This window comes from Coturnix japonica, chromosome 1, assembly GCF_054131305.1.
Source record: "Coturnix japonica strain WE chromosome 1, WE-NBRP24, whole genome shotgun sequence".
Taxonomy (NCBI): Eukaryota; Metazoa; Chordata; class Aves; order Galliformes; family Phasianidae; genus Coturnix; species Coturnix japonica.
The window spans coordinates 98,420,175-98,708,532 of NC_140663.1; the positions used below are offsets into that span (position 1 = coordinate 98,420,175).

Sequence of the window (288,358 nt, forward strand, 5' to 3'; positions counted from 1 at the left end):
TAATAATGGCTGTTAATGAATTTAAATGTCTGATTATCAATGCTGCTGAGGAAAGATTTCACTTTTTCTAACATCTTCTCTGAGTCTGAGTTGCACAGAATCTTACTAATAAACTATTCAACCTGTGCTGATTTCCTCTTTCCCCTGAGAATAAGGGAGTGAAAGCAACCTGGCATCACTGTGCTGTGGGATGGCTCTGCAGGTGATGCTGTTGTACTGTGTTGGACACACTTGTTGAGATATGTAGTGCCTGGAAGAATTACCTCTGGGAATATAGACACAGAAGAATGATATCCAAGGACAACCACATCAGTCTTTCTAGTGCTGCACTGCCTTCCCTTTCACAGCAGCTCTTATCATACTGTTCTGGAGATCCTATTGAATGCCAATATGGTACCTATGGCAGTATACGGGCTCTGTGGACAGCAAGCACTCATACCTCTTCCACACACTATTTAAGGTACCCAACTTTCCCCTAATCAAATCAGCACTATCTGTGTTTTTTTCCATCTACTCTTATTTGAGCAGAAAGTAATTGAAGCCAACCCAGAATTAATCATCAGAGGAAGAGTGTCGTGGCTAAACAGATTGGAAAGTCTGGTGGTCAGGGATCTCAGCTGCATCTGTGGCTGCTACAGCTCAGTGCATTACAACCCTGGTACAAATGTATTTCAGATGAGTTTCAGCCTTCCTTTTGCCAACAGGAAAATGGTAATCAATAACGTTGACTTTTAATTCTTCGTGTTCTTAGAATTATACAACCACTTGCAACCTTATTTATTTAGGCAATAAGGCCTTTAAGGGACTTTGATCAGCTTGGCTAAAGTTTCTTCAAAGATTAACTGACGTTCTTTAAAAGTACATCAGTTTCCTCTTAAGCAGGTATTTACTTACCACGTAACTGGGTGTCGAGTGCTGTGTAGTTATAAAGTTTGCCGGGCTCAGCTGTAGATTTCCTTAAGACATACTGCTGACATCACTGAGTCTCCTCTCAGACTTTTTTTTTCTCTCTCTTTCCCCCTCCCTCCCTCTCCTCCCTCTCTCTCTCCAGTCTCTTTATTCAGGTAATTTCAACTCAGACTTATTCTAACTTGTTTTTGACTGACAGTGAGAGAAGGGAGACTCTGATGGTGTTTTGAATTTATTTTTTATTTTTTGTTTAAACCATACACAAATGCTTTATTGAAAAGACATTCGACCTTTTATAAAAAAGATTGTTTGACTTGTCATGACGATAACATCTAGTAAGGAATCTGAACATTGCTCTTTTACAGGTAAGAGGTATTTGTAAAAAATGCATACATGCTTAACAGTACTTTGGATACTGTCTGGAAATGAAAGCTAATGAGTAGGTTATTTTCCTATTTAATTTCTTCTTGTTTTAGTAATTTCAGAATATAGAAACTGTCTGCAGAAGAAAAATCTCTTTATAAGCTTATGTCTTCTTGTGAACTTGGAGATATAGCAGTTTAGCAATGATACGGCAAAAGCTGTCTTTCCACTAGTGCAAGCTCCTGAATGTAAGGTTTGTAATGTATATGGCTGATATTTTGGGTGTTGGGCAGGGGGGCTGGATCTAACTTTGTAAATATTTGCCTGTCAGATACTTTTTCTTAAAACTTTGGGGGCTCTTAAAATAATGTCTTTCAGTCAGTTCTTGTTTCTTTTCCAGTGCAGAAATCAGTTTTAGTTAACATACTAGGAAAACTTGCCTAGAACTTTATCCAGTCCTCGTTACCTATCTGTATAAGAAAAGATTATGTAAGTTTTCTGTGGTAGCTACAAGGAATGTAAACATGTCTGAGTTGGAGAACATCATGCATTTTCTTCCAAATTTTGCATGTGTCTTCACATTGCTGCATTATTGTTTAGAACAGGTTTGGCTTATCCTCAGTAATCAGAGTCCGCGCCTGTGCTGAAAACTCCCCTTTACTTCAGTGTACTTTGTTTTTGCCTCCTTTTTTATTTTCTCATAGGGATCATGCTTTAAAGAGATTTACAGATAAGTTCTTTTTTTTTCTCCATAACGTGCTAACTGCAAAAAGGAACAAACCTGGATTTCCTTTGTGAACCAGGTGCATCTATATTACTTTCTAACTGAACTTGTTTCCTTTATTTATCCTGCAGTTAAAGGCATTGCTAGGGTTTTTCAGATTACCGTGTCTAAGTACCTACCTGCCAAACTTTTTGTTTGTATTCACTGTGATATTGTTAGCTGTGATTTCTTCTCTCAAAACTTGGAAGAAAAGGGGAAAACTTGCTACTACAGATAAGTCTGCTTTAATTCCTTTGTTGTAAAATGTCACTATGCTCTCTGCACTCTCTAATAATCAGGTTATAGAAGGGGGGAAGTAAGCCTGGAATGTAACTTACTGCAGCTGGTTATACAGTACAAACTGGCATTGCTTTTGTAAAGCGGAGTGTAGACGAGACCAAAAACTTCCCCAAGAATTTCACCCTGGTAAATGAGGCATGGCCTAGAGACAAAAACAGCAGCAGATGACTTGGGCTTCAGTCTTCCAGCATACATACAATAATACTTCAATCCTGTTACTTTTTATAGAGTTTAAAATGAAAACAAATAGTTCATTTTTACCCTGGCTCCTCATGCAATGAAATAAACAAGTCATCAACCCACAGCCCTGATTTGAGCTGGAATAGAATTCTGCTTGTCCAGATTTCACTAAAGCAGTCTGGATTATTATTCTCTGCTCCTCCTAAGACACATGGTTACATGGACAGGCTGTGTTCTTTGGGAACAGGTAGAAACCAAAGCTGTGAAGTACCAGATGGTAGTCTTGTGAAGGGCCAAGAAAAACAGAAACTTAACTGTTTTGCATTCTGAACCTCAGAACATTTTTGAAATAAATTTTGATTCAGTATGCTTCCAGGAAAACCAAAGCTAATTACAAGATTATATTTTTCTTTCTTTTTTCTTTTTCTTTTTTTATCCCTTCTTTTTCCTTTTATTTATTTATTTATTTATTTATTTATTTATTTATTTAATCTATTGAGGGAAAAATTCTCTACCTTTATTGGTTGTCCTGTGTATATAAACATAAGAAAAAAAACCCAAACCAAAACATTGGCTGGAGCATCAAACAGTTAATGTCAATTTTTTCAGTCCAAACAAATGCACTAAATGTTAAATGTCTGGCAACTACCTTCCTGCCAAGCTGTTCCTAACCCCTTGGAATGGGACAACATTCATGACTTATCTGAATGAGTTACTACAGGCTTGAGGCTCATTTTAGGACTCAATGTATTTTTTTCATTAACTTGGTAAATAGCTTGGCATAAAGTGCATACATGCTCTTGGGAGTAACAGGGCACAGCTGAAACAGGAAGCTCTCTTGTACTGGCTTTACATGAATTATACCGCCTGCTCATTTTAAATCTGTCTAGCTCAAATGGTGTGAAATGCACATGTATGGTAGCCAAAAACAGCAGATACATTACTAATTAGGCAGGAGGAAGGAACAAAAAGAATAGCAAGTAAAAACCACAGCATCTTTCACCTCCTGAGTATGAAACTGTCTTTGCATGACTGGCACACTCTGAGGTTCATGAAAAGCTAGGGGTCATGCTTAGGCAGAAGAGTAACAAGAGACAACATGAATGCTTTAAGTATTATCATCCTTCACTGGGCAAAAAAAATACTTGGACAGAAAGAAGGTAGACGTATGTTTTGGGATAAGATATCTGCAGTAATTTTTACCTGAGGGGACAGAAGTGGTAAATTACATTTTCCAGTGGATCCCTTTGCAAACCTTGTCTGCCTACAGTGAAAGGCTGAAATCATACTGCTAGGGTACAGGCTGGACCCAGCACATATCTCAGGAAAAGTATTGCGGTGTCATGCAGTTCCTACATCTTCCAAACTATTGGAGATACTGGGAAACCTTGCAAGCTTTTAAGCTTGAGAATCCCCTTGACCAAAATGGATCACTCAGGTGATCACTGGTGTCAGTGCCACTGTCCTTTAATTTTTCAGTGATTCATTTTAATCTAGACATTTTGTTACAATCTTCTTCTCTTCTCACACTGTGTCTGCTCAGGCAAGAGAGCAGGCTGCCTTTCCACTGACTCCCAGGGTGGCTTATTGATTAAAGTTGTCTTTATTCCACTCAGTTAAAACTAGCCTCTGCAATTTGACCTTCAGGCAATTTTAGCTGACTCTTAATGTGAAGGAGAAGTGTAAAGCTTGGGAACAGAAGATTAGTGCCTCTTAAAACCTCATTTGACTCCTTATGGGTTTGTTTTTCTCACAGAGATTGTCAGATAGAGCTGTCCACGCTTAGGCAGACTAGATATGTAACATTTTCTTCGTAAATCAAAAATGATAAAGTAAAATAAGTATTAACTACAATAATGGCATGGCCTAATCAGATTAATTTAATCTACATTGCTTTAACTGAGGTGATTCACTCTTGGTTAGATTGTAGCTAGCAATATACCTCTCTAGTTGTACACTTTGAACTTTTCCTTATCTAAAATTGGCACTTTTGGTTTAAGGCTATATGATAAATATGTTTGTCTGTTGAATAAATTACTGTAATTTGTAATGAAACAAAATAGGGAATGGCATACATGCTTTGATGACTTTATAGGAATATTCTAAGTATAAACTGATCAGGAGGAAAGGGGAAAATTCATCTGAATTACACAACCTGACCAAAAAAGAAAAAATTCAACCAAAGATATTTCTGTAATTTTCTGATCGCTCATAACTTTCTAAGTGCTTCTTGTTTTCTTCCTACTGATTATTCTACTCAAATATTCTTGCCCTTACTTCTGTCCTTACTCCCACTAATTTTTAGACCAGCTATTCTCTTCTGAACCCCTGTCCTACCTTTCACCCAAGCAAACAAGCTTCAGTGTCCTGCAATCTTATCTAGCAATAATGCTTCCAGAAAGTTTCCTTCCTCAAACACTTCAACATCAACTTATCAACAGTCTTCTCTCTCCACAATAAACAGCCAAACCACAGTTAGTGCAGCAATGTATAAAAGGTGTGCTTTCTGTGACTCTCACAGCATATAAGCAAGGCTGGTCTTCGTTCACAGAAAGATATGTCAGCACATTTGAGGAGATGTTTGATTGATACAGAACACTCAAAATTCTTATTAATCTTCTTGAGCAAATTACAAAATATTCACAAACGTGAAAAGCCTATGATGGAAAAAAACAAGTCTTAAGGCAGTGTTTTATTTTATTGCCTTTTTGGGCCTCATTAATGTGTATATTTGGTGACATTGATTGTACATGGTGGTTGGCCTCTTGCATGTCTCAGACTTAATGGTTTTCAATAACAACCTCTCTTTAGCTAAGATTAGGCCAAAAGGCATTAGAATCACAGAATGGCTGAGTTGGAAGGATCATTTAAGATCAACTAGTTATAACTGCCCTGCCATGGGCAGGGCTGCTCCCACCAGCTCAGGCTGCCCAGGGCCACATCCAACCTGGCCTTGAGCTCCTCCAGGGATAGGGAACAACAGCTTCTCTGGGCAGCTGTACCAGCACCTCACTGCCCTCTGAGGAATGGAATACTTCCTTACATCTAACCTAAATCTCCTACCTTTTAGTTTAAAATGGTTCATTTTTGCCTTATCTGCCTGTGCAAGAAGTCAGGCCCCCTTCTGTTTATAAGCACTCTTTAAGTACTGGAAATTTGCAATGAGGTCTTCCTAGAACCTTCTCCAGACTGAACAAATCCAGTTCCCTTAGCCAGTCTTCACAGGAGGGGAGCTCCAGTCCTTTGATCATCTTTGTAGCCTCCTCTGGACCTGCTCCAATGGCTCTACATCCTCCTGTAGGCTGGTGGCCCCAGGCCTGGATGTGGTAATCCAAATGGAGCTTAATGAGGGCAAAGGGGGACTATCCTCTTCTTCTCCCCACTTGACATCCCTCTTGTGCAGGATACAGTTGTCCTTCAAGGCTGCAAACGCACAGTGCTGGACTGTATCAAGCCTTTTTTTCATCAGAACATTCAAGTCCTCTGCAAGGCTGCTCTCAGGTAGCTCTCCCAGTCTGTACTCAGGTATGGGATTGTTCTGCTCCAAATGCAGCACCTTGCACTTGGCCTTGTTGAACCTCATTTGATTCTAGTGGGCCCACTTCAAGCCTGTTCAGGTCCCTCTAAATCTTCCTTCTATTGTAGGAACTATATTACTTAGCTTGGTGTCACCCACAAATTAGCTGATGTGCACTAAGTCACACTGTTTATGTCTACAAAGATATCAAACAGCATTGACTCCAGCTGTGAGTTATAAATTAACATAGTGAACATCAGTTCATGGGTTCTGGCCTTCAGTATGTTGATTACCTATTGTGAAATATGCTATCTAAAAGGTGCTGAAAGCTCTTGTCAAGGCATAAATAATAATCAAAGACTGAAATGTTCTGCAGAATAAAAATGCCTCCAGAAGTATAGAGGTGAATGAACACAAGCAGGTGTGGGAAAGCTAACAATGCTATTAATGTCTATGTATAATGGGCAAACAAAAGATCTGGTTCTTGTTTCTACTGTGGCCCTTTAACCCTATTCTGGGAAATGCAGAGGCCAGAAGGTGATAATCAACTGGTTGTATCACACTATAACTATCATATTGATAGGAATCCTAATAATGTACCCTATTTTTCCACATACCTTTGCTCTTCCTGAGCTGATCCTGTGAGCCTGCTTCAGGCTACAGACTTCATACCCTTTCTTCAGTACAGACCACAGCATTATGGATGTTTCATCCCAGATTTTTATGAATGCCTTATTCTTGAACCTCATTTCTGGTCAGTTCTATTGTTGCATGTACACATTATATATATATATAACATATAATACACACAGCTATGACTTGATCCTGACACTAAATACTGCTTCTTGGTAGTAGACATCCCTCTTCTACCTAAGGTCTAAGGTGATAGGGAATTATTTTAATAGTGTTTATATGCCATAGTCCAAAAAAACAGTGCAGCAGAATGACCACAGTGATACATACTCCTAGTATATGTAGATGTGAGAGTCTGAACTTGCAGATATATTTCTGGTTGGCAAAATGTGAAAATGTATGATGGGAGATTTTAAATGCTGCACTACCTTTAGAACTTTTAGAACTTTTAAATAATGACTAAGTGTTCAAGGAAAAGCTTTTGCTTCTGTTTGCTTTAAAAGATCTTAAGAAACTTCTGAACCATCCAAGTTGCTACATAAAGACTGAAAGTGTCACAGAAGTCAATAACCTTTGTGTTCTCACTAGAAACTGATTTAAGCACGTTACCAGTACTTACTATATGAGCTTAAATATTAACACTGGGATCCACAAATAAAAAGCTGGGAAAAGGGTTGGATCCTCATTCCCCAGCCTCAGAAGAAAACAACGGTCAAAGTTTTCAAATTTGCCAAGTTCCTAAAATTCCATGCACTTCTAACAGAAAGAACATATTTAAGCAGCACTATACATAGGGAACTGGTGGTAAAAAAATGTTAGTAGGACTGATAAAGATGTAGGACACTAGTGGGTATGAAAAAGCAGAGCTGATTACTTCCATGGAGGCCCAGATATCATTTTTGAAGGTGCATAGGTAAAAACTTCATGTGTGAGGAAACCTTTAGCAGAGCAAGCAAGATAAATGTACAATTTGGTAAGGGACATGGCGACAGTGCAAGTGCTGATGACACAGACAAGTGAGCTGATGCATGGAATGGCACTGACAAGAATCTGCAAAACAGAGCAGACGTATAGCTGGATCTTGTTTTAAATTCTTGGATAGTTTGTTTTTACAGATGAATGTTGTTCATCTGTTTAAGTACATACATTCTTTTATAGTAACTAAGCTATGTGTTTGATGGAAATGGTGCACTGGGTTATTTAATCTTGTATTAGATTCCACACCACACAATTGACATGGGATTTAACTTGAAAAGCTTCATCAGTATGAGTTAGATTTACATATATTTATTTAGGATATTCCAACTTAAGATATGCACATGTATTATATCATTTATATATGTAACCACAGTTCTTCTAAGAAATGTGGGTGTACCTTCACATACACCGGAACAGTTAATTTCCATAGGAGAAATAAACTTGCCACTTCTCAGAACCTTCTTTGCAAGTGTAAGATAAAGTAATTCTCAACTATCTAAAAATTAAAATTCTGGAATCAGTTCTCAGGGCACTGCAAGGAGAAGGGCATCTACAGGCAGAGAAGAAGGGACAGACAGAATGGAGGTGTCCAACTCTTCATTGATGCTGGTGCCTTAAAAGGACTAGCTCACACTACACACCTTTCAGATTGCTAACGGGAAATAGAGAAATTTTAACCCAAAGAGCCCAGAACTAATCTCACAGAACATTCACCTTTAGAAATGGCTCAGTTTGGTAGATATTTAGAAACACAGCTTGAACTACTGTTTCACAGAGAGGTTTCTAGTTATTTCAAATTTCCAAGCAAATTTTAAGAAAAGCAAATCTGTAAGTTTCCTTCACATAAAACTCAGATAAAGAGTCCAAGGTGTCACAAGGTAGACAGAGCCTTCCTGGAGAAAAGATGTCTCCTAGAAAACTAATCATTTGTTATCAATTCTAAGGGAAAACATAGTTTATAATCTGATTATGTTATTTCCCATCCACAAAATTCTTTTCAGTGAGCTGAACAAAGAATAGGAAAACTTTAGGTCTGCTCTAAATTATTTCAGATTTAACAGCAAGTGAGACATGATACAATCCAGACCTGGTACTTGGTAGGTGAGCACGATAACAAGAAGATATTTATTAAAGTTGGAATTTTTCTCAAAACAAGTGCATTTCAAGGACTTGTTTGGATAGCGGTAAGCTGATCTGGTGCCTAAAAGGGAACTAATATCCCAAGGCATAAGTTCTGAGTACCAGGGCAGTAGCTGTGAAAAAATTATGCTTAACGTGTAAGAGAAGTTTCTGCTAATGAAGAGGAAAAATACAGTCAAAATAGCATAGAAGAAATGCATTTTTTTGACATGGGAAGTTTGAATGACATACCCATGAGATAGATGAGGACTATGAACAAGACACTTATTGGAAAAAGGTTAATTAAATAAATGAAATTCCAGTTGACTGGTGTGAAGAATTTGGAGGTGCTACGACAACAAGTTGCCTGCAGACCAGACGTCTGAACCATACAGTGAGTGAAGCAGAAGCAGCACTCTCTGGCAGAATACGTTCTTAGGGAAAGAATGAGTTTGACAGGGTTTCACCATTAAAAGAAGAAATTTCCTGTACTGCCATTGAGTTACTAGTCATCTGGTGAACTCACAGTTTCTGGGGCTTTCTAACAACAGCAAATCTTAACTTCATTTGAAATACGCAATTATAATTTGATATATCCATAGTCATGATTAGTTACTTTTAAAATCATTTATCTACAACAGGTGATGAAAAAATATTAAAAATAGTCAATAGCACTAAAATGACATATAAATGACTACTGTTTGGTTACACCATATTTTCCAATGGAAACTGAACATTTTAAAAGTTAAATATTACAGGAAATGTATGAGATACGACAGATCAAAAAGCTTTATTTTTTTTCCACTGAAAGAATGATCTCTTGTGGGAGATGTAGTTGATTTCCTCATAGCCCAGTTATTCTTTATACCTGGACTCCTCAGCTAGGATACATTTCCATTGGTGCATCAAGCCTTATAACAAGGCAACAGAAAGTAATTGGGGAATGGTGTTTTTTTTGTTAACGTAAGTCAGACTGCTTGGAAAACATCAAAGTGATTTCTGAAATTCACAGCATTTGGAAAACGTACAAAAAATAAGGTAGAAGTTGCTGAATATTGTAGAATTTAAAAATAAAACACAAACATTTGTGGTATTTTGAATGTTTTAGGAAACTATTCCTAATAGAACATGAACAATGTCCTATTCAGTCTAATTACTTCAATGATCAAAGCTGGGCTTTCCCAAGTTTCCAACTGTAAAAGATCACTGAGCTTTTGAGATGATATGGGATCATAAAGGAACAGTCATAAAGATAAAGTATGTGTAAATAAACAAGCAAAATAATCTCCTTTTGAGCATAAGGAAACATAGTGACTTTGAACACCAGCATGGGCTTTTTTTATTGTTTGGGCACATTATTGCTGCTTTTTTTTTTTTTGTCATGTTGTAATGTAGCAACACAGACCTTTCACAGAGGTTCCCAAGAAGCTATAAGACAAAGGAAAATGACTGTGAATTGCACCGCTAGATTCTCAGAGTTCAGCAGTGTGGACAGGCATTTCTTCTGCTGTCTTTTGCTAGGAAGCACAGTAGCTTCTTGTACTCTTGTCACTGAACCCACCAGGAAGTCCAGTTGGCTTCTGTTGTTACAGGAGTGAGGGATTCTTCCCCCCAAATCCTTTTTCAGCTAAAAATGCCCATAAGATCAGATTCTGTGCTCTCATGTTAAATTTGACTTTTGGACCCAAGAAGTCCGAAAACAATTCTCAAAAGTTAAAGAATTCATTTTGACTTGTGGAAGTTAGATCTTCTGAGTAAAGCAAAGGCTTGTTCCTCACATGATTTAAATTAGACGTGCACACACATCTATACAAATGTAAAATCAAAATAACAGGTTTAATTTTGGTTTGAATAAACAGTGTGTCCAGTCCAGAATAGCTTAAAAAAAATTTAAAAAAATTGCAAGAAAAACGTTTTTTGATTCAACCTCAGTGCATTTTTTTGTTTGTTTTGATATTTTTGGTTTGGAGAGAAAATCAAAAACCATTGATGTGCACCAGTACATTTATGCTATTTCCTCCCTCTGAGAAGCCACAGTCTCTGCAGCAGACTGAGGGGTCTGTGTCATGGAAATTGGCAGAGGCTCAGTAATTTGGGAAAGCAATGAGGAAAACAAAGTTTATTTTCCCTCTGATTCCTTGTCAGTTTATCTGCAAGGCATACAATCTAGGGCTGTGTAACCTCGTACTCAAACTCAGGAAGCATCTTTTTCTTTGAAAAATTTATAGCTTTTAATCTTTTTTTTTTTTTTCTCCTTTCTCTCTCTCTCTCTCTCTCTCTTTTTCTTTTTCTTTTTCTTTTTCTTTTTCTTTTTCTTTTTCTTTTTCTTTTTCTTTTTCTTTTTCTTTTTCTTTTTCTTTTTCTTTTTCTTTTTCTTTTTCTTTTTCTTTTTCTTTTTCTTTTTTTCATTGTTTAACAGTGGTAGTTAAGTTCAGAACAATGATAACATTTTCTTGGCAAAAGGCTATGTGTTTAATCTAGCTTAATTTCATTTCTGTTCCCTCACAACTAAGGGATACAGCCCATATATTTAAATCCACAGGCTAATTTCAGCTTAACTTGGCAGGTGAACAGACGCTTCAGAAATGATGTTCCAACAGGCTTTATGAAAATAGGTGGCTCTGTAAGCCCAAGAGATGTTATTAATGCCTTCACTGAGAAAAAAAAGAACACAGGGGAGACTAGCATTAACTGGACATCAGAGAATCCACATGGAAGAGAGTGCCATGCAAAAGGCATGTGGCTGTGAGGTTTGCCCTGGAGATGCAATAGAGAGAGGGAACTGGAGCTTTACTGACCACTTCATGTAATACAATGGTGCCCTTCTAGCAGGAAAAGCATGGGCAGAACAGTGTTGGCCCCTCAGCCTTTTCTCTACAGGGCTACTATTTCTAAGAGGATCCCTTTGTTCTCAGCCCACCACCTTCACCAACATACTCATGGCCTGAAAAAGACTGTAAAATAAAACAGCTGAAAACTATCATTTCCATATAAAAGATGCTAATATATCACACTATTAAGCTTTGTATTGGTCTCATCCATCTCATAAAATATCAGTACACTGAAGAGTGCTACCAAAACACTTTATTTGAACAGAAGGACACATATATCAGCCAGCTGCTTACACTGCTTTTACCTTATCATTAGTATTGTTTAAATATCCTTAGCACTCCATATTTGCAACTCTGAGTCTCAAGGAAGCATTAGGGCTCAGACCTCATGCACGTCAATCTGCAGTATTCCCACGAATGCTGGGATTCTCTCATATTTCTGCTCTGAATTAGCAGGTATAACTAAATTACTCAAGAGGCCTTTCCTCCATCTTCTCTGTCTGTCCTCTTCCCAAAATGTGCAGAAGTGGAAAAAAGGGTATTTTTCCATTCATTGCATGGAGAGAATGAAAGCTTGGCATACAAGTGAGCTATGTACTGGAATTTGGGTGGGTCTAGGAAAAAGCACAGACTCCAGTGGAAAACATATATGGGTGTGTGTGTGAGAGAGAGAAAAAGCCTTTAAACCTTAAATTAACCACATCCATGAATTGGTCAGGGAAAAAAAAAAAAAAAAAAAAGAGAAAGAGAGGAAGTTGCCATGAAGTAAAATTCTTGGACACTGATGAAAATACACATCCCTACATCACTATGAAAGTGTAATTGGTGATTTTAATTTGTCCCTGACCACTCCATAGTAGCAGGTGATGGCCCTTGGTTTATACACCAGTGCAGTATCTTAAGGGTGTGTATGGGACCTCTCTGACTATTGGTGTCATCCCTGGGTTGTAGGGCCATCCTCAGCTGGGCTGGTCAGGAGGCATCTCTCATCTGGGGACTGCTGCAGGGTCAGGATGAGAAGGGACTAGGGCTGAGTCATGAGCCCCTGGGGAACACCAGTGCCCTCACAGGGAATATGCTACGCCACTTCGGGCAGCGCTGGCAAATTCAAGGGAGACTTTAGTGAGCAAGGACATAGTCACAGGTGGTTGTTACTGGTCATTGCTGATGCTTCTGAGACATGCTGTTCAGAAGCTTATTCTCCTGTGCCACAACCTAGACACTTTATTATGGGAAACGGCACTAAAGGAATCACATCTAAATTAGAGGCATTCACTGCTGGCCATAGATGCATCAAATGCTCCCAGATTGGTATTTGTATTTACAACTGCTTGTGATTTACAGAACAGGCAACACAAACACACATACCATGAAGTACTGTTTTAAACAGTGGAAATGACTGTATGAGTTTTGTATGAGAGCACACACATATTTGCCTCTGAAGTATCATGTCTTGATTTTTGGGGGCAATACCACTATTGGTTTTCAGCATTCAAAAGTTTTGTTGTTTTGTTTTCTGTTAAGTAGTTATCAAACATTTGTTAGCGATTACGTAGAACTTGTTCTCTATATAGCAGTTGCAAACATTCAGTGGAAATACGTACTTGATGCAATTTGAAATCTCTGTAGAGACTGGAGTAGAAAATGGAGTAGAGATGAACATTTTTGAAGCTATAGTGCACGTCAAAAAGAATAATGGACAGACTTTGTAATTCACAGAAAGCAATTCGCTATTAAAAAGTAACCAAGTAATCTATACGTATCAACTACGTCAGTATTATCATCTGTGCTTTGTCTAACTTAAAAATCACTAGGTTAGAGTAAAGGAAGTACATGCTTTGTCTCACAGAGGCTGCATTTTGCTAGCATTAAAGAGAATCACTTTCTGAAAACATTTTCCACTGCATGAACTTGTTCACACAGGTAGGACAATTCTTCATAACCAAACAACTTCCTGAGAAAATGAACTTGTAATGAGTTTTAAGATGAAACCTTGACAAACCCATCCCTCTTTCTTGGAATTATTCTTTATATTATTGCAAAAATCTCAAGGCCAGATTCTTTTGTATGTTCTGGTTCAGCAAAGAAGCCATAAATCTGCCTTAATTTACAAATTACTCTGCTCAGCATGGATGAAGCAGTACGACGCTACACTGTACAGGAAGAGAAACCCAGAAATGGTCACCAGGGAAAGTCTTCGCTGAAATATGAGCCATCCTCCAGCTAGGATAGAATGGTTTATTTCCCCAATTTGATTTGATTCTATCCACATAAGGCTTTAATTGATCAAAATTTAACCAATATACTGACCTTTGAATACAATAATTTTTTCCAGTGCCAGTTTCCTTGTCTTTTGCAGCCCGAACATGATTTTCAACAGTACTGAATCTTTTATACATTTAAAAGAAGGAGCTTTCCTTGATGGAAAAATTATCTTCATAGGCTGATATTTAATTTCGAGAGTTAGCAACTGTATAGACACTGAAAATTACAAACATTTTAATTTCATTTTGTGAGGTACTAAGGTCATTCCTCCAACAGCATAAGCTCTGATTTTATGGGCTAAAGTGCTGTGGTTTACAAGAAAGGTGGTTTCACATGCAGAAATCACATGGAATGGTTCTGACATAGCAGAAGCCTGACACTCTGCAGGGAGCCTCACCTCCTTGCCACACCTACACTGAGCTATGAGAGCCACAGTGCACTATGACTAATGCAAAAACAAAACCCAACTTGACTGGGATACAGTACAATGAGTTGGCATTACAAATGGTGATTAAAAAGAGAGCTCTTCATCCAGTGGATGGATTTGTACTGTACAGTTAACATAGAGGTAGAAGCCAATGCCCTTGCTCATCAAAATGAGACGAGGCTGGCAATGGGACTTGCAGTGCCAAGCTGTGTTTGAGTCTGATGGTATCTGTAGCCCGAGAAAGGAATCAGAGGCACAAACCACTCCAAACAATTTGAAAATACTTTCTTTCTGTCTAATTAATACTTTTAATGTACCAACCTCAGTACGGCAACTGAGATATGGGAAGAAATGGCCCTGGGGAAGGCAGACTGAAGACATTTTTGTCAACTTTTATGAACAATCAGAAGAATGCCAACTTTTCTCCCTGCCTTTTGTGTTACCATGACTAGAAAAATTACTACTTATTTTCAGCCACCTGCTGACAATTTAAATTAGAAATCTACAGTATGTGTGGCTTTTTGGTTTTGGTTTCATGTTTGTTTTTAAATGAAACCAGATTTTTATTAACCAAGAAATGAATTGGGAGAATAAACAAACAAATGAGCAAATAAGAAGAGAAACTAGATGAGCTTTCTGTCTCATAAGTCCTTCCTCACTTCTGAAACAAAATGAGCACATTTTAAACCATCTGTGGGTTGGCAAGTCTGTTGGTCTGAGTTTAACTTTATTAATACTACAATTATTCCATGCTGGAGTAGGCATTTGCTAACAGACATATGGTCTGATTTTTGTGTGGTCCTCTGTGGGGCCTAGAGTTGGACCTGATGATCCTTATGAGTCCTTTCCAACATGGGATTGTTTTATAATTCTGTGATAACTTGTGAAGCAGTAGGTGAGAACTGGTGAGGTTGAAACCTAGATTCCGGCTTTTTTCCTTACTGTGAAAGAAAACAAGGACATGGCTAACCATAGTGAGTAGGGAATTACAGTCACAACAAACATAGGTGGTAACCCAGTACTGTACATCTGTGCTCTGAACTGACCTGAGAGATGACTCCTTTCCTTGTAAGCTTGGTAAGACTTAGCAATATTAAAGGTAGATGAGTTCAGGCTCGTTATTTTCTATATGGTTATAAAGTCACCACTGTGTGACTAAAATACTGGAAGGAAACATAGTTACTGCGTGGTTGGGTACAGAAATGCTAAACAGTCTTGGCACATGAGCTTACGCAGTAAGATTATTCCTAGGTGATTTATACCAGGTTGTACATAAACATGCATAACAACGGTAAAATATGCCTCTGAGCAAGCAGCTAAACAGCCTGAAATCTGATAGAAGAACAGCACAGCCTTCCTGTATACCTTTTTGGCACCAGCCTCCCCACAATCAAGTGCACTGGGGAATGCTCCAGCCAGGTGGCCTGTACTCACAGAGAGAAGGGGAGGGCAACGGGAGCTGGGAGCTGTCAGAAAGCACATTCTCACAGGAGCTCCAGCAGTTGGCCTGGGAAGGGCCGGTTCCCAAAACAGGAATTAAGTGCTTAAGTAGGACTTAGGTAGGCCTTAGTTGACTAAGTGAAAAAGTATTCTGCAGAAAATCCCTGCCCAGCTTCTGTTTTACACTGGAAGCGCTTCAAGCGTGCAGGTGCTTCCATTTCTGGCTCTCATTTTGATGGGCGCCCAACGGTTATGTGTTTGGGCATGCCACAGTGTGCCCTGTAGGACACCAAAAGGCTCAGTGTTTACCTTCTGTCTATGCAAGATGAGCCAGAAATGAAACATTCCTTGGCTTGAATTCAACCTCCTCTCAGTGTGTCCTCTGCTCCGCTTCTCCCCCCTCCCAGTCTGCATTTGTGTTCCAAAATTTGACCGCTGAAGGAGGTGGGGGTGAGACTCCTCCTTGCACCTGAGGCAAGTCTTTCCCTTGTTTCCAGCCTTGAAGAGGAGTTCGCTAATATGGAACTAGGGAGATGGGAAGACTCTATGCTTCCCACTGAAGACGCTCAGCTGCACAAATGCAAATTTAGAAGGCCAAAAAGCAAGGAGGCATCAAGATTACTTTGTGGCCAAACTTTTAGGGTGCTCAGCTAGCCATGCAGAGCGTGTATCTTGGTCTCTACACTGAAGAGTGCATACACACTAACATACCCGAAGAAAAAGACACCAAAACTGTTTTAACAACATGGATGTAGAAACATTCCAAACTATATTTTCTTGGCACTGGTTTTGGAAATAATTGCTGTTTCATTTTGACTTACATATTAAGTAAACAAAGTAATAAAAATATGTGTTCACTTGTGACAAGTTTTGAGGAAAACCTCATCCCAAACATCTGAAACTTTTCAAAAATGGAAGTCCTTGCAAACAGTCGTGTAATGGAGAGGTCAGGAATAGGTGCTGTGAACCTGCAGTGAGATACTTGAGGAACGTAAGCCAGTGTGCAGTCTTGTGAGAAACAACTGCTGACACAGCTATGAATTTCTATGACAGCACTGTAAACATTACTAAATTGAACTCTTCACAGAGAGCAGAAAAGAGGAAAGGAATGGAATATTATGCAAAAAGAAGCGAGGATAAAATAATGAGACATACGCTTATAGAAAAGATGACTATCTCAGGAAGAAAGGAGGACAAAGTCCTCCCCAAAAGGTATCCCAGAAAACAGGACAGTCGGAGGTATTAAGATCTCTGATATTCTAGTCCTAGCACTGACTGCTACTGCTAAGTGGGATAAGGCATGCCCACAGAGGAGGTGGGTGCCCCATTCCTGGAGACATTTGAGGCCAGATTGGACAGGCTCTGAGCAACTTGATCTAGCTGTAGGTGTCTCTGCTCACTGCAGATGAGTTGGACCAGATGGCATTTAAGTGTCCCTTCCAACTCAAATGATCCTATGATTTCTCTCATCCTCTCTTTAGCTCATCTTTTCCTGTGTGCTTTTGCTGAGATGCTTACTTGTGCCAGAGGTGTTATCTGAGAAGTAGCTGGTGCTCCTGCAACTGACTGAAGATTTCAATGATATAAATGACATGGAAGTACAGAGTATGAGTGTGACAACCAGAATTCAAAAGTAATGTTTCTGTCAGCCTTGTAGAGTAATTCTGGCACCTAGCTCCTCAGAAATGGAAAGAAAATGAGTTAATGAGAGTCTGTTTAGACTTGTTCATGTAGAAAGAGTCACATAAGATTTGCACAGAAAGAACAGGGAAAGGGTTAGTGGGTGGGAAAAGTATCACATCGGAGGCAAGATTTGAATGCTTAACTGTGATATGAAATGTTTGAAACAGAGAGTTTGAAGCATTAATATGCCAGCAAGGGAGACATTCAAAAGTACTGAACATTTCACTACTGAATAAAAGACATTCTTAAAAATAACAGAGCAGGAAATTGGTGAACCATTTTCTCTTTTCCAGCTGCACTGTATAAACCATACTATCAAGCACACACAAAAAAAGAAGTTTCGGAAACTGATCAGTTTACTTACTTTGTGAAAGGAGACTTTGGTGTGTACGAGGATTTCCAGATGGAAAGCTGTGCATGGCCATGTTCCCTGTGTATCTGCAGGACCTGCGGCAGGGGCTGGAGGGCAGGTTTTAGGAAAAACAGACAGCAGTGCACTAGCTGTTGGGAAGATAATGGTGTATACTTTCTCTCTGGTTAAAGGCCTGATTAGGAGCCCTGTGAATTCACTGGGAGGTTCTCTGTTAACCTCAATAAGCTTTGGGTAATCTCCTGCCTTTTCTCTGCCTACTTGGTTGTTTTCCTATTTCTTGCATCAGTGTAGTTTCCAAAGCTCATCTGCGTAAATCAATAGCTACTGCAAAGCCTCACATCCTGCCTTTGGAAAGAACAAGATTCCTGTACAAATCTCTCTGAGCAACAGTGTACCATGAGATTTCTTCAGTGAAAATTCATCTTCCATGGCCAGATATCAGGCAGACTGCCTAGGAGAGAAAAAGATGCATTTGGGTTTTCACTTTCTTAATAATGATCTGTCAGTGATTGCCCTTGGACCTGCTGTGAGTGATGGAAAGCATGCCCCTAGCTCAACAACCATTAACCTCAACCTCTAGTGCAATCAGATCTGCAGCACTCAGGTCTATGATTAGGATTTGCTGTGCCACCATTGCTACCTGCTCCTGAGTGTCACCATCCTAGGGCTGTGCTGTGCTGATAAATGGCCAGGAGGTGTGTGGACCTAAGTGCACAGCTTGGGGTGCTGATTTTGACTTGAGGGGACATCCACAGTTCTTGTCTTCCGGTCTTGTGGAAAAAATCAGAAAGACTCAGAAGGGTCTGAAGTACAGGTCTCATGGGGAGTGTCTGAAGGAACTGGGATTGTTCAGTCTGGGGAGGGGGAGGCTCAGGGGACACTTTGTCACTCCCTACTACCATCTGAAAGGAAGTTATGGAGAGGTGGGTACTGGCTTCTTCTCCTGGCTAACAGAGATAGGATGAGAGGGAATGGCCTCAAATCATGCCAGGAAAGGTTCAGGTTGCATAGTAGGAAATGTTTCTTCTCAGAAAGTGTGGTAAAGCGGTAGCATAGGTTGCCCAGGGAGGTGGTGGAGTCACCGTCTCTGGAGGTGTTCAAGAGCCATGTGGATGTGGCACTGAGGGATGTGGTCAGTGGGCATGGTGGGGGTGCGCTGACTGCTGGACTGGGTGGTTTTAAGGTCTCTTCCAACCTTAATGATTCTATGATTTGTTTTTTAAAGGCAGCATCATTCACAATATGATCAGTTCCCAGTCTAACACTACTTTCTGCTGTGCAAGTAAGTGTTGGTCATTACCAGAGCTGAAGGGCTCTTTTATGAAGTGTCCAAGCTTGTAACTGTTTGACTGCAGTGGCAGCTGAAGCTGAAGTATCCCTTCACAACCACTGCTACTGCCCCTCTCCCTTTGCCCTCTTTTTTTTTTTTTCTTTTTTTTTTTTTTCTCTCTGTGTGTGTGTTCCAGAAATCAGACACACAGGAGAATTTTGCTGGTTGGTGTCTGCTATGCAGGACCTTGTGCTTCCCGCAACTCATGCAGCCCAAAAAGAGGAGGGTGTTCATGCTAGGCAGAGCACTGAGAATTCAGGAAGGACTTTTATAGCCTACTGAACCACATAATACCTAGGAAAGATCTGAAGATTGTGTATTTCTTTTCAAATCAATGCTTTCTATCCTCAGCCCTGTTTTTTTGTTTTTTTTGGTTTTTTTTTTAATGCCAAGCTTGTTAATGTTTTATGCTGGTTGAAAAAACAGTGCAAGTTTTGCCCTGCGTTAGAGTGGCACTGAAGTGCGTAGAGTTGTTTGGGGGGGTTGCTCAAGTGGCAAAGCATATCTGATCTGAAAACAAAAAGACAACTGAGGCCGCTTGAACAAGTCATGCTCCTGTACACTTCCAATCCATTGTGTCTGCCAGAATAGATCTTGCACAAGCAAATCTGGCTTCATGCAAGAGGAACATTTTTTAGTTCATGCAAGCTGGCTTTCACTTCTTGATAATGCGGTCTCTGGAACCAGGGTTAATGTACTTGTTATATCCCTGGCTGCTGAAATTACCTTCAGATCAAGGTATTCATGGTTGGTGGTTTGGTATGTAGTTCTGTGTTTTACTGATTTTGTCTGCACTAAATTCCATTACTAGAATGTGCCCTGATGGGGAGTCTCCTTCAGCAGTTCCAAAGTGCTCATGAGGAAAGGAGGTAATCCACAGGACATGAAAGCCCTAGACAAACCTGAGATTATTTCATTTTCTCCCATGAAGAAATGTTTCCTTAACTGTTTCCTTAACTGTACTTCTGTTCATTTCTATTTGCAGCTACAGTTTTAGATTATTATTATTATTATTATTATTATTAGGTAACAAAAAATACTTTATTGACATAAAATCAGCTAGCTAACAAACAAATAATGTTCTTTTAGTTTCAAAATATATACTACTACTATTATTCAGGATAGTTTGCTTGCATAACTGTGGTAGATGTGCTTTCTGGCTTAGAGGGAAAATGGTAGAAACAAACTAAAATCTTTCAGCTGCGTTGCTGGGAACAGTTGATAGGGCATAGAATATCTGAGGTGCCTATAGAAGGAGTGGGACAAGAAAAAGCAATGCAAATGCTATGCTATGTGTTTTCCATTTACAAAAACCCACTGATCATTTGTTCTGGGATAGTGCCCTGGTTGATTCACTTGAAAGCAGTGGGGAATTGGATGGCTGGGGAGAAATCTATGTAGCCTGTTTTTACTCCACTTTTGTCTTCATCACAATTTCTTCCTGCAGATGACTCCTGCTGGCTGCTGTAAGTGATAAGGAAGGGCCTCAGCAGGGGCAGTGCTGCTCAGAGGCAGCATGACAGATCCGCTCTTCCCGTATCATTGCAGCAGAGAAGAAGGGAAGTACTTCTTCAGGGAAAGGAAATTAACATGACTTTCTCAGGGGAGTAAAAGAGCACTAGAAGAATTTAGGATCATACAGGAAAAAGTGATGTAAGAAAATAATAATAAAAAGGGAAGTAAAAACAACAACAACAACAACAAAAATCCTACAACCAAAAAAAGCACCAGAAATTGGCTGGAATCCATTTCAGGAAATCACAAAGCAAGTAGCTTTGTCACATACAGAAATACAGACTGGGAAGAACAATAAAGATGACTGGGAAATTCTGACACAGCCAGACTCCAAAATAATGGCCCTGCCATGCTATCCCTGTACATGGAGACTGACTTTGCACATGGAAATGTTAAATAAGCATAGATAGAAATGACTTTGGTTTTGAATTGAAGCACAGTCTGGAACATGCCAGACATGGCATGTTCCCAGGAAATAGGCTTTGCCTTGAAATTACCTTTCTATTTCCTGTCTTCTTGGAGGAGCAAGGAAGTACCACTGTCACAACACATGCAGGGCAGAGCTGATTTTATTATACCCAGTGACCCCTGCATGTGGAAGTCCATGTGTCCAGGACATAGTAGATATGTGGTGAGTGAAGTGTGCAGAGTGCCCCCAAGCCATTCTTGAACCTAGTGAATGAACTCTGCCCTTGACCAAGCCCCTGTAAGCCCTGTTCCTGCCCCACCAACTCAAGCCCACCAGCTGTAGCACTAAGGAGGAAAGGTGGAGTCTTGGCTGCTTCTGTCCTGATAACCTCCAGAGGAGGAGGAGCCAGCAGCCCTGGGGAGCATGGTCCCAGGAGCAGGGTCCAGGTAGGCTGAGCAGGGGGATGAGGTGATGTTTGTGGCTGGAGGTAATGGCTATGGGGAAGTGATCTTGAGAGGAAGAGGTATACTTGTTTTGAGATGGACTTCTGTACACATTTGATGTCTGTAGCTTATCCAGAGTAAGGCTCAGTGTGGGGAAAGGTGCCTCCTCACTAAATGATATTTATTTTCCTAAAAGATTTTCCATTGGAGATTACATGCATTTACCACACTGACAGTAGCTCTCCATTTTGAGTTTATCTAAAGAGCAGTTACAAGTATGCTCCTTCCCACCCTTACCTCCTCTCCCCCCCACTGCCATTTCCTCCTGTTGTTCTTTTTTAGATCACTTGAAGGTTTTTTCCTGTTTACTATCCGGACATGCTGTGCACACTGTGTTGATGTGACTGTCACATAAGGAATCTCCTACTGGGATCACTGCTAAATTTCTTTCTTATAGAAACAAGTATATATGTACATTTCAGCAACTCTTGGATGATGGAAGAGAAATGCTGGTGATAATACCAAATTGGAATGAGCTACAGGTCTTAATGGGCATTAAGTTTAATTACCTTTTCCCAGAAAACCTGCAACACTGTGATGGTTATAGTCATAAACAAAAATTCTCTTTAATTGACATAACAGGAAAGGTACTTCAGTGAGCAATTATGCTGATGTCCTGAGCTGGCACATGTGTGTACCACAAATATATCTTGTATTTCCTGCAAGTTTCTTTTAAGTGGCTATAAGGAAGATGTTCTTTTTTTCCTTTTTTTTTTTTTTTTTTTGATAGTTCACAACAGCGATTCACTTACTTAAGGCTCTTTCTGAGAAAACAATGGAACAAAACAATGCTTTTTGAATGACCTGCCAAAGCACAAAGGATGCAAGGGATGGTTTTGTTGTGTTTTTTTTTTTTTAATTTTTGTTTAATTTTTTTTTCAGCAGGAAGTTTTGTTGTTGGAAACTTCTATAACATGCACTGTCCTTGCTCTGTGTTACCGCTGTCTAGTCCTGCAAGCCGGGTCTTGTTACTTGCCTCATTAAACTGGCACAGGCAGTTCTGCTTCACTCTGAGGGCTTTGTTCAGTTCTGAGTGTCCTCACACTTACTCTCCATCCGGACTGATGCACAATAAACAGACTTCAGAAGTCGGGTGGTCCAATGACTGCTGGGTTCGCACAGGTCAGGGCCCGTAGCTCAGAATGCTGACTTTGTGAATTCCCACTTTTTTTTTTCTTTTTTCTTTTTTTTTTCCTTAGACTGCTTGAAGTCAGAGTGCTACAGAGTACAAACAGTTTTGAGGCGTTTTAGGTGTAAATATTCCTTTCCGAAACTCAACTTTGATGTGTTCAGGTCTGCTTTGTTTCCCTGTACGTTAGTTGTAGGTTTGCGACAAAGAATCAGATCCGACTGAGTAAATCACTTGTGGAAGTTAATTGTTCAGAGTGAAAGCTGGTCTGGCTCATTTTGCCTCTGTCACAGGAAGAGACAGAGGTGGTGTGCTGGATCTGCGTTCTAAACCAAGCACTGACGCGACTTTAATTTCGATCAGATGTCTCTCTTCAGGGCACTAAAGAAAACTTTTGCAGTAGTTAAAAAGAGCCTCTTCTCTAAAGAAACGTAAGAAAAAAATAATGCATTTTACAGAAATAAAGTACTAATATAAAATTTTAGCTTGATCAAATTTCTTTTGCAGGCTATTTGAAAGGAAATCTACCTCTCCATATTTGGCAGTCACCAGAATCAAGGAGTATTTTCTTTCTGTTTATTTTTTTCTGAAAATATGTAATACTGAAGTATTTTTAATGTCAGCTATTTTACATGAACAACTTTATATTCCAGCTCTTTTAATTCACTACTGATATATTTAGATTATGCTTGTACCTTCTATCTATCAGCGCTTCCAAATGCTTTTCAGAACAAGGTTTGTGATTTGATTTCATTAAGTAACAGTCTTCTTTCTTTTCTTTTCTCCTTAGGACTGAAGCAGTGAGGATGGAAGCCACTCAGATTAATATGTCCCGCGTCCCACTGGTTAACGGAGGCATCAGCACTGCGCTCAAGGCACACAAACCCCGTGTGATGTCCAAAAGTGGTCACAGCAATGTGCGCATAGACAAAGTTGATGGCATTTACCTACTCTACCTTCAGGATTTGTGGACTACAGTTATAGACATGAAGTGGAGGTACAAACTCACCTTATTTGCTGCTACATTTGTTATGACCTGGTTCCTCTTTGGAGTTATCTATTATGCCATTGCATTCCTTCACGGAGACTTAGAAATAAACAAGTTCACCTCAAAGCGGGAGCCATGTGTCAAGAATGTAGACTCTCTTACGGGGGCATTCCTCTTCTCTCTGGAGTCACAGACAACTATTGGCTATGGATTTCGTTTCATTACAGAGGAGTGTCCACATGCCATTTTCTTGCTTGTGGCCCAACTGGTCATCACCACCTTGATTGAGATCTTCATCACAGGTACATTTCTGGCAAAAATTGCAAGACCTAAAAAAAGGGCAGAAACTATTAAGTTTAGCCATTGTGCTGTGATTACTAAACACAACGGAGAACTTTGTCTGGTGATCAGGGTAGCAAACATGAGGAAGAGTCTTCTGATACAGTGCCAGCTCTCTGGGAAGCTTCTTCAGACATATGAAACCAAAGAAGGGGAGAGAATCCTGCTTAATCAAGCCAGTGTCAAGTTCAATGTTGACTCCTCTTCAGAAAGCCCATTTCTCATTTTGCCTTTAACATTCTACCATATTTTGGATGAAAGCAGCCCTTTAAGAGATCTCACACCTCAAAATCTCAAGGACAAGGACTTTGAGCTTGTTGTGCTCCTGAATGCCACAGTGGAGTCCACCAGTGCCGTCTGTCAAAGCAGGACTTCCTACATACCTGACGAGATTCACTGGGGTTATGAATTTGTGCCTGTGGTTTCTCTCTCTCCAAATGGAAAGTATGTGGCAGATTTCAGTCAGTTTGAGAAGATCAGGAGAAGCACAGATTCTTCTTTTTATAGTGTGGACTCAGAAAAACAAAAATTAGAGGAGAAATACAGGCAGGAGGATCAAAGAGAAAGGGAACTAAGAACGATGTTGTTACAGCAGAGCAATGTGTGATTGAATGGACAAACTATCTTGATGCATTCTTTCCAAAAACTGGAAAAAAAAAAAACCCAAAACATTTGTTTCTGTACTGTATGGCTATTATAAAACCAGTGGTGAAAACTCAGAAAATAGCTTTGGTGTAGAGTAAACCTATCCCTTTGTTTGGCTGAGTTGTTAATCAAGTATTTTATAATTAGGTGGGATTTCTTTGTTCTTGATCTTAGCAAAGTTGGATTTGTATCAAGTCTCTGCCTCATACCAACACTAAAAGCAGACACGCCACATTCTGTTTGGAAAGTGAAACTGGATGCACAGTGCTGATTCTTTCAAATATTTACTTGACAAACTTTTACTGTGAACAGAGACAGTGCATAGTACTGCTAAAAGAAAATGTGCTCTGTTAAAAAATGTATACTTAAAATGTATATTTTCATACCAGGTCTTACCTTTGTGGGAATTCCTGGTGAGGAGAATCAGAGAGACAAATTTTCTACCATGGGAAGAGCCTGCAGGGAAGGGATAAACTCCTTAAATCTTGAAGGAGAGTGGCGTAGTAGTTGTGCTGGGTGATCTGGAAGGGAGCCCTCTTTCTCTGCTGTGCAGAACGTGTTTTGTGATCACTCACTTTTTTTAACCTTGTTAATTATTCATAGCAAAAACAACAACAACAACAACAAAAAAAAAAGAACAAAGGAGGTAAGGGAAGATGCACAGAATCATAACTGTAATCAACTAAGGTTAAAGCTGGCTTTGAGACACCTGTTTTTTATCCAGTGTAAATAGTTTGTAACAGCAGCATAACAGTACATTTCTACAGATTGCTTGCTTTGCTATAGACCATATTTAATTTGGTTAAAAGAAATCTGTATAATGTCTGTAGACAATATTTACTTTTTCTGGCAGCCATAACAGACAAGCATTCCTTTCATCCATTTCATTTTTGGTCTATTAAAACCATTCCACTAATAAAGGAATTTAATTTGAGCAGCTTCTGATCTCTTTGTGGCACAGGGAGGGGGTGTGGTAGCTTGCAGATGTTGAAAGAGTTGAATGCTTCACACATGCAGGTATGTTCAGAACACAGCTAAGGACCTCAGTAGATCACTACAGTGGTCAGTTTATGGTAAGAAAATCAGGTAGCAGTGATATCCATGCAATATGTATTTTTCATGTAAATCAGCATTCTAATGAGACTTAGAAATTATTTCTGACTTACATCAGTTCAGCAATTTTGTGAGTTCTAAAGATTATTCTGTAATTCTGTGAAAACTTTGGCAAAAAAAAAGCTTTACCAAGAATGGCTGATAGGAAGTTGCAGTCAGGTAGGTGTTAGTCTCCTCTCCCAGGTAACAGCAATAGGAAGAGAGGGAATGGCCTCAAATTGCACCATGAAAGGTTCAGGTTGTGTATTAGGAAATGTTTCTTCTCAGAAGGAGTAGTGAGGCAGTGGCACATGCTGTCCAGGGAGGTGGTGAAGTATTTTTTTAGGATCCAAACTTTGCAGTATGTAGAAGTAGGTAAGGACATATGTCCCTGTGTACACCAATCCTAGTATGAAGTTGTTGGGAATCACTAGTCCATTTCAGTCATTAGGTTTTCCTGAAGAAAACAATCATCCTAAACAATCATCCTAAGCAAAAGCTTTGGATAGAAATATAGCATCGCAGAAATGATGAACTTCTGAACTTTCGATGATACAAATCTGTAATTAAAAGAAAAACAAAATATTCAGCTAAATGAAAGACTGAGCAATAGTACTATACACATGGTAGTATAACATATAATGTACTTTTGTTCACTTCCTTCTTTAGAACAGTCTTATTCTGCAATGAGCTGTATTTCTCCTTTCTACTTTAATGTAAGTTTAATTTCCATTGCTCTACATGAAAGCTAAGAACAGAGTAGATGTGATTTTGGTGCAGTATGCTTAGCTGTAGAGTACTGAACTGCAGTAGAAAATGTCATGACGTAAATCTGATATGAATCACCAAAACCACACAACCACTCTGTGGTCAGCCCTTCTGGTTATGTAAACACAACTATGGTGATTTACCTCAACTGAGGACTCATAGGATGGATAACCAAAAAGAAACACTGTGGTCATCCCAGACTTCCTTGCCCACAAGTTAAGACTGTTCTGCCCATTTGGAGGGCAAAAAGCCTCCTAGTCTGGTGGCTGTTCATCTCTGTTCATCTGAATTAAGAGTCTAAAATTTCATGGTTTCATGGCCTAGTGAAAGTGGTAGAGAACTATGCCCTGTATACACTAAGAACATGGGCACACCCTTCAAGAAAATCTTCCATCCCAGTCACTATATAATTCTGAAAAAATAGCAATGGAAAGTGAATATATATATATATATATATTTAATATATATTTACAGAGAAATATGACATATTTATATTTCTTTTTTCTTATGAGTTGCAAGTGAGCGTAAGATCATTTTTAAACTCACTTTGTCTGAACTTGTACAGCAGACATGAATGAGTGCATATTTCAGCTCATGGACCATTTCCGAACTATTTGCTTTTGATTTGGTTTCTATATTTCATTGTTTTTTTGGTGTTGTTTTTTTTTTTTCTTTGTGTGTGTGTGTGTGTGAAAGTAGGTGATTGGCGACACATCATTTCACTCCTGCTGCTTCTCTGCCATGACAGGGAAGAAATGAACTCCTAGCAACTGAAGGCTGACCATGCCAGATCCACCAACCCTCTCAGGTGTTTCCTTTCATCACCCAAAATAATGCCAGTGTTTATGGAAAACCAAGAATTAGACAGATTAGCATAGTGGTCTTCAGAAAAATGTGGTTCTCCAGTTTTCTGAGGGCCAATAACCATTAGACTTTAAACGTACCAGTAGGGAGATACAGAACAGAAAGACAGAGTGAAAAATACAACCGTAAAACAGCACCAAATACTCATGCACAGCTGCAGTCACTGGTATGATTGACTACTTACCACTTCCATAGGATACCAGGTCAAAAAATAAATATCTCGCCAATTTTCTGAGATGACTCAAAGGAATGGGAAAGGTGAATGCAAGTTTTATACTTCCACAAACATTCATGATGACTTCTGAATATGTTTGCTTAGTGTTAGCTTGATGACAGCCTGATCTTGAAAGAGAACATGTAAGACGCTGTGATGAGTCTATCAAATCCATAATGAGGAAAAGCTTATAAAAAGCAGTGTCTAGCTTTTGCATATATACAGTTTGGCTGAGAAGCAGTCATGTTCTGATCACCTCTGTGTTTCTGGGATTACATAAATAATAGCATGCTTCCCTCACTTGGCTGCTCAGCCTTCAGCAGAGACTTTCTGCAAATATTAGATTACCAGAGCAGAGCCCTTTCAATGCGGTTGGTACTAGTTGAACATCCTGTACCTAAATGTCTTGAAAGAGTTTTTTTGGAGCATTTCCAGGATGTCATATATTCTTTTAGCAGAGACTGTTCAGATCTGTCCTGTCCTGTTAGCACACAACAAAACAATATCATTCCACCAGTAGCACAGCTTACATATGCTTTTTGCATCTCTTCTTAATGATAAATTCTACAGTGGTTACTGTGCACCTTATCGTACCACATGAATGTTAAATTAATTCCTTCTTTACTATCCCCTGTAAATGTTTATCTGGACAAAATGTGACATAGTGACTGACGTTAGCAGGATTGGGAAGAGGAAAACATTTTAGGACATGGGATTTATGACTCTGACAGACATGTGGCTGCAAATATTTTTCAGGGGGGCTAAGATTGTGATGTTCTCTCTGTCTGCTCTACTGCTTTGCTCACAGCCAGTATCCTCAGGGTCAACAGCAGAACAGAACAGAATGTGGCATCACCATGGGACCAGCTGAGATTCAAATATGTGGAATACCAGAACCAGCTCATGGAGTAACTACATTGGTGATAAGATCCTGGTCTGTGGAGACACAAGATGTCTGTTCTGTTTTCCTGACTTTCACACTTGGGAAAAGTGTCTGATGGGAGAAGCAACACAAAGACATATTCAACCATGATAACTATTATATCTGCTCTTCCTTGGGAACATACTAGTTTTGAATTAAAATACAGCCAGTGCAATTTCTTATGTGTTAAGGACTGAGATATCTGAGGAAAAGAGCCAAAAGGGGTCAATTGACTCCAGTATTGTTAATAGCTTTTGCACTACATCTCCCATAGACCTATTTCAAGGTCTTTTCCTTTCTTCTTCTTGTATTCAGCTCCTAGTTAACTGGTGCTGGTTAGGATGATAATTTATTTATTTTTTCTTTACAACAGTGGTATGTACTCAAGTCACAAGCACAGTAAGATTTCAGTTAACAACCGTGGTTAAACAACAATTTTCAAGTTAGGGAACAGTTATTCATTCCTTACACGCTGAAATTCGTAAAGTGGTCTGTGAAATGTACCCTACACTGTGCTCCAAAATAAGAAATATCTCAAAATAAATATCAAAGTCCAAGATCTGGAATGAATTAAATGAATCATGCAAAATGGGCAATCTTGCTAGTTATTGGGAAAAAACAGATTGTTATTTTCAGAAGAAAGTATCACAAATGTTACCCTTACGGTAGGCAAAGTCTGGAAAGGAAATAGTAGCCTGTGAAAGATGCCTGCTGCAAGTCAGGATAGTTTCCATTGTAAAGATGTAGCTGTTTTCCTACCTGAAACAGACGTTTAGGCAAAGCTCATTTTCCCAATTGTGTCTAACTAATTCCTGCAACAGGGTCACACTCTCATTTCAGTCCTAAAGAATGACAGAATCATGGAATGGCCTGTGTTGAAAGGGACCACAATGGAAGGACCATTAAACACTCAGAAGAGGTCAGAATGGTGAATAAGAGTAATTCTTAGTTAGTTGCTCCCTCCGTCACTCCTCTGCTCTCTTCTGTGAAATCATTTTGAGAGGTTCTTTTCTGCACTCTAACTGCCTAGAAAGAGCAGTGAATAATAAATGACATCCCTACCAACTCTGCAAGGACATGAAGCATTGATAACTTTCATATTCATATTAGCAAAATCACATTCATATTGTTATAGTTTATGGCTGTCAAAAAATAAACACCAAGTGACAGGCAAGAAAGAGAGGAATGGCTAAACAACCCCTCTAAACATTTAATGCTTCGGAACTGAGACTTACTTTCCTCTTCAAATCAGCTGCATCTAAATGTAAAGCATAATTTTTATACCATATACCATAGCTGATCATTTCTCCTTCAACTGCAGTGCTTGAAATCTAGAATGGAGACTCTAAATGTTTTTTCTGGGGTAATAAGACATTTACAAGTAGTGGTCTAGGCAGAAATGACTGAATATTTCAGTTGATACTTTAAGAAAGTGGAGTTGGCTGCAAAGCATCTACCTATGAAGCACTGATAGCCTGATCCTGAAAACTGCACTCATACAAAACTTGTAGACCCAGGAAAATCTTTAGTTTTGAGAGAAAATACCAGCTGAATTTATTCCCTGATAGACTTCTGCAGATCCCTAGTTCTACAGAAAAACTGTCTACACATGGAGGAGTTACTCCTGCACATTTAACAGCCCTAAGTAACTCAGGCTGGAGCAACAGTACACATGAGTGCCGGGAGCCTGAAATGTGAATGTCTTTTACTCTGCATAAACTTAACTGGCTTTCATAGCTGCTTCCATCAGAAAGAAAAAGAAATAATCACATTGCCACATGACTTACTTTGTTTTACCACTCTCCCATTTTAAATTTACAGCTTCTCTTATTCCAGATGCATTTATTCACATGTGCAGACAAGCCCCAGACTGTGAGGAATGGGTCCAGTTTCACCCGTAGAAGTAGTCCTACCCAGGAATTCTTTCTGGGTGTTAATGTCACTGAAATCCAGAGGCCAAATTCTTGGCTCCACAGCTCCTCATTCTGCAGCATTCTGGCCTTGCAAGAGGCCATAAAGCTGATCCAAGAAGCCAGCTGAACCTTTTCTCTGGCACAGAGAGGAGCATCATGAAGACTGGGCTATTTCCACTGGAAAAATGAGTCTCATTTTCTTCAAGAAATGAATGTACTGTAATGAAATTTTACAACCCCCATAATAAGCCCATTATCGAGATTGTGACAAAACATGAAATAGCTTTAAACTTCCAGTAGTTTCATGCTAACACACTAGAACTGTTGCCAGCTCTAATTCTGTTTTGTGATGATCAGTTGTATCAGATCCAGGTTTGTTTAAACATTATATTTTATAACCATACATTTGAAATTTTAGCTGGAATTTGAACTTAGGCTTCACTACTAATCTATGGATCGAGATTGAACTTGTGTTTCATAAGTCTGCCTGTGGAATTTTATATTTTGAAAAGTTTTACTTTTAAATCTGCAGTCAGATGTGATTTTCCCATTACCAGGTATCAATCTCACATGTGAATACAGTTGCTAAATAATAATGACTGTCTATTTAGCTTTTGCTCTACTTTAGAGAAGGAGGTTGTTTAGTTACTTATTAAAGCACCAAGGATGACCTACTGTCATTCTTTTGTAGCTGGGAAACTGAGGTACAGAACAGCAAAACAACAAGGGCAATCCAGCTAGTCAGCACCAGGTGTTGATGGAGACCTGAGTTGTAATTCAGTGAGGCTGCAATTGGATCACACTAGGCATGTGTGGTATATTTCAGATTTTCTATCTCATCCTCCTGTCACTCAGGAGATCAAGTTCACACTGATGTTTTGTTCACTGAGATAAACATCACTGTTATTAGCACAATTTTGGTTCTCCTCAGCTCTGTTAATCAGTCCATGATGCCACTTGTGACTGTCAGAATAGCCTCTCTTGTCACTTCTCTGTATGTCTGGTCCACCTCTCTTTCATTGGCTTACTTTTCTCACACGTATATGTTTTGCTAAATTGGACAAGCCATTTAACTCCTCAGCCTGTCAATAGGACAAGTGTATTGCAGCTGCTGAGTTTTGTGACTCAGTCTGCAAGACCAGTATGGACAGAACACAGGATCAGCTGAGAGCCACACATGATGCATCCTGAACCTGTCCAGAGATATGACCTGATGTGCTCTACCAAGGCACTGTTAAGCAGAAACTGTGATGTGTTTCATGTTTCATTGGACTCTCTCTGCATTTCTTTAGTTATGTGACATTTGGAGTCACTGCATGGCACACATGCACCTTTCCTACACATTCAGTAGTATTTGTCAAGCTCTGTAACTAAACACTACTAAGTAGTGGTTAAAATGAATGATCATGCTCTCCGTCATTCTTCTCCTACCTAATTTCTGCCTTAGAGCTTTCTTGGGAAAATTATGTTCACTGCTAGGTTTAGAGAACAGACAGCTGGTGCAGGGCAAGAATATGTAAGCCTACAACCAAATCTTTTCCAATAGAACTTCATCTAAAATAGCCTCAATTTTCAAGCAGTTACTACGGAATGATGTATGGGGGTGATAGGATAACATGCTAGAAGGAATTAAACCTAAGTAAACAGAGGGGTAGAACACTAAATGGAAATATTCTAAATGTGAAGAGACCAACTCCAAATGCAGCCCTGGGATACAGAAATAGAGTACTCACAGCTAAGGATGTATTGCCAGTCCCGCTCCTGGGTCAGTACGTGTCATGACACTGAATGTGTATGTACATGGTGATCTGAAGTATAACTAACCCTGTTGGCAAAAGACATGGTACACCAGACATTATCCAGAGTCCCTTGAAGTCTAGAGCCCTTTCCGCTGACTTGAAAGGACTGGATCTGCAATGCAGCGACAGCAAGCCAAGCTCAGTGCTGGAACAAATGATTGAAAACTCCATGGAAGCCAATGTAACTCCATTTGCTTGTGCCAGCAGAGAATCTGGCCTATAAACTTTGTTCTGCAGGGATCACAGGCTGCATAATTCTTTCATTGATTCAGAGTGTAAATTAAATTTTCATGGTCATCAGTATATCAGCCATGTTATGCTCCAAATTACATTTTGACTGTAAGAGATTGTTCATTTCTGCAATCATTTATTTAAACATTCCCTCTTTGCTGTTGAACCAGTCATGGTTTGCATACACGTTCAGTTTCCTTATCTAAAATGCCACTTAATCTTTGAAGCTTTCCTTTTCACACAGTAGCAATATAATAAAATTGATCATAAGATTACGAGTCTGGTTTCCATTTACTAGAGTGATGATAGAGGGGAAATGAAATCACATGATTTGTAAAAGAACAGAGTGGAAATAACTTTGGGCATTGTTAGTTCTAGTAAATATAGCAGTGATTTTGAGCTGGCTCAGTACTGACAATTTTCAGTTTGGGTGTCTGAATTCAGAAGAGACATCTGAAGTATTACACTTTGTCTACTTTCTGCTAGAAGGTCTTGTTGATAAGTCCCTTGCCCCTTGATTCATGCAAGCTAGTCATGTGGGCTGTAATGGCAACATTTATGGTCACGAGACCATACAGAGAGGAACAATATGTAGGAGGGCATTATATAGAACCTTTCTGTTCTTACGTCCACAAGATAACTGATTGTTTTACTGGATTTGCTTATACAGTAATCTATCAAACAGCCATCATCCGTGTACTGTGGTAAATGAAATGCTCCACAGATTTCCATCCATTTTTGGCCAGCTGAATGAAAAATCTTAATCCAGATAACAGATGTCAAGGTAGTTAGTGCTTTTTATGAATGCATAAAACATGTATGAAAAAAAAAGTATACATTACACATTGGCAAATGGAGGTAGTGAACAGAATCAGGGCCCCAGGAGCACTTACAAGCCTTATGCTAATATCAGTCTGAGTGGGAGAAATTTCATGGTAGTGGTGCAAAATGGCACTAATGAAGAAGCAAATGCACATTGAACCATTTCATTCTTATTTGTTAATTTGTTCTTGTAAGTACTACCAGCGAACAATGAGGAGGAAAAAACATATTAAAAATGCCTGTTGCACCTGCTCCTAAGATCAGTTTGGAGATTTCATCCCCTTCAGGAAGAAGCAGCCCTGTAAATAGTTCATCTGGCATTTGGCGCATCTGAAGGTTGTGTAGTGGCAGAAGTTAGTGATGGGTGGAAATCTCTAATACTGTTAATAAAAAGGTAGCCCAATTACTTTTCGTAAGCACAGTCATTAGTAAGCCAGTAACAATTGAACAGCTGTGTAAGGAGCTATTCTAGAGTGATTAGGTTTAATTAATACAGGGTCATTTATTAGACAGAAATGATTAAGCCTTGCGATTTCTCATTCATATCTTCATGAAGAGGAAGAATCATGTTCCAGTGAGATTTTGCATCATTTCCTGTACTTCCCATTGTTTGAACAGGAACAAGGTCTTGATTGTGTTCTGCAGATTGTAGCGCTTGGAACAAAGTTAGCTAAAATGTTGGAATGATAAATGAGCATCTTTCAAAATGCTTTTGAATTATTAGAGTCTTCACAATTGCATTTGACTTAATATCAGTCTAACATGTAAAAGTTTTGAATCTGGGAGTTTTATAAATCAGGATAAAACCTGGCTCAACCACGTGGTGGATACCTCTGTCTCTCATGAGATGAGCACTGTGGGTTGCATGATAGTCACTACAAAGTACATGAACAAAAGTGCAGAGATGGTTAAGACACTGTAATGAAAGTTAAATGTAACTTGAAAGCATGCTGTTCAAGGTGGATGTTTAGCCTCCTCAAATATAGGTTCGGGTTGGAATTTTGACACAATCATATCTGATTGGCCTATGTGTACTGGTGGCTAGATGTTTACATAGGCTCCTGCTATCGGCTCTCCACTTCATAGAATCATAGAATTATATGATCACAGAATCATAGGGTCACAGAATCATTAAGGTTGGAAAAGACCTCTGAGATTACGTAGTATAAGTGTCAGCCCATCACATCTACGCACACTGACCACATCCCTCAGTGCCACATCCACATGGCTTATCTCCAGTGACAGCCACTTCACCACCTCCCTGGGCAGCCTGTTCCAATGCCTCTTCACTCTTTCAGAGTACTTTTTCCTAATATCCAACCTGAAGCTTCCCTGGTACAACTTGAAGCCATTCCCTCCCATCTTATCACTGTTATCTGGAAGTACAGGCTGAACCCCTACTTGCCACAGCCTCCTTTCAGGTGGCTGTAGGGAGTGGCAAGGTCTCCCCTGAACTTCCTCTTCTCTAGTCTGAACAGCCCCAGTTCTCTCAGCTGCTCCCAATCAGACTTGTGCTCCAGACCCTTCACAGCTTCACTGGACACACTCCAGGGCCTCAGTGCCTTTCTTGTAGTGAAGAACCTAAAACTTAATAATACAGTACTCAAGGTGTGGCCTCACCAGTGCAGCAAAAGCCAGTGATTGCTTTGAACAGCCAGTTTGAGCCTTTGTCTGCAACTTACTACTAGCCTTTTTATTTTGCTCCAAGTGCAGGCATTACATCATGATGGCTTTGACAATAGCAATAATCAGTTTTCAGTCTCAATGCAGACCTCACAGTCCTTTCTAACAGTGATTTGACGAGACCAGTGAAGTCTCATCAGCTTAAGAAAAGCCCCTGAAGTAAGGAGTGGCATTGGGAAATATTTATCGTGCCTGTGACGAGTCAGTTGGAATTTCTGATCTGCAGCTTCCCCACAGCTGCAGGCACTCTTCCAAAATGGATCTGTCTTGAGGTATTTATAACGTGTCTGTCACCAGGGTAGCCACAAGGAAATGCAGCACCCAGGTTTGCAGCTGATGCAGCTCATCATCACCCTCCCAGGTTCGCCACTCTAGCATGCCCACAACAGCCCCTCCAACACAGCTTGTTAGGAAAGCTCGCTCCTCTGAAACTCCTTCATGGAAACATGCAGTGCAGTGTCCCCTTCCATAAAGAAGCTTATAGATAGGTCTTTAATTGTTCATTTGTCCAAGAGTTTGTGCTAAAGACTTACAATGCTACATTTGATGATCCACGTTTTGGCTGAATAGTGTTTATAGAAGCTCTCCTGGCTCTTTCTGAATTAACTTCCACTGTTTAGTGACTGAAACTACTGAACTTGGCAGGTGAACGCAGTTAAGATCACGAGCCAGTGGAGAGCATTGCACTTGGTCCTACAAAGCCATGAACTTTTTCCTTCCTTAATCTTCTTTCCAACCAAGTCTGAAGTTACTTCAACCTGAGCTAATAACCTGATCAGCCATTTCCTTTCCATTTTGTCTGCAGTTTGCAACCTTTCCTTGTGTTCTGCCCAGTACCTACATGTAGGGGAGTAATCTTATCTGAAAGATGAAGTTTCTGCTTTTCAAAGTAAATATGCAGCTTGGACAGCTAGTAAATTAACTGTAAAGTAGCTGATAAAGGAAAATCATTCCCAAGCAGTTCTGGTCTGATCCAGATCTGAAGCCAATGTAAAGATCTGAGACTCTAGAAAGCAGCCAAGGAATCCTAAGGTTTATGGTCTCTAACTGCAATATACATATGAAAATTTTTTCTAAGCAAACTCACCTGGCACTTCACAAACCAATTCCACCACTGGGATTTATACATGATTACATGTCTGAAGTTTGACATTTCTGCAAAATAGTTTCAAGAAAAAACACTCTAAGTGGCATTCAAGTTGCAAACAGCTGAGGATTCTCTGGGTAGCAGACCAGGGAAGCAGTCATGTGCCACCCACCCGGTCACTGCTCACCTGCAGAGACTTGCTGAGCTTCAAAGGCTGGCTAAGCCTTTTGTGAGAACCCTCTGAGTAGCCTGGAGCTTCTATCAATCTTAAATAGTTTGCTGCAGTTTGGCAGATATACATAGAGCAAGTTCTCATAGAGAAAAATCCAAAGGATGGCAATTGCAAACAGAAACTGCTAATGCTTTCTATTTCTCTACCTGAGGTTTGCTAGAGAAAGCAGATCTGCAATGGCCTAGTGGCAGCCCACCTAAAACTTCATGCTACCTCTTCCTCTTGCACATTTGCTGAACTCTGTAGGTCCAGGTTAGAGAGAGAGACAGATTTTGCCATTGATTTCCCATGTGTTCCCTAGAGAAAGGCCTCATTGGCTTCCAGTGTATTACCCACAAAGCAAACAACTACTTTCACTCATTTGGCCCTCAATAGCCATGTTTTGTGCTTCCTTTGCCCACACACTTCTCCTCAGAGACTATCACAAACCATGGAAAATTCCAAAATTTGCCTTAAGAATTCCTGGGTGTTTTGAAGGGGTGAGAGGGCTGGGTCTGCATCCAGAGGAAGTTTAGATTTGGTTTGTGGCTCCAAGCTGACCCAAAATTGGGACTCATGTTCAGAACTTGAGAAGAAGAAAACTCATGGATTTTTCTGATGAGGATTCTTGTCTGGACAGCTGCTATCCTGGGATCTGAAACATACACAAATCAGGTCCTGCAAGATGTAGAGAAGCCCCTTAGCATTCTCTGATTTACATGCTATGATCAAAAATACCTTGAAGTCAATCCAGACTGTGCAAGCCTTATGTCTTTCTAACTGTGATGCTGAACTACTAGCTATCAATAGTAGGTTTGCTTGTGGATATCAAAGTCCTTGATATTCAAAAAATACTGTGATTTCAAGTCTGCATGAAATGTCCAGACAATGCCAGGACTGGGGTAGGGCTAAAGGACTTGTGCCTGCTGGCAGATACATACAATAAATATAAATTGCTGCTTACTATTAGGGCTTGATTCTGCAGTAGCAGTCATAGGAGGTAATGCTTATCACCTCTTGGAGCTTTTACTCACTTTTGGGAGACTTCCTTCCCCAGCATCGTACAAACTATATCAGTCAAAAAGGAGATGGGGTCTTGAAATCTACCTGGGCTGACATCTCCCTTAATTTATAGAAGAAATACACTTTTGGCAGGAACAGAAAGACCTGCCCACAGACCAATAGCATCAAAAGAAATATGCGTAAGATCCTTCTCACTGATGTGCTCCAGCACTGCTCGAAACAAATCTGTTTGCTCTTTCATCTGTGGAGCATGCCACACCAGTTTTCCATTCATTCCATTGCTGATCCAAAAGGGAAAGAAGCCAAACCTTTCACTTCTCCAGTATTTGTTAAAGCGCAGGCTTTTTATTTGGAGACTGAATATGTAATTGTTTAAAGTCTTAAATGAGATTGCTGTGTTGCCAAAGATATCCATTCAGAAACCACAAATCAGGCCACTAGAGAATTTAAGAGTGGCATAAACATCATGAGACCTTAAAAAACATGAAATTACAGGGTTTTTTTTTCTTTCTTTTTCTTCTTTCTTTCTTTCTTTCTTGCTCACTTGCTCTTTTGCTCTTACTCTCACTCCACCTCAACTCTACATCTCTCTTCAGGATTAATATTTTAAAGCTTTTCTTTGGACCACTTGGAAGCACAGAAACTTGTTTTTCAGTGAAAGTTGAGACTCTGCTATAATTATTTGACTGTAGAACATGAGGTTTTCAGAAAAACTCATTTACTGGGACAATTTTAGTGTTATTACATGGACATGTCACATGGACCCATGATGGGAACTCAGATTACCAAGAAAAGTAGCAAAGTGTCACCGGCACAGAAGCTCAACTGCATGACATTATTTTCAAATCTTTTTTGTTCTTAACAGGCAACATCAGTTTAATGGCTGAACAAACTTGAAATACTCATTTAGACTATGAGAAACAATCGTAAGAAGCTACAAGATGAACAAAGAGAGGAAGAAATGAGAGATTATCTCTCCCTCCCCCACTCACAGAAAGACACTGTGCAGCAGAGTGAGATGAAGTGACTTTCCCACGCTATCTCAGGAAGTCCGTGGAAGAGCTCAAAACTGAATCAAGATGCCAGTTTCCAGGCAATGGCCTTAATCACAAAACTCTCCTTTCAAGCAAAAGCCCCCAAAATGAAAAGTTTTGCCACCTGAAGCAACTCACTACCAGAAAAGGAGCTGTGCGCTACCCTTCACCTGGGTGTGTTCCAGCAGCACAGTCCCTGGCAGGTGAGCTGTGTGACCTGAGGTTGACTTCAGGACTTGTTCTGATAGGCAGCACAGTGTCTCTTCTGACTCTGGATATTCTGTTCTACAACATAACCACTCGGTGCCAACTTGCAGAACAATCTGTGAGACTCCATAGCTCTATGCCTTCACAGAACTTCAGGCAGCTCTGTGCATTGCCTGGGGCATCAGCCATTTGTGGCTCGTGGGTGTTTTGGTTCACAAGGAACAAAAAAAATTGAACAGCTTTGCCTACTGTAGCGTGAAGGGAACTAAGGAACAAAGTACACTGTTCTTAAAAGTCAACATACTATGGAGAAACATCCCAGAGCTGGCAGGAATACTAATTTGATTAAAAAAAAAAAAAAAAAAAAGAAAGAAAAAAATGTGTGCCAGTAAACTTCCTGTATTTTGAGGAATTCCTATGATCTTATCAGAACACTGACTAGGGGTGCTTTATCACTTTCCACATACTTGGTTTAACTATCTAATGTAAATAAATTTTATGAGTCCCAACTATTATTAGGTAATAAACTTAATGACTTTATGAAGGCTATTAAGTAAATGGTATCTGGGTTCAGGAATAAATATTTTAATTTAAACGATTCTGTGGAAAGCTTGCACAAGGAAATACGCATCCTACGGTTTTGCTATATAAGATGATTTAAGGTTGAACCAAAAAGATAATCAGCAGTACAGCTGTGTTCAGAGATCTTCTCTCCAGTGTATTGAAAATAATATTTCAGTGGATTCTGGGTTCAAAACAAGATTACAGAACCCAAAAAAATTCTGGTGAGACATAAGAGTATGGGCAACGATATGTAATCAGCAGGCTTGCTTCTTTAAAGGAATCAAGATGGTACAGGTCTTCCCAGAAGCAGAGAGCATTTAAGTCATAGGAAGGTGCTAAATTCAAATTTATTTTCTTCTCTGAAATGCATTTGGTTTAAATACAAAACACTGGCTCAGCATTGCTTATACCTGTTACTCAGAAGCTCCACAACAGCCCCAGGGGGACTGGGATCAGGATGGCTGACTGAAGTTATGTGGGCAATGCAGAAAGTGCCTCAACCTGCATCCAGCAGTGCCCTAGGGACCTGAAGGACCCAGGAGATCTGGAGGACACCCTTCCTGGCACAGTGAGGGCTGGGGTTAAAACAACGGGGTTAAGCCAGCTTTGCCTGCTGCTCTGTGCTCCTCACCACCCACCACAGCTGCAAGCTGCTGCTATTGCCCATCACACAGTTCTGTGTTTTGAAAGCAAAGAGAGGGTTCACTGTTTGCTTTGGAAGGCATTTACACCCCCTTTTGTTATTGCAGATCGTACACAAAGTACAATCTCTGACAATTTTTCTCTGATCCCTGTTCAGGTATTTTTCCAGGACTGATACCAATCTTGGTGGCTGCTAAGCTACTGGCTGCAGCTACGGGTACCCTTTCCTTTCTGCTCTGCTCTCTGCTTTCCCATGGTTACCAAAGTAAAACAAGTGACTCTGTCTTTGCAGCATTGTTTGATTTAGTAAGAGGGCTCCTGTTTAAAGGCTAAGTCCTGCTGCTCTATGGACATGTTTCCTGGTCTTTGAAAGAAGCCACAATAATGTGATTGGTTTTTACTGTGTAAATAGGCAGATCCTGTAAAAGCACGTTTTGATTCTCCTAGAAGGGCTCTTTCGCACTGGGCATAGGCCAGTTGGTAGAAGGTAGCACATCTTCTGTACATGTCTAAAGCACAATGTCTAATACAGGACATTGAGCCTTGTCTGAAATGTACACAGCTTGCTGGTGAGCTGCAGTCTTACTGTGCTGGGCAGTGGTTCAGCCCCACACAGGGCTGTAAAACCACAGACTACTTCTCTTTCCTTCCTTCCTTCTTTCTTTCTTTCTTTCTTTCTTTCTTTCTTTCTTTCTTTCTTTCTTTCTTTCTTTCTTTCTTTCTTTCTTTCTTTCTTTCTTTCTTTCTTTCTTTCTTTCTTTCTTTCGTATTGTTTTTTTTTCTTGTGCTGAAGGTGGCATTTCTTAGCTGGGTAGGCTTGACAGGAAGATATTATTGGGGACCTGACGCAGTGCACACTGGACTCTGCTCTATGGGCACCATCTCATGGATTTCAAAGGCTGGGCTAATACAGAAAAGAAAAAATCACATCTGAATCAATTCAGTGATGTGTCCTAGACCTCCAGTTATCACAGATTCTTTGTCATTCCGTTTCCTTTATAGGAGAGTAATTGCACAACATATACTCACCCTTTTCTTTTCTGTTCTCACAGAGCACTGTCATTTCTCAGAAGAGCATTAGCCCAGTGCAAAAGATGTCAAATAGTGGTCTATATTTTCTTTAACGCTTACGTTTTATTTAACAAATCTTTGAGGTGTTCCAATGACGGATAGGCATTGTTCATCAGACCAAGCACACAAGTGAAAAAAGGAAGAACACAGTATCTGACACAGTATCTGCTAAACTGAAGGGCAAAGACAGTTCTGGTTGGCCAATGGCAGAGATTAGAAGAATCTGTAACTGCTTGTCAACTGCTTGGGAGTGAAGCTGCAGAATTTATTTAACCCCAAATGGGGAGTTCATGTGTCCTCTGTATGTGTTACACGCTATACAGTAGTACCAATAAATAACATTTTTGTTCAGGTCCAGTTGTCTAGGAGCTACTATTCCTTTGTGATGTGGCTGTTTGTACCCTCCTTTGCCGTACCTTCCATAAAATGCTGCAGACCTTAGCCCAGCATTTCTGAAAGACTGCCTGCTTTGAGCTGGAGAATGGCTTCTCTGCTGGCAATTTAATATACTTCTGTATGGGAGAAAAGGTCTCTATGGAATCTGGACCTGGACCATGAAATCATCAGCCCAGAGGAACTGTGGGCTATCTTTCTCAGCCCTTGGCATTTCAAATACAAGCACAGAAAAATGAGGACATTCAGAAAAACATCCCAAAAACTCTGAAATCAGTCAATCAAACCAGAATATTACAGAAATTGATTTGTCTTCTGGGAAACGAAAGATAAGTCACATGTACCATATAATAATCATGTGAAATAATGTACTCCTGGAACCACGTGCAGCTTCTGAGAGGACAAAGGCAGAATAAAAAAATAAACTATGGATAATAGAACAGCCCGGACAGAACTGTTCACTAAATTCACAGAACTGTTTCCATTAACCTGAAGAACAGGATAGGTGAGATGCACACAGAGGCATTTATGGTAGTTTTTATTTTTTCTCCGGATTGGAATCAGACCTTCAGTCAACAATCAAAGCTAAAAAAGAATGCTGCAGAGAACATGACTGAGAAGCAGTTCTCATAAATGCACAGATAGAAATGTGTAGTCTTTGAAGCAGTGACACTGTCAAATAATAATAATCCCACAGGGATTGTGACTCCCTAAAGCTCAGCACAGTGTGGGCATCATCAGGGCTGAGAATTGGGCCATGTCCACAAACTGGGTGCAGGTTTGGATGGTAATTTCCTGCTTCATAAGGGCAACAGGATGAGAGTCACTGCAGGCATATCGCCCCGAGCATGCCCCGCACGCAGATAATGACACTGCTGAGGCAGCTGAGCCCTCCCATTTCCTTTGGAGAATAAACACCTCTGCTTCCTCTTGATTCTCCCAACAGATATTTGGCTACAGAACTTCTCAATTTCCTCATGAGAGATGAAGAAAAGTCTAGGTTTTTCCCAGTTGCGCATATCCCCCCAATTACAATCTTGGCATGCATCAAAATATGATTTCCTCTTTCATCAGCTAGACATTTGCAGAAGACTTCCCTGGCTCCTGAGCTGCCAGAAAACACTCTCTTGAATTTACCTTGGCTTGAGAGGGCATGGCATACTAGGACACTGTATGCTGTTGACTCATCAATGCCTAAGGGTAAGCTCCAGTCTAAAGGTAGCAGGAGGACATTTCTTGGTTTTACCGCACTTGCACCCTTGACAGTTCAGCAGCAGATCTCCGTGGCCCACCTTCACTCACCTCTGGTCCCTTTTCCTCAAGGGCTGGAAAGCAGAGACACTGCCAAGGCTTTTGCTGTACCAAACTTTTACCTCTAACACCAGTAAAGCCAGTAAAGCCATGACATTTTTTTTTTTTTCTGAAGGTGAGCAGTGTGTGGGTGGCAGAGGCAGTGCACTATCATAGAATGGATTAGGCTGGAAGAGACCTTAAAGATCATCTAGTTAGATCAGAAGTCACTGTAAGTCTTCAGCACTTCCCTTCAGCCTAGAAGATATGGTAGTCCTCCTGCAGAGAAATTGTTCAGCATCTCATTTCCTCCTGCTCCCTGTCAGGGATGGGCAAATCTGTTTTCAGCATGCTCACCTTCAGTATATGATTTAGTCTTTGGGGATATTAATATGCTATAAGTACCGTACTACTGAGCTAGACACTAGCATTTTTCTTTTTGGCCTCTCACCATGACACAAAGTGGGAGAAAGACTTCACTTTATGAATAGCAAGGACAGGATGCTGTGCAGTTTTTAGCCTTTTGTGTATTGAATCCATGCTCTGCACAATGGCATGTTTCAGAGTTAACAGTCCCTCAGGAGGAAAACACACCGGAGGAAGCATTTCCTGCTGCGGGTAGTTGACAGCTGGTGTTGAAACAGGCCTTCTTGAGTGGTGGAGAAGAGGCTATTTTGGGGAGGGTTTGGCAACATTATTTTACTCTTCTTGTCAACAGCATCAATGGTTACCATAACAAAAGTAAGGGACAGATCAAAGGGAAAACATGAAGAGAGTTAAGGGCCTCGGGTCGGTATTTGTGTCCCACTGTGCAAAAACAGGTATCTTGTCTCACTACTGACATCCTCAGATCCGTCTGTTTCTCATCTCACAATCGCATTCTGTGAGCAAGGATGGAGAACAGAGGGATGTATGGGCACAGAGATATGACAAAACCTCGTGTAGGTAATGTAATGCAAAGACCACATCTCTGGATAACTGATTGCTATGACTTATTAGAGAAGAAAGATTACAGGGTCAAAGTCACGCTTTCAGAGGTGCAGTCAGGCTTTATTAAAGCCAGGATTTCAGAGGTTTTTATTTCTGAAGTGAGATAAAGGCAAGTGGAAGCACAGGGCTCAAGACTAGGATGATTCTGGTGAAGTTCTGAAAAGAGGAGAGTTTCAGCAGGTAGTGGAGGTCTGAGAGGAAGAAACGTCTGAAGGGTATCCAGGAGTGAGCTTTGAAGTCAGCTGAATTGCAACAGCCAAGATTGCAGGGGCCAGTCAGCTGGATAATCTGATAGACTGAAAAAGAAATACTAATTTCTGCTAACTAGCAGCAAAGTGTCTTATTACACTGAGCAAACATGAAGGAAATGCATCTAGTGTAATTATATATTCCTAATCAGCCTATACCTTCACAAAATCTAGTGGCACAACTTGGACCATATGTAAACCGCTTCTTTAGGGAGATGGAATTTGAGATAAAGATGATATAAACATGAAGAAAAAAAGAAACAACACAACCAAAAACAAACCCACAACCCCAAAACTAAAACCAACAATTGGAAACATTGTACTTTTTCCATGAGTATAACTGGATGAAACAATTTTGACAAAAGTTTTTAAGTCAGAAGAATTTTCCTTTTAGTTGATCAAATATTTTAGTGAATTCCCATCAAATCAGTTGAACTTCAAACAAGATGAGATGATGGTGACAACTATCAAAATATTCAGCTTCGTGATTTTCATGCAGATATATTCATAATTCCACCTTAAAACAGCCTTGCTTTCCAAAATACATCTCTGGAAAGATTTTAAGATTATTTTTAAGATTAGGATGACTGGGCAAGTATTTGTCTTTCAAGTCATTTATTTTGGGTTAGGTCTGCTGGAGATACAAAAGGAGGTTGCAGAGCTCCTGCTCAAGCCACCTGGCATGTCATGCACCACATATAACAGGACAGCTGCACAGTCTTCTTTTGTCCATCCACCCCCTGGCATCGTGACTGTCATCACTTCTCATAGCTTCAGCTGACACAATGAATTTTACAACACAGATGAACTTATCCTTTGTGTTGCTGCTTGGTCCTGTCCATGACTACGCCAGCATGCCCATCATATTAGACTACAACTGCCCACATATATAACTTCCTAAAGTGCTGTTGCTGAGGCAAAGCTGGTTGCCTTTTCTCCTTTACTTCCTAACACTTTTCTATTATAAAAACGCTGTGCAGACTTGGGGAAAAGGTTAAAAAAAAAAAAAAAAAAGCAGAAAGCTGCATGTTTACTTAATTGTTGGTCGAGAGTTGGCTCCTGTTAAAATGTTGGCTGAAGGCAATGCTGTAAGCATAGTCCCTTCTACAAGAGTGCCAGAAAACCAGGGGGCAGGTGGCAGCTCTTGAACAATAGTCAATTACACTTTTTAGGCAAATGTTTGCTCATGTGTCCAGACAATAATGTCTTGTGGAAATGTGTTTGCACAATGTCCTTGACAAAGGCTTCTCTATTAACCTGTACACAATCGAGTACAGCTCTGGAACAGTGTTTAAGACGTGAATTTCTTAGTTCAAGCAACAACAAAATAACATCAGGCATCCAACTCTGAACAAAACAGCCATCCTGAGTTATCTTTACATGGGAAAAAATAAATGCTTCTTGAATTGGATTTACCTTTAACCTATAAAGAATCTGACATGAGTGCCTATTCTGGGATCTGTGATACATCTCCTACAATTTCAGAGTGCTTCCCGTATGGCCTTGGCCAGATTGCTCAAGAATGGGGTTTCAAAAGCCCTTGCAGGGTATCTGTGTTTTACCCTATCCACAAATGCAGGCTCGGTGCTGCTGGGTGTTCAGTAGTGGTCACAGCACAATGCTGCCTCCAAGCTCAACCACCATGCTAATCATATACTATAGTCATCCCACTGATCTATGCCCAGTCAGAGGATGAGTCTGCCTGAGAGCTACTGAGGACCACTCTTGAGAGCTACTGAGGACCACTCTTGCTCCTCCTCAGCCTGGACAAGTGCAGACACTCTGAAGAAGGAGAAGCCATGACAGCTTGACACCATTTTCCCCCAGGAGCCAGTGTGCTGACACTAGCTTTCCCCTAGGATCAGCAAGGACAACAGATCCTCATCTTCAGGGCAGAAATGGATTGTAGGGATGTATGTGATATATGGTAATGTACCACTTTTTTTGGCAGTCATAGTACTACAGCAAATAATCGATCCAGGTTTATAAGTACCTGAGGTGTGGGAGCCTTAGTGGTGAGGCTGGTCTCATTTCAGTAGTGCGTGGGGATAGGACTAGGGGTAATGGGATGAAAGTACAGCATAGGAAGTTCTGCATGAATGTGCACAAGAACTTCTTTACAGTGAGGGTGACAGAGCACTGGAACAGGCTGCCCAGGGAGATGGTGGAGTCTCCTTCTCTGGAGATATTTAAGACCCGCCTGGACGCCTACCTGTGTGACATGGTGTAGGGAGCCTGCTTTGGCAGGGGGGTTGGACTCGATGATCTCTAGAGGTCCCTTCCAACCCCTACAATTCTGTGATTCTGTGAAATAATAGTTTAGCCAAGTGGTGTCTAAACTTGAGTGAGGACTGCTGAGGAATGATTTTGAACTAAAGGTAGACAACATTCAGCTGTATTTTCTATGTTACTCACTGGCTTTGGGGTTGCACAGCATGTATGATCTACAGTAAGGGTGTTAGCCAAGAGCATCTGGGAATTGTTAGCTTAGTCCTTTTACTTGTAAATGACCATTTGCATGCTGCTTCTCTTCCCTTCCCGTGATTTCCTTAATAGATACCAGTATTTTCTGAATGTTTTGGCTGAAAATGTTCCAGCCTTCACTTTACACACCACATGTTCCCTTCATCACAATGGTGATTCAGTATCCACGAGGTTCATGAGTCACCTCAGTGATGGGATCATTTCTTATTCTCTGATTGAAAGATGGGCACTTACACAGGGACACATAATATTTGCCACAGGCAGGAAATAAATAAAGTAACTGAAGAGGAACTAACACAGTAGTGTCTGAAAACTCAGAACCACACATTTATGCTAAAACTGTATAAAAGTGAGAAAGTTCTTCTACTTTGGTCTGCATAGTCATGAAAATAAGAAGAACCTTTCTCCTTGGTGTCAAGATCATTACAGGAGGGGACGGATGGGGCTTCTGCTGAGGCAGGAGGTCAAACAAAAAGAGTAACTGGTCTAAACGTTCTCAGAACTGTGAAGCCAGAAGTCACGGCAAACCAGACTTGTTTTGTATGTTCATAAAAATATTCCTGAAACAATTGTTTAGGTTTTATTTGACTTCATGAATGATAAAAATAAATAAATAAATAAATCTCAAATTTCTTCTAAGGTGTTCCTGAAGGTGAAATCATGATCATAATCATTTTACTATGATCATTACCCTCACAGGTCTTTTCTTTTTCTTCCTACCCCCCCCCCCCCCCATCAGGTTTTTAAAACCTCCTTCTTGTGCTAAAAGAAACTTTTACTTTTCTGGGAAGCTAAAGTTTACTTTGTAAGAACCACAGAAAGAGATATTTCTAAAAACTGTTATGAAATGATTGTTCTGAAAACATTATTCACTTATTTGAATTCTTCCTATTTTCTTTCACAATTTCTTCATGAGCTCAGCTTCAGCTGGAATCCCTGCAGGTATCTTTTGCTTTCTCACAATCTCCCAGTTTTAACCATTGGTGCACATAACTGAAGAATGGCCTAAAATTAGCTAAGTATCAAACACCTAGATAGAATCATAGAGTCAAAGAATCATTAATGTTGGAAAGACCAATAAGATATCTAGTCCAATCATCAACCCATATCTGTGACTACTCCATACCATATCCCTCAATGGACATCTATCCTTTTCCTGCACACCTCCATGGATGGTGACTATTCCAATGTGTCACCACTCTTTCTAAGAACAAATTCTTCCTAATATCCAACCTGAACCTCCTGTGGTGCAACTTGAGGACATTTCCTCTTGTTCTATCACTGTTACTTGGAAGAGCAGGCCAGCTGCCAACAGACTTAAATTACACTCAGAGTATTTCTTGGAGTAGTGGGAGATGATCAAAACTGCTGAAGTGGCCCAAAAGAAGTCTTTGTTCTGCACCCCCCCTCCCCTCGCTCCCAACCCAGCATTCTGTCAGCATGTGTTGATAAAAAACAAAACAAAACAAAAAAAAACAAAAACAAAAAAAAACACAAAAAAACCCCATCTATTCAGAAAGGGAGCAATCAGGCCTTGAACAACTGTACTTAACGACTTCTGAAGCAACTAAACCATATACTCCATTAATTACTGCTCTCCAGAAGACATATTTTAACAGCATGATTGCAAAAATCAGAGCATACACAAAGGCAAGAAATATTTGTTCCCCTGGGCCAAAAGCTGCTTTCAGTTACACCCAAGAAACCACATTAAAGCCTCTTGCCTGCAAAGTGCCAAGCCATCCTGCCCAGCTCTGAATCCCATTTGCTGCAGTTGAGATCAGCAAGCATAGCAGACGCCCACGATGATGGCTCAGTGCTTGCCAGACAAAGCATCAGTGACCCAGCATGGTGATGCACGTGTGCGTGTGCTGACCTCTGCATCCATCACCCCACTTGTGTCAGCGAGACCTGGACATAAGCCTATAGGATACAGGGAGACAGTCCCTGCAGCAGAGCTTGACTCAGCCCACTGTCTATTTTGGCACTAGAAGTTAGCTCCTGCCTTCTCAGGGATGATTTATTTTGATAACTGGCTTTTTGTTTTATTGTAATTTCTGGACAACACTTCTGTTAATGAAAGTGAGAGAAGAGGAGGTGGAGCACACAGCTGAGCACCTCTCCTCACAGCTCCTCCACCCTGACCTAAAAACCACACTGCTTCAAACATACTCAGTCCTGCCTAACCCCAGGCCTGAAACACACTCAAGACAGGGTCTCCAGCAAAGAGGGGATTGCTCTAACCCACCGCACCATCTAGTGACAGCACATTTAAGAGCACCCAATTCACTCACACCCACGCCTTCTATTCCAAAACTTCCTAAACATTTACTCTTTAAACAGCTCGTTTTCACACTCAGGCTCTACTTGTAATGCTTGTTCTGTTTTGTTTTGCTTTCTTCTGGGGGTCTCCCGGGGCAGTGAACTTCTGTCCTGCATAAGGGCTTTGGAGACAGGGATCCAGCCCAGAGCTGTCCTCTGTGATACAGTGTTCCCACTTCACTATTTCATGACCAGCTGTGCTGAAATGGTTCACGACAATTTGTAGATCTTGTACAGACCAGCTTTCTACCCAAATACATGAGCAGCAAAAGTGTATTGCAAAGAACAGCAAAAAGAGTGAGCAATGCAATAAGAACATAAACTAATGCTCAGGGGTGGCAACATGCTAAAATGTTGCCTCCAAATTTATGCTCTTAGAATAATAAGTGCATTGCAAGAATTTCATCTCTCCCTGGTTGGGCCATTCACATTTGCCCTTTTAATTACGTTTTGATGAGAGAAACACGGAAGAAACAGATGTGTATGTTTGGTGGCCCTGCTAGGCAGGGGGGTTGGAACTACATGATCCTTGAGGTCCCTTCCAACCCGGGTAATTCTGTGATTCTGTGATTCTGTGACTTTCTGGCTGCACATACTACTATGAGTAGTAGTAGTAGTAAGTATATGGTACCTCTGGATCAAAAACCTGGAAACACATGGGTTTCTTTCAAAAGACACAACATTTTCAAAACAAACAAACAAACAAAAATAAGATAATTGGAAAGGAAATGTCACTGCTGAAATTGCTACTGTTAATGAACCAAATTCACTTGGGACCTGGTGCTTCTTGGAGGCTGCTGAGCTACCCAAATAGCTAAGCTTCTTTGGAAAGGCACTCCCTTTGTTTTCAAACATACTGAGGCAGCACTTTCAGCCTTGGAGTTCTGCCTTCTTTAGAAACCCTTCATCTGCACACTTTAACTCATTCTCATTTATAGAGCTACGATCTTATCATTTTCTTTAATGAAAAGAAAAATCCTAACTATTCAGGTGGAAGCTCTATTAGAGACGTTAATGAATACAAAAAGTCCATTATCTCAGAAAGGAGAATCTTTTTTTCAGGCGGAAATCTATTGCTTCACTGACAGTCATAAAGCTGTCTTCAATACATGACAAGAATTGCTAGGAGAAATAATCTCTCTCCATTAGTTTTATTCTTTTAATCATGAAAATATTCCTATAGTGATAATTATGTAGAAACATTTGCATTGAAAAAAACTTAAAGCTGTGCCTAAATTACCAGTCAAACTCTATATTCGTACATTTATGGGCTGTGCTGCCAGAAAGACAAAATAATTAACTTCTCAGTAAAGATCCTAATGATGTTAATTTTACTACAGTAGTTCATGTTAGTGTATGAGACGATTAATTCCAGTATTGTACATTTGTTTTCTCATTGCCTTAGAAAACGAACAAATGAAAAACAGGATATATGTATGTGGCAGTGTTTTCTTCCTACCAGTAGGTCCCACCCCCCTGATCTTTTCAGCAGGTGACAACTCTTTTTTCACACAGTTATTTCAGCCTATAATGTGAGGGCCCTGTGGGGTTTGCTCTGGGGATGTGGTGTTTGCACACTCTGGAGGTACTGTCACTTGGTAAAGGGGGAAAGACATGAGCACTACAGTGGAGGGGCCCAGTAGCATTTTTCACAGGCATTAAAATATTTAGGGTGCTGAGTGGCTCACTTTTCATGAATCCTAGTGCCATCTTTTGGGGGAAAGAGGAATATGCCTTGACAGGCGAATATACTTTGACACATTCAGGCAGAGTGGCTGTTTTGCTGCCAGGATCTTGTTCCCAGAGGAGCCGGATGATGCTGCGGCTGATGCATGTGTAGAGCAGAGTCAGGGGTGCATGGTTTCTGGGGTGCCTTGCTATTGCAGCAGCTTGAGGAGGAAAACCAGGGCTGGCTTTCATTTCAAACATGATGTCCTGCAATACATGGGGCAATGTGGTGTTCACTGCCTTCTACCCAGTGCCCCAGGGATGAAATGCTGCAGCAGGAGGTGTCTGTTGGGCCAGGACAACCAGTTCATAGTGGGATGGGACCTTCCCAGGGGATGGGGAAACTGGAAGCATTTCCCAGACAGAATAGCAGGATTGTACCTGTGGTGTGACAGAGGAGCAGTGTGAAGTCATGCCATGGCAATGGAGCAAGCACAGTGCAGGCCTTGCTGGCCCATACTGACCTAACCTCTTCTCTCATACAGCTGCATTTGGCTTTCAGTTGCCTGTAGGGAGAAGGGTTAGCACTGCAGCCTAGGCAAAACCCTTCACATCTTTCAGTACTACAGTGCTGTATAGGAGAACATTGCTGTGGGAAAGAAAAGGCTGTGGGGAGATATTCTGTGCAGCTTTACTGGGGGGAGTGGAAACTTCACGCACAAAGTGAGCTTACTGTGGAAACAATCCCTGGAGAAGATGAGAAGGGGCTCCAGCACAGGAAGAAAGCAATGGCTGTTGGATAGCAGCAGACAGTGTGGACCATGAGAGGATGCCAGGACAGTTCCACCGGTACTCCTGTCCTCTGTGGGAACACTGTGGTTGGGCCAGAGAATGAGGTGTGAAACACTGCTCATTCTCCCTCTCTCTATTTTGCTTTGTTTCTCAGGATGACTTCTAAGTGACACTACAGTCAGAGAAACCAAGAAGGTACAGAAGCCTGCCACTGTGTGCACAAGCACTGTGCAGTCTGGGAGCCAGGCTGTCGAGGACTACTCTTCCCTGCACGGCCACTGGACATTGCCTCTGGTCAGCACAAGGAACAGCAGCTGCTGAAGGAAACCAAGGACAGCCCAGACATCTCCAGCTAGAAGGGATAAGTCAGACTACTTAAACACAGAGCAGAGCAGCGTGCTAAACAACTTGGGACTTGGTGCTGCAATAGGTTTGGGTGGGAGGCTGAGACAGCTGTGACCTGTTGACTGCGGGCAGACTTCCTAGTCCTTTAATACCACTGCCTGATTTGGAATACAAAAAGTGACACCAGTAATGTCTTGTAAACTTGCCTTTGCTGGAGAAAATATGTGTGGTACTTTGCAGTGCTTTATAGCTCTGTAAGCAGCTTTACCTGTAGGGATTGTTCAGGCTCAGGGCTGCCCAGCTGCCACTGCAGCCATGGTTACTGGATCTCAAAGCATAAGCTAAGGGATGGGGGAGTAGTGGGAGCTGACTCAATCACTGTGTAACATGAGGGAGGACTGAAGTGAAGGCATGTAGTTAAAGGCTAAGGCCAGCATGCACTCACTCTTGTGCCTATTTTGACTGTCAAACACAGCATATCACTCCTAGAAAAAGTTCAGGGCACCTCTTTCTCTAGGAGGTGCAGGGTACTAAGCTTGGGAGTCTCCAGGTACTTCATTAAATGGCTAATTGCATGAACCCAGGAAGACCAGTTAGGTGTGTCAGTTCTCTGTATGGACCACCAGGAATCACATCCCTCCCCAGATCACTTGGCAGTCAGACAAAGCAACAAGTAGCCAAGTCTTCCTTAGTGTCTCACATTATTGTTAAGAAAACTGATTAGCAACTTCATGATCTGTCAAGTTTTGCCCAGATGTAGCTGACTGTCCAGGCACCTGTTGGCTGCTGCTACCTTGAAGGTCATAGGAGGCTCCAGCAGCCACACAGAATGGGTTTGAAAATGTGCAGCATTTTTTACTGGCATCCAAGAGCCACAAGACCTGCATTTTTGCCTGTTTAGGAGGATGATACTGGGGAGGGAAGTTCACATTTGCATATCAATATGCAGTTGTCAGAACAAGACTGTAGACTTAATCAAGGGCATTCAAACACAATCCAAAATCCACATCGCTGTCCAGTTCTTTTTCTTTTCAGCATCAGCCCAATATCCTCCCTTCCACACCATCACGAGAACAAAAAGTTTTGAAAAGTGTTTTGGTGAACGATGTTCTTTTTATTAGTGATCATTCTGTATGATGGAATTTTACCTTCTGGCAGCTGCCTTTGCTGGAGGGTACCTTGTCACCGAAACTGTATGTCGGTCTCAGTGTTATAAACTCAGCTCCAGATCCACCAGGATGAACACAGCTTTGTTAAATAATGAACTGGAGAAGGTCTTCTGCAACACATGAGAGAATGAAAGACAGAAATCCCACTGTAAGTCTATCAGATTTGAGGCCTTAAGCTGCTTTGGAAGCCTTTAGGAAACCTCATCATCTGACAATTAATTAACTACTCTTGCCATGTATTCTGATTAAATAAAGCTGTGCTGCATCTTCCCATTTATCCACTTTTGCACTGTACTGTGCCAAAAATGAAGACAAAGTGAGAGTTAGAGCCCAGTGATTCTCTACACCATAATTACAATTACAGTAAAGCCCACTGGACGTTTTCCAGAAGATGGCTGTACCACAGACATCTCAGCATTTAGAGAAGTAGGAGAAGGAATCATATAGTTGTGGAAGTGCAGTGCTAGCTAGGACTATCAACTATATCTCAACTCTTTATCAAACTATTCCAGTAGTTACAATGGAACAGCAAAAAAATGTTAAAGCACAGATTAGTTATACAACTCACAGGCTACTATGCTAAAGCTTTTCACTGTGATCTGCATGTAGTAGTAAAGGAGATCTGGCACACAGCAGAAGACAGTGAGTATCTACTATTTTTTGTTATACAACTAAAATAACAAAGATGAACAGTGTTTTTACAGAGTGCTAAGCTAGCATTTTGTATAGCTTTTGACAAAAATAACAACAACAACAAAAAATAAATAAAAGCAACCAACAGAGATATATTGTCTGATGCTTTTACATAGTCTGGAATGATTTATTATACACTGTAAATTTAGTATTGCAGTACATTTAATTGTTGAGGCAAGTTGTTACAGAAATGAAAAATGTTGGTTAGTTCATTTTGCATAGCACTCGTCAGTGATCGGAATTAGATATTACATTCCCAGTGCAAATTACCAGCATTGGCAAGGCTATTTTACAGCTGTTCAGTGTGCAGTCTACATTGTAATGAATTTGTCACATGAATTGTTTGTGGAAATTATAATGAAACATTAGCTGAAAATATACTAAAGTGGGAAGTGTAAAAAGAGAAATGAACATTTACAAACTCAATTGACTCTTCAGCTCAGTTGGCTTCAGTTGTTATTTTGTCCCAGATGCGCTAACTTGCCTCCTCCTACTGCATCAGACATCCACAATGTCCAGACTCCAGCATCCCTTTTGGGTTCAGAATTTGGAGTTAAGCCTGACATTATCTTCTCTTTAAGAATTTTTTTGTTCTCTTGAACTACTAAATTCATCACAGTCTATGTTCCTTTGCTTTCACTCTGATGTCTGTTTCTGCTAACTTGCTTATATCCAATTGCTATTTGTTGTGTTTTTTCCCCCATATTCCTCTATGCTTCAGTCATTATTCCTATACAGAAGAATAATTTGTCTGGGCTTTCCCAGGTACTGAAGCCTCATGTGCATCCCCTGACCATATGAAATTCCCTCTTCTCTCTGGCTGTGTGTACATGCAGAGCCTCTGATGTTGACATCACTAAATCAAATTAGTACTAATATCAAATTACTCAGTAAGTAATCCTTCCAAGAATGTTTTAAACATTTACTTATACTTCCTCAATAAACTGCTAATAAAGAGGATAGTGCCATGTCGCTTTGCTACCCACTCTGACAGCACTTCATAACACTCTCTTATTTCCCTCTTGATTTCTGTCTCGCACTTCTGTTTTCCCTTCCCATTTCCAAGCCACTGACAAGAGCTTCATCTATCATTCCAATGCATCCTTGGTTATACGCCCTCCTTCCTGCTGCCTTCTCCATTTTAATTTTCCAAAAAGAACTGAGGGAAAGACCTTTATTTTCATACCTGTTTTTGATATTCAAGCCCTTCCCTGGTGCTGCTCTGCTCCAAAATCTGTGTGCCACTTCCTTTAGTCTTGATTTTCTGACTTTTTTCTTGGAAACTCATGCTGGGAAGTGTGTAACTCACTTGCTACTGCTCAGCTGTTATACAGTTAGTTACAAATTTTCCAAAGTCAAAACCAGCAATCATTCAAGACAACAGCAGACACATCATTCCCTTGGGGATGCAGGCTGTGAGCTGTCTGTCTGTGTCAGGATATGAGCCCCTCACAATGTTGGAGCACACTCTACACATTTCCTAGGTTTGTCCTCAGAGTACATTAACAGAGAAAAACAATCCTTCTCTCCATCCAGAAAGCACTGAAATGGAAAATATTTTGCTAGTCTTGGTATATAATGTAGCCTCTCTTTAGCATCTATTTTTCTTATGTATTTAAAGAAAAGAGCACTTCAAAGCAGTATCTGTTAGTCATGATATGTATTTATCAAATTCAGCACAAGAGCATTCGCCTCATGGCTGGGTCATCTGAATGCTATTCCTGTCTCAGGAAACCACAATATATTGATGTATCACACTAGTATTTCTGGGAACTACACAGCATGAGGTGGAAGATTCATCCATAAAATGAATGATAGGCCTTACTTACCCCTATTCTTGCTTCCCCTTGTACTTCAACTACTGTAATGCAGTTGAATGTATCTACCCACTCTCCAAAAATTGGTGCATTAATTTAAAATTTCATTATTAAGTCTTGTTGCGGATATACTGGAGAACATTATAACATCTTCAATTTCTCACCAGGAAGGTGCAAATCCCTCTGAAGTTCTGCATCAGTCCTGGCAGTCCTGTGATGATATATCAATTGGTCGAGAGGTCTACATGACTGGTTTCTGGTACAAACTGGTAATTAATTGTGCAAAAATATGTGGAAGAATTGAATGAAAGACTTATATAAAAGTTTAAACCCATTTAGACTGCTTTGAAGTCTAAAAGGTCCTTGAAAGTCATTTAGCCTAAGTGCCTATGCCAGCTTTAAAAACTCTACCTTCATTGTCTGCAAAAAAGCTTTGAAGTTTCCAGCAGAGACAAACGACACTTTCATCATGTGAAAACTTGGGAGCATATAGGAACTTTCATTGGCAGCCTTACACGATTATGCAGTCTTAACCAGCTACACACTGCTGTGTGATCTTTAAATGTGAGCTTTCTGCCTGAAGCAGCTTCCAACCTCACCAGGACGCAAAAAGAGAAAGGCCAAAATAAATACTATGCAGATGGCCAAAAATGAGAAATGGGGTGGTGAAATACCTGCTGCTAGTTCACAACAATTGTTTGGAAAAACCTTCCTAGTGGTGTGTTGATGGAGATATCTGAGGAAAAAAGGATTTTTGTTCATGAGAAAGAAACTACTCCAAACAGGGAAGAACATGAAAGTCTATTCAGAACTGAAGAGATCTTTTAGCTGTTCAGAGAAGATCATTATGCTTAGCTGGAAGAAGAGGCTAGGACTCTGGAAGGATGGATGCAGCAGGCACAGATGTCGTAGATGGAAATTGCTTAGACAGGAGGATACATCAGATCTGCTCATGAGCAGAGGCAGAAAGAGAAAGGAATTTACAATTATCAGAGAAGAAGAAGGATAGGTTTGTGAAGTGAAATATGTCTAAGCTTGGATAGTATCCAGTCAAACAGAGTGAGTGAGAAAACAAACTACAAATAATACAAAGCTGTAAATAATGAGAAAGGCTAAGAACTCTGGGGTGTAATACATGTGGAGCTTAATCACAAGAAAATGCAAAAGGGAAAAATAGCAGGAAAATATAAAAAAAAAATTGACAATAAAATGTATTACCCGTTGTGTTAAGGGAATGGGTAGAAATGATACCCTGGAGCTGTGACATTTTCAAGTGAGAAGAGCATTAAAGAAACATTAATAAATGTACAATAGAAAATAACTGTAATAGTGAGGGAGACATGTAGGGTTACCTGAGTAAACATTCTCACTATTTATTCTAAGAATGTTCATAGAAAACTATTCCATACCTTATCCTTTTGTAAAATATATACAGCCAAAGATTCTAGTGAACAGTCCAAGACATTTTCTGTCTGATTTTTAGAAATCTTCAGTGATGTAAAAGTACATCTCATAAAAACAAATTGTATGCTTTATTTTGTTTTCCTGAAGAGGTATGTATTTTTAAGCAATGGAAGTCATTAAGTTTTGAAACAATTTTCCACATTACACATGGCCTAATATTCTTGTTAATTGGCTTACCCTTTGCTTGACCAGTATTTGTCTCTATGTGCCACTGGCAGCAGAATGCAGAAAAGACATACAGTTCTTGGAGGCCAACAGCCTGAAGAGACACCCTGTTAGTGATGTGATCCAGTTTTTCAAGCAAGTCTCTTACTGAGTCATGCATCTGATGTAGCCTCTGCGGTTAGTGCCTTTAAGGAGTGGCCATGATACCCAATTGGCAGAAGCGGAGTCTAGCCACTTTGGAGGCTGCAGCTGGAACCTGTAAACCTGTAAGTAGCCAGTGTGTACTTTTGAGCAACCTCACATGCTTTCTGCAGAAGTGTGACTTACTCAGACCTCATTTTCCTTTCTCCTCTTGCTGAAATCAAGGCGAGACCCCACTCATACAGTCTTCACAGAAGTCAAGACATGACCAGAAGGTGAGAAGCATGAGGAAGTGCATAGCCGAGAGCTGCATAACTTAACCAGATGTGCTTATATGTAGTGCTTATTATGAATGGACAGACATAGTGATGATTAACAAAGGGGGGTGTTACTTGGCCTCCTTAGCCTTTGCCTTCCTAACTTCAGCTTCTGAAGGATGGCTTCCCCTGAGCCCTACAAACTGCAAGCTTCTAGCTGAACTCAATTCTCAGCTGAGAGTTCTCTGAACAACCCAGCACAGCAAGGGAAGTGACAATTCCAGTGAGGGATAAAAGAGAAGAAATATCCTTTATCAAGAAAAGAGGAGGTCTCTTCTTTTTTGGTTTTAATTTATTTTCCATTGTGTGTTGCTATCTATTACTCCTTAAAGGATTCATTTTGTTGATGCTCAGCAAAGTCCCAGATAAGCCCAAGGACTGGCTTCAGTCCACTGTGAGCCTCTATGGTAGTGTGTAGTCTTCTTAACATAGATCTCAAAGACTGATAGGATTTGCAGTGAAAACATCCAATGGATCCTTCCACAGGCCAGAAAGGGAGCTAAGCACTTGCACTGCATCAGGATTTCTTCAGGAAGCACTTATAGTTCAAGCATGGATTAACAATATCCTTTGGGCAGATTAGGTGTTATTCCAGTTTACCAGTGATTCAGGTTACTCTCCAGGCCATTCCTCTTGTGTAGTCATAAAAAAATACCATGGGATCATAAGAAATATAATACAAACACTATTGCTTTTCTTTTTTTTTTTTTCTTTCTTCTTTTTTCTTTCCTCTCTTTAATGTATTTGTATTTAAAACAACATTTTTAAAGGAATTCTTAACTGGTCTGAGAAACAGGCTGAGCAGGAGCAGTTGTAGAAGAAAGTCTACATCACTGATGATCTCTGTATTTATGTGGGTAGTTCAAAAAGCATGTGATATTTGAGGTACCCTGGTTGGACTTTTCTAAATGTGGAAAGTGAGAGGAATGAAGCCATTCAGTATGATTGGTGCTGTGCCATCTTGACCTCTGAGAAATTCTGTGTTGGCCTTATAAGTCCCAATACAGGTGTTATAAAATACATACTTTAGAGACATTTTTAGTATATTCACTAAGTCTGATTTAATATTGTAGAATGTCTTGATAAAGAAAAGTGAGATTTGAGCTACTTTTGAGATTCTTGTCTCAATTTTATGTTCCCTGTTACAGTGCAACTTCTCAGACAGGAGCATATATCTTAAATAAAGATAAGCACACATGTTAACCTTAAGTTCAGGAAAAATAAAGCTGCTACTTTCAGAGCAGTCCACATATTGCTATACTGTTTTAAAATTTAAAATTTAAACAAATACATTAGTGTGACTAACCTGTACAAACAAGGACTACTCTAAGTCATGCTGTCCGTGCATTCAGGTGCTTAAGCAGGCAGATAACTCTTTCAGCCAATGTCTTGGGATGCAGCTGAGACTCATGTGGATGTTCCCTGTGATACAGAGGCAGTTCAGCTTTCATAAGGCTGATTTTGGCTGTGCTGTGCCCAAACTAGCAAGTAGTGAGCAGCAGAGATACTGCCATGGGTCCACTGCCTGTTTTGCTTCTGTGAATACTTTTGAACAATGGGCTGCTTCTTTCCCCATGGTAGACAGATCCAGCAGAACCACCTGCTCCAACCTATTTCTCTAGCAGCAGTAAGGACTCTCCATCCTTCACTCTCCTCTTCATCCTGTGGGTTGAAATACCCAGGTGTTCCAAGGCTCCTGGAATGCTGTGAGTCAGCCCTGGGGAGAGGTGTAGCACTAAGATGGTTGTCCAGGACTGATTTCTCATGGCCTGTTGTAGGATCTTGCTCTTCCTTGTGAGAGGTCTTCGTCACACACACTTGCTGTGACTCCATCCCTCCTGCAGTGAGGACTTGTACCCTGTCTTTCCATATCAGGATGTTGTTCTTGTACATGTTGGCAGCTGGGCAACATTATCTGGAAATCTTATGCACAACTCTGCAAGCACAGGAGACTATTTGGAGGCCGCCAGGCAAGTTCTAGCCAATCTAAACACAAATGCTTCTTTAATCTGGATTTTTAAGTGTTTAATGTAGACATGATTCAACAATGCACTTACCTTTTTTTTTTTTTTTTTTTTAGTTAAAAGTACACATGAAGTAGTTTGCAAGCATCAGTAGATATATTTCTACTGAAAGACAAACTATTATTGTTATAGACAGCATGTAGGTGTGCCGACCATAACTTTTTAAAATACTGAGTGACTAACCTTTTCCAATAAATCAGTTTTTCTAACCTTTCAGTGAGTTTTGATTTTTTAAGAGATACAGTAGTTATTTCCAGAACGATTACGAGGCTTACAGTGCTACCGCTCAGGTCTCAAACATTAGTAATATAACCCTGTGTTTATGACTTGCCACCAAAACACCCATAACATGGGAGTCTTGCAAGTTAGCACACAGCACTGATTACTACTCCCCAAAACAAATACGAAGAACATTTGCTATTAAACCTGAAACCATGCTCATTTTGTCTTAAAAAGAGACAAAAGAATAGCAAAAGGAAGGGAAATAGTTGGAGGTATGAGCTGATGAGGGTGAATGCTAATTTTGCAGACCAGTTCTTCAGCTGATGTTGCAAAAAAAATGGGAGCCACGCCATTAGGCATCAGATGTAGTTTTGGAACCCAGGGTACAATGTGGGAAGCCTCTAAATTTAGAACAGAAAGAAAACATCCTGCCCTTTGTAAACAGCCAAGATGGATTGCAATAACAAATTAACAAGCTACTATACACTCCAGTCTAATGGAATAATGGAAGTTATTCATTATTCACTTTATTTACTAATAATAATACAGTATGTATTAATAGGAAGGGGGCATAGTAATTCAACATATGTGTCAGTATGAAGATACATCTCAGGTTGAGATTATAATGCATAATCTGGTGGCAACATAAGATAGTTTCTGGATGAAAGGATTCTTCTTTAGAGGCCTACTTTAGATTCATTTTCAATCTTGGCCATGAGGATGTCAAAGAAATGGGCATGGTTGCAATCTCTGGGCAAAAGAAGCTTAGGACAGGAATGGCAAGGCACTATTACAGAGGGCTGCAATCAGTTCTGAAGAATTTTCTAGAAAATACACAGCATCTGTTTAATTTATGTTAAGCATTGCTATTTGGCCCTACATTTAACACATTTAATGAAACAAAATTTTAAAACAAAATACTTTTTAACTTAGTGGGAAGTAGGTCTGATAGGTGTGTCAGGTACTAAAAATGCAAATGCAAATGCAAACTACAGTGTCAATCTGAATTGCCATGCTAGGCCAAGCTTATTTTATTACATACATTCTGCATTCTAAGTACTAATATATTCATAATGTAAACATTAAGCATACAGAGTTAAAATTCAAGGCCACAATATTTTTGATTGTCCCTTTTTGTGTCTTTGGTTGGCCGAGATCAACTCGTAGTGTATAAATGCATAAGTTATATAATAATTATATAAAAAGGAAAAAATAACATTGACTTGTATACTTCATTCTGACAAACGCACAGCGTTCGCGACTCAATAAAGAAAAACTGGCGCCCGCCTAACAAAAATACTTAGGTGATTTCTGATTTTGGCAGTCAGGGGTTGTCTCTTGCTTTAGCCAATAGAAAAGAAACCCCCTTAATAATGATGAGGTTCTAACTGGTTAACTTTTAAATATCAAATACAATTCCAGTTTTACTTTTTTTTTTTTTTTTAAAAAAAAAAAAAAGAGATGCATATTCTGATTTCTTCTGCTTTTCCCTTTTTCCATTTTTTTTTTTTTTAATTACTATAAAAACAAGTCTGTTCCTCCTGTAATACTGGGAATGGTATGATACTGAGCAAAATGTTTCACAAGTCCAAACAAGTATTTCTTCACAGTCCCAACACTACTAATTTTTCAGTCTCTTCAGTCTCTACTGATAAAGAAGTTTATTTCCTCTCATTCTCATTGACTTTTGTCCTCCTCCATCTCCTTTCCGCTTCCTCTGTCAGGTGCAGGCCTCTGATCTACAATCATACACATGCCCTTCAGCACATTCTCATTTCCCATGTTTGGCTCAGGGTTCTTGTAATACTGTCAAGGAATCCTAAAGTTTGGGTTGTCTTCACAGTTTGAGTAGCAGATAACACTCTGATGAATGGAATGCATCTGATTTTAATCAAAACAATGCTGTCATATTCCAGATCAGCTTCCACACTAAATGAGTCTATGTTGATATGTTTCTATTTTTTAAATACAGGTAGGTGTTTGGATATATTTTTTTTCCTTTTTAATCCCTTTTCTCCCTCTTTTGTAATGATTCATATATTGTATGTTAGGTCACTATAGACTTATCCTTATATTGCTGTATTATAGTCCCAGGTTTTGCACTAGCAAGATAACAAACTTTACCCATAAGCTTATCAACTTTTTAAGACCATGAGCTTTCATAGGTTTTCCTTATCATTTCATGCTTTTACCTACAACAGTCTATTGTTGTTTGGTCCACAGAGTCGATGCCCATATACATTACATTTTAGTATCTTAATACTTCTTGAATATCTCCTTCAAATCCCTACTACAAAAAGTCTTTTTGAAATTTAATGTGTTTTTCTCGCAGCCAAACTTTCACCTGTCTCTTTAGGCACTTTTAATTCATGTACTCTGATAGAGTTCATTGCAATTCACTGGGGACTGTATCCCAGTGAGCAGTGTTTTTGCTTTTTCTGGTGTTTCTTTCCTTCCCCACTTAGTAGTAGGTGCCAAGATGAGAAGGCATATGAGCAGCTGGCAGCCTGGTATTGGGGTAGATACCTCCAGTTGGTGAATTCCAGTATGGATTAGGGGCAGCGAAAAAGCTGGATGAGGTTACGGGCAAAGCTGGGGGGTGGGGAGCTACAAAGTTCATCTTCTGGGGGTGTGTGTGGTAGGAACTCATGTAGGGGAGGTCTGATGGGTATTTGTACATGGATGATTCCGGCGGGTGAGGCTGCAGAGCCTGAGCAATTCCGTGGAAATCAAATTTGTAGGCATAGCGTTTACCATGAACTTTAGTCATAATATTTTTATCATAGTAGTAGCGAAGTGCACGGCTGAGTTTGTCATAGTTCATGTTAGGTTTGCTTTTCCTCTCTCCCCAACGCCGAGCCACTTCATCGGGGTCGGTCATCTTGAACTCTCCATTGGTTCCCTCCCAGGTGATGCAGTTGGAGTTGGAGCTGTCTGAGAGAAGCTCCAGTAGGAATTGCCATAGCTGTATCTGCCCACTCCCTGTGGGGGGAAACAAAGTGAAAATGTCAGGAATGATGACTGATAAATCTAAAACACCTATTCTTTTGGGCTCTCACACGGAACCCTATTAGGAAATACAGCAATATCAGTTCCTGCATCTTACTCGAACTAGTCCCCCTTCTCTCAGCCTATCTCATGAAACCCTAAAGAGCAAAGATAGTGCTTATGTGTCATGTTTTCCCTCATCTGGGTGGCAAAATGCCATTACATGGAAATTTAATGGTTGCTTAATGTCATTCATTGTAGACAATTGATGGGGAAATCATACAGCACTCGTTTAGGAAACTAATCTCTAAAGTTCAGGACAAACAGCTTTCACTTGCGTAATATTTTGCTTGTTCTCACAGCATTATGTTGTAACTAAATGTTCTCTGCTATGGAAGAGGCCTGCAAAAAATGGAGAAGTTTAGAGAAAGCTGGACACATGCCAAACCATATCACCCATTTGCAGCATTTGGGGAAATGCAGAACGGAAACTTATTAGCTTGCTGTTGCACTGCATACAACCATGGGGCAAAACATTTGCAAGAACAGTGAAAAGGTCCATAAAATACATTCTCATCATCATTCTTTGTCAAACAAGAATTTAAATGATTACTGAACTTAATGCATCAAATGTTGTTTTTTTTTTTTTCTCCTTCCTCCGCCAATTTTGCTTTTGAAGGAAAATAATCAGTCTGCTGGCACTTTTGCAGAAGAGTGTTGCCTGGTTATAGGAACAAAGTTCAACCATTTTAGGCCATTGAAAGTCAATTGTGAAGGGCCTTGCCACTGATATTCATGCTAAAAGCTTAGCATTTCTTAATAAAGCAGCACTGGAATGATGCAAAACACAGCTGAAGCAGCTTGCAAGGCAATCTGTTTCACAAGCACAATGTCAGCAGAATTTGCCAACCAGCTTGCATGTCCTAACTTCTAAGTACATCTCTAACCAGGATATGGTTCGTTCTTTCTTTTTTTTATTCTTTCTTTGTTTCTTCTTTTCATTTTTCCAAACCAGAAATGTGGATATAATAAACAAGCTTTTCTTTACAAAGCTCATAGTAGTAAATTACAACATCAAGATAGATTAGCATCTGAAATCCATTAGCAGTTTATAATTCAGTGCAACTGAGACCCATATTCGTTTAAATTACACTTATCCAAACTGCCCGTAATGAATTTCTTCTGTTCCATTAACATGCATTAAATAAACAAACAAACAAAAGAATCTGTGGTATGAGCAAGGCATGCAAGTTTTAATACATGAAACATAACAAGGGGATTAGCCTTTGAAAATCAATAAACAGTTCAGCACAGGACAACGCACAAATTTTTGAATAAGCAATCCAACATATGTTCTAACATAAACACTTGCCTTCCAAATGTAATATATAGTCCTACGAAAATAAATGGTTGCTGTCAATTTCCTTTTAATGAGAGATTAATTCCACCAATTTATAAACATTCAAACATGTTAAAACACAGAAATGGTGGTGTACAGAAATGCCATACCCAAATGCTAAAAACGTATTGCAATCCAGAGCACTTTAGTATCTTCCAGAGTAATGAAGGCTACCAAATGAACACTTGGTAAAACTGTAAAAGCCTGAGATATATAAATTAAAGGGAGGTAAGCCCTCACAACCAATTAAGAACAATGTCACTTGTAAATCCATCTCCTGAGACCATCTGGAAAAAAATATTCTTAATATTTAGCTGCTTTCCTGTGCAATGCTAAACTGTCTAGAAAGTAATCTAATCTAGAACCATTGTTGGTGTCACTTGGGACAAAATGAAAGGAAATGTAGCATTTCTTCAGTAAATTCATGCTTGGAAAGGCAATAAAATTGTTCTGAGATCAAATATTGTCGCTCAGAGTTGAGGAGACCTATAATGTTGAACATGTAACACTGTGCCCTTTGAGTATTAAAGAAAGGGAAAAAGGAAGTGGCACAAATTTCATTTTATTGTGGCAGATAATATTGATGCAGGACACCATAGTTTGTCCTGCAGACTCAGAGAAACAACATTGAAATCTGTCCAGTTCACAATCTGTTTTATTAACTCATCAGGAAGTTTATCCACCTTCAGCTAAAATACACTACGAGGACCAGCTTGCAATGAACCTAGCTACCACATTATTATCATTAGATACCATTTCTGAGGTGTCTAATCCAATTATTCTTTGTGATTAGATTCTGCTTTTCAGCTTGTCCCTATATATTTTTACTGGCTTCTGTTATGTAGCCCAAAATATTGTACTGGCCAAGGTCAGCATGTCATTGGATTGTGGATTACAGAATCTAGGACATGTATGACACAGGCTGGTAAAAAACTCATGCTGTTCTGGAGGGGTACCTGAAGGACAGCACCTAAGAAAACTCCTGGTGTTTAAGCAACAGAAGTGAATTCCAACTGATATAGTTGGCAAAACATAATGAGATATCTGACTGACTGAATATAACCATATATTCTAGGATGAGATGAGCAGCTCTCTATTTAGATCTACAATAACTATATCTCCAGTTAATCTAATGGCAACTAAGACACCTAACAACTCCTATCTAGACAGTTACTCTATGACCCTGGAATTTATGTGTCTTAATCTGTGAGCTCAGTCTTACTCTTAAGCAATTTAGAAACTAATACTTTAATGTATTACATATCATCAGCTCTCACTGAGTCATACTAAGGAATAGCAAAATTTGTCATATCACCTTCGGAGTCTGGCCTTAAAATAGGAGTGGGGACAAATTCTCATAAAGCAGCAAAATCCCTCCTCACCTGGATTTGCAAGACGGCTGCTGGTCGGTCCAAGAATCTGATAAGGATCTACAAAATTGTAAAGAAAGATTTGAAATCATGTAACAACACTGTATATTTTAGGCATCATTTTTTAACCATGTAGGAGTCAGCAAGTGCCACCTGCAAAGCAGATCCTACACTGAGGATTTTTTCTCAGCAATACAAGATTTGAATTTTTTTCCCTTAAAATTGGGTATGCAAGCAAACGGATGCAAGGATATATATTTCCTTTTTATTCTCTGTATTAGTGTGAATAAATACATGTTTGGACACGCTGTAAGGTTGGTCTAGAAGTATTCTGATTCTTATTTGAACAAGACACCCTCTTGGACTATTCTGTGGTAGCAATGGTTATGGGAGGACTGTTGGACTAGATGATCTTGTAGGTCCTTTCCAACTTTGTGATTTTTTGATTCTGTGATTCTATGATTCTATCCTTGTAATGTGCTAGGGTCCACAGGCCAGAGACATAGTGCTAAATGTGGCATAGATGGGTGGAGAGGTGTTCCTCATCAAATGACAGAGACCTCTCAGCTTGTGGGGCCGCATTGTTTTCTCCATACTACTGCTGTGGGTTTTTTTTGTGGTTTTTTTTGTTTGTTTGTTTTTTTTTTCTGTTCCAAAACAGCCTCCAAAAGAAGGTGGAGAGGGCATATGTGAACCCATGCAAAGTGGCTGTGTTGGCTTTTCTTCATCACCACAGTCCAGAGAGGTATCTAAAACATCTCAGTGCTTTTCTCATGGGATTCCTTGTGGAAATTTAATCTGAATTTAACAGAAACTGAAATATGTATGACAGTAGGAAAGCCAAAGCAATGGCTGAAGAGCACAACCTGAAGAAGAGAAATAATGTTACTGGGCTGTCTTGTCTCCAGACAATTGCTCTCAAACATCATCCAGTTACAGTCCAGAAGATAATCAGGTTACATTCCTTACACATTTAAATAATCTGTGAAGCTCACACACTTGCATTTAATGGTCTCGAAGGCTAACATAAATCATCAATATACTTCTTAAAAGATTCCCATGGCTGGGAGGTCAGATTAGATAAAATGCTATCTGGGCACAAAGAAGTACAGTACTTACCAAGCAGCATGCATGCAAGTTAATGAGATGTAGTCCTTCACACAGTTTTATTTAGTTGTAACAAAAACCAGAATCATGATTTGAAATCCACGTGATAAAAACAGACACAGAGAATTCTGATCTAAGAATATCCTCCAAACCTTCTCTGTGTCCTGCTTCTATGTTTTTACTGTTAGCAAAGGACATCACTGACTCACAGTGCAGTGCTTTCTAACAATCTGTTCAAGACACTTTCTAGTTTTACAATATAGTATTAAGTCTTACCCCATGAATTTGCTGGTTTGAAATGACAGAGTGCATTTATCTTGCTAAACAACTAGCCTACATTCCTACAAACCTCAACTTTCTCTTCATAGTTTTCCAGTAGATTGATAATCCTTCTATTTTTCCTGTTTAATTTCAGGAGTTTAGGATGTAAAATGAAATAGATTTCTGGGTGTTTCAGTCCATTTTCATCTCTTTGTTTATACACTCTTTCCAGTTGCTATTATTTCAACTACTGTGGAGTATAAGTCTTCGGGCTTTCTTACCTTCTACCTTTGTACTTAAACTGAATATAGGTACTTCAACAGCTTTTTCGCTCTGAAAAGTTGTAATTACCATTAAACATTACTAAAAGCAAATTTTAAATAGCCCTGGGAGTCTCCATTTAAGATCCAGCCATACAGCCAGCTCACACATGTCTGAGGACTTACTTGTCACTGGCTGGATATCTCATTAGAGCTCTGAATCAGTTCTTGAAAATGGCTTCTGGTTGGTAGGTGAAAGCTGACCTGAACGTGTCCAGAAAACCCCATCACACCCAGGCAAAATTCAAACAAAATAACACCTACCTAACTGAGGACGCTGGTCTTCTGTTTTGGGCACTGTTGAGGATGATGGCTGAGTAGCTGAAAATGGAGAAATCCACATAGTTATTTTTCCAGTCTGAAAGCTGGTCACTAAACCTGTGAGAGACCACAGGCCAGGGACTCCTGCTGCTCACAGGAGTAGGATTTAGCTTTTTAAGACTATCTGGTCTTCGACCTGATGAAGCCTGCAATCAAGGAAGTTATGGCTGCCCCAGTAACTTCACCCAGCATTGTCTACATATAACTAATAGGTCTGACAGATAAGGCACAGATAAAAGTCCCCCAGAGCTGAAATCTGAAGTAGCTCCTGAGGTAGCTCTGAAGTTCATTTCAGAGATAAGTTGCAGCAGATGTGTATTGGGCCCACAAGTTGGACACATGAAAATGATTTTTACCTTTTGACTGAGTGGGATGGGTGTGACTCGTCCATGCTGATCTCCTTGCTTGCTCATAAGGTAAATCTGAAAAGGAAAAATACCATTCTTCATGAAGATATAGCATAAAATGTTATCTGTCCCAAAGGGCAAGTTTCTAGAGAACTCACAGGATAAGAAAAATTATGGAAATTGGAAGGATACTCCTTGTTAAACACTTAATTGTCTTTATGATTTCTAATAATAACAGTACCACATTGCTCTCTGCATAGCTCTTTGGAAGTGCCTATTTTTTTCAAATGTCTGAAGTACTCTTAAGTATCTGGCATAAATACTCTCAAGAGTCCATAGTACTTGGACTAACTTTGGTTACCTTCTGTTATAGGTATGCTTAATTTCCATGTATGACATGAGTATTGCTCGGGATTGTGATTCATAGTTGTCATGGTTTGTAATTTTGTAATTTTTGCTATCAGTATTCTGCATCATAACATCATGTAAAGCATGGATAATTTTACCAAATGTGCAGTTCACAGAAGAATACTACATATCCCAGAGAACATCACAGTCAGGGATAAGTCACGGGACCAGGACCAGCTATATAATCTTGCTCCCAGGCTGGAGTTCTCTCTCTTGGACTTCTCAGAGAGTGGGAAATGTTCCAGCCGTGTCGCCTAGAGTTCACAGAAGGCCTCTCAGTTTTCGGGGACTCTCTCTCTCTGCTTTGTTCGATTTATTAGCCTCAATCATATTGTATTATATTGTGCTATCTTCTGTTCTGATATCATATTTAGTAAAATAGGTTTTCCTCCTTAGATTGCTGATGCTGTTTTTTTTCCCATTCCCCTTTTCCCTTCCTTTCCGGACCGGGGGGGGGGGCTCTATGGGGTGGCTCCCCCCTGTCACGGGCATAGGTAAATCTAGGTAACCCGTGACAATAGTAGATGTCAATGTGACTGTTCTCTGAACTGGACAGTTCACTGATATTAGAATATCAAATGGGTGCACATGGCCATGACCATGAACAAAGGGAGTACAGTCCTAGAACAGATGACCTGTTCCTCATGGAGAATTAACGAATTACATCAAGAGATTGAAAGCAATGTGTAGAATTCCAAGTCTGATTACAAGCCAATCACTTTGTCTTATAGCAGTCAAAGAAATCCTGATCTGAGCTTCTTTGCTGAAGCAGCAGGCTGTATGGCAGTGATCTCCCCTTGAACTGGGATGCCTCTCAAGATTACTCCTTGAGGTCAAGAGATCCTTACCCACTTTGCTGGCTGGCGAGCAAAACTTCAGTCTTCAAAGGTACCTGATTTACATTAAGATTTAACAACTTAACTAATCACTGTGTCTCATCGTCATAACGATTTATCAATCAACTTACTATAATAAACTAAATTGTCGCTATATCATTAGAACTATATAAGTGTTGGGTATTGCCTGTGACACCTTCTCAGCCAAGGACACCAAAGAATGACATACACAGTGCACTAAGGACAATTTATGTTTGAGTCTTGTGGGAAAAGTCTCCCAAGAGGTCAGAGCTCAGATCAAGAGTAAACTGTGTAACATTCCCTTCCAGTCTGTGTATGTAACAGTATTTTCTTTTAAGATAGACTGCAGTTGATTTACTTTGCCATTCTTTACTAGTCTGTTGCTGTTATCCCTTGAGATTAATCAAAGTTTATAGGCTGAATTTGAGAGTTCCTTTTTCTGCAGGGACATGTGAGACGGCAAAGGCATAGTTTTGTCTAAAGCACCGTGACATGCTCTTTGTGCTCTTACTAGCTGTCACCGCTGCAATGCACTTGATTATCTTTAATGCTTTTCTTCATGTTTGCAAGCCCTCTTTTCCCCAGGTGCATCATCTGGTCTAATTCTCATTATACAGAATCGAGATTTTTGGGGTAACTGACTGCTGCACTTTGATTTTCACTTCTTTCTTTTACTTGCTATTTCAAACTTGTAACAATTCCTTTTCTTTCACCTTCCCTTCCACATCCCAGTAGTCTCATAGACCTCCAGAAACACAGAATGTGAAAATACTGAACATGCTTCAGTATTAAGTATAGATCTGTATACATATTCTTCTATTTCTTATGGAAAGTTGATAGGTTTCGTGTTGCACTTTTTTTAAATTATATTTTTATTATTATTATTATTTTTCCTCCTGCTCCATCAATTTAAGTGTACCTTCCTGTTTCTTGGGACAAGCTGCTAATTTTATGTATCTGATTTCTCATTTGCCTTTTTCTTTTTTTAAATTATTTTTTTATTTTTTAATTATTATTAATTTTTTTTTTTTTAATTTTAACATACTCATTACTTTTATTTCATTTAAATGGTTTAGTATATAGAAATGAAGAACATAAAAGCTCTCTTCATAAACTATGTGAAATAAAGTCAGACATTCATTTTACCCTTTGAAATCTTTTGCAGCTGCCTGTGCTTTTCTATGTCTGGCTTAAACGTACTACCTGAAATTGCTGCCAAGACCATAGATCTAGGTAGCCTGTCCAGGATCCCAGCAAGGTAGCCATACCCTCCTCATAGAACTAAATTGGTGTAGATGATCTGACTGTTAACAGTACTTGTGCTTTACTTTAGAAATGACTGTAAATTAAGCCAGCTGGGAAATAAAGAAACAGTCCCAGACTGGCTCAGTGCACACCAAATTGTTGAGCTCTCTGCACATTTTCATGCAGGAGTATTGAATGGAAATAAAGTGCAATGTGAAATTCACAACCAAACTGTTCTTAATTTATTTAGTCTGTTTGGCTTAAGACACAGACTGGCACTACCAGCCTCATCGTCTCCTGGAAGCTTACACTTCAAAAACTTCACTATTGCTGACATATGCATTTTATCTTTATACTGCATTTATATAACTAGTATCCTTTTATCTTTGATTTCTTGAGGACTATTCCAGAGACTCTTTCAGAAACTTGGAGAAAATTGACTTACACAGGCACTGATTTCTGAGCAGAAAACTGATGTAAAGGTGAATCTTAACATGTAGTTTTCCTGGCCAGTATCAGATTAGTACTTGCCATTAATGCAGTTGAAGCTGCACCATGGACTGAAGACTTTCAGAAATTTGGAAGGAGTCATGTCAACTCTAGAGTTTTTCAAGCTCTATCTGTATGGAATGGGACAGCTCAGACATGGTGCTGATTGCAGAACGGTGCTCTTCTGTCAGCCCTGAGTTTCAACTAGTATCTTGCCCACTCCTGTCTTTCCTTGCCAAATTTCTGCAACCAAGGGAGATTCTAGCAAAATTACAAAAAAATTCTTCTGTCTTTTCTAGTTTCATTTCCTGGCCCAAAAGACTATGAATATGGAAAAAAAAAAATCAGACAGAAGGTATGTGCTCCCACAATCTCTCCTCTCCTCTCCTCTCCTCTCCTCTCCTCTCCTCTCCTCTCCTCTCCTCTCCTCTCCTCTCCTCTCCTCTCCTCTCCTCTCCTCTCCTCTCCTCTCCTCTCCTCTCCTCTCCTCTCCTCTCCTCTCCTCTCCTCTCCTCTCCTCTCCTCTCCTCTCCTCTCCTCTCCTCTCCTCTCCTCTCCTCTCCTCTCCTCTCCTCTCCTCTCCTCTCCTCTCCTCTCCTCTCCTCTCCTCTCCTCTCCTCCTTCTGGATCTCCAATAATTAGAGATCTGTATGTTAAGAAGGCTCTGTGATGCTGTCTACTTGTACTCAGTGGCAAATACATCCCTCAAATAAATTTGCTACAGATTTAGTACTGTGAGAAAATTTTTCCTTTTAACGCAACACATCATAAGATGTTCTGTCTACATCCTCTCCAGGAGGAGAAAAATCCAGCTATCAGCCTTGCTTGAAATAGCACAACATTCCAATTTCATTCTTCATTCATTATTGTGCCTTGATAAACATGCTGCTATCCTAGATAAGCAGATCTGCTCATATTCATGGGATGTTAGTACAACATGTTCTTATCTTGGAAAATCTTTGATGGAAATAATTCTGTTTGATGATACATGTAGACAAACCCATATTAGGCCTTCCTGAGCTCCTGATAACTTCACTGTATTACTTCTAGCTTGCTGAAACATCATGTTCTGTTGTAAAGGTGACTGAAGAAATATGTCTTTGTCATTGCAATTTATTATGAGTCTTGCTCATTTCCTATTCACTATTGTGGTGTTTTAACAATGGTAGTACTTGATTACCTTCTCTAAAATTGCATCTCAGAATTAATTGCCATTTAATCTTGTTTATATCTTCCTCACCCATCACTCTCATTTTTGACCTTTTTCATGTCATCAGGTACTTGTCCACAGAATCCGCTATTGCTCTTCCATGAAAGGAACTGTGTTATGGAAAAGCTTTTTTTGCCATTTAGTTGAAACACGATGTTTAACAGGAAAGACCAAGGAACAATTTAGCAATATAGTTTCCAGACAGAAAGCTGAATTCCTGCAAAAATCTTTCTGAATGGATGAATGAAAATTCTGACCATACAGACATCTGCCAAAACTCTGCCATAAAAGATAATACTTTCAAAATTATATAATTAGTCCCAGAAAATGATAAGATACACCAGTTTACACAGAATAATAAAAATACCCTCTATCCAAACTACAAATTCCACCATAAATTCTGTCACTAGAAGATGTTTTTAATTTTATCATCAAGCATTTTGTTTTATAGATTTATAGACTGTCAGGATTTTTTATTTGGCTAAAGATGCTCAACTGAAGGAGTTCAGCATATCTGATATGGGATTTTTTTAAAAACACCTTTTACTTTGGAGAAAACTGTTATTTTCCATCACAAGTCAGGATGAAAAAAATATGGAAAATTTAATTGTTTATCTATACAAAAAGCAATTTTTGTCCATCATCACTGGAATCATACCCACAAATTCTTTCACAACAGACTCTCAGACTCTCAGCTGTTCTGTTTATTTGCTAATGGACACCAAGGTCCTCTTGGTCTTACGTTATGTGCTCATTTTCATTGGAAAATACTGAGAACTTTGGCCATCTCTGATCTGTCTTCCCATCCATATTCCAGATTCCTCTGAGCAATTCAAAGTTTCTAGATGCCATAATAACCTGTGACCATGAAGGATGCTGTTTCTTGTTTATTGAAAATATCTGGAACTTTTCTGAAATTCTTTTTTTCTATTACTGAGAAGCAAGTATAGCAGGCAATCTGTGATATATAAATATATCATTTTTCCTCATCCTCAGACCCTGAGTTGAACAAACTTTTATATCTTTCAGCAGGCTCAAAAGATTTTCCATATTCCCATGTCTTGCTCTAAGCAACATCTAGTGCTGCAAATAGCCTTTCTGATAAGAGATGATTAATGTAGCTTTCCATATAAGGCCATAGTGTTGATTTATTTAAGGGCACAATCAGATTTCCCATATGATCCTCTACTATGCTCTTTCACATGTTTATTCTTTTCACTTCAGCCAGCAACTAGAGCATGGGCTTTCATTGTGCCATAAATAAAGTTGCCTATGGTTAGCTCTTCTTTTGTGACTGAAGAGGGTTAATTTGAGATCAGTGAGATACACAAATAATTTGTGCATTACGCTGCACTTATCAGCTTGTGCTCTCATCATACTGCAAATTCATTTAGCTCAAATAAGACTGCTGGACTTTTTTACAGGGATCTTGAAGAAGAATCTTTAGGTTTGAGTAATGTAAAAATCTTATGCCATCTCCAAGTTGTGTACCACATTTTATTGTGTTCTTTTCCCCATTATTAATAACTATCATAGTAGAGAATGCTAAAGCACCTATAATTTATGCTTTTTTAAAGTCAAGCTATCATGTTAATTGGCCAGCTCCTGATCGTGACAATATTTTATTTCTTACAGTTTGTTGACTTAACTCTTATTGTAAATATTCATGGGACATCTTGGTAAATTCCTTACAAAAGCCAAATATATGAATTGGATCGGTGGTCTCTTTTTCATTCACTAAGGTACTTTTATTGATGAATAAATTTAGTAGAAGAGTTTATTTTCTTATAAATTAATTAGAGTGGATTTGTTCATGTAACACTATAATAGGTGTTTCCCTATGTTTTTAATTTATCAATTAACAAATCTTTAGACATGCATATATGCACATATATAATTGTAAAAAAAATTGACTTGTGTATCTTTCCTGAATTATACCACACAGTATTAATAAGACACAGCTAAAATATTTCCTACTGAAAAGTTTTAATGAGAGAAAGCATCTTTTCAAAAGAGCTCAGTCAATTCTAGTATATGTCCCTTCAGAACACTTGGATGTATGCCTCTGGCTCAGTAATGGGTTTCCTTTAAATTCAGTATTTTGTTCCAACTCCCCTCAGTGTTTTACAGTACTTTGTACTAATTACTGGAAAAACAAATGTCCAGATCAGGCAGTTTTCCAACATCACTGGTTGTGAAGGGTGATGCAAAGAAAGCTTTTAACCTCATTGCAATGCCCTCATCTTTTTAATTATTCCCTTCAGCCTTTCACAAACCAGCACCCCCACAGTATTCCAATGGACCTCACACTTCTCAGCATGGAGAACTTTATTGTGGTTTGTTTTTATTTATTTAAACTCCCAAATTCATGATCAGGTATATCAAACATAAATAAATAAGAAGTAGATATCAGTGGATGTATGTACCCAGCATTTTTGAAGTACTTTTTCCAAATAGGTTTCTACTTATGAAGGAGGATATTGTTGCTTCCTTTTACAGGCAAGGAGGTGAAGCACACTGAAAAGTGACTGCATTGGTATCACGCAGCAGAATGCAACTTTCTTACTATCCTCCTTTGCTTTGAACACTAGAAAGCATTGCTTCAAAGACAGAGAAAAGTAGAAGATGCAAATTTAGTAAACATTTTCTATTTAATTGTGTACATGTGTATGTATTCATAATTTAGCTTATCATTTATAATAAAAATAGAAGGAGTAAAAGAAAGAGATGCTTCAAGAGATTAAATGAGTAGTACAAAAATTTGTCATTGTTCATACCTGGCCTTGTTGTTATTCTTTGTGTTGCTTCTGGGTAAACTGATGTATTTGGAAAAATAAAAGTGGCACCTCCTAAAGAGAAAGAACACAACATCTGAAGATTCATTTTCACAGTCCCTGATTCCACTAATATTTTCTCTCTTCTAGTGTATCTAAATGAAGACTATGAGTAAATATTTTATATACTAGGAATGTTATATGACTTCTGATAGCTTTTGCACCTGTGTAAATCTGCTCAAATTACTGGATAAATGTCTGTACAAAATCAGTGTTAAGGGGGGAAAAGAACCAACTTCAGTAAATCTCTTCTGCCCTCCCTACATATCTTGACCATGTGCGCATGTTGTTCCATTCTTCTGCAGTAAAACTTTGCCTCTCTTTGTTCATATTTGACTTTCTGAACAAGTTCATACTCCCAATGAAGACTGCAGCCCTAGGCCGAAGCCTATTCATGTCAGCGTCAATCTTCTCACAGACCTTGGTGGTCTGTGGGCTACACTCTCAGAAACCCCATTAAAAATATTGAAGTTGATAATATAAAATGGTATCAAACTTATCTCAGGAACTGAAATTGCTTCATCTACGTCAATATACTTCTAGTGACCATTTCTAGGAATGTGAAAAGGGTGGGTCGCAAGGAAGTTACCAGTGACTTCAAGAGGAGCTTGTTCCTAACCCCTTTGGGGTGTTTTGAAAATCCCACTCCAAAGCTCTTATGCCAGTAGAACAATGTATTTTTCTTATGGTCATGATCATCATGATATTATTATCTATACTCTCAGTGACACAAATGCAGGCAATCTCATTTTGGTGAAGTGAATTTTAGAATAGCATTGTCAGTGCATACACACATAGAAAAAGATAACACATGGAATTGCTGAACAACATTTGGATAACTCTATGTGAAAACTGCTTGGAAAGTTAGAATCTGGGAAACCAAAGATGGAAAAGGCTATGGAGACTATCTATTCTTAAAAAGGGCTTGAAGCTTATTCCAAACCACATCAAAGTCAATGGAAAATTTTCTGTTCCATTTGGTGGGGTTTGCTGGAGGCCCATAGCCCACAATAGAACTTCACGTCAAATGGCAAACATCTAATCTCAGTGGGAGATCATGTGATCTAGTTCATTTTTCTAGGAAACTGGCTGCTTTTTACTTCAGTGAAAAAAAACAGTGAGATACAAATATAAGGTTTTCTTATTTCATTTTCTTTGCATTATCCTTTGTATTATCTTTTTCATTTATCATAAATAATTGTTATTTCTGGTCACTGTAGGTAACTAATACCCTCAGGCATGATCATGCAGTATTCCAAACAACTCTATTAATATGTACACTGCACTAAGTGTGCAGTTCCATGCCATCCTCTATTACAGAACTGCTACAGCAAGATAAAATTTATTTTGAAATATTTTTATAAGTACTTTAAGCCACATTTTGATAGACACAATTTTGAGGCGTGTGTTGTATTACGATTCTTCTATCTATATCCATACTTGTCTGGGCCAACTTAATAGAAGGATGAATATTAAGAAAAAACATTTTACATTCAGATCAAAATTAGTAGAGATCCCAACACAAAACTTATATGATGACTGATAAATTAGATGGGCTAACTGCCTAAATAACAAGAATTTTACTTAAGTATACAATATATACTCCATATGAGGGGGAAGCAGCCACAGCACATCATAGATAAACGCTGAAGCACTTTTCAACCCCAATAATCTTTTTGGGATCCATGGTGTAGATCTGACAGTAAAATGAGACAGAATGAGAGAATAAGTTTTCAGAGCTTGCAGGTTGTCATGTGTTAGGGGTCTCACTAGCTTACAGGACATGAGAAATTATCAGTGGGGAAACCATTCTGCACCATCTGGCCCTACATAATCCCATCATTTTTCTGTGTGTCTGTGCATAAAAGTCATGCACACAGCAAGGAGAGGACACAGTCATCTCCCTCCTGGTTTACTATTTCCACTCTGCAAGCAAACCATAAACAGGAATCCTGTGCTTTCAAAATATGACCTATCACAACAGGAGCAGTGCCAGCATTACCTGTGTTTCTAGCATGCATTAACCGTGGAGAGTTTTGTAAGGCCTTATCAACATCATCTGAAGTCAAATGTGGAAGAGGAGCTACAAAACAAAACAAAAAGCAACACCAAAATGAAAAAAAAAAGAGAATTATCTTTTAAAACCATATTTTCCCATAGAGGATTGTTTGAAAGTGAATCTACCAACAGTCAGTTTCTGTCTGCAGTTTGCAGGGAGGTGTGTGTGCTATAGCTTAGACAGATAGCTTAAACTAGGGCACTCATTCATTTATTTGGCATTACGAATGCAGAATATTTCTGGCTGATTATTGACAGTGTGCGTGTGGAGAAGACTGCACCGCACTGGTGTTGCAATGTTTTTTTTTTGTTTTTGTTTTTGTTTTTTGTTTTTTTTTGTTGTTTGTTTGTTTGTTTGTTTTAAAACCAAGATCACTTTAAAATGTTTAAACTGAGGTAAACATGCAAAATTTCCTCAAGCTTAGATGAAAGTACAAAAGTCAGGAACTCACTAGTCCCCTCTTTCTCTTTGAAAAGTTAGCCTTACACTACAAACACTTTGCATTTGGACCTCAGGGACTGGTTGTTTTGTTTGTTTGTTTGATTGATTGTTTTCCTGTTATTTTTTCCCCTTTTTAGTTTTTTATTCTCCACAAATTTATAGAACATTTATTCAATTCAGTGAAATCTTGCTTATTCTATTCAGAGTAGAGCAAAGTGCTGTCAGTCCATAGAATCATGCCTGGAATTTGCTTCATGAATCAATTCTTGCATTATTGTTTAGTATAATCATTGTTAAAATGGAAATAAATGAGTATGTGACCAGAAAAAACATTAGCACTGAATCCCATTTGATTTTCTTCCTACAGTGTACCGGTAAATATGCAGGAGTTCAATTTTAACTTTGTCTCAGATAAAAATTTAGAAATGTTGCCCAACTCTTTGTCTCCAACAAACATGAACAAAAGCCAACTGAAATCAATGGGAATCTTTCCTTCAAATTTAAGAGGCTTTGGATTGAGCTTCCTGCTATACTTTGAAGATCAATATTACTAACAGAGACATCTGAATACCCACTGCTTTAAGATCTAAGAGTGGTATCAGCCACAGATTGAAGGTAGGCACTACCATAATGACAGAAAACTATCTTACTCTCTCTGAGGTAGTGTAGGTGTGACAGGAGGATATCTGCGTTATAGCTCGGAGTGAGTCTCTGGAAGTCGTCTTTGGTCATTTTACATAACTCTTTCCCATCGATGTTCTGGAACAACAAGATGTCCACATCTGGAAGACCATACTCCTTCACTGCCCACTCCAGCCACTGCCGCACATGGTCTGTGCTCCATAACGTAGGATCTAGTGTTATCACAAAGAATGCAATTAGCTGGGGAGGGAAAAGTGGTGATTTACTGGATGAATGTAGAAACACTGTTAGTCCAAACTGGAGAGACAGAGGACATCCTGTTTACTAACCAGTGGAGATACATGAGTAATTAATTTATCATATTGGGTGGAAAGGAGAATAAATGTCCATTAGAAAATTCTAGTGAAGAACAGTAAGCCCTGATTATTAACAAACCCCCTGCTGGACTCCTTCCATTCAGCATTTTATCTTATCCTTTTTCTGAATTAGATTCCGCACATTAATACAGACTCCTGTCCTCATGAAAATAATACTACTTAGAAAAGCACTTAAGACAGTCCATTAGCAACACTACAACATGTGTCTCTACAATTTTCTAAGCTCTCTGTTGCATTTGTACCTTTATTCAAGAGAAATTTCTACTCAAATCAATTTTACTGTTTCTTGGGCATAGGCTAAGCAAGCACTCAGATTCAGCTATTTCTTTCACAATCTACAGCGGGTCATATTAAAATATCTCATGCTTCCTTTCACAGATTGCTGTGTTGTTTTCCTATATGTTGCTACAGTTAAGTAGGTTTTTCCTTACTGCTAGATGTATTGGCAAAACCATCTGGGGAAGGAAAATAAGTACAAGTGCAAATGCCTTTTTGAGAGTCATGTATGAATCCCTGAATTTAACTTGAAGCTGTGCTTTTGTCCTTAAAGCCCACCTTTTCTATCTCTTCCATCCTACTTTTTGCTACTCCTGTGACTTAGAGTAAGCACACACCAACCTGAAAGACCTGCAATACATATCTTTATAATATAAGACAGATTCTGGAATGAAGATTTTCTACTTTCTGGATAAAAGTCTGTGAAGTGTCTGAGTCTTGAATGACAGTGTCAGTAGCTTCTTTGTGGCATAAATTCAGTGCCAAACTGTATCTGTTGGGATGCATGTCTTTCCATGGGCTAGACACTATTCAGAGACTGCCATGATGCTGCTCATTCCCAAACTTTCACTCAACAGAACCTCAGCTTTTCTGATGATTCTCTTGGAATTTTAAGCCTTTGAAAGTCAGACTACTTGATTCTCTGGAAGTTCAGAGACTTTCTCCACTCTTCCAAACGCACCAGAATCCATTTAAGAGGCCCCCTCTATCTGGTATGAAATGTATAGCAAACTAGAGGGAAGTAAGTCTGACTCCTTGGGGTCTAAATGAGATCACCTATACCTATAGCAGGGAACTCCAGAAAAAATCACATTGAATTGAAGCAAACCAAACACTGGGAATTTTACCAAAAGGTTTTCATTATGCCTATTTATTTTTTTTTTAATTTTTTTTTCTTATTTATCTTAACTAGAAAGTTAATGCAGCTGTAAACGTGAATATTGCTTTCTTATTCCTAAAGATTGCCATATAAACTGAACAATGCCTATGTAATAGTTGAACAAAATATATGTGACCTACTGTAGGGGACCTGCTTTTGCAGAGGATCAGACTCAATTTCTTGAGGTTCCATTCAACCGCTGAAATTATATGATTCTGTGATTTTTACCCATATACTTCTTGTGGAGATCTCAAAATAACAAGGCTGTAGTTGTGATAATCTTGTTATTTGAATCTCGCTCAAATTCACCTCAAAACACAGCTCCAGGAATATACCCCCCCCCCCCCCCCGCCCTCCCCCCCCCAAAAAAAATAAAAAATAAAAAAATCACCCCAGATCTGTCCTGCTGAGGTAACCATGCTGAAGGTTACTAAAAGACTGAAATAATACCATCCAGCAAGTAGACAAATGTTTGCTTTTCATGTGCCATGATACTTAATGTGATCTCCATCTAGTTATCCCAGACATTTCATTATCCAGTGCATCACTCTGCTGTGTTTCAGAAAAGAACTGTCAACATCATCAAAGAGAATACTTCAACATATTTGTTCATACATATCTTGACAAATAACTGAAATAATCACACCTTACAAAATTAGCCACAGTTAGGACTCTTGCATATCTTAGCAACTGAAAAACTGCAAGACTATTAAGCAACATAATAGTAGCAGCAATATTTCAGAGTGGCACATCTCAGAGAGGAACCAGTAGCAAAACATTCCTTCTGTTTGCAGGCTGCAGGTGTTGAGTATATGCTGCTCATATCCAGTGGTTATTGGACTCTCATATATGTCTAGTCTATATGTCTAGTGCTTGGACTTCAGATATATGCATGCTATTTTGCAGACCTAAGCAACCACCCTTCCAGCAGAGGTTTGCGTGGAAGACAAGGTGCACAGCAATTCAACTACTTAACCCTATTACAGAGCTTGCCACCAGAAACAAGAATTTCTCAATTATGCTCTCATATTGCAGTGGAGTAGTTTGCTTGCTTATTACAATGTATTACACTGCCCAAACTCAGGGAGCAACATAGATAAATGACATTGTTATTTTGCTTGTTTTAGGTGAGGGTGATATACTACAAAAAGGAGTGAGAATGGTCACATAGGATCTGAGTGCCTGAAAATAGCCAGCTCTGTCTCTGAAACAGGAAGAACAGGTTGAGGAGGTAGCTTTACTGTGGTACTTCCCAGATCATTTTCTTAACCCAGAGAAATTATGCCTCTTCCTGATCACACTGTATCACACTGACTCTTCCTCAAAGCTGCTTAAATGAGATTAGTAGATTTATCTGGGGAAATGTATATGTTTGCTTGAACATTTTGAGTAGAGTCTAACCTGCTGGCACAATAACTCTTCGTTCATTGGTAGTCATATTTGGAGGTGGAATGTGCTTCTCTTCCATGTAGCTTCCATAGTTCATCCCAACATTGTCTGAACCGCTAACCATTTTCCCTCCTTTTGCCACGCTGCAGTCATCAGGTGAATTCCTAGACAAAGAAGAGATAGACGCACTTTGATTATTATTCCAGTCCCTACTAATAAATATCCTCAGCAAGGATGATTGAGATGGGGAAAAAAAAAAATAAAAAAATAAAAAAATAAAAAAATAAAAAAAATTTGGTCTCCTTGTCTCCAAACTTATAAATGCTAATGATTTATTTCCAGAGACAGGGCTAGAATGAAGGCTTGTTCATTAGGTTGCTGAGTACTATGACTGCAAATAACTGTTCTTCTCTGTCCAAGCATCTCACAGACAACTCAGCAAAACACAGAGATGCACTTAACTGTCACTGTTTCATGTGAGCCACGCTTTGTTGCACTTTATGGAAAGCAACGTAGACATATTTCTGCATATGGCCCACAGAAAAAGAAACATTTACCAAAGCCATGATTCAAAATACCACACACATGACTGGAAAAACCTTTCAGCTCCTGACTAGTGCAGTCTCTATGGTACGATAGTCAAGAAAGGGAAATCTGCAGAGGATCTGCAACCAGACACCTCTTTAATTTTGGCTTTGCTTTCTGAATAGAGTCTCTAGCTTTAATATCCCACAGAGGGCTCCCTAATGGCATTTTAATTGCATCACAGTTTTCTTTCTGGCAGACAGAGACATATTTGTCCCTTAATTTAATGTCTACAATGTGTTCCATCAGAGAAAGAAAAATTGTTACAAAAATCAGAAGAATGAACAGAGCCATGGGGATTACCTTTAAATGCAAAGAGGTTGTTTGGCAATGAAAGAATGGTGTTACTTGGGCTCGAGTTTCTTTATTGATACTACATTACTAACAACCTTTCATTTAGTTCTGCCATTTAACTGCTGAAATTGCGCTGTGGTTGTACTATAACAGCAGTTAGATTGCTATGCTTCATTTCAGTTCCTTGCAAACTAACAAATCTGCAGCCCAGAAAACCAAGAGACCTTCCAAGAATCCAGCTCTTGGAAAAGTGCTTCAGGAACTGCCATCAATAATGGCTTCAAATGCATTTCAACAAGAGCCTCTTACTCTCCTTGGCTTGGAAGCTTCATCTCTTGCTGAAAGCATTGGGCAGCGGTGTCACTGAAAGCCAATCAATGGTCAGACTACAGGCACTGTCCCAGAAGAGTTAATCTAATGTTTGAGAATGAAAGAGGAAAAGAAAGGTACAGTTCGGCCCACTGTCTGCTCAACACACAGCAAAAGGATGTGGCATATAATTCATCCAATGTTCAAGTGACTCAGTTATATATATACATAACCAACCAACCAACCACCACCACCAATGTAAAATAGCAAAAAAAAAGTGCCAATGGTATTCAGTTATAAATATATATGTATCACAGAAAGCATTCCAGAAGTACTGTAATCACACACAGAATCACAGAATCACCTGGGTTGGAAGGGACCTCAAGGATCATGTAGTTCCTCTCTAGGAGACAGAACAGGGTCCTGAATGTTGCCTGGAAAATGTTGGCTGCACATACCTCTTTCAGGTATAAAATATCTTGGGTGCTACTTAACATACCACATATGAAATCTGCCTTTTGTAAATATCCTAAAATTACTCTGTCAGCCTCAGAACTGTATAATAACCACAAGGGAAAATACTGTCAGAACATGGCCTTGCCTGTCACTGAGTGGTTGTGGATTTAGGCTCCCACCATAGAATGAGAATACTTCAGCATTATTCTCTCAGGTTTAATTTTTCTATCCCCCTATATGCCTATAAATATAATTTTGGGATGCAGCTTATTTCCGTCAAAACAGAGCTAAGCAAAACAAAACAACTTCTCTTTCAGACATAAACATATTGAAAGTGAGCTTTTGAGATGATTGCTTGTGACTAAAATTTTGGCTTTTTCTGTTTACCATTAGCAAATAGGAATGGCATCTGTGTGTGAGTGAGTCTGCAGGCTAAATCATGTATATTTGGAATCATAGGCCAACTCCCTTTATACCTGTGCAATATCTATCCTGATTCCCAATGTTGGTTATGTTACAAGGAGAAAAGAAGGAGCAGTTTGACCCATTCACTGACTTGTTTTTTGTGTTTTCGTGTTTTTGGCCTTACTGGCACAATTCCTTTTTTTTTTTTTTTTTTGTTTTCTTTTTTTTTTTTGTTTTTTGTTTTCTTTTTTTCTGTGAAGAGGAACATGGGATAAAGACATGTCAAAATCCTGCTGCTGATGTGAAATACGGTATCAGTACTAGGCTACACCACTTCCATGGGTAAGTGTGCATTAAAAATACTCTTGTAAACACTGAGCAATAAGTGATGTGAAAGATCCAGTAGCAGTAGACAGTTTTTGGCAGCCTGAAAAGGCTGCTGAGCTGGTTCCCTGATATGAATATAAACAGACAGAGGGTGGGGAAGAAGATCATAAATGGGTTATAATTTTTCATTAAAACCCAGAAGGAAACAGTCAAGAGTTTTGCCCTTTTGGTGTACTGGGTGGACAAAAAGATCCCCAACTCAGCAAACCTTCTGTGCTTTACTTGAAGTATGTAAGAAGCTCTGTAGGAGCTAACACAGCCACTTGGGTAATTCAAATTGAGCGTGTGCTTATGTGTACCACTTAGCAAGGGCTCAATTCAGGTGGCTGGAGCTGACTTCTACAGCATAGAAAGCAAAACTGAAAATAGAAGTAGACATTAGAAAATTGTGTTATAGTGCCCAGAAGAACAAAAGATTGACTGTCTTCAAAGGCTTTTTTTTTAGGAAATTCTGTGAGCCTGCTGTATTTCTGAACCACCAGGGGAGCAGGGGCAGTAGAAAAGCAGCTTTTCAGAACCTGTGCCCAGTGCAGAGGGTGCAGCTCTGCAGTGATTCATCCCTGGCTCCAGGTCTGAAATGAAACCTGAGATGTTTTTCTTCACAGCTGCACGTTATTTTTTACCCTTTGCAAATACACTGTGTTATACCTGGAATTTAACCAAATAATAAGAAAAGAAACTGTAAAGGCTGCAGTCGTGCTACCCAAGAGCACGTCATCCAGTCTAGAGCTGAGTTAGCTCTAGTTGCTGATAAATGTTTGTAAAAAAAAAAAGTATTTCTCCATGGGTGCCAGATCTGGAAGCCTTGCCACTATTCAGGGTTGCTTAGAATCAATTAAATCAATTAAATTTAGCACCCTCCCCAACTAAAGATGATTGGCATTTTGCCAACCACTGACTGATGAAAGCAGATGCAAGTTCATAAATAAATGTACGAAACACATTTTTTCCTCTTCACTTTGCTACTATTTTCCCCTTTTGACATAAAACACCCGCGTTGTTTTAAAATGCAAGGTGTGAGAAAAATGAAGATGAGGAACAAGCAAAATTTACATAATCTCTATTACATTCCTAAAATATAAGTCCCTGTTTCAAGCATATCCAAATTTGATTGGTGAGAAAAACTGTGTATTCTAAATATCTACACAGTGTCTTTCTAAGCTAATTTAATAACCACAACTTGGATAACTTTTTCATAGAGTTTCTTACAGAAAACTGATCTCAGAACAGTAGAAGTGCATAAAAATATCTTCAAAGAGATTTCCACTTGTTGTTCTCTGATCAGACTGGGACTAGTCAGGTCAATGTAGATGCTGAGCTACCATAAATTCTTCTTCTGCAGACAAATGTTGTCACTGTCCTACAGAACACAGACCTCTCTGCTTTCCTCTCCTCATCCATTTTTTAATGCCAGCAGTCTGAGAAAGGAAGGAATGGTCTCAGCCGAGCTATAGAGTCACCATTCCATCCATATGAAGAAAAGAGTGAACTGTACAAAGCCAGATTTGGTGGAATGGAATTAAGGTCAACATATGTAAATTTACAGTTAGACAAAACATTGCTACCTAAGGGTCAGCTCATACAGAGCATATTGTAAAGCATTCTCAGGCTCATGTCCACCCACTGCAGCTGCACTAGCTGTCATGAAATTGGCCAGTGAGATTCCCATCAGTGAGATTCCCATCTGCTAAGACCACAGCCACAAATAAAGAGGGGTCCTGTGGGACTCCCTTTGGTAGCAATCACCAGTGACAGCCCAAAAGAGGGGACTAGGGCATAGCAGACATGAAAATGCCAAAAAGAAAAAGAAAAACACCCAAAATGCATGTAGGTCAAAGCATCCCTGGGGTGCACGCACAAGGCCTTACTCAACTGCTCAGTGGGCTGTGCTAGGGAGCTGTTTCCCAGCACACATGCAAATAAGCAAATAAACGGGATGGTAGAAGGGTGGGTGGATGAGTAACTTAGTGCTTTCCTATGTCCTAAATCCCCCTCCCTGTTGGGGTGACCACGTGAAAGGCAGTGTTCATCCACAAGAAGGGGATGGTCAGGATGGAAGGGAGAGAAGCCCCCAGGATCAGCACTTCTCACTAAAGCTGGTTAAAGGTGATGCTGAAGACACAGGGACAGTCTGTTTATCTTTGCTAGAAGGTGAGTGTCAAATGCAATCCTACAAAAACAAAAGAAATAAAGAAAAACTGAAGTCCTCCTGGGGCCACATGCTCATGGATGTGCACTGCTCCATGTTGGGCTATGTAGGGGCAGCCAAACAGTCTTGACAGCCCCAACAAATCAGGGTTGTGGAGAAGCTGTGCTTGGGGCAGTCCTGCACTAACACCCACTGCAGCATCCAAAAGAAGGTCAGTAACACTGGGGTCCTGCCCCAGGCCTTGCAGTGCTCAGGGATGCATGGCCCCTGGATTCCTACAGGGTACTATGTAGAATGCCTTGTTCTTTCCTTCAACAAAAGGAGAAAGCAAACACCACATGCCAGCATGTGCACTTTGTTGGCTTTCTGTAAGCAAAATAAAACATGCTTGTTTATTGAGTTGTATATGCAGCAGCAGTTCATTTTCAATCTAACAATAACTTTTACTAATTGAAGCAATCTTTTTTAATGCTTTTTTTTCTTTCTTTTTTTTTTTTTTTTTTTTTTTTTCCCTGTCTCTGTTTTTGCGTAATTTTCCCAGCTATCTTGCAGCCCACAGCTGCTTCAAGCCTTAAGGCCATCATGGCAAATTAAGGCAGTCAGCGTCTGGCTCACTAGAGGCCAGTCAAGCTATAAATATTACCAGCTCGGCTCTTAGTGTTCACAGTGTGGGAAACAGCTGGTTTAAGTTTGACTGCACGTTGTCATTCCTCCATTAGTGCAAACACTTCAATATTTCTTATGTGTGAGGTTGGAGTGAAGAAAGGGAAAGAAGGGAATGGGGTCACTAAAAGCCAAAACTAAGAAATGATGTTCTTTATGTACGTAATTTACAATTAGATTGCTGCCTGGGAGAACGTTGAATTCTGATATGGCAATAGCTTGGCCAAAGCCACAATGACTTCCCAGTTGGCCTATAACTTTCAGGACCTATTTTGTCTTGTTTTTCTTTTATTATTTTTATAGAAATTCTATTATAATGGTAATGGAGTACATTTCTCAAATTGTATTTCATTTCAAGAGCTTGTAAGACTGTTGTATTTGTGGTTTCATAAAATATGAAATACTGGGAGACAGGGCCCTTCCCAAGCCGCATGTGCCTTCTTTTGTGGGCAGGGATCATATAGAAAGTTAGCAAAGTAGAGCATGCCAAGCATAAGCAGAAGTGACATCTTGTATGGAAACCGCAATCCCCCGTGTCTGTGGAATGTCTGCTGATTTTCACGGTTAGTGTTATTGGGTTGTGAGGCTGATGGGTGTGAAATGTATAGTCAAAGAAGATTAGCCACTTTTCTTTTTCTTATTCACATTCTGTTTTGTCTTGAAAATGCTGTTTCCAAGCTTCAAATTCTGAGCGCCCTCACTGATCCTACCCTGATCAAAACCAAACATCTATTAATGAAGAGAGAAGAGTTATTTCCAAACACGCCAGTCTAAAGACAACCTATTTACTGTCAGAGCCGGTACTGTGCCAGCATGGGAGAGCACCACAACCACTGCCTCTAAATGCTCTAAACACAGTAAACACTGTACTGGAAATAAAGCAGTAATGGTAGGAGCAGTCATAAATAATGATGGTGACTGAAACTCTTGTGAGGTTCAATGTCAATGTTTGAAGACTAATTTTATATTTTACTGCCCATATGAGAGCTTTTGGTTGCTTAGCACTTTGGAAATTTTGGCTTTCCCCATCTTCCTCTTAAACTCCTAAGTCTGAGCACACAATTTAAGCGTCAGTGGTCAATCCAAAATACAGCCACACCAATTAAGAACTGACATTAACCCAGGGTGAAAAACACCTTGAAACTAGTACCTGCCACCTCTGAACCTTCCCCCCCCACCCCCCCATCCCCCCCAAAAAAGCTGCTAACAGGTAGCTATGATAGTGATGAATTGGAGTTGGGGCTTATTTCTCTCCTTGGCAGCATGTTTGCCTCAAGAACAGAGCCAAACCATGTACACACACATTGACACACTAATGTTAAGCTGGTGGATTTTCAGAGTGAAGAGAAACCTCTTAGGGTTGCCACACATAAAGCCCCGCATGAAGAAGATTGTGAATTTGTAGTTTTTCCAGTCTGGTAGGCAGCCACCAACGGCCTAGTCAGTGGGGAAAAAGATTGTCAGCCTGAAATAACTAACGTCATGTCCTTTTGTACAAGATAAATGTTACTTTATATAGGCAACTACAATAAGAGCATTAGGAAAGCACAGCAAAGATCTCCCAGCTTTGCTGTAGACTGAAACGGGGGCTGACTCAATCCTTGTTGAGCCCAAGAAGAAAATCCCATTGACTGTTTTGGACCCTGCTTATTTAGGCTGAGCTGAGGTTTACCAAAAACGCATGCTAGTGTTATGCGACCAGGTGTGGATGGAATGGCACTGAGCCTCCACTGCAGTGTTGTACTCCAGTGGTGGAAAAAGCCATGCCCTTGAAAAACAAGTGATGTTAAAGTAATTATTGCAGATAAATTCTGTTTCTTGATGTGCTAGATGCACAGAGGGTGAGCAAATGTTCAAACTAGAGCCATCAGTATCATCCCACAGACTGGAGAATAATGCAAATGTGCCTTACCTACATTCAAGTATGTCAGCCTGCTTTATGGGAGTGGGATGGTCCTGTCATGACGACAATGAACTCCGTATGGATGAACACATGTTCTTTGTGACTGGGCAAGTAAGCTGGCACGTGACTAGACTGTGCAAGGTATTTTGAGCTCTACTCATTCTGATTTGCTTGTTTGTAAAGCATGAAATAGCTACAGTTTAAGAGAGTTTACATCAAGAGAGGGTAAGAGGGGAAGACATAACAAGAGGCTACTCTGGACCCTGAAATTCCTTCTGTGTGTTGCCTGCACTCAATCTAGCTAGTTCAGAGGCTGTTTGATGAAAATATAGAACACAAACACTCAAAGAAAAATGGTATTTCCCAAAAGAGCCAGCAGAAAAGATATATTAAGTGATAATTTCTTTTTTGAATGCTTTTCAAGCAACAATTGGTAGCACTTAAAACAACATTTTGCACATGATTAAGTCTTAATGACAACTAATTATTTTTGGCATTTCTTTAAAACTTCTGCATCACCTAAGCTGATGTTGGAGAACTTTTGCTATGCTTTCACTGCAGCGAACATTTAAAATGCTTTTTCAATGATATCATCACACTGCTCATGGCAAGTAAAATTTATTTGAGGTCTGAATAAGACTCTATGTTCCACTCCAGACTCCCTTAAAGAAGCAGGATTACCTACCAGTAAATGTAGAACTTCCTACCCATGGGATGGTGGGAATATATGATTAAGGTTTGTCAGAGCCCACTGAGTAATTCACAGACTTAGATGTTGTATCCAAGGCCTTTTGAGAGATTTCCACATAAGTGAATTTCACCCTAAATGCATAATATGGGTTGTATTTATTCGTTGTAATAAAATTGGTTATTCTTAATTTGATAAAATATATAAAGATAATAAAGAGTAAAGTAAGTAACACTGTGACATAGGCAATCTTCAGGTTTATATTAAAGTGCCTTACTATATCAGGGTGAATCTTTCGGTCTAACTCAAGAGCACTACTGAACAGCTGGAAACAATATTATTAAATTCAGGTGAAGGACTGATTATATGGTGGCACAAGAGGTCCCATTAGATTTATGTACCTGGAGGAAATATATCGTCTGAACCAACATAATGGATTTGAAGAATCTGAATTTGATACTATGTGTGACAATCTATATTATAAATGCAATGACAGCAAGGTAAATTACAGCTTTAATTTCAATTATTCTTGCTTTATTTAATTTAAGGTAGGCCTTTAGGCTATATTTTCAGCTGCCGTGCAGCGAATTTGGGTAGTTAATCCCTCTGTATTGCATGGAAACAACCCTTTAATTTTATCCTAAAGTTTTTGTTGTTGTTGTTGTTGTTTGGTTTTTTTTTTTCAGTATTCACAGGAGCACCAGCTCTGAATCCATTATGACTTGAGATTTAATGCTGTGCAATTACAGACTAAGTACATCTGGGGAGAGTCTGAGCAGAGTGAGTACATTTCTGCCTTGAGTGGGTACTAAACTGTTGATGTGTAAGAGGTCCAGTATGCTCCTAAAACTTTATATCCTGTTCCAGACAGCAGAATATATGCCCAGGAAGCAGCCTGACAGAGAGGGAAGCAAGAGGGGGGCAGCAAAATAACGTGAAATGAAACATTCTCTAGACGCTACTTTGTGGGGCCTGGCACACAGTTTTGCTTCCTCTGTGCACAGCATTATTCAGAATCAAGCTCATACACTGGAAGACAATTATAGAGGAACTTCAGAGATCCTAGAGATAGCACTCTTGGGGCTTGAGAATTTAATTTAAGGAAAGGAATGAGCTAGGTGGGGAAGGCAGATAATCTGCTGACAAACAGCAGATGATCTGCCAGAAAAGCAGTGAAACACCAACATACACATGGCAAAGGCTGTAGAAGGCGCTTGTGGAAGGAATAAATGGTTTTCATATTTGTAAGTGATAGATATATTGCACTGAACTTCAGTGTCTTCAGTATTGGCAATCCTAATCAGTATGAAATCATAATATTTGATATAGTTTTTTTAGGAATAACATATTACTAGTAAGTAAATTCACTGTACACAATTGCAATGAAGTATGAGTTTTCCTGGTTATCCAGTCTTTCTGTTATTTCTCCAGTTATCAACTCTGCATTGCTGCCATTAGAGGAGGCTGCTGAATCCAAGACTAATACATGAAGTCCAGGTTTAGATGTTGTGAGTTATTTATAATTAATGTAGAAAAAAATGCATTTATTTTCATTGTGTCATTGAATCATACAATCATTTGAGTTTGAAGAAACCTTTGAATGCCATCTGGTCCAACTCTCCTGCAATGAACAGGGATACCTACAGCTACATCAGGTTGCTCAGAGCCCCATCCAACCTGACCTTGAGTTTCTTCAGGGATAGGGCATTCCCTACCTCTCTGGGTAACCTGTTCCACTGCCCTTATTGTAAAGAAAAAGTTTGTCAATAGCCAACAATAACATGCCCTTTAGAAAACAGCTCTTCTGACCAAGAACATCTTGCATGTAAGAGTACCAGCTTGCATGTCCTCTTACACAAATCAACCCTTGTGTCAACTCACATGGTACTTCATGTTGGGAAGCAGTGGTCACCACTGACCTGCTCACTTTCTAGTGATGGTAATATTAAGTACTTCTCAGTGAGTCTGTTTGGACAAAAATTAGGAACTTAGTCTTCATGCACTGCTCAGATAATTTACATCAAAATCTACGTCCTAATGATAAGGTAGGTAGCCCTAACATAAATAAAAAAATATACATACGTGTATGTGTGTATATAAATATATATATATATATATAGAGAGAGAGAGAGAGAGCACAACACTGCATCTTTTTTTAAAGAAAAAAAAAAGAAAAAATTCTCATGGGCTGTAAAGGTGGTTGCTATGGTACAAAAGTGTGTCACCTGAGTTTCAGATGTCATGACAACTTCTGGGTGTGATCACAACTCTTTGTAATACATACTAGTTTTACTAGAAAAATATGAATCAAAATCATACCCAATGACTAGTCACAAAATCACAGACTGGCTAGGACTGGAGAGAACCTTAAAGATCATTAAACTTTAACCACAGCTGTGGGCAGGGCTGCCCCAGAGATGGGGCACCACAGTTTCTCTGGGCAGCTGTGCCAGCACCTCACCACCCTCTGAGGAAAGTATTTCCTACTAACATCTCACCTAAATCTCCCCTCCTTTATTTTATAGTCATTCCCCCTTGTCTCATCGCTTTTATACTGTGTAATGGAGAGTATTTTGTGTCCACACACAAAGTGAACATAACTTTGAGGAGAAACAGCTGGCAAGCCCCCTCAGCCTGAGCATGCCCCCAGCCACCCACCAGGCTGTAACACATGCTGAACAGAAGCCCACCCTCTCCCCCCTGCTGAAGTTGTGACACCAGGCAGGCAGCACCACATGAGCTGTGGGTTCAAGCAAGGGACGGGGAGCTACTCCAGCTCTGCAGTTTGGTTCTCTGCTCTGGTGGCTGTGCTGCAGTTCCTCACTCCCTGGTTTATTTCAGTTTTTATCCAATGATGGTATAGCCCCTAGGTATAGCCTAGCAGAGGCACAAAGCACAGGATCTCTTCTAGTTTCATGTCCAGCAGCACATTTATCTACAACACTTTCAGACCTCTCTGAATTGTGAAACAGGGTTTGGGTGCCCTGCAGACAATATTACTGCCTACAATTGTACTTGAACTGTTGCAGGAACATATTTGTGATTCAGGTTAGTTCTGCCACTATTCAGGATAGTTGCATGTTTTAGGACAGAAAATGAAAGATTTGCTGCTATGCTTTAAAATGTGACTGAGCAAATTCAAGAGCATCTGTATGATCTAGACTCTTCCTTAAGATTTAGAAATGTGTGAAAACAGCTGTTTATGGTTAATTGAATTCACTTATCATAGAATCATAGAATATTACTTTGTGAATTACTACCCCAACTATAAACACTACCCTAATGCACCTTGTGAAATTTACATTGAGAGAAACTGTGAACAGTTGCCTTATGTAAATCTCAAAAGAAATATTCAGAAGTTAGGAAGCAGGTGAATCTAATTTTGAATCAATATACAATTTGTCATCATACCCATGCATTTGCTTAGTACACACATATAAACAAACCAACAAAAAAAAACCAACACAACAAAAAAAGCCTCACTGAGAGTGATTTGTAATACGCAGTCTTGCAAGACATCCTTAAAACTTTGTGATTTCAGTTTACTGTTTGTTACTTTGTATCTCAAAGTAATATAAAAAAATAGACTTTGTCTATTCTCTGGAAAGTCTGATTTGATTTCAGCACAAATTCCATCCTTATTAATAAAAAGTGCAAGTGTAATAAACTGTCAGACCACTTTGTCCTGCTTCATGGTGCTCAAGACATTAGTACCGCAAACATGAACAGTAACCACAGTGCTTATGGATCAGGTTTTTCTAAACAGCTGGTGCTAGGAGATGAGGTTTAGTAGGCTGGTGTTTATGACACAGTGATGTGAAACACAGTCTTCACTGGTACATCACCAGCAACCATCGAGTATTCTGGACGTCTGCCCTTCAACAAAACCAAAGGAAAACTGTTTTGACAGTCAAGCATTTTAGACAGGAAAGCACTTGCTTGGATAGTTTCCTTGGAAAATGAAAATGCATCACTGCACTTTTTCAGAAGGGAAAACACAGAGTGCTTGCTATTATGCTTGGGAGAGCCACCAGTCAATATCCACAAAAGCTAATGCATTACTTTTTCAACTTAATCCTTGCAATTCTCCATGACAGTGACATCCACAAAATAAATGTGAATGCATTTACATGCTGTGACTATTGCCTGCTAAGCTCAGTAATTTATTTTCCATTCCTTTTTACTCCCCTACTTGCCTCCATACATATTGTGTTTCTTCATTGCAAACACTTCTAAAATCCTACTCTACGATTACACTTTGCAGCACTGTATTTGCAGTAAATATAAGACTGAAAACCAATAATTAATTCCCTCTGCCATTACAAGAACTTACTTTCTATGTTATATTTAAAGCAAGAGCACCAGACCTAATCATTGTATTTTGACAACTTCAGTGGAATGTAAGATCATATATTCCGTGGATGGGTCAAAGTACCTGCTCAAAATCACATCACAGGTACATTTTCCTAACTTTTGTATGTGTTCTTTCACCTAGGATACAGTCTAAGTTCACATCCTCAGTTATCCACAGTGAGAGGAAAAACAGAAAGGTACTGCACAAGCACACAAGAATGGGCTTTCTGCCTCACTTTTCACTGACAAGGGCTCTAGCCACACTGACCAAGCTGCAGAAAGCAAAGATAAGAATCTGGAGAAGGAAGATCTGCCTGCTGTAAATGAAGATCAGGATCGAGACCATATAAAGAATCTGAAGGTGCACATATCCATGGGACTCAGCGAGGTCCATCCACAGGTTCTGAGGGAACTGGCAGATGAAGTCACCAAGCTGCTGTGCATCATATCTGAAAAGTCTAGAGGGAGACCTCCCTGCCTATAGCAGGGGGGTTGGAACTAAATGATTTTAAAAGTCCCTTCCCATCTCAGCCATTCTATCATTCAACAGTAAAAGAGTACATCAGTAATGGTAACAGTGTGGTTATTACCTTGATCCATTAACCTGGTTTGGGTTACACTCCATCTTGATGGTGACTCTGGCTGGGGGCTGTGATAACCAGTCCTGCTGGGGAACACGTGGGCTCATCTTTGATGTCTGCCCATATTCACTGGAGGAGGAGGCCGTCATTTCTGTCTTCGCAAGGTGGGGTGATCCGTAGGCGCACTCAAACAAGGACTGGTCTTCACTCACCACTGATAATGCTTCCTGCAAACGAGAGAAGTCAGTGTGTCAGCATTTTGGAGCAGATATTATACTGCCTATCAAGAAAAGTAATGCTTGACTATTTCATTAGAAGACTAACAATTGTTTCTTGGTAAATGTCTGTTACTTTTTAGGTGTGCTCCTGCTGCTAGCAGATGTGAGGACCTACTTACTATGCCAGACACATATCAGGGAAGTACAACAGCCCTCATACCTGGCACCTCCTGCTAACAGCAGAGGAGAGGCACACACATACTCATCCAAATGCTTCAGAATAGTGATGGGGAGGTTTGAGAGAGAAGAAAGCAAGGAAAACAGCTCAGACCCCTCACATCTCAGGAACGGATGTGGAGGGCCAGCTCTGCCATGAGTGCCAGCTGACACCAGCAAGAGATGTCCAGAATCTGAAACTTGCTGACTCATGGGGAGCAAGCATCTCTTCTTTATTCTAGGACTGAGGACAATTCCTATCTGGACAGGATGCTAAGACACAGCTGGGTGTGAATTATACAGAAGGAAGCAGGTACAAGATTGTATATATAGGATATTATTCCACTCTGTATACTACTTACCAAAAGATGTTTTAAAATAGTAGTCATCAAGCACTATATAATGGATACATTTCTTACCATTACCATACAAGTGAAGTGAAGCAATTTTATTCTTGTTCCTATTTGACCTGATGCCATCTAATATAAGTTAATTTAGGAATACTTAGGATAGTCATAAGTATAAACTAAAACATACAGGGTTGCTATTTACTGACATTACTGGTGACAGAAAATATTGCCTGTTATATGGATATATGTTATATTGCACAAAAAGAGGAAAGTACACACTGTTTAGCTTTCTGAGGAGGACAGTGAACACAAGAAGTATGAACCCAATTAATAAAGATTATGTGAATATTTTAAAAAGTATGGCAAAATACAATACAAACATAAATGAAACCAGGAAAAGAATTCAGACTTAACACTTCAGGAAAAAATGTCTTGCTATACACAGATGAAGTGAATTTCAATTAGCTAGATAGTGCTGTGTTCTGATTTAACAGTACTCCTCCTTACTCCATCCTGTTAGCTATCAGTTAGGGTACAATGACTGCTCTTTAAAGGCCCTATAGAAATAACTGAGTTTCTGCCTCCTTCAGGTGCCACTGGGTTTGTTTCTGCGTGAATGTCTCATTACTACATGTCCTACAATAGAATTTCTAATGTTTTCCTCTGAGTTCTCACTGATTTTTGCTGGCAGTCTCGAAGGACACTAGGACAGGTAACACCTCTCCTCTGTGCACATTAAAGAAGGCTGCCTTGGTCAACTGAGCTTCTGTACAATGCTGAGGTACCTGCATAGCTAGAGAATATGGTCTAAATTAGAATTAGAATCCTCCTTAATGATCTTTTCTCTATTCTCACACATTGAGATGGACACTTCACTGTGTGAAACATATTAACTGTGTTTAACGTATGTTCTGCTGCTCTTCCTGTCAGACAGGTTGCAGATGATCATGCCTACTGGCCTCTTGTGCAAATGCTGTCAAGCCCATTGGTGTAAATGTACCAGCAAGAGCAACAGGGTAATATATGTAGTTCTTGCACATCCCTATATGCAGGGAAAAGTTTTCTGCAATGCATGGATTGGAGTTGTGTGTTGAGGGTTGGTAACTGCTGGCTTTTTTTACCTCCTAGTGATCTAAAAAAGTGAGGATGTCTGGCCCAGGAATTTCTGAATTCATTGATTTTACAAGACACAGTGACGCTGAAAATTACAGGTTAATAAAACCTGACTATCCCCACATACTGTGGCAAAGCACAGAAATAGCATCATATGAAACACTTCTCAACCATATAAGAATGTATGACAACTGGCATAATTCCATATTCCAAAAACAGATAAAAAATATAATTCAGCTACTCCTGATATACATCATTTAATCTGATCCATCCTTCTTTTCTCTTTACTAATTAAAACCTTCAAGTCTTAACCCTACATAAGCTGAAAAATGAACACTCCAACAGCAAACTAGCATAACAAACGGATGATAAAAGACAGAATGGATATTTCATTCTTTAATACTGGGACTTAGAAAATCACTTTCTGCTGTAATCTTAAATGCTAATACCTGGATCAAGTATAATATCAATTTGTCAGCATTTATCGTCATGAAGAATAGCTGCGTGATTGGAACGTACATAAACATACACAAAGACAATGATACTATGTTTGGTGAGTGAGTTTTATATATAGATGCCAATTTATTTTTTATAAATGCTCTTCATTAAACATTTGCATGTTAATTTTTTTTTTTTTTTTTTTTTTTTCCCCTCCCCTCATCATATTTAATACAGTTACTGGAACAGTTTGGCAACATCAAGCAGTAAGTGAGACAAAGCAAAACAGTTATAAAACAGATCCACGACAAAGTTCTTTTCAATCTTCCCATGTTCTGCACCTTTATGGGAATAATTTCAGCACTGGATGGGTCGTCACCCTAGATTTCTCCAATAAATTATTCTCATGACATCTCAGAAATGTAGTCTTCTCTTTCACCTCTAGTAATCAGTGTCTGTGTAATGTAATACGAAGAAATCCACACAGACTGCTTGTAGTTGCAGGTGGGGAGGACCTCCATGAAAGTCTGTGAAGTAGAACTACTTCTAATGTTATCTGAGGTCAATATTGGACAGAGACTTTCTTTTACTTCATCTTTCTTTCTCAACATACTTCCTCTCATGACAAAACCAACAAAACATGAAAATCTGTTCCTTCATTAAGACTTTTTTTTTTTTTTATCCCTTGTATTGGCCCAAACCTTCTCTGCCAGACTCTCAATAAATGATAAAAGAACAAAATGTCTTTACTTAGTTTTGACTTATAGTTCACTGATAAGTTAAAAAAAAAAAAAACCAAAAAAAAAACCCCAAAAAAACAGAAAAAACAACAGACTGACAAATCTGTAAAACAATAGGTAGAGCAACGCCTTTAAAGTAGGCATGAAGTCATTAGGACAAAGGTGTTTACTTAATCAAATACAAGATTACTTGGCCTAAAAACACGAAGTTACAGGAAATGTGTTTGAAGTAGTTCCCATCATGAGAAGTATACACAAGCTGATTGTCTTTTATACACAGTGTCAGGAGCTAAGGGCAAAGAATTTTCTTCCTAGAGTTTGATCAAAATTAAGGAATGGTTAAAGGAGATAATGAGGTGTGCAAGGGAGATAATGAGGTTTATTGTAATCTGCTCACAATAAAGAGTTACAGTGGAAAAAATACTGCAAGATTTTAAAAAGAATTTTAGGGACATTCTAACATGGCATTGCTTTTTCTCAAGTTAATGCTCACAAGGAAACATGCCTGCTTGCGAATGAAAAATATTTGTGCACCTGCACGCTATCAAGTAAGCTTTCACTGCATGGCAATCATTTCTCCATTAAGCACAACCACTGTATGTGTGTGTATATGTATGAATATCTAACAGTATTCAGTAGATTCTATGCTCAATGCCTATGCAATAACCTATCAAGTGACTTGCTGCTCAAAAAAAAAAAAAATGCTTCAAGGACACTGGAAGTCAAGAACTTACTGCCCAGCACTGTTGAAATCATAGTAGACCATAGCACACTAGTATGTTTGAGAACATTGGTCACAAAACAGCAGGATCTTGGCCAAGAACTGCACAGAAAGAGGAGGATGATCAATGAGTCACAAACATAACTCCAACCACTTTGTCCACTGAAAGATGATGCAGACAGTAAAAGGCATCTCCTCTTTGTGCAGCCATCTCTCCTATGCTCCAAAATGGAACCGTAAGTCCTGACTGTGAGGGACTTGCAGTAATGCTGCAATCAAGAACTTTATATCTTAAGTATGTCTGTAAACATTTATAGGTTGGCTTTTTTTTTTTTTTACACTGATTTTGTAATATTTCTCCTCAATAATATAAGCAGCAGCTTCTACTTTCTCTAATCTGATTTCATGATAATGCATGTTTAAACAAAGCCACAATCCTCTCAGAGAGAGGCTGTTTCCTTGTGCTTGTTAAATATTCACTGTTGGTCAGAAAAATGAATTCTCCCATCACAGAGGAATTCTGACTGATACTGAAACTTCATTTTAAATTAGACAAAAAGCTATTATGTGAAAAGTTTCACCAAAACATTTATTGAAAGGATGGATTCTAAGGCATAGATGTGTGCTTTGCAGATGTTAAATCACTCTAATATAAAAATGTAAATACAAAGCTCTTGTTACAGATACTTTCTATATACTAATTGTACAATTGAAAGAAATGATCAGCATGGGAAGGTTTATCAAAATATTTATCAGAAGAAGATGCTTCAGCATTATTGAAATGATTAGCTTCATCACTTTCCCAGAAAATTCCCATCAAGTTCCTGCTAAACATTTACATTTGGAGAGGACCTGTATTTTCTGAAGGAAGACTGTTTTGATTAGGATCATGTAATTTATGTTATTAAGTGTTTCCATGCCTGGTTGCACTCTATATCCCTTGTGTACTTGATAATATTTGTTATCAAAATGAATTGTAACACAATTGTGACTGAAAAAAAGAGAGCAAATGAAAGTGTGAAAGACAGCACACGGTATGCACCTTGGCATAATCACTCCAAACTTCACCAGCTTGCTTTGACATTCATTAATCTTGCTTGCTATTCTTCTGTTCTATGACAAACTATATCTTCTGATGCTCTAGGAAGCTGTTTATCTGGAGTGAAAGCCTAATTTCAAACAGGCCAAGAATGTCATTTCCAAGTTGGAATAGACATCACATGGTCGATTGGACACCGGAATCTTGCAGAGCAATGGGCAGTCATCCAGCCTGAAACTTCACTCACGTCTGAAACAGGAATCACTGCATGATAAAGCAAGCTGTGGCTGAACTGCAAAAGGGCACCTAGAATAAATTTGCAGCCCTGCTTCAAGGTCAATCGTTTGAGCCTCTGATTCATTGCATCAAGCAATAATCGGTGAAACAAAAGACAAATGATTGATGTTTTAGTCTTGCCATAGCTTATTAATCATGGTGCTCTTACAGCTCTATTCTGAGTGTTTGCATTAGAAGTGGCTTTGAGAGATATTCAATATGGTGTGTGGAACATACTGGAAGAGGTTACTACTTAAAATGCAGTCACCTGAGTCAGGAATTGCAGCACACATCTGGAATATGTTTTCCTTCTAAATCTCTAAGTCTTGGATTCATTAGATCAGAATAAATCCACATATTATATTCATGAGAGAGTTCAGGAACAACAGAAAGCCTTGGCAAGTACAAGATAAGAAAGACAGATGTTGTCCTCACCTCCACCCATCAGAATCTTATTGCAGCTCAGTTAACATCCTCCACTTATTTGCAATGAGCATTTGGATAGTGTGGGGTAATCCAAACACAGACTGGGTGCTGCCACTATCTGCTATCTTCACCTCTCAGTAAGACAAATACAAAGAACGTTTGGAAGCAAAGGAAAGCCACTGCTGTATTCCCACTTGAAAAAAAGGAATAAGCAAGCATCCATCAAAATGATGGTATGAACTTGCAGGCTAGATTTATTTCTGGGAAACAATCACAGATGTGTAAGAAGTGATTGTGCAGCCCTCTTTGTGTAAATCATTCTCCTGGCTTCACTAGAACTAACAATGCGAACAAAGCCATCATGGCTAAGCCCAAAAGTTTAATATTTTTTGTCTTAATGAACAAATTTTGAGACGTTACAAATTCAAATGTAGAGTGTAGTGCTTTCACATGTTTTTGAATATACAGATTGTCATTCCTAAATATCAGCATACTATTTTTGTTGTCAGCTTTTTTCATCAGGCAATATTTGTAGCACTAACCACTCACATCTGTGTCTCTGAGTGTTTCACAAAACAAGGAATAGGTAAAAATGATAAAAATCGTCTTGCTTTGAAAGACACGTCTTCCTCATGTGAAGTTCAATGACATATTTGGGTTAACCCTGCAACCCTCAGGGAAAAATCATCATACCAAGAAAAGTTGATGAATCATTAACCTCCAAAGAGCTAGAATTGTCGATAAGCATTTCATTTAATGAGCTGACATTTCGCTATCAATTATTTCACCTTCCGTTTTAATCTGAGAATAAAGAGCAAATATATAGTTTAACCACAAAACAAGAGTAAATAACTGGAAATGGGAAACTTTCATACAAGTCACATTCCCTGGATACTATGCCATCAAAGCAGAGCAGAGGGCTTGTTCAAGTGCAGTGATGAAAGTCTTCACCCTGCACCTAGTTTAGTGCACATACAATATCTGAGTGCCTTTAAACCAACATCCCAGCAGGGCCAGTCTTGAGGTAGCTCTGCCCATGCAGCAACAGTGTTCACAATGAAAAACAGCACCAGGCCTATAAGTGAAAGCTGACCTCAAAATTCACAAGATGGTATCAAAAAGCTTAGGGAATGAAGTAAACCATCTAATTCTATACATCAAGTACAGCAGTTCTTTTTCTTTCCTCTGCAGAGTAATGTTGCAGAACTTAAAAGATGATGGTGCTACACTGATAGCTTTGGTGCCCACGAACCTGGTGCTGCAGCTTGCAAATTGTTTAGTCTCATGTTAATGCTCTTTGGCAGTTTGAGATCCATGACTTTGTGTTCTGTTGCTACAAGGACAAACACATTCTCCATGCAAAAACAAGTGCTGAACAATGGTAAGAGTACAAACATTACTCCCCATGCAAAAGAGTTCACACATCTGATCTGAAATATTTCAGACAAAAAAGAAAATGCTCATTCCTTTCTTATTTCAGTGTCCTATGTGTATCCAAGGCACCAATAAGGTTACGGAACATTTATGAATATCAAAGAGTGGATGCGTGCACACTGGGGCAGTGGGTGGTGTATTTCAACAGCAGTGATAACAATGTGGAAAACATGCCATGTTCCAGGTGGCCATAAGCAGCAATGAAATAAAGAGTGCCTCAATCAGCTCATCTGCATGAGTGAGTGGATTACGACCAGAGAATGGAGATGATGATGGCAATGTTGGAATACCACTAAGTTTGCTCCAGATGACTACCATGAATACTCACACAGGAGCAGAAATTACACTGTATTCAAGTTTTTCAGGATGTATGGAACAAATATGAGGCTGAAAGTGATAGAATTGTGATCACATCATTACCAGTGAAAAAACGTCATGTCACCACTATGAGTTGTAGTCAAAATGATAGTCCATGGAGTGGTGACATGAAAAGCCCCGTTCAAAGAGCAAGTTCAAGATACAGACCTCAGTGGGTAAAGTGATGTGCACTGTCCTTTGAGACTGGAAAGGGTTGATCCTTCTGGATTTCCTGGAACCCAGACAAACCATCAATTCTGACCATAACATTGACTAAGCTCAACGCTCAAACTTCCAGAGTCAGGTTGGAGAAGAAGATAACCTTTCACTGGCAACACAATAATACCAGGCCCCATACCTGTTTGATGACAGTGGAATGTGTGTCTAGTTGTGTCTGGACTGTCCTACCACACCCACCATATAGTCTAGACTTAGCACTTTCTGGCTTCCACCTGTTTGGGGCAGTGAAAGACGGACTGTGTGGGAAACATTTTCCTTGCAACACCATCATAGCAGCTGTGGAAGAGTGGGTCACCTCCACTGGTGCAGACTCTTACGAGTGCAGCACACAGTCTCTTGTTCATTGCTGGCAAAAATGCATGACCGATGGTGGTAACTATTCAGTTTCTGACTGATAATTTGCTGTATCAAACAGTGTTACTGTGTTCTGTGTATCTGCTATCGTTTCCACAGAGACGCTACTTTCTGAGCAACCTAGGTATATATTCCACAATGATCATGTGAACCTTAATTCACCAGTGCTAAAAACACAATTGCATCACGCAGATTGTATATTGTAGTTACACATTTAAGAAATTGCAGCTTTGTATACTTATTTTAGCACTTCCATCCTTTCAAAGAGCTTTAACACTGAGGTTTGAATGACTTTTTTTTTTTTTTTTTTTCAGTCAATACAATAGACTTTTCTTCTTTCTCATCTTGATAGTATTGTCAATTATAAACTCTGAAAACCTAAAGCTTTTTCCTCCTTCAAGCCTAGCTGTTAACTTCTAGGGCTCCAAAGTGGCTATAAATCTGCAAAAAAATTACATGTAAATCTCCTTTTCATTTCTGCCTCAGTACAATTTTAGCCTGTTGCCTCTACTCTGGTTTTCTGGTAGACTTTCTTGATCTGAAGAAGCAGGCAACATTCTACTTCATTAAAAACAAAACAAAGAAAAGTAACCATAAACATCTATTTTGTTTTGTTTTGTCTTTCTCAGCAATCTTTAAAGCAACAAGTGGTTTGGCAAAACAGGCAGAAAATTTGTGAAGTGGCCCACAGTCCAGTGGGAAGTGAGCTGAAATTGCATGTGACACCTGCGATGACCATTTGTCAATAGGTCAGAATGATAAAGGGGAAGAATCTTAGGCCAGAACGTCTGCCTAAAACAAGACAGCGATCCTATCCCAGACAAGCTATCCTTTCTGTGCTACCTCTTTGTCAGCCGTGTGGAACTAAGGGCCTTGCTTGAACATTTGAACATTTGTTAACTGTGGTGCGTTAATATATTTGTATATATAATTATGTATGTCCGTTACAAACAAAAGCTTCTGTACACAATTATTAGATAATCCCATCCTCAGTCTATGAAAAAAAATATATAAGTAAGAAATAATCAAGGATTTAAAACAGTTTCCTTGAAGGTGCATTGCATACCACAGACAAGTTTATCAAGAAACTGATTAGAAATACCTTACAAATAAGGTTCTGATGAATGAATTAAACAGTAGGAACAAAACTGAAAAGGGCATCCAAATTAGTTTCCTTTCTGACAAACCTTTGTTTTTATGAATGCCTAGTGACACTGGGGAAATAACACTTGGATGAGGGCCATGAGCTGAACTTCTGGGTGACCTATCCCTTTCCCATAGTCCACTTTTGTACTTTGCTTATCCACACGCATGTGTGTGCTTGCATGCAAGGTGAGCAGGTCACCCTATTGGTTGGCCATTAACTATCTCAAAAACAAACAAACAAACAAACAAAACTGGGAGAAATCAAAAGGTTGTCTACTGGGCATATCATCAGTTAAATCTGGCCAGGGCTCTCAGATCATCAGCCAGACTCGGTGACCAGAATGGAGAGAGGCAGGAGGGACTGTTCACAAGAGCCCTGGATGCTCACTCCTGCAGCTCAAGGACTCTCGCTGCTGGTAGGCCCACTTTCAGATGCTCCCCTGTGCTCCCTTTCATACACATTTGAATTTCTGGCCTTCTTAATTAGAGAACACTCTACTTCAACATGTACTGAAGTAATTTCCATACTTGATAGCTTAAATAATTAATAATTAATTTATCATTAAATAATGTATTTGATACATTTGGATATAAAATTTTTGACTGACTTTTCTCCATTGCATAAATGAAATTAAAATACAAGTTGCTATTGGTTTTTAAGAAGTCACTACATCAAGAGTTTTCTTCACTTCTGCACTGCACTGTAACAGAGAAGTTCTTTGCTTACATTAGCTTCCCTTCCTTTTCCACAGCCACCTTTTATCCTGGATCTTCCGTGCATACACATTTGTAGTATCTTATGTCTCTCATGGTAATCCCCATTTTAATAGTATATGGAGTATTGCCCAGATGGGTAATCTTTCTAAATTCAGAATGAACTTTCCAAGTATGCCCACTGAGTATATAAAATATGGCTTCCTGTCACGATAACCTTTATAGTGTATAGCCTAACATACTTTCCTATAATTGTTTATAATGAATATCTTGGTTCATAATTCAGTGCATGTTATTTTAGTCATTTGCCACAAAACATGACTAATGAAATTAATAAGGGGTTGAATGTCATAGTATTAAGACACTTTTACATTTGCAAAGACTAACACAGGAAAGTATTTAGTAAAATAATGACAAAGTTATGCATGCACTTAGATTTAAGCATATTCAACCTGCTTTGCTGAACCAATATAAAGTAGGATATTGTCATATTAGTTTAAGCACTATGAGTTCACTAAAAGACACTGGTAGGGTTAATTGAAGTCATTACATCTCTTAAGTGACGTGATTATAAAGAAAATCACCAACACAAAAGTAGAACATTTAAATAATTATTTTCTTAAAATATATTTTTCTTTTTCCTCCTTTCTCTCAGTTATTTATTTATTTTTTAAGAGAACTAACACATGTGGGTAAACTCCAACTTCAGTCATGTCTCCATGATGATGTTTTCTGCTCAATCAAGTATGCAAAAGAAACGTGTTATGGGACATTTTTAATTGTACATGTGAAGAGGAAAAGGAAAATGTATGTAGCAATATTTGTTATGGCAACAAGAAGAATACTGCAAATTTTTTTCCCTGTAGTAGCATCTTTTCTAAGTTAGCAATTACCAAGGCTATTCCCCATACTAAAACCATTCCATTCATTTCTTACATTGACTTCAGTTTTCTGTGACACCAGCTATGCTAATGGAAAAGTTCTGAATTTACTTTTTTTTTGGACTGTACTGAAGAATGGCCCCCCAAATATCTCCATATACTCTACATTATACCTTCAAATATACATACAAGAAAGGTATGCATGCTGTTACTCTTTTATTGTTTCCCCAAACAAACCCATTTCCTACAAGCTACTCCCGTATCTTTTGTGCTACGTCCAACTTCCCAGAAAAACAGCAGGAAAACAAAGTGTGAACTCAAAACAACCCATTTCCAAAGAACAATGTACCATACCAAGGAGAGTGAGAGCTGGAAGGGGAAGGGCTGGAGAGAGAAGACAGAGAGAAAAGCTGTTTTGATGCTGCCAAGGGGATTGAAGAAAAAAAAGGAAGGAGGAACTTTTAAAAGTCTCAGAGGGGAAGAGTTGTGTAACTGTAAATATGTAATAGGCAGGTTGCCAACTATTTCAAAGGATTTGAGCTTTCAAAATTGTCCAGAAGGCTAACTGATTTGCACTCTGGGTTTTGAGCTTCCAGGAACACCTTTATATGTCTGAGAGCCAGAAACTACCACCTCCTTTTATAGACTACTCAAGCCGTACTTGGTCATACTTTTAAGCTGAAGCAGTAAGGAATGTAAACAGACACCATTTATGCTTCCCTGCAATCTAATAAAAAAGAAAGAATGGACTAAATAAAGCAAAACCATACAAGTCAGTCTATAAGAAGAGAAAACCAGATGATTATGTTGATTAAGTTCCTGGCTGACCTGAGCAGTCTTCAAAGTTCCTGGTATTCAGTAAACCAAAAAAAAAAAACAACCCTACATTAAACTCCCACAGGTACAATACCTATCACTCATCGAGACACACATGATAAAAGCTGATGATAAATGTTACCATGACATTTTAAAATCCTGGATTTATGTATGGTTTGTCACAGATGAAAGAGCAGATAGAAGGAAGAAAAGTAAGGAAGGAATTATTTTTGTCTTGTTGTCTGGGACAATTATGCTGGAAAGAAAAAAAAAATTGGACAATCAGAAGAAAAACTGGATCACATTTCTCCAGATCATGAATCTGACTGGTTTTCAAATCTTTGGGTAGAGAGACATTGCTTTTTCAGGGGAAAAAATGTGGTTCCTTTCTTTCTTTAGTCAATAAAAGATGGAGAAATACAGAGCTTCGAATCACCTACAATCCGTAATACTACCACGTCTCAGCAAAGACCTTATCATAGACAGGACAAGATAGGGAGATGTAGATTAGATGTTAGAGGGAAGTTTTTCACTGAGGGGGCAGTGAGGCGATGGCAGGCTGGATGGGGCCCTGGGCAGCCTGAGCTGCTGGGGGACAGCCCTGCCCACGGCAGGGGTTGGGGTGGGTGGTATCTGTGGTCCCTTCCAAGTTCTATGATTCTACCATAAATATATTCCACAAAGAATAAGATATAGAGCAAAACTTACAGCACAGTGCACAGTGTACAGACCCATTATGGACTTTTAACCTTCCATGGTACTGAAGCAAAAAAAGGATATTGCAAATGTTTCAATATCATTTACTAACTACAAATGTTATGCAGGACTAGATGCAACACATCAAGGGAAAATGTTTGCAACTAACAGGGGAGAGATGCAGGCACAAAATATAAGTTAAGTGCATAGTGTAACCAATGTGACTGTCACAGTTATGCCAAAGGTTGTTTCTCAATCTGAATGTGATATACAACATGTAATAAAGAAATGAAAAGAAACTGCAATTCTGGCCAAATAAATAAATAAATAAATAAATATAAAAAATAAAACTGAGTGGTAGTGAAAAGACTAAGGAAAGGAGAAGCAAATTGGAACAAACTATAGACATGACTAATCCCTGTCCTAGTTCCTGCATCTGCTTTATCTCTTTTTCTTTGTCAGCATCAAGGTGGCAAGGGGTACCTGCAGGGATTCCTCCTGTTATAGATGCCCCTGAAGTGCCTAGGACCTGCAAAGAACTGGTGAGGTCTTTGGACCTCACTGTGGGGAGAACATGCTGGAGGAAATGCAATGTAAGGTACTCACAGTGCCCCCTTCATTCTCCTCTTAGTCCCAATCCCTCTCATCTATAGAAGCCCATTCAGACTGAGAGGGAATATCCCAGAATGCTCCTCATGGAGCTAATTCCCTAAGGCAGAACACCCCATCAAAGAGAGGACAACTCTCACTCATTGTGTAGAGAATCTTCCTGCCCTTTTGCAACACTGAGGTTTGGCTTTTGGTAATGACAGGACCTGCCAACAGCTGAGGGTAGCCAAAGGCAACAGCTAGTCAAAAAAACACTTGATATGAGAGCAAAAAGGTAGGCTTTTATGATTTTTTTCCCCCCTCTGAGAGCCTGAAGACTGCAGACTGGACTTTGACCAAGGAAAGTCTTAGAGGCTATTTTTTTATTTTTATTTTTTCCTATATATCACCCAATTCACCAGGAACACATCCAGTTAATGAGTCTTTTGTAGTTGTAGATGCTCAGTACACTTGCAAGCCAGGTTACTAATTACGATGCTCATGTACACATAGGTGCCCAGCCTCACATATCCATGCTTGATCTACATCTACACAGATGCTGAAAGTGAACGTTTCTTCAGACTGTAATTGTGCAGATAGCCAAATACAAACTGATTGCTGAGGACTTTAAACACCAATTTTAAACTGCTCATTGTAAACTAATTTTGCTTCATTGGAAATTATCAAAATAGACACTTAGTTTTAATAAGAAAAAGGTGGTTCTTCTGAATAAGTTTTCTGAACTTTTTTCTTATGAGATACTTTCAGTAAGGCTGAAATCTAAAACAGAGCTTCATAAACTCTTTTGTAAGAATATGGAAAACAGATCTAAGGCTTCAGGAAGATTTTTGCATCCTCATGTTGAGTATTTCATCACTGACCAGGCATGTTTTAAAGTTGTTTATTGCCCTCTAAAGCTTTGGATTTCAGCCACAACTGTAGAGAAAATGTTTGTAAGAAACATTTTATATTCCTACAACATCTTGTATTCTACTCTTCTGTGCAATATCATTTCTGCACTAAGTACATTAAGTATTACATTTTTTTACAAAGAAAAATCAGCTTTAAAATCAATTATTTGAAAATTCAGTCCTTATATTAGAAGCTTTCTAAGTTCAGAGATCCTGACGGTGTATTTCTAGTTCAGTCCTTGAGGATACTTACTAGGCGTTTGTAAGATCATCAATTCTTGCAAAGCAAACATTACTTATTTCAAAATTCAGTAGCTCAAAATTATGCATTCCATGCTCATCTCTTACATGAGCACTCCTACCAATATTAATGGAACTATTTCTCAACAAGTGCTAGTGATCTGAAACCAGTTCTATGGGAAACAAAAAAACTTGAAAATCACAGTACAGGAACCTGGAAATTAGATGCAATTAAAACAAAACAGAACAACAACAAAGCCATACAGTGGCTTTTCCAGATCACACTGAGTTTTCCAAAGATGTGTGGATATAACAGAAGAAGACTCCTCTCTAGTGTTCTGTTCTAATCATCAACCACCAGATCACATGTGTACAGAACTTGCTCTGATTCATCCCTGCTAAATAACTCTGTGTTCCCACTGGCCTTAGAACATGGGAATTAACACAGACAATACGTCTTGTACTTAACCAGAAACACAGAGTAATTAGCAAGCTGCAGATCATACACATAAAATAAACATTGGACTATGTGAGTTTTATTTGATTGTTTTCCTTCTATGCTTTCATTTTTCACCTATAAGCCATTCTTAAAAGAGTTTCATCAAGACCTAAATATACAACTAGATAAAATGTGTTTCTGGTGGAAAGTTGTGTAGGATAATTGTGTGAAGATGTAGGAGACAGCGTGAAAACAACTCTGTCCTTTGGAAACGTGTTTAGAACTTGAAAACAACTGAGGGTTACATAAAGCAGAGAAAACAGATTGATGACCTTAGAGTTCTTTTCCAACACAGATGATTCTATGATTTCATGTAGAGATGAAACATTCACTCTTTAGCAAAGTGGTTGTTGTTTCTTGTTGTTGTTGTTGTTGTTGTTGGTTTGGTGGTTTTTTTTTTGAGCAGTGCATAATTCTAACTTTAAAACATTATTCATTTTAACTACGAGATACCTTTTGACATTTGATTAGAAAAACCATAGGCAGTAGAATGTTTAGAAAGTAAATTTAAAAGCGAAACAAAAAGATAAAGGGGAAAAAAGCGTGATGTTGAAGATCAGAGTATTGGATATTTCCCTTGCCAGCTTCTGCATTAAAATTCTCTCATCATCCAAAAGAAGGTAGAATTAACATTTGGTATCTAGCCAACACATTGGGTTGAAGACTGAAATAGAATGCATGGATACTAAACATTAATGCTACATCAAATATAGCTTAGAAAATGCTACATCAAATATATCTTAGAAAAATACAGTCTATGAACATATTTTTCATGCAGGCTCTGTTTGGGTATTTTAGTGACAGGACAGTGCAGTTTTTCTGAGCCAGCTGAGTTTGCAAATAGTCTTATGTGAATCTTTGAAGTGTTACACTAAGCCTTTTGCTAAACTACATATAACAAAGAGAATGTGTTCACATGTACAAACTGAGGACTCCTTCCACAGAGCATCACTTCCCTAGGACAGCTATGTGTCTTGCTCTGTCATTTGCTGACATAAGGCACTCTGTAACAGGTAGTGTAGTGCTCCTCTTTCTCTTGACACAACTTTCCTGGAAAGGACAGCACTTTCACACAGCAGAGGTGTTGATGATTTTATTCTTCTTTATATGCTAAAAGAAGGCAGACAGTTTATCCCACTACTTTAGGACTAAAAGTATGTCCTTGGCAGATTTTCTTTTCCCACCTTCTATTGTGGTTTTATGAGCACTGATCTCCACTCATCATTATTGTTGCTGTTGTTTATGCAGTCATTTGTAAACTATTTTGGATGAAAGTGAATTGTTTGGGCTTTTACTGATCATTTATTTTTAGTGCCATTATCAAACTTAGAAGTTCCTTTTAAGTGTCATCCCAATCCCATTTGGTTTGTCTTATCTCACTGAGATTTTAAGAATTAATTCTGAGTAAACATAAAGCTTCCTTTTAAGCAGCAGTAGTTGCCAAACTTCATGAACGTCTTGAACCTTAAGTTTGTTTGAACCTAAACTCTGGGCTCAGCTGAAAAACTGTTAGTTTTCAATTCAGTATTAAGTAAAATGGAATTAAATGAAATAAAATAAAATTAAAATTAAAGAACATAAAATATTAGCCTGTTTCAGTGAATGGATGGTTTGACAATAAGAAAAAAACTCTTTAAAATGTGAATAATGAAGTTTAAAAGCAGATAAGAAAGTGAAAAATATAACATATACCACTCCCTGAAATGTCATCATTTTAAGCTGATGTAAATTCTTTATTGTTACCTTAACTTGAACACTGTGTATCATGGTTCTCTAATTCCACATTTAAACTTCCATATGGAATCTTTTGCAAACTTTTTCCTGGTCTTATTGAGCCTTATGTATTTCTTGGAGTCATCCTCTTGACAAATGCAAGGAACAGAATAGGAGTCAGAAAGAATAGGAAAACAATGCCTTTGGTTTCATAGGCACCCCACTTCATGATGACCATTCTCAAACAGTTTACCAGCCCCTTTAATCAGTCCTCTCCAGTGTCACAAAAGCCTTCAAGTTCCACAAATTCAAATATTTGGAAGGAAAATTGTCACTAGTATAGAGAGATGCATTATATCTACTTGTGATATAACAAACATCAGGTATTTTCTGACTTAAGAAAAAGAGCTGAAGGTTTTGTCAATTACAATATAGAAAATATATTTATCTAATAGGTTGGGCTTTCATTTTTATGTAATTACAGTTTTAGAGGTAAGACTTAGTACTGAACATCTGATGGTAAGAATCCACCTGGGTAATAGTTTAGAAATTAGAAACATGATAAGAAATTAGTTCTGCTCATTACTTTTTTAATTAAAAAGTGCACCATAAACTTCCAGGTTAGTGAGAGCTCATCTACGTTTAAACTTCAAACAAGGTTCTTGCTTTTCTTCTGAACACAAGGCCGAGTCAACACCTATGTGGTAGTAACAGTACATATAGCACTCTTATGAAGAGGTAAGAATTGTCCAGGTGGTGCTTGTAGTTCTTCTGCAGGGTCTCTGCTCTGTGTTGAGTTCAGCTCCATCACACAAAGGCATTTGAAGTTTTTAAGTAGGGACCCAGAAATGTGGAGTATTTAAAAGCAATGTACTTTGGATCTTCCTCCACTTTTTAAGCCCTTAGGGTAGAATCTCTAGTACCAGAGAGTCTTTTGTAAATGTGAATGGAAACTGAGTACCTTAAGCATAAGAAACTGGCCTTTAAGAAAACCACTAAGTATCACAAGACTCCTGATAAAAAATGTGAGCGTTGGCAAGAGTTGTATCCTCTGAGAGGCAGCTAAGACTTACAGAGGTCAAGGCCAAATGAAATCTCTAGGAAAGAGGAAAACTATGAAGACTCAGAAGAGAAATATACTTGGGATTAAATCTGCTCCGGTATGGATTCTAAAAGGTCAGATTCAGTATGTGATGCAGGTGGGAAAAATAAGCGAATCTGAGGACAGCTCAGACTTAACATTCATACTAATTGGAAAGTATCTGGCAGTATTATGGAGAGAGAATCCATTCAGAATAATTTGAAGTTCATTGTTTTACATGTAACTGTGAAGATCATGCTATACTTCAAAATATATTTTGAAGAGCTATTCAAATACATTTTAAAAAGTCATGGTAGCTGTCAAATCCTCAATATGCATTATGCTAGTGGCATTTTTTTAATCTGAAAGCATATCACTGATATTTGTGCAAATAAAAATCTAATGTAAAATCATCAAGAGAAAGTTCTGAAGAGTTTTAAATGGACAAGACTTACTAATCAGCAAGATAATAACGGTCTCCATTTCAGTATAGTAAAAGTGGGAAGGAAAATACAGGAGAGGATTTGGAAAACCTCAGCTTTGTTGCATTTCAACTGTTAAAATTTATAGACTGGGAGTAAGGTAAGAGGAAGAAGAGTACAGTAAAGCCTCTGTCTAAATTCATCTGTTGTATGGAGATCTTTCTTTAGCTTTTCAACTATATTATTTTAGCAACCAAATTCTTTTCCTAGAAAATAAGTTCTCAACATTTCCAAATTTTCCTGTTTTACTTCTAGATATTAGGCAGTATTGATTAAGTAGGTATTGTTGTCTGTTTTTCCCACACAGGTAACCAAAAGGTAACTGGCACAAGAGCACTTTTAAACTATGAGGAAATATTTAATCTTCAAAAGTCCATCCAATGATTTTGTATGCTTCTACAAAATTAGAAGTAGTGGGAACTCCAGCACCTTGCAAAATGGAGAGCCTTATTTGGAGGTCTAAGCAGTGATTTAACAACCTAATTCATAGGACCCTTTTTTGGAAAATTTCAACTTGGTCCATTTAAAGACTTTCTACTAAACTTGCCTCCTCTGGAAGAAAGAAGCAGTTGGGATTGTGAAGATTTACTATGCACTTTTCCTATCTTATTAAAACCAGTAATAAAATCCACTTGAATTTCTTTGGCTCCGAATATAAACTGTTGAACAGTTTCTGAAGATGATCACGAGAGGTTAAATTCCTTTCTACCATTCATTTCAGCCCTGTGACTGCAGCGAGTACACTTCCATAAAACCGGTGATTTCTAAATCAAGGGAAAATTTATTTTTAATCTTGTTACTGTTTTAATTATAATAATAATAATTCAACAGGCAAGTCATTAGACTACTTTTGTGATTAAAATAATTAAGAAATTGTCAGTTTGGTTGGTACAATGTACCTTTATGACCAAAGAATTATTTTTACACACAAGGGCTGTCCAAAAGCAATGCTTCCTATTTTATCATGTTGGCCCATGATGTCAGAGGTATGGCAGTAGAGACTGAACCTTCCTGTCAATATCCATTTTGTTGCCATGTGACAGAAGGCAGCAGAGGGGCAGTCTGAAAAAGATATGGTAGACATAGAAGTGCATATGAAGCAAAGGTGTATCACTAAATTTCTCCATGCAGAGAAAATGGCACCCATTGACATTAATTGGCTCTTACTGAATGGTCCTGGGAACCAAGGAGTGGATATGAGCACAGTGGTGGGTGGTGGGTAATACATTTCAGCAGCGGTGACAACAATGTGAAAGAAAAGCCACATTCTGGACAAACATCAACAGCTTTCATACCATGAAATTAAGAGCATCTCAGTCAGCTAATCCATGTAAATTGGCTAATGGTTGTGATTATGATGACAAAATTTTACTTGCTCTATTAAACCATGACACTGTGCTCTTTGTATCTGTCCTAGTTTCTGTGGAAATATTATATAAATAGGATACACTACAGTCAGAGCTTCCTATGTATATTGACCCTCTAGACTGGAAGAAATAACATAATGTTCTGATGTCACCCTGTACATAAGCCTCATTACTATTTAACCTCTCTGACTGTACATGATGCAAACACCTCTGTCCTAATGTCCTATCTAATTTGTTCAATAAAAAGTAAGTGGGGTCCACCACATCCCCATTGCAGAGCCCTGGATGATGAAGCAGGTAAGCATGTTTTTAATCTAAAACGTATTTGGAATAGCTCCAATGCTTTCAGTTCGGCATGCATTCATATTGTCTAATGGTTCACGTCTATAATGATCATTATAGATGAACGCCGTGCTGCCTGTGACACTTTACAGAGCCTAATCTGAAGCTTATAGAAAACAGTGGAAAAGACTGTACCTTAAACAGACAGGACTGTGTTGATCTGAAGCCAGGACAGGAAACTCTGAGGAAACATAAGAGCTACCCTGTTTGTTGCCTTGAGTAGTTGTTTAGTGTTTTGAAATTTACTGACTAAAGCTGTGTGGAAAAAACTTGACAGTCAGAGACTTTTGCCAACTTGTGTTATTTTGGTTGTATCAGAACTCCTGAAAATAGACTCAAAACTCTAGTGATAAATTCACGTTCACACCTTAGCATCCTTTAAACTACCTCCACCCAATTGCTCAGGACACCTGGAACTGGCAGACCTGCTGTAGACCTGGTTAATGAGGCAATACTTTGTTAAGAACATTTATATTCACTTGACATCCATCTCATGCCTCTGCGGCCCACTAAATGTAGTGGATTCAGTTCTGGTTTACTTCAGCTTATGGAAAAAGGGAAAATTCAACAGGTTTAATGTAGAGTACAACAACAACAAAAACAAAACCAAAAATAAACAAACAAAAAACCCCAAAATTATGTTAAATTTAACTATGTTAAATTTCCTCCTGCTGAAACAAGCATTAACTGAGGTGGCTGAATCTCAGTGAACTGCATAGACCTGGGTTCTGCATCTCACAAGTGGCTACTTTGTTGACTAAACTTTCAACAAGAACACGTTTTTGGAACTTAAAAAATATCACATTTAGAGAAGGGTAGACATGAGAAAGGAAGACTACAGATGATTCAGCTGGAACTTGTGTTCATTAAGTGGGTTAATATAAATGTTCCTGATTGTTTCTGTTGTTTATGAATCTCGACCTTCAGAACAGCACTGAAATGTGCTGTCTCCTAAAGATGTTCCCTACCGATATGACACATACTTTGTATTGTTTCACTGCACACAAGCATTAATATCCCAGAGGTAACCCACCCTGCTTTTAACGGCTGGTGACAGGTCCAATGGCTGAGCAAAAATCAGTTGAAGGAAAGGGAAGTCTTGTCGGAAATGAGATTAATCTTGTAACGAGTGTTCAGCCCTGATAACCCATCTGTGCAGAGAACTGCTTTAACTGGAGAGCAATTAACCTTCACCTGACAAGCTCTGTCCAACCGTTATAAACAACATTAAAGGCACAGGATCCCCCTCTTCTTTTCCCCTTTATGTAGACTAAACAATCAGATTCTGAATTCCATGAAAACGGTACATGCAACTGTGCCTTGATGACAAATCACAGGAAAATTTTTTACAAGGTAATGGCTGCATGGAAACCATGAAAAAAAAAAATGTGTCTGGCCATCACATTAGTGAGTTGATTTGATTAGTAAAAAATGAGAACTTTCCAAGGGAATACCTTATGCATGAGGGAAGCTGATGTGAATACGCCAAAGACTAACAATAATAAAAATGTATAAAAGTAGATAAGAGCTGGCTAATCACGTACTAGGGACATTCCTTTCAGGATGGAGCATGTACTTCCCCAGCACTGCTGTGAACCTAAAGCCAAGGGGCAACTTCACCCATGTCCTCACAGATGTTGCTTATCAACACTAGGTTCAACCAGGGGAATCCATTTTCAGGAACCAGGCTTTTAGGTCAGGTCCCAAAAGGACCGGTTCTCGTGTCCAAAAGCCAGTGTTCCAAGCAACACCTTCATGGTGTTCTTTGAAAGAGTCTGTAAATCCATTCTGATTCCTAGTCATTCAGACCACAACTCAAAGCTAGATATCTGTCCCTCCCACAATAGTCTAGGGGGATAACTGAATATTAGTCTATTCTTCAAAGATGAAAAGGCATGATATATCTGAAGCCACAATTGCAAAGCACTTCTCTACTCTGTAGGGAAAGGCCAAGTTACTGATCTCAGTCACAGTGGCAGAAACTTGGCATGACTCCACAGGAGTCACTGGCAGAACAATGCATAATATTTGGGCTGAGGTCATGAATAACTTGGGTGAAAGCCTGGCTCCAGTCAAGCCACTGGCCAAATGATTTGGACTTCATTTGGGCCAGTTTCACTCAAGATTTCCAAAATCCTCATTCATTCTATTCAAGTGCCCAGAAGTAATTACCTTGAAGTTACAGTTAGCTGTGGGGGTTTTCTGGCATTGTTTACTTTTCTTTTGTTCCAGGTTTCTCATTTTCTTACCAGAAGTTCAAATGTACAGCTTAGCCATGGTTTTATTTCTGTGTACAATGAGGCAGAATTTCCATTTCAGTTATTTTAGTTAAATATATATGTCACTGTGGATTGTAAGAGATGGACATGACTCTTTAATATGCCCAGAACATGCTATTTTTTGGAGAAGTACACCTCAATCACTAGAGAAACATGAATTTTATTTGATCATGCATACAAATAAGGAAAGGATAAAAGCAACAAGCATGAAGATGGGGAAAGGTTTCTTGCTCTTAACCTGACCGTATTACAATGTATGTTGAACCACCTCAATTTACAGGTGGTAAATGCTGGGCCATCTATTGAATGGAAAATATATATGTAAATATATTTAATAGTTCAATATAAAAGCGTTGGTCCTAAACCTCTACACAAACTGATCTGCTGTAATGTGGCTTAAATGTTTAAACAGCAACAGGTGAAATACTACCTTTGTATCAAGCAAGAAGTGCTTAGATCTTCTCAGTGGATTACATATTAACAGATAGGAAGTTCCTACTGAAAGCATTTCCTGTATTGGTAGTCCCTGATTTTGGTGACTTATCTTGGCAGGAAATGAATGCAGGAAGTATCTGTCTACAGTCTCTTTATCATCAAGGTAATTGCTGTAGCAGCATTTTACTGTTTATCAAGGTAATAAACACATAGTCTAAAAAAAGATGTTTTTCAGCTCTAAAGAATGCAGTTTAAAAAAATCTTATGAGCTAGCACTGAAGTTATGCAGAATCTTGCTTCTAGAATTTATACACTGCCACACTTATTTCTTGCTGCACGGATGTAATGAAGTATTTGTCACACAAAACATTTCTCTTTCCAAGTGTGAGTACAGCCCTTAGCAGCTAAGAAAGAGGAATGCAAGCCCAAATGCCTGCAGCTTTTCCCAGCTATAGCGCTATTTCACACTCTCCAATCTCTCTTAAGACAGGTAGTTTTAAAGAGTTTGGTCACTTGCCACAGATAGTCACTCACCACCTCTTTCTTCAGGTATTTTCATATACCCAGTCTTTGTAATTTACTGTTGCATTTCCTTCCCATCTATCAATCAAGCACTGCATAGCCAGGCCACATGTGTTTCACACAACAAGTTGGATCTTTTCCTAGTGTGAAGGGGTTAACACCAGCCTAGTGACACCACTTCCTACCCATGGGCTGCAATGTACATCCCAAATAAACATAGGCTGCAAGTGAGGGGAGACATTGTATCACATGCCTTTCTTTCATTCATTCATTCATTTATTCATTTCCAAATTTCCAAATGTGCTTGAAAATATGCAGACCATTTGTCTGGTTCGTTGTACATAGAATCACAGAATCTTTAAGGCTGAAGATCTAGTCTAACCATCAGCCCATGTCTACCATACCCACTGATTACGTTCCTCAGTGCCACATCCACATTGTTCTTGGGCACCTCCAGAGATGGTGAATCCACCAAATCCGTGGGCAGCCTGTTGGATGATCACTTGATGTCTCCTTCAGCCTAGCCACTGAAAAAGTGCTGTTCTTCACCATACTTCTTTATTATTTGAAGTTCAGTGATATTTGTAATGTTATTTTCATTTAATTAACTTTACTTTGAAACAAATAATATTTATGAAGGGTAGTTAGCAGAGGTAGTAATCACCGGTCTTAATACTGTAATTTAAAAACAAAACTAAACAAAAACAACAACAACAATAACAAACAGAAACATAGCCAATATTTACTGGTTATTAATCAATATTTACCAGCTATTAACCAATGTCTCATGGTTCTAATGGGGTGACTGTGCAGTAAAAATGAGCAGCTGTGTACCTAAGGATGCATGGAAGGGAGAGAAAGAGCTTCCTTGCAGTACATGTTTGCATCCTAACTCCTGATACAGATTCAGATTGGAAGCAGATTTCCTGAAACAACTTATCTCTCTGTTCACTCTGATGACTTGTTTACACAGTCCCCTCTTTAAGAAGTTGGTGATTTTAGGAGAAACAAGGAACAACTTGAAAGCTACTATCCAACATCACACAGGCTTGGTTGCAATGCATAAAATAAACCCTGCAAACATAAAGGCACATGCACCCTTTAAGGAAAGGATTGATCTTTTTTCATATAAGCACTTCAGAGTTTCTGTATTTTTGTCTGTGTTTTGAACTCAGGCAATATTTCTTCCATAATTCACAAACATATATTAAGAACAGCAGAATGACAAACAGAACACATGCTTGTTTTGTCAGACTCCTGACTTCTCACAACTGACAAAGTGAAAAAAAAGGCTTCTATTTCTCTACTGAGTAATTATCCAACAAAGGAAATTATTTTTTAACTAGTTAATGGTAAATTTGATAGGAGTCATGTTGCAGTCAATGTGAAGATTTTTCTGACTTGACCAGGTTTGGCACTGCATGTGATACACCCTACAATATCCCATCAACTTTCTTTAAATTGGTAACACAAGGAATACACACATAATTTTTCTTTTCTCTACTCTGTTGTTTTTCAAATTAATTCTGCTGGCTTGATGTAGAAAATTGTACTAAGAAACCTATTTCCCTGTAAGAGAACAACATTATATATTTTTACTGGATTGCAAACTGTCACTTGGAAAATAAATATCTTCTTTTGGCACTGACACTTGTTAAAAATACTTCTCTATTTATCTTCAGCAAGTCATTCTCCAAGAGCACTTGATTCCTTAAGGGTTATTTCTGAAAGGCCTTTAGTAACTCACGGATCTTGCTGAAAAACATTTTGTTAAGAGATAATACAGTTCTTGTTAAGAAAAAACAAGCAAACAAACCAACCCAGACAGCCAAACATACGCACTTTCCAGCTGATGTTTCTTGCTTGGGGACTTACTTCTGGAAAGCAAGACCCTTATATTGGAGTTAGTTTTGGCATATGCAGCCACAAATCTGCTTGAGTTAAATGACTGATGATTAAGAGCAAAATAAAATAGAATGAAAGTCCTCAAAATATCTCCTTTTGTTCTTTCATGACTATTTCTTACTTGAAATTCTATACTTGAGTCAGAAATACAGTTTTACTTGGAAATTAATATAGGTAGGATTCTACTGCCTTTATTGAAACGAAATACAGACAGTTGGACTAGATGATCTTGGTGGCCTTTTCTGCACCTAATGGTTCTCTGATTCTGTGAACATCTTGAAATTAGTGGAAACATTTTGAATGAAGGAAAATTAGTCTAAATAATTTAAGGCACTCTTTCTGCCCTTATTTATGATTCATCAGATCTCAGGTATGTGCTTGGCTTTGAGAAGGTTGTGCTAAAGCATCAAAACCAATTTTCAGGTTTGAAGTGAACCATTTGCTAACTGAATAATGAAGAAAAACAACAACAACAACAACCAAAAAAAAAAGAACAATCATCTTCAATTAATGAATGAATTAATTTTATGCAAGGGGCAGAAGTAATTGTTGTATTAGTTCTATTGGCCTCAGTGCAGTCACAGCTCTCTAAACAAAGACTTCCATATGCCAAGAACAGATTTTTTTAACTGACTTTAGTTTTCCTCAGAAATACATGAGAGAGTACTAAAATTTTCTATAAGAAAATGAGAGAAAAACACTATAGAGAGAAGCACAGACTAACTTAAATTTTTTTGTAATATTTCTCACAAAATATATTGTCATGTATATATGTATATACTGCTTTAATCCTTCATACATCTGTACAACAATACAAACTATACAAAGTACGTCTAAATATTTTCATGTCTTTGAAGTCACAGTGATTCTCCTGCCCTTTATCAAATATACAGATCTTTTTTTCTCCCAGAAATCATAGCTTCCGTACAAGCACTACATTAGAAATCCCTAATGGAAAGGGGACATGCACATATTTAGAATTAAATTAGAGTAAAAGAGATATCCACAAGTGTAATCAATAAGTCACTGTACAGTCATGATAATTTACTGAACAGATTTTATAAGAATTAGTGCAAATACACTGGTAAGAAAGATAAAGAAATTCAACACGGTCTGGTACAAGGCATGGAATTAAGACTCCAGTTGTATTTTTCTACATCATGTTGTTTCCTTCACCATGAGATAATGGTAAAAATTATAGGAAAGACAAAACAAAACAAAACAAAAACAACACAAAATGACCTTCAGGGTAGGTATTTTTACCTCTGCTTGATTCCAGAGGGGGGGAAAAAAAAAAAAAAAAAAAAAAAAGTCATGCCTTATTCAGAAGTCCTTGATATTTTCTAACATGGTATTTACTATAACAAGTGGGATGCTTATAATTAGCAGTGTTGTGTTGATTCAACAGCCTTCAGCTTCAGGGCTACGCATAAATGTGCTTCTGCACGTATCTACCAGGTGCCAGAAGAGTACATGTCATATCGGCACTGAAATCCTCACTGCTGGGACACCTCCCCCACTTGAAAAACCATTTTAGCCTTTGAATGCTTAAGAAAAAACATCACAGTGATTAAACTTAATGCAACAGATAGGCAGAAGTGAATGTATTAGAAATCTCAGCCTCCAGGAGAAACAAGCAGAAGAGGCCAGGGATGAGGAGAGGTGCATCTCCTGGGAAAGTCATGGTGTTAGCCCCCAAATTATGCAAATGTTTGGCTTCCCTGGCTGGCCTGTATTAAACCAGTCCCATTTCACATGAGTCCTGCAGGTCTAGCTTCAGGTTTTTGACAGAAGGATGAATCAAACTGTTCTGCTGGCAGGTAATCTTTGCACGTGTGTATGTCAAGAGCAATTTCTACCTGATTATTAACAACCACAGCCTGGTTTTCTTTTCACACTGAATGATTCCACAGCTTCCCTAAAGAGGCAAGAAAGCTTCCTCACAGAGCTCCCACAGAAGGCTTTCTACCTCCCATGGTTACAGCTTGGTGCTGCTGACATGGCAGGCAGCAAGGGCCATTATTTTGAAATGGCAAAAAAAAAAAATAAAATAAAATAAAATCACTGGAATCACATTACAAAATACACAGCACAGGAAACCTTTCAACCTTTGAATGGAATTTCTTTTTATCAGAAACTTTTCAGTTTAATGATTTCTTTATGTACTCAGCATAGAAGAGGAACTGAATCTCTTTGGACTGGCTTAGCCTCATGTCAGAGTACATTTCCTGCACCTAGAGTACAAAGCACCTGTCATTTCTCTCCAATAATTTTACATTTTACAATCATAAATGAAATCCTTGCTTCAGAATATACGTCCCTCCCTACCTCTTTGGTGCTACAAGCAAAAGCGTTCTGGGATGTAAAAGATGCATTTTCCTACTCAGGAGGCTTTGCTGCCTGCATTGCACTAACAAACAGGCTGCACGAAACCCAGCTGCACATGACATCTTCTCATCACTCTAAGTACTAGGTGAAGGTGAAATAGTAAGGATGAGATACTCTTCATGACCACTTACCCTATTATAATGTAATCATAGAAAAAAGTGACCAAAAATAAATAACAAAAGCTTGTCAAAGCATATATAACATCTAATCTCATGTACCATCAGTTTTGAAGAAAAATTTCCCATCAGCATTGAGAGAGTACTCTGTTCAATAAACACAAAAAACCACATTACTATCTAAGCACATACCCCTTTCTCTCAGTAATGCAAAACTTGCCTCCTGAGCCTCAAGAGAGCCTGATCTCCTCATCTCTGAAAATGTACTTTGAAAAGTGCAGCAAAACCAAAGGGAATCCAGCCGGTACAGAAGCTACATTGCATGTAACAGATACTAGCCAGCAATGCGAAGAGGATTCAGAACTTTATCTCTACAGATAGCCTCTCCAAAGCATCAGTAACTAGAAAAAGAGACGGCTCATTGCACTTCTTAAACACACTGTCATCAGGTAAGACTTTCAAATGTTGAAAACTATAACAAAAAACAATTTGATGATCTTTAAATACTAACAGCTATGCAGAAATTACTGAGAAATCTAACTGCAGCTCTACTTAGCTAGTGACCAGCACCATCACTACTTTGCATCTCTCACAGAATCTCTGGCATTATTAGAAAAGTACAAAAATAGACAATACCATGAAAAAAACAAATACCTTGTTCCCGAATTTGATAATGCAACACTGCTGAGCCCTCACTGCACCTCACAAGCTCTATTGCTCTTTGCACAAAATTACTTTCACAATCACAAAACATTTAGTTACAGTTACAATTTAGCAATTAATCACAGTTATTAGATGTAATAGATATAACTGACATCTGTTGCGACATAGAGAAGCGAAAACTCGATAGACAGACGGATACATTGAATCCACTTTCTAAACCTGAAAAAATCAGCAAAGCCATCCTCAAAAATCAAAATAAAACAAACAAGCAAAAATAAACACATAAAACATGCACCGAGAGAAATTTATGTCAGCACAATAATTTTATTATCCGAAAATTTAAAAGAAAAAGAACACACCCACGAGATCTTGCCATTACCATTAAAATAACCTTACAAAGAGTACCAGGCTAGAGTTTCTAGAAAAGCACATCTGCAAGACATGGAAAGAAGAGCTGGTGCCTCTGGTTCCCGTTTGCTAGTATTTGTGTCCCCATCAACAAGAGAAACATTTAAAAGTATCCAAAAGTCTAGCTCTCTTAGGAACCCTTTTTTCCCTTTCAGCACACACCCTCTCCCCTTCTGTCAGTCTGCAAACACATCCAAGTTGTCAGAATGGTACCTACAAGAAATTTCAGAAGCTCTCATAAAAGGGCTTCGCATATGCAATCCACAGCACTGAACACTGAATTTAAAAAACCCAATTTTTTTTCCGAGTTTGAAGTTTTTAAGCCTTGCGGATGGTTGGAGTAGGAAAAAGGAAATTTACTAGGCAGTACAAAGGAAATCTTGTTGTCCTCTATTGTGGCAGTGGGGGTGTTGCCCAATTCTAACTTATCTAGGTTGATAAAGGAAACCAAAGAAAACTCTACTGAAAAAAATTCCAATGAAAAAGGTACCCCTTTCTTACCTTAATAGTGCTTGCCATAATGTGATCAAGATTATTGATCGCTAATAATTGCTAATAATAATTATTGCTTCGCTCTGACCAGAAAGAAGTTTTGATGAGGTTGTTTAGAGCGGATGAGATTGTGCTAACTCTGGGAAATGAAGTCAGCCAATGGCAGGAAGAGGTTTCTATTGGTCCTGGCCACTGCAGCTCGAAGAAACAGGATATTTGGGAGTGAAGAGATAAGAGTCCTAAAACAATGTTGTTTTTCTTGATGATATGTGACTAAAAATCCTTTTTTTTTTTTTTTTTTTTTTTCCCTAACAAAAAAAGTCCACTGCCTGTGACTGCCTGGGCAGGTGTGATCTGATGTGCAGTAAGTGCGACATGTCACTCCGAAGCAGGATGCAGATGTCAGACGAAATGGGCCACGTTCAGCATTGGTTTCATGCAGTCTGTTCACTGGGGAATTGCTGATTCAGGGCCACAGCCAGACTGGGTATAAGCGGGTGTTTCTCCAAATATGTTAATGCAGCCTAGCCAGCTTACACCGCATCTATATTTGTCCATTAACCTCATGCTTGGGTTCTTGGGCTACAGATGCTTTCTAGCCTATCAGGTTTAGCACCTTTGTTCTTAGAGAAGAAGCAAGAGATTGGCAACAGTAATTTCTTTTTGATACCTCTTTCTCACCAAGGAAAGGAAGTCACAGAAAAACATGCATTTCTAAAGCAAATGCCTGAATACCTTAAACAGTCTTAAATTTTTCGCACTCTTCCGTTTGTTAGTTTATAGCTTTTCCTGCTCAAAAATGAGGTGGTTTCACTGTCAGTTCCCTTCCTGGTTTGAGAATGATAGTAACATTTTATACTGTGTTTCATAATTATTTGTCCTTAGGTAGCACTTGGCATACACTGGACACCCCAAAACTCCCAGCTGTGCAAACAACACAACATCCCTGTCCTAGGCCCTTGCTTAGGAGGGCTGAGCTCTTAAAACAAAAAGGAAGAGGTTTGGAATAAGAAAGGAGGAGTGTTTTCATGGAATCAGACACCAGGCAAAGACCCAGTGATGGCACAACTCACTGGGTTTTGGCTGACAAAAATTTGAGAACTTTCTAAAACTGGAAAAAAAAAAAAAAAAAAAAGAAGATGTCAAAATATAGTATTTCTTCAATTGTCTTGTAGTTTTTAGCCTGTCTTTAACCAGCTTTTGATTTCTTAATGCTATAATAACATTAGAACATCGGACATACACGTTGTTTCAGAGCACCACAGCCTGGTGTATAAAATTCCCACTGTAGCATGCACATGCACTCTGCCCAGGAACCCTGCTGTGGTCAAAAAAGAGTAGAAAACAGTGACAACCTATAATGGCATTATTTAGAAGAGTCTGGAAACCTCATCCTCTCCCAGTGCCTTCCTCTCCTCTCCTTCTCCTTGGGAAAAGAAACTGAAATAAGAGCATTTTTCAGTACCTGGCCATGATTGCTGATATTTGGAATGAACTTTTACCAAACTGTACACACTGACAAAGGTAAGACCATGAGCGTCGGCTCAGTCTTTCCCTCCTATGGTGACCCAAAGAAGATGCTCCTCTAGAGCAGCATCTGTTGGAGGTGAAAAACTCCCAGAGTTTGGTCCTAGCCCCTTGACCCTCCAGGCACTGCTTCACCTGAGATGAGGCAGGGCAGAGGAGAAGGTGTCACCCACCCTTGCTGATGGGAATGGTCCTATTAGGACCACATACCAGAATCTAGCTGTTGTGCTTCTACTACTGGGTGACACAGGACTGGAGCAACTAGAATCTGGAAGACCTCCTCCTAGGAAGTCCTTGTTTCAGCCCTAGCAGTGTGTCACACAGCTGAGCCTCTATCCCAGCTCATCTCCAGCTACCTCACAAGGCTTGAAGTCCTGGGGCCTCCTTAGCCAGTCCAGCGTGCTGAGGAAGCCTCCAGCACAGAATTAGAGACTCACAGAATGGCTTGGGCTAAAGCCCATGCTGCCCCAATCTCTGCTGTGGACAGGGAAGCCCCATACCAGCTCAGGCTGCAGGCCCCATCCAACCTGGCCTTGAGCCCCTGAGGATGGGGCACCAGAGCTTCTCTGGGCAGCTGTGCCAGCACCTCACCGCCCTCTGGGGAAAGAATTTTCCCTTGACATCCAACCTAGTATCCTCTAGATGCAAAGAAAGTAGAGAGAGCAGACACCCTACTTTTACTCCCCACTCAGGATCCTGAGATATCAAAGTCTACCATGACTTTTACATTCACTTTATGGGCTCTGGTTTCCTCCATTGCAAAGGTGACTTTTGGTTCAGTTGGAGCAATCTAAAGTCATCAACACTGTGAATAATTTATGTTATATATGAGTTATTTATATAAAAATTCAGAGTTGCACTGCTGAATGTCTTCTTGATGCCTTCACCCATTGACTTAGTCAGTAACTTCTGGTAACTTTCCTATTTTCATTATGAACAGCAAAAAAGAAAACAGTTTACAGTAATTGTATTTCATGGGGATGTTGATTTCCTCCCTTTTCATCTCCAAACAATGAGTAAGGCAGCCAAAAGATTAGAGCCTTTTTCTTGAAATTTCAGAGTGCTGTATGTTTCAGTTAGGTGACTTACACTCTAGTTAAACCCACAATTTATTTATTTATTTGCTTGTTTGGTTGGTTATTTGTTTATTTTTCTCAACCATATCCTTGAAGTATCCATCCCTCTAGTGGGTGGGATTTAACAAATTCATTCACAAGCAGGATTTAGTAATGATTTTTCTCCATCCTGTCTCCATATAGACAAACCTGTTGATTTCTTTAGGGCTTTTGGAAGCATACAGCAGGCAATATCTGACTCTGCTGAGCAATATTATTATCATTACATGAGTTTTACAGAGCCTACAGCCCAGTAAGGATTCTGCCATTTTAAAATGGCATAGATTGTGTGCCAAAGAATTCAATGAAGTTTATTTGACTTTCATGCTAATACCCACAGGCAGATTTCTAAGGGCTTACACTTATGTCAATCCAATTGCAAGGCAAAGACTTGGTATTGTAAGAACAGGAAAATCAAATCACCATCATCCAGTTGTAAAAGAAAAACAATACAAACACTTCTACTATTTTTCTCTTTTCTGCATTTTGTTAAGGCTAAATAGAAAGAAAATAAGCTTTTGTTATGTTAGGCAACTACATGCTATTGTCTGAAATAATGTTGTGTGCGTTTGAAAAAAATGTGTCTTTGTCAACAAACTGAATGAAAACACAATAATACAAAAAGTATCAAAGGATATAAAAAGCCACATAAGCCACATAAAACAGCTTCCCTCCATAACTTTGCTGTCAAGCTTTTTGCCCCAATTTGTTTGGGCTACTTTCTGATGAAATTTTCTTTTACATTCAAACTTGCATCTAGAAACCACAGAAGAGCAAAACACTACCTTATCTGCTTGGCACTACATATGTGCTTATGTTATTTGATCAAAACAAGATTTTTACACATGCTTTAAAGTTGTAGCTGTGCTTCAGTTCTTTCAAAGATACAGACAGGCTTAAATACTGCTTTAAGTGCCTTCAATCTTCAGGACTAAAGAGTTCATTTTTAAAGATGAGTGTTTCTACACTGGAGACAAAAGATAGATTTGATCTCACTATACAAAATAAGTGATTTGACTAGGTCCTAAAAAGGATGAATTTCCAAAGAAAATCCTGGAACAAGCTGCTGTGCTTATTACCACATTTAGCTCAAGCACAAGAACTATGGCTAGTATGCATGCACTCACATGAAAAACAAGCAAAATATATCTGAAGAAATATATTCTCATGCTATTAGAAACAATCTTACTAACTTTCGAAACAATCTATCCTCATTTTGTTTTGTTTTGTTTTGTTTTATATATCATATCTACTAGAGTTAGGATGTAGGAAATGTATCACAGCATTCCCTCTGTGGACAGCTCTGCAATCCATCTTGCTGTCTGTGAAGTAAACCAAGAATGTGGCTCTTGGCCCTGGCTGATCAAGAGGATAGAGGAGACCTCTAACATCTTCACAAAAGCCACTAGATCTTCTACTTTCATGTTTTCTGTTCAGCAGTCTGCCTGGATAGTTATGTTATAATGTTATTAGTACTGCTAGTAACATGGCTTTTGTCCCTTTAGCTCTACAGAATTATTTCCATTATAAATATCTCTCTTTAAATTCTGCTGGATGCTGTGAAGACACTTTCACCTCATCTGGTACACTTAGCACCTGCAAATCTGACTATTAAAAATGAGAGGAGAGGAGAGGAGAGGAGAGGAGAGGAGAGGAGAGGAGAGGAGAGGAGAGGAGAGGAGAGGAGAGGAGAGGAGAGGAGAGGAGAGGAGAGGAGAGGAGAGGAGAGGAGAGGAGAGGAGAGGAGAGGAGAGGAGAGGAGAGGAGAGGAGAGGAGAGGAGAGGAGAGGAGAGGAGAGGAGAGGAGAGGAGAGGAGAGGAGAGGAGAGTCCTAATCCTTTTATCAATATCAGGGTAAAAAGAAGGTCCCATTTTGGCTGAACCAGGATATAAGTCAAAAAATTTAAGTAAAAGACGTTGCACTGCAGTTTTTTCATAGTAGATATAAAGAAACTGAGAGAAATTAACGCTACTTCATGGCACACAAAGATACATCTACATTTACTTCTCTATAAAACAGTTTTCTGCTTAAATGTAGAACCAAATATTCTGTTCAGCTTGGCCATGCTCTGATTGTTGTGTGAGGACCAAATACGGTCTTATCAAATTTTCACCACATGTTGCATTGCTACTTCACAGCTTTCAGCTGACTGAAGAATGTGACAGCAAATCTGATCACGGAGGGGAAAGTCTCCTCCTTTCCACGCATAAAGCTGCGTTATTAATATTAACACTGCCTGGCCACTGGGGCAACACGGCACGTACCCCATTTAAAATAAATAAATAAATAAAAGCAGCCTTTCCTTCGGCGTCTCTTCCAAGCTCTCACGCCTCCTGCTGCCTTAAGGTCAGCTCTGGCATGGGGGGGAGGAGGGACCTCTCCCCAACACCGAGCAAGGCCGCAGCGGTCACTAGAGGGTGCTCGGTGCCCCGAGAACGAGAGCTCGGGGCGCGCCGCCTGCCTTGTTTTATCTCAATGACACGGTGCGCACGCAGCTCCTCCCAGACTTTGCAGTGACTTCTTCGGGTACGTTACCCAGCTGCTTTCAGTCAGTTTGTCCTTTCACATCTTCCCTTACCCTTGCTGCTGTGTCCCTTATTCCACCGCCCTCAGAGCAATGAACTGCCTTTGTCTGCTGGCTGAGGTGAAAAGCTGGGAGAGATCCTGGCTTGGAGAGGTTTGGTCTTTCGGAGTGATTTTTTTACTTTTTTTCTTTCTCACCCCCCCTCCCCCTTCCCTCCTCCCATCCTTCTCATATCATGGAACAATAGCAACAAAAAATAGATTGTATTCCAGTGAACTCATTTCTACAGAAACAAAATGTTGGAGGTTTTCAGATTGAAAGTCAAAGTCCACCTCTGAGTCTGTATCTCTGGACCAAACTATTTAATTTTGCACCACACAAAATATTATTTTTATAACCATGTCACCCTTTGATCACCTTATCCCTTTTGATTATCCTTTGGAGACCAGCTCTACTCTGTACATGAAAAGTACCACAGGAGTGGGAGATGAATGAAATAGGAGCTTTGTTTGTGTGAATCACATTTTATAAAATCATAGACTGGTTTGGGTTGGAAGAGACCTCAAAGCCCAAACACTCCAACCCCTGCCATGGGCAGGGCTGCCCCCATCAGCTCAGGCTGCACAGGGCCCCATCCAACCTGGCCTTGAGCGCCTTCATGGATGAGGTACCACAGCTTCTCTGGGCAGCTGTGCCAGCACCTCCCTGCCCTCTCAGTGAAAAACTTGCCCCTAACATCTAATCTAAGCCTCCCTTCCTTTAGTTTAAAACCACTCACTGTTGTCCTATCACTATTTACCACTATTTATTTTACTATTGTAAAATGTTGATTTCCCTCATGTTTATAATCTCCCTTTAATACTGGGAGGCTGTAATGAGGTTTCCCCAGAGCCTTCACTCCTCTACACTGGCATGGTCACTAGTATCCTGACACTGGAGTTGCCTGTAATATCCAACATATGTATTTCACAGGAACCTAGCCAGGCTGGGAAGTGCTGACATACTAATTTGCAGACAAGGAATCGAATTGCTGACTGCTGCTAGGATTCATTTCCTTAACCTTCACCCATCTTAAATGTAGGTGCCCAGATCAGTTGTCCGCAACATCTTCTGCAGCCTTCAATACAATTTTCTTCATCACATCTTTCAGTTTCCCCTAGAATAGCAACTTAAAAGATGAGATCTATCACACTCTCACTCCTTATTGTCTACAATGGGAACCTGCATGATTACCTGAGACATTAACTTTTGGGTAACTGTGCTTACATAAGATGACTCTCATCGTAACTGTCCTTTGATTCTTCCCAAATTTTCCCTTCTCTAAAATGTTGATAATAATACTGCCACATTGCAGAGGAGCAATGGATTAATGATTAAAGCCTGCTGAAACATTTGACTGAAAGCTGCCACCAATATGAAAACTGCTTGTTTTCTGTCATCTAATTCAAAGCTGATTAAATGACACTGGAAACACAGGACAAAGAAAGCACTTCAAAAAAGCAAGTTCTCTGCAAGGAAAAAAAGAAATAACCTTGAGGGCAAAGGCCACCATTTTTCATCTTTTTTCTTTCTTTCTTTTTTTTTTTCTTTCTTTCTTTTTTTTTTTTTTTTTCCAAGTGTTCTACATAATTTTGACTAAAATGCATGGTAGTTTGAGCTGGTTATTGCAGAATACTGTCCTTCAAAGTCTTACTATTCCCAGATGGAAGGGCACTGCACCTAGCAAATACGTCTGGCATATTGGATTTCTACACCATATTAGTGAAGCTGTTCTGAGATTTTCATCAAGAATGGAACCTATTAACGTGTCTCTCACACCGTTCTGGTGTTTATAGAATGCTTTGGAGGACTGTGTGCTCTTTTTTTTCACTCCACAACCAGGAAGTCTATAGAAAATGCTTTCAACTCTTTTATTTGACCTTCCACCTCTGGGTTTTTGCCTAATCTGCAAATTTGAATAGGAGGTATAACTGTGCTTTTTTTTCTCTCTCTCCCTCTAAGTTACCAGTTGAGTTCCTTTAAGGACCAGACATGCTTCTAAAACTGGGACTCTTTCGGTATTGTACTTCTTTGTTAGTAGCTGTGAACAAGAAACAGATGTGAAATCTCTGTGTTTGAAACTTAGTGACCCAAAAAGACTGAGGCTAATCCAGATCATTCTTAATAACTGAAAACTGCCACCCTTTGACCACCTTGAGATACATATACACATGCAGGAGTATTCTCCATTCCCAACAGACATCCAGACATAAATAGAAACCTCAGGATTTATATGCATCTTTATGCCAATCATGAACTCAGGACTAGTTTAGGATTTGAACAACAGCAAAAAAACCTAAATCCTTCATGGATGTTTTTCCCCAGCATCGATCAACCTCTTTCCACTTAGATGACTGCCTTCAAGAAAACATGAATTCTTCAACAGTGAGGAAAGTAAAAGTAACAATAGATGTATAAAAAACCCTGTGATCTATGTAGTGTTTTAATCCATATCAGGAAGCTCATGATATCGAGCACTGAGATGGAAATAACAGCCCCGAATGAAGCAGGGACCCTTAGCCTGGTGTCACTGGTAGAAGAGTAGTGGGGCTGGAGTTGATGAAGCAGTGCAGTAGATACATTTCTCCGGGACTCTTCCTATTTTGTCAGAAACATGAAGGAGAAATTTGAGCAGCAGAAGATGTCATTCCTATCACTATTTCCAAACCCTAGTTGTATGCTTCATATATATACAATAAAAGCATTCAATTTTACTATTAAATTCTTTTTTTTCCCTCTTTTTTACTTTCACATGTTGTCTAGAACAAACAGGCACTTTTAACTAGCTATTTTAATATTGGGAGCATCACTGCACAATAATAATTATTCTGCACTGAGATTTAGAAAATAAAATACAAAAAATGAAAAAATTCAGTACTCAGGAAATGTGATAGTATGTCTTTTAGGAATACCCCAAGGCTAGGATGTGTGGTACAGAAAGGATAAAACACACATATTTCTAGAACTGTCTGATATTTCTTCTTCTCTCTGTGTCCCAGTAATACCATATGCCTGATGAGAAAAAAAAAAAATAAATATATATATATATATATATATATATATATATATATATGTTAACTAACACTGGCTTATTTTGAATCTCAACTGTACAGTTATGCTAAAAATATTTACCACCTTTTTGAAGAACAGAACAAATACATTGAGAAGAAATAACAATCAAAAAAACCTGTGGAAAGTAGATTTTCATGATTTTTCTTGAGGTGCAGAAGACAGGCCTCAGATCATGGCATGACTGTGTGCTACAAACAGTTCATTTTATTTATCTAGCACAGAAAGCTCTCATTCCTCTCTTCTATTAGATCCAATGTGTTGGGGCTTTACCCCATATCGGCAGTGGTGATTCTGCAGAGTTGTCTGGGTCATGCAAAATACCTTTGTCTTCAAACTTGATGACTCTAGAATGGCCTGTTGGCAACTCTATCTTACTTTTTACTATCAGAATGAAATCTGCCTCTTTTACACAGTACCAGCGTAAAGCTTGATGACAAATAACCAAAAAATATCACACTGACAAAGTCCTGCCTGATCTGAATCCTATGTAACCGCATTTCTAAAACTCAGTTCATTTAGAAAACAAGACATTTGCAAATACCTACAAGAAAATGAGATTATTATCTTGAAAGTACTACAGTGAAATCAAAGAACTTGGCAATGATTAAATAACGTATTTTCACTTGAGGACTAAATACACTGGCAAGAAAAAGAGAAAAAATAAGTTTTTTGAGTTTTTACAGACCTGGGATTTTCTATCATCACATCTTACTCCTTGTGTCTAAAGCACTTTGTTGGTTATCAAGTGTTTTAAGAAAAACAAAGGCGATGTCTTGCTTTCACTGACACGAATGGAAAAACTCCTTCTCCCTCAGTAGCACAAATGTTTCAGTCCACTGAGAATTAAACAGAATTATACATTATCACAGTTTCCTTGCAAACTGGAAATTTTGAGTTTCAAAGGGCATGTTACAAGACATAAAAATTACTGTCCAATAAATGAAACTGAGCAGAAGGGGAAAGGGGGGAGAAATTGATAACTGATAGGATTTGATGCATGATTTAAGGCTTTAAGGCCCAGAAAAAAATCCGTAAAGATTTCTCCTGCTATGAAAGGCTTGCCAGACATGTGTGAAAAACTTGCTAAAACATGTGTGTTATATTACCTTGGTGGCCCGTGACTTTTCCAAAAACCATTCCCAATTAGCTGAGATCCAGTAAAACAGAAATGAGATTTTGTATGCAGCATTAGTGCTCTAGAATGAGGCACTTATTCTAAAAGGATCTTTTACTTTGTGCCTAGCCCCAGAAGATGCCAAATGTTTCCAGTTCATGGCACTCAACTACGTGGGTAGTCTGCTTCCTTATCTCCATCCTATCAGAAGACTTTACCAACTGAAAGATAAGCATTTAACCTAGAAATACCTAGCCAGTATTTCCCACAGCATACCATGACTGGTCTACAGAATTAGTTCCTTGTTAAACTAAGGCCATATAAAATATTATATCACATTTCTCAAAAAGGTATTGTGACATTAAGGTGGCTTGGTTTTCTTTGCATCCTTGTACTTCCTCCCAGCTGTGAAGGACTCTGTGCCCTCCATTTTGCCATGGTTGCTGTGCTAGAGTGAGAGTGCCACAGTCAGTCTGGGTCCATGTAAGGTGGCTGTGTGCCCAGGAGCTGCAGTAAGATGCAATACAAAAGGCACCCACTGCAGCACAGAATGCTTCCCTTGCCTCTCCCTTGGTGGGCACAGGACTTCAGAATTCTCTTCCTCACCTCCCGGCTGAGCTACACAACCTTGTGGAAAACTGGTTGTCTGTGAGCTCTCTACCCTTCTACTGAATGGACAGAGAACTCTGTTTCCTTATGAAATTTGAACAGGACCTGCTCGAGGAAAACCTGTTTCAGATTATCTCTCCAATCAAATCTATCCCTGCAATGAATGGCTGCTTTGATGGAGAGGTGATCCTCTTTTCACCTACGAAGTTGTAGCTAATGTCCCACATGTCCCAAACACAGTTCTATTTTAACAACCTAGGAATGAGAATCAGTCTGAACATTTTGCTTGGCTTCTAAATGGCAAAATGTGCTATTAGGGGAGAAGAAATGTTATTCAAGACAGTGACACTTTCTTAATAATCTGGCATTAAGAAAAAAGAAAAAGGAAAATGGAAAATGGAAGAAAGTAACAATTTATCCTTAGACTACAAAATACCAAAAAAAAAAAAAAGAAAGAAAAAAAAAGTGTTTTCTTTGTTAATATTACAGTTTTCTAGTAATTAGCCTCAATTATTTGTTTCTCTATTAATGAGGCTTTTCTACAATGAAAAAAAAATTAAATGATAATAATAATTAAAAGCCATTTTTAAAACAGTCCTAGTCAGATAAATTGATGTTTCCATACTGAGCTGCTGACACTACTTTTAGTGCCACTACTTCATAAGGAATTAAGCAGCATATCAACTTACTTCACCAATTAACCACAGGTATTTAAGATAACCAACACAACCATGTAGTTTAATACCGTAGCACTCAGACACAGTATTTGTTCCCCTACAAGTCCAAGCTGCAGTTCCAGTCTTGCAAAGACTTATCATATGGGACATTTCCATTACAGTTTGGGGAAACTGTATTTTTGGCAAACCACATGCCAAAGAATGTGGTTTTGGGACAGCTGAAGCCATTTACTAGTTGAGGTCACACTTGGTGAATAGGTTTGGCTGGAACAAAAAGGACAGAAGACTATGACGACATTGGACACTCTCACATATTTTAAGTGGTTGCATTGCACTTGTCATGAAAAAGTAGTATTTTCAAAGATTCTCAAGGAGGGTAAAATTCTCCCATTCAGTTAGTAGCCCAGCATATGCCCAGACATAGCACTTCAGTTCACCTCTATCCTCCACCAGTAGGAGCTGTCACTTGCCAGACATAAGCTTAATCATTAAGTTTTTTGATCCCTCATTTGCTATTTGTGTATTAGACAAACTGGGACAGAAGAAATAATAAGCAACTGAACTATGATACAATATTCGCTCAGATGTTTTTCTGGATCAGGACCTTCAACTGTATGCTCCTCCAAGGAGCATACCTGGACAACGGTGGCTCCAGATCTGGGAGTTGAGGAAGTTTTGTTTGCCATTGGAGAATAAATAACACAGATGAATAACGTTATAAAAGAATTAATTTCTCTGGAAGTTATATTTATGTAGGCTTTCTTCAAGCCAAGCATGAGTAGAACTAGAGCTGTTTATCTGCCAATATCAGAAGTAAGATCCAAGCAAGTCCATCCAGATATTGCTAGCACCACAGTTCTCTCCATGAGGAAAGAATTTGGAATGTGTTATTTGACACAGAACCATATAATTGCAGTGTCAAAAACTGTAGTAAATGGTTCTAATCAATTGCCAAGAAGTGGAATATTTTTCTGGCTTGTACTTCTATTAGAAAAATGAAAAATGCATGAGTTACAGAAAGTCTGTTTTTACTAAGATGCCATTCTAGAAATTGTCCTAAGAAATTAAATTGAAGAGGTTAACAAATAAAATAGCACACGTTAGTTCTACTAAGGTAGAAAACAAGTGATTTAGCTTTTCAGGATTTCTGTACCAAACATATCTCTATGTATTATGAAAAGCCAGATTCATACATGATAATTCAAGTTGTTAATTTTAAAGACCATGCAAAAGTAGTCAAAACTATTGACTCTTCAACTAGGATGATTGTTTTAGTGGGTCCAGTGCTTAACAAAGAATCCATCTGCTACTTGTGAGTTTTGTTCAAAGGATTAGCCAATATCACACCAGATTTCAAGAGCAAGAACGATGAACTATGGGAGGAGTCTGCCTCACCTCCATGCCTGTAAAAGTGATGGAGCAACTTGTCTGGATGCCATCTCCAAGCAGTTGAAAGAGAAGAAACTTATATAATAGTCAACATGGATTAATAGAGGAGAAATCATATTTGTCCAACCCAGTAGCCTTAGATGATGTCATCACTGGCCAGATAGATGCAAGGACAGAAATGGATATTGTCTACATTGATTTCTGCAAGGCATTTCACAGACTCCAATAGCATCCTTGTAAGGAAGATTAGAAAGTGTGAGATAGATGAGTGGACAGTGAGATGGATTCAGAACTGGCTGATTGGCAGACCTCAGAAGGTTGTGATCAGTGGCATAGATCCCTGTAACCAGCTTGGTCAGTGGTAGCTTCAGTCTTGATCAACATTTTCATTAGTGACCTGGATGATGGGATTGAGTCCGCCCTCAGCAAGTATGCTCATTATATGAAGCTGAGATGAGTGGCTGGCATGCCAGAAGGCTGTGTTCACATTCAGCAAGACCTAGACAGGCTGGAGAGTTGTGTAGAGAGGAATTTGGTGAAATTCAACAAGATGAAGTGTAAGGTCCTGCACTTGGGGATCCTTACACCATGTGCACCAGTGAAGGTTAGGGGCTCAACTACTGTAGAGGAGCTCTTTGAGGAAGAACCTTGGTGACTTGGTGGGCAACAGATTGGCCGTGAGCCAGCAATGCACCCTTGTGGCCAAGAAGACCAATGCAGTTCTGGGGTACATTCAGAAGATCATGGCCAGCAGGCCAAGGGTGGTGATTCTTTTCCTCTACTCCATCTTGGCGAGGCCACGTGAAATTCTATGTCCATTTCTGGCCTCCCCAGACAGGGAATCTCCTAGAAGGAGTATAGTGGAGGGCAACAAAGATGATGAGGGGCTGAGAGGTTGGGAGCACTTCCTGTACAACAAAAGGCTGAGAGGGAATCTGATCAACACTTATAAATATCTGAAATGTGGGAAGCAATTGGATGAAGCCAGACTCTTTTCAGTGGCACATAGTGAAAGGACAAAGAGCAATTACAAAAAACTGGCACGCAAGAATTTCAGTACAAATATGAGGAAAAGCTTCTTTACAGTGAGAGTGACAGAACTCTCGAACAGGCTGCCCAGAGAGAGATGTAGTCTCCTTTGTATATATTCATGAACTGTCTGGACACTTTCCTGTGCAACCTGTTATAGGGAACCTGCCTTAGCAAGTGGCTGGGCTCTAAGACCTCTAAGGCCCTGCAATTCTGTGATTCTGAGATTTTATTTTTGTGTGTGTGTTTTTTTGTTTTTGTTTTAAGTTAATTTGCCTTTCTATTTCCAAGCCCAAACAACAAGAGGTTAGAATAAATCCCCTGCATTATCATATACCATGTGTGCCTCCGGCCGCTTTGCAACACCGGAGGCCGGGGTTCGAATCCCCCCTGTGGCGCAAGTGGTAGAAGTGCCGCTCTGCTACACAGAGGCTCGAATCCTGGGGGTTGGACTCGATGATCTCTATGGTCCCTTCCAAGCCGCATGAGACTGTGATACTGTGATACTGTGAAATGAGACAAAATCATTGAATATCCTGAGTAGAAATGTGCCCACGGGGATCAAGTCCAACTTCTGTCTCTACAGAGGATCACCCAACAACAAATCCTATGTCTGAGAGGGGTATACAAACTTTCCTTGTACTCCAGCACAGGGGGCCGTGCCCACAGCCCTGTGCATCCTGTTCCATGCCCACCGCCCTGTGGTGCAGCCCCTTTCCCTGACCCCCAGCTGCCCCTCCCCTGGCACAGCTCCATGCCATTCCCTTGGGCCCTGTCGCTGTCACACAGAGCAGAGCTCAGCGCCGCCATTCCGCTCCCTGTAAGGAGCTCAGCCACCATCAGGCCTCTCCTCAGCTCCTCTGCTGAGCTAAGCACACTGAGGGGCCTCAGCTTCTCCTCACACACCTTGCCCTCAGAGCCTTCACTGTCTTTGTAGTCCTCCTTTGTATGCTCTCTGACAGCTTTATGACTTTCCCGCATTATGGCTTCCAAACCTGTACACAGTGCTGGAGGTGAGGCCACACAGCACAGCACAGCACAGAGGGGCCTGCTGCAGCCTAAGGCACAGTTGACCTTTTAAGCTGCTAAGACACACTGTTGATTCATATTTTCATATTCAACTTGCCACCAATGAAATGCACCAGACCTGTTTCGCAGTGCTGCTCTTCAGCTTCTCATAATCTAATCTGTATCCCCAGGGTTATGCTGTCCAAGGCATAGAATTTGGCACTTGCTCTTGCTAGACTTCATATGGGTTGTAATCTACTGACATTTCTCTACAAAGCCTCACCACTCTCAAAGGAGACAACAGCACCCCCTAATTAAATATCTGCAAACTTACCTAGTGTGCATTCAACTCCTGCACCCAGCTCATGTCTGTAAACATTGAAAAGAATCAGCCTAAAAATGAAGCCCTGTAGAACACTATTAGCCCTTGGCCTGAAATAATCCTGCAACTCTTGGAGCCTGACCCATCAGCCAATTGTTCATAGATCATACTGTGTACTTCTCCAGCTGTATGCTGTGTACTTTGCCCAGAAGTATACTGTGAGAAACCATATCTAAAGCTTTGCTAAAATCAAAACAAAACAAAACAAAACAAAACAAAAAAAGAATTAAACAACCACATCTACTGGTTTCCCTTGGTCAAATAGATGGATAATCTTGTCATAAAAGGAACTTAAGTTTGTTAAATGGGACTTTCCCTTTGCGAACCTGTGCTGGCTCTGACTAATGACTGCATTGTGTTCCAAGCGTTTTTCACAAAATCACTGAATAATCTTCTCTGTAACTTTATCAGGTACATGAGTGAAACTGGCAGGCCTGCCTCTCCGGAAACTTGTTACAATGTTTGCCAGTTTACAGTCAACAGGGACCTCTCCAGATTCCCAAGATGACTGCAAAACAGTTGAGAGGAATCTCCTTATGACCAGTTTTGTCAGTACCCTAAGTTGAATCCCACTGGACTCCATGGACTTATGCACATTCAGCTACAGCAGGAAATCCTGTTTGGAGTTTGCTGGGAATTCACCCAGACACAGTTCTCCAACTCCATGTTTCAGGCATTTCAGGGAGCTCTCAGGCTCTCATCACCATGCTTTTTGCAAGTGAGCATCTCACCTTTATGACTGTAAGTTTAGAAAACCTTCCAAGCAAATGCTCTTGCAGCACAAGAAGCTGACCAAGGATATCAAGGAAGCAGACTGAAGAGATTGAAAATGAAGGAAACCTGTGGGTTTTTTAATATTTTGAAATGAATTCTTTTGCCAGATTAATCACTTCTGAAAGTATCCAGCATATCTAATGTATTCAAGGAACAACCAGGATCTATTCTAAGACACTGCATGCAGAGTCTGACTTAGGAGAACATCCTCATTCAAGAAGGACTGTTGATTTTAGGTTTCGCTTTGAGCATGTGCTTAATTAATGCAGAAGAAAAAGCAACTCATGCTATGAACTGCTGTGTCTGATGCACAGACTCAGATGTGAATGATACAAATTGTTTATTACAAGTTCTCACATCACTTATATACCTTCACAGTTTTCTTTTCCTAGATTTCCCATTTGTCCATACATATCAACAGAACATTCCACAAACACTCTTCAACCATTCATGCTGGCACTTATCCAGTCAGAGCCACGAGCTGTTCTTTCTTCATCTAGAGGTGTTCTTAGTTCTCATGCTGTTTATCTTGCAGCTGCTGCTCTGTACAGCCCTTCTTGTATTCCCACAATGAACTAGTGGAATGTCTAATGTTATTAAGAAAGTTTCAAGAAAACCAGGAAGAAAACCTGAGGGAATGGAACTAGATTAAGACTGCTCTCCTATCTAAAGTCACAAATATATTCCCTGTGTAAAGGATTATCTGAATAAAATAGATTGTGCTGGCACAAGGTGATTCAGAGGTGATATCAGAGAACACCAATCAATCAGCCGTAGCTTATTGCATCTTAACCTCTAAACAGAGATGAAAGAGCTACAATACTGTGGGCTAAGTCCTAGGCTGTGCAGCCAAAGGCTGCTCTGAGGCACCATCACCTCTCTCAGTCTGGCCCTGGGAGAGCTACAGCCAGAGGTAAAAGAAAAATGCATCTCTGTTTCATAAAAACCTAGTTTATAAATGAGAAAGTTCTGCTGGAAAATAACCAAATCTGACACAGGCTTGGACATCCTCCAGTGCTCACAGAACAGCAAATCAGGTATTCAAGCTTATATATAAGACATAAAAATGGCTTTGCCAAACTCCAACCATTCCAGATTTGGTGACAAAGAATAGAGTTAGAAAGTCAGAGAAAAATTCATGTAAGCAAACAATTTTACAGAAGTAGTCTTGGTAGCTGAAGTAAGTTACTTTGGCATCATAAAGAAACAGTTCATTTTAGGGAAACATTGTTTAGCTGATTGTCCTAGAGAAATGATATGGATCATGCTAAAGCATGGAGCCACTTCAGAAGAAAAGTTTCTGTTTGAAACTCTTAGCTAGGCATGATTGTATGCATGTGATTAGGGCTCTGTACTATCCATGTACAAGTGCAGCTAACTGCTCTAGTCTTGAACATACAATTCCATTATAGATTAAGACTTTTCAATCCACTGAGTTGGAATGAGTATTTATGCCTTTGTGGAGACTGATCTCAATTTTGTATTCAGTCTCATGTTTCAGGACAGTGGGGCTATTAGCACAATAAAATAATGGTAGTTACTGTTTCCATTAGCAATTTTCATACATTCCATATTTAGATGAGATGTTGTCTCATAAGAGAAAGCAAATTCCTAACACCTTACACACTGAAGAACTACCGTTATCTCCTATGAGGGGCTCAGAAATGCCAACCAACTTTTTAGAAGTGCAACACAATGTAGCATATGATTCAAAAAGAATGGGGAAAATGTTCACAGTAAGTAGTTTCTTTAATTGATTTTATCATAATTGTTTTAAAACAGTTTTATGGTTCCAAATCATGAAAAGAATGTGGAGAAAAAAACAGTTATCTTTCTGGAAATAGAATGCATTTCTAAAAACTATATTGCAAGGACCAACTTCCTGTTCTAAAATAAGGTGTGAGCTGTCATTGTAGGGCCAGACTGTCAAATCCTGATCAGGTCATTTATAGTGCATCAGATATGCACAGGGAAAAAAAAAAAAAAAAAGAAAAAAAAAGAAAAAAAAAGAGCTTTACCCTGAAGGGGTCACTAAATCAATTTATTTATTTGCTGTATAAGACAATTTGGATTTGCAAAGAAACAGTATCCACTTCACATAGATTCAGAAGAATTCCTAAGGAACCATTTTAAGCTGTGTGTTGTTGTCTGTAGGTTGCACCACAACCACCTGAAGATGAGGCTGTCCAGGTTAGTAGAGAAGAGATCTTCTTCCACCAGCTTTGTACAGCAATTGAGTCCATGCCTTGTAGTAGATTTCTGATGGGTATGTAGCAAGCCTAATCGAATAGAAGCAGCTTGCTAGCACAAATGTTGTTGATCTCCTTGTAGGACTTGACTTTCATTGTCACTGACGGCTGGGGAGGATGTTACACAGTTCTCAGTGTCAGTGGGTTCCCAGAGCTCAGACTCATGGGAATAATAATAAAGCACAAAGAAGTCTGCAAAGTTAATACAAAATTATTTTTTCAAATTAGATGAACACAGAAAATAATTTTAAGAAATGATCACACTTACTCATCAACCACATTGGTAGGAAAACTTCCCAAATTCACCAAGTGGGAAAAGATGCAATTAGTCAAGGGAAACAAACAAAGCATGAGCACAATAAAGACCACATATCCAAGAAGAAACATCACCCAGAAGTCTTCTCTGGCAAAGAATGGAGACTGGTGGTTAGAAAAACCAATTGGGAAAGAGGTAGTGGAAATGACAAGAATTTATTTAAAAGGACTGGCTAATAAGAAAGTACATTTCTGTGCTGGCACAAGGATATGAGTATACGTGAAAAAATCATGGAGGAAAGCTTAGAGTAAATATTTTGAAAAAACACACTATTTGGAGGAGGTAGCTTTTTGTATTACAATCTTCATTTCATGCAACCTCCAGGAAAGGTCATTGATTTAATCAAAAGCTTATCCTTTGGTTAGACTCCCAAATGTACATACCATCAAGATCTGGTGCTCAGAAATAATTTGAAGCAAATCTTCTAAAAAAGGTTTTGAAGATGCTTGCCAGTAGAACATTGTGCCTCACAGCTATAATATCAGAAAAAGCCATTCAATTTAAATTAATATATTTGGCCAGACAGCTTTATTAAAATTCTTGTTGTTTTTTCTGTTATAATGGTAGCCTGTGGTATGACTAGCCCTCTTCAAAAATCTGTATAGTTATTGCCTTTCTCTTGCCTAGGGTGCATCATATGTTTTTGATTTTGATGAGCTGCATTGCACTACCTCATTAAAACAAACACTTATGCAAAACAAAAGGCTGTGTATCACAGCACAGGGTATGTAAGCCAGCTTTGAAGACTGCCGTGTTTCAAAAGCAAGTTTCAAAGAAGAACTTCCGTCGACCCAGCTCCACTTGTGTTTAACATTTGTGGATGATGTCAGACACATTCAGTACTTTCTTAACTCCTGCAAACAAGGACACTTCAAAAGTGATATTAGCTGCAGCTGCAAAACACACAAGCACAGTTTTCCCTTGCTGCTGGACAGAAAAGGTAAAACTTTCCAACATGTGGATTTCTGCTGTCAGCCAGGCAGTGCAGCTTCCATACCCCCAAAACAATTCAGTTTCTTGTGCCTGGGCTGCTGGACAGCTCCACTTCTGCAGCAGTGAATCATGAGAGGAATCCTTCTCTCCCCTGATCTCTTCCCAAAAGCCTCTAAGCCTTTTCCAGATGTTTCCTTTTTCAGTGGGACACTATTTCCAGAGCAGCTTCCGGGGGAATTAAGAGGACTGTATGATTCATTTTTCTGGTTAATTTTTAATGACTACTTCCAGCTTAGACGAAGTTTGCCTTTAGAAATGGCTACTTCCTTCCCATTGGAGAGATACAATCATCTAAAGGGATCTTCAGATAAACAGTTTGAGTGCAGATATTACAGATGTCTTTAAGTTAGGTGAGCTTAATGTGAGATTAATCCTTTCCCCCTCCCCCCACCCCTCCCCACTCCCTGAAAAAAGCTGAGATATGTAACTTTTCTGTGTGTACATTTTTTGCTGTCTTGTTTAAAAAATCCCAAGTTCCAAGGTTGATGTTTTTCATCCAATCCTATCAAGCTGTTTACAAGGCAAATTACATCATTGCTACTACAAGCTTTACAAAGTTTACATCAACTGGAATTTGGAAGGTCATCAAGATGTTATAGAATCTCAGTAATTACTGCAGTTGCATAATGTATTCCTCATGTTAATGCTGTTTCATTATGTATCAAAATACTTAGATTAATGAGAGCATTGATGCAAGATTTGCATACTTGAAAAAAATGTTAACTGTTTGGCATTTTGACACTCCATAAGCTCACTTTTAATCCCTTATGAAGATCTTTGTCTCCAATGTCCACTGCTAGTTAAAATTCAGTATAATTTTACCCAAACTCTAATGGGTTGCACCATTAGTTATTTTTCAGTACAGAAAAAGAATTACCAGTAAAGACTATGTGTTCCACCATACTTGAGGAGTAATTACTTTACACCAGCCATCTTACATTTTTTTCTAAATATGCAGTATTTTATTTTTCCATTTGACACATTTTGAAGTCAGTGGCATAAAACTATGGCAGCACCATGGTGCTTTGAAAACTAAGCATACCAGCATCTTACAATTGTGTCTTTTATTCATGGAAGTTCTGTACTGAATGATCACTTCACTACAAGACAAATGAGTATTGCTGGACTTGTTTATGGGTATGTAGCTTATACAGTTTTATCTATTCATTCAGAAAATGTACTACAGGAAATTCATAGAGTGGACTGGTAACACAGCTTGAATATAAATTTAGAGATTAAGGTAGTAAATTCACATTTTGTGAGCAAACCTAATTGAAACTTAGTCATGGGTCAGGTTGATCTTTGTCTTTCACATCCAAGTGAATTTTGAGCCAAATCTGTGTATCTTTCAATGAGGAAACAACATACTGAAGTTAATAGTCACATGCAGAGTGAAACAGACAGTAGAGATGCTACCCCTAGTTGAGCCTGACAGATTTTTCCCTCTAAAAATATTTTTCCTATGTCTACCATGCCAAAAAGAGTGCTACTGCTACAGCCAGTGCTTCCAGAATTGATTACTCATTAAAAACCATATCATTCAAAGCATATGTTATCCACACAAAAGTACGTAACAGTGAGGCTAGCTGCTATCTGAACCACACCCACCAGAAACAGCCTGCTGTGCTCATCAAGATCATCAGCAATATCTAATAAAGTATCTGAAATCACAAATCCACTGTCCAGTTTCCTGGAAAAACTGCTGTAAGACACACACTCTCTTCCACACAACTCCACCCATGATGTCATACTTCTCATTTTCAGCGTACTTAGAGTACTTTTCAGCACATACTCTCAAATGCAGTGGGAAGTTCTGTACTAGCAGTTCCTAGAGTTCAGACTGAACCTGTTTTGAAGAGCCTTTAGTTAAAGTATGTACTTACAAGATCATGAGAATTTGCACATCTTAAAGATAAAAAGTATTCTTATGGAGCTGCTGTTCAATTCTTTCAATGTGAGCTTCCACTCAGACAAAGAGTGAAAACAAAGCTATATTTGTAATAGTGATGCATATTGGGCCAGATCTTACTGCTCTGACTCAAGCAAACATCATGGAAGGGACCTCTAGAGATCATCGAGTCCAACCCCCCTGCCAAAGCAGGCTCCCTACACCACGTCACACAGGTAGGTGTCCAGGCGGGTCTTGAATATCTCCAGAGAAGGAGACTCCACCACCTCCCTGGGCAGCCTGTTCCAGTGCTCCGTCACCCTCACTGTAAAGAAGTTCTTGCACACATTTGTGCGGAACTTCCTATGCTGTACTTAGTTGCTGTGCCTTACCCTAGAAACGGCTCAATTTCAATGATGAATGAAGAGTCACCTATAAAAATAGTTTCAGTAGCACCCAGGGATTCCCTTGTGATAAAAGCTACATTATAAATATAAGTTATTCACCATGCGGTGCAAATAGCAGAGGACATTATGCCTCCTTGTAAGTGAAAAACAAAATCTGTAAGGGTACATGGATCAAAAATTGCTAATTTATAAATCCAAATTGCCAATCCTTGTATCTCTGATACTTTCAGCTGGGTGCTGAAACTACACAAGACAGCAGTTTGAAACATATTTAGTAGATTTTTTTCCCCCTGTGTGGCATGCAGTTTTTCTTTTAAGTTAAGCAGACTCTTAATGTCCATGAGAGCATCTTTTTATTACAGAATAAAAAATAATCAGTGTATGCAAATCCTTCTATGAGGTTATCGTTACCTAAATTTAGCTTCCCCAAAGTTAGATATCTTAGGCTAAAATTGCCTTCTAGGCTCCTTTTGTAATCTACTTTAAAGTGGGACTTAGTAGCCTCTGAATATGACTCTGAAGATAGGTTTAGTTTTCAGACAACTAAAGTCAGGTGAGATGAATCTCAGTCTTATTAACATAAAGTAATGAAGACATGATATTGAAATTAGAGCAGGTTTCATCAACATAACCTACAGGACATCAAGGAAGACAGACTTTCATGGGAGATGGTAAGGCACAAAACATTTCCTACAAAATGCATGGCACTGTGCAGCCACACCAGCTCCTTGATCCGAGGGAATTCAAAGAGCGTGGGGATTTCACTGACGTAAGTGAAAACTGGACTTGGCACCATATCCACAAACTGATACTAATGGAAACTCTGAAAGAAATGTGTTCCAACTGCTTAATGTAATTTCCCAAGTAAAAATATATTTGGGAGTATGGAAGAGCTGAGGAAGCTGTAAATAGGAATTGGGTCATCCACATTACCATTTTATATCCAGCTTAGCTGGTGAACAACAAGAATCTGTGCCTAGCAGACAGGTGGTTATTTAGTAGTGGTTTTAGTTCATGTCCCAGTAAAAACCACACTGACCACACCTCAGGTAACACCCAAGCAAGCTCAGGTTAACACCCATGTTAGTAGTCTTCACTGTAAAAGAGAAGATTTCCTAGAGGGACAGAAACCAAACTATTCTCTCATCTTGCAAGTGGTTTGCAAGGTGCTGGCAATCCAGGTACGTTCTTTGTTACAATTGCAGAAAAAGTAGGAAATTTCCTTGGCCAAAAGGAGTTTTAGGGTGAATTTCTGTATATGTCTCTGAGTACCATATCCTGCGAATTTCTTTCATATATTCTATTTCTGTATTCCTGAAAACACTGAACTTCTCTCACTTCTCTTAGTACAAAAGAGATGGAAATCTGTTGCCATGAGAAACATGATTCAATCATGAGACTCAGTAGATCATGTTTATGGTTGGACTGTATGACCTTGAAAATCATTTCAGTCTAAATGACTCTATGATTCTGTGGATTTTATACTGTGAGAGACAGTACATGTAAGCCATCTGAAAAATATTTTATGTGGGTATCTCAAAAAAGGCACTGATACCAAAACCAACAGAAATGACAGCACTGATTATGATTCTGTGGGGAAGTACCAGGACTCACATTAATCTGGTATCCATCCCAGTCACTATGTTCAGTCACAAACACGGTGCTCCATCATAACAAAAACAATGGCAGGATGTGGTGTTAATGATCATCATAGCAATTTATCAGCAACTGCACCAAGCAGATCTGTGGTTGGTGCAGACAGAATACAAGTGTACCTGGACCTCAGTATTTTCTGTCAAATAACCTTAGGTTATTGAAGAATAACTGTCATGGGATTCAGGTTTGTATTACATCATAAATTAGAAACTGATAAGTGAAGGAGACCAGTTTTCAGCATTGAAGAAGATTAATGCAGCATGCTTCGAAAGAGGTATTCAGTATATTTAATCTTATTCTATATTCAATGGAACATTCTTTTTCTACATGTGCTACCTTTACATATACAATTTCATATTCATTTGTCATAGCACAGTACTTTCTACTTGGCTTAGCGAAACATTCTGTGGTTCCTTCAACTTAGTCTTGAGTAGCCTAAAAAATACACAAATAAACACTTGCATCATCTCAAATTTTAGAGGACCTCACCTCCAGCTCATTACTAAACGTATTAGCACAGCATTTAAGATGCAATTTGAAACATTCTGCTGCTGACTCTGGGTGACAGTTTTCAAACTGAATCCTAACTATTATTCTCTTGTTTTCTCTTTCCTATATATTCTGAATGGGTGACTGAACATCACTTTTTTTTTTTCCTTGAAAAGAAACCTTGAGCTTTTCTTTATAATTAAACTGTTCTTACAAAATCCTTTTTTTTTTTTTTTAAATGCACACATGAATATTCTAAAAATTCTAGTACAATAAAGACTTCCAATTTTCCTTTAAAAAATACATCCCACTTGGTGTCATTCCTATATTTGATATAGGAGATCTATTTATAACTTCACCATTGTTTATTATTGCGACTGCATAGGTGTTATTTTTGCCCTACAGTAAGGCTCAGTGGGGCTTCCCAGCACTGCCTTAGTGTTTGTTTTAAGAAGTGCATACACAGACAGTCACTCCCAGCTTCTCTGTTTCCCTCGAGTGCCTACATTTTTGTTGTTAGCAGCTCAGGCACTTCATTCTTCAGGCCTTCCACAGCTCCTGGATTAATACCATCAGGTCTGTGTAACTTGCTGCTATTTAATTTATCAGTTTGTTCCAGCACCTCAACTGTTGATCCTGGCAAAGGAAGCAAAATGTTTTAAGGGCGCCTCTATAGTAGATATCTAAAACAAGTCACTGAAAAAAGTCCCCATTCCTGCAGCCAAAATTACAGATTATGAACTGGCTCACGGACACAGTCCATATGAAATCAAATGGAAGATTCAATTAATGCAGGTCTTTCTGCTTCTGATCGTAAGCTACCATATCAAATCTAGAACAATCATCACAAACTATAATTGGTTTTGTTTGTTTGTTTGTTGTTTTTCCCCAGTGGCAAGCCTGTGTATATTGCATTCATGTAAGGTCTTCAGATGGTCTGCTCTTACCAGTGTTTGTGCATGTGTGTATCTGCTGCCCTGAGCACAGTGTGCTGCATCTGGAAGAATAACCTGATCCACACCTCATACGAACAATTGGTTACACAACTAACTCCGCTATCCAGAGAACTCCTACCTCAGCTATTATGCATACTGATTCAACCACAAAGCAGTGTGCTCAGTGCAGCAATGACCCAACAAAGCATGATCACCCAGGCTGACCAGGCAGCCTCATGTGCCATCTCTTTGCCTGAAAACCAAGGCAACAAAATCAAACAGCCCTAAGGAATCAGATGTGCTCAGATATTTTCTAGTTTATCCAAAGAGCATTCTGCAGACAGATGGGTGGGGGGTGACCTCCTGGTGGCCCCCTCACCCTCCTCCCCTCACAGCACTACAAGCACTACAATGGGATCCATGTGTGCATTGCTCTGCTGGGGCTGGATCTGCAGAAGCATGACACTGTCATATTTATGCATCTACTTTTGGAGCCGAGGCTTCACTATGCCAGGCCACATGTGGGGGCTGTGAGACAAACAGTGGCTCCATGGAGGAAAGAGAGCAGCCCTGGAATGGCAGAGATGGGGCAAGGGGAGATGCTCTCCTCATCCACACTGAAACAAATGCCAACACTTTTTGGCACCCAAACCTCACCACACCAGGACTGGATTCAAGCCCAGGCTCTGAGCTAGCAATAGCTGTGTTAAGAGGACTCTGGTAGAGGAGCAGAGTCCAGGCAAAACCCAGCCACCCACCCCCAGGCTGTGCATAACTCTGTTTTTGGCTCGTTTCTGCCCTGAGCATATTAAGCTAAAACAGCAAAACAAAGGTGGGGGTGGATCATGTCTGGACTGAAGCAAACAAACAAAAACACTTTCTCCAAAGACTGCCTGAAAAATTTAATATGAGTAGTTTTTAGAGCCCATTTATCATTTTCATTTGGCACTACTATAAATCAAATAATCCCTTGATCCAGAGAAGGCACTGACGAGACTCAAGTCAGGCCTCCAGAAGGGATGTGCTCCTTAACTTGGAAAGTTGGCAGATGATTTAATTTTGTTAGCAAATTCGACAGTGTCATAGGAATTTTCCAAAATCAAAGAGCTCTTTCATAGGCTCCTCTACCCAATACTCAATCCAGTGTCTAAGAATAACATTCAGCCCTCATTAATTAATGATATCAGCCCGAATAATGTCAAATTGCCTCAGAGACCTTGCTGGGATGGATGAATCACACACGGCTGGTTCCAAGGCTCTTACTCTGACAAACTGCAGTGTGTGATGATGGGCTGGTTTGCCTTGAAAGCTTTCACCCGCAGCGTCCTGACAGCCTTCAGCCTAACCCACTCCAACGCATGAGCACAGAGCCAAGGGGAGTCCATGAGGTTAATGGGTGTCTGAGATGAGATAACATTCAGCTCCTTCACTGCTGAACTCAAATCTAGGTGATGTAGGTCTATTGCTGGGATGACAGAAATGTTATTCAAAATATTAACTTTGCCATCAATCATGGACAAATGTCCTCTGTCAATTTAGATGCTCTCCACATTGGTCATTCAGTGAGGCAGTATGTTTGCTTGGTCACATTTTCTTCTTCAAGAGATATCTTCCTTGTTCGTGGCATGGCTAACAAGCAGGGAATATTGAGCCACAAATGTGATACCAATGTGTCTGATGTGTGGAGGCCATCAGTCAACTTAGTTACTTCTGGATGCCCTGCTTTACTCTGGCTATGTCAGAAAGAAGAACATTTTTTTATTTTTTTTTTTTTCACACCAGTTAGTTGATGTAACATCTTTTAATGAACTCTCTTTAACACAATCTCTTGATTGTGTTAAATGAACTCTCTTTAACACAAAAGAGCTAACAGCAGAGTTCCACTAACTTTTGAGATCAATTATAGAAGCAAGTTTAGATGCAAGGGTGAAAGGCTACCAAAAATCTACACATAAGAGTCATAAGTTTGGTGAAATGGCTCTCAACCTTTTACAAGTGTAGACAGTGGTAGGACAAAGGAAAATGGTTTTATGCTAAAGGAGTGGAGGTTTAGATTAGATATCAGGAAAAAGTTTTTCCTTCAGAGGGTGGTTAGGCTCTGGCACAGCTGCCCATAGAAGCTGTGGTGCCCCATCCCTGGAAGCACTCGAGGCCAGGTGGGATGGGGCTGTGGGCAGCCTGAGCTGGTGGGGGGCAGCCCTGCCCACGGTTGGGGTTGGGATGGGTGGGCTTTGAGTTCCCTTCCAAGCCATGACATTCTGCAATTCTGAGATTCTTGCAATACTTGTTCTGCTGATAATATTCCAACATGGGAAAAAAATACACCAGCTGTCTTTATAATTATACAGTTTTACTGAAGTCATTATGATGTATGAAAACATCCTGACTGCTTCCCAATTGCACTGTACTAACATTGATATAAAAACCACCTTGTTTCTACTTGCAACAGAATCACAAATCCACTCTACATTTTCACATACCCACACCTTCTGCTTTCTGTGATAGCTGGAAGAGCAACGATACCTTATCTACCAGACATGAGCCTGAGGTTTAGCCATATTTGAACATCACAGTCTTTATTACTTAACTGTTGCATTCCTAAGGCCTCATGAAAAACTTACAGACCAGAACAACAACCATACTGTTTAATGCATCTGAATAAATGTTTATTCATGGATGCCCTCCTTTCCATGTGCAGTGGCCATGGCTGACCAGGCGTGCATGCTGTCTCCTTCCCCAGCACATTGCTCTCCCCTCAGCCACCATCCTCCTACCACGAGCAGGCCCAACACTGTAGCACTGGGTTGAGCTGTGCTCAATATAAACACCAGCTCAGCATAAACACACGTGTGGTGTTCAGTGCGGGATCCCGGTCATGGAGGCGAAATGTCAGAGAGACAAAGCTGGGACTCGTCTTTTTGTGTGGCGTGTGTTTATATGCTGCACACGTTGCACCCAGTAATGCGAAGCCATCAGTTTCAAGTTACAAATACACCATAAATGCCATAAGTAATTTATTTCTCTGCCCTGCCTGGGAAAGCAAATTTGGGATTTAAAAAAAACACCTTATTTGATGCTGATGTATTCTGATTGCTTCTCCAAATATATGTGCTTTTACTTTGCATAAGCTTCATTTTGATGCAATGGCCAATGCTCTAAAAGGGTTTGATGCTGAGGGGTTTGACTTTTGATTCCCCCTCCCCAAATAATTTTCAGTCCAGTGAACTGATTTGAGAAGAGTTTGCATGTTCTCTGACTCTATGGCAATGTGGTAGTTCTAAAATTAACGAGTTTCAGATATGTAAGCTCTGAAGAGGCACTGGCAATGAATTCTGTGAAAAGCATTACATCTAGATGTAGTCGTTCTCCTAAAGCATTCTGAAAAATTACACTGGTGATTGCATTTGAAAAATCTGGTAATGTTAATTTCACCACTGAAATATGATTTCTTTTAAAAGCTTTTTCCTTCATGGTCGCTGCCATAGGATCCACCCCAACATCTGGAGAACAGAATCGACGCTGACAGACTAATGCACATGTGGAGGAGTGCGTCTGCTACTTCACTGCTTCTCAGGACAGACACATTGTCTCTTTTTGGTTCTGTGTCCCCTCCTTTTCTCTTCCAATTTCTTCCCCTTTTAATAAGACTGCACATGTTTTCCAGCTCTGCTGTGAATGTGACCAGTATGCAATATTGCATTGCATTGCATCTACCCGGAATGTCTGGCTTAGGTGATACCAAGCGGTTACTGCCCTGGCTTTGAATGCTTGCTAGGCTATTAACCAGCACATCTGGCCCTCTCCCTAGGAGGGTGAGTTCTGCAGTGCCCCAGGAATTTCTTTCATACACTACTTTTATTAGCTTTTCAAAAGAATACAGATCACCGCTGGAAAAGGAAGACTTAGGTCATTTGCAAGCATATTGGTCCCCTACCTGTTTGCCATGTTTAAAAAGTAACAGCAGTATAAACCCATTATTTGATTTTCAGAATGAACCCTTCATGATTTTAGGACAATCCTATTGTTCTTATATTTGCAGCAAGTCTCACTGAAAAAAAAAAAATAAAAAGAAAAAAAAAAAAGAAAAGAAAAAGAAAAAGCCACAAAGATAACTTTGTTTAGAAATACAGCTCCTGAAACATTAATTTCTAATTCTAGCTTTCTTGTGGGCCCCAGTCCATCACCACAAGAGGGAAAATCAAAATATCCCAGGCTAAATCAGAAGAAAGAAGCGCATGTGTAGCTGCAGAGAGCAAATTTATCTCATTTGCCCACACATGGAAGTTAGACAGGACGTGAAGTTAGAACACAAGAGTTATATTACTACTATAATTTTCCCATCTGGACATCCCTATTTCAGAGTGGCCTTTTCTGGTTTTGTTTATGTCACTTCCGAAGCAGTTTAAAGCAACTGGGAAAACTACTTTTGTCTTCTTGCTGACAAAAAGCATCCACGTGGGGGAGTTACAGAGGTAGCTCTATGCCATGTTCCTACTACCTGCCCAGCAAAGCCCAGCACTCATGGCAAAAGCTCACCTGTAGCAAACCTGGGGAAAATGCTGCCTGCTTCCACCTACTCACCTACCTACACGGAATTCCACCTTTCCAGGAAGAACTTTCCTCTTTATGAGTTACCTGGAACAGCTGTGCACACTTCAAATGCAGGAAATATTCTCCGCACAGATCTAATCAAGCGCAGAAAAAGAACTTTGCTGGAACTGTTAATCAATCTCTTTTGAAGATCTCTGAGGCCAGATTTTCGGCACTCTCCAGCTTCCAGTGTTCCAAGTAGGAGCTGTTTGGCACTAGTTGCTTTCAAAGGGCTGATACTTCATGTAGGTGTTTAAATGGGAGTTCTGCTCTGCATTAACCTTTTTTGATTGCTTTTGGCTAGGCTAATCATCCAGAAATATAGCATTGAAAGAGGAACACGTAAGCACTCACAGAAAGCATATTTTAAAACTGTGTGCATAAATAGCCCATACTCCACCAGCCAGGAAAAAGAAACAACATTCTGTGATTTCCCCAACCAAGAGGGACTGCCAGGCAAAAAGTTCACAAACTTCAGTAAATTCATACAATGAAAACAAAACAAAAATTCCTAATTATGTAAATGAAAACAGTGAATGTTTTCAAGAATGTCACAACCTACTCGGAGATTTCTGCCAAACAGAACAAGAAGTTAAGTCCCTCAGATAAAATCCTGATTTCTTTAGATCAGTATCAAAACAAAAGGGATGCCGAGTCAAAACTCTAAGCCCTAGATTCTAATGTCAAATAAATCAAAGCCAACAGAACATAAAGATCTTCTCACCTCCCCGGATCTGATTCTTCTGAAAAGCCCACCTTGTCAGCAAGAGACTCAGCATTATTCGTTCAGCTCCGGTCTTAAAGACAGTTGCAATTCATTTGGTCCACTAAAGTTCATGGAAATCCTTACAGAGAATTTTGTTGTGCTTGCCTATTAATTGCATTGTCTTTGTAAGGCTTCCTGTCCTGAACACAGAGGCACTAGCACCGAAATTCAGCTGAGATTGTTTTCCTCCCTCTCTCCCTGTTCTGCTGCTTTTATTTAAGAAGAAAAAAAAAAAAAAGAAAGAAAAAAAAAAAAAAAGTGAGAGAGAGAGAGAGAGAGAGAGAGAGAGAGAGAGATGGTAGATGTTCCTTACAGGAGTTGGAAGAGGACATCTGCAGGCAATTTAACATGAGGGTTTGTTTCTATGTCAGCTGGCAACCCCTGGATAACTCTGTCATGTAACTTCTATGCTAAAACATGATGTAGGACAACCAGTGAGATGGGTAAATATGGCAGCACATCAGTTTCATTTGATTAAGATTTATACTTTTTCAAAGGGAGCAGCCCTGTCATGAACTGTGAAAATAAATACAGTCTTACTGCTGAATGACTGTCCCATCCTAATTCGCTCCAACAGAACTGATCTTCATCAAACCCACCTTCTGCTGCAGCCTATGAAAATGTCTCCCTTCCTTCCAGTGCAATTCAAAGAGAAACAGAAAACATTCTTTTTTCGGATGAGAGAAAGATCTCTATTGCTTTCACGGATAAACATCCGTCCACTGCATCAGTAAAGGTCCAGTTTAAACTCATTTGTGGGTGATGGCAACAGAACTTATTAGGGCTCATGCAAGTAGGAGGCCAGTCCTAACATTAGCGTCTCAGCCTACTGCTTTTGAAAGGATTCTCAGAAACACAGCCTGGTATCTAAAGAGAGCTCTGGAGATAACCCAGCTCACAAAGTTCTCCCACTCCATGTGTTTGACTTCCTCCCAATTAGGGGAATCTGGTCAAGTGAGGAATGCATATTCATTCTGGTTCCACTTCTGTTCTTCCATCAGATCTTATGCATCTTGACATTTATAGCTGTGCATTTTAGACTGAGGCACTGATTAGATGCAATTGTTAAAATTACCTTCCTCCCCCTTCCTCTTTGTGTGTATGCTTTGGTTTGAATTATTAGCAATTTAAAAATCAATCTCGGAGTTAAATGTTTAATGATATAATTGCTTCTGTTACCTAAATTTGTTTAGTTTGGGCTTTATTAGCATGTAATATCTGAAAGTGTATTTTCTTCTGTCTGAGTTAATGATGTCTGCTGCAATGGCTCACACTGTTAGCTGACTGGCTGCAGTTCTGGGATGATTCTGAAGAAATTGGAAAGATTTTCTGAAACTGTAACTAAGGAGTAGGCGGCTTCCCTTAGTTTCTGTAATTGAATGAATCTGAACTCTCAGTTGGCCTCCACTTTAAGTTTAAAACAATTTTTTTGTTCGCTCTGAGGTCATTTTGAGGGCCTCTAAATCTAAATGTTGGCAGGAAAGTCCTACTGACCCAGACTGGGGCCTGCATGCCTAGTAGGTGCCAGCCATGCAGCACACTGTGCTCTGCAGCCCTTGTCCCAGATTTTGTCCATGGAGGGCCCTGTGGATGCTCTGGTGAATGGGCTCCTTTTAAAGGAAGCTTGGAGACTGGGAGGCATACTAACATTTGGGACATGGCTGCTACCTGCATGGCAGGTCATCTACCCCTCACTTTCCAAAGGATTGCTATGTTTTATATATAAAACATTATATGCATCTAATTATATCCAGTTGATATTTAGAGCTAGCACATTTAAGAGAGATGTGGGTACATTCCTAGTTCTGGTGTTAAACATTAAGGATACTCTCTATAAGGCGCAAGTCAGTTCATCTAATGATGATCTTCTAAAAGACATCTTATGCTTAACACAACCACTGTAGACTCCATGTGTGGAGAGTAGAAAGACAGAGGCACTTCCCAAGGACAACTCTTCCTAAAGGGGTATTTCCCCGCTCTCTACAGAGACAACCCAAAACCTGTTATAATAAATACCAGCCAAAAACAGCTACAATTATTCAATTTCATCCCCACCAGCAGGTTTGAAGTAAGTGTTACTGTTTGCAACCTCAAGTGCTGTGACCAAGAAGTAACCATGAGGAGGAGAAAAGAGTTACATGTTTGAGAAACACACTCACCCATTTCCATTTATTAACCTGGGGCATGGATGTCCAACCTTTTGACTTCCCTGGGCTGCACTGAGTGAAAAGAAAAAATCTTGGGCTGCATATACACATCACTCCAGAAGTAATGCTTCTCATTATCAAAAATGGATAATTTTTTGCAATCTTGAAACTTGTTCTCAAATTCCTTTATCAGAATGGAAAGTATGGCTGTGTATTTTTTTACTTTTCACAGGACCATGTTTAGCCAGTGTATTAAAATGCTTATGATTATGTGTCATGACTCAAGTTAGCACTGCACTGTTCCCTCTCCTTGTCCTGGTTTCAGCCCAAATGGGGTTAATTGCGTACTGATGTTTGGTCATTGCTGAGTGATGGGTGCATTCTGGCTGCTGCCATGATGGAGCAGGGCAAGCCTGCATGCAGTCCACTGGCCGCCAGTTAAACATCCTTGCTCTATGGGTCATGTGTGCATTCAGATTTCTGCTGCCATCAGTTTACCATTGTTTTAAGCCAACACACTGCAATTTGCTCTTTATGACACCTACCAGAGAAGTGTATGAATGCTCACCCCAAGATCTGTCTGTGCTGGACACGATATTCTCACATTTGCAGGATTCTTCATATGTTATTCACAGTGATGACAACTGCCAGGTTTCTACGTTCCTGGAAAATCTCAATATATGACCAAGAGAGTATGGACAAACAATTATGTATGCTCATCTGAGAAAGCTCTCAACACAACACAGATATATCTGCCTCGTTTTGAGCACTAGTGCTATGCAAGGAGGTGAAGATGACTGTGAGCACATTTCTCTTCGTTACAAAGTAATCACTGGCAATAGGGCATATATGAGGGCTGCTCTGAAAGCAAAACCTCCTATTTTATCATGTTGGCCCACAACATCAGAGGCAGATATTGGTGGGATGGCAGTAGAAGTTGAACCTTCACACCAATATCCCATTACATGGTGTTGTGTGGCAGATGGCAGCAGAGGGGCAGTCTGACACAATGGCATCTGACACGGAAGAGCGTATGAAGCAAAGGTGTGTCACTGAATTCCTCCATGTTGAAAAAATGGCATCCATTGACATTCATAAATGCTTGATGAATGTTGATGGAGCTGATGTGAGCACAGTGAGCTGGTGGGTGATGCATCTCAGCAGTGGTGACAGCAAAGGTGGTTCTCCTCTACTGGTGCAGATTTTTACAAGCAAAAGCCATACAGGCTCTTGTTCATCACAGGTGAAAATGCAGAGCTAACAGTTGTGAGTGTTTTGACAAACAGTGTTTTGTAGCTGAGATTCTGCTCTCTCAGTGTTCCCATGCTCTGTATATTTAATGTAGTTTCCATGGAAATAAATGAGAGGCACTAGTTTCAGAGCATCCTATGTTCTTATGCAGGACAGCATTTGGGTTTTGCATTCTATTCAGAAATATATGGGAACAACACTTCTCCTTTTCTGTTTCTCTGGGGCAAAAAAGGAAAGGATATACGCTTCTGATATATAAACAAAATTGCCCCAAGAACACACTTTAGCTACAGAAGTAGTTTATGCTCAGAAAACACCCTGGAAGTACTCAGTTGTTGGCTACTGAATTGATCCACAGAAGAAATATTTTTTCACAGAGTCTGAACAAGTTTTGAAAGTACACTGAGTCTGAAAATGTCATACAGAATACGGGGAAAGACTTATGGTAAATGATAAAATAGCAAGTTGGTGGAATCTAATCAGATGCCCATAACTATTTATGAGGTAATGTCTGTATTAATAATCTAAAGTTGGGGATTAAACAGCACATCAGTGAAAGATATTACAGTTCAAAGTTAACTCTGGGACAACTCTGAGACTAGTGAAATAATGGAAAAGGGCCCTGAGATTAAAAGAGGCTAATAAAAAAAATGAGATTTCAGATATAATACGAATGGTTGTCAGTTTAAACCTGCAATACAAGACAGAAAAGAACAACCACTGCAACTTTATCCCCCATCTCAAAAAAAAAAAAAAAAAAAAAAAAAAAAAGAGAGAGAGAGAGAGAGAGAGGAAAGAGAAAGAGAAAGAGAAAGAGAAAGAGAAAGAGAAAGAGAAAGAGAAAGAGAAAGAGAAAGAGAAAGAGAAAGAGAAAGAGAAAGAGAAAGAGAAAGAGAAAGAGAAAGAGAAAGAGAAAGAGAAAGAGAAAGAGAAAGAGAAAGAGAAAGAGAAAGAGAAAGAGAAAGAGAAAGAGAAAGAGAAAGAGAAAGAGAAAGAGAAAAGAAGGGGTCAGAGGGACAGAGGGAGAGAGGTTTGTTTTTGAGCAGAAAGGCATGTTCAAGTTTGAAGCAGCTCTTCCTACCCATAGGCTACTGGAGAACCAACAAGCCTTTGAGATAAGCCTATCAACTCTAGGAAGCATTACTAGAAGGATAACAACATGATGATTTGTGATCAAGCAATAGGCTATCTAATTAGTTCTTCCCAGCTTTTCTTTGTGTTTTCTCCCTACCCTCAGTTTACCATTCTAACCCTAGTTTCCACAACTGTTCGTTTTATGCTTACTATTCATCATCACTAGAAATGTGCAAACTTCTATTGGGTTGGCTGACCGTAGATTTGAATACATCTGATTCCACATACCAAAGGGTTAGTGTAAAACATCTCATTGAAAAATGCATTTGGTACGCTTTAGTTTGCTCTTTCCCGCTCATGAAAAAGATAAATTTTGTTTAAAAATGGCCTCGCTTAAGGAATTATCCATGCCATTAGTCCCTAGAACAATAGAGATTAAAGTCTTTAGACCATCTCCTATCAAAAAATATACATTCCTTTGAACATGTCATTAACACTGCTTTCCATCTGGCTGTTGGCAGCAATCTTGGATTTGCTCCGAATTGCTGAAAGTTCATCAATTATAGTACACAGAAGCCATTATCTCCCTTTTCCTTTTGCAATAAGGCATTTGCTCAGGCAGAGAGAAGGAGGTAGAGTTCAGGGGAAAAAAGTACTGATGCAAGCTCTATGGCAAACATTCTGGTACAGTCCAGAATTCAAAACTTCTGAGAAACAAATTATGCTTTCTACATACAATATTAGTATTCAAATACAGCAGTGATTCTGGCATTATTATATGTAAATGGTGTGTGCTGACATAGGGGTGGAAGTAACACACAAGATTTTAAGCCTGGCAGCTTGAGGGCTCAGTGAATGAGTGCTGGTGCAGAGGAGTGTTATCCACATTCATAATAAACTCGTTTGCTTTATTTTACGAGAATCTAGATTAAACCATTCCTATCATTCAAACAAGATTTAACAACTGTGATCCAGCTAGAATAATTAGTAAGAAGCATTGTGAAATGGAAACAGTGTTGTCATCCTGTCAGTAAGAAAGTACGGGAAGAGCTTTTACAGTTTTGCCAGAATAATGAATGAAGTAAATGGTGAAGTGTAAGTAAAGGGGATGGATTTACAGCTACTCAGCAGCAGCAGCTTCAGGGACTGCTGATAGGGATGCCTTTTCACATCTGTCACTCAGGGACATTTGTAACCCACAAGAGGAGAGCATGCACACAGCAGTCATACTGAAGCAGATGTTAGGCAGCAAGTTTGCAGCCCAGATGAGCCACAGTAGCCTATTCACCTTGGCACATCTTCTCTCAACTAGAGTCTATGGCAGGTATTTCATCCATGGGATCATCACTAATTCACACCTGTAGAAGGTCTGGCTTACTTTCCAAAAGATACCAGCCCATATTTTTTGAGAGAGTGGGAGTATGTTATCAAACTGAATCCAGCAGTGACATATCATAATATAGTAGAGTTATACACTCCATTTGGATTGCCCGTTCAACTATGCTGCCACTAGCTTACTTCAAGTGTGACTTCGGGCAAATTTCTCTTCTTTTTTTGCCCAGAATTCCTTGCTCACATTCTTAGCTGAGTTGCCCAAAAACATTTTTATAAGCACTGAAGGAAGTGCTTGAGCAGTGCAAGGAATCTACAAAGACAAGGCTCATAGAGTAGTCAAGGAGAGGCAGAGAGGAAAACCCTGGCCTTTATGAATCAGTAAAATGAGAATAATAGTAACACTATCCTTCTTCCTTTCTTGTCCCCTGTGCCTATTCAGGCAGAGACTGTATTGTGCATATAAAACTTGCAGCATAGAAGTATTCTAGAGCCTGTTTGGATATTCTACAATTCCAGGAAAAATAACAGATTATATCAGACCCAGAATATGCTCTTTAATTAATAATACCAGTGAAACAAGCCAGATTTAACCTAACACAACATATCAAGCTAATCCAGCGACATCTCTACACAGCCACAACATGAATTCCAGTGTACATTTTGGCCAACAAAGGAGCTCTGAGATCAGACTTTCTAATGCTTCCAATGGGATGCTGTGCTTGAAAATATGCATGTGACATTTACTTTTCAGCCCAGACGCCTAAGTGATAAACTCAGGAGTAGATTTCAGAAACAGCTCTTAGGTAATTGTTTTATTTGTTCTGGGAAATCAGATTTTTATTTCATTGTAATATCACATACATCTTTCCGATTTGGTAGCCACAATTTGAAACCTAGAAGCAGCAATCTCTAGTTACATCCACCAAAAAAAAAGAAAAAAGAAAAAAGAAAGAAAGAAAGAAAGAAAGAAAGAAAGAAAGAAAGAAAGAAAGAAAGAAAGAAAGAAAGAAAGAAAGAAAGAAAAGAATGAAAAGAAAAAAAAGAAAAAATAATAGAAAACGAAAAAGAAAAAGAAAAATGAAAAGATGAAAAGAAAAGAAAAAGAGAAATGAAAAGAAAAAAAGTGAAATGAGAAGAAAAAAAGTGAAATGAAAAGAAAAAAGTGAAAAGAAAAAAGTGAAAAGAAAAAGGAAAAGAAAAAGAAAAAAAAGAAAAAGAAAAAGAAAAAGAAAAAGAAAAAGAAAAAGAAAAAGAAAAAGAAAAAGAAAAAGAAAAAGAAAAAGAAAAAGAAAAAGAAAAAGAAAAAGAAAAAGAAAAAGAAAAAGAAAAAGAAAAAGAAAAAGAAAAAGAAAAAGAAAAAAGAAAAAGAAAAAGAGAAAAAGAAAAAGAGAAAAAGAAAAAGAAAGAAAAAGAAAAAGAAAAAGAAAAAGAAAAAGAAAAAGAAAAAGAAAAAGAAAAAGAAAAAGAAAAAGAAAAAGAAAAAGAAAAAGAAAAAGAAAAAGAAAAAGAAAAAGAAAAAGAGAAAAAGAAAAAGAAAAAGAAAAAGAGAAAAAGAAAAAGAAAAAGAGAAAAAGAAAAAGAAAAAGAAAAAGAGAAAAAGAAAAAGAAAAAGAAAAAGAAAAAGAAAAAGAAAAAGAAAAAGAAAAAGAAAAAGAAAAAGAAAAAGAAAAAGAAAAAGAAAAAGAAAAAGAAAAAGAAAAAGAAAAAGAAAAAGAAAAAGAAAAAGAAAAAGAAAAAAAGAGAGAGATGCTCATACAGAATTTGGCTAAGAGTTTTGGATGTCCTCTTTGATTAAGCTATCTGGGACATAAAGAATTCCCTTTCTCGTTTTCTATCAGGAAGATGAAGGCTATACAGTCCATAAGCACCTCTGTTCAGCTGTTGCCATTCAATTGTCTCTCCCTTTATCCTAAATCTCAGCATCTTAGATCACCAAGGAACATAAAAACCTAGATATAGGCAGGCCAAATCTTTCACTGGCACAGATCAATATTGTTTCAATGAATTATACTCATTTACCCCAGGGCTGGCTTAATTCCTGACAAATGTAGTAAGCTGCTTACTACACTGCTGTAACTTGGACTCTTCTGCTCCCAACAAGGAGTAAATGAACATTACAAACTCAGAATCACAGAATCATCAAGGTTAGAAAAGAGCTACAAGATCAACCAGTCCAACCATCCACCAATCACCAACAGTTCTCACTAAACCATGTCCCTCAACACAACATTCAAATGTTCCTTGAACACCTCCAGGGTCGGTGACTCCATCACCTCCCCAGACTCTTTCTTTTCCTGAGAAGCAGTTCAATGAAATCCCCACCAGTCATGGCACAAGCTAACTAAAGCCAAATAAGCATTTGGCCTTTGCAAACAAGACTTCTGTAAGCAGAATTTAACATTTAAAAAAATACTGAAGTTTTATTGAAGAGTCAGCATTCACAAAGCACATATAATTTCTTTAGCTTGGAGAAGAGAAGGCTCTGGGGAGATCTCATTGTGGTCTTCCAATACTTGAAGGGAGCATATAAACAGGAGAGAGAATGGCTACTTACAAGGGTGGACAGCGATAGGACAAGGAGGAATGGTTTTAAACTGAAATAGGGGAGGTTTAGGTTAGATATAAGGAGGAAGTTTTTCACACAGAGGGTGGTGATGCACTGGAACAGGTTGCCCAAGGAGGTTGTGTATGTCTCATCCCTGCAGGCATTCAAGGCCAAGCTGGATGTGGCTCTGGGCAGCCTGGCCTGGTAGTTGGCGACCCTGCATATAGCAGTGGGGGTTGAAACTAGATGATCATTATGGTCCTTTTCAACCCAGGCCATTCTATGATTCTATGATTATGATTGCATACAAAATACAGATCTGCGACTGGCACAGTGTTTCTATGGCTACTTAAACTATAATTTAATCAAAAGGAGAAAAAATAAATGTTTTAAAATGTATTTACAAAACAATTAGTCTCGCCCATTCAAAGAGGCAGTCCAGACACTGACTTCTTCAAAACATTTCTACTGATGAGCTGTATCTCTTGCTTTAATTAATGCCAGTATAAGCAGCTAGATCCTTACATAGCTTCAATGACTAAAACTGGGCTTTAGAAGCAACACAGTTCAGACTGACAAGCAAAGACTCAGTTTCCTGGTGAAAATGGTATCCAGAATTTCCATGCAGAATCATATTTCAAAAAATAGGAAAAATAATGTTCTTTCTAGGAGTGAGACTTAGTGTATATAGAAGACCTATTTTCATAATGCTTGCAATTTTCTGTTGGTGACAGAAAGATCTTGACCCCCTGACAGCACAAAGAATATTCCTTAACATAATATTAAACACTTTATAGCTCCCAACTAAAATGAAAGCCCCTTCTGGTGGAATGGGAAGGCTGAGATGTGAGGACAGAGTAGGCTGCAAATGTCCTCTGCAATTTTCAGACTAATGAGAGAAAACATATTCCAGAAGAGTGAGAGAATACACAATTTTGATACTAACTCGAATGTAGCCAATCCCCTTAGACTAAATAAACTATGCATATGAATTTACAAAAATAATTTGTTCATTATAATTGCAGACACCAGAAAACAAAAATTCATTTTCTACCTTTAAATCAAATACAAATCTATTTTATTAATTATTTGTCATTAAAACAAACTAATGGTACTATTTTAACACTTCAGCCATGCCAAAGTTTATTAAATTAAGGTGCTGAATTGGAACCTACAAACTGCTGAGCACAAACGGCTTTATTGATGTGAATAGTCTTACTTATTTAATTCAATTCAAAAGTACCAGATGTGTGGAACCGCTTAAAGATCGGGGTCAGAATTCCCTATATTTTGCTGAACTGGAACTAAGGGTCGGAACACACCTTTTTTTTTTTGTCCACATGAAATGTTTCTGTCCTTTATGTCTGGGCATAAAACAAGCTGATGGCCAAAGTATAACTATGCATTAGGAAGAAACGGGATCACAAGTTCACCAGATCAATTATGAATGACTCATTTAAAATGAATGAAGCTCCCAAACAAAATGAGGACAAACATTCCCCTAACTGAACAAGATCTGCCTAGGTGTTGAAGTCAGGCTCATAAAACTTCCCATTCTGAAATGTGTAACAAGAGCTGTTGGATTGGATGACGTTTCCTTCTGGTAGTGCAAAAGGCTGTTTTCAAAATAGCACACATGAGAACTCACATAATACAAATGAAATCATTCTTGCTGCAAAAAGATGTCTCTGAATATTCATACCGCCATGTTCATTTATCTTTCACACTCACTTCCTGCACATGTTCAGGAAGAAAAATTAAAAACAAAAATCTGTCAAATCTTAATAATTCAGACACTTCCTAGAAAGCAAACTTCAAAGTAACATCTCTAAATGTGCATGAGTGAGGTTATGTCTGCTCACTGAAGGAACAAAATACCAGCAAAGAGTAGCATATGACTTACCTGATGGAGCACAGTTAAACAAAACTATATTAAGGAAGACTGCAATGAACCCCATATGTTCAACATCATCATGGCAATTAGAAGCAGAAAAGATCGTCACACCAAATAGTCCTTCCTATGCCCAATGCACACTACTTTCTCATGGTTTACTTTTAAGAATGTTTTTACATCTGATTTTAAAGTTTAAATGAATGGCATTAATGGCACATCCCTGAAGAATGCTCTTAGACCAAAGCAGACCCTAATTACATAAACAGAAACGTGAAGGATTTGAGGTTTATTTAGCTAGTCGTCCTGTCCCAAGCAGAACATTCATGTAACTGCCTTCTTCACACCCCTTCTCAATGTAGCAACAACTTGTGTGTGCTGTTCTACTGCTAACAGGCTCCCAAAGGTTCCCTTGAACACAGAATTGTTGAGAGATTTTTGTGCAGCTCTCTGTACTCACTGTAAAAAGAAGCATACGTATCCAGCTTTGTTCTCTCAAACTAACTCCCATTGTAAAACAAAACAAAACAAAAACCTACTTGTTGGCAGAAAGCAAGAAATGGAGTTCTTCTTAATGTTCTGGTGTTTTTCTTTCTTTCAGTGTGGACACATAGAAAGCATGAAGAGGTTCTCTATCCCCATAAATTTTTTGAATTCTTAGTGATTGAGATCCAGGTGATGAGACATGCAGTGGAGAGACTGCTTATACAAAAACAGTGGAGTGCCAGAAGACTGTGAGAGTGTTGGGTTTTAGAAAACTTGTATAGACTGAAGGGACAAGCTCTCATACTGCTGCCCATCATTCTAGTATCTAAACACAATCCAAAAATGCTGTAGGGAGTTACACAGAAGGGCTTTTCTTATTCCCTATCTTTCTACAGGAAAAGTGAGCAATTTAAAATAACATTGCATTTTTATACAGTTAAAAATAAGTTGAAAAATGAAGTTTTTCTACAGAGAGCTGCTGACTGGTTGATAGCAGCTGGCTGAGTAGGAACTCCATGAAAGAAGTTGCAGAAAAAGTAACTTCAAGGAAGGGCAGACAGAAAGAATAAAAGAAAGCTATTCACTGGCAGCCTGCTTAGCATGGCTGATCTATCCCTTTGATTACAGAAATCTTATTTATCAGCAGTGCTCTCGCATAACAGAAACCACGTGAATGATAAACATATTTTTTATGTGTCAGGTGCTTCTCCAGCTTAAGCCACTGCTATGTAAGTATCCTTTCTGCTTCTGGAAATGAATTGCTGTTCACCTCTAGAAGCAGTCAGTTTCCAAGCAAAACTTCTAGGTGATAAAGCAGCAAGGCAAAAATAGAGCACCACTCCCAGTTGGTAAAACTCAGGTACTATTTATAGGCAATATCCAAAGATGTCTTATTCATTGCAGAGCATCATCAACAATGCCTGCTAAATGTAGCATTCTCCTATTCTTTGGGAACATAAATAAATAAATAAATAAATAAATAAATAAATAAATAAATAAATAAAAAGGAGCTGAAAAGCAATGCAGAGCCTTCTGAAGTGTAGCAAAGCAATCCTGTTGTAAGCCTGTATAGCACAAGTTCAATGTCTGTGCTCCTTTGATTTACACAGAACTAGGTCCTGATATTTTTCAAAGGGATTTTTGTTTGGCTTTTTGCATAGTGCTTATTTTCCTTCTCCATTAACTTCTGCCCCCGGCTTTCAAAGGACCAAAACTGGGGGCATATGAATTCAGAATTTTCCAAGTAGATCTTTTTTTATTACACAGACCAACTACTGTAGGATGATCAAGAGATTTTTTAAGCTTGGAAAAAATTACCCTCAAAATATCCACACACTTCGGAACACATTAAAACAGGTGTCAGCAACAAAGACTCTGCGACTGACTCATGCAATAACATAAATAACAAAGAATAAAAGACCCAGTGCTGCACAGAAGTAAAACTTCCAGTATGTGTACATATTCTTTAACTTTATCACTCTCAAAACATCAGAGGACTCAGAGTAAACAGGAAACTAACCTTGATGTGAGCTGCTGGATCTGGGACAGTCTGAATCATGTCCTTTAACAGGCCAACGTGTTTACCAGAAGCTCAGATCCCAAGGCAGCTGCATAACCAAAGAAAGAAAAGTTGTATGATTATATTTAAGAATTTATTTTCAATAGAAATCTCTTATCTTTTTATAGGAGGATAAACACCTTTCCTTCCCCAGACCTTCTCAACAACCAGCACAGCTGGAGCCCTAAGACACTTCTGTTTCCGTATAGTCTGGAAGGAAAAAATTCAGATAGGAGAAAACAGCTGGCCCTGAAATTCTCATGGAAAATAAGCCTTTATCTCTAGTGGAGGATTTTCCCAAAAGAAGAGCTCTGGGGTGTGTCCTGCAATCACTGCACAGCCATATTAACCATCAGAGATACCAAGGATTTACAGAATCTCTTCTTCTCAGTGTAGAAATATATACAGCAGGACTGGGACAGATCTGGTGCTGGTAGAAGTATGCATCATTTTGCTGAAGTTGTGTCCATATACAAATGCTGCAAAGCTGGTCCAGGCACTCAATTAACAGCACTTCAGAGCATGGATCTTCTGGGGTCCCTTATCCATGTCTGGTAATAAAGCACTGACAGGTTGGGGCAGGTGGGAGGCGTTTGTCTACGCATGCAAGCGGTAAGGGATCGTAAAAGCAATTTTAAATAACAACAATATATAATTAGAATAATTATACATTATACAGCAAAGTACTGCTCAGTAACTAGAACATAAATTTAAGGCTGATAAGTTGGGATCAATAAGTCAGGAAACTAGAAAACATGGAAAAATTTATGAACATGAATGGCATTTAATCTGTCTTTTTCTCTGCTCTCTCCAAAAGCCTTGAAATACTCACTTTCCACACAAACACTTCCCTTTCAACCTTGAACTTCTGTCATCTTTTAAAGATAAGGCAAATCAGAAAAACAATCTTCTTCAGTATCACCTTCTTAATTTCATTGTCTGTTCCCAAATCTGCACTAACTTGCAGACCAAACTGCAGATATTTTTTATCTATTGTTTCAGGAAAAATGCTGATAGAGTGATGCCGAGATGCAGTTTGCCCCAGAATTAGTCCTCATGATGCAAAGAAACCAGGTGCAAACTGTGATATGCAGCACTACATGGTGCAATTAATGATATCTCCATTTAGATCTTAGAAACATATTTGTTTCCCTTCAAATCAATGAAATCCAAGTACTTAATTATGGAGTTTATAATGGAAACCCCAACATGATCCAAATTCTCATTATATTGACCTCTTTCTTGCATGCTTTCCTTAGGTGCTCGAATGGGATATGGATGTCACAACTTTCAGTGAAGATATTTCTTCCCAAGGAGCTTAAATATCTCCAAAAGCAATAGATGTTTTTTTCAGTAAAAATAAACTTTCAACAACAGTGTTGTTCAGGTTGTAGTCACACACAAATATTAGATTGGATTTATTGGATTTTTATTTTGAGCTTTCAAAAGATCATAGACAGAATCTGGAAACTACTAAATTTCCTTTGAACAGAAAAATATTTTCTGTCCAGCTGCTCCAGAAATGCCCCCTGTTGCTCTGGGACAGAAACAAGGTTTCAGAGCTCAGACTTGCTTAGACCAATTGGAATGCCCTGGGACTTGGAAGTTCCTTGAATTACTCCAGGATCAGAATATTGTAGCTTTCCCCCAAGAAAACAGATCCTTTGTAGGAGAGAAGAAGATGGAGAACATTTGGAAGCTGGGCGCCAGCTTTGTACCACACAGTATGGGAATTAAAGACAAGCAGACGTAAGCCAGTACAAATTGCAAAGATGCTTTTGCAAATGCTCAGTCCATTTGACTTGCTCCCTGCACTGCTGTATAACAATGATCCCCAAAGGAGGAATTATGCTTTGAGCTCAACCTTTGGCAATGTATCCATGTTTCTTTCCTGGATATCCATTCATGCATCCCCTACACAGGAAGATATTTTGCAAAAGGCATGACTTTTGCCTTTCTACTTTTGCAAATCATTGTTTAAAAGCCGTGACAGTACTCCTTCCTTTTTCCAAACAGAAATATCATTTTAATTACTTCAGCTCCACCTTTACTGGCTGGAGCTGGACTCTTCCAGACATCTGGTACTAACTTTCTGAACCAGATGGTATTTATTGTCAGAACCTCCACCACCCCCACCCCAAATTTCACGCTGGTTGTGTTTGTGTTTGACAGTCCGTCACAGGGCTGGCATGTGGCAGGAGATTTTGCCCTGCGTCCCCTAGCTGGCATTGGCTCTAAGTCAAAAGTCCAAATGACACCGAAGTTTGGGTTAGGGAGATATCTCTTTCCAGGAAACTGAAACAAGGAAATTCTAACACAAACCAAAAGCTAAGTGTTTGCTTGAGTGATTTTCTTTGCCAGAGCTTAACTCTGAGAGTGAGATATTCATAGCCATGGAGCAGGTTTCCTTGCAGTTTCTGGCATCACAAATTGCTGTCATTAACTTTGCACTGTAGGAGCACCTCCTGTGACTGACAGGGAGGAAGATCCTCCTGTGGCTGTGTGTGCCACTTCCACAGCTGGACTCCACACAGGAGTGGGCAGTGAGGCTCCAAGGTCTGCTAACTTACTTTCTGCTGTGCAATCTGTAATTTTAGGCTGATGCAAATGCATCGAAAGGGCACAGAATTATGTGTGGCTCTAGAGTTCACCAGATGCGATTACACTGCTTTTCCTTTTTACAGTCATATCAAAAGGATTAGACTTTATAACAGATTCATACACTGCCATAGGACTGAGAGATTGGAAGTCCTCTATCTAGGGAGCAGCACACACCTCTGGATTTTCACACTGACACTATCCAGCCTCCTGCCATGTACCTTCCTACTTGCAGATGGAACACAGGTTCTTCTTCCAAGCAATGCTCACTGAAACAACTGATGGTTAGGTGAACAAGGCTTAAAATGCTTACCTGCAAAAGCTATAGCATTCAAAATACAGCCATAAGTTTATGTACTGAACACTATGAAAATACAGAAAGAAAAAAAAAAAAAAAAAAAAAAAAAAAAGGAAAAGGAAAAATAAAGCACTGCTTGATTAGTGGCAATCATCACACCAGAAGTGCTGGACCAAATTGGTGGCACTGTGAAAGCAAGGATGATACCAAGTGGTTACCCTAGAGCAAGCTGAACAATAGAGATCAGAGTCAAAACTCTGCTTTGAATACAGATTCTATCCCAAAAGATCAGTGTTTTCAAGGTGACAAGGACCTGCACATTACAACTACTTGAATATGAGGCAGTGAAAGGCTATGCATAGCACACAGCACTGGAAAGCTGCACACACACATCCACGTGCTGGTGGGATGAATAATGCCGAGTGGCATTGCAGAGAATTTCTACCGGCATGACTTTGGGATGTTTACCATTACTCACAGGAGGTGAATCTGTCAGCAGTTATGCAGACTATCCCCAGCAAGTGCCAGCAGGACTTGCAGACCCTCTCCCACTGTCGTGCAAGTTGTATTTGTCACATACTTAGTAAAAACTTATGTTTTTCAGCTGTTGGATAACTTTCGCAATGTGCGACTCTGTCCATTTCTGGATTGCTTTCTTTTTCAGGAAATCTTTCTCTGGACATCTGGGTCCTACTAGCATAGTGACTGTGTAAATGAGAGAAAGGCTGTGATATCCAAAAGGCATGTAAACCTGCTCCTCGTAGTGTTTAGAAACAGAGCAAGTTACTGCTGCCTTAACTCAGAGCTTCCCTTCCTAGGCAGATGAGAGCCATACGTGGACTTTTCAGAGCTTTTGCATAGTAAATTTAAGATAAATTGAGGCTTGCTAAACTTTAAACATATCAAATAGATTGAAGGAGCTTCACGGACCAAAACCTGAAAAAGTGTGCAATCATTCCCCTAGTGTCACAGCTACTTTATTCGTATCGTATGGGTCTTATTGAAATTAAGTAATTAAATTATTACATTATTAAAATTAAGTCCCCTAATAATACTATGAAGAGGTGAAATCCTCATCTGCTGAAATAAACTGGACTTCTGCAACAGTCAGAGATGAGCCAGAATTTCACTCATTTTAGCTCTGTTTGCACATTCAGAACTCTGAAGCAGAAGAGTGTTACCAGAATGCAGGGAGGGAAAAATGGCACAAAGGACAAGAAAACTAAAACATGAAGAGATGTGTCCATCAGCATTTGTACAGCTTTCCAAACTCAACTAAGATATTTTGTATCCATCTCGCCTTTGCAGGATCACCTACAAAGGATGTGCTTTGCACGGTCCAATGTGCCTTCCTGAAAGAATGAAATGATGCTAAAAGTGGCATTTCTTGTTATTTTAATAAATAAGAATTAATAGATCTGCGCTAGGAGAGGCTGCAAACTCTCTTTCATGCAACATTAACACAATGTCCTTCGTGGCGTTCAGAGCAGGGCCCTGGTGTGACCAAGAGCACATCACCCTCTGATGGTTCCCCATTCAGCAGCAACCTCTCCTTGCTTCAGCACATCACCCAGGATCTAGGGTGATGTGAGGAATATGGAGCATGTACTGGGCTGCAAGTGGCAGAGAGCTGAGGCTTGTGCCTGCCTTGGGCTTGGAGGGGTTGAAGCTGCCCATGAAACCAGAGGCTGAACATTACCATAAGCAAAGAAGTAACTGAAGAATGAGCCATGTGTCACCACCTGTCTGGGAGGGCCCAGGTGGCCTGAGTTTACATTTAGCTCTGCACTAACAGTAGTACTCTAGATCTAGGGGTGAAAATAGACCCAACCATCTTTAGATGTGTCTTTGTCATCTATGTCTACATTTGTCCCCCCTGAAGTTCATCAAAACTGAAGGTGGATTTTCTTCTGGGAAATAGAGCACATTCCTAGGGAGTTAAACTGTGACTCGGTCATACAAGGAGTTAAGTATATCGCATAATGAATGAACAGAGCTCCCCTTCTTGGAGAGGTCATTCCACCTAAGGGGAAAAGGCAGCAAATGGTCTACCCTCCTTCCCCCTGAATGTGGAGCCTGTGGAGAAGGCACATTTCTACCCTACCACCCAAAGTTATCTGTGCAGCTACTGCTTATCTTAAGTTCCAACCCATGATCTCAGGGGAGGATACAGCCCTAAATTAGCTCATTTACAGTAGAAACTTTAGACTACAGCCAGAAATATTTGTTTTTATTAGTACTCCCTATATAGTGTGACTCTGACCAATAACTTGTTTTATTTATTTTTTTGGCAAATTACCATGTTCTTATTCAAAGCCATAATGAGGATTATATATCAAAGTGGAATGCAGAGTAGCTATTCCTGAAACTCCCAACTGTGTATAAAGGAGTCTGGAATTCCCCAAACACTATCTCTTCAGTCCAGGCCACTTACAAATGTGGTTAACATGAATGAAGTAATATTGTCAGAAAGGAAGGAGACTTTTGAGTCACGTCTGACACATTTTAACTACATCAACCACTTTCCATAGCTCAAGGTTTTGACTGTCTTTCTTAATACCATGCAAGGGTGTTTGATAATGATTACTCCCTGATGCTTATCCTGTTACAGGATACTTATACACATGCACAGGATACCAAGGGGAGAGCAATGAATGAATTCAAGACTTTGTGCTTTCCAAGTGGAAAACCGCAGAGTTCACCAGAAAAGTTGCCAGATCAAATGAAATTCCTCCTTGATGCATTTTGCTGCCTTTCTGTTTCATGCTGGAGTTGTCCTGTCAGATTTCTGTGTTTGGCTATTCAGTCTCAACACAACTCCATGCTTAGCTTGGAAGTTTCAGCTCCACAAGAACAAGACATGAGGCCAAAAAGTAGCCATCACACAGCTTCTGTATGCAGGTCATTATTGTGGACCATACAGAAATCTGACTTTCCAACAAACAGAGTGACAAATAGTAACTTCTAATTAACATTCATTCCACCCTTAGAACATGGGTCTGTTTCAAACATTTTAACTCACCCTCTACTTAAAATTACAGCTGTGGAAAGATATGCATCCTGTTATCAAATGAATTAATGAGAAATTATTTTGAGGCTGAAGTCACAAGCTAGGGAAAACTAATATCTCTTGAGAAAAGATAAAAGAAAATGAGAGTAGTTTTTAGAAAGTGAAATGAGATCCAGATCAGAAATAACAAATTACATAGCAAACTCCTGTAGTGCATGTTATCAGCTCCTTCAGGACTTCCTTTGCTAGCACCTCTTGCACTTTAAGGATATTTCTTTGGAAAAAGAAAATGAGGATACTGGCATTCAAGAAACATTTAGGTGTTGTATCATGGGACATGGTTTAGTGGGGAAATATTGGTGGTGTGTGGGTGGTTGGACTGGGTGGTCTTGGAGGTCTTTTCCAGCCTTTGGTGGTTCTTTGATTCCATGAGTCTGTTGTTCAGCACACAGTTCTTGTACCTGGATTTTGCAGGTCAGAAGTAGCTGAGTGAAACTGAAAGGCAGATGATACATAGGAGATTAGACTGGATTCACTAGCTGCCCTCTAGCTGTGAGATACCTATGCCTCTGTTTTTCTTTTGTTCACAAGAGGTCTGTTTCTAATAAGGCTATGAAAAGTGCTAGGCAAGAATCAGTATGTTTTGCATCACACACAGAGTTCAGGTGATATATTAATTTTTTCAACCACAGTTAAGTATCCATTACAAACTGATAGCATACACTGAATAAGAGTAAGCAATGGTATTTTTAAAGGCCATAACAGGTTTTGTCAACACCTCACAGACTTTTTGAAAACAGTTACTTGATTAAATTTATATAATCAGAAGTTACATACACCTTGCACTTTCAATAATTACTGAGTATATTAAAATAGCACAGTATTTATTGCACTTTATTCACACTGTTCTGCCTATATTCCTGACCTGCTACAGTTAAAAACAGTAAAATCTGAAGAATCTAAAACTAGATTTATGAGAGAATCGAAGTGTAATGCTTAGAAATATATGAGCAAGAAATAAAAAAGAACTAGCTAACATTTTCTCAGCATCCTATAAATTTCCTCAGTTGTCATATTTAAGAAATGTATATGCTGTTCAGGAACAGAATGTACTGGCACTGAAACTGTTGCATGCAAGTATTCACTTTGCGGATGAAAGAAAAGTTCAGTAATCTGCATAGGAAAGTTGTTCTCCCTTTTCTCCCCTCAGGTTTCTGGGGGGTACTTTTTGTTCTTATGAGGAAATATCACTTTTAATAAGGAATATCACATTGTTCTCTCCTATGTGTATGTACTCTTGCTGGTCCAAGTGATGCAAACAGGAGAGGCAGTTTTGTGTGCTGGGCAATTTGCCCCAAAAACAGCTCCACTATGCACCCTCTTTGAAGCTATCTCAGGGTGTCAGTACATCCTGTACATCCCATTCACAACCAGCCAACCCATTTCTTCTGCTGAGGAACCTCTCTCTGACACTCCCTATGCTGGATTCACTCAGTTGCCTCCTTCATGGGTGGGAGCCATAAAAAACACCTCCTGGTCACATTTCTCCAGGGGACTGGTGGGCCTCTAGGGACAGTAATGACCTTGTCAAGCCCTAAATCAAGCTTGACAACTCTTCCAGAGCAAGTCAAAGATCAGTCCACTCACTATTGTTCATCTCTATCAGTCACAGAGAACGCATGACAGATTTGGGCATGCAGTTTGTTGGTTTATGGACTTAAGGTGTTCCAAGAAGACTGAAAAATTGCTCTATATTTGGAAAAATTCTAGAAGGAAGTCTGAAGTCTGACCTAGCTATGGACACCCTCTGAAAGGGTAACAACATTATCTGGCTGTCAGCTGTGACTGAGGCAGGTTTTTTCAGCACAGCTTAGTGTTCAGAAGCATTCATGGTAATTGCTTCCTTTCTACAGCCATGTATGGGCATCTCCTGAAGAAGAAGAGGGGAGTCAGCTTATAGGACAGCAGCAGGAGAGGGAATGGATAAATCATCAGTGAAGGGATAAGCAAAACTCAACAGAAAGGGAGATGGAGAAGCATAGCTGACCCTTCACAATCCTTTGCAGGATTTCTGGACTTCTGAAACCCCACTCTGAGAATGGCAAAGGGGATCTGGTGGAACAACATTAATTCGAACAACATGACTGGCTGGCAACATTATTATTTTTTTTCATAAAGAATTCTGAGGAAGTAAAAGTGCAATTAGATGTGGTGATGCTTCTTCAGTGAATTAGCAAAGTAAGGCACCTTCCTTTGCAGAAGATTACTTGACTAGAGAACAAAACATAGGAGAGGCTTTGAAGTTCTTAAGACAAATTTTCCTTTATGTTTCTAAATGTTTTTTACTTTTTTTATACATCCTTGGCATAAAGTGTTTTCTTTTGGTTTGATTTCTCTTTTTACTGATGATACTTCCATTTCAGATGCTGTAAAGTAAAAACAAAAATTTGAAGATTTGTATAAGCACGAAGTATTTAAGAAAGAGAGTGATGTTCAAAAAGCATTGACTTGGTCTGCACAAAATACTTCTAAAGTGCATACCAGGAAGACTGCCACAATTTCAGTTTTGCTTTATCAATAAAAACATTAAAGTATCATAATGTATGCCCCGGTGGCGCAAGTGGTAGGAATGCCACGTTGCAACACCGGAGGTCCTGGGTTCGAATCCCCCCTGTGGTGCAAGTGGTAGAAGTGCCGCTCTGCTACACAGGAGGCTCGAATCCCGGGGGGTTGGACTCAATGATCTCTAATGTCCCTTCCAACCCTCACAAGACTATGATACTGTGATACTATGATGATAAAAATGGAAATACTGTATATCCTTAGCAAGAAAGTATCTTCAAATGATACCACACAGAATCATAGAATCATAGGGGTTAGAAGAGAGCTCCGGAGGGCACTGAGTCCACTACATGCCTGAAACAGGTTTCCTACAGCAGGTCATACAGGAAAGTGTCCACGAGGATCTTGAATATTTCTGGAGAAGGTGACTCCAACACCTACTTCTCTAGGCAGCCTGTTCCAGTGATCATCTTTAATAAAGCTTAGATTTATGACCTTGGCAGCTTTATTTTTATTTCAAATTCATTTGAAGAAAGTCTATTAATAGCTAATACTATGTCTAACTTAGGCCCAGTTTTTCAGCATCTGGATTTTGCAGTCATTTGCTGGAAGAAATGTGGACTCACTGTCACTCATGCATCTGCACAGTCTAAAGTTAAGGCTTAGAAAAAGAATGCTTTGTGGATCTAAACGTATTGCCTAACAGTAAGTGTTGAGCTATAACATAGAATTTACAACACAGTATGAAACCTGTATTAAGCAATGATACAAGTTTGACAAAGTAATGAGAAGAAAGAAATGTCAAATGGAAAAGACGCTAATTTTGCTCAGCTGAAAACTCCTAGTGTTTGTCTGCACTGCATGGGAAATGTTGGTATCCTGCCTCATACACTGTTTTAAAACAGAGAAAAGATAAACATAATCTGAGCCTGACTTCATAGCAGGCAAAAAGTGCAGCAGAAGCAGTGTTTGGGTTTTGTATTTGGCTAAGTTGAAAATCACGGTACATTTTACTTCCAGCTGTAGAAAATAGGGGATTAAAGAGTTAAGGCAGGTTTAGCTCACCCTTGTGTGCTTTTCCAGCAGAATTTCATGAGGTCCAAGCTTGGCAAAGCATTAGAGATACAACCACCTCTGCACTTTGGAAGCAGTTCCCCCAGAGCAAGTGAGACTGTTTTCCATGCATAGAGACATGAATAGACCTTAGCAAAGATAAGGTTGCAGTTATCTTCTTGTTTTAATTCAAAATCAGGATTTAATGGAATAAATATGTCTTACAGTCTAGATTTTCAGTAGATGCAAAAGGAAGTTTAGGAATGGAATACAGGAGAATTTTCTTAAGCAGTGGGGCCCTTTATATTCAGTTATTTTGTAATTAGTTGTTTTTATTGACATGAGGCATACAGATGGGCTTAGACATTATAGAAAAACAGCCAAATTTTATTATCTTATTACATTTATTGCTGTGCCTTCCATCATGACAGTTTGCAAAAGCACAGGACCTAGACCCATTTACATTACAGTAAGCAGCAAAACTATCACAGATTTCAGCCTTATAGGATCAGATTCCTACTACTATGTAGATACACATTTGTGCCTAAAATAAGCATCAACTCTGAATAGAGAGCACTGATGAAGAAAGTAGATTGTTCCCAGAACTGGAAGAAATATGTAGCTATTTTAGAGAAATAAGTAATTCAAATTACTTCAGGAAGCACGAGCAACACCTTCCCCTTATGTATATGGTAAGCTCAAGACTGTATTTAACATCTGGCCCCTTCACATGACCTTAAACAATACCAGCATACTCCATACAGCTGACATAGTCACATGGTTTTTGTGCTTCTAGCAATTCAACACCTTACAAGCCTTGAAGTGGAAAATGGAGATATGTGCAGGGTCTCGTATGCAGGGAGGTATATGCATGACATAAAATAGTTTAAATGCATTAATAAGTACCTGGGCTACTTTACATTGCTGAGAAACTTGTTGGCCTGGAGCCTGTTATACTTGAGCCTGCAGGGATCAGGCTCAATAGACTGGCAGCTGACGTGAAAGCTGTGCATTCAAATTGCCCCGTTAATCTGAAAAGCTATAGAAGCTTATCCATGCTAGATGAAAGCATCTGGGAGATAAATTAAACTAGTCATAGTACTTTGTGGTAGTCAGAATGCTTCTGCTACCTGTGCTTATTTCTTTAGTAGTCAACACACGGCACCAAATCCCTTGTAGATATAACTCAAATAACCTATGTGAGGTCTCATGGGACTTTTGTCACAGGAGCTTAACATAGATTGCAGCCCACGTTGGCCATCCTCTCTTTCATTTTGTTCAGGCATACTTTCAGACCTCTTTGCACAACAGACATAACCTGAAACTGTTCAGAGCACAAGAAAGCCTTCCTTCAACAGTTATATAATCCAAAATTTTACTTTGTTCTCTCTCTCCAAAACAACAGATGCCATCTCAAATTCTCCTGCTAAACCATGGTGAGAAGTAGACACACTGAAATGAGGAAGACTTTATACAGAAATACTGAAAAAACCAACAGTAACAACAAAAAAGTAAGTATTTCCCAGGTGTAACAGGAACAATGGAAAAGTACAATGAGAGGGTGAGAGGGAATGATTTGCAGCATTAAAAGGAGTTAATGGGTCCTGCTTAAGGCTGCCCTTCTGGGAAAGACTGGCTGAAATTCAAACGAATGTGTAGCATGTATAAAAGTGTATTCTAAACTTGGACTCTACAGTCAGATTTGAACCATCATAGAATCTCAGAATTTTAAAATCTCACTCCCATTCCTACAATCAACAAGAGTTGACTAATATTTCATTAAAAAAATCATTATTCAAAATTTCCCCAAATTTTTTTATCCTGAAACCCTGCCGACTTTTCTGTGCTAATTCAGACCAATTCCAATAACAATCAACAGTGCTGTAATCTGAACACATGACTTTTGTGTCAGCTACAGTGATGCTGTTAACAGACCTGACTTATTCATTGGGACAACAAGCAGAGCATTGCCCTGGGGTATCCCATATGGTGAGCTCAAGTTCCAGCATGGAGACCTAGCAAAAGAGAACCAGCCCAGATGGCAAAGGTCTTTCAAAACAACTGCAGTGTTGAACTGTGACCCTTCAAACCTCTTCCTTGTTGACAGGACTTAAATGTAGTCCAAATTCTACACTGGTCCTTTATTTGCCCCCCAAACAACCTTTTCTTCTCCCTACCAATGGAAACTCTCCCACAGTATACCATAAATGCATCTCCAGAGCATCAAGTTAATCTCCCCCTTCTAGAGCACACATGGAAATCCTACATCATACTGGGACAAGATGCTATATTTAGTTAGCAGCGTCTCCAGTTTCTACCATGTGCTCTCTGCCCCCTGCTGTACCTCTCTGTTTATGTGGTGGACGATGCACGAGCACTTGGTCAGGAGAATCACAGAGAAAGGGAGGTTGGATGGGACCTGTGAGTCATTTGGCATGACCAATTACAGTAGGTTGCTCAGGGCCTTACCTAGTCCAGCTATGAATAGAACAGTATTACACAATGGTTTTGGCACCTGTTCCAATGTGTGGCAACTCTCAGGGTGATTTTTTTCCCCCTTGTTTCTAGTCATTATTTCCACTGTTGCAGATTGCAGTTGTCCACTGGCCTTTTTCAGTACACCTTTGAGTGCACGTGTGTTTTCTCTGCAACCCACCACTGGGTTGGTGAATACCACAATGATATTTTTTGTCTGTTCTGTGAACTTTGGTCCCTTTTCATTCACGCTTTTGATCTTTTACTCAGCACTGCATGGGCCTGTTACAACAGCCATACAGTACAGGAACTTTTCTCAAGAAAAAAAGGGGCTCATTCAGGTGGGTACATTTGTAGCTGTGTGTAGTTTTCCTATGCTATGATCTTGAGAACATATGAACCCCGTAGATAATAACTCAGGGTGTATTTAATTTCCGAGGGCCAAATAGACATTGTAGGCATCTGTTGCAGACTACATGTTAAAACCCCTTTATGCCATCTACTAGTGGAGTAGAAGTAATAGGGATATGGCTGTTTTGGCCACATAAGTTCTCCCAGCCACTCGCATGCAGTTTCACAACAAAGTTATTAACTATCATAAGCCGTCATAACTACTCTAAGCCCTAGTATAGCCCCAAAATTTGAACCAAAATTGCATTTTTTTCTCAAACTTGTGATCTTTAAAATTGTTAACCGTTAGAAAAAGCCACATATTTCAGCATTACAAATCTTTTCTGGCATGTTAGCATGCAGATTCAGATTTATTTTGACTGAAACATCAATCTTGCATTTCTTTAAAAGAATGCACTTGTAATAGGAAAAAAAAAAAAATAAGCAATCTGAAAGTTCAAAGAATTTAACTGAGTGATGCAACATATTTCCTCTAAATCCAGATCCCATTCCTTCCACATTTTTGTATGCCAGGTGTGCACAAATGTGAAATAACAGATCTGTAACAGCCATGACTGTGCTTTTTCAGTAGAATTAAAAAACTAAATCACTAACATTTCCACCCCAAGTTTTGACTCATTGTTGTGCAACCTTCTAATGAAATACAGTTAGGATGAAAAAGAAACAAGTCAGTACTGAAACTTCCAGTTTCTTTGAAGTTTGCTGTTGCAGGATGCCGTAATTTCTAAAAACAGTAACTTGGAGTTTTACTTTTAGAGTATCTGCTGATCTGGGTATATGTTTCTTTGTGTGCTTCATCTTTGAGTAGCTCAGACCCTGCAAAAGAAATTGCCCCTAAGGAGCAAATGGACTCAGCTGCCAACAAGATCCACTAAGATCAGAGGCTCAGATCCTGCTTAGTTCTCATTCCTATCAGTAGGCTACAGATCTGACCCAAACTAACCTTCAGACAGGATAAAAGAGCTGGTGTTTTCAGACAGGTTCAAAATGCAGTGATCTGACATTTCTGAGGTCTGTAGGCAGCAGGGAACCCATGTGCTGTGATGTTGGGAAGCCCGTTTCTACCATCATTGAAAATGTAATAACAGCAACACCCTCTTCAGCACTTTCCCTTTTTCTCTGGCTGCATATCACAGTCCTGCTGGAGAATAATGAAGACAAAACACTATCCACAGGGGTCCTGCTAAGCTGAGGGTAAGTGGGGCAGTGTCCAGGACTAAGGTACAATTAGAGCTACTATATATTTGTGAAACAATTAGTCATAATTAGACTGATTTCACATTTTAAAAAGGGGAATAGCTTTAATTAGAGTGGAATTATTTTTTTCTGACAGACTTCAGAGGGAACTCTAATGGCAGGATGCAAACTATAAAGTCCACCAGGCTTTTACAGCATTTAATGGCTTATGGAGTGTATTGTAAGTACACGGTCCTTTCCGTATGTATAATAACCATCTGCACCAAAACCCCATGTCTCTGCGAGGATCAGAGTTACTTAAAAGGGGGGAAAAGACTTTTAAAACAGTCACCAAATCCCTAGCTTGGCTCAAGTGTCTTCATCACTATATTTGGGCAGCTTCTCTCCCTAATCTAGAATGAACTTCCATTTTTTTTTTAACTGAAATTCTTGCCATAGAATATATATATATTATAGAATATAAAGAAAACACAAAGTGCCATTTAAAGAGACAAACCCTTTTCATCTAGCTATAAAGGCATCTTTCATCTCAGTCATACTTTTGTTAAGCTGTTAACTGGAAGACTGATCTCTATACAAACCTGCAACAAAATCAGTCAATTTATCTTAACTGATGCCTCTTGCTATTCACAATGGGGCTGAAAATGGGCACTGGTATCAACAGAGAAGTTTCCTGGGAGCTTGAACAGTTCTTCAGCTTAGTTGTCATTGACTTAACCTCCACCCACAGGGATAAAGAGCAAGTCTTCCACTGAAAGCAGTGCAAACATTCTTGTATGGCCCTAAGAGAATTGGCTGTGAGTAGGCACTAGTCCAGTGAATTACATTTACCTAAAAATACTAGTGTCTTCCCATCCTCTGAAATCAAAATCAAGCAGAGCATATTGAAACCCCACAGAGTAGAATACAGAACAATGTGGTACTGGTGACGGGAATATTGCTGATATTTTTATTTCTTGGTGGGAACTACTCCAAGCAAGACACTTCTTTTTCAAATTTAGAGATGATGACATCTTGGAAATTTTTCTGTGTAAAAGAATGCAGCTTTCAGCTGCCTCTATCAGAACATTTGAAACAAGTAGAACAGTTTTGCTTTCAAAAGGTGTTGTGGGAACAAAGAGAAAACAAAAATCAGGAATGTCTTGGCTCCTCTACCCTGTCCCACCAACGTCCCCCTGCCCCAGCCACTCAGTGGCTGCTGCTCTGGCTTGGCACCCACAAGAGGTAGGTCCATCCCCTTCCTGCATCTGAGTCACAGCCCTGGACTCCCAGGAGCATGCTCCAAGATACAGGCAATAGGATTTACAAAGACAAAGTGGGTCTTTTAACTGCACCTTTTGGCAATGTTATGTTGTACGTAAATAATTAGACATTTGCTGTAGCAGAGTAACAGAGACTCATGTGCACATGTCCTGCTTTCCATATGTCTCAACCACATGGACCAGAGTCTTTTTCCCTCCAGGAGGGGAGTTTTTATTCAAACAGACCCACTCAGAGAGAGGAGATTGATGGATACCTGTCTAACAGCATCTTTTTTTTTTTTTTTTTTTTTTTTGGGCAACCTGATCTAGTAAATGTGTATGTTTGGTGGCCCTGCTAGGCAGGGGGGTTGGAACTACATGATCCTTGAGGTCCCTTCCAACCCGGGTAATTCTGTGATTCTGTGATTTTCACAGAATCATGGAGTCATTAAATCACAGAAGTTGGAAAATACCACTAGGATCACTCAGTCCAACCATCAGCCCACTCCTACCATACCCTCTGACCATGTCCCTCAGTGCCACATCCACATGGCTCTTGAACACCTCCAGGGATGGTGACTCCACTATTTTTAATGTTCAAAGGAGCGAATACCTCAAACATGATCAATCCCATTTTACAGCCACACTCTACTATTGCAGTTGTTTACCCTGAAAATGCATTTCCATTGACCAGTGAGGGAGTCAAATTCATGAACTCTTCAGAAAAGCAGAGATATTGCTTCTAAAAACTTCTAACAGTCAAATTCACAACAGTGCTTAAGAAGCATACAGGAAAAAAAAGTTTAATATCCTAGAACACAATTGTGGACACCCACTCACTGTTCTGGAGGTCTGTGAAACAAGTGAAAGGTAAACACAGCTAAAAGGACTGCCCATAATTATATCCACCCAAACTCTTTACCATAAAGGAGGTTATTCAATTAAGTTAAAAAATAATAATTTGGGCTTAGAAAAAAAGAACACCTTACAGAGAATTTCCTGTCCTATAAATGCACCCTCATCTCACCTCAACTATGGAAAAATATGATAGTTCTGGAAGCAGAAGAACAGAACTGAACTGCTAACATCACTTTACACCCCTGGGACTACAGATTTAAACCATCACCTTGGATACCAGTTACAGACTTGTTGGAAATTAACATGGATGACTACCTCTCATCCAACACATTATTCCTGTGTGCACTTGTGAATTAGCAGGTAAGAAGTGCACGCTTCTCATAGATGTTATTTTCCATAATCATTGGAAGAACTCGTTCCAGGAGTAATTTCTTAGATTTCCTGCTCAGCTAACAGCCCTCGGGATATAGTCTGTCTCTGCCGACATCGCATAGAATGCAAATAAAGGGCAAAAGCATAATGTGTATGAGGCACTGCAGAGACAAGTAAGGAAACAAATGCTCTCTTAAAATATGTTCCTGGATGAGAACAGAAAAGGAAAAGGAGTATAACACATTGACCAGGTGTCACATCAAAAGACAAAGAATGATAACCAAATACTCTACTTTCTGCTGGTCTTCTTTCCCATCCTGTCTTCCTAGAACAAAGTAACAACGGCATGCGCTGTCTCATTTGTCTGGGGTGTGCATGGGTTTTCAAGGCCAGTATGACCTTTAAAATCCTTTCTTATCTTGGAAAATAGCTTTATGGTAGGGTCGTAGAAAGAGAACATGGCAGAGGACATGATGGAAGTTACCAAATAGCTCAGCATAGTAGAAGGGCAGCTCTGCACTACCTGCACGCAGCAGGAAGTTTTCTGTCTTAATTAGAGAGCGTACAGCAAGCTGTGCCTGTTCAGACCATTTTAAAAGACGATAAGAACTCGCATCATGTTTGCCTACAGACAAGCATGTATTCAGATTGTTTTTATGATTTGAATCCAAATTCTTTTTTAATTATTTTTTTTTAATGTTATCATTGCATTTTGTGCCTTTAGGTACAATATTTATCATCATCCCCTTGATGTGTTGATGCATCACTTTCACTTGCCTGTGGAAAACACCACCCTGTTTTTCCTGCTAGAGCTACTATATGGAACCTGCTTTAGCATGGAGTTGGACTCAGTGGTCTCCAGAGGTCCCTACCAATCCCTATGACTCTATGATTAAATGATTTTCTTTCATTGAACAATACTGTCATTCAACTATTCAGAATGCTCTTCACTCTTCTTATTATTACTGTAGCTGAAAGAAATGAGATAGGGACATTCCCTACACACCCTTAGTTTTCAAGAAAACAATGCCTACTCATCATTCCACTTCAGTAGCAATAAAATAACAAGAAAAGATAAAAATAACACTATTTAAAAAAATCCTGGAATGTTGTTCTTTGCCATGGAAGCAAGAAGTACAGGCAATTATTTTCTAATTCTGCTAAGTGGTTTTGTTAATCCAGTCAAAAGAAAGAGGTCAGATTTTCATAATCTGCTTGGCACCCATATGCAAATGTCAGACTCAGAATGGAAATAAAGGAACAACCAAACTCATTAATTGCTTTAAATGGCTCAGTTACACTTCAGTAAAGAAAAATTACTCTAGCCTACATTATTATGATATGCATAACATTTACCCACTTGCTTTACATAAACTTTGTTTGGAACGTAGCTGTTATTTTTCTGGCACTTGGCATGGAACAAATTATGAAGTAAAACCACTTAGCAGAAACACATACAAATTTAGATTGACACATACAACCTTAAAAATGCAGACTTCCTACTTAAGGAGTAAACAGCCCGAAGAAGCTGAAAAATTGATGGAACATAGACTGGTCAGTCAGCTGGCCCTGACTTCTCTTTCCATACATGCTATACATTTCTTCTAGCTAGCACCTTGGTATAAAGCAGTGTCTAAAACTTAGCAAGACCTCGACAATTTTAGTAATCTGGACATTCTGTGTGACTACTTCCTGTTTATTGGTTATGCTTCCAACCAGTTTTCCAGGCTCTCACTGGCTGTTTGGAGCATAAGACATCTAAAGTCACTGGTGATGGCAACAGAGAGGGAAGATGGGCTGCCGGATGTATGATCTCCTGCAACGAAAACCAACTGTGGCAGTGCCAAAGCCCTGTAAAATAGCCATAAAGCATCTTGGGGGTCAAAGGAAAACAACTTGGTCAGTGTTCACTAAGTCATCTCTCAACCACCAGTGATTCTGGTGGCTGGTAGCAGCAGATGCACTCAGAAATCCATTGATCTGATGACATCCCTTTGCTCAACATTAACCAGCATGGAGGAGTGTCCAGGTGGCATTGACTGTAGCTGGCTCACTGGCGTGCTGAGGTTTTGAACTGCTATGATATGCATGGATGGTTTCTGCAGAGTCCGAAAGCAAATTGTTATCATGAAGTCCAGAGAAATGTGTGTTGGTAGAGGAAAGGAAGAATACATAATTTCCTCCCTCAACGTTCTTTTTCTCACATTTCCCTCCACCTAAGACTTTATCTCTTCTGCTCATCTTAGGGAAGTCACTTGGATGAAAGAAACAGGATACTTTGTCAAGAGTGGGATTTGACTGTTAATCAGCAAAATAAATGAACCTATAAAACTCATGTAACCTTTCAGTACATAAAGTAAAACTGCCTTGGTGGTGACAGTTTAATTCTAACTACTTTCTGCCAAAGATTCATTCTGGGTATGAATACACAGGCTGTGCAAAGGAGCCTGTGCCTGCCCCTTCTTTCCTCCTTTTGAGACACCTCTTTCAATGCACATATTTCAAGATAAATCAGATGCTAAAGGAGATATTTATGATCTTCAGAACTCAATAAACTACATTTACACTTAACAGTACTTTGGCTCTTTCTGTGCTGAAAAGACCGTAAGACCTCATGTATAGTTGTATAAATAAATGAGTATATGAAATTCAGTAACAGGAGCTCTTGTGACTCATAGGAGTCTTTGGAAAAAAAATCCCCCTAATCTATTAATAATAAAGAATCTGTAATGCTAAAATTGCAAACCCCAGCACGTCCCCTCTTCTTAGCATACCAGAGAGATTTTTTTTTTTTCTCGTAACAGTAGCATATTCAGGACAGCATAGGCTTGACACAAGCCTAGCTCAAATTCTGCAGCCGGATACCTAGAATTAAGAGCATTCCCATGCAAGATGTTGGATATTCAGCAAAACTCTCAGCTCGATGGAAAAAGCCAATATTTGTAAATGAGGTAAGTCTGACTTTGCCGAGTACAATCGGTGAATGTAGAATTCCTTCTGGTACTGGCCTGTGTATCAAATTTTCTTCATTTCTTTCAGCTTCTCAATTAAAAATTCAGAGTACAACAAAAAGGTATTGAAGCATGGAAGATACTAGGCAAGAAAACTGAAACAGCTGGCACAGACAAAGGTCTATTGCTGCCAGTTTGGTACCATTAAACTAAGAAGTAATTTACAGTATTAACATTTTAGACATTAGGTTTCAGAATTATATCCCACAGATGATCAAGTGCTCTCTGCTTCAAATAGTTTTTTTCCCTTGCTCTCTACAGAGATAGAGATGTTGCTGAACGGTTACAATCACTTTGTCTACATTTCAGTGTTTTCTTTATAGGGACTCGAAGCTGGGATCAAGCAATACAAACCTTGCTACATGGAGTGATTTCTAGAGCAACCTACACAACTAAGATATCCAGCTCACAGAGCTCTGTGCCCCAAATGGCACAGTTGTCACCATCAAGGCCAAGCTGGATGGGGCTGTGAGCAACCTGGTCTAGAGAAAGGTGCCCCTGTTTATAGCAGGGAGTTAGAATGAGGTGATCTTAAAGGTCCCATCCAACCAAAACCATTCTATGATGCTATGATCAGTAGATAAAATATGCAATTGTGTCCTACATTGCACATTCTTTATCAAACTGCCTGTCCTCCATTCCTGAGCACTGATGGGACCATTCCCTCTTGCCTGGACAGCCTCTCATATTTACAGGAACCTAAACTAGACAAATAACATGATGGGAAAAATACATATAATATTTCAGTGATCATTAGAAGAACAGCGCTGTGACTGGGAGGCCTAAATTCCTTTCTTCTTTTCTTTGTTGGTCTTTATGTATGTTTTATTTTTATACAGTGCTTCAGACATCACTTGACAAATGATAATCTCCCCAGATACAGTCACAGTACAATAAACAAAGCTAGGTGCAGAAGATCCATTTAGCAAGGAAAATGCTTTGGGTCCATATTTAGCCCAAAACAAGACATGAGATATCACACTGTGTGTATATGTGAGTCTCTTGACCTTTTCTTCCATCCGCTTAGAAATCATTACATACTTTTCCCTCAGTTTAACAGAATCATAGAGACACAGAATGGTTTGGGTTGGAAGGGACCTCAAAGCCCATCCAGTTCCAAACCTCTACAGTGCGCAGGGTTGCCACCCCTTGATTATAAGGGGGATAATCAACTTGAAAATGCTGCATTTCCTAAAGAGTGAGAGAAGAAGCAGCTGGGAAGATCAGGGAGGCACTGCTCATGTCTTCACCAAGGGGAAAGCTAATAGAGAGCACCCTCCATTAGGCATCAGAGCCCACCCTTGGCAGCACCGCTGCAGGGGGTTGTTTTGCACTCAGAGGCAACTGATAGACACTGCAAAAAACAAACAAAAACAACAATTTTGTTCCTATAAGCAGAAATTCCCCTTTCTGCACCCACAGCCCTCTACCAGATGGGATATATTCTTTCTATGTTACAGAGCTGTGCGGACACATCAGTGCTACCTGTACTTACTGACATCGTCCTCCTAGGGCTCCCCCAAAGCAGCGCATGCTTCCCCAGTGTGACATCTGTCAGCAGTACTTTTCCCTTTTGCAAATGTCCACACCCTGTATCTGAATGAAAGCCTTCAGATCCCTGTCGCTGTACTCTGGAGATGAAAAAAAAAACCCTTGCTGACTGCCACGGATGTTCCTGATTTGACACAGAGTTGTTAAAACATCACTGATTTATTCAGGCAGCAAAGACAGTCACATCCAAAACCACAGTGCTTTGGCAAGGTGCTAGAGCAAGTCAGGCATCTCCGCAGTATCAAAACACAAAGATTTTGTCAGGTTAACAACAAAGCCAAAGAAAGGTGTTAATTTCTTGGAGAATGTTAGGCTCCTGTTGTCCTTACAGACAGGTTCTTGATTCCTACCTAAATCTCAGTGGGAGAATTGTTCCACACTGAATGCAAGTACCCTTTTGCCTAAAGATCAAGGTACTGACAGACAGATGTCTACACCTTTCTCACATGATAAAAATGTTTGGGTTTGGGGGTTTTTTTGGTGACAACTTTATTTAATATTTGTTCTCACTAGAGCTTATGAAGAAAAATACTAAACTAGGAGTTGTTTACAGTGAGAACAAAATAGGAATTTTCAGTGAGTCTGTATGTGAAATAAAATGCTCTTCAGTGAGAATATGGCTGGCAGAAGCTAACCTCATGAAAATGAGCTCTGTTTGAGGCTAAAAAACATGTTTGCAATTGAACAAGAAGGCAAAGAATGCTTTTCTTTTCAGATGACCTGAAATACTTTCGACTTACATATAAATGCGTTAGATCTATTAATACAGAAGTTTTCTTTTAAATGGGAATTATATAGAAACTAATTGAAAGCTACTATTGTTTCAGTGGTGGCAGGGAGGTTAACATACTTCCTAATCCACAGAGTAACCACCTTTTTTCTCACAAAAACCCCTTGACAAAAGAATAAATTACAGATGTCTACTTTTTAGCCTAAAGAAAAAGTTAGAGCAGCTATGAAGTAGAAAATAGCTAGAGAGAATTATGACCAAATGCACCATATTAAAAAGTTTTCCACATGTGGCACAGAAAGAAACAGTTCACTGCAATTGTCTGCTTAACAGGTTGAGCCTCTATCCAACTGGTAGCAATCAGGCAGGACACTAGAGTGGGCAGGAAATCTAAAATTAGGTTTTACTACCTATAATGGAGGATTTATGGGATAATTTAATTGGCAGTCTTGGGACTGAAACCCAAGGTGGGGAACAAAAACATCTTTCTGGATATACTTACTTTATGAACCCTTCCTGTAGTGGGCTGAAAAATAAAAGCACTGGGGAAATAACCCAGAGACGTAATATCCCTTTCTAGTGTCAAGCAGGCGATGCATTAGCATGCCTGTGGGTGAGGGTGTGCGGTTGGGGGGGGTAACCAGAGATAGCAGGAAGTCCTGCATTGGCATAAACTGATTTTTCTTCTTTTCAGGACAATGTCCTGTGAATGGCTTCTTGTAGTGAAACATGTGTCCACTACACAAGGGGCAATAATCAGTCCCAGTGCAAACAGAAGGCTGTAATTCACTCCAACACTCTCAGACGTCTCAGGATGAGAGCACAGCACAAACAATTTATTAATGGCAGCAGATTGAACTTGGCTTTGTGTTCACTCACTCCAGGACAGTCATTGCGATCCACAATATTTGCTGAGCCCTTTGCATTTGTTTCCCCACGACCTGTCTGTGCCCACACAGACCTGAGGTTAAACCTCAGTGAAAAAACAGGAACATTTCTTGCCTTTTCCCTCCTCACTGGGAGAGCTTTGAAAGGGTTAAAATGTAGTTCCTGACTGGATTAGAAGGTTGTGCAGCTGAGTGGGGGTAACAGGATCCCTTCTCCATCCCCGTGTGGGTTCCACTGATGTCAGCACGTGCTACTGATGCATTTTCCATGGCTTATTACATTTATTATACAGGCCTGATGGTAGCCTGGGAGGCTGGTGAGGGGAGCATGGGCACCATCCTCTGTCACCCAGTGAGCAAGGATGCGCTTCCAGGTGCTGCTGGCTGAAGATTCATTATTGCACGAGGGCTTACTGCTATGAGGTGCTACACACAGCTGTGAGATGCTCAGTAGGTGTGGATCCTCTGCTTAAAAACTGACAGACACAGGGTACTTTCCTACATTGGTATCACAGAATCACATGGGTTGGAAGGGGCCTCATGTGATCCATATCTCCGTAGAAGGAGACTGCACAGCCTCTCTGGGCAACTTTACCATAAGGATTTTCTGGGGGAGCTACCAATCCCTTGTAGAGCATGTCTTCTAATCCTTTTTAAAGCCATGACCGTATCTTCTCAGAACTTTAGTCCCACTGATATTCCCTTTTTTCTTTCCTTTTCTTTTGGTAAACCTAATATTGTTTAAAAATAACAGTCAGTCACCTCTACTCCCAAATCTGAGAGCCAAGAGCTACCTTATTCAGTGTTTTTCTGTAATTGGATCTCCACTGCAGACCTTTATGAATGCAGTAAGGCCTTTGGCAACTGTCTTTATCTTTAAAACCCATACATGGTCATATTCTCTTTGACAGTGACAAGTCCTGAGAGGACGACAGAAGAACATGCTTTAATACTATTACCTCTAACTTATTGCTGGAAGTGTCAAAAGGAAATATAAACAATCGAGTCTGTGAAGCAGTCCCAGATTATTATTTTTAGTATAGCAATGACATCAAGTTATAAGCCATCATAAATTTAAAAAACACATTCCGATTTGTTTCAGAGAGTGACATGCAGGAATAGGCTGAAAAATTCCAATGTTGTTTCAAGAATTTCTCTCTCAGCACATTTCAGACTTGATTGGTATGAAATGAAAAATCCCAGAAACAAGGGAAAACTAACAGACTCTGAAAATCAACCTTTGCAAGAGTTCTGCAGATAGTCACTAAGCCTACAGTAAAACTGGTCAGGCCATTTGGAAAACAGCCCATTGAAAAGCCTACAACACCTCCAGAAAATATGGCTAAGTAGATATGAGTGTGGCAATTTCAAGTGTAAGATGATGTTTTTACCCTTTTACTTTTTTCCCCTCTCCCATTTTTTGAATGCTAACATCAATCATCTTTCATTGCTTGCTTTTTATATCACTTCCCTAATCCCTTTTCTACTAGAGTGAATGAGAAAAATCTCACTGCCATCAACAGGAACAACTTTCCACAGTTATTAAGCCACTCATGCTCCTTCACAAAGAGGACCACCACAGAGCTTGACACAGACAGACTTCCAAGTCAGTGTCATAGCTAAGATACTGTTGATAGATTTCCTACAATACTGAAAATTTCCTTTTTGGTAGAATAGTTTATTTACTTTATATTTGAATGTTTTTTCCATAAACTTTTTTTCCCAAAGCTTATTTTTATTTTCCAGTATCAGGTCTAATACGATTACACTGCAGTAAAGAAGAAAAGCTTTGTGTGCTAAGTATGGCATCTTTGTTGCCTAAACTATGTATGTGAGAAGTTTATAGACCTTGCCAGATTCAGGGTGTGGTGCATTACGCTCTCCTTCATGTAAGCGCAGCCTACATCTCTAAGTTGCATTTTCATGGAAATACTGTTCAGAGAGCATTTCCATAAAAATTCACCTTGGCACAGCTCTGTTTCCCTTGTCATTTGCCCAGCTGTGTTCCTTCTTTGATCGATTTTCATTTTGAATACGGCACAACAGTCATTTTACTGAGGGGAGCGGGACAAACTTTCCATTCTTATGTAAGAGCAAACATCTCTGTCAATTTAACACAACCACACAAAGCCTCATTAAAAGTTTGTTACAGACAGTCTGAGATGACACTTCCATCTCCAGCTGCCCTTGCAGAGGACAAGACTAAGATACAGCACACTGAGTCCTGAACATAGCATTCAGGAGAGGGGACACTAGATCTTCTCCAGGGTTTGCTCCAGTCCTGGCTGAAGTTGTTGAGGGTCCTTCCACAAACCTGAGCAGGGGGCTGAGTCCAGTCTATTTTGTCCAGGGAAAGAAGGTGTTCAAAAGTAGGGGAATCATAGAATAATTGAATTACCCAGGTTGGAAAAGACCTCGAAGATCAAGTCCAACTGCAGCCTAACCATAGTACCCTAACTCTAACAACCCTTTGCTAAATCATATCTCCAATATGAAGGGAAGGAGTCATCTTCAAAGGAGCGAGCAGCTGGCACTGATTGATAAGGTCACTGAGGCCATACCATCACCCCTGACCTGGTTCCTGAGCCATCACATCCCACCAGTATGATGGGGAGACCTAAAATCTGTTTCCTTCACTGGTTCGCAGAACTCAGACTGAGATTCAACCACATAGAAAATCCCAACTTGTCTTGCAACAGGCAACGCTGGGGGAAGACAGAAAGGACCAAATGAGCCTGCCCAGCCCTGCACCATCACTGGGGGAAGGCCAGACAGGCTTGTTCACCCTAGTGAAACCTCCAGCGCCACACCAGGGTCAATCAAAATTCTGTCCCTTCTGCTGCAACCACACAGCTGCGCATCATGGAGCTCCGGCATACTCAAAGGGCATTTTGACCATCCTTCCCAAACATAAATATGAAAATATTATTTTAAATGATGGGTTTCATATTCACTGAAGCATTCACCCTACACTGAGGCTGAAAGTGGACAGCCTGTGGTCTCTTTTATGAAGCTGTTTTTATCCTTTCGGAACCAAAGTGGTAAACCACTAATGGCACAAGCATTTTTCTCATTATCAGTTACAATGTTAATGATTCCTATTTAAGCAAGAAGTATTTTGAAACAATTCAGACTTGCATGCTCAGTTATTAGACCTCAGACTGTTTATTGTGTCTTCTCTTGAGAAAGTTCTTTTATGATGTTAAATGGAAGAGGTGCTTTCAAAACCATACAGTAATTTGCATCAGTAAACACTTTCAGGAACTTGTAACTACAGCATCTTAGGACTGGCTCAGTTTCCATATTCCTTGCATGAATGTTTAGTTCAATCCAGTGCTCAGGTCTGACTGAAAATAGCTAACTGATCAATTAAATCTGTGGACTATCAACTGAAGCAAAAGCAAACTTTAATCCCAGTGCTTGTACTGGACTCTTCTTTGAAGTCTTGTGAAAATTACTCTACCTGCTCACAGAAAACGCAGACTGAAACAAAGGGTTTCAGTTTGTTTGCACTAATCCTCCTGCCACAACATGGTGTTAAGTCATCCCTCCACCTCCAGGAGCCCACAGCCACCGAACAGATGTTATTTTCACACAAGAAGCATGAAGAGCTTATGTTTGCTGCCCTTTTTCCTCAAACCCCATCTCAATGTTTCTGCTGAGAAAGCTGGAGCTAAAGAATGACACTCAAGGAGAAGCATCCAGGGTTGAAATGGGAACGGGAGTCAGGAGGAGTAGAAATCAAATCACAATGGTTTTGGCACCCAGAAATCAAGCACATTCATAAAACAATGACCCAACATTTTAAAAAGTATTGAGCACGTATTATAAAGTGGTTGCCAAAGGGTTGCTGTCATCTCCAGGAAAAGCAAACATGCCACAGATATTTCCTGTGCACACGGATCCTGGGGGAACAGTAAAAGTTGGTTATTGCACAGAGCTACTCTAAATGTCCTTGCTTTCATAATACACAAGTGTTTTCTCACTGCATCCATTTTTGTTCAAACCCATTGGTGGGCAGCATACCTTACTCAGCTTTTGTTTAAGTTCTTATGTTCTTCCAAGGTAATTGGCCCTACGGGACTTTAATCTAAATGGAGTGTATCTTTGTAGGGACCTCATAGAGGTATTTCTAAAGTTTAATGGTCTCCTGAATTACTACTTTCCTCCCACTGTGAAGGAAATGGGCTTGCCGCCGTCCGTTTCCCTGTAGCATTCATTACTGCTAGCAACATGGATATAGAAGCAGCATCCTTCAGCCCATCTCATGTGTCAAAAACCCAAGAAAGAAGAGACAAAGCATTCATACCATTTAATGGGAGAAGACTTACTCCACATCAGTCTGAACAAGTAAAAGTTCCCCTTTCGTGCCACTGCTTCAGATCCATTCATTCAGGCTCAAAATGGGAGACTAAAGCAATTACATCTTAGCACAGCCTTCTGACACAGGGCAGCTTGGTGACACGGGCACAAGTCTGCTAGTGGTGTGAGAATGTGGATCTGTCTCTGTGGGGTTATTTCTGCCTTTCTTGTGCAATCATTTCTCAGACCACTTTTTAATGTCTTCCAGACCACCATCAGCCCACAGACCATATGTTGAGTAGCACTGCCGTAGACTAACTGGTTAATGAGTTATTCTCAGAGCCTGCAATAAGGCTTCCCTTAGGAGCTGGTAGACATCTAGTTGCCTGCCAGCATAGTTGAGAACCAGCTCTCAACTGCTGTCAATACCTAATTTAAAATGCTTGTAATTTTAACAGTACAACAGCAACTTCTTGTTTACCTAAAACCTAAGTTCTTCATTCATTCCTCCTTCCCCCTGGCAAACAACAGCTAATCACATGCACACCAAAAGAGAAGATTTAGTTTTAAAAAGTATAAGTAGATCTTCAGTCTGCAGCAGTTAAGAAACACTCAGGTATGGCAGAGCTGACCCTGGCTCATCACCAGCTGAACTCCTCTGTAGTACCTCATGAGCAGAAACAGAGGGATCCTGGGCACTGATGTGCAACCTCTGTGTTGGGTCCATGGTGGATAAAAAAATCAAGAGGCTTTACCAAGTACAAGTTCTACTCAAAAACAACAGTTTAAAGTTTTCTAATGGTATCTTCAGCTCCATACCAGACAATGTGAGCAGGGCTGAGGAGGGACGTCAGTCTACATGTCCACTTACTGTATCAGCCTAGTAACAATCTTGCATGTGCCAAGCCTATGGTTGTTTTCCTCCCTTCTCTGGCCTGCTGACACCACCTGTCTCACTGCAAGACAAGGAATGGATATGTAAAACCTGATGTGCTTTGGCTGCAAATGTCATCATATCCAAAACACCATTCAAATTTTAAATGGAAAAATTAGGATTCCTGCAATAAGAAGCTACTTGACCTTCTGAGGAACTAAATTAGGAAATCTTGACAGTAAATGTTCACTGATACCTTGCTTCTAAGGGACTGAGCAGGAGGTAAGCAGGTGTATGACCCAAATCTCCACACCCAGGAAAGATAAATTCATCCAGAGAAAGCAGAAATGATCTGACTTTGTTCAAGGAAATTTTACTGAGAGGAGAAGCAGTGTCTGTTTCCTGTGCTAAAAAGACAGCACATTTAAATTCTCTACTAGCCCCATCACACAGAAAAGACTATACCATTTCCCTGACCCAGTAGAAATACTAAGAAAAAACTGTCCATCTGTACAGTTCTTCACCTCCTAGAAACCAAATGAAGAGCTCCAGCAAGTTTGATTTCATCCTATGAACACCAATTCAGAACTTTCAGACATTTTCATTACTTGTACTGGAGTGGAGGAGAAAGAACAATTTTTAGTTTGATTTTTTTTTCCATGTAAAACCAACTGAAAATGGTAAATAAGTTAAACATGCTTATTCCTTTTATTCAGGAGAGTTAACTGGTCCAAGGGAGAACAACAGGGCTGACAAACACCCATAAAAGCACATGTGGTGAAGTGCACCACTGGTTTTCAGTTTCATTGGACCAGCCAGGCTCTAGCTTCCTACCAACCCATTAAAAATAAGGAAGGAGTTCAAAAATTCAGCAGCACCTACTTAGCTTCGAGCAACCTTTTGTGAAATCCTTTGTCATGCTAATTGTTTCCCTTATTACCCAGAGGGCAATACAGTACAGAGGAGAGCTGATGTCCCCTGCAGCCCTGTGGGGAAGGTTCATAGCCAACCCAGAAGAGCTGAGCTCTGTTAACTTTACCAGCATGGACATGCTCTCATCTCACATGCACATCAACAGCACCACTCCAGGACCCCAGTTGCCAGCGATGATTTGTCACCTCACAGGTCCATAAACATTCCCAACTTACGTCAATGTGGTTTCAGGCACATTTTTAGCTCAGACCACTCATTTTGAGCAGTCCAAAGGGAGCCCAGAGCCAATGGTCAAAAGGATCCTCACTGTGCTCCACATGAGTTTACTGATCAGAAGTGTATGTCTTCAGGGAAACAAGGATGCCAGAAATCAGGGCAGAAAGCTCGCCAGAATTCATCCAACCGTTCACAGACAGGAACTGGGAATCACACTCTTCTCCGACAAATGTTAAAACTATCCAAATCCAAATCCCCTCCCCACAAAACCCAAATGCCTTCTTTCTATTTTCCCTGGTGTTAAACATATGTTACATGTGCATTACAAAGCTCGCACACAAATTGTGTTTTGAAGCGGGGACCAAAGTGCAGCAAACATCCTCACTCTCACTCACATTTCTGCTTTCCAAGAGAAGTGCCAGAGAAAGTATTCTATTTTTGTAAGAGTTTAAAGGGCATGGTCAGAAAAGTGACTATGTAAAAATGGCACCTTTTCATCCAGCAGATCTGTTCCCAGTGAGTATTCTGACTCATGTCTGCTTACTTCAGTGACCAAAATAGATTTTTACTACTTCTCACTCCTCTTTAGCCCTTCAGAAGCAACACAATGAGGAGGGAGGAATATAAATCATATGCAGAACCAAAACCCACTTGGACTTGTGACCCACATTATAAGACACGTGGGAAGGACTGAATATACCTCTGAGGGTGGCAGCACCACTGCCCACTGGTTTGCATGTCCCATACAATATTCAGTACACCACAGGGGTGTTGTTATCTGAAAGGGAGAGAGGAGAGGAGAGGAGAGGAGAGGAGAGGAGAGGAGAGGAGAGGAGAGGAGAGGAGAGGAGAGGAGAGGAGAGGAGAGGAGAGGAGAGGAGAGGAGAGGAGAGGAGAGGAGAGGAGAGGAGAGGAGAGGAGAGGAGAGGAGAGGAGAGGAGAGGAGAGGAGAGGAGAGGAGAGGAGAGGAGAGGAGAGGAGAGGAGAGGAGAGGAGAGGAGAGGAGAGGAGAGGAGAGGAGAGGAGAGGAGAGGAGAGGAGAGGAGAGGGAGTTCCCTGCAGCAAACCAGCCCCTAACCAAGCTCTACAGCTCTGGGCCCTGGGAGATGTAAGGGATGAGCCCCAGGTGTGTATCATCTTTAGGGCTGCATCACCTTCTGCCCTGATGAGGTAATTTCTGTAAAAGTCTGACGTGGACATTTCCTTCAAGAATAGAACTGAGTCTCAATAGAAAGACAACAAGACTAATCAATTCCTATCTTGTTCTAATGATAAAAAAGACGGATAGAGGCTGCTTCCCCGTGGCTTTCCCAAACAGAGATGGTTGCCTCAGATTGGCAAATTGATCTGTCCTCAGCCCAGGGAGGAAGCTGACAACTTCCATCCACTAGCTGCTTATGTTTTAGGTGGCTACAGCTCAGTGAAACTAAGTCTACTCCCACAAAGCAGTTTTACAAGCTCAACGCAACAGATTTGACTTCTCTGCTTAGAAGGTGCAAGAACCAAAATCTCAGATTCCTCTGTGCTTTTCATTTTGAGAGCATGACAAATTGCTTTGCTGACATGAAATCTTGGTTGTGCCTACTAAGAGGTGCTCTTTGTGGTTTCAGGATGTTGACATTCATATTGGTGACAGATGATTTGGCTTGTCCCGATTGCTACAGATACAGAGCATGCTACAGACTGTTTGCCATAAATTCATAAAAATACCAGAGAACTTATAAATGCAGTGAAGGAATGAGGATTACCGGCCCAAATTTCCAGCTTCACATTCTGGGCAAATATAATGAAGCCGGGGAAAAAGCATTCACTTGATTTAATATCTTTTATAAAGATTATTTTTCTTTATTTTCTAAACTGCTTTTAATTCACAAGCATGTTAAAAAAAAAAAACAAAAAAACACTATCAGCCTTTGAAGAGCCAACTAGAGTCAGAACAGTCAATGTGACAGTGCTTCTTTGGAGAAATGACTGATAACTTTTGCTGTACCTGCTTCATATGGGTCCTGCAATTCAGCTTCTTTTCCAAGCAGTTTGCAGTTTAGTCTCAGTGCAAGCTGCTATGCAATGTATTAGCGTTACTTTTTTAGTTATACTATCAGTCCTTTGTGAACTCGGCAGAGAACAGTCCTTTTCATAAACAGAATTTTAAAACACCAGGTTTAAATTTATTACCGTTCATTCAGAAATGACAAAGCCTTTTTAAAACACTGAATTTTCCACCAAGATTTCCCTTCTGTACAGCTTATAAGCTTTTTTCCTTTCTAAATCCCTTTTAGTTCTTTTAATTACACAGAAAATAAAAGTATAAACCATGATAAACTGTGAAATTTGTCTGAACTTCATTTTCTTTGACTGTCATGCTTAACTTTTTGTACCGCCACCACATAAGAGTAATTTGCAAAGAAGATGCATGTGGAGCTCAGTGAATCCATATGATTTTTGCACATACACTCAATTACGCTAAAACAAATCACACATGAACTGCGTGCAATACGGCTACTGAATGACAAAAAATGTATGGGACTTCTTGAAAAAGCATGCTTCAGTCAAATCAGGTCAAATAGACTGTGTATATCCATGCTTAATAAGTTAAAAATGAAGTAATAAACTCAGTGCAAAGCTAGGAGGTATTACGAAAAACTCAAACTGGTAAGCCTATGTGACTTACAAATGAGAAGGCATCAACCAGATTTTGCACAGTATTTTGTTACAAGTAGTTCACAGAGCAGCAAGCTACTGCTTCTAACCCGCCACCGTCAGCAGTAGGAAAAAGACACAGATATATTCTCACACATATTTGATAACAGCAGAGCATTAGTAAAAATAGACCCTTACAGGCCACTTGCAGCAACCAAAGGAAGATAGAAGCATAAAAAGCTTGCTCGGTAGGCAGTGTAATTGGGAATGAAAGGAGGTTAACAGGTAAGAGCATCATCTCCCAACCCCTCTCACCTGCACTGCCTCAGTCAAGGCTGCTGCTACATCCCTGCTGGCAGCCCAGGTGCTGCAGGACAGCCCACCCTCTGCCTGGAGAGAAAGGTGGTGCTGGCCACAGGCTGCACTCAATGACTTGCAGCAATGCTCTCTGAGCCCTTCAGTCCCCATCCAGTCACGTCACCCTGAGCAAAGTCCAAGAGATTTTTTTCTCCCCTTGCTGCTTCCTTGCGAGGTGAAAAGAAAACAAGCCTGTTTCATTACAGACCTCCTGCAGGAACTTGAAAACTTGGGTGTCTAAACGGCACTGATTGAAACCACATTGAAGCTCGTGTTTGCTTAACTTGCAGAGCTGCAAGCCTGCCGGTGCTGATCACTTCCTACAAGCCAACCCTTTTGGTAAGTCAGCAACTAATGAGGTACGTGCAGTTCAAAGCTGCAGACTACCTGGCAAACACAGATCTGAAACACAGCTCAAGTTGAGGTTCACGTGCATGAGCAGCACTGTGAAAAGGGCAGCTGCTTCTCAAAGTTCAGCCAATATGGCACAGCACGCAGGCAGTCTCCAAGCTTCCCTGCGCTGGGAGGATCAGCAGCAGCACATCATCACTGAACAGATAGTAAGGCTGAAAGCAACCCTGCTATCCAGACATTGTGGATACCATACTGTGTGAATACTACACAGTGCACATGTTGAAACAAACAACTGAAGAGCTCAATACAACAGCAAACCCCTGGCTCTCCAGCCCCTGGTGCACACCAGCAGCCTCCCAGACACAGTGGTACCACTGCGTCCAGGTCGTGTGGCTGTAACTGAGGCCCTTCCACCCACTGTCTATCAAAGCATCTGGTATCTACAGCTAAAATGAAAACACATGTTTATTGTTTTCTCTTAGGGCAGACAATTAATATTTATACGACGCATTATCAAACAAACATAACTATGTATTTTGTTCTTGGAATAAGTTTTTTTTTTTCATAACGGAATGAAGTTGTGCCAAGGAGGGATTTCATCTGATGCAAGCAGCATGCAAGAGCAATCCACGTCCCATCGTAACTTTCAAAACTGAAAAGCAGTGTTTCAGAACGTGTCCCAGAAAGACTGAAAATAAATGCTGCGGAGCACTCTGCTGCTCTGTCCAAGAAAAAGTGCCACCAAGACTAATAGGAGATACCCCTGCAACAGAAGTACGGCAGTAGATATCCTGCAAATGGCATGTTTACTCTAGATCAAATATCATTTTAGCTCTTAAACAACATAAAAATGCCTCACCGCATACATTTCAGCTTTTATATACACACCGATTAACAAAGACATGCACTACATCTACAGCGGAATAAACTCTTGGGTTTTCATTGTGAAATTGCTGTTTCTCGTGCTCAATCAAGCTCTCCAGATTATACACATACCACTACATATAAATAGAAGAGGTCAAAACGTAGTTTAAATATAACAGATATGTCTGCAGCTCCATATTTAGATGCACCCTTTAATTTTTTTCTATTCCCTACTTTTTACTGACATTTAAATTTAGCAAAGTAATTTTAGACTGTCATTTTTTTTTTACCTACACTAGTTAACTACCAGCAACATTGTCAAAGAAATGTATTAGATTTCCTCTATTTATTTAATTACTTTTCAAACCGTTGCAGTAACACAAATCCTCACAGCTCCAGCCTTCAGCCCAGCCAGAAGACAAAATGATGCTCAGCTAAAACCTACCTGACTAAAAGTACATGGCTAGAACCATGCTGGGAAATCAGATATATTCTAGTGGCCAAAAAAGTGGCCAGCTATGGGTGCAATGAAAGCCAGCATGGCGTTAGAACACAAAAGGTCATTCTTTCAAGCCCTGACCATACTCCCTGTCAGCAGTGTCCACCTAGGGTTCAGGCCACAGCCTTCCACAATGCATGAAATACAATTTGACTTTACAGACGCTCTCCTCCCCACCCCCACCCCCCAATATATATATTATATATACACTTTTGTATATATATATATATATATATATATATATATATACACTTCTTTAAAAAGCAACAACATGGTAATCTCACTGATAATAAAAAATAAATCACCCCCCCCCCCCACCCCCCCCAAAAAAAAAAACAAAACACCTCCAAACAACCCAGCCCCAAAGCCCAACAACCTGTGGTAGGTATTTCAAGGGAAAGGATTTGCTTCAACCCAAGCAGTTGTAATGGTTTCATTGTTACCTGCTCATAACTCCTGGAGTGTTTAAGAAAGGAAGGAAGTGTGGCATGTATCCTCTCACGGCTACAAGATGCCAACAGCGCTGCAAAAGCTTTCCATGGCTTTTATTTTTGATTCTCAGCAAAGGGCATAGAAACAAGGGGAGAAACTCTTATATGGGCAAACCTTCATTAAGTGGTCAAAACGAGCTGCCCTGCAGCAGGAGAACCAATGCAGTCCATCTCCAGCTTGGCTGGAGAAGCGCTGGTGTTTTGTAGGGAGTGCGAAGGAAGGGATTTGCCTCATCAGTAGCCAGGTATTCGCTCATGTGATGCTGCTCAAACCAAGCGGGTGACAAACAACCAGCTGGGGATTTGGTGTTTGTTTACACAGCTCCACGTGCACATAGAAAATAAATTCCACTCCCCTCTCCCCCCAGCAAGCAAGTAGCAGAGACATCCACAGTGCCCAGGCAAAAGTAATGGAGTCTGGGGTTACAATCATGCCACTAACAACTGAGACTGCAATTTCTGCCTATTGACATAGGAGCAATTGTGCTAATGATGAGGGATGCTCCTTCTGAGTTTGTAGCAATCTGTACTTCAAGCTCATGGCTCCTAACACTGATACTGCTCAAGAGGCTCATGTACCCACACTGCATCACAGCCTGACAAGGAGCTCAAAACTGGTTAAAAACCCCACATCTCATGCTGCTATAAACCATTGGAAGAGACAACCAACTGATATCTTCTAGAATATATCTTTAGAAATGAAATGCTACATAAATTGTAAGCCAGAGTAACACCTTAGGAGCAAAAAGTCCGACTGATCCCATCTAGGACTACCGCTGACAGATCATTTATAAAGTGCCTGCAACATGTAACTCTATCCAGCACTGTATGATTTGTTTAACTTTGGGGAGTCAGTGGTGGGAGGTGGGGACAGATGCTATCCCAAACTCTAAGCCCTGTTGGAGGTAGCTCTTTTCTTCCTTGCAAAGTTTCCCAAAGATTTGCGCATCCCGTCAGCCATTGTTTGGCTGCACACAAGAGTAGTAGAAAATAAGTAAGAGCCGACATTACTCTTTCATCCCACAGCATCACTGATTATTTTTGATGTTATTTAGAAAACAGACAAGATAACATCAAAATAGATTTGTCCTACATTAAGCATTTAGCCTTCCTTTCTTTTCATTTAATTAGGAAGCTTCCAAGTGATCTGTAACGGACCGTTCTCTTTCTCGCTTTCCATGTCAGCTCAGGAGTGTTTGAAACCCCACAGGTGGTGGTGCACAGACCCGATGAAAGCTTCCATTTCCTACCCTGGTGAGATGCTGTCTTTGTCTACTTTGCTTGTTTCCATGAAACTGGGGAAGCCGTTAAAGGGTTAAACCAAAGGAATGTGACATTTCTCCATGTGCAGTTCAGAGACCTATCCTGGTTTTTCTAACGGGCTCAAAATTACATGGGTAGAGTGTAATTTCCAAACTATTGGTTTAGAGCTGAAGCAGTGCTAATTCAGAGAGTGGCACTTCTTTGAATACAAATAACTATTAGGAAAAAATAAGAAGGAAAAAAAAAGAAAGTACAAGTTTAAGTACACTGTGGGCACTCTGTGAAGGCAGCAATGAATGGAAGTTTATGTTAGCCAGAACTTGCAACTTCAGCTTTTGCAAATAAGATTACCTTCACTACAAAGCCTACGGGAAAGTCATCTGGTCACCCAAACAGACATTGAGTGCGCTGTGCCCAAGCTCTGGCTCCAAAAAGTGCCACAACCAGCCCTGATCTCATCAGCCCAACTCAGGTAACTGAAGGTTTTCCTACATTCAAGCGCTTGCCAGCTTTTGAGACAGCGGCACAGGTATTAGGTAGCTGAATGGCAAAGTGCCGAAAGAATTACAAACGAACGAGAAGAAAAAAATAATAATAAAGGGGGAGGGAGGATATTTCAAAGACTTGAGCCCGAAAAAAGAGCGGCCAGCCTGAAACCAAACGCATCAAAACGAAAGTGCTATCGCTTTACAACCCGAAGCAGCCGGCAATGTCCGAGTGCGGGCAGCGGGCGCCCGTAGGAGGATGCTCGGCCACCACCGCCCCACAACCTTCACCTCGACGGCGGCGCCGCGCCCCCTCCGCGCCCATCCTCACGGCCTCGGGCCGCTCAGTGTCCCCCCCGCCTTCCCCCGCGCTCCGTCTACCGCGGTCCGGGAAAAGGACTTACCGGGCTCGGCGTGCGGCGGGGGACGGGGCCGGGGACGGGGGAAGGCGGCGGCCGCCGCCAGCGGGAACGAGCGAGGGAGTGAGCGAGAGCGCGGGGCCGGCGGAGTGTAGTGAGTCACTTCAGTCGGGACGGGCTCAGCCCATCGCGCTGGCCCCGGGCTCAATGAGCCTCTTTCTTTCTCCAATCGCCGAGCGGCGCAGCCGCTGCTCCTCGTTTCTCCCCGGCTCCCCCGCGGCCGTCGGGGCCGCCCCGCGCTGCCCGCCGGGCACCGGCACCCCCCGGGGCGGCCCCGCTCCGCACGGGGGTGGGGGCGGGCGGAACTGGAGGTGAGCAAGACCGGCGGGGGTGGGGGGGAAGAGGGGGAGCGGGTCTGTGAGGCTTGGCCCGGGAGGGTTTAAAGAGAAGTACATGCGACGAGCCGACGTGAAGTCCGAGAGACGGCAGCGGGGCTCGGGAGCACCGTGCAATAAATAAATGGATGCGGGGAAATAAGAGGAAGGGGGGAGAACGGTGCGGAGAGCCGGGAGCAGAGAGCCCCTTCAGTGGGAGTCGGGGAGTGGACGCGTCTCGGAGCGGGAAGCAGAGCTCTCCCATCATACACACACACACACACAGCGCACGAAGCAGGGAGAGCCCCGCACGCCGGAGAGCAAGGAAAGATACTCCTCTGCCCTTATCCCGTCCCGTCCCTCCTTACCGGGGAGCCGCTCCTGCCGCCGCCGCCTCGCTGCCCCGGCCGCCCTCGGGCGCTCCTCGGCCCCCGCCGCCGCTCCGGGCATCGCCCGCCGCCGATCCCCGCAGCGCTCTTCGGGCAGCAGTCAGCACACGGAGAAGCAGCGTGCGATGCGGAGAGCAGAGTGCTCCCTTAATTAAAAAAATAATAATGATAATAAAATAAAATAGTAAGGGGGAAAAAAAAAAGTAGAAAAAAAAATTAAAAGTGTCTCAGTTTTTAAAGCAGAACTACATAATGTATTAATTGGTCACTATTAGCATGCAGTTTTATTGAGCGTAGCACACAGAAGTCTGATTGTGAGCGAGGAGTGTTTTCAATGAAAGTGGAGTTATTTTAGCTGCAGACATGTTTACATTTCTGTGGTTTAGTCTATAACTTTCTCTTTTTCTTGCTTCAGAATTCTGCTCCATGAAGCAAAGCCCTGAGCTCCCAGACATTCCAAAAAGTCTGCCAAAATAATAGGGAAAAAAAAAAAAAAAAAAAAAAGAAAAAAAAAGGAGGAGAAATAAAAACACACACACACACACAGACCCCCAAGTCTGCGTCAGACCCAGGGCTTGATATGGGCAAAGTGAGCGTTACCCCCTCCTCACTCTCTCTCCAGCTAAAAAGCCTTCAGGGCTCCATTTCCTGTTTTTAAGGAAAAAATAAAGCGGGTCTAGGTCTGATTTTAGACACTGCCTAGACCAGGGCTGGTGGGTGCTGGGGACCTTTAACTCTCTCCATGCCAAAGGGTCCCCTTTACACAGACCTCACGCTTCTCTCCTGTGGGAGCATGATGACTTTGGACCACACTGTGCCTTTTTGAGTGCCTAAATCATGATCGAAAGAAGTGAGCAGCAACCTGGCCCATGCCCAGCTCAGAGCAGCAAAGCAAAGAGACAGAGCACCCCAAAAGTGGATCTTGCTACAGCAGCACCTCCCAGTCCATTCTGTGTGGCCAGGGAGCATCCCTTTCCCTCCCTCTACCTCCCCCCCCCACCTGCCCCACAGCCTATGCCTCCCTGCTGGGAACGGACAACATCCTACTGAGTGTTAGAACCACAGCTTCAGAAAAGCAAGATATCCCCTCCCAGTCTTGTTCCAAGCATTTCTAGGTGCCCCTTTCCCCATTTTATCCCCTCCCTCTTTTATTTTACATGCCAGATGACTGCTGTATAGTTGGACTTTTTGCTTTTGAAGAAGCCCGAAAGCATTATGATTTCCTAATGCTTAAAAAAAGAAAAGAAAACACCTTTTCCCCAAGATGTTTTGTATTAATTTAAGTATTGGTTCCTGGTTCGTGTCAGGCCCTTTTGCAATGAAATGTCCTGCGTGGGTTGTCACACCTGCTAAATATAATCCTCTCTTTCTTTTGATATTCTGCAAAGGGCCTTTAAAGGTTCACATCCTCCAGTCTGGAGATTTAATTGCTTCATCTCAGATTTTAAAAAGCCTTGTAAATTGCTGAATTTTGTCGATTTCAAAGAGGAGGTTGGGATGTGATGGGGCTGTGAGGTGATGCCGATGCCTTGTGCCCTCCTCCCAGCCCTGAGCCACTGTCTCACCCCAAAGGCTCTGAGCTTCAGGTCCAAGAATGTGAGCTGACTTTATGGCTTACCAATGGGCTGAATATGAAAATAGTAGCCCATTGCACTATGGTAAATGCTCACCAGGGAGGAAATCACAGATTCTGTTTTATAGAAGGTAATGGAGTGAGATTACTTGTACTAATGTACTTAACTCTTCAGAAAACATAAATCTTGCAGAAAGGCAGCCCCAAAATGAGTTGCTCCCCAAAACATGGTGGAAGTGGGTATGGGATGGGTACTAAGCCCCATGACCAGGCAGGAACAAGTCCATCCCACCCCTGGGGACAGAGGGACATGAGTCCCTATGAAGGCACACAATGCATCTTTCCTGTCAGTATGAATGACACAGGGGCAGCAGCTCTCCACCATCTCCAAAGCAAAACCCTCAGCCACTTACTCCAGCAGGGACAGCAGACTTTCTGTAAGCAAACATCCTCCAATATAGGAAATGGGGATGTGGCTTACAGGTCTGATAGGGACCTGAGCCAGCAGCATGCTCTGGCAGCCAGAGACACCATTCTCAGAAGCAGGGTTTGAATTTTGAGTGGTTCTGTGTGCACCCAGGAGCTGGACTCGATGATCTTTGTGGGTCCCTTCCAACTCAGGATATTTCACTATCTTACGATTCTGTGATTGTGGTTGGTGGTTGGACTGGTGTTCTCGAAAGTCTTTTCTGATCTGGATGATTCTGTGATTCTATGGTAGAGTACCAAGGCAACACTTCTTACACAGTTCTGGAAGAATGAAACTTCCAGGTGCTTCTGCAGGTGAAGACCAGGCCTTCAGATACCACCGCTTGGTAAGAAATGGAAAGGACAGTGTGTTCACATCATCCTCCGCCTCCTCAAACACAGTTTTCAGAATACAGGATTGAAATGAACAATCAAAAAACTGAATTTTCACAACTGGAAGATGAAAAAACATTACCAGCTCTTTTCCTATGAGTCCCACAGACCTATGAAAATGCATTTGTTGTTGTCATGGATAACTTGCAGTCTCTCGTGTCAACACAGCTGTCACCTCCTTGCTGGGGCCTCGACCCCTCGGTGGTGCAGATCTTGCTGGATTGAACCTGGGTGCCACAGGCTGCAAGAAGACAATGGCAGTGCTACAGTAGGTAAAAAGTAGACAATGTCTCCACATACCTCTCATGTTTCATCTGTGTTTTCCACTGTAACACCCAGAGTACGTACACACCTGTAGCTGAAGAGGTTTTGAGATTTGATATGCTTAACAGCCAGCAGGATAGACTGCAATGCATAGCACAGAAACCAGGGCTACACCTGAGCAGGTCACAAAGCCATGTGGGTTTGGATACAGGATGCGATCCCATGAATACACTCATGCTTTGTGCTGGAGCTCCAGCACCTGTAAAAGTGTCTCTAAGTCTCACCTACCTCAGAGGCATTTTAACTCCAATTCATTAAGCAGAACAAATAAAAGAGGGGTGTTAGTGAAAAGCTAGTAACATTCATTATCATAGATATTAAAAATAAAATAGGATATGATGTTTTCCCTTCAGAATGAAAGAAGGTGTGGGCAGGAAAGATGATTTTATTTTTTACATTGTTTATCTTTTTTTCTTCAAAATCCAATTATAGCATCTGGTTTTCTCAGTAAAATAGAGAATAATTAACACTTAAGATGAACTAGGCTGGCAAAATAAAAAAGAGGGGGCGCATTTGTAAGTATTACCTATCACAGGTTTGGATGACATTCACTGATAAAGGCTCTCTCATGCAAAAATGACATTTAAACCAAGAGAGATAGAGAGTTATATTGACAAACCCTGTTGCCTAGGTGTTAACAGGCATCATTTCTTATTTTATTTTTTCTAAGTAGCAGAAAGGATGACAGCAATGTGTCCATGTCTTAGGAGCTCAATAATGTCCTTCTTGTGTGAGAATCATTTTTTTCTGGGGAAGAAAGAGCATTTCTTGCTAAAAGCTTGAAGGTGGTAAAGAAAATACTTTGTTAAGAGAGAAACTGGGACCTATCTAATTTAAGTCTGTGCTTAGATAAGGAATTTGCCCTGTCCCTGGAGGTGTTCAAGGCCAGATTGGATGATGGAAGAAAATTAAAAATGACGAAGGTCTGCTTCATATGATGGGAAAACTGGGATACTTGCCTGAATCTCTCCAATAGTCTCCATTATATGACAAAACTACCAGGTCTTTTTATTTTGGTAGGTAAGTCCCAGTCTAGACAACAAAACCTGCAAATAAACACTAGACCTGAAGATCAGCATGAGAGAAACAAGAATAAAGACCAAGTAAACTTTCCCACCCACATTTCAGCATCCAGAACTTAGCCTCTTAGTTTGGACTGAGAGTGTAGGGGGGCAGAATCTGTGTATTTTTCTAGTTTACCCAAGGCACTGTTCCTCCCCTCTCTAGAGGGACATTTCTCTGCCTCACTGTCTAGATTCAAGTAACAAGAACTCATCCAATGAATCAGCACAGAAATGCTGAGCAGGGCATCTTTTTAAGAACTGCTCATTTCTGCAGCCACATGGTGAAAACTACAAATCAGGAATAATAATAATAATAATAATAATAATAATAATAATAATAATAATAATAATAATAATAATATATGAGCAGTTTCAAAGGCTAGAATGACAAAGGTAGGTGACAAAATGCTGTCACTACTGAAGTTTGCATCTATTTATAAGTGAAGAATTCAGCCAGCATGAAGAAATATTGAGATCATGATGACTGCTGCAATATAAAATGACAGATAAATTATGCATGAAGACAAGTCTGATCAAAAATAAAATGATTAAGTTGCTGAGTACGGAGCAATTAAGAAGTTTAAACACCATATTGGTACTTGCTTTTTATTTATACATCCTTAGATTTTTGTGTTCCCTTTAAATATTTGGCATGTAGCAGTCTCTGAAGAGGTCATAGCTTACTTCACGTGTAACTAGACAAAGTTTCTATATCCAAATTTGTAAAATGCCTATAGGATTTAAATTTGTGAGCTGTTCTAATTATCTATCCTTTACACGTTAGTCTGCTCCTCTGATTTCTGTATTTGTCATGCTCCCAAGAAAACACCAGATTTTGCCTTCAGGTATACAGAATCAGTCCTATGCTGATATATAAATAGCTGTACTGGCTTTGGCTATCAAATCTGCATACTACACTGGAAGACTCTAAGAAGCATGGCTGTAGCAGACAGACTTAGTTCTTCCTCTACACCTGTCTCTGGCTTTTCCAATTTATAATAACATTATTATACCTCTTGCCTTCAGATAATCCAACACAAGTTTCACCAAATGTGCCAAGAACTAGACTAATATCCAAAAGTCTACTTAGAGGCAGAAAAACAAGTAATCCAGAAAGCAAAAAAACAACCAAACCCAAACATTAGAAATATAAAAATAGGAGTTCCACAAGTACAGTTATATATGCAAACACATGCATATGCAGACACACAGGTTTTTTCCCACCCACCTCTTGGCAACAGTACAAAAAAGTCCTACATCTCCCATCAATCTCATGTACTTAGATGACAGGCAGGTCAGCGCTCACTCTTTGGCATGGCTGAGCCCCAGTGCAGGTGCCTCACTAGAGAGAAGGGAGAGGCCCCTACAGAAGATGACTCAACCCTGGACATGACACTGAATCATTCTCTGGAGGAAGGAACCACAGCCAAGGGAGAGACCTGCCCCCTGCTTTCAGTGCTGAAGTTACATAGCTAAAGACGATTATTGTAATTGGACCACTTTCTTTTCAATTTGAACCTGCAGCACCTAAAAGCATAAGTGGCCCATCTGTATAGGTACAGGCATGTCACCATATATGCTTCTCAGGTAGCACCTTGATGGAGATCTCCGCGACTGGCAAGTTGGTGGCAGTCTTCCTGTGTGTCCCACTGCCACAGCCCTCAGTCTTGTCCAGCACAAGCAGGGTATGCTTCACATTTCTTTCACATGTGATCTTCTGGAACAACGGAAAATGAATCACAGAATCATAGAATCATTAAGGTTGGAAAAGACCTCCAAGATTACCTAGTCCAACTGTCTACCTACCATCAGTATTGCCCACTAACAGTGCCCCTCAGTGCCACATCTACATTGTTCTTGAATACCTCCAGGGATGGTGACTCCACCAACTCCATGGGCAGTGTTCTCCAGTGCCTCACCACTCTTTCCAAGCAGATTTTTTTTTTTTTCCTAATATCCTGAAGATCATGTTTTTCCTAATAATCTGAATATCATATTTAATTCAGCGTAGACATTTGGACTAGGTTAAGTGAAGTCTATTTGTTCCACCAGAGGTAAAAATAATGGCATGTTGGAGCCCCATTGTTATTTGACTTACAGACTTAGAAAACTTTGGATTATCCCACAAAGGGACATGGTTTCCTCAGTTTTGTACCTGATCCCTTGAATTAACTGAAGAAACTGAAAGATGACTCTAGGTCAAGAGGGGACCAGGCTCACATGTGCTGTTTATTAAAAAAAGCAAAGTATTCAGAAGTATATCTCTCCTCCAAAATATGCTTCTGACACTGTGGTTTTAGAGCAAAATATGAGAATAGGTTGTTCAGACCAAGAACTGATTTATTTTGTCAAAGTACACACGTAGCACAGGTGTGCCAGACATAACAATCTGTCACAACACAGCTCATGAAGGATGACAGATTCTTAGGGCAGCTACAGTTTTGCACGAAGGCTGAAGAAAGCCTTTGCTTGTCGCCTTACATGTATGTATTTGGTGACACGCATGAGGAGAATGAAGATCAGAACTAGACCCTCCATGTTCTTGAAAATATTAGGAGGAATGTCTAGAAATATGCACCAGATGATAACAAGAAAGGGACACAAAACAACCGTAAGAAATCCTATGGTTTTTACTATCATTCATCAGAGCAGATTATCATAATGGGTCCCATCTGGCTTTAAGATTTATGAAATTGATATAGCCTAGGACAGATCCTCTGTTAAAAAAGAAAAAAAAGCAACAAAAAACCTGTTGCCAATGTAAAAGCTTGCAGAAACTCACCTCAGTCCGTATGTCAAAATTCTGACTTGATTTACAGCTCAGAAAATCCCTGTTTTAGTGAAAGGAGGCCTTAGTTTATGAACCATGGCAAACCTCACATCGATACAGCACTGAAATTAAAAGGAAAAACTGAGAGAAGGTTTTTCACAGGGAATCTGGTATTCCCATTCAGCAGCAGCATATAGTTATCTGTGGCATCTACACTACAAATGCACACCATTCTGGGACCCTGCCAGGGCACCTGGCTTTGAATTTCTCTTCCTTTCACTGTGCAGCCATTCCGTGGAGGTCAGGTAGTACCTACTGGCCCCTGTGCATATGTAAAGGAGGGACCTTCCACACCGAGATTCATTTTTTCCTCTTTTGCCAAATGTGGCAGTATTACTGAGTTTTATTTCTGCAAAGCTCTTTGAAACAGAAAACCACTTCCTGTGAGTATTTTGGATATCAGACATATAACAAAAAAACCACACACACACATCGACTTCACATGGCTTCAAATGTAATTTTAAAAGTTTCACGATCACTGAATTAATAGAAATTACTGACATCATTTGCAGTTTAACACAGAGCTTCATTTAGAACAGGTAGATTTTGGCTCTAGTTTCCCTTTGCGTAGATCAGAAAGCATTTGTACAATCATTTCAAACATTTTGAGCATTTCACATTTTACCCTGATGAAAAAAAAAAAAAGAAAAAGAAAAAGAAAAAAAAAAACAGCAAAAATATTGAGAAGTTCTCTGAAGTAGGAGGATTATTATTTTTTAATGAAAAGAACAGTTGGTTCTCCAGGAGCATGGGAATTTTTAGCAGGCATTGCACACTTTCCTTCAGAAATGAGTGAAAATGCTCCTGTTTTTTCCAGCCAATGTGCCATCTGTATAAAAAGCAAGCGGAAGGACATTTTTTCAGTGCAACAATAGTAATTTTCTTGAGAGAGAGCAGAAAATTTGAAGTGAGTTGTTACAAAAGCATAGATGAGAAAATGAGCTTTCTAAAAAGAGAATGTAAAATTAAAAATTAAAACAAACAAACAAAATAGTGATAGGAAATGTTTACAACTTTGTGTCTCCACTAAAACTTTTTCTGCTTTGGGTAGAAATAGCCATTGAAGAGCATGCCAACTGCAGCAACATCCCAGGACAAGTCAACAGAAACACAAGTCAGATAAAACTTGGTCTCTTGCTTATATTGCACAGAAACATCTTCCAGTGGAAATGCTTCCTCTCTGATCTTTTTCATTTTCTTTGCACAGAAATAAAACAACTTAGAGTCACATAAAAAGCTGGGAACACCAAAAGCAGTCTAAAGCTATATCACACTAGATAAAATTCCCTGGAACTATTTATACATTCATTGAAACTGTATTTTTTTTTATTTTTTTTTTAAGACATCTTCTTTGTTGAGGAGGTAATGTATAGATTAAGACAGTACACTTAAACTCCAAAGTCTCCTTGGAGAGTTCTTTCTGGTATAAATCTGCTATCCTTTAACTTGAATTATAAACAATCTACATGATATGCACCTGGTTCTGGCAGGGTCTATATTATTTCACTCCCAAAAGCAGCTTCATAAAGAGAACACACTGCATTTCAACAGCAATATAAATAATGTTGCAGTTTGGGATCTCTTGTGCTGCTTTCATTTTTCTTTCTTTCCTTTTCATCTGCACTGAACCACACCTCTCTAAAAATACTCTGTTTCTTAATGAAAACCATATTTTTTGGCATTTTTTTTTTTCCCTGCGTGTGCATGACCTGTTGAAATGCCTGCACAATCTTTAATGTCAGCTTCAGACGACACGTGTCTTATGAAAGTCTGGGACCCAGCTCTTGTCTGGGCCTCTGAGATCTGTCCCACATCTTTATGAGAAAGAGGGACAAAACCTTCTGTTTTTGGCATTTTATATTGGAGTCTGCTTTAAGCTCAGAGAAAAAAAAAAAAAATAGCAACGTAGAGTCTAGACAGAAGAGATTGGGTTGAAATCTGGAAGCTATTCAGTGAGGCTACAGCACATGGCAGCTTGACTGCAGCAAGAGATCACATTACGCTGCCTAATTACACATGAAAAATGTACACATCACTTTTCTTAAATGCTTGGAAAAATAGATGTTCAGATGGCAATTGTGAGCTGTAGTAACCGAGCCAGTTGCACATAGTTGGAACGCTTCACAAATGGCATTTCAAAAGCCTGCGTTTTTCTGTGCCTTTTTTACAATGTAATTATTTTTGTGTGCGCGTTCATGAAAGAAATTCTAAAAAAGGTATTCTAAATTTAGCAGATGCTTGCCCTGGAGAAGGAACATGAAAAGGTGAAAACTCAACATGTGAGCAGGAAGAGTGAGGGCCTGATTCCGTTTCCTCGCTGGCCAAAAGGCAAATGTGACATGACTTGTTCAAAAGTGCAAGTCTACAGGCCCTAGTCCAGTGAACTCCCTTTTGTCTCCTTGACTTGACTTACACAGCGCCAAACACTTCCTCCTTTGCTGAAAGCGAATCCCATGGTTTATATCTTCAGTGGGAGCTTCTCATGTGAGTAAAGATTAGCAGAGGCAGTTTGCAGTGTTAGCAGTACCTACAGCACAGAGATTATGTGGTTATATGCTGATGCTTATGCAGTGTTTAGAAGTTTCTTGGTTAGAACAAACAAGGAGGAAAAAAAATCTCATTTCAGCATGAAATTTCCTGTCATCATATCCTCCCAGCTTCTTGCCCCCAAGACCTGTTGATGGTTCCTGTTTTTACACCGATCTTGTGACGCTCTCGCTCTTTCAGTGATGTGCTAAAACGGTTCAGAAAGAAGTGTGATGGAGTTAATACTTTGTTTCAGTCAACTCACACAACATACGCTCTTCTTTTTAGCTTAAATACCCATGTAAAAAGATTACTCCAAGGGAGAAAAATGTTTTCCAGGCTATTTCCAAAGATTTTCTATTTCAGTTCTTCAGTCCTAATGAGACGTATAGAAGAAGAGAAGATGTTGGTGTCTGTCTCCCAGACCGTGCTTTTCCAAGAAGTCTCTTTAGAAAATCTTCCACCAAAAGGAAAAAAATAAAACTCAGTTCTGCAGTCTGGGCACCGGATGGTATTCTCCCCCTCCCCTAGACAAAAACACAAATGTCAGACCTTCCTTTGACTTTTCCAAGGATGTTTATATCCTGGGTTTTGTCCAGAACCTGTTCCTTGAGAGTGATTTCTCTGATGTGGTGGCCTCAGTATCTATTCTCAATAATTCAATTAATTCTCAATTTTCCAGTTAATTTAGTGCTTTCAGCGAGAAAGACTGGCTGGCACAGGCAACCCCCTGGCTCAGAGGCAAGTTTATTTCCCATTATCCTCAGCCAGATTCCAGTTAACCTCCTGCTTAGAGCAAGCCTTGTTACGGCCACCATGCTCTCCCAGGCCCGCTCCCTCCACGTGCCTTCCCCTGCTCCTTCTCTGGACAGCCAGACCTTGGCTGAACCACTGATCCTGCCAGACACAGAGGAAAGAACATCTTGTAAAGTTTTTCTGCTGTTGTTATTATTAAAGCGGACAGAGCACAAAACAGCTCTCCTAGCAATCTGGCAAATCTGACCCACAGAAAAGTCCTTTAAGACAAAAATGATCATTTCTGGATATAGGAGGAAGCTTCCCAGTTCACAGAGATAAATAGTTCTGGAATGGCTGCTTTCATCCCCAGTATGGCTTGCTCCACTGATTATTTTACCACTGTTCTCTACAGCACCTTCCTTGGTTTTTCCCTTTTATGGCATTGCTGGGGAAAAGAAAAAAAAAAAAAAGAAAAGAAAAAGAAAGGTGTTTTGCTGCTCACACAGCCTATGCTAGCCTATACTAGCTGAGATCCCACAGCAGCCACCCTAGACCTTCTTCTTCACCCAGGAAGAGGGGGTGCCATAACCACATGAAGGCCCACACTGTTCCCCTCTGAAGGAGACAGGAACCATTGAGAGTGAAGCCTTCCTCCCTGGGTTGGCCTCTGCAGAAGTTTGGGCCTGATGGATAGGGCTGGTCACTTAGCAAGCATCTAGGTCCCTCCATCCCCCAGACATCTCCACACTGTGTATTTTGTATGCCACTGTGGTCAGGGTGGTGGCACCAAACCCTGAAAGCCTGTTAGCAAGCAACTGGTGCATCTTCCAGCAGGGTCAGGCTTGTGTGTAATTTATGAGAGTTGTGGTAGCCCTGCTCCTCACTGGCTGTTTGCAATGAATTTTAAGTAAAGTTAATGTTTTCGTTTCTGCTTGCTTCTGAAAGGCTGCTGGTGAAGGAGGAGGAATGATCACAGGAAACAAATCGCTTCCTCTGGTCATCCCACTCACCACAGCCAAGCTATTTTTAACAAATCTGATTAAAAATTATACAACGCTGTCTTTTCTGGAATCTGTTTTACTGAACAAGTACAAAATAAACCAAAACAGGAAAAAATGCACCATTTGGAGCAGATCTTCTGCTGCAACCGATTTAGCAAAACAAGCCTCAGGGGAATGAGAATGACTTTCTAGAACTGTTTCCTGCAATCATCCTTCGTGTGGAAGAGAGGAATATTTTAAGTTAACCAGCTGCTTCACTTCATACAATAGTAAATTATTCTAAGCATTCTGGTCACCAAAAAGCATGCTCTCTACAAGGTTATTCCCATTATCAGTGTTGCGTGTTTGGTTTTTATTCTTTAGACAGCTTTAAACAGTACCTTTTCAAAATGTTGTCAAGTCTTTGAGTGTGTGTTTAGCATAAGGGGCTAAGTCAGACCAGCCAGATCCAGAGATGTTAGACCATTCCTTGGGACAAGAATTGGACGGAGGGAAATTCTTTGCACAAATAAGAGGTCCCAAATCTTTTGATTAGTCTTATAGAATCATAGAATCATGTGTGTTGGAAGGAACAATTAAAGGTTGCATAGTCCAGTTCCCCTGCAATGAACAGGGACACCAACAGCTAGATCTGGTTGCTCAGAGCCCTGTTCAGCCTGGCCTTGAATGTATCCAAGGACAGGGCATCCACCATCTCTCTGAGCAATCTATTTCAGTGTTTCACCAGTCTTTTGGCAATAAATAAATAAATGAAATAAAATTCCTTATGTCCACTCTAAATTTCCCCCCTTTTAGTTTGAAATAATTTCCCCTTGTCCTATTAAAACAGACCCTGCTAAAAAATCTGTCCCCTTCTTTCTTACAGATCCCTTTTAAATACTGAAAAGACACTCAGATCTCCCCACTGAGTTTTCCTCTCCAGGCTGAACATACCTAACTCTCTCAGCCTGTACTTGTAAGGGAGGTGTTCCATCCCCTTAATTGCTTTTGTGGCCCTGATCTGGACAGACTCCAGCAGCTCCAGGTATCTCATGTACGGAGAACTCCTCACCTACACTCACTGTACTCACTATCTAAAAATAATTAATATATTCGGAAATCTTATGATCAAATGTAAGAAATCTCTCTGCTTGCAGCTGTTTCCATTTATATGAATGGCAAGAGGTGAGGCTGATGATTAGGTGGCCTGATATGACTTGCTGTTTACTGAAGTATCTTTCACCATCATGCCTTAGAATTATTGTTTATCAGCTGCCACTGACTTCATTAGGGCCAAAGTATGACCCTAATGCAATATACACAATGTATGAACATTCAAAGACTGAATTTTATACTGAGGGATTTTGTACAAATGGGGAACATATCTGAGTTGCAAATAAAGACATAAAAACAAAAGTTTGGGTCCTGACCATTTAAATGATGTCTATCTCTAAATTATTCTAGGAGACTAGGTGCCTAAAGGCCTTGACTGAGCTTTTTCTCTGCATTAGAAGTAAACTTTAAAAGTACCATTATGATAGGAAAAGTACTAGAATTTCCCATGAACAGATGTACTCTCCACATGAAAGGGGATGTGCTTTGGACTGTTGCTGTCTCTGACCACAAAAATTTTGTCTTCACTTATAAAATCACACTTAAATGAACCTACCCTTGAAAGAAGTTCAAGAAAAAAATCTCTAGAGAGTGGCCGCAAGCTCTGCTCCGCAGAACAGCATGGGTGATTTCAATATGTGAGTTTAGCTTGGAGGAATCTCATTATAGGGCAGTGGGTGGGGAGGATGTATGTCCTAACTTACATGTCAGTACTACCAATAAAGGAGATAGTATTCAGTATGATGATGTGTTGTGTATTTAAGACCTTACTCATTTTGTCTAGGATTCTATTGCTAATCTGGAGCGGACATAATTTTAGAAGTAAAGGACTCAATACTCGCTTATCATCCCTTGAAATCCACTTGCACGGGTCTTGATCTGCCATAGTGTAGCTTCTGTGTTGTAATACACATGGACATCTGTGTAAAAGCATGATTTCGTCATCAATAATATTTTTAAAGACATTGCAATGATTATTTAGTCCAGTATTCTCTGTAGACTCACAAGTGCTCTGCTGGGGACAGAGTCTGAACATAGCTCTCAATCTGTGCATTGCCATTGGCTTCTAATTCTACAAGTGGAGTAAAACCACCAGAAAACAAGCAAACCATCAAGCAAACAAAAAACACCAGCAACTGAGGCCCTAAAATGGCCAAATGCAGTCTAGTGGCCGACCATCACTTTGCTTTTTGTATGACCCACATAGATATGAATGCTGTAACACAGTTTTTTTAAAGACATTTCAATATTTTAGTCAAATATTGTTGGTAAGAAACTTAAAAGACACTGTACCTCCTGAAAAATAAAACATGTAGAATATACTTTCACATGTCTCTGAAGATGTACCCCAGAAACTTCACCATTATACCTAAGAATCTTTCAGCCATGCATAACAAATGTCAGTTACACTTGATCCCATATTTCTCTCCCCAGGAGAATCGTATGTCTTGTGCCTTTTACTGGTTAGGGCTTATTTCTTTTTTCTCTTTTTTCTTTTTCTTTTTCTTTTTCTTTTTCTTTTTCTTTTTCTTTTTCTTTTTCTTTTTCTTTTTCTTTTTCTTTTTCTTTTTCTTTTTCTTTTTCTTTTTCTTTTTCTTTTTCAGTGATCAGAGGATGGAAACAGCATAGATATTCAATGATAACACTTTGCAGGATGTTTTTTCATTAATTCTCTTTGCTACAGACTGCCATAGATCATTCCAGGAGATCTGTATTTGAAGGTGAAACCGTTTCTTGCTCCTTCAGAGCTGTTTGCAATTTACCGTGAATTCAATGGAAAAATAGGCTTGTTTTGTTTTGTTTTGTTTTATTTTGTTTTATTACTGTCCTTGTAGTTTTCAGGACAGGTTCTTAGAGGGTTTTCTCCTCCACAAGCCAAACCACAGCTGATCTGACATTTGTGGGAGTAGCTGAGCTGTTCTATACCTGTCCCTTCAGGTATTGGTGACATACGTTTCTGTGCTCCCAGTGACCATGTAACAAAGTTATTTCTCTAGAAACAGGTACAACTGTGCTTTGGGTGTCAATCTTAAAAAAAAAAAAAGCTTGCTTGTGCTATGATCTAGATGCATTGGCATGTGCCAGCTTCACTAGTCAGCCATTTGTAGTCCTGAGGGTACTGAAAAGAAGTCAGTCCCCATAGCTGTTTTTTGGGAAAGGTAATGTTCTATCTTTGATTTGGAAGATCAGTAGGACAGGGGTCCTCCACTGTTGTTCAGAGGTTCTCTGATAAAGTGTCTACAGTCTGTAAGATCCTTGGTCACTGGCCTTGGATTAATCCTAAAGGAAATCCAGTAAGTCTTGAAATATGTGCTCTTGTATGAAGACTTGCTCAGATTCTGAGATGTTTTTAGGCACTAACAGTAAGGGTCCCCAACATCTTCAGAGAAAGACCCAGATGAAGAATGAGGGAATACATATTTGAATCCAGATGATCTCAAGCTCACATTAGGTTCAGAGTTTGGTTCCAAGTTTTCTCTTTCCAACTTAATAATAACAGTAGCACTCAATCGTGAAAGTTCGTATAATTTGGTAGGAAGGAGAAATGGCACTTCTGTCTGTCTGGGAGCAGCAAAAGTGAGAATCCTGCATGTGAAGAGGTGACCCAAGAACCACGGCTGACTCTATTGCAGATTGCGTCCAACAAGGTACCACCTTATGGCATCTGAATATGGCATGCACAGCCTCATAACTGGATCTATTAACAGTCCCTGTGAAGGCAAGTGAGTTCAAGGTTCATCCAGCAAGCCCAGTCAGGAAAAGGAGCAGATGGAGACAGAGACAGGACTGGAGACCAGGCTGCACCTACATGATAGTTCAAGCAAGGAGTCAGTAAGCTGCATTAAGGTGTATTGGTGGGAATCCCAACCAAGGCCAGCTTGGTAACAGCCAGAGTTGAGGCCTCTTGGTAATTGGGCACTGATGCTCGCCTAATCACTGGTTAAAAATAATACTAATAATTTAAAAAAAAAAAAAAAAGACACAATTCAGAGCTTCAAAAATTTAAGAAAAGCAAAAAGGTGGTAAGGATTTTAACAAGAAAACCATATTTACCTCCTGCAACATGTTTGTTCAGGAGAACCAAGGGTTAAGAAGCAAACACCACCCTCTGGAAAGTGCAAGGAGTGACAGCATACACGTGTACAGACAACCCAGACCAGCAAGCTGTCCTGCTTGTGGCACACAGCCCACTGAAGCAAATGCACAGATCATCAGTCAAAGGAAGAGCAGCAGCGGTTTAAGGACCCAAATCCATTTGGCTCTGAAAGCTGCCTGCTGTTAGTGAAGTCAAAAGAAATTTCAGTGCTTGAGGTGACTAGCGTTTTTGGATGACAGAAAATGCTATTTAAATCTTTTTAAGCTGTTGACACCAAGTTTCTCATAAGAAAATATACTTTTTCATGACTGCCACTTTATTAAATACTCTGCACTTTGGGATGAAATCCTGAGTCCAGCCCAAAGGAGCATGTGCTGCAAAGTACCTGGTCACCAAGTAGGCAGAGCAGACCCTATGCAAACTCCTGTCCCACAATTCTTCCAGCAGTGGAATGAGAAATATCGTTTAAAAACATTTACTGAAACTTAAAGACTTTCACTACCTTTTTCTATTTGGAATATCACAGGAGGACTCCACACCTCACAGATGGATTCCTAACAGGATACAGCAAAGGTAAACAGATAGAAAAATGAGGAATAGCTTATTTAGCTGAAACTGAAGAGGGACTTGAGGTCAGGAGGAAAGATCTCAGAGGTTGGAATACAGCCAGGACACCAAAGGTAGACCTTTACAGCTTGCAAAAAAAAATGCTATTGGAGCCTTAATGAATACAAGCAGGAGCATCCTGTTGCCCCCTCTCTTTTCTCCTTGTCTTCCTGCATAACTCCCTATAGAACTCCCTATAGAAAGGTGTGATCCTTTGAACTACTGTAGCACAATTCCTAAAACACATAGGCGCCTGCAGGATTACACTTGTGCATCCACTGTGAGAGGAGACAGGACCAAAGTGTGAAGCAGGCTGGGGACTGAGCACAAACAAGGTATTTCTCATGTATCCTTTCCAAAAGCTCCAAATGTGTAAAACCTGAAGGAGTATGCAATTTCCTCCTAGTACTAACTACTTATGAAAGCGTAATATACTTCTTTCTGGAAGGAGGTGACCTTGAGTTCAGTGGGAAAAAAAAGCCCACCTCAGAAGCACAGGACTGAGATGTAAAGATAACTATGGAAATCCTATTAAAAAGTGTCACTGTATTAGGCTGCACCACTAGGTTTCCTTCTAACTCCTGTGTTCTCCTTTCACAGTTTAAAATAAAGGGAGGAACGTTTCTCAAAATGTTCTTATGCTGACGTTCAACAATTCAGAGTGTATGTCCTCGGAATTTTTATAAAGTGCCATTTTAAAATATTATTTTTCCAAAATACTGCCCAAAGGAACCATTCTGGCTGATCAAACAACCCTTGGAACTGCTTTAAATGCGCACGCAGCATTTCTCCAAATAAGGCCTTGTACGAAAGCGAAACACCACAGGGGCTCCATGAAACACCAGTTAGCACCTTTATAAAACTCTGCTTCTAAGATTAACTGTGCTCCAGCCCTGGCAGATCACAGAATTGAAAGTCTTGTATGTGCAGAGAGTGGAATTCTGTTAATTTGTCTCTGAGGATGTAATTGCAATAGTCCTTTCTTGTCTTCAGAGAAATCCAGCATGAAACACCAAGACAGGTCACACCAGGAGAGGTTTTACTGGAACAGGCTTTTACTGGGGGGGTTCTCATTCACACAGCTCGTCTTATGCCTGTCAAATTTCACCAGTCCCTCTGAATTGAAAAGACCAAGGTCTAGGCTGAAATTTGCTCTGTGGCTCCTAGTGATGTTTTGTCCCTGTGTCACACCGGGTCTTTGGTACTGCAAGTTGTCTTTGAACATTTGGGAAGAGAAGAGGCAAACAGACAAGGGCTGAAATGCAGTCAGCGCTGCTTCCTTCCTTTCTTGTGTTTCTTTTCGCCAGCTACAGAATACGCTCCCAGAGAAATCTGCAAGCCATCAAGCACAACAGAACATGGGCTGTGTTAGCAAGAAACTGAACCAAATATTCAGCAGGAGCCCACTTCCCAGGTTGGAGCATGGCCCCAGTTCATGGCAGCATACGCAGAAACCTCCTGCTCTTCTTGTGCCTTCCAATGCAGGTTAGTACACTGCTTGGACTGTTCCAGCAGCTCAAGGCTGCCAGAAAGAATAATCCTTCTCCCAGTCCTGCTCTGGACTAGGGCCTCCACACTCTCTTCAGAGAGCTCTGGCACTTGCCTGTTCCACAGCAAACTCATCTTGATTTTTTTCTAGAAAGCAGCAATCCAATCCAACTTGCCCAGGGTCAGACAAGCAGCAAGGTGGCATGGGCTGGAGAGTAGGGAGGGAACTGGGGAGGGGACTGTCCCTTCTGAGATCAAGGGGCCACTAGATCAGTTCAACTACCTTGAGAAAGGACTCCAGAGGCTGTGAGGCTGTAGCTCCTCAGCTACATTGCTTCCCTTCCCTTCCCTTCCCTTCCCTTCCCTTCCCTTCCCTTCCCTTCCCTTCCCTTCCCTTCCCTTCCCTTCCCTTCCCTTCCCTTCCCTTCCCTTCCCTTCCCTTCCCTTCCCTTCCCTTCCCTTCCCTTCCCTTCCCTTCCCTTCCCTTCCCTTCCCTTCCCCTTCCCTTCCCTTCCCTTCCCTTCCCTTCCCTTCCCTTCCCTTCCCTTCCCTTCCCTTCCCTTCCCTTCCCTTCCCTTCCCTTCCCTTCCCTTCCCTTCCCTTCCCTTCCCTTCCCTTCCCTTCCCTAGCCCTTCCTTTCCCTTACCTTCCCCTTCCCCTTCCCCTTCCCCTTCCCCTTCCCCTTCCCCTTCCCCTTCCCCTTCCCCTTCCCTTTCCCCTTCCCCTTCCCCTTCCCCTTCCCCTTCCCTGCAATCACAGTGCAGGTGACTCTACATTCCCATTAAGAATTAGTAACATGTTTTCTTTTGAAAGCAGGGAACTGAGACCCACTGAGAAGGAAGATTTCATCTCTGTAATCCACCGGAAGGTGACAGTGAGGGTTCCACAGATTACCCCAAATCATCCAGTGTGTCAACACTACACAGTGTAGGTCTGGGCAACAGTGCTGCTTCCATGGCAGCAAATGTGCAATATCTTGTCCTACTATTTAGTAATTGCAGCCTATAATGGGCATTTTCCTTTTGTTCTGAAATGTTCTCGTTCCCACTCCTTTGTGCATTAGGACCCACAGTCCAGCAAACAAGGTACCGAAAGAATATATGAAGACTATAGTGAAACAAAGATCTGACCCCAAGTTTTGTTGCCCAAAGAACACATCTGAACCTGAGGGCGTTTTCATTCCCGAGAACAAAATTCTTTTCCTCTCCTCATTCTTCTCTTTTCACCTTTACAGTTCCCTGTCTTTGCAGGCTTTGGGGGATTTTTAGCTTAAAAAGGAATGATGGACTAATTCCCTCCATTAGTAAATAAAACAAAAGCTGATAAACTGTTAAAAAAACAATGAAGCCTTGCCAAAAAGATTTAGTCAAGACATTTGTTTTTGGGAAACCCTCTGCGCAGTGCAGTCCGCATGCACACTTAATCACACAGAGAAACATTTACTGTAGGATATATTTTTAGGCAGTTTTTCAAATGGCAGATTTCCACAGGGGTACAGTACTTGTCCTGTCATAATTAACTACGCAGAAAATATTAGTCTAGAGCTGGCTTGCCTGATGGTGGAGGGAAAGCGTTACGCCCAAGTTCAGGAGAGGAGCAGGGACTCTCACTGTGTGGGCTCATGAAGACTAAGCACATTACACACATATTTGGCCACTACCACCACCAAAGACCATGAGCTTCTCTTGCAGTGTGTGCTTGGTAGGCCGATCCTGGAGCTGAATAGCTTTCAGCTGCACAGGATGCTGCTTGGCTGCTCCACGAGATGAAAAAAAGATGTAGGAGTCAATCACTGGAAAAGGGAGTTGGATTTAAACCAGGATTAATGTGACAGCCAGGGATCTGAAGGGTGGTGGAAAGCCCAGGAGGCCCCACGGCTCCCGTCTTGCACGTGCCGGCCAAGTCCCACAGATTCGCAGCGTGACACATGTCTCCCATTTTGGATCACGCGGCCACACAAATAGCTCGTTTGTTCGCGTGGCTTTGGCCGGCTGCTGCTCCCCTCTCTGAGAAGGGCCAGCGCCACACGCTGTGTTTTCCTGCACGGCTTCTTTCTTCAAGTGTTTATTGATTCAAAGACATGGAGGTGACAGAGAAAAATCCTCCAGCAAATAATCCCTATCCCTCAGACTGTGCTCTCCTCTTCTCTGGTTTCACGGGATCCAATCGCGCCAAAAGTGCAGACAGCACTGGTCCCTGGCTCAAATTAAGGACAGCCTTTGAGCACATGCTTAAAGACAACAGGGATGGATTTCAGCATGTATTACTTGAAGGGTTTTGCTGACTGAGAGTCTTGAGAAACAGAATGTCAAATCATCCACAGTCAAGTTACTTGTGTGGTGGGATTTTGTATGTCTGGGTTTTGGTTTTCTTTATATAGTGTTTGGAACATTGTTGGCTTGGGAAGACCCAGCTTACGTGTCTTTACAGGGAATGGCTGGAATAGGTATTGTAATAGCAAACAAAATCAAAACTTTATTGTCATTCCTTAAAGAATTCATGCCATTTTTTGTCTTCCTGACTAAAACATTTCAGCCTTAGCACCATTCCAGGAGCTTTATTAAATCCCTGCTGCAGCAGGGATAGCAGAACATCTGTTATCACTGCTATACTACAGTGTCACAGGGACAATACGTGTTACAGAGCAGCTATCTGAGATAAGTTTCCAGGTTATGTCTTGACTAAACTGAGCCAATTTACATGAGAAGTGCTTATGGATTAGATGCAGAACAGAAACATTGTGAAGAAGAAACTCTTTGAAATCTATAAACCTTCAAATTATTTAGTAAATTCATGTAAATGGCTTTATCAGACATAGTCATCTGGGTTTGATATTTTAGACATGCTCGAAGATAAACACTCATTACTGTCTCTTACTTTTTCTCTTCCTCAAACAAGTATTGCTTGGGACAAAGGATTTCCCCTTCTTACTCTTTGTGGGCTTTTGTTTACTGATGTTTTTTCTCTATTCCTTTAACTAACTCACTCCATAATAAAACTTATATAGATGCTATGGTTTCCTTATAAGAAGAACATGATTATCAGACTGACAACTCTTTGGGCTGAATTTGCCAATCAAAGCCAGCAACAATTCATTTCATTTCTAATTTCTGAACTAGATTTTCAGCATTTTAAGCACGTAGCATTATTACAGGGATACTTCTGAAATTATTAAGAGCAAACCTATCAATCAGCTACGTGGACAGTCAAGATTTGCATAAACAGAAGATATTTTCTAATTTCTCTAAATCGCAGCATTCAAAGTCTTGAAGCTGAACCAAGAATAACTGTTATAGCAGATCCATGAATGAAAATAAATCCTACACAAAAAACATATGTAGGATTATCTTCTCTAGTTGGTGCCAATAACTTTACTGAGAAGTAGTATGTGTCTTTTACTGTATTTCTAAATATTGAGTGGCAAAACACTACCCTGCTGCAAACTATTCCCATAAAACTGTTGCCTCTACAGACTTGCATACCAGATCAGCTGCCATGACAGAATTCTATAAAGAAGGCAAATCTCCAGTTCCTGTTCTGTAGATATTTCAGGCCACAGAGAATAAAACCTGAAGGAACCTGCACAAACTACCCCTTATGCCTCTCTGCTTTCCAGAAAGGATTTTTCCTTGTTCCTGGCTGCTAGAGAAGTGCTGCATAACTCATCACTGCTACTGCTCTACTTCTCAGATGTCTTGGGAATCTAGATGTCTTGGGATTCTCAGATGTCTTGCCATTCTAGATGTGGTGGGAATCTCTGAATGATTATTTCAGAGCTTCCACAGAAAAGATTCAACCAGTGGATTGAGGTGAAAATCATGAAAACTGACTGTACTGTACAATGTCTACAGCATCTAGCATACAGCATAGTAGCTATAAAGCATCTGCCCTTTGCATGCTACTTTACAGGGTCATTACACAGTCATTTATACAGCCACACTCACTTGGGTTGTGTGACATCAAGTTTACATCTCTTCTTGGCTAACTAGAAATCTTGGCAACTGTAGAAGGCTTCTAACATTTGCAAGGTTAGACATCTATCTCATGCTGTTTCTTGTTTCAGTTCATTCTTTTTCTTTACTACTTCTTACACCATTAAATTGCTAAGAAATTCCTTATCAATCAGATTATTTCATCTTGCATCATTTACTGAGCTCATGCTGTAGTACGCAGGATTAACAATACTGCCTCTGTGTCTGAAGTGCTCCTCTATCACATTTGCAAAGAGATCCAGCACTTTATTGATGGTTGTATTTTTTTTAATTTTTTTTTAGACCAAAGCTGTGATTTATTTTGCTTACATTTCTTTCTGATAACATTTCTTCTAAGTTTATGATGGGGATAGGTAAGCTTTTCTTTTCCACCATTGCTCCTGCACTCTCCAGTCTCATGTCACACTCAGTCCAGACTCCATATGATTTATGTCAGCCCTCAGAAATAACAAGACCTGTTCAATCTGTGGAGTTAACAGAGCTGTGCTGAGATCAGAGCAGCACTTTCTGGGAAGAACCATGAACTTTTAGGTGTTACTTAAAGGCCAAAGGACCACACTGTTAAAAATAACCATTCCAAAAACAGTCATGACAAATAAAGTGGCCAAGAATATGCAAGAGGCTTTTTAAAATAACATTTGTGAGTAATGTCACTTGAATGATTGTGTTTGAATGCTAATGTATTTCATATAAAATATGCACCTAATTTGCTGTTTTGAAGTATTTAACCTAATTCAGGTGTCCAAAGGATTGAAGAGCAAGGAATTTGCAAGCTGGCTTCAGACTGAATCCTACTTGGCTTTCTTTATGTTAGATGTAAGAGAGGTTCTAAACTCAACTTGTCTACCAAAAAAATTAAAAAAATTAAAAAAAAATCATAATGGAGGGAAACAGAAGTCCCACTTTTCCCCTGTCCTCTTGGATATTTAAAATACCCATGGAAATAGGAAATAGCATGCATGTCATGCAGCTTTAAGCTCAAAATGGCAGAGAAGAGAAAGTCCCAGGTGTATGAAGTTCAAAGAGCCAACATTGTGATGTGGCACAGAAAAAGACAAATTCAATCCAAACGCCCAGCCAGTGAAAAGAGTAAGGTATTAATTCTCTCATCTTTGTATTAAAATCACATATTCTTTACTGCAAACATTGTGGTACAACTGTGTTTTCTTGCATTCAAATGAGAGAAGCTGTGTAGAATTGTTACTAAGATCTCAAACAGAGTGGCTTTTCACCCAAGGAAGTTTGGTTTGTTTAGACCTACAGTTAGAGCTAGGAGAGAGAAGGCTTAAGTGCATTCTACAAACAAATTAGGAATGTATTGGAGTTGTTGAAGCAAAGAATAAAGATGGCAGTAAAGCAAATAAATATAAACTCACCAGAAGTAAATTTAAACAGGGAATGGGATAGCTAACAATCAGAAGAATGGAGTGCTTAAGCATCCTTCAAACAGAAGCAAAGGGAGTAGTTAGGCTGGAAACACAGCTTCTAGGCACACAATATATCTATGAAAACAAATATCTGCAACATCAGGCAAAAATTCATGTTTCATGCAGTGTCTAGAGATGAATTTTATATACCTTTAAACTAAGTAAATAGGAGGAGAAAAATATTGCAGATGAAAGTCCGCAAAGCATTTGATCTGGTATTTTACTGAAGTCAAAACAAAACATATAAAGAATCAAGATTCTGTAAAGCAGGCTATTGACAAGTGGGATGGGTAGAAAGACTTCAGTGACTTCTACAGTGAGATCTTCTCTTCCCAGTACCTAACTGTGGAAAGGAGGCAGGCTACTGGAGTAAGATTGATTAGGGCCTGGTAATAGTTCAGGGTCTACCTTAATAACAAAGAAGTCTTTAAGAATTCTCCTGCATGAATTAAGATTTCTGCACCAAATATGCCATATGCTTAAACAAACAGTCTCTTATTCTCTGCATATTTTTTTTCTCTACTGCACCTTAAAATAAATAGTGCAGGGGGTGGAATCTAATCTGGATTGAATGAAAGTGTTGCATTAGGGAAAATACTGAATGTTCTCATTCTTCAAGACTGCAATTATTAATAGATGGCGGTAATAAGAAAAAGAGAATTAGCTGCTTAATGTAGCTGCTCTGAGACTGGAAATTCTGGGCCAGAAAATACCAAGTGCACGTAAATGTCCTATCATTTAGCAAAGTCTGGGATCTCAAGTGGTGGAAGACTAGACTGCAGGGGAAGGGGAGGAGGTAAGGTCACTGAACTCCTAATATGTAGTATCTAATGTAATACATGAAGTGGATCCTGAGGGAAAGGGCATTAAGAAACAGACTACATCTGTGTATGCAGTAAGAGTGATGATCCCTGTCAGCCATGGTTTCCTGCAGGTATGTTCACTATGACAGGTAATAAGGATTGGTAAAGTTTTATTGATTAATATTTGCCTGATGTCTGACCAAAGTACTTAAAGTGTAGAGCATGTCCTGGTACAGTGCACAGGTTCCCAGCTGGAATCTACTTACAGGAATAGCATGAGAAAAGTGGGAGTAAAAACCCCAAAGCCCTTTCCCTCTCTTAAACAAACCCTGGTAGAAGAAGAGTTTCCCTTGCAAAGGTGGATGAAGTAATCCTGGTGTCAGAGTGAAGGTAGCAGCAATACATTCAGAAAAATCTTGGGAGAAATCTCTGTTCTCCATAGGGGTAGGGCAGAGGAGACAACAGACACTTTACCCAACCTCTCTACTTTGCCTGAATAAGGTTTCCAAAGTTGTTGCTTCCAGTGTAAGTATTCCCCTCTCATTCACACAGCCCCGCAGCAAGACCAAACGATCTATAGTGCATGTTAGAGAGGCAGCTGCATATGTTCACCCTCTGACATCCTCACAAATTCAACTGTGATCTCTCTGGAGGTACAGTTCTCTATTAAAAAAACAGAGCCACAAGATTGGTGACATCGGAAAGCACTACTGGACATTTTCTAGTGCAAAGCTCTGGTCAAAGCAGAATCAAGCCCGAGGCCCCCAGTGCAGGAGAGATGTGGAGCTGTTGGAGTGGGTCCAGAGGAGGGTCACAAAGATAATCGAGGGCTGGAGTACCTCTCCTACAAAGAAAGGTGGGGGCAGCTGGGCTAGTTCAACTTGTAGAAGAGAAGGCTCCAGGGAGTCTGGATGATTTTTAAGGTCCCCTTCAAACTAAATTATTCTTCAATGCTATGATGCCATGTTGTTGTGGATTATGTACAGTTTGGTTTTGAGCATCTTCTAGGATGGAGACTCCACAGTCTCTACGGACAATGTGTTCCCAGTGCTCAATCTTCCTAACAGTAAAAAGGGTTTTTCTTATGCTTATGTTGAATTTCCAGTATGTCGCATTGTGCCTACTGTCTTTTCTCAAGGCTGAACAGAGCTAAGTTACTCAGCCCCTCCTCACAGGGGAGATGCTCCAGGCCCTTTATCGTATCTGTGGCCATCATTATATATGTGGCCATATTTGTGGCAGGAGATCCCTGCCTTTTTTGTTCTGGGAAGTATACTCCAGATGTGGACTCACCAGGGCAGAGTAGGGGAGGAGGATCATCTCCCTTGACCTGCTGGCCACACTCTTTTTAATGCACCCCAGATTTCCATTGGCCTTCTTCACCAACAGGGAACACTGCTGGCTCATGGCCAACCTGTTATCCGCCAGGACCCCCAGGTCTGTCTCTGTAGAGGTCCTCTTCAGCTGGTCATCCCTCTACCTATACTAAAACAGGTGGTTATTCCTTCCTAGGTGCAAGACTCTACACTTGCACCTTGTATCATTAAATGCTTTCTGAGTATTAGCTCATCATTGGAGGAATGTATGTTCTCACAGCCATTTGAGTAATTCAGAAGAGAAATGAACACTATATTCAAACTATTATTTTCCAGAGTATGTTTCTTCTCTGTGATCCTGTGCTACTGACAATATTTTTCCTAAGAAAACCAGGATCTATAATTAATACATTAATAAATCTCTGATAAATGTAGTCTATCCTGAAATATTGCTCTCATTCTTTGAAGTCATTCAAACAGCACTAAGACCAAGTGTGCAAGCATCACAGGGTTTGTGGATAATATGCAATATTTTTAGAAAGAAGTATACTCACATATTTGTGAATAAAACACATGATGATTTCTGCCATCCGTGGGAATACATAGGAAGGGAGAAAAAGATTACATTTGTCACATTTCCTATGTGGTTTTGCAAAAGTATAAGGAAGTCCGTATGCTCAAATTGTAATGTTTTTGGGAGGGCAAAATGACCAGAATTTGAAACACATTAAATACCTACTGAGGTACTGAGGACAACAGGTGATGAATTTCTCATTCTTATGTAGCCTGGACAAAGCAATTGAAAAATTGTTAGTTTAAAAGTAAAAGGTGGGTTGTAAATCATGCTATCTTTGGATAATGAGCCTTAGATAGTATGATTTGAAGTATTGCCTTATATTTAGCGAGACTGTAGCATAACAAGTTTGAACTTAATTGATGTCTGTGTTGCTGGATAGTATGAGTGGAAGCAAAGACTCAGTCAACAGTGATTCTCTCAACCCCTTCCCTATTTCCTATGTGTTAGAATCTCAGATCTGAGCAATCCAGAATTAAAAATTGAGTCCCAGAATTCAAGAACTTAGTTTAAATTGTTCATATCATAAGGAATTTTCCTTATGAGTTAAGGCATAACTTTTGAAGGGCTCAAGAAAAGTGAATCAGTGGTCATGGTAAAAAGGCAATGGGCATTCAGTGGCAGATCTTCCCCAGCGGTTCCCTACCAGCTCTGCCCCACAGCCAGTTTCTGTGCCACCAGCCATTTTATGGAGATTCTGAGAGCTCAGGAGTACGAGCACAGAGGCTTCCAGATTCATGTAAAGATCAACAGCAGTGCAAAAGATCATACATTTCCTCCTGACGGGGAATCTTTCATGAAAGCATCTCATCTGACCCTGCTACCCTCTTTTATCCTGCTTGCTTCGGTTACTTCCACACTAAAGCAGCCCCACATGGTGGTTTGAGGTAAGTACATCAATTTTAAAGTTGAAGCTCTGTCTCAAGTGTTTCACTGCCAAAAAATATCAATACATATATCATGATCTGACAACCCTGGTGAATGTTGCCATAGTACTAAAAGAAAGGTACAGACAATCCCATGCAAATTATTGTATTTTATGCATATAGCATAAAAAGAGTAGAAGCTGCTGATTTTGTCAATTAATGAATTCCATATATACAAACTTAAGGGAAACTTAGTCGAAATCAGTGGAGCAAACTGAACTAGAATCCACTAAACAAATCTGAAAACTCCCCAATTAGTCAGAAGAAGTAACTGAAATCAACGTTCAGAAAAACTCTTAGCATGTGCCATCTGGAGCTGTGGGAACTTTCTGGTCTATTGAGAACTGAACAGGGTCACATTAAAAGGTGGGAAGCCCCTCCAATTCAGAAAATAGTTTATGAAAAAAGAGACACTTTTTTTTTTCCTTTCCTTTTACTGTATATTACTCACATATTTGTTCAAGACCATAATTTCATACCCACATATACTCAAGCATCATATTCTTCTATTCTTCACCTAACTTACTACTGGATATTTTAAGAAATGCCAAATAATTCTGTATTTCCTGCAAAAAAATGGTGCCTGCCCAGTTATAGTTAAAACAAGACCGGTGCCTTATCATGCTTAGGCAGAGTACTAAAGTGAGTCAACAGAATGGGTTTTATTTCCCTTTCTGAAGCTGAATGCATTATCTGAAATCTACTATTTTTTCTCCCTCTCTATTCCCTGTTACAACCATGCAAAATTATTTTCCTGCACCTGTAAGGGATTTTCTTCACAAAGACTATATATATTTTTATTCCATGGTGTATTCATTTTCACAGTAAGAATCTACTTAACAGTAATATTGGAACAATTTCTAAGTCTGTAACTGCTGTATAAATACGAAAGCTCAATTTCCAGTCCTTCAAAAGCTTATTAAGTGAATTACACTAGGTTGCAAACTGGTGTTGATTCTGTGGGTTAAAAGTTAAACTGTCAACGATTACAAGCCTAGTCTAACTTCATTCTTAATTTTCTGTTTTCATGCCATCTGGGTACTTAAAAAGAAATAACAATTATTGCTACTCATGCAAAACTATGGCAGCATGTCATCCCCTAAAGAAATCACTTGTTGAGTTGTTTACCATAGATGAGCTTCTGCAGAAACTTCAGTTGTGTCTGCTGGTCCATGTTTTGGCTGCAGCGGTCTATAATGATGAAAGGACAATTGATGTGCTCTTTAACTGAAGCCTGATGACTTTGTGAAGGTGATTGTATCACGAGGAAAGCCAAGGAAAAGGTTCACTGTCCAGCAAGGTCCTACTTCCCACTGTAGTTCTGGCTCCTAACTGAACCTTTGGAACACTCAAAAAGTTACTTGCACAGCACTTCTCACCTGCCTTGCCTGTATCTCACTGAATTTGGTACCCAGGGGTGCTGTTGTGTCCTACATCACGAGTCCACTGTTCAACTTCATGCCCTGGCAGCCATCTAGATTCTCTTTCTTATAATGGAGCTAGAACAAATTTGGCACTGGCCCAGGTGTTAGAACATTGCACCAATACTCATAAAGAGATGTTGGGAAAAAAAAAAAAAAAAAGTGAGAGAGAGAGAGGGAGAGAGGAAGAAGAAGAAAACGCATACATCAAGCTTCCTGGCTCCATTTGTTCTCCAATTTCTTTACCAGGAACTATAGGAACAGTAAGAGGACAACAGATGTTTTGTTATGAGTATTAAGTGCACAGGGCTTTTCAAAGAACATGTTCCTCCTTTTAGTTGCAGTACTCTCACATTTAATTTATTCAGTACTCGGCAAACTTACTCATTTTTATTTCCTTTCTCTGCTTTGATCACAGAATGTTTTCAAAGAATATTGTGTGCATCATGCACACAAGTGCAATCATTTAATTGCCCAGGTAATTCACCACATGTGCTCATCAGCCTGGGGGAGCACACAAAGATTTCTGACCTCAGTACTATCATGTGGATGGAAAACTGGGAAGCGAGGAATTAAATATGTTCTATTAAGTCTGCTCAACCACAGACAACATTGGCACAACCAGGAACAACGACGATTCATGCAGCTTAGAAATCTGACTAATAATATAAAAAAAAAAGCAAGCATAAACAAAGAAAAGCACAGAGTGCCAAAATGAATTATTTCAGAAACCACAGAAGAACATGGGAGGTATTTTCTGCCCTCCCTAACACCTATTCCAACATCTATTATTCTGTTCAAGTGTGTCTATTGCCAACATTAGGGATCGAAATGCCTTCTGGAGTTGTGTTTTGCTTATACATGCCTTGCCATAATACGAACAGAGTTCAGAAGCTCTTAAATGAAGGGAACACGCTGGACTAAATAAGAACAGAGTTGTATTCTGTTTGCAGATGCAAATTGAGAATACTCCCTGCAACAGCCCAGAACAGTTTTCAATGTGCAATTGCTATTTAGATAACTTTGTGACAGGCACTTTGCAAATTACCCAGAATTTATGGGCCAGACCGTGACACCATTACTCATGCTGAAAACCAGCACCCAACGGCAGCAGCCCCACCAAAGCCAGCAGACTGCCAGACCTGAAGTCACGAGCAAAGGTTTTGCAGTCTGGCTGTCACTGTGCAGATAATCTACGAGCCCACAGACATGCAGGCAAGCTTGCAGCAAAGGTACATAGCAAAGCTGGAGAAATGTTTTCCAACAGCAAAGCAGGCAACGGGCGGAGGGGCAGGGAGAGAGGCTGTAGGCTCCTCTCATGCTTTGTTAACCTTCCAGGCTTAACTCTTTAAAAAACAAAACAAGAATCTCAAGGGATCCAGGAGATTTTTGTTCCTCCCTTTTCTTAGCACAGGATCAACTACAGTACTTACAAGGAACAAAAAAGTCATGCTAAAGTTAAGAATATTATCTTATCAGTCAGCTACATGCAAATAATTGAAGAGTTGTCAAGATGGTATTAAAGGTTTCAATGACATGCCAATGCTCCTCTGGGAGGATACAGGCTCTCTAAATCTTCTTGAATGTGATTCTAAGTTACAAATTACCGGCATCTTGTTCCTGTGCTCTCCTTTATCTCTTCCTCCACTCTTCCTCTATGATTGCTACAGTTGTTGTATTTGTATTTTCTCTGGGGAGTTTAGCTCTAATCATACTTGATCCTAGCTATATGAGTTTCTTTTCTTTTTCTTTTTCTTTTTCTTTTTCTTTTTTTTTTTTTTTTATTATTATTATTATTATTATCTTTTTTTTTTTTTTAATAAAGGGGAAGACTTTACCACAGCAACAAATTTCTTTGTGACATGATTTATCTCATTCTTTTTTATGGTACTGAGATTTTTTCCCCCTTTAATTACCCAACAGAAGCAAAGTCTCTCATCCTTTCCTCATCTTTAAGTACTTTGCTTTCAAGCAGTTCCAGATGACAGCATGGAAGAAAGTTTTCCAGCTAAATACAGCCACCTCTTCTCGTGTATTTAGGCTGACTTGCTGCATGGAGAGCAGGCTACAGAGGTTGTACTGACCACATGCTAAACATGTCTTCTGCTACCAGTCCTTCTTGTGGTAATATTTCTTTTCTCTGTATTAAATTGGCTCTGCCAATTCCCTGCTCTCGCAGACCTTAGTTGTGCAGTGAAATCCCATTCTCTCACATTTCACATGCAAGTCTGCTGATTTTCTGACACGCTTGGTACCAGTCGACTCTTCCACCTCCATCCTGGAAGCATTCTGGCTGTCCGAGGTCCCAGTTCCACATCCTACCTTTTCCTCCTCATGTTCTCTGCTGTGGCAATCACACATCACATACAGTTTGGTCACAAGGATAATTTATTGGGACTGTGTTCCTCTATTCAAGACCAAGATTTAATATTCGTGAAAGTTTATTTGGCAAGAAGCAGTTGTGCCTCCTCGTGTACACAATCACAATGTGACACCAGGAAGTTCTGAGCTGGGTCATCCACAGAAAAACATCAACTTTGCCCTGATGCAGAACAACAACAGAATTTGTTTTCTTCAATGGCTTGCATGACTTCCAGACTGCAGCCATCCCAGGGTCTGCCCTGGTAGCATCAGTCTGGGATGTTTGCTGTGTCCAGCCATTTTTGCTTCCACTGCACCCAGCGCTGGCACCAGCAATACCCCTTCTTGTGGAAGTTCACCAGGAATGCCAAGCAACTCCTCATCTTCTGCACTGCGTCTCCCTGCCAGTGAGTTTCGCACCATTGTTTGTTGGGTAAATGATTGTTTTTGGATGGGAATATGTTTTGGTTTTGCACTGGGATGCCTTGTGGAACTTTCTTATGGAAAACCATTCTCAAGGAATCCCAGGCACCCCAAGACCTTCTCAAAAGCTGAAGAGGCTACAGTGGAGCATCCACAAGCCCTGGTAGTGCCACATCTGATGGGTTCTGAGTGCTGTGAGCAGTGCCCTTGCAGCTCTTAGCTGGTTCTCTGTGGAGCTGAAGAAGCAGGGGCTGATTGCAACCCGCAGCCTTTTCTGAAGGAATCCTACTCAAGGCTTGGGAAAATATTACTGTAATGAATAGCTGACTGACATTTAGCAGTGTAAAGCTTTTTGTAGAACCGTGGAAATGTCACAATGCATTTTCTTTTCAAGGAAATGTGTGGGCTACACTTTAAAAATTAATGCTTACATAGAGGAGAGAAATGCTGGAGAAGGAGCCTTCCCTTTGTTTGCAGCAAACAGAAGCAAAACGCTGTCTTTTAGGTGAGGGTAAATATGTCAAAGCCCTGACATCAGAGGGGAAACTCCCTCCCTCTGTGCCGTCCTCACCTAACTTGCATCGTCTTAGTGAAGCCAAAGGTTGCTAAAAACCATATGGAATGAAAAATAAAATAGCTCATAACTCTGCAACAGTTGGAAGGGAATTTTAGCTCATTCTTCATCTCTTTCACGTGCTGTGTTGAAATATGAGGCCAAGAAGGAGGCCAAAAGACTTAAATGGCCTATCATGAGGTAATTCAGCCACGAGCCCTGAACAGGAGAGCACAATGATAGCAGTGTGCTGGCTGTTTCCACAGAACTTCAAATATCAGAGCTCAGTAGACCCTAAAATGCACAATTAAAAATGAAACAACTCCTTGGGGCCAGGAGATTACTCAAATCTCCCCCTCTGACAATGTTCAACACAAGTGTCCTATAAAATATTTAATTGCTTGTGGCACCTGCACAGCATAGCTGTTGAGAAGAAACCCATAAAAGAACAAGCAAGATTCCTTACCCACTTTTACCACTGTGTCCTCCAGTGACTGCCACATGAGCCCATGCTCCATGAAAAGGGCTGAAGGTTCAAGTAACAGCAAGCAACATGTAATTGGTCTTTTCACCACTTTGTAGCCAATATTTTGTATGTAAAGGCTCGAGTTCTCCATCAGGGCCCTGCATCAGAAAGATCCATGCAAGAAAGGGGTCAAAGAAACAGGCTGCATGGAGTCCAACAGTTAAGCAGGGCTGTGCTGCTGGGTTTGCTGCCTCCTTGAGGTGTGGGAGGCTATGGTAAAGGCAGAAGCCAAGAAAGGAGAAGGAAATGGTTTGCCACTTGGTCAAAAGTGTGGGGGTGGGTGTACTTCATTTTTGGACCCCACAGCACCCTCAGACACCATAAAGTAACCAGCCACAGCTGACAGAAGGTCTCCAAGCAGCTTCAGACATCCATCACAAATTGGGTTAATGCCTGTGGTCACCTAGGGAAGAGGCAATGAGGAGGCCTGAAGAGCAGTGCAGAGTCTGAAACCTGAGGTCAGAACACTGCAAGGCCAGTGCTAGCACAAGACTTTTTGAAACTTCAGGCAGCACAGCAACCACAGACTGTTTTTTGCAATGGTGGGGCACCAGAGAATTGCAGAATCATTCAGGTTAGAAAAAGCCTCCAATATCACCTAGTACAACCATCTGCCTACAACCAATACTGCCTACTGCCCACATCCCTCAGTGCCACATCCACACAGTTCATGAACACCTCCAGAGATGGTGACTCCACCACCTCCCTGGGCAGCCTGTGCCACTGCATCACCGCTCTTTCTGAGAAGAAATGTTTCTTGATACCCAGTCTGAGTCTCCATGCATACACACAGCTGCACTACCCATGGGACAGCAAGTGGGCAGAAGAAATGAGGGGAACCAACAAACAGCCCAGACCTTAGAACATTTATCCAATGAGGTCAGCCTGCTCTATTTGTCCCAGGGCTTCCACAAGATCTGGATGACTGGGGGTGGCAAGGTGTGGCAGTTATGAGATGCTTATTTTGCATACTTTATCCCATAATAACTACTAAAACAGCATTTACAACTGCAGCATTAGACTGCAGAAAAAACAAAACTCAGACAGGAAAAATCAGCTGTACTATGTAATGTCACTTTCCAGCTTGGCTGAATCAGTGATGCAAAGAGAAAAACAGACTTTTTTTTTGGAAACTATAAATACCTACTGAAATTTATATTGAATAAACATAAAAACATACCAAATTTAAAACTGAGAACTCTAGCTTAACTGTTAGCTTTAAAATATTAACATAAGTTAATATTCTCAGTTTAAAATGTGCATAAACGAGGTTATTCATACTCTATATGGATCAGCCGTGCATACCTCTCCAGTGCCAGTTATTTTGGCTGCTCTTTTAAAGTTACGCTTCTCAGAAACTTAGAAACAAGAGAAAGGGGTGTTAGCAACCTCAGAGGGCTGGTATATGTTTTCTTTTAATAATAACAAAATGTTCATTTAAAGGCAGTCTGAAAGTGGAGACAGCTGCAATTTCAGCCAGACGGTGGCACTATAAGTACTTTCTATCCTAAGAGTATTATAAATAGACGTGAAGGGGGGGGCGGGGGGGGAGGAATAAAAAAGAAATTAAAGCAGGGTAATCTCTACAGTATCATTTTACAGCCCTGCATCTTTTAATTTATGAGAGACCTTCACAGATGACTAAACATACATGAGCTGGTTATATTAGGAGCCCAAACCATTAGGTTAATGAACAGCATGCTAGAAGGAATAGTGTAAGAGTGTGTCATGATTCCTTCAAAAATGCCTTTTAAAGGAAAACAAAAACCTTTCTTTTCCCACTCTGTTCTAAAATAGCAGAGAGGAATCCCAATGGGCTGCCAAATGACTTCTCTTACCACACCACTAACATAAGGCCATTGATAGCAAAACATATAGAACACAGAAAGCACAGGGCACTGAACTCAAAACTGTTTCTTGAGCAGATTAAGCGGTAGGACACACTGGATAACAACCTGGTACACGATATATCATCAGCAACAATTTGTAAAACTTACAGATTACATGTTTGCTACAGAGTATAAAGCAAGAATTTAAAGAAGATGGAAAATACGGGTTGAAATCCTGGCTTCTTTAGTGATAGTGCCTTTTTCCTGTTGACTTCTGTGTGGCCAAGTCAAAGCAGGACTTCACTTTTTCACAGAAGTGTGAATCTGTTTGCATCAGCAGAACTATTCCTTGTGAGGATCTGGCAGGAGAATCAACCAGAAAAGATGTCTAAAAGTACAACAAACATTTAATATATTAAAGGGAAAGAGAAGTATGCAGCCATTCAGACATCATATTACCAAAGTTCTCAGGCTAACAGTGAACTTATTTAACATTTTTATGTCAAACTAAATGTGAAGTTAATCCTGTTTTAATTGCATCTGCCACTGTTGCTCCAGAGCCTTCTTTCTTTCCCTTTTTCCTCTCCTCTCCTCTCCTCTCCTCTCCTCTCCTCTCCTCTCCTCTCCTCTCCTCTCCTCTCCTCTCCTCTCCTCTCCTCTCCTCTCCTCTCCTCTCCTCTCCTCTCCTCTCCTCTCCTCTCCTCTCCTCTCCTCTCCTCTCCTCTCCTCTCCTCTCCTCTCCTCTCCTCTCCTCTCTTTCTCCTCTCCTCTCTTTTGCTTGATCGCTCCCTTTTAAGAAGCACTTACTGATTTCCCAGGTTAATCTTTCCACTTTTCTACTTTATTATTCTTTCTCATTTTCTTGTGGAAAATTCAAAATAACCTTTTGGTTGGTCAGAATTCCTTCTCTGACATCAATACATTAAAACACATATACAAACAAACAAAATCATAGAATTACAGAATGGCCTGGGTTGAAAAGGACCACAATGATCATCCAGTTTCAACCCCCTGCTATGTGTAGGGTCACCAACCACCAGACCAGGCTGCCCAGAGCCACATCCAGCCTTGAATGCCTCCAAGGATGGGGCATCCACAACCTCCTTGGGCAACCTGTTCCAGCGCATCACCACCCTCTGTGTGAAAATGTTCATATAAACTACTTTAAATTCATCGTTTTCAAAGGACTGACCAAACAGTACCTGTGATGTCACTGATTTACAGATGGGGAAACATGAGAGAACTCAGAAACAGAACAAATTATATACCAATAAGGCAAACTCCTGTTTATATAAATAATTTTGTGATAACATTTGATGTGGATACATAGATGCAGCAAGTTACTTGCATGCAAAATTGTTTGAGGAGTAGATATTTATCACCAATAGCAGCTGCAACTGTTTCTTCTTCAGCTTTCTTGGAAAAAAAAAAAAAAGTCAATCTTGAGGAAATCACCACCTTTAAGAATAACTCTTCAAAACAGGAGAGGGAGAAAAGGAATATTATACAAAACTATGATAAACATGTTTTATTCATTTTTTAAAAGTTCAGACTATACTTTTTCCCCATTTAATCATTAAAAACAAAAACAACAAACAGTAAAAAAAGATTCCATATCTTTACCACATTGAAAAGCCAAAGCATTTTGAGACCAAATCTTCTGAAGTTTGGTAGCAACAAGACATTCGAGATTACACTTGAGGTTTCACTGCATGAAAGTTCAAATGCTGAGAGATGAGTCTAGTATCAGGGATTTGCCTTGACTGGATGTTTTGCTCATAGCAAATTGAAAATTATTCACTGCATTATAGATGAGAAATATAACTGGCCTTTGGAAGGTCAACAGACATACTCCCATATCAAACATCTTTTATAGATACATAGCACACATACGAAAAACCTGAGCATCTGGTTTATCCCAGTTCTCCTGGAGGAAGGTCTTTTAACCTAGGCATACATTAAACAAATGCAGGTAACAAAGAACACAAGGAAGGCAGTAGCTTGCCAAAGCCTGATGAATGTGAAAAATTAGGTTCTCACTCTCCTGGACTTTCAGGAGTGTAGCAAGTAACTCTTCCCATCTACAGAAGAAAATAATCCTTGCCATCTTAGAAAGAAGAACTGACATTACTATACATACTGATAGAATACTTCTTCTTTTTATTTTTATTTTCCTCTTGTGATTAAGTAAGAGGTAAAAGTAAATGAAACAGAGATCTAACATTCTACAGAAGGAAAATGATTGAAAGTACAGCCTTCGTGTCTTCTAACAAAGATCGTCTGGACAAGTTCTGAAATTAGAGGTAATTTTCTCTAAAAAACTGAAATCAGTTCCAAACAACTTACCCTTCTTCAAAATATATGTGGGGTCTTTTAAATATATATATATTTTTAATATATGATATAATATAATATAATTATATAATATATACTATTGAAAACATGGACGGTTACCCTGCCTTAGATTTACAAGAGGTAATAACTGCTGCAATTATTTCCCTCACTAAAGAAGAAGTTTTCTGAATGAAGGTGAAGTTACAACTGGTGTCAGTCAACAAATATGTGTGTGTTTGTGAACAAATACTAAAATATGTGTATAAATATAAACTCTATTTATTTACTTTTTTTTTTTTTCTCTCTTCCTAGAATGCAAAGAAAGCTCTGAATACATCTCCGAGTGAATAACCAGACTGACTATGAGTTTCTTTGAGGAAACTGAAAATGAGGAAATGCCATCACAATGTCCTTCTTGGTTTGTTCAGAAAAAAATATTTTTACTTCTAGTTTTCCGATGAGGAATCACACTAAAAAGGATATCCTCGTGGGGAAAATGATCTCACTTCTGCACATTTTGACATGTTAGTCACTCCTATTTGGTTCCTTTTGTTCAATAGCTAATACTTGCCCAACTTAGGAAAAATAAGTTGAATTAGACTTTATCAGGCTACGAGATAGGGGTTTCCAGTAGAGAAATAATGTTTCTCTTTGACATTGTGCCACTCTACTTGTTGCAGCCAATCCACTCAACAGAAACTAATGGACAGTCTTACAGGAATTCCTCAACTCCCACATTGTGAACAAGTCACAGTGAATTAACATGTAGCTACAAACTCAAATTAAATCACATCCCACCGCTGCTAAGATCTTTGTGCATAAATGCATCACAAAGGAGCTTTGATTTAATGTAGACTTCAAGCAGCTGTCTTTGTGTCAGACTAATTTCTCCAGTTTCCTTGTTTCTCCAGATATTTCATTTTCTCCAGCACTGGTCATATGAAAAAGGAAGCCCATTAGGAAGAACTGCACAATTTGCTAGTAATGTAATGAGGATCACTCAATAGCAGAATTAAAGAATACTGTGCTCTGCAAGCCTTGCCTGCTCATCTGTGCACACTTTACTGAGGGCTCACCATGAAAATCAGGAGGAAGATCACCAGTGCTGCAAGCAGGAGCAGGACTGGGCCCCAGTGAAGTCATCTTTTCACAATAAGGCTGTGAGCTGGAGCACTATCAGGAAGAGCACCAAATCACGCTTTTCAGATCTATCTCATGTGCTAATCTTGTCTCTTTTAGAAACTCAGGAAAGTCATTTTTTTCCCCCAGATTTAGTTATTGCCTTCCTCATTCTACAGCACTTATACAGTTCATGTTAGTCCGGATACTGTAATGCAAAGTGGAATAGCAAACTCAACAGAGCTCCAGTTTGAAATGCTTCAATAACATTTTCTTTGAGTACTCATTTATTTTCTAGCCAAGGCCCTTCCTACACAGAGCTCAGACCAGGGCAGCTGTAGGAAACATCATTTTTGTGTTTTCTGACACTTTGTGATGTTTGATTCAGATTAACAACAAACATGCATAAAAGGTCCCTCTTCAAGGCACATTCACTGAGCAGGGAGCAGCACTCTTCAAGCACTGGGTACTGGTGAGCTCAAGGTCTCATGGTTACACGGCCATCCTGCCCTAAGCTGCAGGCAGCATGTGAAGGTCATATTTCTCCATCAGATCTGAGGAGCCACACAAGTTCCATGTGTTGCCTGTAAAACACAGGGACTCAGAACCCTTGGAAACTGCCCAGAGAGAACCACCAAATCCCTGGTGTTTCATGGCAAAGCAGTGAGTGAAGTAGAGCACATCCAGCAGACAAGTGCCTCAAAATCAGGTGAGCCAGAAGTTTCAGAAACTCATGAAGACCCTGTAGATAAGAAAGACATGGACTGCTCCAGACTTTATTGCACAACATTTGTCTTGTCTGGATTTAAGTCTTAACACTAGATTATATCACTAGGTAGGACTAGCTTTACTCTTATCTTCAAATAAATGCTTCAGTGTAGGCTCTCAGAACAAAGCTTGTTTGTTCAATTTGCAGTGTTATGTTCTATCAAACTTTGATTCAGTGTTTTCAGCAGCATTGTGATTCCCGGCTTGTTCTCCTTAGGGCCAGGAACCCCACTACCGAAGAACACGAACTCTTTGGTGATGGGTGGCCCCCTGAAGCCCTGGCAATGCCAGGCAGCTGTGCCAAATTGATTATCAAACTTGAGCAGGGGAAGGAGCAATGCAATTGCATAGGGCAACTGTTTAACAGAGCAGCTGAAAGAGCAGAAGAAAGTCAAATTTAGCAGAGATTTCAAAGAGGATGAAGAATTGATTCTGTCCACTATCGATGCAAACCTAACTTAGGAATGATCCATCAGCTTAGAAAAAAAATACTGCTTTTTTTGTTTGTTTGTTTTGCTTTGTTTTTGCTAGCTTTGCACATAAATACTAAGAACTCTCTAAGCAACAGCTCTAAAACAGAACTGGGATAATTCAACGCAATCATCAATGCTCAGGAAATAATACGTATCTTCTAGTGGCACCTAAGACACAAAATCCAGCTCTCCCCGGTGCCATAAATCACAGAAAGTGAATCTAGATGGAAAATATAGACTGTTATTGTATAGTTTCACTGCCAGGCTTCAGCAGAACTAAATCATCTCTCTGTAACACAGAAAGCAACCTCAGCTAAACTAGCTAAAATGACTGAATGCAACCTAGCATCAGAGAAGTGACTAAAGAAAGAATATAAAAGCCCCTGACAAGAGAAATCTAGGCTGTGACACAGCACTTGGCTGGTTGTAGACAGGACATGTGAAACCCAAGCAGGGTCTCTGTGTCTTAAATAAGAGGCAAAAAAGGAAAAATGAAGCCTGAGATAGAGGCAAAGGAAAACAAGTATGTGACAGCAGTGACAGAGGAGAGGCTGTTCGGGAGAGCTGTTTTCTGTCCGAATGCTGAAAATATGAAGGAAGACAAGACAATCTTTTCAAGACACCTGGGAAAAATAACAGAATTTTAATTAAAGCATTTGTGTATAGGAATCACAGAATCATAGAATTACAGAACCATTGTGGCTGGAAAGTTCACTAAGATTACCTACCTCAACCATCACCATCCCCACCATTCCCACTAACCTCAGTGCCACATCCACTCAGTTCTTGAACACCTCCAGAGATGGTGACTGCACCACCTCCCTGGGCAGCCTGTGCCACTGCCTCACCACTCCTTCTGAGAAGAAACTCTTCTTCATATCCAAACTGAACCTCCCTGGAACAACTTGAGGCCATTCCCTCTTGCTCTATCACTGTTACTTGGGAGAAGAGACTGATTCCCACCTTACCACATCCTCCTTTCAGGTGGTTATAGAGAGCAACAAAGTCTTACTTGAACCTCCTCTTCTCTAGACTGAACAACCTCAGTTCCCTCAGTAGCAACCCATAAGACTTGTACTCCAGATCCCTCACAGCTCTACCGCCCTTCTCCAGACACTCTCTAGGACCTCAATGTCTTTCTTGTAATATGCAGCACCAAAGTGAACAAAATGCTCAAGTTGCAGCCTAGGAAAGCTATACATGTCCCTAGAAAGTGAAAACTTCTTGCTAGGTGGGCTGCCTCATGGCAAAAGAAGGCCCAGAAAATGGCAGACAGACAAAAGGCTGGCATGAAAGTATAATGTCCTGGCAGCTACATCTGACACCTCCTGTGGCCTTCTGCTTTTCCCCTTTGAGCATCATATGTGACACTGTGTAGCAGTGAGCTGAGCAGGAATCCTCCTGAGTGTGCATGGAGATGAAGCCGTGTGCTGCACCACAGCTCCAGAGACTGACAGGATCCATGAACTCCATAGGAAACTCCCTTTTCATTTCAGATACAAGTCAGTAATGGCACAGTAGAGTTGATAAGCAACCCTGGGTTTTATAATCTTGTTTTTACTTGCATGTGCATTCCTGATGTTCCTGCTGACAATAAGGACATAGGTGAGGAATTTCCACACTGCCCTAGTGGCCTTAATGACTCTACAGAAGAAGCAAACTGCACCCAACTATAGGAGGGGGCATTCAGGGATCACACCAATCTTGACCCCAGGGCTGGAGCCAGCTATGGTGGGGGGTTCAACATGCCTCTTTTCTGACATCTGAGTACATCCCAGGAAATCCAGGAGAAAAGACTTACTGGAGACAGATAATCTAGGCAGAGGAGCTCAGAGGAAAATTCAAAGGTGTTTTCTTTTGAAAATTGAACAGAAATATAATTATTCTTACTTCACTTGAAAGGGAACCTGCCCCCAGGAACAGAAAACTGAAGGATTAAGAAAGAACGAGACTCAGCTAGGCAAAAGCTGGAATGAGAAGTGACTATTTTATTCTGCACATTTCTGCCTGACTTTTGAATAGCTATGAAAAAAAAAAGCCTTCAGTTCCAAACTTCCTGAGGCAGGAGCCACACCTTCTGTCACAGATAAATGCAAGCAGGTAATCCCATCAAAGCCAAATCCCATTGAGCTTGTTTGCTATAAAGATACCTGCTGATTCCAAGCCACTGTTTCCCTCTTCAGTTCATCACCTTTTTGACTTCTGAGGTGTGCATGTGTTGTTACTACCACACAAATCCATATCTAATACATAAAAGCCCCCTCCAGCCTTTCCCTACAGTTACCTATGGCAATTATTAAAACTTGGTTTAGTATGTCATAGTGAAATGGAATATTTGCACTAAGTATCTGACATTAGCCAGCAGAAGCTTCAATCAAGTCTAGAGGCTGTGATGCGATTTACTGACTGTCAGAAAGCTCTTGATGAGCCAAGAGTAGCTGGGCTGGAAAACCTCTTAGCATCATGAGGAGGAGGCACAAGTCAGCAGGCAAAGTTCAGAGGTACCTGGAGTTTGTAGGCTCTTAACTGCACATGTAAGAGGAGAGCAAGGCAGACAAATGAAGCTGCTGGTATAGTACAAAAGCCAAGGGAGCTCTTCAGTAAGCTTAATGGCCCTTAGTTTATTCATAAGCCAAGAGGAATAGTCAGACAGGAGGTAGAGGAGGGGAAGGTAACATCTTTATATTAAAGAATAATGTCTTAAGGCTCACAAGGTACTAAGATATAAAGAGACTGGGACCATGCACCCACCTCTAAGGCATGGGTGTCAGTGTCCAAACTTTTCACTTGCCTGGACCACGCTGAGTGAAGAGGAACTGGTGCCAGGCTGGGGCCCCATAATGGGGCAGAAGAACCACCATGATGGTGTGGAGCAGCTGGCAGCAGCAGGACAGACTGGGCTAGGCCATGTACAACCCATAGGCCACAGGTCGGACATGCCTGTTCTAGGGTGACCCATATGAAAAAACAAAAAAGATGTCTGCTTCACATCGTTATGTGTGGCAGTATGCTGTTGTCACATACTGTGAGCAGATGAATGAGTATGACTAAACACCATCTAAATGAGCTATTAGGAAAAGTGATAGATATGGTTTGTCTGGAAGATCACACAGAAAAACGTGAGAAAAGCAGGGAAATTACAATTTGAATATCACGTCAGAGCTTTGTTGATTTTGTTCCACAAGAGTGTAAAATATTTCTTCAATGGCTAGCTTCCAAAGAAAAGGCAGGGCTTTCATGTGCCCTACCTTAACACACCAAGAGGTAAGATACGTGCTTAGATAGCAAGTCGCACAGGGCTCTTTTCACAGCTGTTGGAGGGAAACTAGAAGGAGGATCTGATCTGATCCATATGTGCAATAGGAGATGAGTCATGCCCTACAGGTGTCTGAACCTCCCCATTGACTGCAGATGGAGCCTAGATGACTAACTCTGACATAGTTACTGTGGACACCAACTTTCGATCATATGGATATCTTCCTACCTCCCGCCCCCCAGAATATTTCTCCTAAGAGTCCACATGCCTCATTCTTGAAGGTATGGTTGGTGCTTTAACTCTTTTTTAGAGTTTAAATCACACCTCCTCTTCCAACCTGAAGACATCAAGGCTTTCATTTGCATCTGCTTTCACCACCCTAAGGTGGCATGTGACAAGAGGACATCATTCCATCATGTCCATCATGTCACCCTCCCTGCTCCTAGCTTGTCTGCTGAGCCCTGATCACACTTTCTTTAACACAGCAGAGAAGCATGTGCTTAGTTTCAAAAAGATATCGACAAAGAAAGAACTTTAGAAAGCAGTTTGCTCAAATGAGACCTCCACAGGGTATTAATGCCCCTGTACTTCAGCTACAAATACCTGGCTCTGCTGAAATCTGCCACTTAGTTGACTGTGACCAGAACTTCACCTCAGCCACCTCATTGTTTTTGTGCACAGCCAATTGGCTGATACTAAAGTTTGAAGTCAGAGTATTTATTATCCTGTAAACACCATTTTGATAAAGCCATTCCCTTGCCCTTCCCTGTTCTTAGTTAAAAGACTAACTCTCTTTTACTACTCCGTAAAAATAAACCTGTATCAGATTCTATTTCTTTCATACCACTCCATCAGAATGTTTATTCTTCTTTATCACTGGGATCAATATTTATCCATGTGGGAGGAAACTGTTCTCTCTGTTCACCAAGCTGTTATTGTGTTAAAGTTTAACGTCACTAAAGAGGCAGTAAATGACAACTAAGCCTACATCACCTAACAGGCTTTATTTATTTAATCAAATAATGTACTTTACTAAGAAAGCCAACCATATTGTTCCTAGGCAGGATCCTAAACACATTTTTCACAGTAATGAGCTTTTAATAACCACCCTCACTTTAATAACATATCTATACCTTAAGCATGGTTGGGCATGAGCTAGTCTTACACTAACTTTCACACCACTGCAACAGGTAACTTTGTAGTATTGATGTTTGCATACAAAGGCATATAAGAACTGGAATCAGCTGCCACCTATGTATTTGTACAATATGCTTGTTTTCCAGCTTCACAGTTCCCCAGCAGTCTTTTCAGATTTGTAGTGTCCCAACAGTCTTTAAAGACGAAGAGAACTAACAATTTATTTATTTTTTCTCATCCAAAGTTTTTCTAGACTCTGTGCTGAGAGGAATATCTCCAAACCTTCTGATACAGCACAATTCCCAGGAAGGTTTTGTTTGTGAATTAATTCATGATTAAGATTACTTTCTAATTTTAACAAACATTCTATATAGCAATTATTAGCCACCACTAGGGAAACTCTGAAGTGGCTTGGAGTTCAAGTTCAGTTCAGATAAACACACAAAAGTTCAGATGCTTATCCAACTGCTTGTACTTCTTGAATCAGCAGGGCAAGTCTGGAAACCTATCAGAGATTCCCCATCTCTATGCTTCCACATGTCAAGTCATGCCAAGAATGTTCCAGCTGCATATTTTTTGTAGGGCTTCTGCATGCCTGGTTTTGGTCCTGGGCTGAACCAAGTAATACAAAGGTCCATGAGGAAAGGTGAGGCCCATAAGGAAGTTCTGTTCTTCAGAAACCAGTGTGCTTTCAAGAGCCAGCTGTGTCATAGAATCTTATAATCATACAGTCATTTGAGTTGGAAAGGACCCTTAAGGGTCATATGGTCCAAACTCCCTGCAGTGAACAGGGACACCTACAGCTAGAACAAGTTGCTCAGAACACCATCCAGTCCCGTCTTGAATGTCTCCAGTAATGGGGCATCCACCACCTCACCGGGCAGCACGAAGTGTTCCAAGACAAAGGGCCATCTTAAGAAAGGGCCATATAGCTTATGGCCCAACAGAACATTCCTCCATAATCCTCAGATAGGATGCCCATCTCTTGAGCTGATCTGGAATGTCTAGGTACCCCACTGCTCTGTGCACATCTCTTTGGTGTCTTCAGCTTTCACTTTGACTCCACTGCTGTCAGAAATTGAGCTTAATCCTCTGCAGTGCTCCACCAGCCAAGCATGCTCAGAGTACAGCTAAAAAAGACTAAGTTTCCTCATCAAAGGAATTCAGAAACATTTATTTTAAATACCACTATAGCAGGTGGAGGTGCCCATCTAATTAGTGTTCAACCATGCCTTCCAAGGAAATGAAAGGGCTGGAAACAGCACACTCTGCAGCCTGTAGGGAGTCAAATGTGCTTTCCAAAAAAGCACATTAACCTCTAGGTTGACTGAGGAACACCATGCTCTCCTGTAAGTGCAATGTCCTTGTGAATCCAGGAAGGCATAACTGTCAGAGCTGGGACATGAGAGCAAACAGTGTAGCAGCTTCTGAGGGGCAGAACAATTTATCACACCAGGGTTCATAACTGCTTCTGATTTCTCAAACCCTCAGAAAACCTCATGATACTATGAAGAAAAGTATTCTATCTGCAGTAGTACTGAGACAGTTTCCGAAATGCTCTTGCTTAGGATTTTTTTACCATTTGTTAATATGAGGCATGGCCTTGTCCCTGAAGATGTTCATGGCTAGGTTGCATGGGGCCCTGGGATCTAGTGCATGGCAACCCTGCCCAGATCAGGGGGTTGGAACTAGATGATCTTGAAGGTCTCTTCAAATCCAAGACATTCTATGATCCTATGTTTCCATGATAGTATGATTCTATAGTTCTCTGCTTTAATTAGTCCTCAAAAAGCATTTTATCCAGCCTCAGAAGTGATAAGCTTGCTGTGTTTTGATAGAAGTCATTCAAGTGGCCACAGCACACAAAACTGAATCAGCCCTACGCAGTCTCACCCATGAGTAGGGGATGCAGATTGACTGCTATCTGTGATCCCCTCAGTAACTCACCTGCTGTGAATGGCTGTTCTAATTTGTCTCAGAAAAGCTCAGGAAGGCCTGGGAAGAGGCAACATAAAGGAGGCCTGAGTGTGTGTTACAATGTGTGTTACCATGACATACAATTATGTTTCTGAAAGGAACTACAGAATTACAGAAAGAATTGGTCAAAATTGCTTTGCATGTATTAGTAATCTACGTGCACAGCTATTATTAATATCACTAGCCAGTCCAGTTTTCTTCTTTAGGTTTCAAAACCTGAAAGAACTAGGTGTCATGACACCTGTCAGAGGAAAGAGAGTGGGAATTTGAAAATACGTGCAGCCCAATAAACCTTGGCACATTTTGATGGGAATAGATTTTCCCCAAAGGTATACATATTTAAACATGAATTGCAGAAGCAGACACTAGGGCTAGGCATACTTACCCTTTCCATTTCTGCAGTAGAATGGATAAGATAAACAAGAATTGCCTTGCAGAAGCTGCTTGCCCTCACTAACACCCCCTCCTGCCATGCACAGGAGATCACCAACCAGGCCAGTGCTTGCTCTCTTCTTCACTCCCCTTCAAATTTCAGTTAGAGAAACCAAGAGATTGTGTGAAGGTTTTCATTTTCATATTTGTTTTAAAGATGTGGGGTTTAGAGCTTTCAAGGCTTCAAAAAGTAGCTCAAAAAGATAAGGCAAATTCATCATGCAGGCTCTGAAAACAAACTCAAGAACCCTCAGCCCAATAGTTTTCCATGTTTTTCTCTCTCTCTTTTTTTTTATATAAAACATGTCCATCTTTGTTCTAATGATTTATCACATTCCTCTCTTCAAAATATATTAAAATGCCTCTGAAAAGGCACTAAACAGAATGCATTCTTTTGTCACAGCTATTAGCCATAGCTACTTAAGGAAGAAGAAGGCTGCTTTCTTGAAAGACTGACCCATCTCATATGATATCTATTTTACTCCTAAGATGGAGAGAATAGAACATTCCTTTTCATGCAGATATCATTTCCTCCCCCCTCTGAGGCAAAGAAACCAGAGCAAGCCAAATCAAGAGTGTGCCTTGCATTGCAAACAGATGGGCAACCTGTGGATTCACTCCATGTCAAGCAACTCACCAGTGGTGACATGGATGAAGCCATGGTACTGAAGCACCATGCTGACCACAGCCATCTTTGGAACAGGCTGTCAAGTAAGTTTGTGGAGTCACTATCTGGAGGTTTTCCAGAAAAGTGTAGACATCACACTGACTGACACAGTCTAGAGCAGTCACAGGCATGGGCTGACATTTGGTCTACGTGATCTTAGCTGCCTTTCCAACCTTAATTATTGTATGATTCAAGCTCAGAGAAGGTAGATTTAGGTTAGAGATACGAAAAAGATCTTGTACAGTGAAGATGGAACAGATTACCTAGTGCTGAGATTGATGCTTTGTCCCTGGAGACTTTCAAGGAGAGACTGGATAAGGCTCTGGGCAACTTGATCTAGCTATGGTGTCCTTGCTAATTGCAGGGGAGCTGGACTAGATGACTTTCAGAGGTCCCTTCCAACTCTAAGGATTTTATGATTCTACAGTTCTCAGCTATCAGCTTCCAGTGTTGGGCTGCTGCCGGCATGCAAGCAGCTTGTTCCATGGAAATGCAGTATGAGTGCACATTGCTGTGACTGTGAGAAGCAGCAACACAATTAAAAGCAGAAACAAGGAGGTGGTGGGAAACGGAAAGATGAATTCCATTGCACTGCTACTTTTTTTTATTTAGTGAAAAGGAAATACAATTAGATGGAACACATTAAACATACCTACACAGATATCTGAGCATCTCCCCAGCGCATGAGAATTCATGCCTGCAGATGAAACAGGCAGGCTCCACTTCCTTAATCTAATTAGAAAACTAAACTTAAAATTATCCTCCTCCAGAGAGATATTTACACCTCCAAATATGTTCAGCAAAATAGAATATGAAGCTGAAAGGAAATCATTGAATTATTTATTATGGTTTTCTAATGGTCTAGGCTTACAGCTCCAGACAGTAAAAAATACAGTAGAAAATGACTGATTACAGTGTATACCGGAAATTTTGGGGAATTAAAAGAAAGCTGCTTTTGCATAATTGCACACTTCCATTACTTGTGGAAAATTAAAAAGCCATTGCTCCTCAGTAAAGATGACTCTAATTGCAAATAAGGGATTTTGGGGGCGGGAGGGGGAAGAGCAAGGATAGAGGAGGGAAAGAACAGTGGCAAAGATTCACAGTGTGCTTGTGGAGGTTAACACATGAAATTAAGCAATGCTGAAAAACGCAGCTGAGGTACAGAGGAACAAAAAGCTTGCCTTCAATAGCTGTGTCAGACAATGGGCCACTTCCATGCATGTGGCTCTGCCACAAGGTGCTTCAAGTGTGGTGAGGGTGGGAGAGGGGAGTGAGGAACCATCAGCATTACTGGCTCGGGGAGTTTGCATTAGCAACTTGCAGTTGTGAATTGGAGAATGTGGGGACACATTATATATCCTGCTGCACACATGAGGGATGGTTTCTCTTCCTTCTTCAACAGAACAATTAGAAACAATCTAAGAAGACTCAGAAAATCTCTCCTCTGTTCCTCTCAGGGACTTTCATATCCAAAACAGAAATCAATCTTTGCTGTTTATAATGTTGCTGTGTAGGGATTTCTTTAAGTCTTATAGATGAATTAAGCATTATCCGAGTGTAATAAAGTCTAATGTTTATAGATACCAAATGCTTTAATATATAAATGCACCTAATGAATTCATGCTTACATGTGCATTAGTATATGCATATTAACACATGTATTTTTATATATTAGTGTCCAGTTAGAGTAAAGCAAATATACACATCCTAAACCTGCTGTTGTATTTCTCTGTGCTATATATACTCAATTATTTTATGTTTACACATAACTGAAGAAAACAAGCCATCATTAAAATTGCTTCCTGATTTCCAGATTCCAATATAAAAAGAAATTTTGCATCTTTTGGTCAGGCTAGTATAGTAGACACAAACAATCATGTGATCAGTGTGCTAAAATGCACAATAATAGACTACAGAATTTGCACCTGGACACTTTATTGAAGACAACATTCCCAAGTGGCAGGCAGCCCTACGACTCACAGCCTGGAAATAGTCTCATACAGGTTTCTGAAACAATCAGAGGAATTGCTCTCACAGCTTCTATCACATATGTTTTTTCCTGTACTTGTTTGACACAATTTTGTTTTATAATAAAAGCTTTAGCATGTCTGTACAAAAAATGCTTACAACTAGACTTTGGTGTCTTATTCACTTAGCCAGGGGCTAGGATTCCCCTCAGAAACATTCTATTTCTTGGATAGTATGTCACTATTTAAGTAAATCTCCTGGCAAGATGATGCATGTTTCAGTAGCCTGCCTTCCTCCCTGAAAGGAGGTGGTGGAAAGATCCTCAGTGTTGTCCTGAATTGTTAGGCAGTCAGAAAGAAGCTCTGTCAGCCCACCGTTTTTTCAGATTGCCCTGCATGGTTTGTATGTTATGTTAGAGGTGCCTCCAGGGAAACTCACTGAACTGCTGTCACAAACTACTCGTAAATAGGAAGATGACTCCTGGATCCAATCCATTTTGAAGATGTTCCAGAAGAAATGTTGGGTAATCTTTACATAGATTTCTCTCAGACAAACACACACACTCACTCATTCAGGAATCACTTCCAGACATGATCAGAAGCTTCTGTAGATTCTGGCACATAGGTCATTGACTGCCTAGATGATCAAGACCGTGCTTTACAATGAGCATTCTGAAAAGTTCCTCAAGACTGTCAGGCATCAAACAAAAATTCAAATGAGAAATAAATAAATAAATGCTAGTTTATACACAGCAAAGTCAACCCCGTGCTCTGTTCACCTGGAAATGCCCCCAGACAGCCACCAGGCACACTCAGAGCAACTCTGCATGTTAGATGCCCCCTAGTTCTGAAGCTGTCAGTACTGACACATCTAGGCTAAAAGAAATTCACCATCCCCAGAGCATCATTTTTTCCTGGTTTCCACAGGGAAAGAGTAGATTTTGTAGCAGGCACAGGAGGAGAACCTGCATTTGGCTCGGTGAGGTTTCCAATCCTACTGCCAAGATAACAAAGTGGCACAGGAACATGTGAAGAGACATGTCCCAGCTGGAGCCTCCTGTCACCCACATGCAGACTTGTCTCTGCCACCCTCTCCAACCCAGAGCCAAAGGTGGAGGGTGGAAAGCCACCATCTGCAGGACAAGGTGGAGGAACCTATTGCTCCCCCTAAGATACGGATAGAGTAGAAAATGGTGCCATGGGGCAAAACAGGTCCCAATGGAGTACGGGGAAAAAAACTTGGGGAGATGTTATTTTCCAATGTTTGAGAGCTGCGACACTGATGCATTTTCAACATGGAAACCCATACGTAAGTGAGTGACAAATCCACAAAGATAATCTCAATTTAAGTTAATATGAAAACAGATTACACAGTGGTCAGGCAGTAAGTGCCAACATAATGGGAGGTTTTCATTTTGAGTCAGCAGGGAAATGTCTTTTTTTCCCATTTGTTCTACTTCCAGTCACCCAAAATCATGCTGGCTCAACTTTCTGTTTATAGATTATGTAACTCAACAAAAGCTGTTTCTTAACTGTGGGAAAGGAGTGGAAGAATCTTCTTCCCCTCTGGACTATGAAATTCACTTTTTGAGCCTTCTTTTCTTGGCTGGCAGAAGAGCTAACTCAGCACATCAGAGACAGACTCCCATCAAGCTTGCTTTTTCATTTTCCAGTGCTGCTGTTCTGAAATGTCATTTAAGGGAACAGAGAGAATTTACGTCGTCATGGGAAAATAACGGTACTGACCTCACCAAATTATAGTGCCACTGCAGAATAAGCACAAGATAGTCCTATCAGCAAAACAGGAGTTATTAATATAAGGACTGTTAATATAAGAGTGGAATACACATCTTTGATTTTTTATTTTATTTTTAATTGATGCAAAAAGGAAAGAAAAAAAAAAGAAAAGAATAATCAGTCAGTAGAAGCCCTTGGCTTGTTCAGGAGACAGCACCATCGCTAATTCCAGTGAGAGTATGACAGGCTGAATTACTGGGAGATGGCAAACAGAGCATTCTTTCATTGTTTCCACAGTACAAGATGTGGAGAGGAGGGGAAAGATATATATATTCTTTCACAAACTGCATAGCTACACTGCAGAATTCATTACCATCGGATGTTATGGCAGCCAAAAATATAAGTGGAAAGATTAGTCCAATTCATGGAAGAGAAGTCCGCCTCAAGCTGTTGAACACGAAAACACAACACAAAAACACAAACATGGTCTCTGGATAAGGAAATCCCAGTGCAGCTGGCTTCCGGCAGTGGGAAGGATGCATTGGAAGAAAGGAGAGCATGTGCCAGCTCCAGCATCCAGTGCTGGGTGGCTCCGGGGCAGGGCAGGTTTCTGGCAGCAAAGCTTTTCTTCTGCCACAGGCAAATTGCTTAGGTTAAAACTTCCAGTTACCCAGGAATTTGAGTTGTATTCAATGCTTGTCAAGTTCCTGAATGAAAAACTTGTGCAAATGCTGAGGCAGTTTCCTTCAATTTCTATACCTGTTTCCAAAAATCTCATGTTTGCTGCATTCAAGGGTGAAAAAATAAGCAGCAAAAGTGAGGGCAGTTCTCAGGGGAAGGTAGCCAGGCTGGAACTTGAGCACCCAAATACAACCACAGTGAATAGGCAGGATCACCTGACCACCTTAAATTGTCTGAAAAATCTAGGTACAGTCAGAAATACATAATCTGTACGTGTTCATTAGCTGTTTGGAGGGATGTACAGGTGGATTTCTTGCTAAAGTCCAGTGCTGTTAGGTCTGTTGCAGCTTGGGAAAGGAGACACTATTTACCCTTCTACATTTCTTTCCAATTCAACACTTGTGTATCTATCTCTTGTCAACAAACAGTTTTGGTATAAAGTTTTAAACATTGAGAGATATAAATATCAGGAAATTCCCAGAAAATAAGGCATCTGAAGCCAGTGTTTTACCATCCTATGTGTAAACAATATCTTTCCTGACCAGACCATGGGAATTGACTTTGTTGACAGTTTTTACGAAAATCATTTGTTAAGTGGAAACAGCTTAAAAAAAGACAGAGATACGCTTAAAAAAGAAAGAGATATGTGCTTGTTATGTAACTTATTTGAATCTCTTTTTCTCTTCTTTTTGCCAAGATAGTGGTGTGAATTGTTTAGGCAAGCTCATGCAGCCTACAGACATATGTACATACAATCTTTAACAGAACCTTCTGTTCCTTGTTCCCAGGTACACACCATACCACGCTGGATATTTAAAAACCTGCTATAGCCTGTTAATGGAGTGTGGAAATAACCCTGGAGGATAAAGCACACAGAGTTTATTACATAAACGAAGAAATTTTGGCCAGGAAAAGTTGTTGATCCTATTAAATATGTTTTAATGAAGTCAAGATTTAGGTGATTTTATGATAATATCTTCATTCCAGTTGCTGTTTCAGCATGCCAAGTTCTGTATCCTATTAGCCCATTCATTACCAAAGAACAAACTTTGCGGACTTTACATTCAACTTTTATTTTTAAAGGGCAGGATGGGAAGTTGCTTGTGTTGGCTCTTTCTTGGTACTATTATTCCCCCAAAATCTGACAATAAAGGGAATTTCAGTGAAGCCATTAATAAGTGAAGCAATAAGAAGTAGTTCTGAAAGAAATCTCAGGGACTGTCTTTCACCGCAAAACCTATAGCCTGAATCCTGCCTTTCAGAGGAGGCCTACTTTGCTTACATTTTAGTAACTTTTAAACCAATCTCAGTTGCTTAACAGGAAAAATAGGTTAACTTTTTTGATTTGTTATTTTTTTCTGGATACTCCTCTAACCTGGGTGCTGAGATAATATTCTATTAAAAATCCATTATGTTGATCAAATTAATGTAGAGATGCCCAAGCTAAACCCTTTAGCAGTCTTTGCACAACACGTGCTTGAGTTGAGGACCAGCAGGTAATCAACAGCCCAAATTTTGTTTCATGCAGGTGCTTCTTTTACCTACAATGATGTAACATGAGGCCAGAGGAACAGTAAACCAAACCACATCATTGGTCTTAGTACTAAAAGGTCGTATTTTGGAATTTTTAGACAGTGCTTCAGATATCAACTGTTTTATACTCTGTCCTGAAGCACACCAAGACTCGATGTTTTCTGCTGCAGTTTACTTTAAAGAAGTGTCAAAACTGGGAATACTAAATGAATTGCACTGAAATCCTTGATTTTCCACTGAAAATAGTTCAGTGAATAACATGTCTGAAAACTCCATAAATGTAGGCATCATCTGAAGATATTCATGTTTTTCACAGTATTTGATGAGGTATTTAGTCGCGATGTTTATATTTTTTTACTGAATATTCTTGATTACTAAAGTTATGCAATCATTTCAAAGTCCTAGTGAGGACTGGAGGCAATCCCCCTCTACCTGTAAATGTATCAATGATGAATTTAGAGCAATGTACAGTGTAGACTGTATTTTTCCAGACATGATCTGGCATGAGTTTGACGCTCTCCATGTGAAGTAAGAGTTTTAATTTTGTGCTGGTGTGCCTGCCCCTGAGATGGGACCCACAGCAGAGCTAATATGTGAGTATCAAGAGAGATCTCTCAGTTCCTCTCCCCCATACTCTTTCTCTGAAGTGAATTTTCTTGGGCTACACTAACACAGTCCATGAATGCTTTTGTAATTTTCGTAATTGCTTTTGTAAATTAACTAATTGGTAAACACATCACTGAAAGAATAGTAATTTGCAGAACCCTTTGCAGTTTGCTAAATTCTCTTATAATATTTTTTTCTCCATTACTTTTTTCCTCTTTGTCCTGGGGTGTTCTGATGTTCACACCTTAAAAGGACCAAATAACCATAAACCCTAACGATGTCTCATATGAGAAAGTATGTGGAGTTATATATTGCATAGGTCTCTTGCAGTATGTAAATAGCCAAGTTCCAGAACGCAATTATGAAAAATATAATAAAAACAAAAAAGAAAAAAAAAAAAAAAAAGAAAAAAAAAAACCACCAAAAGAAAGAAAGAGAGAAAGAAAGGGAGAAAAAAAGAAAGAGAGAAAGAAAGAGAGAAAGAAGGAAAGAAAGAAAGAGAAAGAGAACAAGGAATTAAAGGAGACAGAGCTACACTACATTCTACAAGAGCTATTATTAATCTGTCCAAAGCACAATACAAATGTATGCTTTCTTGTAGCTGCAAGTTGCAATTCCAGTTTATCTAATACGGCTACATGGGATACAACTCCATCAGGGGGACTGAAGTCACATGCACGCAAATAAAGATTGAGCTCCATGAGTATGAACAAAGTTGTGTAAGATTTGATTTAAAGATAATATTTCAAAGGTGACTTTTAAAACTCATCCTTTCCAGTGACAGCTGAGATTCAATGTTTTACTTTACAGGCATAATGGTCTCAAAGCACTACGTTTCTAATGTAAGACTTGCTAAATTCAGAATGAAACTTCCTTCATCCATCATCATAACAAACGTATCAGGATATTGCTGCTACAACAACAAAGCCTCCTGCTTTTTAAAGTATAAAAAGAAACACTTCCTGACCAGCAATCTCAATCCATTGTGTTTCAGGTCTAATTTTTAAGTCATACCAAGTATAGAGACATGGAATGAGCACAACTGCATTCAATAAAGGAAACAATGAATAATGACAGCCTCTCACAATAGAATCTGACAGATCTTGCTTCTGCGGGTTTCTTATCATCCTCATCTGGCTGTCCTGCCCTTCTGCTGAAGATAGCCACCCCACAGCAGAGATGCGAGAAGCCACGTGTGCATCCCAGAGCTCTTCTCTGGTCCACTGCCTGCAACTGCCAATGGGTTTCTTTCCCAGAAACGTGGGGTTGCACCAATATTGTGAAGAAGAGTAAAAAGACATGGGTTTATATTCCCTTTCTGGCATTGTTTTGGGAGTAGTAACCTCCATCAGAAGGGTAGGAGCAAAACAGCTAGCTAGAGTAGGCAAGAACCTCTTAAACCACCGCAGCTGTTTTCTCAGGGAGTGTGCGTCACTCTTTAATATAGCCTTTGTGACTTGTCATTATACTTTGGTTTCACCCTACTCCTACTGAAAATCAGCAAAAACTTTGCAACTGATTTCAGAGGGAGAAGAAGTCAGGTCTTTGCTGTGGAGCGTAGGAAAAAGAACACTAAAAATGTTGACTTCTTGCTGTGTTCCCGGCTTTCTCTCCCACACATCAACAGCAGCATCCTTCATGCTTGCTTATGATCCCCAATTGAGCAACGGTGACCAAAAGAGCTAAAACCAGTGAGCTTAGGAAGGCTTTATGGGCAGCTTTCAAGTGTCTGTCGAGCACTCATTTCAGCATGAGCAGCAGCCAGCTGTTTCTGTGCTCTCTCAATCTGATATTTGCAGAGCTCCTCTCTGCCAGATGACATTTAAGGCCTTGGATGGTTTCACTCTATTCACTTGGTTGGGTTTCAAGTTTACACATAAACAGCCACTCCATGAGACGCCAACAAACTTTGACTCAATTCCTCATCAGAAAACAATTTTGTACTCCCACACTGATTACACAAATGCATCTAACTCTCTAATAAAGAAGCATTCAAAACTTGCTTTCTGTTAAAAGAGAGGGCCAAGACCTGACTAGCATCGAAGCTCCCCTTCTCAAATAAGAAGGTGGAAAAGGACCCTCAATACCCATTTTGTAACTGAAGTGCCCACTGCTGTTATCTTCTCTTGGGACCTAACCTTTTAGTAGCCTTACGGAGCAGGTGAAACCTCAATGACACACTACCATGAAACACCTGCCATTCCACCTTTTCCAACCCCACCACTTAATTCGTACACCAAATGACTAGTCAGAGACCTACAAACATTACCACATACTTGATTAGTACAAATGTAATTACAGCTGAGGTAATGCCAATCTAAAAATAAAGCTGTGCCTAAAAACGATAGGAGAATTTATACCAGGAAAAAGCAGGTCCTGAACGCTGGGCATCAGTTTACATAGCCAGCGGTGTTCAGGCCTTGAGTGAGTGCAGGACAACAGGAAGGAAGCCCAGGCTTCCAGCTCCTTCCTCTGGCTTCACTATTCACTCTGTCAGCTCTTCGGGGGAGGGTATCCTTATGTGCTTACATGGCATGTCAGACACAAGGGCAAAAGTTTCCACTGGGACCCTTTAAGTGACATTATCTTGTGAAAACAACTTGTGTCCAAACAGGCCTAACAGGCTGACCCTGTGGGGAGGGATTGCTAGACTGAAGCACGAGGATGGCCAGCATGTAAGTTCACCCAGCACAGCAGGCAAGGGGCTGGCTGCAGCAGCACCTACAACCATAGATGTGATATGATGCAAGCCCTTCTCCAAGCTGAAACAGACACAAATGCAACCTGCCTTTCAGAACACATCTGCCAGGTAGTGCTAAGGAAGGTTAAGGCATAAAAAGATACTGAGCTCAGGATTGACTGTGTTACAGCTTCTGGAGAGCTAAAGACCTCAGAGGCTTCCTTCAGGACTGCATAGATATAGTTAGCAAGAACTTTGTGTGTACCATGTGAAGTAACCTACTCATTTTTAGTCTTCACAGTCCTGCCCAAGAAACAGATCCACTAGATGTGACTAGTAATAATTTTTGGATGGGGAAAGCAGAGATGAGCTCCATTTGGTGCAGCTTCAGCCAGGATTATGGCATGGATCCATAGCTCACCCTTTAGCTGGGGGTTTAGGATTCTCATTTTCCCTGCAAAAAATGTCAACTTCTTGACTCAGTCTAATTCTCACAAGTTTATTTTGTTCTGGTTTTCTCTGTTTACCTGGTTTTGACCAGCTCCAAACCAAGAAAGTCAGTCTTTCTCCATACTCTGAATTTTTTTAAAAAATTAAAAAGAAACAGAGTATGGAGAAATTCATTTTGAAAAGAAAAAAAAAAATCTATTCTTGTCTATGAGCTAAACTTCAAACTGAAGATCATACTACATCTGTGCACCTCAATAGCTGAAGTCTTTCTGGCCCAGGCAGCTGAAATGCTATCCCTGTCCAGATGTTTACACACCATGCTAGCTGTATCATACATTCGCAGAGGGAGACCTTTGAGAGGATTTCAAATACTCAATAAAGTTTAGAGGCAGCAGGATCACATCAACCTTTTCCATGCAGCACTCCCAGCTCAGGCCTGGGAAGCATTCAAGACAACGCATAACACCATGGGTTAGAAAAAAAAACACAAAGAAGAATAACAGTCTGAATTGACCAAGGAAGCTAGGCAGAAAACAATGACTGAAACTGGAGCTTAGCCAGAACTGCTTGGCTGAACAGTCTTGCCCTTGCACTCACACATAAAGAAAAATGCCATCAGATAGTTATGAATGATGAGTGGTGAAGATCTCAATTTTCTATCCCCTCCAGAAGACTGCAGAGTCTTACTAGTGCTTCAATGGGACAGAGGCTCATTAATAGCTGAGAGAAACACTGTCAACTGCTTATTCACCAAAATGCTTCCTGCAGCACCCACAGGCTGTGTGACGAAATTGCACCAAGTATTGATTAGTCCCAGCCCTACTAGGCATGCAAGATCAGATAAGGTCACAGCTCAAAGTGATTCATTGGTAACTTGGAAAAAAATCTTCATACAAGAAGCAACACTCGTTAGTTACACTACTTAATGGAAAATATGCATTTTAGAGGAAAAGAAAAACACTGCCAGGATTACTGTTCTAAATCCAGTTATACATTGCTAAGCATGAATGAGCATTTACACACAGCCTTTAAATAGTTTCCGTTTTGGAAAACTCAGTTCATACGGAAGATCTCAAAGATCTGCTGTAGTAGGGTTATGAGATGAAGGTCTCCAAAGACTGATCAAACTCTTAAGTATTCCTTAACAAATCAATGTATCACAAGTACAAGCAGTAAATGCCATCACATCATCCAGGTTCTTTCATGAGTCTTTCATTCAAAAGCATCTGATACTGCTTACACTGACTCATCAATCTACCAGTCTTTTTCATTTGTGCTTTGTCTTCTCCCATATTACAACCAACAAACAGTGATGGATTAGAAAATTCTAACTTTAACTTCTATCTTCCCCCAGCAACAACAAAAAATATTTTGTTGAAAGTTTTTTGATGACAATCAAAGCAAGTGAAATGTGAAAAAAAAACAAAACAAAACAATGAACTGAATCAGTCAGCAGAAATATAACAGCCTTTCAGTACAGTGCAGCTTGTATATGTCCCAAAGAAGAGATAAGCTAAGAATGTTTACGTAGAAAGAAAAGTGAATGCTTAGGCCCAAGATCATGAGGATGAGGAGGGTACAGGGTTAGAGCTTGTTTAGCTCATGACCTCATTAGAGCTTTTCTACAACAGATGTTCTTCAGTACATAAGTGGGAAAGGGAAAGCTTCTGAACTCAAAAATTGTGAAACTCCCTTAGAGTTGTTAATTTTCTCCATTACATATCATTCCCACTCTGCACTGTTTCACCATCAGCAGATTTTCACTGTTATTAATGATGGGGCATAAAAGCAGATACACGTTACTCTGCTAGAGTGGTGAGATCTTCCTCATTTACAGACGATTCCTTCAAATTAAGATAAAGAACCTGTCTTCTGCAGATACTGCAGCCCTTTCATACTACTTGAAGAACACAAAGGGGTTATTTTGCTACATGGACGTTCTTCGGCCACGCAGAGAATCCTTGCATTGTGCATGTGTTTCCATGCGTGGTATACCTTGCCACTGGCTCTGCAGACCCAGCATAGCTCTTTTCCTCAGAAGATGTGTGGATGATGGAACATGTATGTCAGCATCTTCTCAGAGCCTTTATGCAGGCCACCAATCCTTAGCATTCTTCAAGGAGTCAAATCCTCTCTCTGGGCAAGCTGCACACATGGGAATATCATCCTTAGGTGTTGTCCTTTCTGATCAGGATCCATGGGGTTCTGAGAAATGATGTGACTCTCTTTGAACTGCTCACATCACATGGAGCCAGAACCTTCCAACTGGAGGTCCCTTTTTGGGGTCAGTGTCTAGGGAAACTGGATTGTTTATTTTAGCCAAGCTTCTTACTATAATGTGCAGGAGAAACACATGCCCTGAGGAAAACCTCCATGGCATGCTGGGAGTCTACTCAGTATCACAGTCTCTCCCTGGGCTGACCCATGGGCCGTCATGCTGAACAGTGAGTATGTTGTGGATATCATATTTTGCTTGTCTTCTCAGCATGTTTAACTCTTGAAGACAAGTGTTTCCACTGAAAAATATTAACTATTTCACTTCTTTGTGATTCTGAAAGCAAGGTCAAAACATGCTAAAGTGAGATAACTTCACCTGAAGACATGAGTAAGTCCTGCTCTAGGCCACATTGCATATAGACTAATCAAAATTGCCAAGAGCACATGAGAAATAAATGCAGGCTCTGTCTGCAGGGCCAGAACTTCAGCTGGTATGGACCAGCTGAATTCATTGAGGAGAAGCTGACACGGATGCATTGTGAAGGATGATAAAGTCTTGCTTTAATCTTAGGTTCATGCATTTTAGTACATTTCAACAGTTTTGTTTTCTGTTAAAAACAAAACAAACAAAAAAAACAACAAAAAAAACAGTGCTGGAGAAAGCTGCACCCATTTTCTTTAAGTGAGTCTTTGCTGTTGTAATAATTGCTAATGAGCATCAATTTGCCTTTAAAAATAACAGTGAAGCAGCAGGGGCACAGCTGGACATAGCTTAACAACACACACTGAATGGGAGTGCAAAGAGACAGCTTTTCAAGGTGCCCACAAAAGCAAGGAGCATGAATCTCCTCTCTCCCTGCTTTACAATCCTCCTAAAAGATCCAGGAATGGAATCTATGGGTCTCTTTGGGGAGCCTGGGAAGGAGGAGGACAGGGAGTGGGGTGGCTGTGCAGTCTGCTCCCCCTTGTGTGTCATCACTGTGGCCATAAATGGTGGTACCAGAAAAAGCTGTTTTTGTCAGCTATAAGATGACCACATCAAATAGGAAGGAAGTTCAACAATTATTCCTGTTGCTTAAGGTAGAGGCTGACAACATTGAAAAGACTGATAATTAAAAATACATCTATGCTTTCCTGAAGTCTTTTGCAAACTTATTTCCTCTTTTGTGATTGGCATTCTACAAAGCATAATTTTATCAGTGCCTAAAAATGCCTCTACACTGGCTAGCGGCTGTTCCTCTTGCACAGAACACCAAATCATGAGCTTTTGCATTCTGTTTGCTTTAACTGCACAAAGAAATGGAGCAGGGATAGGAGTGAGGCATTCTGTTGATGTCCCACCAACTCGTCTTTGTGTATGTGCTTAGCATTTCAGTATGCAGAACTTTCATTCCTCAGGGATAAATATCCATAGCTTCTCTGGGCAATCTCTGAAGAGCCACAGATGCCCCAGCCCTGGGATGGGAGTGGGTGGGGGGGAGATGATGCCCCAGGTACAGCCTTTTCTCTGCAAGGCACTGTGATTGATACTGGATGGTATCATGACACGTTTATTTGGCTGGCGAATTGGGTAAGATGCAGATAACATCTCCCATCACCACCCGATGATGGCATTGAGCAAGATCCCAACCGCTGTCCTAGGAGGGTTGGGGCTGGCTCTCCTCCCTGGGGTTGGCTTGCATAGGCAGCTCCTATTTGCATCCTCTGAGTCACAGACGTTTCCCAAAGTAGGGATCAGAGGCTGACACTGGGCAGGAGGCCTGTGCTATCTAGTCCATCTACCTCAAAGCAAAATGCTGGCAGCTCCGGTTGGGGAGAAGTGCACCTCTTTTGTAAGTCGAAGACGATGTAGGAGAGGCAGGTGGGGAAGTTTGTTCCAGATTCTCCTCACTGTGTGCACCAGGTGATGTATTCCCCTTGATTTCTCCTGCACGTGACATGCTCTCTTTGACATGCTCTCTTCAACTGTGACCAGTGAGCACATGATGACAGAGAGGTGAGTTTGCATGGCGTGGGTGTATGATTCCCTCACACCCTCCTGAAGTAAGTAATGAATAGGGAGCTGGCTAAGGGAGGCATAGGGACCACAGAGTAAGTGCCCTGCTGAGGCACAAGCACCAGCCCCAGCACGCTTAGGAGTGGTAAGGACTGTTACTCTGCCAGCAGCACCATCCTGACCACACAAATTAAGGATTATAAATCAAGATCATGAATGCCAAAAGAGGGAAATGTTTCAATAGCTTGTGGGGATATCCTAAAATGACCGTGTCCTGACATAATCCTCTGGGTTGCCCATCACTTACAGCCTCTGAAAACTTTAAAAAATAAAAACAGATTTTGTACTTGCACCACCTCGCTTAATTCATATTTACAAAATTAAATACCAAACTGATGTTCTGTCCATCTCTGCCTAGAAGATTAGCAATTATTCCATATTTTCAAGAAGCCGTATTACAAATAGTCAGTTCTAACTAATTGCTTTAATTATTCAACCCCTGATTTAAATGCAAGTTTTTCAGCATTACTGCTGGTGAGTTAATTAATTGTAATTATGTACAGGTCACGTTCCAGATATATAATCTTTATAAATGATAGGCAGATGAGTAAGGATAGGAATCCAGATCGCCAAACACAAGTTCAGCCCCCAATTAAAGAACTGTGTGCATCCCAAATGTAAACGCTGCACACTAATTATTTCTATAAATAATAGTATCTGGAGAAGGAGCTGATGACAGAGCCGTATCCCAATAATTAGGAATGACTCCAACTTTGTTTACTATTCCCTCGAGATGCATGCCTATTGCTTTGGTTTCTAAATTAGTTGCTCATCCAGGTACCTTGGAGTGTGCTATCAAATATTCAAACTGTCCCTTCACATTCCTGCTCCTCACAAGCACTGCCTCTCAGGGACGTCATGACTGAGACTGAAGCAGTGTGCTGTCCCTGCAGAGGAACCAAAGCATTAGCCAACAGCACAGCGCATTAATAGCATTTCTTAGAGTCTATCTCTTACCTACTGGTTCAGCAAAAGCCATTCCTGAGTTGCTTTAATTCTAAAAAGTAAAGTATAATGCACAGTATCTTGAAGTTAAGCATAGTAAGTTAAGTTAAACATAGATTATGTGATTTTTTAAGGTAAGTCAAAAAAACATCGAGTAGATTCAGATATTTTCTTACTTTTTTCATTTTTCTGTAAGGAAATAATCAATCACAAAAAAAAAGGTTGGAAAAAAGGTTGAACCCTGAGCCAACTGCAGTCTCATTTGAAAGTATACTGGAGGTCTCAAATGAATTACATTGCTACACTTCCTGAAAATGAGCAACTAGATAGGGCAGGGGGATCTTGTCAGTGTCCCTCCTGAAAGAAATGTGATGAAGCTTGAATAGATTGTGAATCCACCATGGAGAGACACAGGAAAACAGGCTTCATTTAACTGTTCATAGGCTTTTAGCCATTACCTCGCAGATAAAAGACATCATTCTCTAGATGAACATTTCTCTTTTGAACATTTGAAGTCTTTTCTCTACCTCTTCTTCCTTGAATTCTTCACCTCAAGTCCTACAGAAACTGCTGCCTCTGAAGTCATCCTAGTGGTTTGTCACTTCACCACCTTTTTTCCCCAAGGCTTTATATCACATTAGCCACAGGCATCCAGCCCTTACCAGGGACTTGACTCACAAGATTTAGTCCTTCCTACACACCAGCCTTTGTACCTTCTTTCCTGCTCCTGGAGCTCCCACTGTATTCCAGACCAAAATGACTTTGTTCCTTCTTCCACCTGAATAATACAAAGCAGCTGGCTAAACACTGGGCTTCTTCCAGAGGATGGACACAAACACACTATAAAAAGAAGAGAGAAACAGAGAGAGAGAGAGAGAGGAAGAAAGCAAGCAAGAAAGAAAGAAAGAAAGAAAGGGAGAAATAAGCAAATATTAAATAATGGAATTAGACAACTAGTTGTTATCCTCCATACATTAATTCTCTTCTTCAAAAATCTTGGATTGAAACCTAACAATTAAACACCACAGAGTTCTAGCCATGCTTGCAGTTCACTGCCATCTTCAAGCTGGATGTCAGGTCTTTGGAAAAGGAATTGATTCCTTTGTTTGTACAGCATCTGACACAGATAAGAGCTTCACAGAATCCCTAGGAGCAAAAGCAAGCCAGTGAAATGAAAACTGAGACCCAGAGGATGGAAACAAACACAGAGTGTAACCTGTGATTTGACCTTTGCGATTGATAAGGGAGATTAGGATTAAGAGCTCTACAAAGTTTGTTCTTGAATTTACTGTTTACATAAGATGTCAGAAATCTGAGAAAATAAATAAATAAATAAAAATTTTAAAAATTTGGAAGTCCAGAGACAAAAGATGCGTGGATTCTGAGTTCCACATTGCTAAGCACATATACTGGAATTAGAATCATTATCTGATATCTTCCGAACATCAGAAGACAAAATGCATCTCCTATCCCACTGCTTCCGGGTAAGGAGTATACTCCTTGTAACAAACATAGGTGATACATTCTCCTTACTGAAATATTGGAAACATGGGAAGAAGGTGAGATGAAGGTTTGGGAGCATTGAAACCTGGAAGAAAGGCTGTCACAGCGGGGAGAAGAGTGCAGAAAGAACTCTTCCACTTTCCTCACTTCCACCATGAGGTTCCCAAACTACTTAAAGAAGTGGCACACAATAAACAAACAAACGTACAAAGAGACAGTGAATGTAAGTATTTATCTCCCTGAATTGAAACAAGATATGCAATTCACTCTCTAGGGATGGATAGGTGCCCATTTACTATTCTTGCTCACTCATTCCTGCTCGGATTTGGCAAACCTAAGTATCAATGGCAGTGGCCATTTGCCAAATAGGTTCCCAAATGGAATTGCCAACTAACTAATTAATAGCATTTGAATAGCCTTCAGCCAATAATGACATTCAGCCACTGTTGATCTTGTCTGGCTAGGAGCGTGTCCATCTGGCATCTCCCCATGAAGCCTGGGAGGCACCCAACCCCACAACTTGTAGGCTTGGCAAACAGTTTAAGGTCGATCCTAGCAATTTCACTCTTCAGTCAACAATGAAACAGCAACAAAAGCCCAAGTCTCCTTTCACATCTCATCAAATATTCCCATAAGAGAGCTGGCTCAGACAGAGTTTCAGTAGTGATGAGAAACCACTAAGTAGAAATAAAATACTAGACTTTACCAAAGCAACAAACAGTCCCACAAAGAGGAGAACAAACGATGCCTTGCTGCTGTGATTCGTGTTGTAGGGTGACTTATCTTACATCTAATAAGCTACAGGCTCTTATCTTAAGCCTCATAAGGTGTGAGCTCTGATCAAAGGTCCTCCTTAATAGCATTTCTTTCTTGTGTGATTCTCTGGAAACAAATACAGTTGAGCCCATGTTTCTGCCTTTATCTCCATGGGGCACTAGCTCTGGTGTCTTTTATCTATTCTTCTGCCTTTTATTTCTGAGAAGTATATGAACTTTATTTCCCGTAGGAACACGAGCTCCCTCCCAGGGTTGATTAAAGCTGACCAAAGGGTTCAAAAGTTGTCTGGGGAAACAGGAAGCCAGAACAAAAAAATGGCTGAGTGACTCCGTGACTCTCATTTCCTTGAGCAAAACTCAAGCTACAGTATATCCCTGCAGAGAAAGAATGAACCCGTGTAAAAAATAATTGATAAACAAACTACAAGGACACGTTCCTCTCAAGGGAAGAGAAGGGTATGCATGTAGAGGCAGAAGAATGAAATAACCTAGAAAAACTAAATATATGTTGGTGTTCTCAGAATTCCTAAAAACAGTGAAGGGAGTGAAGCAGGATCATTGAAAATCTCTTTATCCCTTTCTCAATAACTAAACTCTCCACTAGAGCACAAAACAAAATAAAACAGGAGACAGAAGGCTAAAGAAAGTGAGGGAGCCTTTGATTATTAAGTGTCTGACGTGGGAAGCAGGCATAGCACTTATGGGGCTATTTATACACAGTTCTCAACTCTTTTATATATGTATGTATATACACAATAGGAGGCATACAGGAGGCACATACTGCACAAACTCTGGCTTTCGCAGGTGAGAGTCCAGCAAGGTCCTTTTGGGAAGCATCCTCACATTGCAGATTTGCCTGTGCTTGGAGGCTGCCAGCAGCAGCAGCTCAATAAGAACAAGGCAGGGATGCAATCTGCACAAACACTGGGCAGGCATGAAGAGCCTAAGAGAAGGAAAGGGCATTTAAAGATGATTGCTGACCTCCAACCCTGGTACAGGCTGAGTGTTAGTTCCCAGAAACTCTAGGTTCCTGAGGGAGCCCAGGAGGAATTTAAAGGTGGGTCCACAATCCTTGCCTTTTAAAACCAGTTTAGTTTGCTTCCTACATGACCAAAGCATGTGTTCCCCTGAGATAAGAGCTCCATACCGCAGTTAGCTTTTCTTTGGTTGACTTAGGAACATTAAAAGCAATACAGGTTGTGCTTACAGAAACTCGATGGAAATCAATGGAGTTCACCCAGATGGGACCCAAGAGTGCTGCTTCCAAAGTTCAGCTTCCATACAAGCACTGAGTTATGACCATATTGTGGATAACAGTCCCTTGGTTGACAGGGATGAAAAAGCAAATGAATGATTACCATAGAGGTTGCAGTAGAATATATACATTTATTTGAAGTCTTTGGTGCAATCAACAGCCATGTTCAAAACAAAACAAAACAAAACAAAACAAAACAGAAGTGGTTTGTACGGGGATAAAGGAAAGATATTATGACACACACGCACACATACACAAAAAGAGAGAGGGAGACAAATTTATTTCTCTTCCAATTAAAAGATTTCTAATGCTGGGGAAGGACAGCAAAATAGCAAATTTCTATGGTTGCTTCTCTGGGCAATCCACTTCACACCTGCATCAATCAGTGACTCCAGATATCTCAGTGTTCTCAGCAGGACTGACCCCTTGACGGTGAGAACACTCAGCTGAATGAAGAGAAGAAGGGTATCTGTCCCAGAGTGGGGGAAAAGATGCCTGGAGATTTATGCTCAGAGACACTGTCTATAGTACACTCCCATGAGATGATCCCTTTGCTTGGTGCATCCAGAGCTTCACCAAAATCCACTTTTGTAAAAAGACAATTTAAAATAAATATATTTTAAAATGCAATTCACAGAGCAGTTTTGAGATCAATTTTGTTGTTCCTGTGGGAAAACTGCCCGAGCTCCAGCAGATTCTCATGGATTTCTCATGCCTTGCTCTGTGTCAGCCTGGCACAGAGAAGATGGGTTTTATGCTGTATTCCATGAAGTGCCTGCAGAACTCTCTCAGCACCTGGGCTTCACACGTGGCCAGCCACAGCCCCATGGGACATAGCCACTCCATGTGAGAACATCTGTTTCACTGGGACTCTGCTCAAAGAGCAAGGGGACCACCATGCCCAAGCTTCTGCCATGAACAGAAGTGCATGTGTGATGAGGCAAGCCTAATGGCCTAGCCCCAGTCTGACACTGCTGCAGGATATCAGCTTCCCCCACACCCTATAATCAGTCTCCCCTAGAAGCTCAGTATTTTGAACTCCACGTGGGGAATTTTCTAACTATGGTTAATCAACACATTTTTTGTTCTGCTAATAATAATCTCTTAACCGATATGATTTTCAAGATTCCTGGTATATGGCATATGTCGTATATTCTCCATAAACATTAAACATACACCTACCCATCCCTTCCATATTTCTACTTCATTTGCTGTTATGACACAGATATTCTTTAATGAATCTTAATGACTCACCTCAAATGTTGTTTTTTAGTATTCTGATAAGCACTAGGCGGGATGACTAATATAATACTACATGCAACACCTAGACAACGTGAGCAATTCAGCATTTGCTTAAGCCATACTAGACACTGATAACAGACATAGGCATTGCACCTGCTCCACTGTACAAAGCACAAAACAAAACAAAATGACACCACAGGACAGATACAGCAACTGCTGCTTCTATTTGTGTAAAGCAAATTTGTCTTGTCAGAGTTCTAGAGAACGTATGTTGCGGCTGTTATGAGCTTTTCTTCTCTTATAAAAATTACTAATTTGATATTGTGCCCCTGGGGAAGAAAAAGCAAAAGTTAGCCAGCTTGGCTAAGAATGAGTAGTGCTTCACAGTGAAGATGTCTGCTAGTCAAAGGTGGGTGGTTTCCCAAGTCTACCCATGTACATAGTGACGGACACAACAACATATGTACTCACTTATGGTTAAAGCTGGTACTGCCTTTCCTCTCCCTGCTTCTTTGAGATTTAGGTTAAATCACTTGAGATAGAAGGCCAAACAGTCTTTCAACAGAAGAGGCGAGCATTACAATGGGATCTAGATTTTGCACAGATGCTAGTTATGGCCAGGCAATAGGTATCTTCCCACCAAACTGAGATCCTCAGCACTGAGCAGACTAAATGACCCCGACTACAGTGGTCTGTGCCTGAACTTTTGCTGAGGTCAAAAAAGAGGCCAGCAGCTTCTTCGATAGGTCCCAGCACATTGTACCAGCCTGGCTCAGATCTGTAATTTTAAAATATTACATAAAACAAGATATCTTCCATATTCACTGACCACAATAAGACTCACCGCTGCTCTTCATGTGAGGATGCATGCAGACATTAAGTGTACAGCAAGAGGACATGACCCTATGTTCCCTTTCTGTTCCGCACGTTCCGCCAGCACCTAGCTCTTGTACTCTTGCTACACAACCATGAAATAGCAACCTGCTGGGGTTTGCTCTAGAAGATGGGAGATGGGAAAGGAGCAGGCTGAGAATAATAAAGATGGTAACAGACAACATAATTAGGCTTCCTAGTAATGGTCTTTCATATTCTGGAGCACAAACATCATTACCAATAAGTCTGGGACAATATGAAGTTTTAAAATGCTTGTGGCATCTTACTGCTACCAGCATGAAGCCTTACAACCACCTACAAACAATGCAAAACTCTGATGTTTTTGGAGACGGGGAAGGAGAAGAGGAATCACGTCAACCACAATGCAAAGTACTGCCCTGGCAAAAGGTAGAGAATCATAGAATCATAGAATTACCCAGGTTGGAAAAGACCTCGAAGATCATCAAGTCCAACCGCAGCCTAACCAGTACCCCAACTCTAAAAACCCTCCACTAAATCATATTCCTGAGCACCACATCCAAATGGCTCTTAAACACATCCAGGGATGGCGATTCAACCACCTCCCTGGGGAACCTATTCCAGTACCTAACTACCTTTTCTGTAAAATTCTTCCTCATATCCAACCTAAGCTTGCATGCCTCTGCCTCCCCAGATGGGAGAGAAAAAGCAGTGATGCAGGTCACCTCACAGTTATTCATGAACTGATCAAGAGGACCAGAAGCCTGGACACAACCAAGATAGTTTTTAAATGAAACCAGCAGTATGCAAAATGCAGGGGGAAAAAAAGAAAAAGCTCTGCTGCCAAAGGATGCTAAAATGTATTTTTTTGAGTACAGTCATCCTAAAGTAATTATTAAGCTCTTCAGTTTCTGAATACACTTGGCCTTAAAGTATTAACATGTGCTTTTTATTTAATGCCTCAAATTGCATGAAATGAATTAAATACACACAAAATGGTATGAGCAATCTCTTAAGCACTAGCTAGTCCAGTGACTGATCTTCTGCTTTAGTATGAAGGGTAAAGGTTTATTTTTTTCTGTCATATGATCTATCATCATACAGTTCATGAGTTAGGAATCTCCCTCTGTCCACTGGCAACGTTACTCGAGGCACGCTTGTAACATTTTCACTCCATTAAGAAATGAGAAGCAGGAGATACACTGCGGAGCTGGCAGTTCATTTAATTTCCTTCAGTTTTATGCAACCTGGGTGAAATGCAGCGATTTTTGTTACCGCTCAAACATGCTGACAGAACTTTGACATAGTATTATTTTTTTTCTCCATGGTAATTACTAGTGTTGGTTTGCATGTGCTAAGAATAATGACACACACGAATAACTTGCTATACTTTATGACTCACTGAGATGCCTTCGCAGAAATGCTCTTGGTCACAGTGTGTTTGCCAGGCACCATGTGGAGAGCTTTTTAGTGGGGATGGTTGATGGTGTTTTATTTTATCAGCTTCTCCCTCATCAAGTGAAGAATACACTACCTATATAAAGACTGCTCAATACTGCCCTTCCCCCAGCCCTGTATAAATATTTTGGTTTAGCTCTGTTTGAATCACAGAGCTAAGGAGTTTCATCCTTTGTTTCAACCATAACATTGTGTTGTTTGAAGTCACCCTTTCAAACTGAGATAACTGGGTCTCTGCTTTCCAAAGCCGTCACTTCCCGAGACCCTTCAGGCTGTGATCTTACAGATGCTCCCTGCTGGCGTTCCACTGGTAATTGTTTTGAGGGGATGCACATGTAGGCAGCCCCCTCTTCCCAGTGCAGGGGGAGGGGCTTCTTCACCTTGCTGGCTGCAGTGAGACGGAGTGGCCAGGCAACAAAGAGCCCCGTATTGGGCACCTATGCTCCAGGGCACCCGGAGATGCTTCAGCCCACGCAGCTGAGCAGGAGGAGGTGGAGACACACACGTGCGCCAGACACACTCGGGCAGGGGAGCTGAGCCAAAATGCAGATGAGTGCACGGCACATACTTTGAAAGCACGACGGCGTTTTCACTCCTGAGTGTCCTCTCCAGTGTCGCAAGAGAAATTCTGGAGGAGTAAGTCATACCTTCGCTGGAGCGCTGGCTGCAATGCAGCTCTGCCACATACCTGCCACCTCTCATTCCCTCCCTGTGCTTTAAACCTCTACATTTTTAGGATCTTATTCCCACTCTGTTTTGACAGCAGTGAGAATACTTCCCTGGGATGCCACCACACTCAACTCTTCCTCCTCTCCCCCAGTGAACTCACAAATGAGCACTGCAGCTCCAAGGGACAAATCATACCCTTGGACAATGGTCCCTTGTATTCAGCACAAGATGTCACGTACCTTAATATTTTTAAAAACGCTCACAAGTTTCTTTAATTCAGTACAAGAGAGCCATTTTTTGGTCTAGTTCTGAGATATCATTGCTGAAAACAACAGAAAGCATCAGAAGGTTTACAACAAAACATCTCCAAAGTTTACAGCCTGGTGCTGACACCACAGTTGTGCATTAGGTTATGCAGAACTCCTCCTGTTGTCTCTCACTGGCAGTATGTCAACACGCACACAAAAGCAGAGATAAGGACTAAAGCAATGGTGAGGATAATGGAGATTCCTAAAAGAGAATGAAACATATTGGTAAATTATGGAACTATTTCAAGGCAAAACAAAACCTATTTCTCTTACCTTTGACTCTCTAGCTTAAACATTTTTAAAAAGAGCAGCACAGAGGAATTATAGAGAGAACAATAGAGAATAATGCAAGTTGGAAAGGAGCTCTGCAGTTCTCTCTCCCAATCTGCTCAAAGCAGGGCTACCCACAGGGCTCAGCCAGGTTGCTCAGAGCTTTGACCAGCCCAGCCCAGAGAAACTCTCACGGACACAGCTTTTACTTGCATTTGGAGCATTTATTTCTGTATATCCAACTGGCATGCTCTCTGCTGCAGCTGTGCACCTCTGAGAAGAGTCTGGCTCCTTCTTTGCTAAAACTTCCATTGAGTAGTTGAAAGCAGCAACAAGATTCCACATTAGCCTGCTCTTCCCCACACTGATAGAACCCAGCTCCAACCTACTAAGTGTACACCACTTGTAAAGCTGAGTAACAGTGAACATTACACTAAACGGTAATGAAATTAAATACCTGTCTATAATAAGAATTACTTTAAAAATTAGAATTTGAATAGAGGAAAATACAGCCAAGTTAATCATTTTGCTCTGGATCCAGAACATCAGTTTAGCTAGAAATAAGTAACACCCAGCCTTTCATCTTATCTTTTCGACAGATGTTTCCCCTGTATAAAGGGTGGCACAATTGTTTTTGTCAGTGTTATAATTAAAATTGCTATTCAGCCGACACAAAGTTTTTAATGGTTTCCCTTGAGATTATAACAGATGCTGCCTTATTAGATAAGAACTCTCCCAAAGTGAGAAATGTTACTGGTATAATCAAGACTTTTATTTCAGTCTCAGTGTGTGCTGTCACTATTTACTTGGTGACATTCGTCCATAAGGAACGAATACCAGCCGCTGTCCTAAAGGGAGAGGGAAAGGCATGTTGAAGGGTTTGGAAGAAGTATTAGAAATCCGAGTGTTGTGGTCTGACCTTTGCTGAGCTTGGATGGAGAGCAGAGGAGGTGGACCTGTCAGCTGCACCTCCACCAGCCAAAGATACTACAGGCTCTTACTGGTATAAATAACCATCATTTAGTCATCCCGCAGAGGGTCTATGGAAATCTGGTGAGTAGCAGTTATCCAGCTCCTGTTACAAGAAAAGATACAACAGCAAGATAATTTGAAATGGCAGCTAGTTTAAATAAAGCTATGTGTAACAGTGAGCTCCAAGAAGCTTTGCAAAGGCAGCTTAGGTTCCTGATGCTCACTGAAAAGCTGGAGAAGTGGAAGGTGGAAGTGAGGAGGTGCTATGGCACCCACACTGCGTATTGGTCACTCAGGGATCCATGGGACCCTTCCAGGGCTACCAAGCTTATGTGAGGCCTGAGGAGCTGCTTGGCTGACTGTGGTGTTTGGGTGTTACCTGTCATCGAAAAGTCCCCAAGACATCTACAGAACATGCGACACAACTGCTGAGTAATAGGTGTCCCAGTGTATTACGAAATATACTAGTCATACAGATACTTGGGATTTCAAGGGTTGATTCTCCTAAACTTAGCCCTCCTGAGGACAGGTATTAATTAAGAATACAAAACACTTGCCAAGCACCAGCACCGCTTCTCATAGCAGCTGTGGTGCCCCATCCCTGGAGGCACTCAAGGCCAGGTTGGATGGGGCCCTGGGCAGCCTGAGCTGGTGGGGGGCAGCCATCAGCTGGGTGGGCTTTGAGGTCCCCTCCAACTCAAACCATTCTGTGATGCTGTGATCTCGTGTATAGCGAGGGGAAGAAAACTGCTTTTCTGAACGACCCCAAAGATCTTCTCCCATCCCCATGCTCCCCAGCGAATCCCGCAGGCCCCACTCTGCGCACAGCATTAAATCCAACCCTCCTCCCTTTGCCCGGAGGGAACTTCACTCTTGTGCTGAGACAGGCAGACACACACACACAACCAAGGTTCACAATCCCAAACGAAGCCTCGCCAGGCCCAGCGAGGCACCCGCAGGGCCGACTCCAGTCCCGCCCAGCCTCACACCGCCCTATGCCGGCGCCGAGGCAGGCCGCACGCAGGGGCCGGCCTCCGGGGGGCGGTCCCGCAGCTTCCCCCGCCCCTGCCCCCTGAAAGCGGCCGGCAGGCCGGGTAGCGCGGCACAGCACGGCGCTGTACGGCGGAGCGAGGCACGGCCTTACGGAGCGGCCAGCGGCACGGCCGGCAGCGCCCACGCAGGCGCCCGCCTCCCGCCCGCCCCTTTCTTCCTCCTCCTCCGGGACTCTCCGCTGGGATCAAGCCGGCTCTGCCTCTCTTGTTGTCGGTCGGTTGTGCCACATCGAGGATATTTGGGCTCCCGGAGAGGCAGCGGCGTTTTCTTTTATCCGTTTTTTGGGGGAATTGTGCTTGCGCGGTGCCGCTGCGAAGTGGAAGAGCAGGTGAGCCGGGGTGGCTCACCCCGTGCCGTCCCATCCCACCCTCGGGATGCGGCGGGGACCTGGCGGTATGATGGGGGGAAGGGGCGGCTGCGGAGGGACCCCGAGGGCTGGGCTGTGCCATCGCCGTGCCCAACTACTTTTAGATGGGAGAGAGAGTGTGTGTGTGAGGAGGCGGAGCGGCTCTCTGTCGCCGGGCCCCCAGGAGCAAAATCAGTCTGTCCAGGGTTCAGGACTTGCCGTGGGATCATCGTGGCGTGCCGGCTGTGGGCGCGCACCTGGTCCTCGCTGAAAAGGAGTCGATCAGAATTCAAGAGTATTAGTTAATAAGTGCCTGATCCTGTTGACCCTGTTCTGGTTCACCCACTCAGCTATGCGGGGGAGGCGAGGAAGGTGTCCTGCCGGCTAAACCAATTACAGCTGGCAGGGAGCAGTCATCGGCGTTGCTGAGGAGCTGGGAGCCAGGCCCAGGCGCACTGTGCCCGTGTGTCTTCTATGAACTCAACTCCAAACCAGCGGGAGCTGCTCAGCCCACTCGGTGTTGCGGTGTCTTCTCAGGTGTTTGAGGCTGGTGGTGCTGAGGGAGGTAGAAAACCGGAGTGAAACAGATGTGCCTTGTGTTGTTGGTAGAGTAGAGCGCTGTGTGCCTCGTGAGAAAGCCGATGGGGAGGCCATAGGATGAACGAGCAGTCTGACATAGGAATACAAGGAGCTGGGTTAATGAGCAACGCTGGGTAATGAGGGCTTCTTGGAGATCTTTTGTCTCAGCACCCAAAGAGCTTCTGAGGAGACAGACAGAAAAATCAGGAAGGGTAGAATCCTTGCCCACTTAATCACAGAATTGTAGGGCTTGGAAGGGACCTCTGGAATTCCCTACAGCAGGTCACACAGGAGAGTGTGATGGGTCTTGAATATCTCCTGAGGGGGGAGATATAATCAATGGGAAAGTCCCAAAGAGGAGTCTTGTTAAGGCCTGGGTAGCACCTAAAATTGTCAGAAATCCTATCCATCACTGTGAAGATCGGATGTAGGATTGTTGACAGCGTGTGTCAACATTCGTGTGCCCTCACGAATGCCTTCTCGTTGTTGAGGCTCGCAGCTTGTTTTCCTATGTACCTGACCAGGTTTCAAAGGCAAGACAAAAGCCATTAAAAATTCCATATACGTAGTTGTTTGTTTTTTGTTTGTTTAGAGAAAGAAAGCCCAGTTGAATGTAAGGATAAGCAGTTGTTTAAACTAGTGAATTTAATGGGGGAAAAAAATAAATAAATAATAAAAAAATGAGGATGCTTGCTGAGTGAGACTCGCGCTGTGTGAAATTCTTTGGTGCTCAATGAGATGTGTAATTTAGATCAAATATTTGCACATGCTATTTGAGGTAAAACCCATCATTCCATAGATTGCACTTTTGGGTAACATTAACGAAGGATAAGTGGACTGTTCCTTTTATATTGGGCTGATTTATGTCGTTTCAGTGATAAGAGCCATACATGTAATAGCTGCGAAGTTGAAACAGGCCTCTCAGGTTGAGGACTCTTGACTTTTAACTGATTGCAAACACAGGAGGATGAAAGGGATCTGTGGCTGTTTGGTATTTTTCTTCTGCTAGATGGACAGATGTTGAATGTGTTGTCATCTTAGCAGCTCCACTTGTTTTGTGGTTTTGGTTTGTTTGTTGTGTTTTTGGTGTTTGTTTTTAAGCTCTAATTTGCCGTCTTTTTCCACGTTTAAGATTGTATGTTGACCATGTTTAAGTTTGTATGTTGATTTCTTTTGTGCATATTGAAATGGCTTAAGAGAAATTGCTTGTATTTAGTAATCACAGTTTTGTGGGAATAATAATGCCCTCGGTTACTTTGTTTAAATAAGAGTGAGTGTTTTCAGACAGTTTCTGTGGAACAAAACAACGCAGCACAATGCAGTGACAAAGTAGAAGGAAAACTGTTGAGACAACTTGCCACAGTCTAGCCTGATAAGGTATCATTTACCGACACCCGAATTACAGCATCGTGATAAACTTGAACAGTGGCAGTAAAATCTGCTTTATTCATTGAGTGTGATCTCTCATAGGATAAGGATCTTATCGCTGTATTCCTTGAATCATATATAAGAGAACATGTTATACAGCCCTCACACAACCCTGCTTCTGGTGGCACGGGGAACTTGATAGCCTTGATTTCAGCGGCATGAATGTGCTGTTGGTGGTCCCAGCTCTGAGAAGGGTGTTTTATTGCATGAACCCTTTTTGGCTTGTATGCATTTAGTAGGCTCAAGTTTAAGTGTATTAACCCAGTGCTCATAAAATAGGTGAAATAATGCGTGTCAGAGATGCTGTATCTAGTGAAGGAAGCAGGTTGTTTGTATTTGGAGCTGGTTTTCAGGGGTAATTCGTGTGAGGAGTGAGCAAGGCAAATGCCAGTCTGAAGGTGCCACAGTAAGCAATGCTGCTTCTCTTCATTACTTTAAAGGCAAAGTCCAAAGTGAATTGTGCAGTGTAAGCATAAATATAGTAAGTGAAGGTAGACAACACTTCATGTTTAAAATGATGGGTGAAAGGTACAAAATAACTGCAAGCAATCGGTACTTGATGGGCAAAGCACTTCTGAAGGCTTTCGTGACCACATAATGGGATGAGGTACTGAAAGCACTGGCTTAGGGGACCAGAAGTTAATCATCCTCTTATGCACTTGTTTCACAAAACTGTGTTGATTCTTGGGAGAAGCCTTCTGGGAAAAGCTGTGTAAGCAAGATGAGAATTTCACTGTATATGATTGGTATGCAAACAGCATATGGGGGGGGGGGGATGAAACAGAAACAGCTTTGTCTTTGCCACACTCAGAGCTGTTCTGCAGTCTGTACTAAAGCAGTAAGATGCCTCTTAACATCCTTGCTTTTTCAGTAGCAGTGAATCTTATGTGACCCTTCTTGTTTTTCAGATGAGTGAGTTTGCGATCAGAAACATGGATCAAGTAGCTCCTGTCTCCAGTATGTACAGAGGAATGCTCAAGGTGAGCTCTCATGAGTGAGCAGCTTCTAAACTCCAATCATCTCATCACACTTTTCCTAAATAAAGGTCCCTTGGCTGGTAGCATGGTTGACCTTAATATGTCTGTTTTGAGGAAAGTAGTGAAGTGCTGTACTAATGTGACTAGTTAAGTCTGATTTGTTCAAAAGTATTTAATGAAAAAAGGAGGTTATTCACTTATTACGTGCAACTAAGTCCAGTACCCTGTAAGATACCCAGTGTTGTTATTCAGTGTGGTTCTTATTGGTAGATTAATTGCCTCTGTTACCTTGTTTTGAAATGAACTTTCAAACTGAAGAGAAACCAGAAGCAAACTACAAAGATTCCATTTATTGTTTCCGTCCTCTTATTCACACCAATTACTTTTTATCGCAGTGTTATTTTTTAACACAGCATTTATTAATGTGAACCAGACAAGGATTAGGAAAATGCTTTCAGTTCTGATTAACTTTGAGCAATGCATATGTTTTGAAGAATCATTTAGTGAATCTATAGTATTCTGACTCCTGGTGTTTTATGGCCTCTCTTAACTTTTTCTCCTGCCCAAGCAACAGTAGGGTACAAAAGAGTTCCCCTAACTTGACAGCTGTGTTCTCTTGAACACAGTAGATGTTTTTAAGCAGATGTTCAATTGTGATATAATTAAGTCAAAATCAATATGGAGATTCTACTACTCTGTATCTGCTTTCAGTTTTATGTATTTTTTAATTTTGTTCTGTGATAATTAGTCCTAACATATGTTGAAATGCCCTATAAAGTGGTTGCATGACTGATAGGGCAAGCAGAGTTTATTTCTACATTGCTTTGTTGTTTTTTTTTCCTTCCCTTCGGTTACCATTAAAACAAGAACCTATTTAAACATTAATCCTTTTTGAAATATGAAACTAGTACGGTATAGATTTTACTCATTCACATGCCACAGCATTTTTTCCAGTGACTCAGGATAAGGGTCAGCTATTTACACAAAATACAGGAGTTTCCAGATTATGTTGAAAGAACTTGCCCTTTCTTCTAGGTACTGGTGATGAGTCAGTGCTTTTATCTCGTAGCGTACCAAGTATTCTTTAATAACAGTTGCCCAATGTGCCAGCAGCTTGTTTTGTGTGGTTGTAAGCTTTTTTTTTTCCATGGGTTGGCACTGACTCTTTCCACTACCTGTGGTGGGCACTTGGACTGACAGTATACAACTTGTATCCACCGTCTGGCTCCCGGTGGGGATTCCTGAAGCCGGTTAACCCCTAGAGGCATGGTACTGTGTTCTTCCACAGCCTTTGCTTCTGTTTCTTCTTTGACAAAGCCTCATAGTGACACCAAAAGAAAAGTTAGGGGATACACAGAAATACCCTTGCAATTGCAGAAATGTGGTTCAGGTTGCTTTTGCTTCATACTTGAACACAGCCCTAAAACATCTTTGTCCTCTGCTTTGATATAAGCTGGTGTACCACTTCATGTTTGAAAGAAGGGTTTGCAAGATTCTGTAGTCTCCACATCTCTGAGCTGCAATAGCTGCTGTGTTTGCTATGGCTTTCCAGAGCAATTTTCTATCTTCAGATGCTTTTGAGACCTCAGTCAACTTTTTGTCTCTTCTTGCCTTTGTCTATGATAGATACTGTTTCCTTATGACTAAAGGACAAGCTGCATAAGTTGTTTTTAAAGTTTTCTCCTCTTACGCATTTTCTTCCCTTCCCCTTATGTGGCTGGAGAGCTCTAGTGGTTGTACTCTGTGTTTCTAGGATGCACGAGTCAAGTATGCAAGAAATTAAGCTTTTAAAATATACATGGCAGCCTTATATGAGTAGAATTTATCTGGACTATTTCCATTATGCTCGTATCTATCCATTTTTTTGTACAATTTAAGTAGCAGTATTTCACTGAATGCTTGAAGACTGAAAAATGCAGTGGCTGGCAAATCGTGTTACTCACAAGTGTGGAAGTCCTTAAGTCTCCTAAAACTGGCTGTATTGCTTGAAGTGGCATGCTTTAGGCTACAGCTTTCTTTTTATATGTAGTTTTCAGGAAAAAGAAATACTTACTGTAGGCCATGCCTACCAATTGCTTCTCCATCCCTTATCCTCCCTTTGCTGTCAAAATCCCAAGTGAATCAGTGAATTTCATAGGTTAAGGAAATGCTAAGATTTCTTCAGAGCATATCTGGGAGTGTGTGTATTGATATATATGCATTCTCAATTGTTAAAAGTATCCATCACAGGAAAGTTTAGAATACCCTCCCTTGGCTTTACTTGACTTGCAGAACTTGCTGTGCATTTAGTGCTGTGGTGTGAGCATTGCCTTCTAGCACAGAAATACAAAGCAACCATGTTGCAATTGTGTTAACCTATTTCAAAGGTACTGGTTAGTTAATTCGAGGTAGTGGTTGTGCATGATCTCAAAGTCTAGGAAGTGGTTGGGTTTGGTTTCCTAGCAGCGCTGCTCTAGAAAAAAAAATCTAACATTGAGGTTTCTGTTGCTTTGCAGCGGCAACCAGCGTTTGACACCTTTGATAGCTCCAACTCCCTGTTTGCTGGCTATTTTTTATCGCTAAATGAAGATCAAACACTCCAGGAAGTGCCGACAGGATTTGATTCTACATCTTACGGTAACTTTTAACTCTGTCCCTTTGTCCAATCTGTAGGTCAGAGCGGAATCTGTGAGGTTTAAATGCTGGATAATTTTCCTAAAGAAAACAAGCAAAAAAAAAACCACCCTTGTTTTATTACATGTACTTCTGAGTACATATTTGATTTAAACAGTGTGAGTTGCTCTGTTGGTAGGTGCTGTTATCTGGGAACTGGGACTGAATAGCTTAAGATAGTCCACAGAAGAGACCTTAGCTGTTTTTAAAGTAGATCTAGTTCATGGCAGTTTAAAATATTTGAATTTTTCTGCCTGATGCTGCCTTTATCTCCTACTTGGAAATGGATTTATTATTTAAAAAAAAGCCTTAAAACCTCTAAAAACTACCAGTCCTTTGTTCTGCTGCAATTCTAATCGGTCACCTGCTCTGGTCAGCAAAGCAGGTCTTAACTTATGTTAAGGGATGGGTGTGGTACAAACAGAAGCAAAATATACAACTGGCACTGGGCTCTGCTTGCTGGATCAAGTGGTGCCTGGACCTAGTTAGGACCTAGGAAAACAAGAAGAGCCACACACTTTTATGAACTAACTTGAAGTCTGACTTCACATACGTCATCACCATTACACGCTTCTCACATAGCAGAATTTTCAAGTGTTACCTGTGTGCTAGTTTTCAGAGGCTCCCAAGTATTCAGTGGTGCAGTAGTGAGGTGGCCAAAGTGTCCTTAAATTACCCCATGCTTGTCAATTGCAGCAGTGTCAATCTCAAACAAAATATCATTGAAAGCTTTCTTAATCTGAAACATAAGCAGTCCAGTTGTTTGGGGGCTTTTTTTTATCATCTTATGAGCTCTTTCAGAATAATCAGAGGTACCTTCCCATGAGAATTCTTCAATAAGATGGGGGGGAAACAAAATTTGTCCATAAAATAAATCTGGGCAGCCTGGTCTGGTGGTTGGCGACCCTGCACACAGCAGGGGGTTGAAACTAGATGATCATTGAGGTCCTTTTCAATCCAGACTGTTCTGTGGTTCTACCCATAGTAATAATAATCCTTTTTCATTTCAAATCCAGCTTGAATATAATCCATTTACAAACCCAAAAATCAATTATGTGGATTAGTAATTTATGGCTGATGCTGTTTTTTGGATTTCATTGTATTATTTTAGGCACTGAGTGACGGCTTGCGTCCAGTCACAACTGTTTGGTTGAAGTGATTTGAGGGATGCATAGGAAGGTTGGAAATAGTCCACTGGACCTTATTGTTGAGTAGTGCAATCTAGTTCTTCATAACCCTATTATCAGTTACATAGCTCTCAGACTAAATTAAGACTGCCTGGAGTTATAATAAAGAAGTCTGAGGTCAAATTATAGATGAGAAAATAGGAATAAGCAGTCTCATATTTTCTTTAAAGCAAAGATATAGTAAAAGTTCACTACAACAAAGGCATGTTGTGCCACTGCAAAGAATCAGTAATGATCTATGTGATAGACAGCAGCAAAGCTTTAATTTAGCAACCTCCTCATCATCAACACAGAACTACAAGGATTTTAGTGTTGAAAATACATGAAAAGAGACTGGATGATTTGAAAATGGATCTACCTTGTTTGTTTTAAAGTGCCTTGTTTCTAGCAGCCTTTTCTTATTCTTGAAATGGTGTAGCAAAAACCTGCCACTTCTTTGACTGGCCTAAAAGCTAATGCATCTCCTTTTCCCCTCCTCCCCCTATTCTTTCTTGTAGAGTCCAACAACTGTGAATTGCCTCTATTAACCCCATGCAGTAAGGCTGTGATGAGTCAAGCCCTGAAAGATACTTTCAGTGGTTTCACAAAGGAACAGTGTCGGCTGGGTATACCAAATAGTAAGTGTTTTCTATTTATAAGCTCTTTTTTTGATGCTAAGGAGGACACTGAATAGCGGTTCTTTCAAAAGAGAAAGAATGATGTCAGTAGGGAATACAAGAATGGATCCTATGTGAATCTGGCACAGCTTGACTTGGAAGGAGTAAACTTGCTGGTATTAAAAATGGGTGCATGGACAGCTCATATTTTGGCAGCATGAGAGAGTTGACGAGGCTGAGGACATCTGATTAAAAGTGAATGCAGAAAGAAAATAGAGAACTGCTTTAAGTTCAAGAATACATTCATTCTGAAGCTTAAGCTTCAGAAGTAATTGGGTTAAAAGTTTCTTTCATTCACTGCTTCCTAATCAAGACTATTTCAGGAGCTGACAAACGTTAGGATTTCTCTCTAAATGCTGGATGCTTTCTCTCTTTTAGATCCCTGGCTGTGGACTGAACAGCAAGTTTGTCAGTGGCTTTCATGGGCTACCAATGAATTTAGCTTAGCAAATGTGAACATGCATCAGTTTCTTATGAGTGGCCAAGATCTCTGCAACCTGGGCAAGGAACGCTTCCTGGAACTTGCACCTGACTATGTGGGTGACATTCTGTGGGAGCACCTGGAGCAGATGATAAAAGGTAACTATGGAGCCAGAAAAAGCTCAGGCTTTTCTGACAGAAGCAGAAATAGGACTCTTCCAAAAGCTAATTTCGCTGTGAAGGATTTTTAAGTATCAGAAGTCAAGATGAAATGTAAAGCATAATCAATAAAGGCATTATCAAAAGTAGTACTGTATCCATCATAAACAAAGTGCAAATGCAGGTATCTGCTGAAGTCATTCTGTGTTCAGGCAAAGTACCTCTTGCATTCATGTTTTATTTGCATTAGTAATTGAAATAATGAGATTAAGGCTACTGTAATAATTATTTATTAAAAATACATGTGACCAATCAAAAGTTGGGCAAAACTTGCTGACGCAGTTACAGGTAATTGGTTTTATTCCTTTTAGATAGTGTTCTGAGGTTATTCAGGGAAGAGATGTAGGGGATGCCTTAGAAGGCATCCAGGCTTGCTGCATATAGAGTTTCACCAACATCATCAGTGTTCACCCGTGTGCTCCCTTGGTTTTGGAGCATAACACTCTGTAGATGCAAATGTTAAGACCTTTAAATTACTGTTATTTCAATGTTAAAATACCATTCATATGGAGGTGTATGTATGTATTGTGTGCTGGAAGCTATGGGGTTTCTTTCAGTGTTTGTTTCTGTGGGATTTTGGAGGCATTTTAGGAGTATTTTTTTCCTCTGGAAGAGTTTGATGTAGTACATTAGTAAACCGTATGTAAACGATGACCGTAAAATGCTCGAGACAGAAACCTTTTTTATACACGTCAGATCTTTAGAACTGTAAAACCAAGTTTTCTTTTTTTTTTTTCTGCCTCTCAGACAGCCAAGAAAAAACACAGGACCAATATGTGGAGAGCTCTCATCTCACCTCAGTTCCTCACTGGGTCAATAATAACTCCTTAAGTAAGTATCTTAAGAAATCTGATGCTTCAGATATTGTAGGTTTATTTTAAGAATGACACAGATCCTTTTTGAAAAAAAAATAGTTACTGTGCATCAGGAGAACACTTCAATTGCTGCAGTTCTTTTTCCTAGTATTGTTTGTCATCTAACTCATACCAGAAATCTTTTGAAGACTAAAGGGTATGGGGGGGGGGGAAAAACCAACAAATTTCCTCTTGGACTGCCAAAGCCTACATCTGTGGAGCAGAGTGACCACTCCCACCTCTAGCAAACAGCCAAAAAGCAGCAGCAGGAGCTATGTTTAGCCTTTCTGAGGGCTGTGGAAGCGTAACAGAGCTTTTGACAGTGTATGGCATAACTATAGAGACCAAGTGCTAGATCCTCCTTCAGATTGTGCTTTTGCTGCCATATTTTACTGAACCACAGTTTGATCTCTAGATTAGCCTTATTGCATCACTTAATGATGAGGGCCTGCCTCAAAACCACTTAAGTTTCTCCAGCTTTTTCTGCAGCCGTGCACTGTCTTTCAAGAACAAACAATATACATGTTTGTGGTGAGAAGATACAGATGGAGATTAACAGAGTCTGACTGGGAGCCCAGTACATGGGAGTCTCGTTAATGATGTCAGTAGCCTTTCTAGGAGGTCCACAGCATCCAATGTTTCTCTGTCAGATTTCTAAAGAGGAAAATTACTTAGCGGCACAACTGTTGTGGGGTTCTTGAGGTGTTCGAGGAGAAAACAATTCATTCTTTCACACACACATATATATATTTTTTTCTTTCAGCTGTTAATGTGGATCAAACCCCCTATGGTATGCAGATGCCTGGATACACTAAAGCCCTCAGTTATCCCAAACCCAATCTCCTGAATGACATCTGCCAGACTTCCACAGGACCAAATCTCCTTAATCCAGAACAAGACTTTTCATTGTTCCCTAAAACCCAAGTAGATGCAGTTAGTGTGAACTACTGTGCAGTAAATCAAGATTTCACAAGAAGTAATCTGAACTTGCTGATAGATAATTCTGGTGAGTTACTGTCTGTGTGACAATAATGGATTTAAGGCCATATTCTTTGTCCTTTCCTCCCTTGCATCATTTATATATGCAAGCTTCATTTTCCTTTTTCTTTTCTTACGAAGGTAAACTTAGAGAACATGAATCTAGTGAAAGTGGTGCAGAAAGCTATGAAAGCTCAGATTCAATGCTGCAGTCTTGGAACAGCCAGTCATCGCTGGTGGATTTACAGCGTGTGCCATCCTATGAGAGTTTTGAAGATGACTGTAGCCAGTCCTTGTGCATGAGCAAACCTACGATGTCTTTCAAAGACTATATTCAAGATCGAAGTGATCCTGTAGAGCAAGGGAAACCAGTTATACCAGCAGCGATTCTAGCTGGCTTTACTGGTAAGTAGTGAAGCAAAATGGTCACTACTCATGTAACAAGAATATGTAACACATAACTGTGCTGGTAGAATTGTGTAGTTGTAAAGTATGTCTTATAGTGTGGTCAAAGTCCACAACTCTTGAAGGTTTTCAATTGTAAGTGTACATAGGGGAGGTCTTATGTGACTGTCTGTCTAAAGCAAGAAAGTACAGGTACATTAGAACACTGTAAATATCAAATGCACTTTCTGATTATTGTGAAAAAAGAAAAGCTTGGACAAAGCCTTGCCCAGTTCTGAGTTCCTGCAGATGTTGGCTTACCTATTAGGACCTTATTCTTGTAGTCCTTGCTGAGATCAGATTTTCCTCTAGAAAGTCTGCCAAGCCAAGGGAGGCAGACGGGAGGGATGAGGAATCTAATTACAAACAATGGAAGACGTAGCTTGCATCAGATCCAATGTTTCCATGAAAAATTGTAATTTTAACCTATGTAGGAACAGACTTGTAGAGGAAAAATCTTACAGTAAAGCTTTTTTTCCCCCCTTCTATTTAAAAACAACAACAAAAATCAGAGTAATGACCAGATTGACCTTGTGATCTGAATATGGTTGCATATACTGATTGTGATATGAGCTTGCAGAAGTATTAATTATGGCTCCTCCCCACCCCTGCTCTCTTAACAGGCAGTGGACCTATACAGCTATGGCAATTCCTGCTGGAGTTACTGACTGACAAGTCCTGCCAGTCCTTTATTAGTTGGACTGGAGATGGATGGGAATTCAAACTTGCTGACCCAGATGAGGTATGTGTTTAATTGAGCTGTACAAAAAGATTGAGGGTCTCATCTGCTATCTGTGGGCCTCCTCTTGACTATAAAGCATTTGTGAGATCAGACACTTGCTGAAGTCTCTTCATCTGCAAATACTTTACAGTGTGGTCAGGACTGCTGTGGGATGCTCCCCCTCCCTTGGGATATCAGTATTTGCTTATAGTAATGAGAACACATTGCATAGCTTGAAACTTAAAGCATACAAAGTTAGATGTTTTGACAGGCTAAGCAATACTGTAGGCTAGCTTACTGAATACAGTTGAATCAGCAACGTCTGGGATTGCATGAATTCCCAGGGAAAAGGCACTCACGGTATTACAGCTCTTCTAGTAAACAGCAAATGTGTTAGTGCTGCTTTTTAAACTTGCTGGGAACTTATGGCTTCAGACATGAAAAATAAGGAGACCATGTTTTCATTTCCTGATTGTTGCTACCAGTAGGAAGGTTACTGTATTAAGAGACATGATTTAAAGTCTGCTGAATCCCCTTTTATTTCAAGAAGGGAAGGGGAGTCATGAACTGCAAGGAACTTCCTAGAATTAAGCTTCCATTTAAAAAGCTGTCCCTTGCTGCTCGATAGCAAATTAAACCTTTAATTGTGTCCTGCTTGAGAGAGGTGATTGTATTTCACTTCAGCTTGTTCCTCTTAAAGACACTTGGGCCCATCGTCTGTAGGGAAGCATTCTTGCTGTCATTTGCTACCACCACTTGGTCCTGTTTGCTGTCAATGAGCTGCAATTCATGCTTGTCTTGGGGTTTGAGCCACCAATCCTGTGTTATCCAAGTTTGGGACACCCAAACAAGTAAACTGTTTTGATCCAAAGGGGTTTTAATAGCTGCCTTTATCAGCTGCTGACCAGAAAAGTGTGACTTAAACAAACCCTTTACACTTGCTTTTCTGTTTGCACTGGCAGGTGGCACGGAGGTGGGGAAGGAGGAAAAACAAGCCAAAAATGAACTATGAGAAACTCAGCCGAGGGCTGCGCTACTATTACGACAAGAACATCATCCACAAGACCTCAGGGAAGCGCTATGTTTATCGCTTTGTGTGCGACCTGCAGAACTTGCTGGGATACACAGCAGAGGAGCTGCATGCTATGCTGGGGGTGCAGCCTGACACTGAGGACTGAACCTGACCACCTGGTGCTGCACCAGCGAGGAGCACTTGTTGGGACTGTGACCAGGAGCCTTCTGCAGTCAGTTCTTCTGGCTGTTCGGATGGGTTCAACTGTGATGAAATAAGGACCTTGACTGATTTTGTAACCAGGGGAAGTTGGAAGGAAGTGGCCTTATTTCATCAGTGGCTTCAAATGTTGCTGTGTCAGGTACTTGAGCAGCATGGAAGTTGATACAGATCACAGCTCTGTCAGGATGACACAGAAATGCTTTAGGGTTAAGCATTTTGACCACCTATTCTGCCGTATACAATGTTTTGGCTACTTACACTGCCATGTAATGATGGGTTGGCTTTAAAACCAAAGGTTGGATGAGGAAACCGGTGATGGAGCAGAACAATTGCTCAGATTCTTTTTTTAACACACCGTCATCCTTGCTTCCATCTCTTCTATCATGCAATTTATTTAAGAAAAACTAATTTATTTGAAAGGAGCAGTAAGAAGGATTGATATTAATGTTTTGTTCTCAAGCATGTTTTTTATTATTATTATTACTCCAGAAATGTGCTGCATAGGTACATCAACGCTCTGTGTCCTAAACCAGATGTAGCATCTATTTTAAGAAAGGAAAAACCCCTCGTGAGAAAGGAAGGAAAATCATACCATTTCAATATTCAGTTTTGTATATATTCTGTGATTCTTTTTGAAGCTCCGTAATGTTCCTATTTAACAGATACTGTATAGTGTAAATTAAACTAATTGTATGTGTTTTGTTGGTTTTTTTTGTTTTTTTTTTAAATGGGACGAATGTAAACCTATTGAATGGCTATTTCATGTTTGTGTAGGGTATACAACCTTCTGCAAATATTTAATTGGCCTCAGAGACAACATAAGTACTGAGTATGCATGCATGTGGTATGCTGATGACATGGCATTGGGGGGGTGGGCGCAGTGGGAAGCTGGCTCAGTGTTCTGTTAAGACCGAAGCTGGCAAATCTTTGTGCATTTTGGCATTTTTACAAGAAACTAATATTATATTCCGGGACATTAAGGGCCTATTTGTGGTTTCTTCTTTAACTGAAAATGAAAATACTAATATGGATACGAATAACTTTTGTTTTTCCTTTATAAATGGCATATGTTTTTCAACTTCTATGCATGTCCTTTTAAAAAAAAAAACAAAACAAATTTATATACGAGCCTTATTTTTTCAGTTGACTTGTCTCTTCTTCCTGCAGTTTATCCTGTATGATTAAGATATGAATTCTATTTTTGGAATAACTGTGCCTCCTTTTCAGAGATCAGGAGGGATTTATGTAGCAGCTATTTTTACTGCACAAAAAGAAAGGGAAAAGAAAAAAAAAAACACCGTCAAACAATTCACTGGGAAAAAAAAAATGTACTTTGTAAGAAAGCTTTATTTTTTACCTGAGCTTGGTGTACATTTAAATGTTGTAAAGTGTGAGAGGTTGAAAAATGAGTCCTTATTAAAACCTCTTGAACAAGGGAGAAGAAGGTATTGTGCTTCTTTTACCTCGGTTATTGCAGAGTGTAAGGGGAGGGTGGGGGGAGGAGGAGTTCCTCCAGCCTACATCTCTATGGGGAGAAATAGTAAGAATAGGGCAGTGAAGAGATTGTTAGAGAAAGACCTATAAGACTCTTGTAGGCTAATGGCCTTGGACCAAGTTAAAAGCTATGCCAGTGTTCTCTGTTTAGGTATAAATTAGAAGCTAATGCCTTTGTTCTCTGTGTTTGAAAGAGAACTGGCGGTTCTGAATTGTGTTGCATATTAATGTGTAACTATGAGTAAATATAAGGGAGAGCAGGTGTGTGAAGACTGCTGGTGTTTGGCCTGTTCCTGCTGCTGTCTCACACAGTGAGCCTACTGTTGTAGCTGTCTTGATCTCATGTTCTTCGCCATCCCTCCACGTTACAGAGAACTGGGAAATAAAATCAATAGGCTTTAAAGCATCCATTTAAGAAATTGGAATACGCAATGTTAATTGCTTTTTAAAAAGGGACTTTCCCTAGGTTTCTTAATCTTTCTATCAAAATGTGGCTGTACCTTGATCTTGCTTTCTGTACTATCACCCTGGTGTAGCAGCATGTTAACAACTTGGAGAAAATGGACTTTTTAAGAGTATGCCTTTTTAAGTGTCTGGAGCTGAAAGGATAGGTCTCCATTTGCACTGTAGCTGTAGTCTCCATACATTTACAGGCAACTGCCAATAGTCTTACTTTTATGATCCCTGTGAAGGATAAGGAACCTCTTGCATCCTTCCTCCCTTCACCCCAACCGCTGCTGCAGGCTTAGGTTGCACCTAAGTGCTGGCCACAGATGGTCTCATTCAACCCCCACTAGTGTATCTTCAAAAGCAAAACCTGGTATCCCACACTGGGTTGGGTCAGTGCACTGGTACAAGCTGCAGCTCAGTGTGACCCATTAAAGAGTATTTTGTCAGAGCACACAGAAAAACACTGCTCTGTTTTCTCAGCCACCCAGAGTCAAAGAGGTTGTTGAAAGTCTGGCTAAATTCTTCGTCTTCTCCAGGATATGCCTCCCTGCCCTTCCAGCTGCCAGTTTTCCTCTTGTGACGGCAGCCAAAATAAAGCATTGCAATTGGCAACTACCCATAGTTGGCCTGTCACCTCCAATAACAAAGTTTGATTTCAAAGCCCTCTTTGCTCTTTTATATATGCACTAAAAATAAAAATAGAATCTCATTCTAAAAATCAAAAAAAACAAGATACCTCCTCTGGGTTGGAAAGTCTGCAAGACACAAGGGCTTGATGTCTAGGAGGCTATTTTGAGAAATATCTATCTACTGTGCCCTATTTATAGGCTTAACTGCTGACCACAATCAGGTACAGCATAGGAGCATTAGAAACAGGGCAGATGATGGATCACTCAGCCCAGTACTGCATTCCGCAAGTGGGAGATGGTACAAGTAACCCTGTCCCTTCCCCATGTATGCCTCTAACACCCTGTTGCTGCATTTGGTCTGCAGGGGGAAACACCCTGCCCACATCTTTTACCACCTACTTAAGAATTTCTTGCCTTGCTTGAGCTATAAGGAGGCCCCTTGACCTCTCTCTGCTGTCCTGTCCTCAAGCAGGAGGAACCAGCCCCTCACCGAGGGGCTCATGTAAGAGTACTCTAAGATTTCAACAGCAGCCAAACAGAGCTCTCCCCTCAGTATGCTTCCTCATGATGGAAGGCTCTTTTTTGGATCTTTTGGTACTGTACACTGAAGTGATCACTTCAGAGAGCTGTCAGTGACGACTGCAATCTGTTTCCTAGTAACTACTGTTTTCAAGGTTGGCATCATCTAGCCTTTGTTTAGGTTATTTTCCCTTGAGGATGTTACCTTACATTAACCTATACTGACTTTCACCTGCCATATTTTGTCCACTGCCTTGTGATGCCCTTCTAGAGTTTCTAGAGGCATTTGACCACTCAAACTACTCAGCATTATCTGCAAACCTGGAGATTTCAGTGACTGCTCGTTAGTCCAGGATTAGCCAGGATTTCTGCCTGTTCTTATGCTAAGTGTCAAGAGAGCTATGGGAAGATTCAGCACTGCTTCTCAAGTTTGAGATCCTTAAGGTGTCAGCAAGGTTTAGCAGTTAGCTTGCTACTCTGGGCTTCATGAGAGCAAATTTCAACCTCTTCAGGGAGACTTAGCATAAAGCCCTGGGGGGGAAGAGGGGCCCAAAAAAGTTGGTAAGTATTCAAGGACCATCTCTTCCAAAGCCAGAAGCAGCACATCTTGAGAGAAAGGAAGGTAGGCGAGAAAGCCAAGAGGTGAGACAAGATGCTCCTGGACTTACTTAAGCACAGAAAAGAAAGTCTATAGGGAGTGGAAGCATGAATGGGTTACTTGGGAGGACTACAAAGAAGTTGTCCAAGCAGCCAGGAATCAGGTTTGGAAAGCTAAAACTTGGGTAGAATTAAATCTAGCCATGGACATAAAGGAAAATGAGAAAAAATTCTACAAGATTATCAGTGGTAAAAGGAAAGCCAAGGAAGATGTGGGCTGTCTCCAGAAGTAAACTGGAGAACTGGTCATGAGAGATACAGAGAAAGCTGAGGTGCTCAATGATTTCTCTGCCTCAAACTTCACCAGCAAGGGCTCTAGCCACACTGTTCAAGCTGCAGAAAGCAGAGGTAAAAGCCTGGAAAAGAAAGATATGCCTGCTGCAAATGAAGATCAGGATTGAGACCATATGAAGAACCTCTCACCTCTGCGCCTAGCAAGATCATGAAGCAGATCCTCCTGAAGACCCTACTGAGGCATGTGGAAAAGAGTTGTCCTGCCTGACAAACTTGGTGGCCTTTTGTGATGGAGCTATAACATCAGTGGGTAAAGAAAGAGTAACTGACATCACATACCTGGACTTCTGCAAAGCATTTAATGCTGTCCCACATGACATCCTGGTCAACAAATTGGAGAAAAAAATGGGTCTGATAGATGGACTAGTCACTGGATAAGGAATTAACTGGGTGGTCCCACTTAATATCCAACACCACCTGGAGTATTGGGCCCAGTTCTGGGAAGCCCCAGACA

General features: G+C 40.2%; 3 protein-coding genes across 15 annotated transcripts; 2 read left to right on the forward strand and 1 right to left on the reverse strand.

Moving 5' to 3' along the window:
- The first annotated feature begins 895 nt into the window (after window positions 1-895).
- Window positions 896-25,573, forward strand: KCNJ15 (potassium inwardly rectifying channel subfamily J member 15). 6 transcript variants are annotated; one of them, XM_015882522.2, is made up of 2 exons: window positions 896-1,274; window positions 23,458-25,573. In XM_015882522.2, the coding sequence occupies exon 2, from the start codon at window positions 23,474-23,476 to the stop codon at window positions 24,599-24,601; it is 1,128 nt and encodes a 375-aa protein (XP_015738008.1). In that variant the 5' UTR covers window positions 896-1,274; window positions 23,458-23,473; the 3' UTR covers window positions 24,602-25,573. The 6 variants fall into 6 exon arrangements, with proteins under 6 accessions (XP_015738008.1, XP_085404242.1, XP_085404248.1 ...); XM_085548116.1 differs by having other exon boundaries at window positions 896-1,064; XM_085548122.1 differs by lacking the exon at window positions 896-1,274 and adding an exon at window positions 1,391-1,525.
- Window positions 25,574-59,824: 34,251 nt separating this feature from the next.
- On the reverse strand, window positions 59,825-200,701 carry ERG (ETS transcription factor ERG). Of its 8 annotated transcripts, none has more exons than XM_085529455.1 (11): window positions 200,399-200,701; window positions 163,727-163,814; window positions 93,333-93,550; window positions 80,563-80,714; window positions 77,637-77,840; window positions 76,489-76,569; window positions 74,430-74,501; window positions 67,453-67,518; window positions 67,040-67,096; window positions 65,100-65,147; window positions 59,825-62,312 (listed from the first exon to the last, which is right to left on the reverse strand). In XM_085529455.1, the coding sequence occupies exons 2-11, from the start codon at window positions 163,763-163,765 to the stop codon at window positions 61,792-61,794; spliced, it is 1,458 nt and encodes a 485-aa protein (XP_085385581.1). In that variant the 5' UTR covers window positions 163,766-163,814; window positions 200,399-200,701; the 3' UTR covers window positions 59,825-61,791. The 8 variants fall into 8 exon arrangements, with proteins under 8 accessions (XP_085385581.1, XP_015738023.1, XP_085385584.1 ...); XM_015882537.3 differs by lacking the exon at window positions 200,399-200,701 and adding an exon at window positions 199,702-199,981; XM_085529458.1 differs by lacking the exon at window positions 200,399-200,701 and adding an exon at window positions 195,300-195,434.
- Window positions 200,702-271,217: 70,516 nt separating this feature from the next.
- Window positions 271,218-285,299, forward strand: ETS2 (ETS proto-oncogene 2, transcription factor). Its single transcript, XM_015882577.3, has 10 exons — window positions 271,218-271,494; window positions 274,428-274,499; window positions 276,992-277,112; window positions 278,833-278,952; window positions 279,370-279,570; window positions 280,378-280,461; window positions 281,248-281,490; window positions 281,604-281,867; window positions 282,530-282,648; window positions 283,590-285,299. The coding sequence occupies exons 2-10, from the start codon at window positions 274,428-274,430 to the stop codon at window positions 283,803-283,805; spliced, it is 1,440 nt and encodes a 479-aa protein (XP_015738063.1). The 5' UTR covers window positions 271,218-271,494; the 3' UTR covers window positions 283,806-285,299.
- Window positions 285,300-288,358: the final 3,059 nt, after the last annotated feature.

Coding starts and splice junctions, on each gene's coding strand:
- KCNJ15 (XM_015882512.3), top strand. CDS start 23,031: ATGTCTCTCTTCAGGGCACTAAAGAAAACTTTTGCAGTAGTTAAAAAG. Junction 23,099..23,457: donor AGCCTCTTCTCTAAAGAAAC/GTAAGAAAAAAA, acceptor TTTTCTCCTTAG/GACTGAAGCAGTGAGGATGG.
- ERG (XM_085529455.1), bottom strand. CDS start 163,765: ATGATTCAGACTGTCCCAGATCCAGCAGCTCACATCAAG. Junction 93,551..163,726: donor ATCCAGCAGCTCACATCAAG/GTTAGTTTCCTG, acceptor TCTCGTTTGCAG/GAAGCATTATCAGTGGTGAG. Junction 80,715..93,332: donor AACCAGGTTAATGGATCAAG/GTAATAACCACA, acceptor TTCTTTGTCTAG/GAATTCACCTGATGACTGCA.
- ETS2 (XM_015882577.3), top strand. CDS start 274,428: ATGAGTGAGTTTGCGATCAGAAACATGGATCAAGTAGCTCCTGTCTCC. Junction 277,113..278,832: donor ATTTGATTCTACATCTTACG/GTAACTTTTAAC, acceptor TCTTTCTTGTAG/AGTCCAACAACTGTGAATTG. Junction 280,462..281,247: donor GGTCAATAATAACTCCTTAA/GTAAGTATCTTA, acceptor TTTTTCTTTCAG/CTGTTAATGTGGATCAAACC.